General features: G+C 53.1%; 9 protein-coding genes across 12 annotated transcripts in view; 6 read left to right on the top strand and 3 right to left on the bottom strand.

The window, feature by feature from the left end:
* The window catches only part of SLC5A2 (solute carrier family 5 member 2), a 66,122-nt gene extending 52,888 nt beyond the window's left edge, over positions 1-13,234 (top strand). Inside the window, exons 7-15 of one of the 2 annotated variants that reach the window (XM_069735265.1) lie at positions 1,070-1,150; positions 1,256-1,464; positions 1,593-1,728; positions 6,827-6,934; positions 7,101-7,251; positions 7,325-7,493; positions 10,835-11,050; positions 11,317-11,380; positions 13,092-13,234. In XM_069735265.1, the coding sequence (XP_069591366.1) occupies positions 1,070-1,150; positions 1,256-1,464; positions 1,593-1,728; positions 6,827-6,934; positions 7,101-7,251; positions 7,325-7,493; positions 10,835-11,050; positions 11,317-11,380; positions 13,092-13,234 (1,277 nt within the window). Of the gene's footprint in view, positions 1-1,069; positions 1,151-1,255; positions 1,465-1,592; positions 1,729-6,826; positions 6,935-7,100; positions 7,252-7,324; positions 7,494-10,834; positions 11,051-11,316; positions 11,529-13,091 lie in introns of those variants that run through there. The other variant, XM_069735264.1, reaches the window with a different exon arrangement.
* RPUSD4 (RNA pseudouridine synthase D4) lies at positions 13,016-19,027 on the bottom strand. Its single transcript, XM_069735266.1, has 7 exons — positions 18,823-19,027; positions 16,521-16,623; positions 15,839-16,040; positions 15,630-15,723; positions 14,345-14,492; positions 13,871-13,968; positions 13,016-13,787 (listed from the first exon to the last, which is right to left on the bottom strand). Exons 1-7 carry the CDS (start codon positions 18,907-18,909, stop codon positions 13,512-13,514), a joined length of 1,008 nt encoding a protein of 335 aa, XP_069591367.1. The 5' UTR covers positions 18,910-19,027; the 3' UTR covers positions 13,016-13,511.
* A 4,145-nt stretch (positions 19,028-23,172) lies between these two features.
* PUS3 (pseudouridine synthase 3) lies at positions 23,173-67,371 on the bottom strand. Of its 2 annotated transcripts, none has more exons than XM_069735261.1 (5): positions 67,281-67,371; positions 47,212-47,569; positions 42,847-43,355; positions 27,117-27,301; positions 23,173-23,764 (listed from the first exon to the last, which is right to left on the bottom strand). In XM_069735261.1, exons 2-5 carry the CDS (start codon positions 47,563-47,565, stop codon positions 23,412-23,414), a joined length of 1,401 nt encoding a protein of 466 aa, XP_069591362.1. In that variant the 5' UTR covers positions 47,566-47,569; positions 67,281-67,371; the 3' UTR covers positions 23,173-23,411. The 2 variants fall into 2 exon arrangements, with proteins under 2 accessions (XP_069591362.1, XP_069591363.1); XM_069735262.1 differs by lacking the exon at positions 67,281-67,371 and adding an exon at positions 50,965-52,493.
* A 51-nt stretch (positions 67,372-67,422) lies between these two features.
* HYLS1 (HYLS1 centriolar and ciliogenesis associated) lies at positions 67,423-72,592 on the top strand. Its single transcript, XM_069735260.1, has 2 exons — positions 67,423-67,463; positions 71,374-72,592. Exon 2 carries the CDS (start codon positions 71,394-71,396, stop codon positions 72,252-72,254), a length of 861 nt encoding a protein of 286 aa, XP_069591361.1. The 5' UTR covers positions 67,423-67,463; positions 71,374-71,393; the 3' UTR covers positions 72,255-72,592.
* Positions 72,593-90,406: 17,814 nt separating this feature from the next.
* RUSF1 (RUS family member 1) lies at positions 90,407-130,748 on the bottom strand. 2 transcript variants are annotated; one of them, XM_069735258.1, is made up of 15 exons: positions 130,652-130,748; positions 114,794-114,946; positions 100,622-100,699; positions 100,214-100,328; positions 100,094-100,139; positions 99,993-100,025; positions 98,196-98,301; positions 97,710-97,811; positions 97,537-97,607; positions 93,326-93,510; positions 93,178-93,235; positions 93,028-93,098; positions 92,835-92,933; positions 92,682-92,753; positions 90,407-92,525 (listed from the first exon to the last, which is right to left on the bottom strand). In XM_069735258.1, exons 2-15 carry the CDS (start codon positions 114,938-114,940, stop codon positions 92,437-92,439), a joined length of 1,272 nt encoding a protein of 423 aa, XP_069591359.1. In that variant the 5' UTR covers positions 114,941-114,946; positions 130,652-130,748; the 3' UTR covers positions 90,407-92,436. The 2 variants fall into 2 exon arrangements, with proteins under 2 accessions (XP_069591359.1, XP_069591360.1); XM_069735259.1 differs by lacking the exon at positions 130,652-130,748 and adding an exon at positions 130,530-130,621 and having other exon boundaries at positions 92,297-92,525.
* On the top strand, positions 117,687-129,122 carry LOC138646251 (mucin-2-like). Its single transcript, XM_069735718.1, has 5 exons — positions 117,687-118,091; positions 118,269-118,781; positions 121,239-121,668; positions 127,963-128,211; positions 128,845-129,122. The coding sequence occupies exons 1-5, from the start codon at positions 117,687-117,689 to the stop codon at positions 129,120-129,122; spliced, it is 1,875 nt and encodes a 624-aa protein (XP_069591819.1).
* An 84-nt stretch (positions 130,749-130,832) lies between the features above and the next one.
* Positions 130,833-176,872, top strand: PRR14 (proline rich 14). The gene is made up of 9 exons (XM_069735257.1): positions 130,833-130,989; positions 150,496-150,607; positions 152,357-152,394; positions 160,449-160,507; positions 160,588-161,272; positions 161,437-161,530; positions 161,606-161,718; positions 176,410-176,481; positions 176,569-176,872. The coding sequence occupies exons 1-9, from the start codon at positions 130,931-130,933 to the stop codon at positions 176,828-176,830; spliced, it is 1,494 nt and encodes a 497-aa protein (XP_069591358.1). The 5' UTR covers positions 130,833-130,930; the 3' UTR covers positions 176,831-176,872.
* A 4,676-nt stretch (positions 176,873-181,548) lies between these two features.
* LOC138646250 (110 kDa antigen-like) lies at positions 181,549-190,530 on the top strand. Its single transcript, XM_069735717.1, has 3 exons — positions 181,549-181,590; positions 181,963-182,016; positions 189,952-190,530. The coding sequence occupies exons 1-3, from the start codon at positions 181,549-181,551 to the stop codon at positions 190,528-190,530; spliced, it is 675 nt and encodes a 224-aa protein (XP_069591818.1).
* A 5,833-nt stretch (positions 190,531-196,363) lies between these two features.
* FBRS (fibrosin) lies at positions 196,364-214,896 on the top strand. The gene is made up of 19 exons (XM_069735255.1): positions 196,364-196,770; positions 198,572-198,712; positions 200,193-200,258; positions 200,331-200,366; positions 200,447-200,476; positions 200,558-200,606; positions 203,584-203,818; positions 203,960-204,192; positions 204,271-204,434; positions 204,643-204,696; positions 204,859-204,954; positions 205,040-205,105; positions 206,568-206,591; positions 206,771-206,842; positions 213,003-213,120; positions 213,209-213,277; positions 213,598-213,681; positions 213,781-213,961; positions 214,039-214,896. Exons 1-19 carry the CDS (start codon positions 196,513-196,515, stop codon positions 214,685-214,687), a joined length of 2,625 nt encoding a protein of 874 aa, XP_069591356.1. The 5' UTR covers positions 196,364-196,512; the 3' UTR covers positions 214,688-214,896.
* The last annotated feature ends 59,169 nt before the right edge of the window (positions 214,897-274,065 follow it).

Here is a 274,065-nt window from a genome sequence, read left to right as displayed (position 1 = left end):
GATGATCATTGTCCTGCTGAAAGATCCATCCCCTGCGTAACTTCAACTTTGTCACTGATTCATGAACATTATTGTCAAGAATCTGCTGATACTGAGAGGAATCCATGCGTCCCTCAATTTAACAAGATTCCCGGAGCCGGCATTGGCCACACAGCCCCAAAGCATGATGGAACCTGCACCAAATTTTACTGTGGGCAGCAAGTGTTTTTCTTGGAATGCTGTGTTTTTTGGCTGCCGTGCATAACGCCTTTTTGTATGACCAAACCACTCAATCTTGGTTTCATCAGTCCACAGGACCTTCTTCCAAAAAGAAATTGGCTTCTCCAAATGTGCTTTTGCATACCTCAGCCGACTCTGTTTGTGGCATGCTTGCAGAAACAGCTTCTTTCGCATCACTCTCCCATACAGCTTCTCCTTGTGCAAAGTGCGCTGTATAGTTGACCGATGCACAGTGACACCATCTGCAGCAAGTTGATGCTGCCGCTCTCTGGAGGTGGTCTGAGGATTGTCCTTGACTGATCTCACCATTCTTCTTCTCTGCCTTTCTGATGTTTTTCTTGGCCTGCCACTTCTGGCCTTAACAAGAACTGTACCTGTGTTCTTCCATTTCCTTACTATGTCCCTCACAGTGGAAATTGACAGGTTAAATCTCTGAGACAGCTTTTTGTCTCCTTCCCCTGAACAACTATGTTGAATAATCTTTGTTTTCAGATCATTAGACAGTTGTTTTGAGGAGCCTCTCTGTATGTGGTCTCTTATCTTCTCCATGATACAATGGATTTCGGTAGGTGGTCTTAGTGTCTCCTCCTATATATAATGGATCTCTGTAGATAGTCATCTTTCCCCCTAATAAAATGGATCTCTGTTGATGTAGCCCCTTCTCCATGACATAGTGGATTTCTGTCTATGGTCTTCTCCTCCATGATATAATGGATTTCTCTATGTGGTCTAGTCCTTTCTCTACCATTACATAATGGGTTTCTGTCAGTGGTCTCGTCTGTCCTCCTCCATGATATCATATGTAATGTATGAGTCCCACTCATCTTTTGGGGTTTGTGCTTCACCCTAGGAGGTCTGGCTGCACTCATGTACACAGATACCGTTCAGACATTTGTTATCATTGGTGGAGCTTGCGTCCTTTCTGGATTCGGTAAGTGTGGCCTGTCTCTCAGATGAGTACTTCATTGGTTTCCGGTCGCAGTCGCTCTCTGGCGCTCTTTCATAGTTTTCTTTGCTTGTTTCGTTGCCTTTGCAGCTTTTGTGGAGGTTGGGGGTTATTATTCTCTGATGGAGAAATACATGAATGCCACTCCCAGTAATCTGGGTAACGTGTCAGCGGAGTGTGCATCTCCACGGCCCGATGCTCTCCACCTGCTACGTGACGCCTACACTGGGGACTTGCCATGGCCGGCACTGATCCTGGGACTGACCATCGTGTCCACATGGTACTGGTGCAGCGACCAGGTGAGTGCTCCTTCATTCCTCCTTGCAGCCTAGGCCATTTTGCATCATGGGCATACATTTTGGGTGACGTTCCACATAGCCTGTGCTCTATTTGAACCCACGTTTGCCGTACCGCCCTCTTGTTTCAGGTGATTGTTCAGCGCTGCCTGGCTGCCCGCTCTCTGATGGATGTTAAGTTGGGTTGTGTGTTATGCGGATATTTGAAGATCCTTCCCATGTTCCTCATGGTCATGCCTGGGATGATTAGTCGGGTCCTGTATCCAGGTAAGGCTACTTTCACATTTACGGTTTTTTAAATCCGTCACAATGCGTTGTTTTGGGAAAAAAACGCATACTGCGAATTTGCCCGCAGGAAGAGTTTTTTTCCTATAGACTTGTATTGCCGACAGATCGCAACGTATGGCCACATGTTGCGTCCGTCGTGCACTGGATGCATCAGGGTTTGGCGGCCCGTCGTCTCAGAAAAACGTTCAAGGGAACGTTTTTCTGTATGTCGCATCCAGTTTTCCCGTCTGCGCATGCGCGGCAGGAAATGTCTCTCTCTGACTCTTTCCTGCCCGGCAACGCAGACGGAAATGTGAAAGCAAACACTTCCGTCAGTACGTCGCGCTGAGGCTTCGTGACTGCCCCGTACCGACGGAAGCGTGAAAGTAGCCTTAGAGGCGTGCATCATAATATGGTGAGGTGGGTTACACTGTACCCCTCCAACGCCAGCACGTTTTACCTTTATGTATAGTATGAAGGTCACAATCCAAAACTCCATAGTGAACACTCCTGGAGCCAAGTGATGAGGTGTCGGATCAGAGCAGAATGAAGGGAAAATTAGCCACAGAAAAGACACTCAGGCAAATTACTAAACATAACGAGGGCTCAAGTCTGTGACTTCTTTGGTACATCATTCAACATTTAACTTTATGCCCTAATTTGTCATTTTTAGACCATTTTTTTTCACCCAAATTTTCAAACATTTGAAATTCATCATTTTTCATTAAACCATGCCCCATTTATTACTGAGCTACCACTGAGGGGTGCTATGCACATACACACTCTTCTATATACAGGGAGCTCCCCCTAGTGGTGGCTGCAGACAGGATCTTATCATGTATCTCTGTATACAGGGAGCTCCCCCTAGTGGTGGCTGCAGACAGGATCTTATCATGTATCTCTGTATAAAGGGAGCTCCCCCTAGTGGTGGCTGCAGACAGAATCTTATCATGTATCTCTGTATACAGGGAGCTCCCCCTAGTGGTGACTGCAGACAGGATCTTATCATGTATCTCTGTATACAGGGAGCTCCCCCTAGTGGTGACTGCAGACAGGATCTTATCATGTATCTCTGTATACAGGGAGCTCCCACTAGTGGTGACTGCAGACAGGATCTTATCATGTATCTCTGTATACAGGGAGCTCCCCCTAGTGGTGACTGCAGACAGGATCTCATCATGTATCTCTGTATACAGGGAGCTCCCCCTAGTGGTGGCCGCAGACAGGATCTTATCATGTATCTCTGTATACAGGGAGCTCCCCCTAGTGGTGACTGCAGACAGGATCTTATCATGTATATCTGTATACAGGGAGCTCCCCCTAGTGGTGGCTGCAGACAGGATCTTATCTTGTATCTCTGTATACAGGGTGCTCCCCCTAGTGGTGGCTGCAGACAGGATCTTATCTTGTATCTCTGTATACAGGGTGCTCCCCCTAGTGGTGGCTGCAGACAGGATCTTATCATGTATCTCTGTATAAAGGGAGCTCCCCCTAGTGGTGACTGCAGACAGGATCTTATCATGTATCTCTGTATAAAGGGAGCTCCCCCTAGTGGTGACTGCAGACAGGATCTTATCATGTATCTCTGTATACGGGGAGCTCCCCCTAGTGGTGACTGCAGACAGGATCTTATCATGTATCTCTGTATACAGGGAGCTCCCCCTAGTGGTGGCTGCAGACAGGATCTTATCATGTATCTCTGTATACAGGGAGCTCCCCCTAGTGGAGGCTGCAGACAGGATCTTATCATGTATCTCTGTATACAGGGAGCTCCCCCTAGTGGTGACTGCAGACAGGATCTTATCATGTATCTCTGTATACAGGGAGCTCCCCCTAGTAGCGGCTGCAGGCAGGATCTTATCATGTATCTCTGTATACAGGGAGCTCCCCCTAGTGGTGGCTGCAGACAGGATCTTATCATGTATCTCTGTATACAGGGAGCTCCCCCTAGTGGTGGCCGCAGATAGGATCTTATCATGTATCTCTGTATACAGGGAGCTCCCCCTAGTGGTGAATGCAGACAGGATCTTATCATGTATCTCTGTATACAGGGAGCTCCCCCTAGTGGTGAATGCAGACAGGATCTCATCATGTATCTCTGTATACAGGGAGCTCCTCCTAGTGGTGGCTGCAGGCAGGATCTTATCATGTATCTCTGTATACAGGGAGCTCCCCCTAGTGGTGGCTGCAGACAGGATCTTATCATGTATCTCTGTATACAGGGAGCTCCCCCTAGTGGTGGCCGCAGATAGGATCTTATCATGTATCTCTGTATACAGGGAGCTCCCCCTAGTGGTGAATGCAGACAGGATCTTATCATGTATCTCTGTATTCAGGGAGCTCCCAGAGTGGTGGCTGCAGACAGGATCTTATCATGTATCTCTGTATACAGGGAGCTCCCCCTAGTGCTGGCTGCAGACAGAATCTTATCATGTATCTCTGTATACAGGGAGCTCCCCCTAGTGGTGACTGCAGACAGAATCTTATCATGTATCTCTGTATACAGGGAGCTCCCCCTAGTGGTGGCTGCAGACAGGATCTTATCATGTATCTCTGTATACAGGGAGCTCCCCCTAGTGGTGACTGCAGACAGGATCTTATCATGTATCTCTGTATACAGGGAGCTCCCCCTAGTGGTGGCTGCAGACAGGATCTTATCATGTATCTCTGTATACAGGGAGCTCCCCCTAGTGGTGGCTGCAGACAGAATCTTATCATGTATCTCTGTATACAGGGAGCTCCCCCTAGTGGTGGCTGCAGACAGGATCTTATTATGTATCTCTGTATACAGGGAGCTCCCCCTAGTGGTGGCTGCAGACAGGATCTTATCATGTATCTCTGTATACAGGGAGCTCCTCCTAGTGGTGAATGCAGACAGGATCTTATCATGTATCTCTGTATACAGGGAGCTCCCCCTAGTGGTGGCTGCAGACAGGATCTTATCATGTATCTCTGTATACAGGGAGCTCCCCCTAGTGGTGGCTGCAGACAGGATCTTATCATGTATCTCTGTATACAGGGAGCTCCCCCTAGTGGTGGCTGCAGACAGGATCTTATCATGTATCTCTGTATACAGGGAGCTCCCCCTAGTGGTGGCTGCAGACAGGATCTTATCATGTATCTCTGTATACAGGGAGCTCCCCCTAGTGGTGGCTGCAGACAGGATCTTATCATGTATCTCTGTATACAGGGAGCTCCCCCTAGTGGTGGCTGCAGACAGAATCTTATCATGTATCTCTGTATACAGGGAGCTCCCCCTAGTGGTCCAGGCTGCAGACAGGATCTTATTATGTATCTCTGTATACAGGGAGCTCCCCCTAGTGGTGACTGCAGACAGGATCTTATCATGTATCTCTGTATACAGGGAGCTCCCCCTAGTGGTGGCTGCAGACAGGATCTTATGTATCTCTGTATACAGGGAGCTCCCCCTAGTGGTGACTGCAGACAGGATCTTATCATGTGTCTCTGTATACAGGGAGCTCCTCCTAGTGCTGGCTGCAGACAGAATCTTATCATGTATCTCTGTATACAGGGAGCTCCCCCTAGTGGTGGCTGCAGACAGGATCTTATCACGTATCTCTGTATACAGGGAGCTCCCCCTAGTGGTGACTGCAGACAGGATCTTATCATGTATCTCTGTATACAAGAAGCTCCCCCTAGTGGTGACTGCAGGCAGGATCTTATCATGTATCTCTGTATACAGGGAGCTCCCCCTAGTGGTGGCTGTAGACAGGATCTTATCATGTATCTCTGTATACAGGGAGCTCTCCCTAGTGGTGGCTGCAGACAGGATCTTATGTATCTCTGTATACAGGGAGCTCCCCCTAGTGGTGGCTGCAGACAGAATCTTATCATGTATCTCTGTATACAGGGAGCTCCCCCTAGTGGTGGCTGCAGACAGGATCTTATTATGTATCTCTGTATACAGGGAGCTCCCCCTAGTGGTGGCTGCAGACAGGATCTTATCATGTATCTCTGTATACAGGGAGCTCCCCCTAGTGGTGAATGCAGACAGGATCTTATCATGTATCTCTGTATACAGGGAGCTCCCCCTAGTGGTGTCTGCAGACAGGATCTTATCATGTATCTCTGTATACAGGGAGCTCCCCCTAGTGGTGGCTGCAGACAGGATCTTATCATGTATCTCTGTATACAGGGAGCTCCCCCTAGTGGTGAATGCAGACAGGATCTTATCATGTATCTCTGTATACAGGGAGCTCCCCCTAGTGGTGGCTGCAGACAGGATCTTATTATGTATCTCTGTATACAGGGAGCTCCCCCTAGTGGTGGCTGCAGACAGGATCTTATCATGTATCTCTGTATACAGGGAGCTCCCCCTAGTGGTGAATGCAGACAGGATCTTATCATGTATCTCTGTATACAGGGAGCTCCCCCTAGTGGTGTCTGCAGACAGGATCTTATCATGTATCTCTGTATACAGGGAGCTCCTCCTAGTGGTGGCTGCAGACAGGATCTTATCATGTATCTCTGTATACAGGGAGCTCCCCCTAGTGGTGACTGCAGACAGGATCTTATCATGTATCTCTGTATACAGGGAGCTCCCCCTAGTGGTGACTGCAGACAGGATCTTATCATGTATCTCTGTATACAGGGAGCTCCCCCTAGTGGTGACTGCAGACAGGATCTTATCATGTATCTCTGTATACAGGGAGCTCCCCCTAGTGGTGACTGCAGGCAGGATCTTATCATGTATCTCTGTATACAGGGAGCTCCCCCTAGTGGTGGCTGTAGACAGGATCTTATCATGTATCTCTGTATACAGGGAGCTCCCCCTAGTGGTGACTGCAGACAGGATCTTATCATGTATCTCTGTATACAGGGAGCTCCCCCTAGTGGTGGCTGTAGACAGGATCTTATCATGTATCTCTGTATACAGGGAGCTCCCCCTAGTGGTGACTGCAGACAGGATCTTATCATGTATCTCTGTATACAGGGAGCTCCCCCTAGTGGTGGCTGCAGACAGACATCTCCTAACCATGATATAAATTACACAGCTGAATTCTAATTACATTTGTGGATAACTGTGATCCCTCCATGCAGTTCTTGTCCTTACCCACCATATGTTTGGGTGTTTCAGATGACGTTGCCTGCATTGTGCCTTCTGAATGCCGGAGGATCTGTGGTGCAGAGATTGGTTGTACAAATATTGCTTATCCAAAGCTGGTTGTACAGCTGATGCCGAGAGGTAGGTACATAATCGCTTTTCTTTCACGAGATCCATGAATTTGCCATAAAATTGACATTTCACTAAACCTGCCATCCCGCCCCACAAAGTAGCGATGAATCCCCAGCCACGTCCTTCCATGTGCTCCCCTTCCTCTCGCGCTGACACTCTCCATTCTGCCGCTCAGGGCTCCGGGGACTGATGCTTGCCGTGATGCTGGCTGCTCTCATGAGCAGTCTCGCCTCCATCTTTAACAGCAGTGGCACCCTGTTCACAATGGACGTCTGGAGGAAGCTAAGGCCGCAGGCTGCAGAAACAGAGCTGCTTCTGGTGGGGAGGTATGGGCCGCCATCCGTCAGTGTGGCAGGGGAATATGGGTGGTCAGTGTCACCTCTATGGCTTCTCTCTCAGGGTGTGGACCGTCTGCCTTGTGGCTTTCAGCATTGCATGGATCCCCGTCGTCCAAGCCGCACAAGGAGGACAGTTGTTTGATTACATACAGTCCGTTGCGAGCTTCCTTGCGCCGCCAATCGCTGCTGTCTTCTTCTTGGCGCTGTTTGTGAAAAGAGTCAATGAACCAGTAAGCTGATGTCTTGTTAGAGAAAATAACAACTCCATGATCCTCCTGCTCAGCGCTCCACTATATCTGACGCCCCCGTACACCCCTATACTTCATTCCTCCCATACGTCAAATTGGGGACCCCCAGAAAATGAGCAAAGGTTATGCTGATAACTGCGGGCTGATATTAATAGGTTGGGAATGGCCACAATATTGGCCCATGTGCAGCCTAATGAGACAGCCCTCAGCCACCCCAGAACAGGTGCATCCATTGGGGGTAATGGTTCTCGGGTCATTTATGGGGTTGTCATTACTAACCCCATAGACAAAAGAAACAAACACAGCGACAAGTCGTTTGTTGGGGAGAGATTTTTACAAATAATTATATATATATATATATAAAAAAAAATCCACAAGGGTTTGCCACAATTCAAATGGAGATCCCACGACAATCACCGTCTTCTTTGTCCAGAGAACGCAGCTCCATAGACTGCTGCAGGAGCCATTGTCGGGTCTGACAGTGTAGTCTGCGAGAACTGAAGGCTGTGAACTGCGGTCAGTAAGGTTACCTCAGTTCACTGCAGCCGGTTCTGAGAGCAGGGCGAGTGCCGGAGAGATGAGGGGTCACATCACCGCTCGTGAGAATCAGCCGCTGTGAATTGAACTGAGGCCCAATAAGTACCGTAACCAGAGTTCACAGCCACCGGGTCTCCTGGCAGCCGTGAGGCCCGGAAACCTCAAGGGACCCTTTAATATTACTGGAGTTAACAGCCTCCAGGCGTTCCAGAAACTGGGAACTCCAGTAAAAGTCTTCCTTAAGGTTCTCAGGCCTCACAGCTGCGGGGAGACCCAGGTGGATGGGAACTCGGGTAAGCTGACGGTGTGAACTGAGGTGACATCCGTAAGGTTACCTCAGTTCACAGCGGCCGCCGGTTCTCACGAGGGCAGCGTGAGTGCTGGACTGATGAGTGGTTAAATCACCGCTCGTCATCAGTCCAGCACTCACGCTGCCCTCATGAGAACCGCCTGCTGTGAACTGAGGTAACCTTACTGACGGCCGTTGTGAACTGAGGTGACCTTACTGACTGCCGCTGTGAACTGAGGTGACCTTACTGACGGCCGCTGTGAACTGAGGTGACCTTACTGACGGCCGCTGTGAACTGAGGTGACCTTACTGACGGCCGCTGTGAACTGAGGTGACCTTACTGACGGCCGCTGTGAACTGAGGTGACCTTACTGACGGCCGCTGTGAACTGAGGTGACCTTACTGACGGCCGCTGTGAACTGAGGTGACCTTACTGACGGCCGCTGTGAACTGAGTTGACCTTACTGACGGCCGCTGTGAACTGAGGTGACCTTACTGACGGCCGCTGTGAACTGAGGTGACCTTACTGACGGCCGCTGTGAACTGAGGTGACCTTAAAGACGGCCGCTGTGAACTGAGGTGACCTTACTGACGGCCGCTGTGAACTGAGGTGACCTTACTGACGGCCGCTGTGAACTGAGGTGACCTTACTGACGGCCGCTGTGAACTGAGGTGACCTTACTGACGGCCGCTGTGAACTGAGGTGACCTTACTGACGGCCGCTGTGAACTGAGGTGACCTTACTGACGGCCGCTGTGAACTGAGGTGACAAGTCTTTCAGGGTACAGAGACCGACCCGGCAGTGGCTGCTGAACCAGTCTATGGAGCTGCGTTCTCACAGCGGAGCTCCATACACTGGACTTGGAACAGGGGGATTGTCGTGGGACCTCCATTTGGATGGTGGAAGACATCCAAGGATTATTTTTTTGGTAATACATGGGTAAAATGCGGAACTTGTAGGGGAATTATCTTTACAAATAAAGAACTTTCTGTTTATTTGTTTTGACTACTGGGTTAGTAATGGGGGTGTCTGACAGCCGCCTCTCCATTACAAACACCCGGGCTTGATGGCAGGGGACATTAAACAGCAGACATCAACTAGAAAAACCATTACCCCGATTGCCGCTGCACTAGTACAAGTGGGAAGGGCCGAGGCTAAGCGCCAGAATTGGAGCATCTATTGGATGCGCCATTTCTGGGGTGGCTGAGGGATGGTCTTGTTAGGCTGGGAAAGGGCCAATATCCAACACCCTTCCTAGCCTATTAATATCAGCATACAACTGTCTGCTTTGCCTTAGCTGGATACTAACAATATGGAGGACCCCATGTCATTTTTGTTTGGGTCCCCCCATTTTATCTAACCAGCAAAGGCAAAGAAGACAGCAGCGAGCTGATATCAATAAGCTGAGAAGGTCCATGGCTGTAAATAATAATCTTTATTTTTATATAGCGCTAACATATTCCGCAGCGCTTTACATTTTGCACACATTATCATCGCTGTCCCCGTTGGGGCTCACAATCTAAATTCCCTATCAGTATGTCTTTGGAATGTGGGAGGAAACCGGAGAACCCGGAGGAAACCCACGCAAACACGGAGAGAACATACAAACTCTTTGCAGATGTTGTCCTGGGTGAGGTTTGAACCCAGGACCCCAGCGCTGCAAGGCTGCCGTGCTATCTACTTGACCCCTTCCCAGCATAATAAGACCAGCTCACAGATCTCTGCTTCCCGTTGGATGGTAATAAACATTGGGGGGAACCCATTTCACTTTTTTTCATTTATTAACAAGTACAGTCTAATACATATGCAAATTTAAGTTGTTTTCACATCCACATTTATTTGCACGGCAATTGTCCTCCTCTTACCACCATCTTGCTTCCTTTTGCAGCCCCCTAACCCATGCTATGACCATTGTACAGCCATTTTACAGCACCAACGTTCAGGTCCCCATTGACTTATAGGGGTATCGGGTCCAGCATCAAGTTCTAGTACCCGAATCAAACTTTTTCTCAAGTTCGACCAAACCTGAACTTCCATGGATCTGCTCCTTTCTAATCACTACCCATCCCCCACTGTACATCACCTGTCTCCTGGCAGGGGGTCTCTGCATAAGCTTTAGGACATCATGTAGCATCACATCTGGGGGTCTCAGCCTAAACTTATATTGATGCTACACAATACCATAAGCCTTATCCAATCATGTAGCATTACTTCTGAGGGTCTCAGGATAAGGTTTAGTGTATATTGTAACACATCTTGGTGTCTCTGGATAATGTTTAGGGTATCGTGTAGCATCACATCTGGGGGTCTCTGGGCGAGTTTAGGGTATCACTAGTTCCTGCTGCATTATTTAAGGGGAGTCTTACTGTTGGTTTACACTGGCTCTCAGCATGCACTTCTTCTACCATTTCTGGTAATGGGGGTCTTAATGGCCTCGTTTTGCTGATTTTGGACAGATTGTTCCCCCTCTCATCCATATGCTGTTTCTCTTCACAGGGGGCTTTTTGGGGTCTGATCGGGGGCCTCATTCTGGGTCTCTGCCGTATGGTGCCAGAATTCATCTATGGTTCTGGAAGCTGCTTCTCCCCGAGCTCGTGCCCGGCGCTGATCTGTGGCGTGCATTACCTCTACTTCGCCATAATCCTCTTTTTTTGTACCGCTCTCATTATTGTGGCTGTATCTTACTGCACGCCTCCTATCCCCGAGTCACAGGTGAGTACCTCCACGTCGAGGGCTGCTGGAGGAACTTGGACACATTCCCTGGAAGCAGGTATAAGGGTCCACGCATGCAGCTCTGCCGCCATCATGGTACCCTGGCTTCAGCACTATTTAACATAGCCCATGTGTTGGTTGAGGTTCCACCACCTTCTGTGGCGTGGTACAGCGTACAAAAGGAGTTGGGGATGCACGTTCTCACAGCGTACAACAGGGTGTGTGTGTGTGTGTCACATGCGCTCACGTGGCCTGTCTCTTCACAGCTTCATCGCTTGGTTTTCAGCCTCCGTCACAGTCAGGATTCGCAGGAGGACGCAGGAATTTCAGGTGAGGGATAATCCTGGGCTGTTAGTTACATGGAGAAGGAACATGGCAGCCATTCAGCACCGCACTCTGTATTGTTAGACAGGGCAATGCACAGTCAGGAAAGTCCCGAGGAGCCGCCTGGTGAGGAAATCTAGATGAATAGACGGCATCCAATCATGGCAGAAGAAAATGCAAAGCTTCTTTATTCTGCCATGAAGAGCAACGTTTCCACCTACCATAACAAAATGGTGGAAGAGGCCATGTGTAATGATCATAGATCAATAGTGAGGCACCAAAGCTCCAGCCCTCGTCATCCCCGCAAACAACTCTACCCAGAGAATCCGCAAAATATGCAGAAATCCACGTGAAAGGTCCACACAAGAGCACACACTATTCAATAACACGCTTATATACATGATAAACTCTCGGAGGAGGAAAAAGGGGTCGGTCACCATCCACCAATCATATAAAAGCATGGCCAGTCAGGAGAGGCTCATCGGTCATATCCTCCAATCCGTCCCCCCTCTCCTGGGCGCCCCTACACCATCGATGACGGCCCTAATCTGTCCCCCCTCTCCTGGGCGCCCCTACACCATCGATGACGGCCCTAATCTGTCCCCCCTCTCCTGGGCGCCCCTACACCATCGATGACGGCCCTAATCTGTCCCCCCTCTCCTGGGCGCCCCTACACCATCGATGACGGCCCTAATCTGTCCCCCCTCTCCTGGGCGCCCCTACACCATCGATGACGGCCCTAATCTGTCCCCCCTCTCCTGGGCGCCCCTACACCATCGATGACGGCCCTAATCTGTCCCCCCTCTCCTGGGCGCCCCTACACCATCGATGACGGCCCTAATCTGTCCCCCCTCTCCTGGGCGCCCCTACACCATCGATGACGGCCCTAATCTGTCCCCCCTCTCCTGGGCGCCCCTACACCATCGATGACGGCCCTAATCTGTCCCCCCTCTCCTGGGCGCCCCTACACCATCGATGACGGCCCTAATCTGTCCCCCCCCACCCCAGTGGTGCTGCTGTTTCACCGCTGCAATTTTTTTTCATTTATACAGTGATTATAAAACCAAGCAGCCAAACAATTCAGTGGTCACTAGAGATCCCTCCGTTCTCGGCGGTCACTAGAGATCCCTCCGTTCTCGGCGGTCACTAGAGATCCCTCCGTTCTCGGCGGTCACTAGAGATCCCTCCGTTCTCGGCGGTCACTAGAGATCCCTCCGTTCTCGGCGGTCACTAGAGATCCCTCCGTTCTCGGCGGTCACTAGAGATCCCTCCGTTCTCGGCGGTCACTAGAGATCCCTCCGTTCTCGGCGGTCACTAGAGATCCCTCCGTTCTCGGCGGTCACTAGAGATCCGACCGTAAATCCCAAACCATTGAACTTATCGCCAAATGTGGGAGTTACATCGCCACAGCGGGAACTTCTCATCCTCTCACCGACGATGCCAGCGCAGTCATGGAAGCCTACAGGGCAAACATGGCGCCGTCGGCAGCATCTCAGAGGCTGCTAGCACCATGGTGCGGCAAGGACGCAGTGACCATTACACCTCCTCGTACTAATCTGCAGAAATACTCTGTGCTGCTGCACAAGCTCACCCCTCCCTGTGAGCCGGTCTGTACCCCACATTGACGAGCACCCGGACAGATTTTTGCAAACACAGAACGAAGTTTTATTTCCGATCAGATGCAGCAGAACAGTGACCTTCTCTCTCTCCCGCACAGGACGCCATGATCCCACTGCACAGGACAAGGCTTTGTCTGCACCGCCCAACATCCGGGAGAAGCCCAGCCACGGCCGGCTGGTGAACGCCAACGCCATGCTCATGATGAGCTGCGCCATCTTCCTTTGGGCTTATTATGCCTGAGGCATCTGTAACAATAAAGGCTTCTCCTCCTGCGCCGGGGTCTACGTGTCCTCCTGCGCCGGGTCTACGTGTCCTCCTGCGCCGGGGTCTACGTGTCCTCCTGGGCCGGGGTCTACGTGTCCTCCTGGGCCGGGGTCTACGTGTCCTCCTGGGCCGGGTCTACGTGTCCTCCTGGGCCGGGTCTACGTGTCCTCCTGCGCCGGGGTCTACGTGTCCTCCTGCGCCGGGTCTACGTGTCCTCCTGCGCCGGGGTCTACGTGTCCTCCTGGGCCGGGGTCTACGTGTCCTCCTGGGCCGGGTCTACGTGTCCTCCTGGGCCGGGGTCTACGTGTCCTCCTGGGCCGGGGTCCTCACTACTTTGTAGGACAGAGGCCGGGAGCTGCAGTTTCCGTAGGGTCCTCAGGAAGTGTTTAGGGGGAGGACATCGCAGAATAACAGGGTCACGCCCGGCTGACAGCGGCAGTGTGATCTGAGCAGCATGAAGATGGAGCAGAAGGGAGCGCGTCTGCGGCGGCGTCAGTGCGAGCGCGCGGAGCAGGGGCTGCGGCAGCTTCTGCAAGAAGCAGTGAGTGTTAGTGACATCCATGACTCAGCCCAACAGCACACGCGTACATACGCCCTGGAAGCGGCCATTACCTGCGGGGCCAGGCGGCCCCAGTGCGAATACTTGTGGTCTCCAAGAACAGGACAGTTCAATGCGAGTGCCAGATGAGCGCGCAACTGATGCCTCACGCCTAGAGACAGACAGAGCTTGTGAGAGACAGCTGCACAGGATATTAGACCGCACCGACAACAAAGATGGCCGCCACGTGTATCCGCAAGGGAGCGAGCGCCACGTAACATTACTGGACCGTCTGTGCGAGAGTGCGGATGCTGGGCGTCCCCTCCCTGTCCAAATGTGTGCGGGTGCTGGGTGCTGGGTGCTCCCCCCCCCCCCCCCCCCCCCCAGTCTGGACGTGTGCTGGGTGTTCCCCTCCCCCCCCCCCCGTCCAAATGTGTGCGGGTGCTGGGTGTTCCCCTCTCCCCCCCCCGTCCAAATGTGTGCGGGTGCTGGGTGTCCACCACAGGCTGTATGTGTGAGGAGCGGTGTTGGTCCCCCCCAGTCTGTACCTGTCAACGGCCGCAGTTCGAGTAGTGAAGCCCCCGATGACGTTCCCAGAGTCCTGTATTGTGTCACTGCCTCATGAGCAGAACCGCTGACACGAGAGCGAAGCACAGAACCGTCTGACGAGACCCGGAACCTCGGACACAGAGACATCTGAGAGGACAGAAAGAGATAAGAGACTGGGGGGGGGAGGGCGAGACGCGGAGGAGGGGGGGAGGGCGAGACGCGGAGGAGGGGGGGAGGGCGAGACGCGGAGGAGGGCGAGACACGGAGGAGGGGGGAGGGCGAGACGCGGAGGAGGGGGGAGGGCGAGACGCGGAGGAGGGAGGAGGGCGAGACGCGGAGGAGGGAGGAGGGCGAGACGCGGAGGAGGGGGGAGGGCGAGACGCGGAGGAGGGGGGAGACGCGGGCGAGACGCGGAGGAGGGGGGAGACGCGGAGGAGGGGGGCGGGCGAGACGCGGAGGAGGGGGGGAGGGCGAGACGCGGAGGAGGGGGGAGACGCGGGGGAGACGCAGAGGAGGGGGGAGACGCGGGGGAGACGCGGAGGAGGGGGGAGACGCGGAGGAGGGGGGAGACGCGGGGGAGACGCGGAGGAGGGGGGAGGGCGAGACGCGGGGGAGGGGGGGAGGGCGAGACGCGGAGGAGGGGGGAGGGCGAGACGCGGAGGAGGGGGGAGGGCGAGACGCGGAGGAGGGGGGAGGGCGAGACGCGGAGGAGGGGGGGAGGGCGAGACGCGGAGGAGGGGGGCGGGCGAGACGCGGAGGAGGGGGGAGGGCGAGACGCGGAGGAGGGGGGAGACGCGGGGGAGACGCGGAGGAGGGGGGAGACGCGGGGACGCGGAGGAGGGGGGAGACGCGGGGGAGACGCGGAGGAGGGGGGAGACGCGGAGGAGGGGGGAGACGCGGGGGAGACGCGGAGGAGGGGGGGAGGGCGAGACGCGGAGGAGGGCGAGACGCGGGGGAGGGGGGAGGGCGAGACGCGGAGGAGGGGGGAGGGCGAGACGCGGAGGAGGGGGGAGGGCGAGACGCGGAGGAGGGGGGAGGGCGAGACGCGGAGGAGGGGGGAGGGCGAGACGCGGAGGAGGGGGGAGGGCGAGACGCGGAGGAGGGGGGAGGGCGAGGACGCGGAGGAGGGGGAGGGCGAGACGCGGAGGAGGGGGAAGAGCGAGACGCGGAGGAGGGGGGGAGGACGAGACGCAAAGGAGGGGGGAGGGCGAGACGCGAAGGAGGGGGGAGGACGAGACGCGGAGGAGGGGGGAGGACGAGACGCGAAGGAGGGCGGAGGCACACCTTGTAATGTCTCTGGGGTCCGGGCGTCTCCCGCTCAATGATAGGAATATCCACAATCCCCTCCTGTGGGGCAGGGACCCCCAGACACACGGCCCTGAAATACAACAAAGTCTGTGGTCAGCAGTGATGATCCGGGGTCGGGCTGACACCCCTCACACGTGTACATGAGCTGGTTGTTAGCGGTAGATGAGGGTGGTCTCAGTTCTCACCAGTACACCCTGTGGATCCTGTGCTCCCGCATCAGGCTCTGCACTCGCTCCGCAGCCTCCGCACTGCGCGCCAGAATCATCGCCCCAGTGGTGTCCTTGTCCAGACGATGGCAGAGCCGCAGCGGCTCCGCTCCTCTCCCAAACAGCTTCTGGGCCAGAGCCGGGAGCAGCGAGGAGACGCTCTGGTGTACGGAGGGGCCGCCTGTTGGGGACAGAGGGTCATTGAGGGGTCAGTGTGCAGCCGGAGTGCGGAGCCCCCAATACTCACCATGTGCAGCCCCCAATACTCACCGTCTGCAGCCCCCAACACTCACCGTGTGCAGCCACAGAGTGGAGCCCCCAATACTCACCGTGTGCAGCCGGAGTGTGGAGCCCCCAATACTCACCGTGTGCAGCCCCCAACACTCACCGTCTGCAGCCACAGAGTGGAGCCCCCAATACTCACCGTGTGCAGCCGGAGTGTGGAGCCCCCAATACTCACCGTGTGCAGCCCCCAACACTCACCGTCTGCAGCCACAGAGTGGAGCCCCCAATACTCACCGTGTGCAGCCCCCCAACACTCACCGTCTGCAGCCCCCAACACTCACCGTCTGCAGCCCCCAACACTCACCGTGTGCAGCCGCAGAGTGGAGCCCCCAATACTCACAGTGTGCAGCCGGAGTGTGGAGCCCCCAATACTCACCGTGTGCATTGAATCCATGGGGCTTGTTGATAAGTACGAGATCAGGGTCCGACCGCACGACCCAACTGCGGAGCTGGTGCAGAGAAACGAGAGGGGGCGGAGCCTGGGGACAGAAGAACATGTGACATTTTCTACATAACTCCTCCCACAGTAAGAACACCCGCATACAAAACCCTCCCCCAAAGAACCCGGAACACCCCGAATAACCCACACCCCATACAGCATAACCTCCATGTAACACCCCTGTACAGCCGGGACACCTGTGCAACATAGTACAGCCGGGACTCCTCCGTGTAACACCCCCGTACAGCCGGGACTCCTCCTCGCAACACCCCCCCCCCCCCCGTACAGCCGGGACTCCTCTGTGTAACCCCCCCGTACAGCCGGGACTCCTCCGTGTAACCCCCCCGTACAGCCGGGACTCCTCCTTGTAACACCCCCCCCCCCCCCCCGTACAGCCGGGACTCCTCCGTGTAACACCCCTGTACAGCCGGGACACCTGTGCAACATAGTACAGCCGGGACTCCTCCTCGCAACACCCCCCCCCGTACAGCCGGGACTCCTCTGTGTAACCCCCCCGTACAGCCGGGACTCCTCCGTGTAACCCCCCCGTACAGCCGGGACTCCTCCGTGTAACACCCCCCGTACAGCCGGGACTCCTCCTCGCAACACCCCCCCCCCGTACAGCCGGGACTCCTCCGTGTAACCCCCCCGTACAGCCGGGACTCCTCCGTGTGACACCCCCCCCCCCCCGTACAGCCGGGACTCCTCCGTGTAACACCCCCGTACAGCCGGGACTCCTCCGTGTAACACCCCCCCGTACAGCCGGGACTCCTCCGTGTAACCCCCCCCCCCGTACAGCCGGGAATCCTCCGTGTAACCCCCCCCCCCCCCGTACAGCCGGGAATCCTCCGTGTAACCCCCCCCCCCGTACAGCCGGGACTCCTCCGTGTAACACCCCCCCCCCCCCGTACAGCCGGGACTCCTCCGTGTAACACCCCCCCCCCCCCCGTACAGCCGGGACTCCTCCGTGTAACCCCCCCCCCCCCCCCCCGTACAGCCGGGACTCCTCCGTGTAACACCCCCGTACAGCCGGGACTCCTCCTCGCAACACCCCCCCCCCCGTACAGCCGGGACTCCTCCGTGTAACACCCCCGTACAGCCGGGACTCCTCCTCGCAACACCCCCCCCCCCCGTACAGCCGGGACTCCTCTGTGTAACCCCCCCGTACAGCCGGGACTCCTCCGTGTAACCCCCCCGTACAGCCGGGACTCCTCCTTGTAACACCCCCCCCCCCCCCGTACAGCCGGGACTCCTCCGTGTAACACCCCTGTACAGCCGGGACACCTGTGCAACATAGTACAGCCGGGACTCCTCCTCGCAACACCCCCCCCCGTACAGCCGGGACTCCTCTGTGTAACCCCCCCGTACAGCCGGGACTCCTCCGTGTAACCCCCCCGTACAGCCAGGACTCCTCCGTGTAACCCCCCCGTACAGCCGGGACTCCTCCTTGTAACACACACACCCCCCCCGTACAGCCGGGACTCCTCCTCGCAACACCCCCCCCCCCCCCCCCCCGTACAGCCGGGACTCCTCCTCGCAACACCCCCCCCCCCCCCCCCCCGTACAGCCGGGACTCCTCCGTGTAACCCCCCCGTACAGCCGGGACTCCTCCGTGTAACACCCCCGTACAGCCGGGACTCCTCCGTGTAACACCCCCGTACAGCCGGGACTCCTCCGTGTAACACCCCCCCGTACAGCCGGGACTCCTCCGTGTAACCCCCCCCCCCCCCGTACAGCCGGGACTCCTCCGTGTAACCCCCCCCCCCCGTACAGCCGGGACTCCTCCGTGTAACCCCCCCCCCCCGTACAGCCGGGACTCCTCCGTGTAACCCCCCCCCCCCCGTACAGCCGGGAATCCTCCGTGTAACCCCCCCCCCCGTACAGCCGGGACTCCTCCGTGTAACCCCCCCCCCCCCCCGTACAGCCGGGACTCCTCCGTGTAACACCCCCCCCCCCCGTACAGCCGGGACTCCTCCGTGTAACACCCCCCCCCCCCCCGTACAGCCGGGACTCCTCCGTGTAACCCCCCCCCCCCCCCGTACAGCCGGGACTCCTCCGTGTAACACCCCCCCCCCCCGTACAGCCGGGACTCCTCCGTGTAACACCCCCCCCCCCCGTACAGCCGGGACCCCTCCGTGTAACACCCCCCCCCCCCCCGTACAGCCGGGGCTTCTCCGTGTAACCCCCCATAACATAGTTAGACGTGTGCAGGAACTGCTGAGCGTTGTAGTTCCCTCACCTCTTGCCTGGCCGCCCTCAGCTTCTCTGCCCGGACACGTTCCGCCAACAGCCGCGCCGCCCGCACTGCACCGCCGGGAGCCGCCATCTCTGCTGCACGGACAAGGTCATGTGACCGAACACCTCCGGAGCCAAAGAAGGGGGAAGTCACGTGTCCTCAGGAAACAATCACCGACGGCGCCATCTTTACTGCTGGAGAGGACCGGAGTCCGGAGGGAGGAGCCAGGCACAGAATAGGGCGCAGAAAAGGCGGAGACAGACAGAACCCCTCCCCCCCAGCATTACCGAGACCACCGGATGCAGTGAACCCCCCCCCCCAGCATTACCGAGACCACCGAATGCAGTGAATCCCCTCCCCCCCCAGCATTACCGAGACCACCGGATGCAGTGAATCCCCCCCCCCAGCATTACCGAGGCCACCGGATGCAGTGAATCCCCCCCCCCAGCATTACCGAGACCACCGGATGCAGTGAATCCCCCCCCCCAGCATTACCGAGGCCACCGGATGCAGTGAATCCCATCCCCCCCAGCATTACCGAGACCACCGGATGCAGTGAATCCCCCTCCCCCCAGCATTACCGAGACCACCGGATGCAGTGAATCCCCTCCCCCAGCATTACCGAGACCACCGGATGCAGTGAATCCCATCCCCCCCAGCATTACCGAGACCACCGGATGCAGTGAATCCCCCTCCCCCCAGCATTACCGAGGCCACCGGATGCAGTGAATCCCCTCCCCCAGCATTACCGAGACCACCGGATGCAGTGAATCCCATCCCCCCCAGCATTACCGAGACCACCGGATGCAGTGAATCCCCCCCCCCCCCAGCATTACCGAGACCACCGGATGCAGTGAATCCCCTCCCCCAGCATTACCGAGACCACCGGATGCAGTGAATCCCATCCCCCCCAGCATTACCGAGACCACCGGATGCAGTGAATCCCCCTCCCCCCAGCATTACCGAGGCCACCGGATGCAGTGAATCCCCTCCCCCAGCATTACCGAGACCACCGGATGCAGTGAATCCCATCCCCCCCCAGCATTACCGAGACCACCGGATGCAGTGAATCCCCCCCCCCCCAGCATTACCGAGACCACCGGATGCAGTGAATCCCCTCCCCCCAGCATTACCGAGACCACCGGATGCAGTGAACCCCCCCCCAGCATTACCGAGACCACCGGATGCAGTGAATCCCCTCCCCCCAGCATTACCGAGGCCACCGGATGCAGTGAATCCCCCCCCCAGCATTACCGAGGCCACCGGATGCAGTGAATCCCCCCCCCCCCAGCATTACCGAGACCACCGGATGCAGTGAATCCCCTCCCCCCAGCATTACCGAGACCACCGGATGCAGTGAACCCCCCCCAGCATTACCGAGACCACCGGATGCAGTGAATCCCCTCCCCCCAGCATTACCGAGGCCACCGGATGCAGTGAATCCCCCCCCCAGCATTACCGAGGCCACCGGATGCAGTGAATCCCATCCCCCCCAGCATTACCGAGACCACCGGATGCAGTGAATCCCCCCCCCCAGCATTACCGAGGCCACCGGATGCAGTGAATCCCATCCCCCCCAGCATTACCGAGACCACCGGATGCAGTGAATCCCCCTCCCCCCAGCATTACCGAGGCCACCGGATGCAGTGAATCCCCTCCCCCCCAGCATTACCGAGACCACCGGATGCAGTGAATCCCCTCCCCCAGCATTACCGAGACCACCGGATGCAGTGAATCCCATCCCCCCCAGCATTACCGAGACCACCGGATGCAGTGAATCCCCCTCCCCCCAGCATTACCGAGGCCACCGGATGCAGTGAATCCCCTCCCCCAGCATTACCGAGACCACCGGATGCAGTGAATCCCATCCCCCCCAGCATTACCGAGACCACCGGATGCAGTGAATCCCCCCCCCCCCCCAGCATTACCGAGACCACCGGATGCAGTGAATCCCCTCCCCCAGCATTACCGAGACCACCGGATGCAGTGAATCCCATCCCCCCCAGCATTACCGAGACCACCGGATGCAGTGAATCCCCCTCCCCCCAGCATTACCGAGGCCACCGGATGCAGTGAATCCCCTCCCCCAGCATTACCGAGACCACCGGATGCAGTGAATCCCATCCCCCCCAGCATTACCGAGACCACCGGATGCAGTGAATCCCCCCCCCCCCCCCCCAGCATTACCGAGACCACCGGATGCAGTGAATCCCCTCCCCCCAGCATTACCGAGACCACCGGATGCAGTGAATCCCTCCCCCCCCCCCAGCATTACCGAGGCCACCGGATGCAGTGAATCCCCCTCCCCCCAGCATTACCGAGGCCACCGGATGCAGTGAATCCCCCTCCCCCCAGCATTACCGAGGCCACCGGATGCAGTGAATCCCCTCCCCCCCAGCATTACCGAGGCCACTGGATGCAGTGAATCCCATCCCCCCCAGCATTACCGAGACCACCGGATGCAGTGAATCCCCCCCGCCCCCCCCAGCATTACCGAGACCACCGGATGCAGTGAATCCCCCCGCCCCCCCCAGCATTACCGAGACCACCGGATGCAGTGAATCCCCCCGCCCCCCCCCCCAGCATTACCGAGACCACCGGATGCAGTGAATCCCCTCCCCCCCCCCCCAGCATTACCGAGACCACCGGATGCAGTGAAACCCCCCCCCCCCCCCAGCATTACCGAGACCACCGAATGCAGTGAATCCCCTCCCCCCCCAGCATTACCGAGACCACCGGATGCAGTGAAACCCCCCCAGCATTACCGAGACCACCGGATGCAGTGAATCCCCTCCCCCCAGCATTACCGAGACCACCGGATGCAGTGAATCCCCTCCCCCCAGCATTACCGAGACCACCGGATGCAGTGAATCCCCTCCCCCCAGCATTACCGAGACCACCGGATGCAGTGAATCCCATCCCCCCCAGCATTACCGAGACCACCGGATGCAGTGAATCCCCCCCCCCCCAGCATTACCGAGACCACCGGATGCAGTGAATCCCCTCCCCCCAGCATTACCGAGACCACCGGATGCAGTGAATCCCCCCCCCCCATTACCAAGGCCACCGGATGCAGTGAATCCCCTCCCCCCCAGCATTACCGAGACCACCGGATGCAGTGAATCCCCTCCCCCCAGCATTACCGAGGCCACCGGATGCAGTGAATCCCATCCCCCCCAGCATTACCGAGACCACCGGATGCAGTGAATCCCCCCCCCCCCCCCGCATTACCGAGACCACCGGATGCAGTGAATCCCCCCCCCCCCCAGCATTACCAAGGCCACCGGATGCAGTGAATCCCCCCCCCCCCCCCAGCATTACCGAGGCCACCGGATGCAGTGAATCCCCCTCTCCCCAGCATTACAGAGACTACCGGATGCAGTGAATCCCCCTCCCCCCCAGCATTACCGAGGCCACCGGATGCAGTGAATCCCCTCCCCCCCAGCATTACCGAGGCCACTGGATGCAGTGAATCCCATCCCCCCCAGCTTTACCAAGGCCACCGGATGCAGTGAATCCCCCTCCCCCCCAGCATTACCGAGGCCACTGGATGCAGTGAATCCCATCCCCCCCAGCATTACCGAGACCACCAGATGCAGTGAATCCCCTCCCCCCAGCATTACCGAGGCCACTGGATGCAGTGAATCCCCCTCCCCCCCAGCATTACCGAGGCCACCGGATGCAGTGAATCCCATCCCCCCCAGCATTACCGAGACCACCGGATGCAGTGAATCCCCCCCGCATTACCGAGACCACCGGATGCAGTGAATCCCCCCCCCAGCATTACCAAGGCCACCGGATGCAGTGAATCCCCCCCCCAGCATTACCGAGGCCACCGGATGCAGTGAATCCCCCTCTCCCCAGCATTACAGAGACCACCGGATGCAGTGAATCCCCCTCCCCCCCAGCATTACCGAGGCCACCGGATGCAGTGAATCCCCTCCCCCCCAGCATTACCGAGGCCACTGGATGCAGTGAATCCCATCCCCCCAGCATTACCGAGGCCACCGGATGCAGTGAATCCCCCTCCCCCCAGCATTACCGAGGCCACCGGATGCAGTGAATCCCATCCCCCCCAGCATTACCGAGACCACCGGATGCAGTGAATCCCCTCCCCCCAGCATTACCAAGGCCACCGGATGCAGTGAATCCCCCTCCCCCCCAGCATTACCGAGGCCACCGGATGCAGTGAATCCCCTCCCCCCAGCATTACAGAGACCACCGGATGCAGTGAATCCCCCTCCCCCCCAGCATTACCGAGGCCACTGGATGCAGTGAATCCCATCCCCCCCAGCATTACCGAGGCCACCGGATGCAGTGAATCCCCTCCCCCACACTGATGACATCACAAGCTTCGACTTCTCATCAATTTATTAAAACAAATGAAGTAACAAGAAAATTATTATTTCATGAAAAAAGAGAAAAGATGGCGGAGCTCAGACTGCAGCCAATCACAGTCCACGGATGGACGTAGGACAAGGGGGATCTGAGTGGAGGAGACTGCACCCCCCTCAGTATTGACATGAATGAGGCTGCAATACTGGACACCACGGAGGGGGGCGCTGGTCAGCAAGTGAAGCTCAGCCGCCCCTTTAGGGGTCAGAGGTAGAAGAGGCGGTCGCAGGCTCCTCTCCCAGGCGAGACTTCTTGGCACTGGGCCCCGGCGGGCTCTCTGCGACACTCAGAGCTTCGCCCTCCCGGGAGGATTCACACTTGGGCTCCTGGGCTCCTGTCTGCTCCCGCTCATCATTAGCTTCCTGTCTGACACCTGGGGGCGCTGTAATCCTTCCGCGCCGCACATAATGCTGCACACGATCCTCCAGGGCTTGACAGACACTTCTCTTCATCAGAGGGGTATAGGTGCGAGCGCTGACCCCTTCCACCAGGCCATTACTATGGGCCGCCACCTCGGCTTCACACTGGCTCCACGGGACGCATCCCTCACCTGTGGGGTCACAGACACCCAGATAATCATGGAGGGCAACATGTGCTGAATTACAAGAGCAAATGACGCTAATAATCATGAGATCACTAGATGGTCCAGTGGGACAAAAGTCTTCTAGGATCCAAGTAGGACTGTAAAAAAACCTGTTCTACGCTACAAGAGAGCGCATCTAAGGAGAGGCGTAAGATGAGCAATAAAAGGACAGTATTTTATGAGAAATAATTTAAAGGACAACGTTAAAAAAGTGCCAATATTGTGCAAGGTGACGAGCCAAAGAAAGTGGCACCACGACTCCCCTGACGAAGGCACACTGCCGAAACGCGCGTAGGGGAAGTGGCACCACAGATGGCAGGTGAGATGTAATGCTAATAAACAACGTAGTCAAAGACTGAAAATACAAAAATAAGGAGCAACATCAATAAAACTTGTATCCAGAGACTAGAAGGCAGGCACTTTATTCCCATAACCCTCAAAATTACGTCTAAAGACAATACACTATATGATTATTTCTAGTCGCTGCATACAAGTTTTATTGATGCTGCTTTTTATTTTTGTATTTTCAGTCTTTGACTACGTTGTTTATTAGCATTACATCTCACCTGCCATCTGTCGTGCCACTTCCCCTACGCGCGTTTCGGCGGTTTGCCTTCGTCAGGGGAGTCGTGGTACCACTTACTTTCTTTGGCTCATCACCTTGCACTATATTGGCACTTTAACATTGTTTGTCCTTTAAATTATTTCTTATAAATATTGTAATTTTATTGTTCATCTTACGCCTCTCCTTATATGCACTCTCTGAGTTACCTCCTGTATTACACTCCAGAGCTGCACTCACTATTCTGCTGGTGCAGTCACTGTGTACATACATTACATTACATTACTGATCCTGAGTTACATCCTGTATTATACTCCAGAGCTGCACTCACTATTCTGCTGGTGCAGTCACTGTGTACATACATTACATTACTGATCCTGAGTTACATCCTGTATTATACTCCAGAGCTGCACTCACTATTCTGCTGGTGCAGTCACTGTGTACATACATTACTGATCCTGAGTTACATCCTGTATTATACCCCAGAGCTGCACTCACGATTCTGTTGGTGCAGTCACTGTGTATATACATTACATTACTGATCCTGAGTTACATCCTGTATTATACCCCAGAGCTGCACTCACTATTCTGCTGGTGCAGTCACTGTGTACATACATTACATTACTGATCCCGAGTTACATCATGTATTATACTCCAGAGCTGCACTCACTATTCTGCTGGTGCAGTCACTGTGTACATACATACATTACTGATCCTGAGTTACATCCTGTATTATACTCCAGAGCTGCACTCACTATTCTGCTGGTGCAGTCACTGTGTACATACATTACATTACTGATCCTGAGTTACATCATGTATTATACTCCAGAGCTGCACTCACTATTCTGCTGGTGCAGTCACTGTGTACATACATTACATTACTGATCCCGAGTTACATCATGTATTATACTCCAGAGCTGCACTCACTATTCTGCTGGTGCAGTCACTGTGTACATACATACATTACTGATCCTGAGTTACATCCTGTATTATACTCCAGAGCTGCACTCACTATTCTGCTGGTGCAGTCACTGTGTACATACATTACATTACTGATCCTGAGTTACATCATGTATTATACTCCAGAGCTGCACTCACTATTCTGCTGGTGCAGTCACTGTGTACATACATTACATTACTGATCCTGAGTTACCTCCTGTATTATACTCCAGAGCTGCACTCACTATTCGGCTGGTGCAGTCACTGTGTACATACATTACATTACTGATCCTGAGTTACATCCTGTATTATACTCCAGAGCTGCACTCACTATTCTGCTGGTGCAGTCACTGTGTACATACATTACATTACTGATCCTGAGTTACATCCTGTATTATACTCCAGAGCTGCACTCACTATTCTGCTGGTGCAGTCACTGTGCACATACATTACATTACTGATCCTGAGTTACCTCCTGTATTATACCCCAGAGCTGCACTCACTATTCTGCTGGTGCAGTCACTGTGTGCATACATTACATTACTGATCCTGAGTTACCTCCTGTATTATACCCCAGAGCTGCACTCACTATTCTGCTGGTGCAATCACTGTGTACATACATTACATTACTGATCCTGAGTTACATCCTGTATTATACTCCAGAGCTGCACTCACTATTCTGCTGGTGCAGTCACTGTGTACATACATTACTGATCCTGAGTCACATCCTGTATTATACTCCAGAGCTGCACTCACTATTCTGCTGGTGCAGTCACTGTGTACATACATTACATTACTGATCCTGAGTTACCTTCTGTATTATACTCCAGAGCTGCACTCACTATTCTGCTGGTGCAGTCACTGTGTACATACATTACTGATCCTGAGTTACCTTCTGTATTATACTCCAGAGCTGCACTCACTATTCTGCTGGTGCAGTCACTGTGTACATACATTACTGATCCTGAGTCACATCCTGTATTATACTCCAGAGCTGCACTCACTATTCTGCTGGTGCAGTCACTGTGTACATACATTACATTACTGATCCTGAGTTACCTCCTGTATTATACCCCAGAGCTGCACTCACTATTCTGCTGGTGCAGTCACTGTGTACATACATTACATTACTGATCCTGAGTTACATCCTGTATTATACTCCAGAGCTGCACTCACTATTCTGCTGGTGCAGTCACTGTGTACATACATTACATTACTGATCCTGAGTTACCTCCTGTATTATACCCCAGAGCTGCACTCACTATTCTGCTGGTGCAGTCACTGTGTACATACATTACATTACTGATCCTGAGTTACATCCTGTATTATACTCCAGAGCTGCACTCACTATTCTGCTGGTGCAGTCACTGTGAACATACATTACATTACTGATCCTGAGTCACCTCCTGTATTATACCCCAGAGCTGCACTCACTATTCTGCTGGTGCAGTCACTGTGTACATACATTATATTACTGATCCTGAGTTACATCCTGTATTATACCCCAGAGCTGCACTCACTATTCTGCTGGTGCAGTCACTGTGAACATACATTACATTACTGATCCTGAGTTACCTCCTGTATTATACCCCAGAGCTGCACTCACTATTCTGCTGGTGCAGTCACTGTGTACATACATTACATTACTGATCCTGAGTTACCTCCTGTATTATACCCCAGAGCTGCACTCACTATTCTGCTGGTGCAGTCACTGTGTACATACATTACATTACTCATACTGAGTTACCTCCTGTATTATACTCCAGAGCTGCGCTCACTATTACGTGGGCTGGTAAACACACAACAGCCCTTGATTACCAGAGCTGATCTTCATGGCATCTAGACCATATAACGCCATGCGCAGGATGTGGCTCTTCACGGCTTCCCGAGTCCACAGACGCTGAAGATGTGACACCGTGACGGACTGTAAATCCTTCTCACTGATCCAGTGAACGCCATCAAACTCACAGTCATATAAGACCAGAGGGAACTCCACCGCCATACTGCCACAAGACAGGAGGAAGAGGTTACAGGGCGGACATCAGACATTACCGTGCCCCCCGACCACACAGGATGACCCCGCACTGCACTATGGCAGACATCAGACATTACTGCCTCCCGACCACACAGGATGACCCCGCACTGCACTATGGGGGACATCAGACATTACCGTGCCCCCCCGACCACACAGGATGACCCCGCACTGCACTATGGCGGACATCAGACATTACTGTGCCCCCCGACCACACAGGATGACCCCGCACTGCACTATGGGGGACATCAGACATTACCGTGCCCCCCGACCACACAGGATGACCCAGCACTGCACTATGGGGGACATCAGACATTACCGTGCCCCCCGACCACACAGGATGACCCCGCACTGCACTATGGTGGACATCAGACATTACCGTGCCCCCCGACCACACAGGATGACCCCGCACTGCACTATGGTGGACATCAGACATTACCGTGCCCCCCCGACCACACAGGATGACCCCACACTGCACTATGGTGGACATCAGACATTACCGTGCCCCCCGACCACACAGGATGACCCCGCACTGCACTATGGTGGACATCAGACATTACCGTGCCCCCCTGACCACACAGGATGACCCCGCACTGCACTATGGGGGACATCAGACATTACCGTGCCCCCCGACCACACAGGATGACCCAGCACTGCACTATGGGGGACATCAGACATTACCGTGCCCCCCGACCACACAGGATGACCCCGCACTGCACTATGGTGGACATCAGACATTACCGTGCCCCCCGACCACACAGGATGACCCCGCACTGCACTATGGTGGACAGACATTACCGTGCTCCCTGACCACACAGGATGACCCCGCACTGCACTATGGGGGACATCAGACATTACCGTGCCCCCCCGACCACACAGGATGACTCCGCACTGCACTATGGTGGACATCAGACATTACCGTGCCCCCCCAACCACACAGGATGACCCCGCACTGCAATATGGGGGACATCAGACATTACTGTGCTCCCCGACCACACAGGATGACCCCACACTGCACTATGGGGGACATCAGACATTACCGTGCCCCCCGACCACACAGGATGACCCAGCACTGCACTATGGGGGACATCAGACATTACCGTGCCCCCCGACCACACAGGATGACCCCGCACTGCACTATGGTGGACAGACATTACCGTGCTCCCCGACCACACAGGATGACCCCGCACTGCACTATGGTGGACATCAGACATTACCGTGCCCCCCGACCACACAGGATGACCCCGCACTGCACTATGGTGGACAGACATTACCGTGCTCCCTGACCACACAGGATGACCCCGCACTGCACTATGGTGGACATCAGACATTACCGTGCCCCCCGACCAAACAGGATGACTCCGCACTGCACTATGGTGGACATCAGACATTACCGTGCCCCCCGACCACACAGGATGACCCCGCACTGCACTATGGGGGACATCAGACATTACCGTGCCCCCCCCGACCACACAGGATGACCCCGCACTGCACTATGGTGGACATCAGACATTACCGTGCCCCCCGACCACACAGGATGACTCCGCACTGCACTATGGTGGACATCAGACATTACCGTGCCCCCCGACTAAACAGGATGACTCCGCACTATGGTGGACATCAGACATTACCGTGCCCCCCGACCACACAGGATGACCCCGCACTGCACTATGGTGGACATCAGACATTACCGTGCCCCCCGACCACACAGGATGACTCCGCACTGCACTATGGGGGACATCAGACATTACCGTGCCCCCCCCCGACCACATAGGATGACCCCGCACTGCACTATGGGGGACATCAGACATTACCGTGCCCCCCGACCACACAGGATGACCCCGCACTGCACTCTGGCGGACATCACACATTACCGTGCCCCCCGACCACACAGGATGACCCCGCACTGCACTATGGTGGACATCAGACATTACCGTGCCCCCCGACCAAACAGGATGACCCCGCACTGCACTATGGGGGACATCAGACATTACTGTGCTCCCCTGACCACACAGGATGACCCCGCACTGCACTATGGAGGACATCAGACATTACCGTGCCCCCCGACCAAACAGGATGACTCCGCACTGCACTATGGTGGACATCAGACATTACCGTGCCCCCCCGACCACACAGGATGACCCCGCACTGCACTCTGGCGGACATCAGACATTACCGTGCTCCCCTGACCACACAGGATGACCCCACACTGCACTATGGGGGACATCAGACATTACCGTGACCCCCCGACCAAACAGGATGACCCCACACTGCACTATGGGGGACATCAGACATTACCGTGCCCCCCCCCCGACCAAACAGGATGACTCCGCACTGCACTATGGTGGACATCAGACATTACCGTGCCCCCCGACCACACAGGATGACCCCGCACTGCACTATGGTGGACATCAGACATTACCGTGCCCCCCCCCCCCGACCACACAGGATGACCCCACACTGCACTATGGGGGACATCAGACATTACCGTGCCCCCCCGACCACACAGGATGACTCTGCACTGCACTATGGGGGACATCAGACATTATCGTGCTCCCCGACCAAACAGGATGACCCCACACTGCACTATGGGGGACATCAGACATTACCGTGCCCCCTGACCACACAGGATGACTCCGCACTGCACTATGGTGGACATCAGACATTACCGTGCCCCCCTGACCACACAGGATGACCCCGCACTGCACTCTGGCGGACATCAGACATTACCGTGCTCCCCTGACCACACAGGATGACCCCACACTGCACTATGGTGGACATCAGATATTACCGTGACCCCCGACCACACAGGATGACCCCGCACTGCACTATGGGGGACATCAGACATTACCGTGCCCCCCCAACCACACAGGATGACTCCGCACTGCACTATGGGGGACATCAGACATTACTGTGCTCCCCGACCACACAGGATGACCCCACACTGCACTATGGGGGACATCAGACATTACCGTGCCCCCCGACCACACAGGATGACTCCGCACTGCACTATGGGGGACATCAGACATTACTGTGCTCCCCGACCACACAGGATGACCCCACACTGCACTATGGGGGACATCAGACAATACCGTGCCCCACCGACCAAACAGGATGACCCCGCACTGCACTATGGGGGACATCAGACATTACCGTGCCCCCCCAACCACACAGGATGACTCCGCACTGCACTATGGGGGACATCAGACATTACTGTGCTCCCCGACCACACAGGATGACCCCACACTGCACTATGGGGGACATCAGACAATACCGTGCCCCACCGACCAAACAGGATGACCCCGCACTGCACTATGGCAGACATCAGACATTACCGTGCCCCCCGACCACACAGGATGACCCCGCACTGCACTATGGTGGACATCAGACATTACCGTGCCCCCCGACCACACAGGATGACGCCGCACTGCACTATGGTGGACATCAGACATTACCGTGCCCCCCCGACCACACAGGATGACCCCGCACTGCACTATGGTGGACATCAGACATTACCGTGCCCCACCGACCACACAGGATGACTCTGCACTGCACTATGGGGGACATCAGACATAACCGTGCCCCCGACCACACAGGATGACCCCGCACTGCACTATGGCAGACATCAGACATTACCGTGCCCCCCCGACCACACAGGATGACCCCGCACTGCACTATGGTGGACATCAGACATTACCGTGCCCCCCGACCACACAGGATGACCCCGCACTGCACTATGGAGGACATCAGTCATTACCATGCCCCCCCGACCACACAGGATGACCCCGCACTGCACTATGGTGGACATCAGACATTACCGTGCCCCCCCGACCACACAGGATGACCCCGCACTGCACTATGGTGGACATCAGACATTACCGTGCTCCCCTGACCACACAGGATGACCCCACACTGCACTATGGTGGACATCAGACATTACCGTGCCCCCTCCCCCCCCGACCAAACAGGATGATTCCGCACTGCACTATGGTGGACATCAGACATTACCGTGCCCCCCGACCAAACAGGATGACCCCGCACTGCACTCTGGCGGACATCACACATTACCGTGCCCCCCGACCACACAGGATGACCCCGCACTGCACTCTGGCGGACATCACACATTACCGTGCCCCCCGACCACACAGGATGACCCCGCACTGCACTATGGGGGACATCAGACATTACCGTGACCCCCCCGACCAAACAGGATGACCCCACACTGCACTATGGGGGACATCAGACATTACCGTGCCCCCCCGACCAAACAGGATGACTCCGCACTGCACTATGGTGGACATCAGACATTATCGTGCCCCCCGACCACACAGGATGACCCCGCACTGCACTATGGTGGACATCAGACATTACCGTGCCCCCCGACCACACAGGATGACTCCGCACTGCACTATGGTGGACATCAGACATTACCGTGCCCCCCGACCACACAGGATGACCCCACACTGCACTATGGTGGACATCAGACATTACCGTGCCCACCCCCCCCCCCCCCCGACCAAACAGGATGACCCCGCACTGAACTATGGTGGACATCAGACATTACCGTGCCCCCCGACCACACAGGATGACTCCGCACTGCACTATGGTGGACAGACATTACCGTGCTCCCCGACCACACAGGATGACCCCGCACTGCACTATGGTGGACATCAGACATTACCGTGCCCCCCGACCACACAGGATGACTCCGCACTGCACTATGGTGGACAGACATTACCGTGCTCCCCGACCACACAGGATGACCCCGCACTGCACTATGGTGGACATCAGACATTACCGTGCCCCCCGACCACACAGGATGACTCCGCACTGCACTATGGGGGACATCAGATATTACCGTGCCCCCCGACCACACAGGATGACCCCGCACTGCACTATGGTGGACATCAGACATTACCGTGCCCCCCGACCACACAGGACGACCCCGCACTGCACTATGGTGGACATCAGACATTACCGTGCCCCCCGACCACACAGGATGACTCCGCACTGCACTATGGTGGACATCAGACATTACCGTGCCCCCCGACCACACAGGATGACCCCGCACTGCACTATGGTGGACATCAGACATTACCGTGCCCCCCCGACCACACAGGATGACTCCGCACTGCACTATGGGGGACATCAGACATTACCGTGCCCCCCAACCACACAGGATGACTCCGCACTGCACTATGGTGGACAGACATTACCGTGCTCCCCGACCACACAGGATGACCCCGCACTGCACTATGGTGGACATCAGACATTACCGTGCCCCCCGACCAAACAGGATGACCCCGCACTGCACTATGGTGGACATCAGACATTACCGTGCCCCCCGACCACACAGGATGACTCCGCACTATGGTGGACATCAGACATTACCGTGCCCCCCGACCACACAGGATGACCCCGCACTGCACTATGGTGGACATCAGACATTACCGTGCCCCCCGACCACACAGGATGACCCCGCACTGCACTATGGTGGACATCAGACATTACCGTGCCCCCCGACCACACAGGATGACTCCGCACTATGGTGGACATCAGACATTACCGTGCTCCCCGACCACACAGGATGACTCCGCACTGCACTATGGTGGACATCAGACATTACCGTGCCCCCCGACCACACAGGATGACCCCGCACTGCACTATGGTGGACATCAGACATTACCGTGCCCCCCGACCACACAGGATGACCCCGCACTGCACTATGGTGGACATCAGATATTACCGTGCCCCCCGACCACACAGGATGACCCCGCACTGCACTATGGTGGACATCAGATATTACCGTGCCCCCCCGACCACACAGGATGACCCCGCACTGCACTATGGTGGACATCAGACATTACCGTGCCCCCCGACCACACAGGATGACTCCGCACTGCACTATGGTGGACATCAGACATTGCCGTGCCCCCCGACCAAACAGGATGACTCCGCACTGCACTATGGTGGACATCAGACATTACCGTGCCCCCCGACCACACAGGATGACTCCACACTGCACTATGGGGGACATCAGACATTACCGTGCCCCCCCCGACCACATAGGATGACCCCGCACTGCACTATGGGGGACATCAGACATTACCGTGCCCCCCGACCACACAGGATGACCCCGCACTGCACTCTGGCGGACATCAGACATTACCGTGCCCCCCCGACCACACAGGATGACCCCGCACTGCACTCTGGCGGACATCAGACATTACCGTGCTCCCCTGACCACACAGGATGACCCCGCACTGCACTATGGTGGACATCAGACATTACCGTGCCCCCTCCCCCCCCCCCCCCCGACCAAACAGGATGATTCCGCACTGCACTATGGTGGACATCAGACATTACCGTGCCCCCCGACCAAACAGGATGACTCCGCACTGCACTATGGTGGACATCAGGCATTACCGTGCCCCCCGACCACACAGGATGACCCCGCACTGCACTATGGTGGACATCAGACATTACCGTGCCCCCCCGACCACACAGGATGACTCCGCACTGCACTATGGTGGACATCAGACATTACCGTGCTCCACCGACCAAACAGGATGACTCCGCACTGCACTATGGTGGACATCAGGCATTACCGTGCCCCCCGACCACACAGGATGACCCCGCACTGCACTATGGCAGACATCAGACATTACTGTGCTCCCCTGACCACACAGGATGACCCCGCACTGCACTATGGGGGACATCAGACATTACCGTGCCCCCCCCGACCACACAGGATGACTCCGCACTGCACTATGGCAGACATCAGACATTACTGTGCTCCCCTGACCACACAGGATGACCCCGCACTGCACTATGGGGGACATCAGACATTACCGTGCCCCCCCGACCACACAGGATGACTCCGCACTGCACTATGGGGGACATCAGACATTACCGTGCCCCCCCGACCAAACAGGATGACCCCGCACTGCACTCTGGCGGACATCACACATTACCGTGCCCCCCGACCACACAGGATGACCCCGCACTGCACTATGGGGGACATCAGACATTACCGTGCCCCCCGACCACACAGGATGACTCCGCACTGCACTATGGTGGACATCAGACATTACCGTGCCCCCCGACCACACAGGATGACCCCGCACTGCACTATGGTGGACATCAGACATTACCGTGCCCACCCCCCCCCCCCCCCCCCCCGACCAAACAGGATGACCCCGCACTGAACTATGGTGGACATCAGACATTACCGTGCCCCCCGACCACACAGGATGACTCCGCACTGCACTATGGTGGACAGACATTACCGTGCTCCCCGACCACACAGGATGACCCCGCACTGCACTATGGTGGACATCAGACATTACCGTGCCCCCCGACCACACAGGATGACTCCGCACTGCACTATGGGGGACATCAGATATTACCGTGCCCCCCCACCACACAGGATGACCCCGCACTGCACTATGGTGGACATCAGACATTACCGTGCCCCCCGACCACACAGGACGACCCCGCACTGCACTATGGTGGACATCAGACATTACCGTGCCCCCCGACCACACAGGATGACTCCGCACTGCACTATGGTGGACATCAGACATTACCGTGCCCCCCGACCACACAGGATGACCCCGCACTGCACTATGGTGGACATCAGACATTACCGTGCCCCCGACCACACAGGATGACTCCGCACTGCACTATGGGGGACATCAGACATTACCGTGCCCCCCCGACCACACAGGACGACCCCGCACTGCACTATGGTGGACATCAGACATTACCGTGCCCCCCGACCACACAGGATGACTCCGCACTGCACTATGGTGGACATCAGACATTACCGTGCCCCCCGACCACACAGGATGACCCCGCACTGCACTATGGTGGACATCAGACATTACCGTGCCCCCCCGACCACACAGGATGACTCCGCACTGCACTATGGGGGACATCAGACATTACCGTGCCCCCCAACCACACAGGATGACTCCGCACTGCACTATGGTGGACAGACATTACCGTGCTCCCCGACCACACAGGATGACCCCGCACTGCACTATGGTGGACATCAGACATTACCGTGCCCCCCGACCAAACAGGATGACCCCGCACTGCACTATGGTGGACATCAGACATTACCGTGCCCCCCGACCACACAGGATGACTCCGCACTATGGTGGACATCAGACATTACCGTGCCCCCCGACCACACAGGATGACCCCGCACTGCACTATGGTGGACATCAGACATTACCGTGCCCCCCGACCACACAGGATGACCCCGCACTGCACTATGGTGGACATCAGACATTACCGTGCTCCCCTGACCACACAGGATGACCCCACACTGCACTATGGTGGACATCAGACATTACCGTGCCCCCTCCCCCCCCCGACCAAACAGGATGATTCCGCACTGCACTCTGGCGGACATCACACATTACCGTGCCCCCCGACCACACAGGATGACCCCGCACTGCACTCTGGCGGACATCACACATTACCGTGCCCCCCGACCACACAGGATGACCCCGCACTGCACTCTGGCGGACATCACACATTACCGTGCCCCCCGACCACACAGGATGACCCCGCACTGCACTATGGGGGACATCAGACATTACCGTGCCCCCCGACCAAACAGGATGACCCCGCACTGCACTCTGGCGGACATCACACATTACCGTGCCCCCCGACCACACAGGATGACCCCGCACTGCACTCTGGCGGACATCACACATTACCGTGCCCCCCGACCACACAGGATGACCCCGCACTGCACTATGGGGGACATCAGACATTACCGTGACCCCCCCGACCAAACAGGATGACCCCACACTGCACTATGGGGGACATCAGACATTACCGTGCCCCCCCGACCAAACAGGATGACTCCGCACTGCACTATGGTGGACATCAGACATTATCGTGCCCCCCGACCACACAGGATGACCCCGCACTGCACTATGGTGGACATCAGACATTACCGTGCCCCCCGACCACACAGGATGACTCCGCACTGCACTATGGTGGACATCAGACATTACCGTGCCCCCCGACCACACAGGATGACCCCGCACTGCACTATGGTGGACATCAGACATTACCGTGCCCACCCCCCCCCCCCCCCCCCCCCCGACCAAACAGGATGACCCCGCACTGAACTATGGTGGACATCAGACATTACCGTGCCCCCCGACCACACAGGATGACTCCGCACTGCACTATGGTGGACAGACATTACCGTGCTCCCCGACCACACAGGATGACCCCGCACTGCACTATGGTGGACATCAGACATTACCGTGCCCCCCGACCACACAGGATGACTCCGCACTGCACTATGGGGGACATCAGATATTACCGTGCCCCCCGACCACACAGGATGACCCCGCACTGCACTATGGTGGACATCAGACATTACCGTGCCCCCCGACCACACAGGACGACCCCGCACTGCACTATGGTGGACATCAGACATTACCGTGCCCCCCGACCACACAGGATGACTCCGCACTGCACTATGGTGGACATCAGACATTACCGTGCCCCCCGACCACACAGGATGACCCCGCACTGCACTATGGTGGACATCAGACATTACCGTGCCCCCGACCACACAGGATGACTCCGCACTGCACTATGGGGGACATCAGACATTACCGTGCCCCCCCGACCACACAGGACGACCCCGCACTGCACTATGGTGGACATCAGACATTACCGTGCCCCCCGACCACACAGGATGACTCCGCACTGCACTATGGTGGACATCAGACATTACCGTGCCCCCCGACCACACAGGATGACCCCGCACTGCACTATGGTGGACATCAGACATTACCGTGCCCCCCCGACCACACAGGATGACTCCGCACTGCACTATGGGGGACATCAGACATTACCGTGCCCCCCAACCACACAGGATGACTCCGCACTGCACTATGGTGGACAGACATTACCGTGCTCCCCGACCACACAGGATGACCCCGCACTGCACTATGGTGGACATCAGACATTACCGTGCCCCCCGACCAAACAGGATGACCCCGCACTGCACTATGGTGGACATCAGACATTACCGTGCCCCCCGACCACACAGGATGACTCCGCACTATGGTGGACATCAGACATTACCGTGCCCCCCGACCACACAGGATGACCCCGCACTGCACTATGGTGGACATCAGACATTACCGTGCCCCCCGACCACACAGGATGACCCCGCACTGCACTATGGTGGACATCAGACATTACCGTGCCCCCCGACCACACAGGATGACTCCGCACTATGGTGGACATCAGACATTACCGTGCTCCCCGACCACACAGGATGACCCCGCACTGCACTATGGTGGACATCAGACATTGCCGTGCCCCCCCGACCACACAGGATGACTCCGCACTGCACTATGGTGGACATCAGACATTACCGTGCCCCCCGACCACACAGGATGACCCCGCACTGCACTATGGTGGACATCAGACATTACCGTGCCCCCCGACCACACAGGATGACCCCGCACTGCACTATGGTGGACATCAGATATTACCGTGCCCCCCGACCACACAGGATGACCCCGCACTGCACTATGGTGGACATCAGATATTACCGTGCCCCCCCGACCACACAGGATGACCCCGCACTGCACTATGGTGGACATCAGACATTACCGTGCCCCCCGACCACACAGGATGACTCCGCACTGCACTATGGTGGACATCAGACATTGCCGTGCCCCCCGACCAAACAGGATGACTCCGCACTGCACTATGGTGGACATCAGACATTACCGTGCCCCCCAACCACACAGGATGACTCCACACTGCACTATGGGGGACATCAGACATTACCGTGCCCCCCCCGACCACATAGGATGACCCCGCACTGCACTATGGGGGACATCAGACATTACCGTGCCCCCCGACCACACAGGATGACCCCGCACTGCACTCTGGCGGACATCAGACATTACCGTGCCCCCCCGACCACACAGGATGACCCCGCACTGCACTCTGGCGGACATCAGACATTACCGTGCTCCCCTGACCACACAGGATGACTCCGCACTGCACTATGGGGGACATCAGATATTACCGTGCCCCCTCCCCCCCCCCCCCCCGACCAAACAGGATGATTCCGCACTGCACTATGGTGGACATCAGACATTACCGTGCCCCCCGACCAAACAGGATGACCCCGCACTGCACTATGGTGGACATCAGATATTACCGTGCCCCCCGACCACACAGGACGACCCCGCACTGCACTCTGGCGGACATCAGACATTACCGTGCCCCCCGACCACACAGGATGACCCCGCACTGCACTATGGGGGACATCAGACATTACCGTGACCCCCCCGACCAAACAGGATGACCCCACACTGCACTATGGGGGACATCAGACATTACCGTGCCCCCCCCGACCAAACAGGATGACTCCGCACTGCACTATGGTGGACATCAGACATTACCGTGCCCCCCGACCACACAGGATGACCCCGCACTGCACTATGGTGGACATCAGACATTACTGTGCTCCCCGACCACACAGGATGACTCCGCACTGCACTATGGTGGACATCAGACATTACCGTGCCCCCCGACCACACAGGATGACCCCGCACTGCACTATGGTGGACATCAGACATTACCGTGCCCCCCGACCACACAGGATGACTCCGCACTGCACTATGGTGGACATCAGACATTACCGTGCCCTCCCGACCACACAGGATGACTCCGCACTGCACTATGGTGGACATCAGACATTACCGTGCCCCCCGACCACACAGGATGACCCCGCACTGCACTATGGTGGACATCAGACATTACTGTGCTCCCCGACCACACAGGATGACTCCGCACTGCACTATGGTGGACATCAGACATTACCGTGCCCCCCGACCACACAGGATGACCCCGCACTGCACTATGGTGGACATCAGACATTACCGTGCCCCCCGACCACACAGGATGACTCCGCACTGCACTATGGTGGACATCAGACATTACCGTGCCCCCCGACCACACAGGATGACCCCGCACTGCACTATGGTGGACATCAGACATTACCGTGCCCCCCGACCACACAGGATGACCCCGCACTGCACTATGGTGGACATCAGACATTACTGTGCTCCCCTGACCACACAGGATGACCCCGCACTGCACTATGGAGGACATCAGACATTACCGTGCCCCCCGACCAAACAGGATGACTCCGCACTGCACTATGGTGGACATCAGGCATTACCGTGCCCCCCGACCACACAGGATGACCCCGCACTGCACTATGGTGGACATCAGACATTACCGTGCCCCCCCGACCACACAGGATGACCCCGCACTGCACTCTGGCGGACATTAGACATTACCGTGCCCCCCCAACCACACAGGATGACTCCGCACTGCACTATGGGGGACATCAGACAATACCGTGCTCCCCTGACCAAACAGGATGACCCCGCACTGCACTATGGTGGACATCAGACATTACTGTGCTCCCCCGACCACACAGGATGACTCCGCACTGCACTATGGCAGACATCACACATTACTGTGCTCCCCTGACCACACAGGATGACCCCGCACTGCACTATGGGGGACATCAGACATTACCGTGCCCCCCCGACCACACAGGATGACTCCGCACTGCACTATGGGGGACATCAGACAATACCGTGCCCCACCGACCAAACAAGATGACCCCGCACTGCACTATGGCAGACATCAGACATTACCGTGCCCCCCCGACCACACAGGATGACCCCGCACTGCACTATGGTGGACATCAGACATTACTGTGCTCCCCGACCACACAGGATGACTCCGCACTGCACTATGGCAGACATCAGACATTACTGTGCTCCCCTGACCACACAGGATGACCCCGCACTGCACTATGGGGGACATCAGACATTACCGTGCCCCCCCGACCACACAGGATGACTCCGCACTGCACTATGGGGGACATCAGACAATACCGTGCCCCACCGACCAAACAGGATGACCCCGCACTGCACTATGGCAGACATCAGACATTACCGTGCCCCCCCGACCACACAGGATGACCCCGCACTGCACTATGGTGGACATCAGACATTACCGTGCCCCCCGACCACACAGGATGACTCCGCACTGCACTATGGTGGACATCAGACATTACCGTGCCCCCCGACCACACAGGATGACCCCGCACTGCACTATGGTGGACATCAGACATTACCATGCCCCCCGACCACACAGGATGACTCCGCACTGCACTATGGGGGACATCAGACATTACCGTGCCCCCCCGACCACACAGGATGACCCCGCACTGCACTATGGTGGACATCAGACATTACCGTGCCCCCCGACCACACAGGATGACTCTGCACTGCACTATGGGGGACATCAGACATTACCATGCCCCCCGACCACACAGGATGACTCCGCACTGCACTATGGGGGACATCAGACATTACCGTGCCCCACCGACCACACAGGATGATCCCGCACTGCACTATGGTGGACATCAGTCATTACCGTGCCCCCCCGACCACACAGGATGACCCCACACTGCACTATGGGGGACATCAGACATTACCGTGCTCCCCGACCACACAGGATGACTCCGCACTGCACTATGGTGGACATCAGACATTACCGTGCCCCCCCGACCACACAGGATGACCCCGCACTGCACTATGGTGGACATCAGACATTACCGTGCCCCCCGACCACACAGGATGACTCTGCACTGCACTATGGGGGACATCAGACATTACCATGCCCCCCGACCACACAGGATGACTCCGCACTGCACTATGGGGGACATCAGACATTACCGTGCCCCACCGACCACACAGGATGATCCCGCACTGCACTATGGTGGACATCAGACATTACCGTGCCCCCCGACCACACAGGATGACTCTGCACTGCACTATGGGGGACATCAGACATTACCATGCCCCCCGACCACACAGGATGACTCCGCACTGCACTATGGGGGACATCAGACATTACCGTGCCCCACCGACCACACAGGATGATCCCGCACTGCACTATGGTGGACATCAGTCATTACCGTGCCCCCCCGACCACACAGGATGACCCCACACTGCACTATGGGGGACATCAGACATTACCGTGCTCCCCGACCACACAGGATGACCCCGCACTGCACTATGGTGGACATCAGACATTACCGTGCTCCCCGACCACACAGGATGACCCCGCACTGCACTATGGTGGACATCAGACATTACCGTGCCCCCCGACCACACAGGATGACTCCGCACTGCACTATGGGGGACATCAGACATTACCGTGCCCCCCGACCAAACAGGATGACCCCGCACTGCACTATGGTGGACATCAGACATTACCGTGCCCTCCGACCACACAGGATGACCCCACACTGCACTATGGGGGACATCAGACATTACCGTGCTCCCCGACCACACAGGATGACCCCACACTGCACTATGGGGGACATCAGACATTACCGTGCCCCCCCGACCACACAGGATGACTCTGCACTGCACTATGGGGGACATCAGACATTACCGTGCTCCCCGACCAAACAGGATGACCCCACACTGCACTATGGGGGACATCAGACATTACCGTGCCCCCCCAACCACACAGGATGACCCCGCACTGCACTATGGTGGACATCAGACATTACCGTGCCCCACCGACCACACAGGATGACCCCGCACTGCACTATGGGGGACATCAGACAATACCGTGCCCCCCGACCACACAGGATGACCCTGCACTGCACTATGGTGGACATCAGTCATTACTGTACTCCCCGACCACACAGGATGACCCCGCACTGCACTATGGGGGACATCAGACAATACCGTGCCCCCCGACCACACAGGATGACCCTGCACTGCACTATGGTGGACATCAGTCATTACTGTGCTCCCCGACCACACAGGATGACCCCGCACTGCACTATGGTGGACATCAGACATTACTGTGCCCCCCGACCACACAGGATGACCCCGCTCTGCACTATGGGGGACATCAGACAATACCGTGCCCCCCGACCACACAGGATGACCCTGCACTGCACTATGGTGGACATCAGACATTACCGTACCCCCCCGACCACACAGGATGACCCCACACTGCACTATGGGGGACATCAGACATTACCATTAGTGATGAGCCAATGTATACTTTCAGTGCATGCTGGGGTGGTCTCCGAGTATCTTGAGCGCGCTCGTGTTTTATGTTTGTGTCCCTGCAGCTGCATGATTTGTGGCTGCTAGACAGCCTGAATACATGTGGGGATTCCCTAACAAACAGGCAATTCTTGTGTTCAGGCTGTCTAACAGCCGCAGATCTTGCAGCTGTGGGGACACAATCAATCTACGAGCCAGAGACCCGAGCACACTCGCTCACCACTACAGTGCTCCTCAGACCCCACACTGCACTTCCTCTCTGAATTTTGCTCTCTGGCAGGACACTTATGGCTCGGTCTTCCTCCCCGAGCCCGCAGTTTACCTAATCCCATCTCACTTGTATTGAGGCTTGCACGGATTCTTTTCCACATCCAGCAATTCTCTTATCACTTCCGGCTCCTCTTTGCCTTGACCGATGAGGAACAGAACTCCCATGATGCACCTGACTTGGTGGTAGAGAAAAGCCAAGCCCTTGATCTTCAGGTGGTAGAGCTGAAAGGGCCCTGCTTCTCCCAGACCTTCCGGTACGGGCTCCACTCTGGCGCTGATCACAGTACGGACAAAGTTCAGCACTCCATTGGCCACATCCATCTTGCAGAGATTACGGAAGTCATGTGTCCCCTCCAGCATCTGGGCAGCCCGATCCATCATGGCAACATCAAGCTGAGCACGAGGGAACAAGTATCTGTAGGTGCGAGACCGGCAGCTGAAACGCGCGCTAAATGAGGAGGGGACAGCCGCCCAACTCAGTACCCTAATGTCCGGTGGCAGGACGCGGTTCAGCATCTGGGTGTAGCGCACTTCGGGCCTTCCTGCAGCCGCCGAGCGGAGGTCTAGTGAGATAACCTGCAAATACACGAGACACATCAGCGTAATTATGAAGATAACCTCCAGAGAGCACAAGAGACATGAGCGGAGTAATGGAGATGAGCTGCAGTGAGCACAGGAGACATGTGCGGAGTAATGGAGATGAGCTGCAGTGAGCACAGGAGACATGAGCAGAGTAATGGAGATGAGCTGCAGTGAGCACAGGAGACATGAGCGGAGTAATGGAGACGAGCTGCAGGGAGCACAAGAGACATGAGCGGAGTAATGGAGATGAGCTGCAGGAAGCACAGGAGACATGAGCGAAGTAATGGAGATGAGCTGCAGGGAGCACAGGAGACATGTGCGGAGTAATGGAGATGAGCTGCAGTGAGCACAGGAGACCTGAGCAGAGTAATGGAGATGAGCTGCAGGGAGCACAGGAGACATGAGCAGAGTAATGGAGATGAGCTGCAGGGAGCACAGGAGACATGTGCGGAGTAATGGGGATGAGCTGCAGGGAGCACAAGAGACATGAGCGGAGTAATGGGGATGAGCTGCAGGGAGCACAGGAGACATGTGCGGAGTAATGGAGATGAGCTGCAGGGAGCACAGGAGACATGAGCGGAGTAATGCAGATGAGCTGCAGGGAGCACAGGAGACATGAGCGGAGTAATGGAGATGAGCTGCAGGGAGCACAGGAGACATGAGCGGAGTAATGGAGATGAGCTGCAGGGAGCACAACAGGAGATATGAGCGGAGTAATGGAGATGAGCTGCAGGGAGCACAAGAGACATGAGCGGAGTAATGGAGATGAGCTGCAGGGAGCACAAGAAACATGAGCGGAGTAATGGAGATGAGCTGCAGGAAGCACAGGAGACATGTGCGAAGTAATGGAGATGAGCTGCAGGAAGCACAGGAGACATGTGCGGAGCTAAGGAGATGAGCTGCAGGAAGCACAGGAGACATGTACGGAGTAATGGAGACGAGCTGCAGGAAGCACAGGAGACATAAGCGGAGTAATGGAGATGAGCTGCAGTGAGCACAGGAGACATGAGCGGAGTAATGGAGATGAGCTGCAGGGAGCACAGGAGACATGAGCGGAGTAATGGAGATGAGCTGCAGGAAGCACAGGAGACATGTGCGAAGTAATGGGGATGAGCTGCAGCAAGCACAGGAGACATGTGCGGAGTAATGGGGATGAGCTGCAGGGAGCACAGGAGACATGTGCGGAGTAATGGGGATGAGCTGCAGGGAGCACAGGAGACATGTGCGGAGTAATGGGGATGTCTAGTAGGAAGGAGACATGTGCGGAGTAATGAGATGAGCTGCAGGGAGCACAGGAGACATGTGCGGAGTAATGGGGATGTCTAGTAGGAAGGAGACATGTGCGGAGTAATGAGATGAGCTGCAGGGAGCACAGGACATGGGGAGTAATGGAGATGAGCTGCAGGGAGCACAGGAGACATGTGCGGAGTAATGGATGTGAGCTGCAGGAAGCACAGGAGACATGTGCGGAGTAATGGAGATGAGCTGCAGGGAGCACAGGAGACATGTGCGGAGTAATGTGGATGAGCTGCAGGAAGCACAAGAGACATGTGCGGAGTAATGAGATGAGCTGCAGGGAGCACAAGAGACATGAGCGGAGTAATGGGGATGAGCTGCAGGAAGCACAGGAGACATGTGCAGAGTAATGGGGATGTCTAGTAGGAAGGAGACATGTGCGGAGTAATGAGATGAGCTGCAGGGAGCACAGGACATGGGCAGTAATGGAGATGAGCTGCAGGTAGCACAGGAGACATGTGCGGAGTAATGGAGATGAGCTGCATGGAGCACGGGAGACATGTGCGGAGTAATGGAGATGAGCTGCAGGGAGCACAGGAGACATGAGCGGAGTAATGGAGATGAGCTGCATGGAGCACGGGAGACATGTGCGGAGTAATGCAGATGAGCTGCAGGGAGCACAGAAGACATGAGCGGAGTAATGGAGATGAGCTGCAGGGAGCACAGGAGACATGAGCGGAGTAATGGAGATGAGCTGCAGGGAGCACAACAGGAGACATGAGCGGAGTAATTGAGATGAGCTGCAGGGAGCACAAGAGACATGAGCGGAGTAATGGAGATGAGCTGCAGGGAGCACAACAGGAGACATGAGCGGAGTAATTGAGATGAGCTGCAGGGAGCACAAGAGACATGAGCGGAGTAATGGAGATGAGCTGCAGGGAGCACAAGAAACATGAGCTGAGTAATGGAGATGAGCTGCAGGAAGCACAGGAGACATGTGCGAAGTAATGGAGATGAGCTGCAGGAAGCACAAGAGACATGTGCGCAGTAATGGAGATGAGCTGCAGGGAGCACAGGAGACATGTGCGGAGTAATGGGGATGAGCTGCATGAAGCACAAGAGACATGTGTGGAGTAATGGAGATGAGCTGCAGGGAGCACAGGAGACATGAGCGGAGTAATGGGGACGAGCTGCAGGAAGCACAGGAGACATGTGCGGAGTAATGGGGACGAGCTGCAGGAAGCACAAGAGACCTGAGCAGAGCAATGGGGATGAGCTGCAGGAAGCACAGGAGACATGTGCGGAGTAATGGGATGAGATGCAGGAAGCACAGGAAACATGTGCGGAGTAATGAGATGAGCTGCAGGGAGCACAAGAGACATGTGCGGAGTAATGGAGATTAGCTGCAGGGAGCACAAGAGACATGAGCGGAGTAATGGGGATGAGCTGCAGGAAACACAGGAGACATGTGCAGAGTAATGGGGATGTCTAGTAGGAAGGAGACATGTGCGGAGTAATGAGATGAGCTGCAGGGAGCACAGGACATGGGTAGTAATGGAGATGAGCTGCATGGAGCACGGGAGACATGTGCGGAGTAATGGAGATGAGCTGCAGGGAGCACAGGAGACATGTGTGGAGTAATGGGGATGAGCTGCAGGGAGCACAGGAGACATGTGCGGAGTAATGGGGATGAGCTGCAGGGAGCACAGGAGACATGTGCGGAGTAATGGGGATGAGCTGCAGGGAGCACAGGAGACATGTGCGGAGTAATGGGGATGAGCTGCAGGGAGCACAGGAGACGTGCGGAGTAATGGGGATGAGCTGCAGGGAGCACAGGAGACATGTGTGGAGTAATGGGGATGAGCTGCAGGGAGCACAGGAGACATGTGCGGAGTAATGGGGATGAGCTGCAGGGAGCACAGGAGACATGTGCGGAGTAATGGATGTGAGCTGCAGGAAGCACAGGAGACATGTGCAGAGTAATGGGGATGTCTAGTAGGAAGGAGACATGTGCGGAGTAATGGAGATGAGCTGCAGGGAGCACAGGAGACATGTGAGGAGTAATGGGGATGAGCTGCAGGGAGCACAGGAGACATGTGCGGAGTAATGGGAATGAGCTGCAGGAAGCACAGGAGACATGTGCAGAGTAATGGGGATGTCTAGTAGGAAGGAGACATGTGCGGAGTAATGGAGATGAGCTGCAGGGAGCACAGGAGACATGTGTGGAGTAATGGAGATGAGCTGCAGGGAGCACAGGAGACATGTGCGGAGTAATGGGGATGAGCTGCAGGGAGCACAGGAGACATGTGCGGAGTAATGGAGATGAGCTGCAGGGAGCACAGGAGACATGTGCAGAATAATGGAGATGAGCTGCAGGGAGCACAGGAGACATGTGCAGAGTAATGGGGATGAGATGCAGGAAGCACAGGAAACATGTGCAGAATAATGGAGATGAGCTGCAGGGAGCACAGGAGACATGTGCGGAGTAATGGGGATGAGCTGCAGGGAGCTCAGGAGACATGTGCAGAGTAATGGGGGTGTCTAGTAGGAAGTACAAGAGATATACAAGCAGAGTAATGAAGACGCTCTGTAGCTACGACACCCTTACTCTCACCTGTGCCAGGGCACTGACGCCACGGTCTGTACGGCCGCATCGGTGATAGTTGCTGCTCTGCCTGCTCTCCACCAGCCGCGTCTTGGTTAGGGCACTGAACATCACCTCCTCTACTGTGTTCTTTGTGTTCTCCTGGCTGGCGAAGCCCTGGTAGTTCCAACCCAGGTATGCCAGCCGCAAGGCTACATGCTCCTTGGGGTGAGCAGAGAAATCGAAGGGTCTCTGTCTTTGTGGTTTGGGGGTAGGCCCTGCTTCCCTAGAGCTCTGAGAGAGCAGACCCTGCAGCCGCTGCACCTCCCTCTCCAGATCCTGCAGCCGCTGCTGTAGCCGAATCACCTCCGGCTCGTCAGACATGGTCCTGGGTGAGATGAAGAAGGTAAGTTACTTAGGAGTGTGGCCAATGAACTTCACGTGGTTGTTACTAAAATGGAGCTGGTCCTGTGAGGATGACGTTACAAGAAGGGATAGAGCTGCCTTCAAAATAAAGCGGTTTAGAGAGGAGATAGTATATAGAGTAGGGGTCGTACTGGTCCACCAGAGGATTCTCCGGTGGGCCCAGGCACTGACATGCTGGCATACTGGCCAGCAGCTACCTAAGGCCCTCACTGCTCTAGGGGCCACCAGCCAGTGGCTATGGGGCCCCTGAGTCAAGGGGGCCCGCCCTGTGCCAGTGGAGTGACAGGAAGCCACGCCTGTCCCCGCTGCTAAAGAGAAATGAATATTCACGCTTCTCCAAGATCCCATGGGCGTGGAGAGGAGTGAATACCATTTCACTTTAATGGTGGGCAGTGTTAGCCGCAGGCTGCATCTAACACTGTCCACATGTCTTTACACCACCACCACCACCACGGCACCACTCACATGCGAAGCACCGCATCGCACCACAAACACACACGCACGACAGACACACACAGCACCACCCACCTCTCCCAGCACACCTCGGCGTCCTGCTTCCTGCCCAGGGCTTCATGTTTGAGACAGCTCAGCTGGATGAGGTCATAATTCAGAGAGCGGCTGTTTCAGACAGAAAGCTACCGGCAAGGAAGAGGCTGCCGGGATGTGCTGCGAGAGGTGAGTGGTGCTGTGTGTCTGTCTGCGTGCGTGTATGTGGTGCGATGCGGTGCTTTGTGTGTATTGGAGATTGGCAATGATGGAATGGTGGGGAAGGAGGCAATGATGGTTGTGGTGGAAAGGACAATGATAGTGGTGGGGGGAGGCAATGATGGGGGTGTTGAAATGGGCAATAATGGGGGTTGTGGGGGAGAAGGCAATCATGGAAATGGTGGAAAGGGCAATGATAGGGGTGGTGGGGAGAAGGCAATGATGGGGTTAGAAGGGGAGAACAATGATGGAGGTGGAGAAGGGCTGCATTATACTTTATGAGGGGTACATTATATTGTATGGTGGACTGCATTATTCTCTCAGGGGACTACATTATATTCTGGGGGCTGCATCATACTATATGAGAGGGGTACAGTACAGGATACTCTATGGGGGGGGGCTACATTATATTCTGTGGTGGGGCTGTATTATTCTCTCAGGGGGCTACATTATATTCTGGGGGCAGCATTATGTCCTATGAGGGGGCTACAGTATACTCTATGGGGGGCTGCATTACACCCTATGAGGGTGCTACATTATATTCTATGGTGGGGACTGTATTATACCTTATGAGGGGGTTGCACTATATTTTGTGGGGTGCTGCATTATATTCTGAGAGAGGCTACATTATATTCTATGAGGGGGGCTACATTATATTCTATGAGGGGGGGCTACCCCAACCCCTGTTACATAATTAAGACGTGTACTAATTTATATTATACACGGCTATTAGGGTGTTTTACCACACAATTGGTGGTCTTGTATTTATTTCTATGTAGCTACTGTCACGATAATGTAAAAAAAGTCATAATTTGAGACTAGTTCTAGAAGGTACCATGGCACAGACACACACTGCAGTTTTGACCCCCCTTTCTCCCCCTCTGCATTCGCTCATACAACAAAGTCCTATGGCAGTTACTCTGTGCAACTTGATACCAATGTGTGAGAAGTTTAAGGCTTGACACCCTGCATACCAGTCTCCCTACACTGCCCCTCCCAGGAATGTCTTTGTTTGGTGACTCAAAAACGTAAATAGTGGAAGAGCAGCGCATGTCATTATCCAGCCACTAAGTGATGTCACCACAGCCTGGGTTTTAGGCTAAGAAACAAGTAGTGAAGTGAGCAGTTTTCAGCAGTCTTGTCTGGGGTGTAGCTGCTGGTCAGATGTATGATGCATCTGGATATATGGCCGTCTTTCTCTTCCTCAGCCTACGGCCAGCCATGATGATATGAAATGATCTGAACGCTATGTAAGTGTTTTTCAATCTTAATCCTTCTTATATTTGAAATTGTAATGTACCCATGATTTTGTCTTCTTTATAATATCTTTCTAATACTTTGTAAACACTGCCTACCATTTTTTGGAGTAAAATATATAAATTTCCTAGCTTGTCTCTCCCTGCTCTATTAACGAACTGTGCGTCCTCAGATGAATTACGCTACTGATTTGGGTTGGCTCTGGAACTGTTAATCGGAGCTGGTGGCAGCATACTTTGTCTTGTGCAATCGGATGTCCTTGATAATTATTGTTCCCGCCTGTTGGGAGTAGTTATATCGCCCTCGCTATAGCGTGCCACATAGCCAGTACATAGCAGGCAGCCTTTCTGGCGACTAATTATCCTAGTTGCAGTACCTTGACTGGCGTGAGGGTAAGAGGGGTGCCAGAGAGCTTCAAGTTCCAAACTGGAACTGGGATATAGATAAATCCCCTTCAGAAGGAACCAGGGGCAACCAAACAATCCCGGTTCGTGACAAATTGATGTGAGTGGTGGGGATGATAAAGGTATCCTCCCCGTGAACCGTGACATTCTGTTGGCAGCACAGTGGGATCCGTGACAGCTACATAGTGGGCTCCAAGAATGATTTTGTCTGGTGGGCTCAAGGTGCTCCAGCCCGACGCTGTATAGAGTAGAGCAGTATTGTACTGCAGAATGGAGCTGTACACAGAGCGGATAAATGTGCTCCAGGATGGGGCTGTAGTTAGAGGAGAAGAGTAATGTTCTGCTGGAGAGGAGAATCATTTTGTGGGGCTCTTTTGCAGAGCTTTTTAAGGTGGATTCCAGGCAGATCCAGTCTGAAAAAGACCTTACAGTGGTTTACATTTCGTATTTCTGTACGTCAGTCCTTTGTGGTCAGGAGACGACTGATAGCAGCCTTCAGACTACTTGCTTTTCCTCATTATACACGGGGTGATGCAAAATTCAGATATGCCTAAGCTACAAAATTGACCAGTTTATTTATCTAAAAGGTCTTCGCAGGGAACGTGAGAACACAGTCCCCTTCACATATTTCACACTGCAAAGCTTTGTGGTCACATGTCAGGACGAGCTGCAAACTGATGAATCACAATTTAATATGTTTATATCAATCACTGTGAATGCAGTAACGTCTGATACTAGAGCGCAGACACATTAATGGGAACCTCGGGAGCGTGCAACACTTTACGGTGATGGGAATCGAACATGTAAAGTGCCCAGTAAGCGTGGTGGACTCTGCGTCCTCCAAAGAGTCACATATAAGATCAGATCGTCACTACATGTAGGAAGATTCATCACTGGTGGGAGGTGGAACGTGGTTTAGTATCTATCAGATTACTTTTCACTCCTGCTATACAGGTACATTGGGGAAAATAAGTATTTCATACATACATACCGCGGTCAGGGGATCGGGTGGCCGCTTAACATCACTTTTCTTGGTCTGGATCTAGGATGTGGCCGCTTGCTGCTGTGTTTGGGGTGTTGTCCATTTTAGGGGCATTTCTTCTTCTTCAGCACAAGACAACATGACTTCTCCCAGTATTGTGATATATTCACACTAGTTCATGGCACCTGGTCTGTGATAAATGGGCCCAACTCCATAGTATGAGGACATCCACAGACCACTCTGCTCGCAACTCCATGTCTTACAGTGTTGACTGTGGACTGGATTCAGCGTTTATGGGTGGTCTCACCAGGTATGCGGCCCTTACGCCTGGTAAGGACAATCTCACTATCTTCTGTCCATAGAACAGAATGCCTCTTCTCCTTAGGTCAGTCCAATCAACTTATTATTATTCATTTTTATAGCGCCATTTATTCCATGGCGCTTTACATGTTAACGGGGCAAATATAGACAAGTACAATAAACGAGTAAAACAAGGCACACACAAGCACAGGAGAGAGGATCCTGCCCGCGAGGGCTCAGTCTACAGGGGATGGGTGAGGATACAGTAGGTGAGGGTAGAGCTGGTCATGCGGCGGTTCAGTAGACTGGGGATCACTGCAGGTTATAGGCTTGTCGGAAGAGGTGGGTCTTCAGGTTCCTTTTGAAGGTTTCCGTGGTAGGCGAGAGTCTGATGTGTTGGGGTAGAGAGTTCCAGAGTATGGGGGAAGCACGGGAGAAGTCTTGGATGCGGTTGTGGGAGGAAGAGATGAGGAGTAGAAGGAGATCATGAGATGATCGGAGGTTGCGTGTAGGTAGGTAACGGGAGACCATGTCACAGATGTATGGAGGAGTCAGATTGTGAACGGCTTTGTATGTCATTGTTAGGGTTTTGGACTGTAGCCTCTGGGCAATAGGAAGGCAGTGAAGGGCCTGGCAGAGAGGAGAGGCTGGGGAATAACGAGGAGACAGGTGGATTAGTCGGGCAGCAGAGTTTAGGATGGATTGGAGTGAACTTCTTGATCAAAGTTCTTTCTCCTTCAGTACAACATCTGGAAAGACCCATTGTACTCACTGAACGTGGGCTGAAACCAGCAGGTACAACATCTGCTACCTCCTCATAATCATTATCACAGAATGAATTACCTCACTAGAACTCCGCACTGCTATTAATTAGTACACCCCCTTTCATTAATTACACCAAATTAGCTGCATGCATGTCATGGCTGCTGGTTCTGTTGGTGGCCAATGACTTGCCTACACCTAGTCATGAATTGTTTTCCATGCTGTATGATTTTTTCTGACGAAAACAGTAATCATATTTTGATGTTAGATTATTATTTAGAAAAAAACTGTACTGTAAAAATTGTTAATGCCCCATCTCCTGATTATTATAGATAGGTTTCAGGTGAGAAATATTCAGGCCAATGTCCATAAAAAGGCCAGTCACACGTCTAACAAGCCCTGACCAAGGACTGTACAAACTTCTTCGTCAGGACGTGTGGGCCGAACAACCTTTCCTCAGGACGCCAGTTCTTTTTATTGCACAATTCTTTGGAACATAAAAAAAAAAAAAAAAAGTTTTCAATCCCCATTAGGAAATGTGCTCCACTCTTGTTAATGCCATCCAGTGCACATCTTGCCACATGTATGCAGTCCTTGAGCAGCCGGTCGAGGGTGCACACTGCTGTGCGAGATGTGAGCACGTTGTGCATTTGGAAACCCAGATTTTGAGTCTAAATGTGCAGCTGGCAACACTGAGATCCATAGACAATATGGAGAGGAGTCTTCTGCTCACGGAGCAGACGCTCAATAGGACAGATGAGGGGGGGATGGTGGGATGGAGCTGCAGGACAATGAAGTAGCAAGCTGGGTGACAGGAAGCGGGGTAGAGGGAAGAGTGCCAGGGAGGCTAGTCCTGATCTGTTGGCAGATGAGGGGGGTGCCAGTACAGGGGTAGCACTGCTGCAGCCAGGCATGTCCTCTGAAAGCTGGAGGAGTGACTGCTCCAGTAAGGAGGGACATAAGAGAGCAGGGCAGGCCAGACAGGTGCTGGTAGTGGGGGACTCAATTATTAGGGGAACAGATAGGGCAATCTGTCACAAAGACAGGGATCGTCGAACGGTGTGCTGCCTACCTGGCGCTCGAGTCCGACACATCGCTGATCGGGTGGACAGATTACTGGGGGGGGGCTGGTAAGGACCCAGCGGTCATGGTGCACATTGGCACTAATGACAAAGTTAGAGGTAGGTGGAAGGTCCTTAAAGATGATTTCAGGGAATTAGGCTGCAAGCTGAAAGCAAGGACCTCCAACATATTTTCCGAAATACTGCCGGTACCACGTGCCACGCCAGAGAGGCAATGGGAAATTAGGGAGGTTAATAAGTGGCTCAAGAATTGGTGTAGGAAGGAGGGGTTTGGGTTCCTGCAGAACTGGGCCGACTTCTCAGGTGGCTACAGGCTCTACGCTAGGGATGGACTGCACCTCAATGGGGAGGGTGCCGCTGTGCTGGGGGAGAAAATGGCTAGAAGGTTGGAGGAGTGTTTAAACTAGGGATTGGGGGGGAGGGTATTCATTTTATAGGAGGGGAAGATAGTGCAGACATAGACCTGGGCACAAATAAGGAAGTTGGGGGTGGCGGTGGCATGGGGGGTGGGGTGTTATGATAAGGCAATTCAGTACCACAATGGACATAGAAGCCAGGGCACATACAGTGACCTGACAATAACCCAAAAACATAGAACGAGCTCTGAGACGTGGGAACTCTGCTGACCGCAATCCCTAATCCTCTCCAACCACACTAGAGGCAGCCGTGGATTGCGCCTAACGCTCCCTATGCAACTCGGCACAGCCTGAGAAACTAGCTAGCCTGAAGATAGAAAATAAGCCTACCTTGCCTCAGAGAAATACCCCAAAGGAAAAGGCAGCCCCCACATATAATGACTGTGAGTTAAGATGAAAAGACAAACGTAGAGATGAAATAGATTTAGCAAAGTGAGGCCCGACTTTCTGAACAGAGCGAGGATAGGAAAGGTAACTTTGCGGTCAACACAAAACCCTACAAACAACCACGCAAAGGGGGCAAAAGACCCTCCGTACCGAACTAACGGCACGGAGGTACACCCTCTGCGTCCCAGAGCTTCCAGCAAGCAAGAAAAAACAAATACACAAGCTGGACAGGAAAAAACAGCAAACAAAATAACAAAAGCGGAACTTAGCTATGCAGAGCAGCAGGCCACAGGAACGATCCAGGAGTAAGCAAGTCCTATACTAGAACATTGACTGGAGGCCAGGATCAAAGCACTAGGTGGAGTTAAATAGAGCAGCACCTAACGACTTCACCACATCACCTGAGGAAGGAAACTCAGAAGCCGCAGTACCACTCTCCTCCACCAACGGAAGCTCACAGACAGAATCAGCCGAAGTACCACTTGTGACCACAGGAGGGAGCTCTGCCACAGAATTCACAACAGTGGGGTTAGAACAGTTAATAATTTAAGAAATAGAGGTACAGAGAGGAACATAAAGTGCATGTATACTAATGCTAGAAGCCTCGCCAACAAAATGGAGGAATTAGAACTAATGTTGTTGGAGCATAATTATGACATGGTGGGGATATCTGAGACGTGGCTGGATGAGAGCCATGACTGGGCTGTTAACTTGCAGGGCTATAGCCTGTTCAGAAATGACCGTACAGATAAGCGAGGGGGAGGGGTGTGTCTATATGTAAAATCGTCCTTAAAACCCATCCTGCGTGATAACATAGGTGAATTTAATGAAAATGTAGAATCCCTGTGGGTGGAGATAAGGGGAGGGGGAAAAAATAATAAATTACTGATAGGGGTTTGTTATAAGTCTCCAAAAATAATGGAAGCAATGGAGAATATCCTCGTAAAGCAAATAGATGAAGCTGCGACTCAAGGAGAAGTCATTATTATGGGGGACTTCAACTACCCTGAAATAGATTGGGGAACAGAAACCTGCAGTTCCAGCAAAGGTAATCGGTTTTTGACAACTATGAGAGACAATTACCTCTGACAACTGGTTCAGGACCCAACAAGAAGGGGGGCACTGCTAGACCTAATATTAACCAACAGGCCAGACCGCATAGCAAATATAAGGGTTGGGGGTCACTGGGGGAATAGCGATCACAAAATAATAAGTTTTCATGTCTCCTTTAAAAAGATGTGTAATAGAGGGGCGACAAGGACACTAAACTTCAGGAGGGCAAATTCCCAACGGATGAGAGAGGATCTTGGTGCAATTAACTGGGACGATATCCTGAGACACAAAAATACACAAAGAAAATGGGAGACGTTTATTAGCATCCTGGATAGGACCTGTGCACAGTATATACCGTATGGGAATAAACATACTAGAAATAGGAGGAAACCAATATGGCTAAATAGAGCTGTAAGGGGCGCAATAAGTGACAAAAAGAAAGCATTTAGAGAATTAAAGGAAGTAGGTAGTGAGGAGGCATTAAATAAATACAAAAAATGAAATAAATTCTGTAAAAAGCAAATCAAGGCAGCAAAGATTGAGACAGAGAGACTCATTGCCAGAGAGAGTAAAAATAATCCTAAAATATTCTTTAACTACATAAATAGTAAGAAACTAAAAAATGATAGTGTTGGCCCCTTATAAATAGTCTGGGTGAAATGGTGGATGAGGATGAGGAAAAAGCCAATATGCTAAATGACTTTTTTTCATCAGTATTTACACAAGAAAATCCCATGGCGACAAAATGACTAGTGATAAAAATTCCCCATTAAATGTCACCTGCTTAACCCAGCAGGAAGTGCGGCGGCGTCTAAAAAAAATCACTAAAATTGACAAATCTCCGGGCCCGGATGGGATACACCCCCGAGTACTGCAGGAATTAAGTACAGTCATTGATAGACCATTATTATTAATCTTTAAAGACTCCATAATAACAGGGTCTGTACCACAGGACTGGCGTATAGCAAATGTGGTGCCAATATTCAAAAAGGGGATAAAAACTGAACTCGGAAATTATAGGCCAGTAAGCTTAACCTCTACTGTGGGTAAAATCCTGGAGGGCATTCTAAGGGACGCTATACTGGAGTATCTGAAGAGGAAGAACCTCATGACCCAGTATCAGCACGGGTTTACTAGGGACCGTTCATGTCAGACTAATCTCATCAGCTTCTATGAAGAGGTAAGTTCCGGATCGGACCAAGGGAACCCAGTGGATGTAGTGTATATGGACTTTTCAAAAGCTTTTGATACGGTGCCACACAAAAGGTTGATACATAAAATGAGAATAATGGGGATAGGGGAAAATATGTGCAAGTGGGTTGAGAGCTGGCTCAGGGATAGGAAACAAAGGGTGGTTATTAATGGAGCACACTCGGACTGGGTAGCGGTTAGCAGTGGGGTACCACAGGGGTCAGTATTGGGCCCTCTTCTTTTTAACATATTTATTAATGACCTTGTAGGGGGCATTCAGAGTAGAATTTCAATATTTGCAGATGACACTAAACTCTGCAGGGTAATCAATACAGAGGAGGACAATTTTATATTACAGGATGATTTATGTAAACTAGAAGCTTGGGCTGATAAATGGCAAATGAGCTTTAATGGGGATAAATGTAAGGTCATGCACTTGGGTAGAAGTAATAAGATGTATAATTATGTGCTTAATTCTAAAACTCTGGGCAAAACCGTCAATGAAAAAGACCTGGGTATATGGGTGGATGGGTGGATGACAAACTCATATTCAGTGGCCAGTGTCAGGCAGCTGCTGCTACAAAGGCAAATAAAATAATGGGATGCATTAAAAGAGGCATAGATGCTCATGAGGAGAACATAATTTTACCTCTATACAAGTCACTAGTTCGACCACACTTAGAATACTGTGCACAGTTCTGGTCTCCGGTGTATAAGAAAGACATAGCTGAACTAGAGCGGGTGCAGAGAAGAGCGACCAAGGTTATTAGAGGACTGGGGGGTCTGCAATACCAAGATAGGTTATTACACTTGGGGCTATTTAGTTTGACGAAGACTAAGGGGTGATCTTATGTTAATGTATAAATATATGAGGGGACAGTACAAAGACCTTTCTGATGATCTTTTTAATCATAGACCTGAAACAGGGACAAGGGGGCATCTGTTATGATCTGGTGGTTTAGGAACAACATGAGACAAGCTCTGAAGGAGGTGGTATCTGTACTGACCGCAGACCCTGAACCTAGCAGCGCAACTAGAAATAGCCGTGGGGGGTACCTGACGCTCCCTAGACCCATCGGCACAGCCTAAGATCTAACTTCCCCTAAAGATGGAAACAGGAAACCTATCTTGCCTTAGAGAAAATTCCCAAAGGAAAGATAGCCCCCCACAAATATTGACGATGAGAGGAGGGGAAAATAACATACGCAGAGATGAAATCAGATTTTAGCATAGGAGGCCAGTCTAGCTTGATAGGACAGGAAAGGATACTGTGCGGTCAGTATAAAAACTACAAAACAATCCACACAGAGTTTACAAAATCTCCACACCTGACTAAAGGTGTGGAGGGTAAATCTGCTTCACAGAGCTTCCAGCTTAACTGAATTAATCCATACTGACAAGCTGGACAAAAATAGAATGCACAGAACAATAAGTCCACAACATGTAGACTGAAATGAGCAAAGCCAGAACTTATCTTTGCAGAACTGGTCAGGAAACCAGGAGAATCCAAGCAGAGATGTGAATCCAGCCAGAGAACATTGACAAGTGGCATAGGCTGAAGACTAGAGCCAGGTTAAAATAGCAGAGCCAGGAGAGACGATTAGTGAAAGCAGCTGCTAAAGCTAAACCCAAGGAGCGGCAGTTCCACTCAAAAGCACCAGAGGGAGCCCAAGGGCAGAATTCACAAAAGTGCCATTTACAACCACCGGAGGGAGCCCAAGAACGGAATTCACAACAGTACCCCCCCCTTGAGGAGGGGTTACCGAACCCTCACCAGAGCCCCCAGGCCGATCAGGACAAGCCAAGTGAAAAGCACGAACCAAATCAGTAGCATGGACATCGGAGGCAACAACCCAAGAATTATCCTCCTGGCCATAACCCTTCCACTTGACAAGACACTGGAGCCTCCGCCTTGAAAAACGAGAATCCAAAATCTTCTCAACCTCATATTCCAACTCTCCCTCAACCAACACCGGGGCAGGAGGGTCAACCGAGGGAACAATGGGCACCACATATCTCCGCAACAAAGATCTATGGAAAACATTATGAATGGCAAAAGAGGCTGGAAGCGCCAAACGAAAAGAGACCGGATTAATAATTTCAGATATTTTATAAGGACCAATAAACCGAGGCTTAAACTTAGGGGAAGAAACCTTCATAGGAACATGACGAGAAGACAACCAAACCAAACCCCCCACACGAAGCCGGGGACCAACATGCCGACGGCGGTTAGCAAAACATTGAGCCCTTTCCTGAGACAACGTCAAATTGTCCACCACATGAGTCCAAATCTGCTGCAGCCTGTCCACCACAGAATCAACACCAGGACAATCAGAAGGCTCAACCTGCCCAGAAGAAAACGAGGATGAAAACCAAAATTACAAAAGAAAGGTGAAACCAAAGTAGCCGAACTAGCCCGATTATTAAGGGCAAACTCGGCCAACGGCAAGAAAGACACCCAATCATCCTGATCAGCAGACACAAAGCATCTCAAATAGGTCTCCAAGGTCTGATTAGTTCGCTCAGTTTGGCCATTAGTCTGAGGATGAAACGCCGAAGAAAAAGACAAATCAATGCCCATCCTAGCACAAAAGGCCCGCCAAAATCTAGAGACAAACTGAGAACCTCTGTCAGACAATATTCTCTGGCATGCCATGCAAACGAACCACATGCTGAAAAAACAATGGAACCAGATCTGAGGAGGAAGGCAACTTAGGCAAAGGTACCAAATGGACCATTTTAGAGAACCGGTCACAAACAACCCAGATAACAGACATCTTCTGGGAAACAGGAAGATCCGAAATAAAATCCATGGAAATATGCGTCCAGGGCCTCTCAGGGACCGGCAAAGGCAAAAGCAACCCACTAGCGCGGGAACAGCAAGGCTTGGCCCGGGCGCAAGTCCCACAGGACTGCACAAAAGCTCGCACATCGCGAGACAAGGAAGGCCACCAAAAGGACCTAGCAACCAAATCTCTGGTACCAAAAATCCCAGGATGACCAGCCAACACTGAACAATGAACCTCAGAAATTACCTTACGAAGGAGAAAAAATGAAGCCCAAAAAAGAGACTTCTGCACCCCAAAGAGACACTTAGACCCTTTCACAAACAGGGCATTGTCACGAAGGATCTGAAATACCATCCTGACCTGCTGCACATGAGACTCCCAATCATCGAAAAAAAATCAAAATAACGTCCATATATACAATCAAGAATTTATCAGGATAAGTCCGGAAGATATCATGCATGAGGGACTGAAAAACAGATTGAGCATTAGAGAATCCAAATGGCACCACAAGGTATTCAAAATGGCCTTCGGGCGTGTTAAACGCAGTTTTCCATTCATCACCCTGCTTAATACGAACAAGATTATATGCCCCTCGAAGGTCAATCTTGGTTAATCCTAGCAAACAAATCGGAAAGCAAAGGTAAAGGGTATTGAAACTTGACCGTGATTTTATTCAAGAGGCGATAATCTATACAGGGTCTCAAGGAGCCATCCTTCTTAGCAACAAAAAAGAATCCCGCTCCCAACGGTGAAGAAGATGGCCGAATATGCCCCTTCTCCAAAGACTCCTTAATATAGCTCTGCATGGCGGTATGTTCAGGCACAGACAGGTTGAAAAGTCGACCCATAGGAAACTTACAGCCAGGAATCAAGTCAATCGCACAATCGCAGTCCCTGTGCGGTGGAAGAAAACTGGACTTGGGCTCATCGAATACATCCTGAAAATCACACAAAAACTCTGGCATCTCAGAAGGTGAAGAAGAGGAGATTGAAATCAAAGGAACATCATTATGAATCCCCTGACAACCCCAACTAGTCACAGACATGGACTTCCAGTCCAACACAGGATTATGTACCTGCAACCACGGAAAACCCAGCACGATAACATCATGCAAGTTATGCAACACCAGAAATCGACAATCCTCCTGATGGGCTGGCGCCATGCGCATGGTCACCTGTGTCCAAAACTGGGGCTTATTTCTAGCCAAGGGTGTAGCATCAATGCCCCTCAAAGGAATAGGGTTCTGCAAAGGCTGCAAGGGAAAACCACAACGGTTGGCAAACTCAAAATCCATTAAATTCAAGGCGGCACCTGAATCCACAAACGCCATGACAGAAAATGATGACAATGAGCAGATCAAGGACACAGATAATAGAAATTTAGGTTGTACAGTACTGATGATAAATGAACTGGCGATCCTCTTTGTCCGCTTAGGGCAGACAGAAATGACATGAGAAGCGTCGCCACAATAATAACACAACCTATTCTGACGTCTGAATTCTTGTCGTTCCGTTCTAGACAGAATTCTATCACACTGCATTGGCTCAGGAATTTGCTCTGAGGATAATGCCACAAGCACGCACAGTTCTGCGCTCCCGCAGGCGTCGGTCAATCTGAATGGCCAGAGACATAGAATCACTCAGACCGGAAGGCGTGGGAAACCCCACCATAACATCTTTAACGGATTCAGAAAGCCCCCTTCTGAAAATTGCCGCCAAAGCATCATTATTCCATTTAGTCAACACAGACCATTTTCTGAATTTCTGACAATACAATTCTGCCGCCTCTTGACCCTGAGACAGGGCCAACAAGGTCTTCTCAGCTTGATCCACAGAATTAGGTTCATCATATAATAATCCTAATGCCTGAGAAAAGGAGTCTACATTAAACAAAGCCGGATTCCCAGATTCCAGGGAAAACGCCCAATCCTGCGGGTCGCCACGCAGCAGGGAGATTACAATTTTTACCTGCTGAATGGAATCACCAGAGGATCGAGGTCTCAGGTCAAAAAACAGTTTACAGTTGTTTTTAAAACTCAAAAATTTAGACCTGTCACCAGAAAACAAATCAGGAGTAGGAATCTTCGGTTCTAAAGCAGGAGTCTGAACAATATAATCAGAAATACCTTGCACCCTAGCAGCAAGCTGGTCCACACGAGAAGCTAATTCTTGAACATCCATGCCTGCACCAGGCTCCTCAGCCACACAGATATTAAGAGGGAAGAGAACACAAAACAGACTGGAGAAAAAAAATGGCTCAAGAGCTTCCTTCCCTTCTTCTGAGATGCATTTAACTCATTGTTGGCCAGTTGTACTGTTATGATCCGGTGACCTTGGAGCTGCATGAGAACTTTCACTGGAGAAAGTGGCCACTATACTGACCGCAATCCTGTACTTAACATCGCAACTAGAAGTAGCCGTGGAGTGTACCTAACAACCTAGACACCTTGTCACAGCTGGAGGACTAAATGCCCCTAAAGATGGAAATTGGAATACTATCTTGCCTCAGAAAATCCCCAAAGAATAGACAGCCCCCCACAAATATTGGCGGTGAGTTGGAGAGGAAAAAACATACACAGGCAGAAAAACAGGATTAGCACAGGAGGCCACTCTAGCTAGATAGGACAGGACAGAGTTCTGTGCGGTCAGTATTAAAACCCTTCAAAAAATCCACAGCAGAATATACAAAAAACTTCCTACATCTAACTAAAGAGGAGCGTATATCTGCAACTCCAGTGAATCCTACAAACAGAGCAGGAATAAAACAGAAACAAGCACACAGCAGTGTGCCACAGATACAAAAACAAAACACTTATCTTTGCTGAATTTGGCAGCAAGCAGGAGAAGCCAGAAAGTGATCCAACACTTCACAAGGAACATTGACAACTGGCAAGGGCTAAAGGATCCTGCACACCTAAATATCCCAGTCAGAATTGTAATTATCCGATACACCTGGCCAGGACTGCGAGTCAGAGACAACTGCATTCCCACCAACTGGAGGGAACCCAAGAGCAGAATTCACAACAAGAGCGGAGCGTGCGGCCGCATAGCAATAAATGGAGCCGCACGCTCTGCTCTGGAGTGCCGGTGCCAGAGCTTGATTTTAACCTGCGAGACTCGGCCGTATCTCGCTGTTGTGTGACTCTGGCCTAAAGGTTTTCCCAGAGATACTATCAGGCCATAATTAACATCTCTCTTCCAAGAGCTTGGAGGTGTCAAATGTTACCTTTCTTCTTGGCTTTCAGCAGGACCCCCTGGTGAGATTGGAGACAGAATTCTACTTGTCTCAGGAAAATACATATTAACACCTGGGTGAGACCTGCCCTCAGGACAGATGTTCAACTACTGCTAATTACACATATAAATCTATACATAGTTCACTGCACACACATATACAGTATATATTGTAGCATGGCTAACGGTGTGTAGTCGACGGGAGGTATGTGTCACCTAGGTGGCGTGTCGCTGTGATGTAGCCCAAGGTGTTTTCTTTATTTCACATAACCATGTAAATATGTGTTTCAGGGTTGTGGTGATGTCAGACCACATGTCTAATCATGTGATGGGATACTGGGTGTGGTTGGCTTTATATAAGACAGGCTAATGCTTTGCACAGCAGATATGTGTGGAGGTGAAACCCTCCAGTGTGTTAAGGCTCCAGGACTGAGCCTGAAGGACTGGACACTTGCTTTTCTTTCATGAGCCAAAGGCTAATTGCTTTCTGTTATTTTGCCATGTGGTTTATGAAGTAATAAACCCTGTGAACTTTGAAAGGAACGTGCCTCCTGAGTATCAGCCGTCGCACCTGAGTGAGTGAAATCCCTACAATATATATATTTATATTATACTAGATGGTGGCCCGATTCTAACGCATCGGGTATTCTAGAATATGCATGTCCACGTAGTATATTGCCCAGCAACGTAGTATATTGCCCAGCCACGTAGTATATTGCCCAGCCACGTAGTATATTGCCCAGCCACGTAGTATATTGCCCAGCCACGTAGTATATTGCCCAGCCACGTAGTATATTGCCCAGCCACGTAGTATATTGCCCAGCCACGTAGTAGGTTGCCCAGCCACGTAGTATGTTGCCCAGTCACGTAGTATACAGCACAGAGCCACATAGTATATTGCTCAGTTACGTAGTATATTGCCCAGCCACGTAGTATATTGCCCAGTCACGTAGTATATTGCCCAGCCACGTAGTATATTGCCCAGCCACGTAGTATATTGCCCAGCCACGTAGTATATTGCCCAGCCACGTAGTATATTGCCCAGCCACGTACTATATTGGCCAGTCACGTTTGTCACAGGTTAAAAAAAATAAAATAAACATATACTCACCTTTCCGTGGGCCCCTTGTAGTCCACGGCAGCTTCCGGTCCCAGGGTTGGTATGAGCACAGGACCTGTGATGACGCTGTGGTCACATGACCGTGACGTCATGGCAGGTCCTTCTCCCATACCATCTTTGCCACCGGAACCTGCAACGGAAGATGGCGGCCGGCGCGAGCGACTACAGAGGGTGAGTATAGCGGGTTTTTTTTTTATTATTATTTTTAACATTACATTTTTTACTATTGATGCCACATAGGCAGCGTCAATAGTAAAAAGTTGGGGACACACAGGGTTAATAGCAGCGGTAACGGAGTGTGTTACCCGTGGCATAATGCGGTCTGTTACCGACGGCATTAACCCTGTGTTAGCGGTGAACGGAGGGGAGTATGCGGGCGACAGGCACTGACTGCGGGGAGTAAGGAGCGGCCATTTTCTTCCGGACTGTGCCCGTCGCTGACTGGTCGCGGCAGCCATGACAGGCAGCTGGCGAGACCAATCAGCGAATGAATAACCGTGACAGAAAGACAGACAGACAGACGTGACCCATAGACAATTATATAGTAGATATTTCACCACAATGTCCTATCTGCGCCGTATAGACGGGGTGCCCCGACTCCTCCCTGCGCCGTATAGACGGGGTGCCCCGACTCCTCCCTGCGCCGTATAGACGGGGTGCCCCGACTCCTCTCTGCGCTGTATATACGGGGTGTCCGGACTCCTCTCTGCGCCGTATAGACGGGGTGCCCCGACTCCTCCCTGCGCCGTATAGACGGGGTGTCCGGTCTCCTCTCTGCGCTGTATATACGGGGTGTCCGGTCTCCTCTCTGCGCTGTATATACGGGGTGTCCGGACTCCTCTCTGCGCTGTATATACGGGGTGTCCGGTCTCCTCTCTGCGCTGTATATACGGGGTGTCCGGTCTCCTCTCTGCGCTGTATATACGGGGTGTCCGGACTCCTCCCTGCGCTGTATATACGGGGTGTCCGGTCTCCTCCCTGCGCTGTATATACGGGGTGTCCGGACTCCTCTCTGCGCTGTATATACGGGGTGTCCGGTCTCCTCTCTGCGCTGTATATACGGGGTGTCCGGTCTCCTCCCTGCGCTGTATATACGGGGTGTCCGGACTCCTCTCTGCGCTGTATATACGGGGTGTCCGGTCTCCTCCCTGCGCTGTATATACGGGGTGTCCGGTCTCCTCCCTGCGCTGTATATACGGGGTGTCCGGACTCCTCCCTGCGCTGTATATACGGGGTGTCCGGACTCCTCCCTGCGCTGTATATACGGGGTGTCCGGACTCCTCTCTGCGCTGTATATACGGGGTGTCCGGTCTCCTCTCTGCGCTGTATATACGGGGTGTCCGGACTCCTCTCTGCGCTGTATATACGGGGTGTCCGGTCTCCTCTCTGCGCTGTATATACGGGGTGTCCGGACTCCTCCCTGCGCTGTATATACGGGGTGTCCGGTCTCCTCTCTGCGCTGTATATACGGGGTGTCCGGACTCCTCCCTGCGCTGTATATACGGGGTGTCCGGTCTCCTCTCTGCGCTGTATATACGGGGTGTCCGGACTCCTCTCTGCGCTGTATATACGGGGTGTCCGGTCTCCTCTCTGCGCTGTATATACGGGGTGTCCGGTCTCCTCCCTGCGCTGTATATACGGGGTGTCCGGACTCCTCTCTGCGCTGTATATACGGGGTGTCCGGTCTCCTCCCTGCGCTGTATATACGGGGTGTCCGGTCTCCTCCCTGCGCTGTATATACGGGGTGTCCGGACTCCTCCCTGCGCTGTATATACGGGGTGTCCGGTCTCCTCTCTGCGCTGTATATACGGGGTGTCCGGACTCCTCTCTGCGCTGTATATACGGGGTGTCCGGACTCCTCCCTGCGCTGTATATACGGGGTGTCCGGTCTCCTCTCTGCGCTGTATATACGGGGTGTCCGGACTCCTCTCTGCGCTGTATATACGGGGTGTCCGGACTCCTCTCTGCGCTGTATATACGGGGTGTCCGGACTCCTCTCTGCGCTGTATATACGGGGTGTCCGGTCTCCTCCCTGCGCTGTATATACGGGGTGTCCGGTCTCCTCTCTGCGCTGTATATACGGGGTGTCCGGTCTCCTCTCTGCGCTGTATATACGGGGTGTCCGGTCTCCTCTCTGCGCTGTATATACGGGGTGTCCGGACTCCTCCCTGCGCTGTATATACGGGGTGTCCGGACTCCTCCCTGCGCTGTATATACGGGGTGTCCGGTCTCCTCCCTGCGCTGTATATACGGGGTGTCCGGTCTCCTCTCTGCGCTGTATATACGGGGTGTCCGGTCTCCTCCCTGCGCTGTATATACGAGGTGTCCGGTCTCCTCTCTGCGCTGTATATACGGGGTGTCCGGACTCCTCTCTGCGCTGTATATACGGGGTGTCCGGTCTCCTCTCTGCGCTGTATATACGGGGTGTCCGGTCTCCTCTCTGCGCTGTATATACGGGGTGTCCGGACTCCTCTCTGCGCTGTATATACGGGGTGTCCGGTCTCCTCCCTGCGCTGTATATACGGGGTGTCCGGACTCCTCCCTGCGCTGTATATACGGGGTGTCCGGACTCCTCTCTGCGCTGTATATACGGGGTGTCCGGTCTCCTCCCTGCGCTGTATATACGGGGTGTCCGGACTCCTCCCTGCGCTGTATATACGGGGTGTCCGGTCTCCTCTCTGCGCTGTATATACGGGGTGTCCGGTCTCCTCTCTGCGCTGTATATACGGGGTGTCCGGACTCCTCCCTGCGCTGTATATACGGGGTGTCCGGTCTCCTCTCTGCGCTGTATATACGGGGTGTCCGGTCTCCTCTCTGCGCTGTATATACGGGGTGTCCGGACTCCTCCCTGCGCTGTATATACGGGGTGTCCGGTCTCCTCTCTGCGCTGTATATACGGGGTGTCCGGTCTCCTCCCTGCGCTGTATATACGGGGTGTCCGGACTCCTCCCTGCGCTGTATATACGGGGTGTCCGGACTCCTCCCTGCGCTGTATATACGGGGTGTCCGGACTCCTCCCTGCGCTGTATATACGGGGTGTCCGGACTCCTCTCTGCGCTGTATATACGGGGTGTCCGGTCTCCTCTCTGCGCTGTATATACGGGGTGTCCGGACTCCTCCCTGCGCTGTATATACGGGGTGTCCGGACTCCTCTCTGCGCTGTATAGACGGGGTGTCCGGTCTCCTCCCTGCGCTGTATATACGGGGTGTCCGGACTCCTCCCTGCGCTGTATATACGGGGTGTCCGGACTCCTCTCTGCGCTGTATATACGGGGTGTCCGGTCTCCTCCCTGCGCTGTATATACGGGGTGTCCGGACTCCTCCCTGCGCTGTATATACGGGGTGTCCGGACTCCTCTCTGCGCTGTATATACGGGGTGTCCGGACTCCTCTCTGCGCTGTATATACGGGGTGTCCGGTCTCCTCCCTGCGCTGTATATACGGGGTGTCCGGACTCCTCTCTGCGCTGTATATACGGGGTGTCCGGACTCCTCTCTGCACTGTATATACGGGGTGTCCGGTCTCCTCTCTGCGCTGTATATACGGGGTGTCCGGTCTCCTCCCTGCGCTGTATATACGGGGTGTCCGGTCTCCTCTCTGCGCTGTATATACGGGGTGTCCGGTCTCCTCCCTGCGCTGTATATACGGGGTGTCCGGTCTCCTCTCTGCGCTGTATATACGGGGTGTCCGGACTCCTCTCTGCGCTGTATATACGGGGTGTCCGGTCTCCTCTCTGCGCTGTATATACGGGGTGTCCGGTCTCCTCTCTGCGCTGTATATACGGGGTGTCCGGTCTCCTCTCTGCGCTGTATATACGGGGTGTCCGGTCTCCTCTCTGCGCTGTATATACGGGGTGTCCGGTCTCCTCTCTGCGCTGTATATACGAGGTGTCCGGTCTCCTCTCTGCGCTGTATATACGGGGTGTCCGGACTCCTCTCTGCGCTGTATATACGGGGTGTCCGGTCTGCACACACACTGATCACATGACTCACCGTGCTCCGGCCGCCGCTGACGTCACACTCTGCTGAGCACGTGCTTCTCTCCTCACGAAATCTTCCGGCCCCTGTTGATGACGTCACCTGGTTGCCTAGAGACGGCAGTTATTGAAGGACGCTGCCCGGTGACGTCAGCAGGCGGCCGTTACCACAGGCGGAGCGGGAGCAGCAGGAGCCGCGGTAAGAGAGAGCAGCCCGGGCAGCGGAGGGCACCGGCCGGGAGGCGTCACCGGCTATAATGTGATACTGCAAATACCGCACTACGGTGTAATATCCCGGGAGGGGGGTCCGGAGTGAATGGGGGGAGGGGGGGTCCGGAGTGAATGGGGGGAGGGGGGGTCCGGAGTGAATGGGGGGAGGGGGAGGGAGAGGGGGGTCCGGAGTGAATGGGGGGAGGGGGAGGGAGAGGGGGGTCCGGAGTGAATGGGGGGAGGGGGGGTCCGGAGTGAATGGGGGGAGGGGGAGGGAGAGGGGGGTCCGGAGTGAATGGGGGGAGGGGGAGGGGGAGGGGGAGGGAGAGGGGGGTCCGGAGTGAATGGGGGGGGGGGGGGGGGAGGGAGAGGGGGGTCCGGAGTGAATGGGGGGAGGGGAGGGGAGGGGGGGGTCCGGAGTGAATGGGGGGAGGGGGGGGGGGGTCCGGAGTGAATGGGGGGAGGGGGGGGGGGGTCCGGAGTGAATGGGGGGAGGGGGGGGGGGGTCCGGAGTGAATGGGGGGAGGGGGGGGGGGGGTCCGGAGTGAATGGGGGGAGGGGGGGGGGGTCCGGAGTGAATGGGGGGAGGGGGGGGGGGGTCCGGAGTGAATGGGGGGAGGGGGGGGGGTCCGGAGTGAATGGGGGGAGGGGGGGGGGTCCGGAGTGAATGGGGGGAGGGGGAGGGGGAGGGGGGGGGGGTCCGGAGTGAATGGGGGGAGGGGGGGGGGGTCCGGAGTGAATGGGGGGAGGGGGGGGGGGTCCGGAGTGAATGGGGGGGAGGGGGAGGGGGGGGGGGAGTGAATGGGGGGAGGGGGAGGGAGAGGGGGGTCCGGAGTGAATGGGGGGAGGGGGAGGGGGAGGGAGAGGGGGGTCCGGAGTGAATGGGGGGAGGGGGAGGGGGAGGGAGAGGGGGGTCCGGAGTGAATGGGGGGAGGGGGAGGGAGAGGGGGGTCCGGAGTGAATGGGGGGAGGGGGAGGGAGAGGGGGGTCCGGAGTGAATGGGGGGAGGGGAGGGGAGGGGGGGGTCCGGAGTGAATGGGGGGAGGGGGGGGGGGTCCGGAGTGAATGGGGGGAGGGGGGGGGGGGGGTCCGGAGTGAATGGGGGGAGGGGGGGGGGGTCCGGAGTGAATGGGGGGAGGGGGGGGGGTCCGGAGTGAATGGGGGGAGGGGGAGGGGGAGGGGGGGGGGGTCCGGAGTGAATGGGGGGAGGGGGGGGGGGTCCGGAGTGAATGGGGGGAGGGGGGGGGGGGGTCCGGAGTGAATGGGGGGAGGGGGAGGGGGGGGGGGTCCGGAGTGAATGGGGGTCCGGAGTGAATGGGGGGAGGGGGGGGTCCGGAGTGAATGGGGGGAGGGGGAGGGGGAGGGGGGGGGGGGTCCGGAGTGAATGGGGGTCCGGAGTGAATGGGGGGAGGGGGGGGGTCCGGAGTGAATGGGGGGAGGGGGGGGGGGGTCCGGAGTGAATGGGGGGAGGGGGGGGGGGTCCGGAGTGAATGGGGGGAGGGGGGGGGGGGGGTCCGGAGTGAATGGGGGGAGGGGGGGGGGGTCCGGAGTGAATGGGGGGAGGGGGGGGGGTCCGGAGTGAATGGGGGGAGGGGGAGGGGGAGGGGGGGGGGGTCCGGAGTGAATGGGGGGAGGGGGGGGGGGTCCGGAGTGAATGGGGGGAGGGGGGGGGGGGTCCGGAGTGAATGGGGGGAGGGGGAGGGGGGGGGGGTCCGGAGTGAATGGGGGTCCGGAGTGAATGGGGGGAGGGGGGGGTCCGGAGTGAATGGGGGGAGGGGGAGGGGGAGGGGGGGGGGGGTCCGGAGTGAATGGGGGTCCGGAGTGAATGGGGGGAGGGGGGGGGTCCGGAGTGAATGGGGGGAGGGGGGGGGGTCCGGAGTGAATGGGGGGAGGGGGGGGGGGGTCCGGAGTGAATGGGGGGAGGGGGGGGGGGGTCCGGAGTGAATGGGGGGAGGGGGGGGGGGGTCCGGAGTGAATGGGGGGGGGTCCGGAGTGAAGGAGGAGGATGGTCCGGAGTGAATGCGGGGGGAGGGGGGTCCGGAGTGAATGGGGGGAGGGGGAGGGAGAGGGGGGTCCGGAGTGAATGGGGGGAGGGGGGGGGTCCGGAGTGAATGGGGGGAGGGGGGGGGGGTCCGGAGTGAATGGGGGGAGGGGGGGGAGGGTCCGGAGTGAATGGGGGGAGGGTCCGGAGTGAATGGGGGGAGGGGGGGGGTCCGGAGTGAAGGAGGAGGATGGTCCGGAGTGAATGCGGGGGGAGGGGGGTCTAGAGTGAATGCGGGGAGGAGGGTCCGGAGTAAATGCGGGGAGGGGGGAGTGATAGCTCCTCCGTGTAGCTGTCCTCTCTTCTGATAGCTCCTCCCTGCAGCTGTTCTCTGTCCTGATAGCTCCTCCCTGCAGCTGTTCTCTGTCCTGATAGCTCCTCCCTGCAGCTGTTCTCTGTTTTGATAGCTCCTCCCTGCAGCTGTTCTCTCCTCTGATAGCTCCTCCCTGTAGCTGTTCTCTCTTCTGATAGCTCCTCCCTGTAGCTATCCTCTCCTCTGATATATTTCTTATGGCGGTCCCCTCTTTAGCTCCTCCCTGTGGCTGTCTTCTCTGATAACATCTCACTGTGGCTGTCTCCCTCTCCCATAGCTCCTCCTTGTAGCTGTCCTCTCCTCTGATAGCTCCTCCCTGTAGCTGTCCCCTCTTCCTTAGCTCCTCCCTGTAGCTATCCTCTCCTCTGATATATTTCTTATGGCTGTCCCCTCTTCTTTAGCTCCTCCCTGTGGCTGTCTTCTCTGATAGCTCCTCTCTGTGGCGGTCTCCCTCTCTGTTAGCTCCTCCCTGTGGCTGTCTTCTCTGATAATGTCTCACTGTGGCTGTCTCCCTCTCCCATAGCTCCTCCTTGTAGCTGTCCTCTCCTCTGATAGCTCCTCCCTGTAGCTATCCTCTCGATAGCTCTTCCCTGTAGCTGTCCTCTCCTCTGAAAGCTCCTCCCTGTAGCTGTCCTCTCCTCTGATAGCTCTTTCTTATGGCTGTCCCCTCTTCGTTAGCTCCTCCCTGTAGATGTCCTCTCCTCTGATAGCTCTTCTCTGTGGCGGTCTCCCCCTCCGTTGGCTCCTCCCTCTGGCTGTCCTCTCCTCTGATAGCTCTTTCTTATGGCTGTCCCCTCTTCGTTATCTCCTCCCTGTAGATGTCCTCTCCTCTGATAGCTCCTCCCTGTAGCTGTCCTCTCCTCTGAAAGCTCCTCCCTGTAGCTGTCCTCTCCTCTGATAGCTCTCTCTTATGGCTGTCCCCTCTTCGTTAGCTCCTCCCTGTAGCTGTCCTCTCCTCTGATAGCTCTCTCTTATGGCTGTCCCCTCTCCGTTGGCTCCTCCCTGTGGCTGTCCTCTCCTCTGATAGCTCTTTCTTATGGCTGTCCCCTCTTCCTTAGCTCCTCCCTGTAGCTATCCTCTCGATAGCTCCTCCCTGTAGCTGTCCTCTCCTCTGAAAGCTCCTCCCTGTAGCTATCCTCTCCTCTGATAGCTCTCTCTTATGGCTGTCCCCTCTTCGTTAGCTCCTCCCTGTAGCTGTCCTCTCCTCTGAAAGCTCCTCCCTGTAGCTGTCCTCTCCTCTGATAGCTCTCTCTTATGGCTGTCCCCTCTTCGTTAGCTCCTCCCTGTAGCTGTCCTCTCCTCTGATAGCTCTTCTCTGTGGCGGTCTCCCCCTCCGTTGGCTCCTCCCTCTGGCTGTCTTCTCTGATAACATCTCACTGTGGCTGTCTCCCTCTCCCATAGCTCCTCCTTGTAGCTGTTCCCTCTCTGATATCTCCACCCTGTGGCTGTCCCCTTTTTTGATGGCTCCTCTTTGACAATATGATTGCGTATGTGAACCTTGGGGCAAGTGATCATCTTTGATTCCCATTCTCCTGTGCTTTCTAGGGTCATCTCTTCAGTGTAAGATGTCAGTGTTGAGCAGCGACCTGTCTCTGTCTAGCAGAAGCGCAAACCCCCACAGGTTCCATGAGCTTTCCTCGGACAGCTCCCTCCGTAGCGCTCCACTGACTGTCTCGGAGGAGGAGCTGCGCTCTGAGCTCTCTCTTTTGGGATTCACGTCTGTTCCCCAGCAAAGGCTTCTACAATTCAAAGAAGACCTCGAGTACCTGATGCGCAACCGAGCCGCACTGGAAGATTCCTTGGGATCCTTTGAAGACATCACAGATGTTGGGAAGGAGAATGGCGGAACGTCTGTGAGTGAATGGGACAAGCTTACAGCATGGACAGCACCAGCTTCTAGTCAGGAGTGTGCACACAGGGGAGCCATAGACTCCTACACGAAACACACAGTCAGAGTAGGGGCTCAAGTGCTCGGAAAACCAAGGCCACCAGCTCTAACGCGCAAGGTGCTACGCAGGAGAAGTGACGGCCAGGCACAGGTGTGTGACGAGTCCATGCTTTCTGCGGAGTCCGAGCTAGAAGATTCCAGAGTCTCGTGTGTCGAGTCACAAGCCAAGAAGTCCTTCATCCGTATCCCGCCATATTCCCTGCTTGAGCAGTACAGGCAGCGCTCAGATCCTGTAGGACGCTACCAAGAATACAAGCAAAGCTGGGATGCCCTACAGGGGTCTGTAGAAAAGCGTAGGAAGGAGCTCTGCTGGGGGGTCCGCGAGAGGATGATGTCAGCACCACCTTTGCCTCTCCCACAAGCTCTGCCATTGCCCAACTCGTATGTGATCCCCACAGAGAAGAAGAGGTTTGGTCTACGATGGGCCATCCGACATGCCCTTGTGCATGGGAAAATGCCACGAGGAGACTACTCCTAGGGGACTGCAGACATGTGTGATGTGCTCCAGGGCGGCACGTTACAGCGTTATTCCGGTATCAGCAATAGTGATGAGCGAGCGTGCTGGGAAACAGTGATATCTGAGCATGCTTGAGGGATGTTTGAGCCCCTCAGCTGCATGATTCGCTGCTGCTAGGGAATCTCCACGTGTTGCAGCTGCGGGGACTCTTAACATATTACTCGCCGCCCCCCCTCCCCCACTATACTCTAACACCTGAGCATGCTCAGATAACTCTGCATCCCAGTACGTGCACTCATCACTGGTCCGTAACTATGGTTTTTATATGAGAAAATAAATTCAACAATTTTTAGATTTTATCACAATATTGTCATGCTAAATGCACAAAAACCTTAAAAAAAAGTAAAATATTTAATTTTTGGGTGTCCTGCACCGCATTCAGATTTCGTTGAAAGGGCAAGGAGTCATAGCAGACCCCAGTGGCATAACTACAAAGTTATGGGCCCCGATGCAAACTTTCAAATGCCCCCACCCCCCACCAAAACATTCTCCACCCAAATCCACATCCTGCCCATGCTCCTGCCCCATCCGTCTCCGCTTTCTGCCCCATCCGTCTCCGCATTCTGCCCGTCTCCATATCTCACCAGAACAGCAGGAACCGGAAATCTGCTGCTGGTTGATACCAGAGAACACGAGCTGCACACAACCAGGACTGAGCTGCTGAGAGCTGAAGGACCTGTGGTGACATCATCGTCATGTGATCAGGAGGCGGAGCTGATAAATGGTGAAAGACCTATGATAGTGATGACGTCACCACAGGATCTTCAGCTCTTTCTTTCAGATCAGGCGTCGGCTGCTGATCTGATGTGTGCGCCCGGCAGGTCAGGTGGAGGGCAGGTCTGTCTGTTGCCGTGCGGGACGAATCACCTGCACGGCAACAGTTTTTAACTTTTTGCTGGTGTCAGCGTGCATCTGATCTGCCGGGGCCCCTGACTACCCCGGGCCCGGTCGCAATGGCGACTGCTGCGACCGTGGTAGTTACGCCCCTGGCAGACCCATAAAGATTCTAACTCAATCCTTCACATGAAACTTGTAAACATCAAGAGCACAAGAAGAGGATTCAGAGATCCTCCAAAAAATAGAAAAAAACAGCAGCAAAACAAGGCAGAGCTTCTTACCTGCCTAGGCCTCTAAACAAATGCACCATCAGGATGCAGTGGACCCATGTGGTTAAGATGGAGACAACACAGGTGCAGCATAACCGATGAGGCAGCCACTCTCAACCTACCTAACTAATGGAGGGGGTGGCTGCTTGGCACAATGCTGCACATAAAAGACTTGTATGTGGCGCTGTTCACACAATGGAGATGCACAGCATCCAGGCAAGCCTAGTAGTGACACCCTTCTAGATCAGGCGGGCCTGCCCAGCGCTATCCAAATGCACCCCATGTGAACAGACACCACAGTTTACAAGACAAAAATGGGCCCAACTGCACCCCGAAAAAAAGTGCAAAAAAATATAAAAAAATTTTGTGAGGTATTAGTTTATATATTTTATATTTCACATGAAACTTAAAATCCCGAGGACCCTCGAACACCTGAACATTGGTAGATCCAAAGTTAAATTCACCAAGAGGGTCTCCTTTTGTCAAGACCAGGCCAGTGGGTCCATGTTGCTCTACGTAGCCGCTGTCATGATACTTCTTTCACAGGACGAGAGTGATTCGTGCACAACCCATTGAAAGAGGACGTTGAGTTTATTATACTAATCTTCCTCCTACCAATCCGCGCCCTCCTACCAAGCCGCGCACTTCTCCTACCAAGCCGCGCACTTCTCCTCCTACCAAGCCGCGCACTTCTCCTCCTACCAAGTCGCGCACTTCTCCTCCTACCAAGCCGCGCCCTTCTCCTACCAAGCCGCGCCCTTCTCCTACCAAGGCGCGACATCCTCCTACCAAGCCCGGCCACACCTGCCCAGCCGCGCCCTCCTCCTTCCGGCCTGCCCCTGGCCGCGCCCTCCTCCCTCCCTGCGTCCGCTCACACCCTCTTGCGCTCGCCCGCACTCTACTTTCCTTGCTGTACTCGTGGTTTCCTAGTTTTTAAGATTGATAGTAAACATAAGTCTACAGAGTTCATCCTCTATCCTAACATACTGATACAGAGAAAGCCACCCCCCGCAGAGGCAGACACAAATGGCAACATATTAGAAGAAAAGTTCCTTCCCCGTTCCACATATGCTGATCAGACATGTTTCTGGCTTCAACGTCCATCTCAAAATTAAGTGACCATAATCTATTATCAAGGAAGGCGTCCGGTCTCTGTACTACTGAATCATCCATTACATCGTGTGGCTGACCGTGCCATAGTCTGTGCTCTTACAGTGAAGAATCGCAGTCTGTGATTAGGAGTGAACATTCTCTTCTCTAGACATACATGATGCCCCTTGTCCCTGTCAGTGGCCCAGGTGTAATGATCATTATACAGATCTCTGTACTGTCCCCACATATATTTGAACATTGTCAGGAATCCCACCGTGCTGCCACCAAGGGATCCCACCAATCTGTCACGGTTCACGGGGATGATACCTTTATCATGTCCACCACTCACACCAATTTGTCAGGAACCGGGGTTGTTTGGTTGCTCCTGGTTCCTTCTGAAGGGGATTTCACTATATCCCACTTCCCAGTTCCGGTTTGGAACTTGCAGATCTTTGGCGCCCCCTTGCCCTCAGGTCAGATTAGGTACTGCACCTAGGGTAATTAGTCGCCAGAAAGGCTGCCTGCTATGTACTGGCTATGGGGCACGCTGCAGCGAGGGCGATTTAACTACTCCCACTCAGGCGGGAACAATAATTATCAACACCGCCGTCTCTACAAAGCCTCCCAAACGCACAGAACAAAGTATGCTGCCACCATCTCCAATTTTCAAAGTATTGACATGTGTGGAGCCAACCCGCGACAATCTGTTTAGAGCTGGGGAGACAAGCTAGTAATTTTATATTTTACTCCAAAAAAAGTAGGCGGTGTTTACAAAGTATAACAAAAAATTTTAAAGACAAAATCATGTGTACAATACAAACTACAAATAAAATGGGATTAAAATTGAAAAGAACATTTACAGGTCGTTCAGATCATTTAATCTACAGTTTGCCCATGTGCTCAGGAGATACATCAAGATGCATGTCACATCTGTAGAGCAGCTAGACCCCAGACAAGACACTGCAAAAATGCTGTCTTACTAAGTTATTCCTAGCCCCAAACCCAGGCAGTCCCCCTGTGGTGATATCACTTAGAGGCTGACACCTCCCCTTGGAATATGAAAACTATTTTTACACATATCTCACTGTATGAACTTCGTGTATGAAATACACCAGGTTCCCGAGGTGCACATTGGGGCGATTCTTATAAGTGTAAGCACGGCGTACTAACATGAACCGCTTAAGGAGAAATCCACGCTTTGCACTCGTTGAGTTTAGCTGCTAGCGGTTTCAATGAGTGATAGATCTATCGATGGACATCTGGAATATATCATTCTTATATCTCTAGCCCGGATCGGTGACAGACTATGCCACTTTAATGGAACAAAGAATCTCATGGTGGCTACACCAGTTTCAACTAGTAATTGTGGGAGGGGGAATGAGTACTTTTAGGGAGACTGCTCTGCCTGCAGCATAGAACCATAAAAATTCTTCAGGGATGGGTTTAGGATTCACACCCAAGCAGCAGGCAGAGAGAGAAGAGGGGGGTCGGAATGGCCCACAGCGTGTCTCTGGAAAGCCATGTAACCTTCTGAAACCAAACTCACATGCCATTTTTACATTATCGTGACACCTCCCCCTTTTGGACTGCACTATGGAGGCAGAACCTCTCGGTACTCCTCCATGCGCACCTCAGCAGGTTCACCCTGGGGGGATAACCCATCTGCATTGCCATGCTCCCTGCTCGTTTTGTGTTTGATGGTAAAGTTGTACTGCTGGAGGGCAAGGCTCCAGCGTAGCAACCTTCTGTTGGTTCCACACATGGCTTGTAGCCAGCTCAGAGGGTTGTGGTCCGTCACCACAGTGAAGGTATGCCTGTACAGGCAGGGCTGCAAACGTTGCAGGCCCCAGACTATGGCCAGGCATTCATTCTCAGTGGAATAGGCCACTTCCCACGGCAGAAGCTTCCGGCTCATGTACAACACTGGGTACTCGTGGTTCTCAGAGTCGACCTGGCTGAGCACAGCACCGAGGCAAAACTCGCTGACGTCGGTTTGCACTAAGAACGGTCGACTGCTGTTGATTGCTTTCAACACAGAAGCGTTGCACAGGGCTGTTTTCAACACCTGGAGGCGCCCTCACAGCTGTTGGTCTAGTCGACTAGTGGGATAGCTTCTTCGTGAGGTGCGTCAAGGGTTTTGCCAAGCTACTATAGTTCTGTACGAAGCGCCCATAGTACCCTGCAGTGCCCAGGAAGGACATCACCTGTTTCTTGGTCCTGGGGGAGGTCCACTTTCCCAGGTTTTGGCTTTCTGGACTTCCCACCTACCCGGTGCCCCAGGTAGTGGACCTCTCATGCCCATCTGGCACTTTCCCGGCTTGATGGTCAGACCAGCTTGGTGAATTCGCCTGAGCACCTCCTGAAGATGCTGCAGGTGTTCATCCCAGGAGGAGCTGAAGATGGCAATGTCATCCAGGTACGCTACCGCGTACTTCTCCAGTCCCTGAAGCAGGTGGTTGACCATCTGCTGGAAAGTGGCAGGAGCATTCTTCATGCCGAAGGGCATGACCGTGGACTCGTACAGTCCGAAGGGTGTGATAAAAGCAGACTTCTCCTGCGCTTCCGGGCTCAGGGGAATCTACCAGTATCCTCGACCCATATCCATTATGTTCAGATATTTTGTGCCAGCTAACCGCTCAAGCAGCTCCTCGATGTGCGGCGTTGGGTGCATGTCAGAGGCTGTGATGGCGTTGAGCCCCCCTGTAGTCCACGCAAGATCAGGTGGTCCGATCCTCCTTTGGCACGGGAACTACAGGTGAGGCTCACGCGCTCTTTGACCGTTTAATTACCCCCAGCTGTAATATCTCATTGATCTCCTGGCGCATAACCTGCTGCACCTCGTCGGGGATCTGATAGGGTGTTCGCCGTAGTGGGGCATGATTCCCGATGTCGACCTCGTGGACCGCTAACCTAGTCCTTCCAGGTCGGTTGGAGAACACGGCCCGGAAGGGTTCCAGCGTGGTCTGCAACTGCGACCGCTGGGGTTCGGTTAACAAGGCACTTCAAAATCTTCGATAGACCCACCGGCCTTGGGTCTTCATTCCCTGTCTTCGGGCATGCTGCAGACCAGTAGGACGTGAGGATCACGTTCGTGATGAGCCTTCATCATGTTGACGTGAAAGGCCTTTCTACCACGAGTGTGGTCAAGCGTGACCACGTAGGTGACCAGGTTGAGCTGTTGGACGACGTACGGACCTTCCCGGGCTGCCTGAAGCTTATCCTTTGATGCGGACTAGCACCCACACCTTTTGACCCACATGGTAGGTCTGCTCCCGGGCGTTCTGGTTGTACCAGTGCTTCTGGTTAGCCTGAGCCTGCGTCATGTTGTCATGCACAAACTGCATCAAGGTCTGTATTTTGTCACGGAAGCGCATGACATACTCCACTGTGGACACTTCAGAAGGGTTCGGCTCTAGTGATGAGCGAGTATACTCGTTGCTCTGGTTTTCCCGAGCACGCTCGGGTGGTCTCCGAGTATAAATGACTGCTCGGAGATTTCATTTGCCTTGCCGCAGTTGAATGATTTATGGCTGCTAGCCAGCCTGAGTATGTGGTGGGGTTGCCTGGTTGCTAGGGAATCTCCACATGTAATCAAGCTGTCTAGTTGCTGCAAATCATCCAGCTGTGGCAAGGAAAACTAAATCTCCAAGCAGTCATAAATACTCGGAGACCACCCAAGCGTGCTCGAGAAAACCAGAGCAACGAGTATACTCGCTCAACACTATTCAGCTCCTCTTCCCAGGAGTCCCTTACCAACCCAAGGGGTCCCCGGACTCTCCTGCCGTACAGAAGCTCGAAGGGGGAGAACCCCGTCGAGGCCTGCGGAACCTCTCGGTAAGCGAATAGCAGGTGTGGGAGGTACCGCTCCCAGTCACGCCCTTGGGTCTCAACCAACATCTGTTTGAGGGTACCATTGAAGCACTCACAAGCCATTGGTCTGTGGATGATGCGCACTAGATACCAGAAACTTCACCTGCATTTTCTTACAGAGAGCCTCCATTAGGCGAGACATGAATTGGGTCCCTCAATCGTTAAGCATCTCCCTGGGAAATCCTACCCGTGAAAAGATAGCCAACAGTGCATACACCACCTTATCTGCCCTAGTTCAGGACAGAGCCACTGCCTCTGGGTACCGGGTAGCGTAGTCTACCACAGTAAGGATGTATTGCTTTCCAGAGCTGCTGGGGACGGCCAGTGAGCCCACAATGTCCACCGTGATCCTCTGGAAAGGCTCCTCTATTACTGGTAAAGGAATCGGGGGAGCCTTAAGAGCAGGCCCTGCCTTCTCCACTCTTTGACAGGTGATACAGGAGCGGCAGTAGTTTGACACATCTGTCCCCATCTTGGGCCAATAGAAGTGTTGAGACAGCCGGGCCTTAAGGTACCGTCACACATAGCGACGCTGCAGCGATACCGACAACGATCCGGATCGCTGCAGCGTCGCTGTTTGGTCGCTGGAGAGCTGTCACACAGACAGCTCTCCAGCGACCAACGATCCCGAGGTCCCCGGTAACCAGGGTAAACATCGGGTAACTAAGCGCAGGGCCGCGCTTAGTAACCCGATGTTTACCCTGGTTACCATCCTAAAAAGTAAAAAAACAAACGCTACATACTTACCTACCGCTGTCTGTCCTCGGCGCTCTGCTTCTCTGGTCTGGCTGTGAGCGCCGGGCAGCCAGAAAGCAGAGCGGTGACGTCACCGCTCTGCTTTCCGGCTGACCGACGCTCACAGCCAGAGCAGGAGGAGAGCAGAGCACAGCGCTGGAGGACAGACGGCTGTAGGTAAGTATGTAGTGTTTGTTTTTTTACTTTTAGGATGGTAACCAGGGTAAACATCGGGTTACTAAGCGCGGCCCTGCGCTTAGTTACCCGATGTTTACCCTGGTTACCAGCAAAGACATCGCTGAATCGGTGTCACACACGCCGATTCAGCGATGTCTACGGGGAGTCCAGCGACGAAATAAAGTTCTGGACTTTCTTCCCCGACCAGCGATCTCCCAGCAGGGGCCTGATCGCTGCTGCCTGTCACACTGGACGATATCGCTAGCGAGGACGCTGCAACGTCACGGATCGCTAGCGATATCGTCTAGTGTGACAGTACCTTTAGTTTTGCTGATACCCAAGTGTCCAGGGAGCGGGATCTCATGGGCAATCCATAATAACTCACCCCGGAATTGGTACAGGATGACCAGCTGTCTTTCCCTCAACCACTCCTTTTGGGATTTTCCAGGTACTGTCTCCCGGTACAACCTCCCTCGTTCCAGAACACTCTCTCACCAGTCACGGAGGTGGGCGTCTCGGCAAGTTGTCTCAAACTCTCTCTAGGCTCGCATCTGAGTGCAGAACGGCCTGAAACTCCTGGCTAGGGGAAGCCAGAAGTGACGTCAGAGTCCCTTCCCCACGGGTACCCTCTGGGAACTGCTCCAGGTCCATATCTGGTTCAGTCACAATGATGACTGAGGAGGGTCCAGAAGGCAGACAGTTATCTGCATTCCGGGCACTCTGACTGCGGGTGACAGCAGCTACGTAGGCTGTCTCCCCGCGGGTTTCTACAGACCCATCAGCCGACGCTGCTATGGGATCTACCTCCCCATCCACCCCCCACACTCCAGGAGCAGTGCTACTTAGGGGCAGTTACCTTCCTCGGTGGCACTGGTCAGTTGCACGGCATCTCCTTCCTCACGGTTCTCATGCATCTCCCCATTTCCCTGAGCACCGATGCTTGCCCCTGATAGGGGTTCCTCAGCCAACCCACCACGCAGAGTGACGTGGCTGAACACTCCTGCACCTGTTAACACATCATTTTTAGGAAATAAATGATTAGCAGGTAAAATATGCATATTTTCATCATCAGTATTACCCTCCGCATTTTCAGAAAAAATGATTATCAGGTACATCTTTAACCGGTAAAGCATTATCAGGTAACACATGCAATTTTCCATCGCTATGATCAGCATTCGATCGGGGGGAGGGGGAGTCAGGGACATAGTATGCAACTATCCTCCCCAAATCAGTCCCCAATAAAACAGTGGGCGAGTTATTGGACAGCCCCACTTCCCATGCCATTGGCAGGGGACAGCTGATGCCCCCAATCCCGGTGAATCGGGGTTTTCCCAAGAATAATCTCTTCAGGGGCCTCCAGTTTGGGTCGGATGAGGGTTCGTTCAGCCCTCGTGTCCTTGAGGCCTGTAGTGACATGGCCCCCCACGGTGACGTGCTGCACGTTGTCACACACCCTCCCAACCACACCACCCACCAAAAGAACTGCATTAGGCTCTGGGGCCTTGGCTGGGGGATTCTTCTGCTTCTCCGGATAGTTGGCGCTGATATGACCAGTTCGTTTGCAGAAAAAACACTTGCAAGGTTCGGTGGTAGGTCTGGTGCTGTAGGCAACAGGGACAGGACCTCTGGTGGGTTGGCTGGCAGGGGTACTGGCATTGGTTGCAGGCTTACCCCCGCTCCATCAGGCGGTGACTGGGTTCTGCACTTCCGATTTACGGTTGGCCTCATAGGCATCGGCAATCTTCACTGCTTTCGTCACATCTTTGGGCCTTCTGTCCCATCATGAACTGTCGCACCTCAGCTGGACACAGATTTAGAAATTGGTCTTTGATCATCAGGTCTCCCAGCTGCTCAAAGGTGGTCACTGACAGTCCTTGGATCCACTGGTTAAAGTGGGTCCTCAGTCCATGCAGCACATCGCCGTAGCTGTCGTGTGGGCCACGTTGCAGGTTCCGGATCTTTCTACGGTAAACCTCAGGTGTCAGCTGGTACTTGGTTATCGGGACCTGCTTGATGGCCTCATAGTCACCATCTTGATATTGATTGAGAGCAGCAAATGCCTCCAGAGCTTTGCTTCTTAGCCCTGGGTTCCGGTATCTTGCCCCTTGGTCCCCAGGCAGCCGGTACTGTCTTCAGGCTTTCTCAAATGCCCGCAGAAAAGTGTCCAAATCCCCGTCCTCTTGCATCACAGGAAAGTGCTCTGGCCGGGATTTAGGTGTCTGAGCGCTGTTGGGATCACCACTGGACTGGGACGACCTTGGCCCCTGGAGTCGGGCTAACTCCAGCTGGTGGTACCGTTCCGCTTGCCACTCGGCTATCATGCTATTGCTGGATCAGCTGCAGACGTGCTTGACAGTCGTCGGCGGGGAGTTGTTCTAAGGCTGCCTGCAGGTTGGGGTCCAATACGCCCTGGTTGCAAGTAGGGTCGGCATTCAGTGGTTGGAACTCTGCTGCTGCACTATTTTCGCTTGTGCTGGCTTCTGCGTCCGCTTCAAATTGCACCAGTTCCTTGACTAATTGAGTCTTAGTTTTGCCATGGGGGTTCCAGGCCTTGGTACGTGCATACTCCAACAAGAGTGTCCGTCTGCTGGGTGTACCAGGCTTCTTTTGCGGCCACTTCCGTCTTTCTGTTTGTCACAGATATTCATTGGTTGCGGCCTCTGTCTGTCACGGAATCCAAGTTGCTGATTGGTCGTGGCAATGGTAGTGGGCGTTTTGCCACGACCAATCAGCGACGGGCGCAGTCTGGCGGCAACATGGCCACTCCTTCCTCCCCGCAGTCAGTGCCCGCTCCGTACTCCCCTCCAGTCAGCGCTCACACAGGGTTAATGGCAGCGCTAATGGACCGCGGTGTAACGCACTCCATTAACGCTGCTATTAACCCTGTGTGACCAACTTTTTTACTATTGATGCTGCCTATGCAGCATCAGTAGTAAAACATCTAATGTTACACATAATAAAAAATCATCATATACTCACATTCCGGCGCCTTTTCCGCTCTTCGCGATGCTCCGGTGACCGCTCCATGCAAGCGGCAGGTTCCGGTGGCAAGGATGGTATGCGACAAGCACCTGCCATGACGTCACGGTCATGTGACCGCGACGTCATCATGGGTCCTGCGCTACCAACCCTGGGACTGGAAGCTGCCGAGTGCACTGCACACAGGCGACATGACTACATTTTTTAACCTGTGACATACCTGGCTGGGCAATATACTACGTGGCTGGGCAATATACTATGTGACTGCATATACTAAGTGACTGGGCAATATACTACGTGGCTGGGCAATATACTGCGTGGCTGGGCAATGTACTGCGTGGCTGGGCAATGTACTGCGTGGCTGGGCAATGTACTACGTGGCTGGGCAATGTACTACGTGGCTGGGCAATGTACTACGTGGCTGGGCAATGTACTACGTGGCTGGGCAATGTACTACGTGGCTGGGCAATGTACTACGTGGCTGGGCAATATACTACGTGGCTGGGCAATATACTACGTGGCTGGGCAATATACTACATGGACATGCATATTCTAGAATACCCGATGCGTTAGAATCGGGCCACCATCTAGTTGTCAAATAAAAGGATAGAAAAATGAAGAGAAAGGAGGGGGTAATCGCAAGTACACACATGGGGTCGGAATCCAGATTGAAACCGGTCAAAGAGGGAGCAAGAAGAGAGGTGGGAGGACAGTTCAAGATGGACATGCTGTTCCAGTAGTTTTGAGGCATAGGGGAGAAGAGATATCGGGCGATAGCTGGACACAGAGGATGGGTCGAGGGAGGGCTTTTTGAGGATGGGTGTGAATCTGGCATGTTTGAAGGATGAGGGGAAGACACCAGTTGTGAGCGAGAGGTTGAAGAGGTGTTAGGATATGTGCACATGTAGATGGAACCTCTGTGGATTTTTCTGCACCTGTTTTTGTAAATCCGCAGGTAAACCGCACTGCGGATTTAATGTGGTTTTTGTGCAGATTTCGCCTGCGGTTTTACACCTGCGGATTCCTATTATGGAGCAGGTGTAAACCACTAAGGAATCCGCAAAAAGAACTGACATGCTGCGGAATAAACAACGCATTTCCGCGTGGTTTATTCCGCAGCATGTGCACTGCAGATTTTGTTCTCCATAGGTTTACATTGTACTGCCTAGAACCTGCAGTAATCACCGATCGACCAAACCGCTGCATGACCAGCTCTACCCTCACCTACTGTATCCTCACCCATCCCTTGTAGATTGAGCCCTCGCGGGCAGGGTCCTCTCCCCTCCTGGACCAGTTATTACTTGTATTGTTCAAGATTATTGTACCTGTTTTTATTATGTATACCCCTAACATGTAAAGCGCCATGGAATAAATGGCGCTATAATAATAAATAATAGTACTGTAAATGCATGGAAAGCTGCTGCGGATCCGCAGCAAAATCCGCGTGTGCACATACCCTTAGGGTTGGAATGAAGACTGGTGAGGTTAGGGATGAGAGCGGATCAAGCGTGTAAGTGGTGAGATGTGATCTAGACAGGAAAGTGGAGAGCTCATCTTTTGTCATGGTGGAGAAGCTGGTTTTGGAGGAGCAGGGTTGAGCAGCTAAGAGGGGCATTGGGCGCTGCGGGCCAAAGCTTTCTCTGATCGTATCGATCTTCTGTTTAAAGAAAGAGGCGAAGTCTTCAGCAGAAATGAGAGGGAGGGAGGAGGTCCTGGGGGACGGAGTAGATAATTGAAAGTGTTGAAAAGCTGTTTAGGGTTGTGAGACAGGGAGGATATGTGAGATGAGAAGTTTGTTTTGTGGCAGTAAGCGCGGACTTGAAGCTCGCGAGGGACTGCTTGAAGTGCTCGCAGAACAAGATCTCTTCCATATCCGCTCAGCGACCCTGGAAGCCCGTCTCAGTTCTTTGGTCAGGCTGGTTAGCCAGGGCTGTCTGTTGATTGTATAAGTTTTGCTATGCGTGAGGGGGGCAGCCGAATCAAGTGTTGCTGTTATTTTGGTGTTCTAAAAAGTGGCAGCAGCATTTGTGTCATGAAGGGAAGCTATGTTTGTAAGAGGGAGAAGGGACTCAGAGAGTGATTGTAAATTGAGGTGTCTGATATTTCTGTGAGGGTGAGTTTGTGGAGTGGGGGTTGCACACTAGGAGAGGGAAGAGAATGTCAGTAGGTTGTGGTCAGACAGGGGGAGGGGTGAGTTAGTGAGATTAGTAAGGGAACAGAGGCGGGTAAAGATAAAATCCAGCATGTGGCCATCTTTGTGGGTGGCCGCGGAAGACCATTGAGTGAGGCCAAATGAGACAGTGAGCGATAAAAGTTTAGAGGCAGCTGAGGTGGAAGTGTCAGTGGGAATGTTTAAGTCACCCATGATGATAGTGGGGATGTCAACAGAGAGGAAGTGAAGTGGTCAAGAAAGGTGGAGATGGCTAGTTCTGGGGGGCGGTAGAAGACAGCCAGCTGGAGGGGGAATAGATGAGTGCACGAGGGAAGAGTAGCGGAGGGTGGTAGTGGGATTGGAGTAAAGGAGCAGATGGTCGACAGGAGCAAGCAGACTCCTCCACCACGTTAGTTGCTGGGGCGAGGGGTGTGAGAGGTGGAATCCACCATAGGAAAGTGCAGCTGGAGAGGCCGAGTCAGAGGGGGTGAGCCAGGTTTCCGTGATGCCGAGGAAGGAGAGTTTGTTGGTGATGAAGAGGTTGTGGATAAATGGCAGTTTGTTGCAGACAGAGCGAGCATTCCATAGTATTCCAGGTATGGGGAGTGGGAGCTGGATGAATGGGTATGAGGTTATCATGGTTGGGAAAACATGTAGAGGATCGTGGCGGGGGGTAGAAATGAGTGTGGGGATGTAAAAAATCTCCAATATTGCATTTTAAACATAAAGCAACATTGTGCTAAATATCCCGATGAATGTTAAGTGTAGTATAGACTTGAAATAGATATGAGAAAAAAAAAAAAGAGAAACAGTCCACTACTAAAAGGTACAACTTTATTACAATTTTAAACAAGACACATATGAGATCAGAACCTGTTAGGAGTAATTACATTATAGATGTTGAATGATGAGGAGAAAAAATGACCGTGACCCAGACGTGATAGAGACTGGTGGAAACCCAAATGTAAAAGGACACGGGTAAACGAGCCGCACACACCGTCGCTGACAGCTGTCATTAATCCACTCGGACTCAGAGGGTTGCAGTCCCCCACTGAGAAGCAGCAGGGAGCGGTAAGTTGCTAATAAGGTATAACCTGCATGTGTTTGCACACTGCAGACAATGACAGCGGTCAAAAAGAACCGCTGGAGGGGGACACTGATCTGCAAGATGCGTAAGTGCAATATCGCAATCAAATTAACATTTACCCATTGTAGTAGCAGCACGGGCGCACCGGTCAGCCCTCTTTATTTTATTATTTTTAGTGTGGGGATGTGTTGAGGGCCAGGATTTGGGGATACGTCGCCAGTAGTGATGAGCGAGTATACTCGTTGCTTGAGTTTTCCTGAGCATACTCGGGTGATCTCCGAGTATTTGTTAGTGTTCGGACATTAAGTTTTCATCACCGCAGTTGAGTGATTTACAGCTACTAGCCAGCCTGAGTACATGTGGGGGTTGCCTGGTTGCTAGGGAATCCTCACATGTAATCAAGCTGGCTAATAGCTGTAAATCATTCAGCTGTGGTGATGAAAACTTAATCTCCGAACACTAATAAATACTCGGAGATCACCCGAGCAATGAGGGCACTCGCTCATCACTAGTCGCCAGCAATGAGTAGTAGACATCATTAGAAGGTGGGAGCAGGATAGGACATGATATGGCCATGTGCACCTGGAGAAAGAGCATTGTATGTGGAGGAACAGCTGTGAGGAGGTGACATGGATGGAGGGGGAAATTACTAGTTCCTTACTAGGTGGGGGGATTACAGGAGGTAGGGAAAATAGAGTAGGATAGGTGGGAAAGAGAGAAGAAACCGAAACAGTGTAGTGGTTTGATATTCTGTTACCTTACAAATTCCAGTCTAATTGAAGTCTAATTCAAAGTATAGTAATTAGAAATATGTAATTTGAAAGATACATGGATCAGACACCTGAGTCTCAATATATCCACAGCTAAGGGCAATCGGGTGTGAATGAGGAGGTGGGTGGGTATCGCAAGACCAGATATATAGAGTTAAGCAAAGGTCATAAAGAGCGGAAGGGGCTGGAATGGCCACTCCCAAACAGATGCCAGAATAACATAATGAGACAAGAAACAGGTCATGGAAACAAGATGATAGGTAAGAAAGCATACCAGAAAAGATTATATGCGCTGCACAGACACTCAGAGGCCAGGGAAAGCATAGAAAATCAATGCAATATACAGAGACATTCAGGAACCATGGAGAGCTGGGGAAAGTCAGTGCATACCATAGAAAATCAATGCAATATACAGACATTCAGATCATTTCATATCCTCATGGCTGGTCGTGGGCTTTGTAGGATGCACACGTCTAGATGCATAACACATCTACAGCCGCTAGACCCAAGACACAAAAGACCTTGAAGACTCCTGCTTCACGCAGATATTTCCTAGCCTAACACTAAAGCCCTCCCCTTTGGTAATCTCACTGAGAGGCTGAAACCTCCACTTTACTTAGCATTATGAAAACCATTGTTATGCCTAGCTCGCTGTACGAGTGTTATAAGAAACACACCAGGTTCCCGAGGTGCACCACGTCAGGACGATTCTTTTAAGTGTAAGCACGGCATACTTACATGAACCGCTTAAGGAGAAATCCACGCTTTGCACTCGTTGTGTTTAGCTGCTAGCGGTTTCAGGTGAGTGATAGATCTATCAATAGACATCTGGAATACTGTATATACTCGAGTATAAGCCGACCCCCCTCATTTTGCCACAAAAAACTGGGAAAACTTAATGACTCGAGTATAAGCCTAGGGTGAAAAATGCAGCAGCTACTGGTAAATGTCAAAAATAAAAATAGATACCAATAAAAGTAAAATTGAGACATCAGTAGGTTAAGTGTTTTTGAATATCCATATTGAATCAGGAGCCCCATATAATGCTCCATACAGTTCATGATGGGCCCCATAAGATGCTCCATATTAAAATATGCCCCATATAATGCTGCATAAATGTTGATTATGACCCCATAAGATGCTCCATAGACACATTTGCCCCGTATAATGCTCCACAAATGCGGATTATGGCCCCATAAGATGCTCCATACAGATATTTGCCCCATATAATGCTGCACATGGCCCCATACAGCTATTTGCCCCATATAATACTGCACATGGCCCCATACAGATATTTGCCCCATATAATGCTGCACATGGCCCCATACAGCTATTTGCCCCATATAATACTGCACATGGCCCCATACAGATATTTGCCCCATATAATGCTGCACATGGCCCCATACAGCTATTTGCCCCATATAATGCTGCACATGGCCCCATACAGCTATTTGCCCCATATAAAAAGCGGTCCGTCGGGAGAAAAAAACGTTACATGTAGGGGTTTTTTTCCCCGACGGTCCGCCAAAGCACGACGCATCCGTCGCAAGACGGATGCGAAGTGTGCAAATCCGTCGCAAATGCGTCGCCAATAGAAGTCTATGGGGAAAAAACGCATCCTGCAAGCACTTTTGCAGGATGCGTTTTTTCTGCAAAACGACGCATTGTGACGGATTTACAAAAAACGCTAGTGTGAAAGTACCCCAAGATGCTCCATAGATATTTGCCCCATATAATGCTGCACATGGCCACATAAGATGCTCCATACAGATATTTGCCCCATATAATGCTGCACATGGCCACATAAGATGCTCCATAGATATTTGCCCCATATAATGCTGCACATGGCCACATAAGATGCTCCATAGATATTTGCCCCATATAATGCTGCACATGGCCACATAAGATGCTCCATAGATATTTGCCCCATATAATGCTGCACATGGCCACATAAGATGCTCCATACAGATATTTGCCCCATATAATGCTGCACATGGCCCCATAAGATGCTCCATACAGATATTTGCCCCATATAATGCTGTTCATGGCCCCATATGCTATTACTGCGATTAAAAAATCACATACTCTCCCGCCACTTGCTATATTCACCTGCTCCGCGTTCCAGCAGCGGCCGCCACTGTGTCTTCCGTGTCCTACGCACTGACTGTTCAGGCAGAGGGCGGCGCCCACTAATCGCGTCATGGCGCCCTCTAACCTGAGCGTCAGTGCAGAGGACAGGGAAGACGCAGCCGCGTCAACGGTGGAACGGGGAGCAGGTGAATATCGCACTGTGTTATACTACTCACCTGCTCCTGGTGCTGTCCCTGCACGTTTGTTCCCCGGCAGCTTCTTCCTGTAGTGAGCGGTCACTTGGTACCGCTCATTACAGAAATGAATATGCGGCTCCACCCCTATGGGAGTGGAGTTGGGTCCATATTTATTACTGTAACGAGCAGTACCATGTGACCGCTCACTACAGGAAGCTGCCGGGGAACTAGGGACACCATGCCAAGAGCAGGTGAGTATTATTACACAGCTGCCGCTCCCCCTCCCCTGCCAACCCCTGGGTATGACTCGAGTATAAGCCGAAAGGGGCAATTTCAGCCTAAAAACATGGGCTGAAATTCTCGGCTTATACTCGAGTATTTACAAAATATAATTCTTATATCTCTAGCCCGGATAGGTGCCAGTATATATAACCTTAAGAGAACGAAATCTCATGCTTCCTGGACTCTTTAGGACGTTTAGCTTCAGAGAGGAAACAAACATTCCTGGGGGAGGGAGAAACGAATGGCTGAATTCCACTGTGCTGCAGGCAGAGGGGGGGCAGAATGGCACACAGCATCTGTTCTGTGCTCTTGGATGTAGCAGAGCTCAGTGTGCGCGATCATAGATGGTCAATACCTCATGTTCCTGACACATTAGCACTGCTAAAGAGTGTCGCACTAGACACATGTATAAGAGTCCAAAGGCAGGGAGGTACATGACGTACCAAGTCACCCCCTTACACTGGCACCTTCCTATCATAGCTGCGATGCTCTGGAGTCCTGGCACCTTCCTATCATAGCCGCGAAGCTCTGGAGTCCTGGCACCTTCCTATCATCGCTGGGGAGCTCTGGAGTCCTGGCACCTTCCTATCATAGCTGGGAAGCTCTGGAGTCCTGGCACCTTCCTATCATCGCTGGGAAGCTCTGGAGTCCTGGCACCTTCCTATCATAGCCGCGACGCTCTGGAGTCCTGGCACCTTCCTATCATAGCTGCGATGCTCTGGAGTCCTGGCACCTTCCTATCATAGCCGCGAAGCTCTGGAGTCCTGGCACCTTCCTATCATCGCTGGGGAGCTCTGGAGTCCTGGCACCTTCCTATCATCGCTGGGGAGCTCTGGAGTCCTGGCACCTTCCTATCATCGCTGGGAAGCTCTGAAGTCCTGGCACCTTCCTATCACAGCCGCGAAGCTCTGGAGTCCTGGCACCTTCCTATCATCGCTGGGGAGCTCTGGAGTCCTGGCACCTTCCTATCATAGCCACAAAGCTCTGGAGTCCTGGCACCTTCCTATCATCGCTGGGAAGCTCTGGAGTCCTGGCACCTTCCTATCATAGCCGCAATGCTCTGAAGTCCTGGGAGGCTTCAGCAAGGCTGGAAATGGGCAAGTTAATCTTTGCGAAGGACATATGAATCAAGCTGCATACAAGGTTATTCTGGAAAAACAGCGGATTCCTTCTGTTCAGGCAATGTTCCCCAACTCTGAGGACTGGTGTTTCCAGCAGGACAACGTGCCATGCCACACAGCTGGGTCAATCAAGGTGTGGATGAAGAAGAACCACATCACATCCCTGTCATGGCCGCCCAATCTCCAGACCTGAACCCCACTGAAAACCTCTGGAGTGTAATCAGGAAGATGGAGAGTCACAAGCCATCAAACAAAGAAGAACTGCTGACATTATTGTACCAGTGTGACAAACTGGAGGAAAGCTGCAAAGATGCAGGAAAGCTGGGATTGAAAATCATGGTTTATCCCCAAAATATTGATTTCTGAACTCTTCCGGAGGTAAAACATTAGTATTGTTGTTTCTAAATGATTATGAACTTGTTTTGTTTCATTATTTGAGGTCTGCACGCAATGCATTTTTTTGTCCTTTTGACCATTTCTCAGATTCAGAAAATACAAAATTTATTGCTTGGAACTTCGGAGACATGTGGTCAGTAGTTTATAGACTAAAATAACAATTTACATTTTAATCAAAAAATATTCATATAAAGAGAAAATTCAGACAAACTGAACATTTTGCAGTGGTCTGTTAATTTTTGCCAGCGCTGCATATGAAGATATGCCTCTGTGAACAATATATCCAAGACAATCAAAGACATCCAGAGACTCTGTACAAGACCAGCCAGGAACACGTTACAGGATAGCATCCAAGACATCATGGCTCCATCACGAGGGACACAGATTTCACATTCTACAGGATTGCCAGCTTACGGGACCACGGCCCAAATGAAAGAATACAGATCTTCTCAATTTTCCATCACTGAGCCCATGGATACATTTGGGGTAATCAGGTTTTGGACTTACTGGTCAACTGAACCCTACGGATAAGTTTGGGAAATCCAGTATTGGGACCCACTGGGCAGCTGGCTCCATTAAGATGTTTGGAGAAGCCAGGAAGTGACCCTCCAGCCACCTGGCCTTGTATCTCAATGGACTGTCATCTCCCTGAGGCCGGGGTCACACTTGCGAGTGCAACGCAAGAAACTCGCATCAATACCCAGCACTGCCGCCGGCACTCGGGCCCAAGTGTTCGGCTGCATAGGAATACATGCAGCCGTGCGCTTCAGGCCCCAAGAGCTGCTTGGGTATTGATGGGAGAGACTCGTGTGTTTCTCACATTGCAATCGCAAGTGTGACCCCGGCCTAAGGTTGTAGTTGCCTAGTCTCTTACCTCACCATCTTGGGTATTTTGCTGGGACTGTTCTATGTGTTATCTGTCTATTCGTGGTTCAATAAAGTATTACCACACTGTGTTACCATCACCCTGTGTTTTCTGAGTATTATTATGCCCACGGTAATAGGAGAGCGGGCATTCGGTGGGATGAGCCCTTGTCCATGTAGTTTCGGCTAACGGACAAGAGCACCTGCTGACCCCTGTGTCTCCACAGATGACAATAGGCAATGGAGAGGCGGCACTCGTAGTCATGGGTGGGATGACGATAGGCAATGGGGAAGTGAGGCTCATAGCATAGATGAGAGATAAAGATAGGCAAGGAAGATGATGATAGGCAATAGAGAGGTCCTAAGCACCCACCAAATGCTCTGCTGCCCCACCATCTCCTCTATAGTCCTGGTGGCACCATCACCTAGTTCTGCACACACCATCTGCTACCCTTCCTAATCCCCTCTATTATCCTGGAGGCACCACCATCACCTAGTTTTGTGAGTGAACCCCCCTCCCTAATCTGCTGCCCACCACCATACCCTCTGCAATCCTGGTGGTGGCGCCACCATCATCTGCGGTCCTGAGCACTCGCCACGCCCTGTTCTGCCCCCCTTCCATCCCCTCTACAGTTCTGGTGGCACCACCATCTGTGGTCCTGAGACCCCTCAGTCTTTGTTGCCATCACCATCACCTATGGTCTTGAGGCCCACACCCTCTGCTGCTCACCACCATCCAGTCTACAGTCCTGGCACCACCATCAACTACAGTTCTGAGCACCCCCCCCCCATTGCACACCTGGTGATACCACCATCATCTATGGTCCCGAGTCGTCCCTTGCCACACACACCCTCTGCTGCCCACCATCAACCCCCTCTACAGTCCAGTCACAGTGGTGCCATCATCTAAAGTCCTAAGCCCACTACCATCCCCTGTACAGACCTGGTGGCACACCATCATCTTGTCCAACCAACCCCCCCCCCCCCCACCCAAGTCCTGAGCCCCCACATTCCCCTCTACCATCCTAGTGGCTCCACAAACATCTAAGGTCCTGAGCTCCCCACCATCCCCTCTACAGTCCTATGGCGCCACCATCCTCTACAGTCTTGAGACCCCTCCCCCACCCTCCCTGCTGCCCGTGATCCACGCAATTGTCGTCTCCTATCCTCATGTAAATGCCCTGTGCCATTGATTTTTTTACAGCGCCACCATAATGCTTTCATGACTGATGATCTCATGTCTGGTCACAGTCCTTTATTTGTATCCCAATTTGCTCTCCAGTCATCGGAGTCTAGAAGATTGCGGTCGGTCAGCCAGCCTGATGCACAGAGACCTGCAAAAGAGAGACATGACTGCATGGGAGATAGACACATACAGGAGACAGTCGCCACTGTGTGCGGAGCAGACCAGGCCAGCCGCCGCCGAGTGCTGTCGAGCTGATCCTTGTTTTGTGCATTACAGTGATTCCCAAGCAGTTAGAATAAAGTACCATAATAGAAGTCCGGGAAAATGCGGCTGACGTATCCATGTGTCTCGGCCAGGATTTTGTAGCGGGCAGGATCTGAAGGACATGAGGAATGGACGCTATTAATATCACTTTTTCTTCACTCCATACTTGCAGAGCTGGGCCTCGGGCACACACCTGAACATGAGCTTTTCCTGTGAAGAATCTCAGCATGGACCACAGATCTGATGACATCAACGCTGCTTGACCTCTCATGTAAAACAACCGCCATGCGGCCTGCAAGACAACGGCACAGTGTTTCCTCCATCAAACCCGGACTACGACCATGTGATGGGGCACAATGAGGAACATGGCACCATCTCCAGCTCACCTGTGTCTCTCCGCCACCCCAGCAGGTACAGAGATTCATTCCCTTTCTTCAGGAGTTCCAGCTGTGAGACACTGGAAAATACCAAGAGATAACCTTCAGCTGCTGCAGAGACATCCTGCAACTGACCTGCCAAGACCGCCATGCCTCTACCTGGAGATGACCACACTCAGGGAGACGCCGACATCGACTGACACTTGTGTACCGAGACCTGCAGCAAAAACACAACACTGCCATCACCATGAGAGGCAGAAGCCCACGAGTCTCCTTGGGTGGTCCATCTCACCGGGGAGCTACCCACCTGGTAACAGCGGCTCCTTGGGGTTGGCTTCAGCTGGACTCATGATACGGCCCGCTCTAAGAAAATGCTCCAGGACTATTGAAAGCCGCGACTGGTTGAGTGTCTCCATGATAACAGAGCGAACAGCACGATAATTGGCATAAAGGTGCAGACATGTCAGGAGGAGGAACAAGAGGTATGTAGCCCTGGGAAGAGATACACACGCCCATAAAAGAACAGACTCCAAGCATAGATTGGTTGCTCAGAATCGAGCAGAGCCAAGCCCACCCCAGGCACAGAGCCCAGACCACCCCAGGAGCCCTGCAGAGCCCACCCCAGGAGCCGAGCAGAGCCCAACCCCAGGAGCCGAGCAGAGCCCACCCCAGGAGCCAAGCAGAGCCCACCCCACCCCAGGAGCCGAGCAGAGCCCACCCCAGGAGCCCTGAAAAAGCCCACCCCAGGAGCCGAGTAGAGCCCACCCCAGGAGCCGAGCAGAGCCCACCCCAGGAGCCCTGAAAAAGCCCACCCCAGGAGCCCTGAAAAAGCCCACCCCAGGAGCCGAGCAGAGCCCAGCCCAGGAGCTGAGCAGAGCCCACCCCAGGAGCCCTGAAAAAGCCCACCCCAGGAGCCCTGAAAAAGCCCACCCCAGGAGCCGTGCAGAGCCCACCCCAGGAGCCGTGCAGAGCCCAGCCCACCCCAGGAGCCCTGCAGAGCCCACCCCAGGAGCCGTGCAGAGCCCAGACCACCCCAGGAGCCCTGCAGAGCCCACCCCAGGAGCCGTGCAGAGCCCAGCCCACCCCAGGAGCCCTGCAGAGCCCACCCCAGGAGCCAAGCAGAGCCCACCCCACCCCAGGAGCCGAGCAGAGCCCACCCCAGGAGCCAAGCAGAGCCCACCCCACCCCAGGAGCCGAGCAGAGCCCACCCCAGGAGCCCTGAAAAAGCCCACCCCAGGAGCCGAGCAGAGCCCAGCCCAGGAGCCGAGCAGAGCTCACCCCAGGAGCCCTGAAAAAGCCCACCCCAGGAGCCGAGCAGAGCCCACCCCAGGAGCCGAGCAGAGCCCACCCCAGGAGCCGAGCAGAGCCCACCCCAGGAGCCCTGAAAAAGCCCACCCCAGGAGCCCTGAAAAAGCCCACCCCAGGAGCCGTGCAGAGCCCACCCCAGGAGCCGTGCAGAGCCCAGCCCACCCCAGGAGCCCTGCAGAGCCCAGCCCAGGAGCAGTGCAGAGCCCACCCCAGGAGCCGTGCAGAGCCCAGCCCAGGAGCCGAGCAGAGCCCAGCCCAGGAGCCGAGCAGAGCCCAGCCCAGGAGCCGAGCAGAGCCCAGCCCAGGAGCCGAGCAGAGCCCAGCCCAGGAGCCGAGCAGAGCCCAGCCCACCCCAGGAGCCGAGCAGAGCCCACCCCACCCCAGGAGCCGAGCAGAGCCCACCCCACCCCAGGAGCCGAGCAGAGCCCACCCCAGGAGCCGAGCAGAGCCCACCCCACCCCAGGAGCCCTGAAAAAGCCCAGCCCAGCCGAGTCCACCCCAGGAGCCCTGCAGAGCCCACCCCACCCCAGGAACCGAGCAGAGCCCACCCCACCCCAGGAGCCCTGAAAAAGCCCAGCCCAGCAGAGTCCACCCCAGGAGCCCTGCAGAGTCCACCCCAGGAGCCGAGCAGAGCCCACCCCAGGAGCCGAGCAGAGCCCACCCCAGGAGGCTTGGAACTGCAGCAGTTGGCTAGCGTCCTCTTTGCAGTTTGAAGGACAACAGTGTTTCTCTTGGAGTCTATTCAAGCCAAGTTTCCCTCTTGTTTTGTGTATCCCATCGGTCTTTAGTGGTAGTGGGGATTGACAGTATAGCAGAGGATTTTTCCAATTAAGAGCTAGGTATGAAATAGCGTATTGGAATGTGTATTAAAACTAACATACTTTATTAAGAAAACGTTAAAAGAGAAGACCACTGCCACGTACTCTTCTCAGCACGCGACTTGGAGTTGCACCTGCAAGGGTAAATCTATCTCCTCTCTCTCTGTCCGGCATCCAACCTCTGTCCTATGCTGCAATGGGAGCATAAATCACACACCGACCCAGGCCACACACCCGCTCATACACGCTGCCACCACTCATCGCACATCATCGCACACACGGGCGATGAGGCCCAGAAATATTACTACTACTGTCTGCCAATCATAAGGCTCACACACCTTAAGGTTATGGATTTTTTAGAACATACAAGGTCAACTTATTAAAGTTTTAAGCTTTAATACAAAAAGGTACAGTGCTTACAATAAAAAAAGTACAAAAATACGGTAATAAAAAGACATACAAATATGCAAAACAGTTATAAAAATAAACAGGAGAAAACTTACAGAAATACCTAACTTTGTAGTCCGCTTTCTGCTCCCTTAGGAGGGGCGAATATGGAATGGAACACATCAGCTTGGCTGCCCTCAATCTGTCAACAACCCCCCTTTGTGTGTAAGTCTAATTTATAGAGTAAGCCTGTTGGTCAAATTTCTAGACCAGCCTCATGTTAATATTTATAATTTCTTGATTATGACTGGGCCGTGAACACTACACCAATTAATATATTATTTCCTCTGAAATTCCCTGTGTATCATGTTTCTCACAGATAGATAGGGTCAGGCTGTAATTGGCATCTCTCTTCAAAAGAGCTGATGGTGTGAAACCTTTCCCTTTCTTCCTGGTTCTTAGCTAGGCCCCCTGGTGAGATTGGAGACAGGAGACTGCTTTCTCAGGATAGAAACCTGGGCTGGTGCTGTTGGGAGAGCTTCCTCACACTCCCTGGGCTAGTGTCGGGAGAGCTTCCTCACACTCCCTGGGCTGGTGCCGTCGGGAGAGCTTCCTCACACTCACTGGGCTGGTGCCGTCGGGAGAGCTTCCTCACACTCACTGGGCTGGTGCCGTCGGGAGAGCTTCCTCACACTCCCTGGGCTAGTGTCGGGAGAGCTTCCTCACACTCACTGGGCTGGTGCCGTCGGGAGAGCTTCCTCACACTCACTGGGCTGGTGCCATCGAGAGAGCTTCCTCACACTCACTGGGCTGGTGCCGTCGGGAGAGCTTCCTCACACTCACTGGGCTGGTGCCGTAGGGAGAGCTTCCTCACACTCACTGGGCTGGTGCCGTCGGGAGAGCTTCCTCACACTCACTGGGCTGGTGCCATCGAGAGAGAGCTTCCTCACACTCACTGGGCTGGTGCCGTCGGGAGAGCTTCCTCACACTCACTGGGCTGTTGCCGTCGGGAGAGCTTCCTCACACTCACTGGGCTGGTGTCGGGAGAGCTTCCTCACACTCCCTGGGCTGGTGTCGGGAGAGCTTCCTCACACTCCCTGCGCTGGTGCCGTCAGGAGAGATTCCTCACACTCCCTGGGCTGGTGCCGGGGTTGTCGGGAGAGCTTCCTCACACTCCCTGGGCTGGTGCCGGAGTTGTCAGGAGAGCTTCCTCACACTCCCTGGGCTGGTGCCGGAGTTGTCGGGAGAGCTTCCTCACACTCCCTGGGCTGGTGCCGGGGTTGTCGGGAGAGCTTCCTCACACTCCCTGGGCTGGTGTCAGGAGAGCTTCCTCACACTCCCTGGGCTGGTGCCGGGGTTGTCGGGAGAGCTTCCTCACACTCCCTGGGCTGGTGCCGGAGTTGTCAGGAGAGCTTCCTCACACTCCCTGGGCTGGTGCCGGAGTTGTCGGGAGAGCTTCCTCACACTCCCTGGGCTGGTGCCGGGGTTGTCGGGAGAGCTTCCTCACACTCCCTGGGCTGGTGCCGGAGTTGTCAGGAGAGCTTCCTCACACTCCCTGGGCTGGTGCCGGGGTTGTCGGGAGAGCTTCCTCACACTCCCTGGGCTGGTGCCGGGGTTGTCGGGAGAGCTTCCTCACACTCCCTGGGCTGGTGTCAGGAGAGCTTCCTCACACTCCCTGGGCTGGTGCCGGGGTTGTCGGGAGAGCTTCCTCACACTCCCTGGGCTGGTGCCGGGGTTGTCGGGAGAGCTTCCTCACACTCCCTGGGCTGGTGCCGGGGTTGTCGGGAGAGCTTCCTCACACTCCCTGGGCTGGTGCCGGGGTTGTCGGGAGAGCTTCCTCACACTCCCTGGGCTGGTGCCGGGGTTGTCGGGAGAGCTTCCTCACACTCCCTGGGCTGGTGACATGAAGTAAGGTGGATCCCATCAGTCCCTTTCATCTTTTTCCCCTCCCTTATGTGCTACTGTTCAGGCAGACAGTCAGCTTTTCTACCCAGTATTAACTTACCAGAAACTGTCAGACACCAATGGAACGATCAAAAGACTGATGAGAAGTCCGGCCAAGTTCACAAGCGTCTCCTGTGAGAGACAACAGCCAAGAGACAGGTACATTAACGGTCAGCAAAATGGCAGGGTGTGGGGAGCATGGAGGTGTGCGTCACATGACAGTCCTTGGCTCACCTGGCTCCCGTCCTTTGCACATACATCTGCCATATTGTCTCTTCTGGCCTGGTGCACGGTGAGTGCTGCACGTGTCGCCCCTCCGGCCACTCCCACGATGCACTGCAGAGAGCAAAAGTAATGCACCCAAAAAAGACAGGATAGGACAGCACCTATGGGGGCGTACCTTACATACTCCGGCCGTGCACACAGTAAGAGTGAAGCATCCTGGGAGGATAGACTAGGACAGCACATATGGGGGCGTACCTTACATACTCCGGCCGTGCACACAATAAGAGTGAAGCATCCTGGGAGGATAGACTAGGACAGCACCTATGGGGGCGTACCTTACATACTCCGGCTGTGCACACAGTAAGAGTGAAGCATCCTGGGAGGATAGACTAGGACAGCACCTATGGGGGCGTACCTTACATACTCCGGCAGTGCACACAGTAAGAGTGAAGCATCCTGGGAGGATAGACTAGGACAGCACCTATGGGGGCGTACCTTACATACTCCGGCCGTGCACACAGTAAGAGTGAAGCATGCTGGGAAGACCGGAGCCAAGATCTCCATAAAGATCGCCAGATCATTTAACAGGTCGGCAAAAAGTCTGAAGAATTCAGCAAATAAGAAACAGAAATGAGACATTCATTGCAACTAGCTGAGAGGCTCCGCGCGGAGCAGAGACCGGGGCACAGGAGGCTCCGCGCGGAGCAGAGACCGGGGCACAGGAGGCTCCGCGCGGAGCAGAGACCGGGGCACAGGAGGCTCCGCGCGGAGCAGAGACCGGGGCACAGGAGGCTCCGCGCGGAGCAGAGACCGGGGCACAGGAGGCTCCGCGCGGAGCAGAGACCGGGGCACAGGAGGCTCCGCGCGGAGCAGAGACCGGGGCACAGGAGGCTCCGCGCGGAGCAGAGACCGGGGCACAGGAGGCTCCGCGCGGAGCAGAGACCGGGGCACAGGAGGCTCCGCGCGGAGCAGAGACCGGGGCACAGGAGGCTCCGCGCGGAGCAGAGACCGGGGCACAGGAGGCTCCGCGCGGAGCAGAGACCGGGGCACAGGAGGCTCCGCGCGGAGCAGAGACCGGGGCACAGGAGGCTCCGCGCGGAGCAGAGACCGGGGCACAGGAGGCTCCGCGCGGAGCAGAGACCGGGGCACAGGAGGCTCCGCGCGGAGCAGAGACCGGGGCACAGGAGGCTCCGCGCGGAGCAGAGACCGGGGCACAGGAGGCTCCGCGCGGAGCAGAGACCGGGGCACAGGAGGCTCCGCGCGGAGCAGAGACCGGGGCACAGGAGGCTCCGCGCGGAGCAGAGACCGGGGCACAGGAGGCTCCGCGCGGAGCAGAGACCGGGGCACAGGAGGCTCCGCGCGGAGCAGAGACCGGGGCACAGGAGGCTCCGCGCGGAGCAGAGACCGGGGCACAGGAGGCTCCGCGCGGAGCAGAGACCGGGGCACAGGAGGCTCCGCGCGGAGCAGAGACCGGGGCACAGGAGGCTCCGCGCGGAGCAGAGACCGGGGCACAGGAGGCTCCGCGCGGAGCAGAGACCGGGGCACAGGAGGCTCCGCGCGGAGCAGAGACCGGGGCACAGGAGGCTCCGCGCGGAGCAGAGACCGGGGCACAGGAGGCTCCGCGCGGAGCAGAGACCGGGGCACAGGAGGCTCCGCGCGGAGCAGAGACCGGGGCACAGGAGGCTCCGCGCGGAGCAGAGACCGGGGCACAGGAGGCTCCGCGCGGAGCAGAGACCGGGGCACAGGAGGCTCCGCGCGGAGCAGAGACCGGGGCACAGGAGGCTCCGCGCGGAGCAGAGACCGGGGCACAGGAGGCTCCGCGCGGAGCAGAGACCGGGGCACAGGAGGCTCCGCGCGGAGCAGAGACCGGGGCACAGGAGGCTCCGCGCGGAGCAGAGACCGGGGCACAGGAGGCTCCGCGCGGAGCAGAGACCGGGGCACAGGAGGCTCCGCGCGGAGCAGAGACCGGGGCACAGGAGGCTCCGCGCGGAGCAGAGACCGGGGCACAGGAGGCTCCGCGCGGAGCAGAGACCGGGGCACAGGAGGCTCCGCGCGGAGCAGAGACCGGGGCACAGGAGGCTCCGCGCGGAGCAGAGACCGGGGCACAGGAGGCTCCGCGCGGAGCAGAGACCGGGGCACAGGAGGCTCCGCGCGGAGCAGAGACCGGGGCACAGGAGGCTCCGCGCGGAGCAGAGACCGGGGCACAGGAGGCTCCGCGCGGAGCACGGCCATGCGTGTAGTGGGACGTCAGGAGGCTCTGCACAGAAATGGACTGGACACAGGCGCTCTTACCTCCATCGCTTGGCGTCACAGTCCAGGCGGCTCCTGTAATAGACAAGCACTTACAGATCTCCCTTCGGTGCTACAATTCGTGCTCTGCTTATGTCTCCTACCCCTTCATCCAGGCGAACAAGATGCGGCCGATCATCCCGGTGCCATCTACACAGCGAGAAGACAACCAATCAGAGGTCAGGAATAACAGAACGTGCCAGAGGGAGGAAGACGAGCTGCACCTCGGAGAATCCAGGTAATGGTGGCGGCTGTCACTGTGGCGGAGCTGTCACCAACGCCCGATCCACGGAGAAGAGCATGAGTGGCCAGTGAGCCGGTGACACTGCTGGAGAAGGCCTGGAGGTCAAAACGTAGGTTAGGAAGTGGAAGCGTCGTACAGACACACTGACACCACTAGCCCGCACCTCGCACCGACCACCCCCCACACGCGCAGGACTCGCACCGACTGCCGCCGCCGCCGCTCCCCCCACACGCATTACACCGACCGCCGCCACAACCTCCCCACACGTGTGGGCCTCGCACCGACCGCCCCCGCCCCGTGCAGGCCTCGCACCGCCAACACACTCATATACATATGCCGCCTCCCCGTGCGGGTCTCGCACCAACAGCCCCTGGATGTCGTCAATCACCTGCAATGTGTCCCAGAGCTGATACTCCAAATAGTCTTCACTGACGCTGTCTGGAAAGCCGTGAGGGAGGAACAGACTCTGGAAGAGAATAATGGCGGCAGTCATGTGACCCCCTATACAGTGTAACAAGACCCAACACGTGCAATTAATCCAGGTAATGAGTGCAGAGGAGGCGAACAGGTGACAGAGCCGGGATTGTAGGTGGGAAAACGTGAAAAATCGGTAGTGAAGCCAATATTCATATTCCCCCACTGTACAATTCAGAAGTGTAAGGTCCACGGGGCCGCAGCCGACCGGTCCACGGGGCCGCAGCCGACTTCCCCAAGGTCCACGGGGCCGCAGCCGACCTCCCCAAGGTCCACGGGGCCGCAGCCGACCTCCCCACGGGGCCGCAGCCGACCTCCCCAAGGTCCACGGGGCCGCAGCCGACCTCCCCAAGGTCCACGGGGCCGCAGCCGACCTCCCCACGGGGCCGCAGCCGACCTCCCCAAGGTCCACGGGGCCGCAGCCGACCTCCCCAAGGTCCACGGGGCCGCAGCCGACCTCCCCACGGGGCCGCAGCCGACCTCCCCAAGGTCCACGGGGCCGCAGCCGACCTCCCCAAGGTCCACGGGGCCGCAGCCGACCTCCCCACGGGGCCGCAGCCGACCTCCCCAAGGTCCACGGGGCCGCAGCCGACCTACATGGACGAGGAAAACTGGTGACAAATTGTGGAAACATAACATGAATGAGAACCACAGAGCCCAGAACAACTTTACAAGCGAATCGAGGCGGCCTCGGAGTTCCAGGTCCATCAATAAGATCACAACATACCGATGATGGCCAAAATGGACTTGATGGAAGACAACCGAGGAGGAAACCACAGAAAACAAATCATAAAAAAGCCGCACAGGAATTTGCCACAAAGCTTCTGGAGGACGTCCTGTGAACGGAGAAGGCAAAACAGGATCTTTGTGGCGTCACAGCAGACGCAAAAATAACAAAACCTCAGAACATTGTCCAAGATGTGAGGCACGGAGGAGCTCTGCTGCATCCGGGGCACCGAGGGGCGGCTCTCCCCCACAGGCCCAATCCCTCCATTATATCCCCCCATGGACGCACGGAGGAGCTCTGCAGCATCAGGGGCACCGAGGGGCGGCTCTCCCCCACAGGCCCAATCCCTCCATTATATCCCCCCCATGGACGCACGGAGGAGCTCTGCTGCATCCGGGGCACCGAGGGGCGGCTCTCCCCCACAGGCCCAATCCCTCCATTATATCCCCCCCATGGACGCACGGAGGAGCTCTGCTGCATCCGGGGCACCGAGGGGCGGCTCTCCCCACAGGCCCAATCCCTCCATTATATCCCCCCCATGGACGCACGGAGGAGCTCTGCAGCATCAGGGGCACCGAGGGGCGGCTCTCCCCCACAGGCCCAATCCCTCCATTATATCCCCCCATGGACGCACGGAGGAGCTCTGCAGCATCAGGGGCACCGAGGGGCGGCTCTCCCCCACAGGCCCAATCCCTCCATTATATCCCCCCATGGACGCACGGAGGAGCTCTGCTGCATCCGGGGCACCGAGGGGCGGCTCTCCCCCACAGGCCCAATCCCTCCATTATATCCCCCCCATGGACGCACGGAGGAGCTCTGCAGCATCAGGGGCACCGAGGGGCGGCTCTCCCCACAGGCCCAATCCCTCCATTATATCCCCCCATGGACGCACGGAGGAGCTCTGCTGCATCCGGGGCACCGAGGGGCGGCTCTCCCCACAGGCCCAATCCCTCCATTATATCCCCCCATGGACGCACGGAGGAGCTCTGCAGCATCAGGGGCACCGAGGGGCGGCTCTCCCCCACAGGCCCAATCCCTCCATTATATCCCCCCCATGGACGCACGGAGGAGCTCTGCTGCATCCGGGGCACCGAGGGGCGGCTCTCCCCACAGGCCCAATCCCTCCATTATATCCCCCCCATGGACGCACGGAGGAGCTCTGCAGCATCAGGGGCACCGAGGGGCGGCTCTCCCCCACAGGCCCAAATCCCTCCATTATATCCCCCCATGGACGCACGGAGGAGCTCTGCAGCATCAGGGGCACCGAGGGGCGGCTCTCCCCCACAGGCCCAATCCCTCCATTATATCCCCCCCATGGACGCACGGAGGAGCTCTGCAGCATCCGGGGCACCGAGGGGCGGCTCTCCCCACAGGCCCAATCCCTCCATTATATCCCCCCCATGGACGCACGGAGGAGCTCTGCAGCATCAGGGGCACCGAGGGGCGGCTCTCCCCCACAGGCCCAAATCCCTCCATTATATCCCCCCATGGACGCACGGAGGAGCTCTGCAGCATCAGGGGCACCGAGGGGCGGCTCTCCCCCACAGGCCCAATCCCTCCATTATATCCCCCCCATGGACGCACGGAGGAGCTCTGCAGCATCAGGGGCACCGAGGGGCGGCTCTCCCCCACAGGCCCAATCCCTCCATTATATCCCCCATGGACGCACGGAGGAGCTCTGCTGCATCAGGGGCACCGAGGGGCGGCTCTCCCCCACAGGCCCAATCCCTCCATTATATCCCCCATGGACGCACGGAGGAGCTCTGCAGCATCAGGGGCACCGAGGGGCGGCTCTCCCCACAGGCCCAATCCCTCCATTATATCCCCCCCCATGGACGCACGGAGGAGCTCTGCAGCATCAGGGGCACCGAGGGGCGGCTCTCCCCACAGGCCCAATCCCTCCATTATATCCCCCCCATGGACGCACGGAGGAGCTCTGCAGCATCAGGGGCACCGAGGGGCGGCTCTCCCCACAGGCCCAATCCCTCCATTATATCCCCCCCATGGACGCACGGAGGAGCTCTGCAGCATCAGGGGCACCGAGGGGCGGCTCTCCCCCACAGGCCCAATCCCTCCATTATATCCCCCATGGACGCACGGAGGAGCTCTGCTGCATCAGGGGCACCGAGGGGCGGCTCTCCCCCACAGGCCCAATCCCTCCATTATATCCCCCCCATGGACGCACGGAGGAGCTCTGCAGCATCAGGGGCACCGAGGGGCGGCTCTCCCCCACAGGCCCAATCCCTCCATTATATCCCCCCCCATGGACGCACGGAGGAGCTCTGCAGCATCAGGGGCACCGAGGGGCGGCTCTCCCCACAGGCCCAATCCCTCCATTATATCCCCCCATGGACGCACGGAGGAGCTCTGCAGCATCCGGGGCACCGAGGGGCGGCTCTCCCCCACAGGCCCAATCCCTCCATTATATCCCCCATGGACGCACGGAGGAGCTCTGCTGCATCCGGGGCACCGAGGGGCGGCTCTCCCCCTCAGGCCCAATCCCTCCATTATATCCCCCATGGACGCACGGAGGAGCTCTGCAGCATCAGGGGCACCGAGGGGCGGCTCTCCCCCTCAGGCCCAATCCCTCCATTATATCCCCCCATGGACGCACGGAGGAGCTCTGCAGCATCAGGGGCACCGAGGGGCGGCTCTCCCCCACAGGCCCAATCCCTCCATTATATCCCCCATGGACGCACGGAGGAGCTCTGCTGCATCCGGGGCACCGAGGGGCGGCTCTCCCCCACAGGCCCAATCCCTCCATTATATCCCCCCATGGACGCACGGAGGAGCTCTGCAGCATCCGGGGCACCGAGGGGCGGCTCTCCCCCACAGGCCCAATCCCTCCATTATATCCCCCCCCATGGACGCACGGAGGAGCTCTGCAGCATCAGGGGCACCGAGGGGCGGCTCTCCCCACAGGCCCAATCCCTCCATTATATCCCCCCATGGACGCACGGAGGAGCTCTGCTGCATCCGGGGCACCGAGGGGCGGCTCTCCCCCACAGGCCCAATCCCTCCATTATATCCCCCCATGGACGCACGGAGGAGCTCTGCAGCATCAGGGGCACCGAGGGGCGGCTCTCCCCACAGGCCCAATCCCTCCATTATATCCACCTATGGACACACGGAGGAGCTCTGCTGCATCCGGGGCACCGAGGGGCGGCTCTCCCCACAGGCCCAATCCCTCCATTATATCCCCCCATGGACGCACGGAGGAGCTCTGCAGCATCAGGGGCACCGAGGGGCGGCTCTCCCCACAGGCCCAATCCCTCCATTATATCCCCCCATGGACGCACGGAGGAGCTCTGCAGCATCAGGGGCACCGAGGGGCGGCTCTCCCCACAGGCCCAATCCCTCCATTATATCCCCCCATGGACGCACGGAGGAGCTCTGCAGCATCAGGGGCACCGAGGGGCGGCTCTCCCCCACAGGCCCAATCCCTCCATTATATCCCCCATGGACGCACGGAGGAGCTCTGCAGCATCAGGGGCACCGAGGGGCGGCTCTCCCCCACAGGCCCAATCCCTCCATTATATCCCCCCATGGACGCACGGAGGAGCTCTGCAGCATCAGGGGCACCGAGGGGCGGCTCTCCCCCACAGGCCCAATCCCTCCATTATATCCCCCATGGACGCACGGAGGAGCTCTGCAGCATCAGGGGCACCGAGGGGCGGCTCTCCCCCACAGGCCCAATCCCTCCATTATATCCCCCATGGACGCACGGAGGAGCTCTGCAGCATCAGGGGCACCGAGGGGCGGCTCTCCCCCACAGGCCCAATCCCTCCATTATATCCCCCCATGGACGCACGGAGGAGCTCTGCAGCATCAGGGGCACCGAGAGGCGGCTCTCCCCCACAGGCCCAATCCCTCCATTATATCCCCCATGGACGCACGGAGGAGCTCTGCTGCATCCGGGGCACCGAGGGGCGGCTCTCCCCACAGGCCCAATCCCTCCATTATATCCCCCATGGACGCACGGAGGAGCTCTGCTGCATCCGGGGCACCGAGGGGCGGCTCTCCCCCACAGGCCCAATCCCTCCATTATATCCCCCATGGACGCACGGAGGAGCTCTGCAGCATCAGGGGCACCGAGGGGCGGCTCTCCCCCACAGGCCCAATCCCTCCATTATATCCCCCCATGGACGCACGGAGGAGCTCTGCAGCATCCGGGGCACCGAGGGGCGGCTCTCCCCCACAGGCCCAATCCCTCCATTATATTCCCTCATGGACGCACGGAGGAGCTCTGCAGCATCAGGGGCACCGAGGGGCGGCTCTCCCCCACAGGCCCAATCCCTCCATTATATCCCCCCATGGACGCACGGAGGAGCTCTGCAGCATCAGGGGCACCGAGGGGCGGCTCTCCCCCACAGGCCCAATCCCTCCATTATATCCCCCCATGGACGCACGGAGGAGCTCTGCAGCATCAGGGGCACCGAGGGGCGGCTCTCCCCACAGGCCCAATCCCTCCATTATATCCACCTATGGACACACGGAGGAGCTCTGCAGCATCAGGGGCACCGAGGGGCGGCTCTCCCCCACAGGCCCAATCCCTCCATTATATCCCCCCCATGGACGCACGGAGGAGCTCTGCAGCATCAGGGGCACCGAGGGGCGGCTCTCCCCCACAGGCCCAATCCCTCCATTATATCCCCCATGGACGCACGGAGGAGCTCTGCAGCATCAGGGGCACCGAGGGGCAGCTCTCCCCCACAGGCCCAATCCCTCCATTATATCCCCCCATGGACGCACGGAGGAGCTCTGCAGCATCAGGGGCACCGAGGGGCGGCTCTCCCACACAGGCCCAATCCCTCCATTATATCCCCCATGGACGCACGGAGGAGCTCTGCAGCATCAGGGGCACCGAGGGGCGGCTCTCCCCCACAGGCCCAATCCCTCCATTATATCCCCCCCATGGACGCACGGAGGAGCTCTGCTGCATCCGGGGCACCGAGGGGCGGCTCTCCCCCACAGGCCCAATCCCTCCATTATATCCCCCCATGGACGCACGGAGGAGCTCTGCAGCATCAGGGGCACCGAGGGGCGGCTCTCCCCCACAGGCCCAATCCCTCCATTATATCCCCCATGGACGCACGGAGGAGCTCTGCTGCATCCGGGGCACCGAGGGGCGGCTCTCCCCCACAGGCCCAATCCCTCCATTATATCCCCCCCCATGGACGCACGGAGGAGCTCTGCAGCATCAGGGGCACCGAGGGGCGGCTCTCCCCCACAGGCCCAATCCCTCCATTATATCCCCCCATGGACGCACGGAGGAGCTCTGCAGCATCAGGGGCACCGAGGGGCGGCTCTCCCCACAGGCCCAATCCCTCCATTATATCCCCCCATGGACGCACGGAGGAGCTCTGCAGCATCAGGGGCACCGAGGGGCGGCTCTCCCCCACAGGCCCAATCCCTCCATTATATCCACCTATGGACACACGGAGGAGCTCTGCAGCATCAGGGGCACCGAGGGGCGGCTCTCCCCCACAGGCCCAATCCCTCCATTATATCCCCCATGGACGCACGGAGGAGCTCTGCTGCATCCGGGGCACCGAGGGGCGGCTCTCCCCCACAGGCCCAATCCCTCCATTATATCCCCCCATGGACGCACGGAGGAGCTCTGCAGCATCAGGGGCACCGAGGGGCGGCTCTCCCCCACAGGCCCAATCCCTCCATTATATCCCCCCATGGACGCACGGAGGAGCTCTGCAGCATCAGGGGCACCGAGGGGCGGCTCTCCCCCACAGGCCCAATCCCTCCATTATATCCCCCATGGACGCACGGAGGAGCTCTGCTGCATCCGGGGCACCGAGGGGCGGCTCTCCCCCACAGGCCCAATCCCTCCATTATATCCCCCCATGGACGCACGGAGGAGCTCTGCAGCATCCGGGGCACCGAGGGGCGGCTCTCCCCCACAGGCCCAATCCCTCCATTATATCCCCCCATGGACGCACGGAGGAGCTCTGCAGCATCAGGGGCACCGAGGGGCGGCTCTCCCCACAGGCCCAATCCCTCCATTATATCCCCCCATGGACGCACGGAGGAGCTCTGCTGCATCCGGGGCACCGAGGGGCGGCTCTCTGTTATGGCTGGCAATCAGGCAACACAGCGTGCAGTAATCAGCGCACATACAGAGATCTGGCAATAACCAAAAACAATAGGACGAGCTCTGAGACGTGGAATCTCTGTAGACTGCAGTACCTGATCTATCCTCACACAACTATAAGCAGCAGTGGATTGCGCCTATCACTACCTATGCAACTCGGCACTGCCTGAGGAGCTGACTAGCCTGAAGATAGAAATACAAGCCTGACTTACCTCAGAGAAATACCCCAAAGGAATAGGCAGCCCCCCACATATAATGACTGTTAGCAAGATGAAAAGACAAACGTAGGAATGAAATAGATTCAGCAAAGTGAGGCCCGATATTCTAGACAGAGCGAGGATAGCAAAGAGAACTATGCAGTCTACAAAAAACCCTAAAACGAAAACCACGCAAAGGGGCAAAAAGACCCACCGTGCCGAACTAACAGCACGGCGGTGCACCCCTCTGCTTCTCAGAGCTTCCAGCAAAAGTTAATAGCAAGCTGGACAGAAAAAAAACAGAAAACAAACTAGAAGCACTTATCTAGCAGAGCAGCAGGCCCAAGGAAAGATGCAGTAGCTCAGATCCAACACTGGAACATTGACAAGGAGCAAGGAAGACAGACTCAGGTGGAGCTAAATAGCAAGGCAGCCAACGAGCTCACCAAAACACCTGAGGGAGGAAGCCCAGAGACTGCAATACCACTTGTGACCACAGAAGTGAACTCAGCCACAGAATTCACAACAGTACCCCCCCCTTGAGGAGGGGTCACCGAACCCTCACCAGAACCCCCAGGCCGACCAGGATGAGCCACATGAAAGGCACGAACAAGATCTGGGGCATGGACATCAGAGGCAAAAACCCAGGAATTATCTTCCTGAGCATAACCCTTCCATTTGACCAGATACTGGAGTTTCCGTCTAGAGACACGAGAATCCAAAATCTTCTCCACAATATACTCCAATTCCCCCTCCACCAAAACAGGGGCAGGAGGCTCCACAGATGGAACCATAGGTGCCACGTATCTCCTCAACAACGACCTATGGAATACATTATGTATGGAAAAGGAGTCTGGGAGGGTCAGACGAAAAGACACCGGATTGAGAATCTCAGAAATCCTATACGGACCAATAAAACGAGGTTTTAATTTAGGAGAGGAAACCTTCATAGGAATATGACGAGAAGATAACCAAACCAAATCCCCAACACGAAGTCGGGGTCCCACACGGCGTCTGCGATTAGCGAAAAGCTGAGCCTTCTCCTGGGACAAGGTCAAATTGTCCACTACCTGAGTCCAGATCTGTTGCAACCTGTCCACCACAGAATCCACACCAGGACAGTCCGAAGACTCAACCTGTCCTGAAGAGAAACGAGGATGGAACCCAGAATTGCAGAAAAATGGAGAGACCAAGGTAGCCGAGCTGGCCCGATTATTAAGGGCGAACTCAGCCAACGGCAAAAATGACACCCAATCATCCTGGTCAGCGGAAACAAAACATCTCAGATATGTTTCCAAGGTCTGATTGGTTCGTTCGGTCTGGCCATTAGTCTGAGGATGGAAGGCCGAGGAGAAAGATAGGTCAATGCCCATCCTACCACAAAAGGCTCGCCAGAACCTCGAGACAAACTGGGAACCTCTGTCAGAAACAATATTCTCAGGAATGCCATGTAAACGAACCACATGCTGGAAGAACAAAGGCACCAAATCAGAGGAGGAAGGCAATTTAACCAAGGGCACCAGATGGACCATTTTAGAAAAGCGATCACAGACCACCCAAATGACCGACATTTTTTGAGAAACGGGAAGGTCAGAAATGAAATCCATCGAAATATGTGTCCAAGGCCTCTTCGGGACCGGCAAGGGCAAAAGCAACCCACTGGCACGTGAACAGCAGGGCTTAGCCCTAGCACAAATTCCACAGGACTGCACAAAAGCACGCACATCCCGTGACAGAGATGGCCACCAGAAGGATCTAGCAACCAACTCCCTGGTACCAAAGATTCCTGGATGACCGGCCAGCACCGAACAATGAAGTTCAGAGATAACTTTACTAGTCCACCTATCAGGGACGAACAGTTTCTCGGCCGGACAACGATCAGGTTTATTAGCCTGAAATTTCTGCAACACTCTCCGCAAATCAGGGGAGATGGCAGACACAATGACTCCTTCCTTGAGGATACTCGCCGGCTCAGATAACCCCGGAGAGTCGGGCACAAAACTCCTAGACAGAGCATCCGCCTTCACATTTTTAGAGCCCGGAAGGTATGAAATCACAAAATCAAAACGAGCAAAAAATAACGACCAACGGGCCTGTCTAGGATTCAAGCGCTTGGCAGACTCGAGATAAGTCAAGTTCTTATGATCAGTCAAAACCACCACGCGATGCTTAGCACCCTCAAGCCAATGACGCCACTCCTCGAATGCCCACTTCATGGCCAGCAACTCTCGATTGCCCACATCATAATTACGCTCAGCAGCAGAAAATTTCCTGGAAAAGAAAGCACATGGTTTGAACACTGAGCAACCAGAACCTCTCTGTGACAAAACCGCCCCTGCACCAATCTCAGAAGCATCAACCTCGACCTGGAACGGAAGAGAAACATCAGGTTGACACAACACAGGGGCAGAACAAAAACGACGCTTCAACTCCTGAAAAGCTTCCACGGCAGCAGAAGACCAATTAACCAAATCAGCACCCTTCTTGGTCAAATCGGTCAATGGTCTGGCAATGCTAGAAAAATTACAGATGAAGCGACGATAAAAATTAGCAAAGCCCAGGAATTTCTGCAGACTTTTTAGAGATGTCGGCTGAGTCCAATCCTGGATGGCCTGAACCTTAACCGGATCCATCTCGATAGTAGAAGGGGAAAAGATGAACCCCAAAAATGAAACTTTCTGCACACCGAAGAGACACTTTGATCCCTTCACGAACAAGGAATTAGCACGCAGTACCTGGAAAACCATTCTGACTTGCTTCACATGAGACTCCCAATCATCTGAGAAGATCAAAATGTCATCCAAGTAAACAATCAAGAATTTATCCAGATACTCACGGAAAATGTCATGCATAAAAGACTGAAAAACAGACGGAGCATTGGCAAGTCCGAACGGCATCACCAGATACTCAAAATGACCCTCGGGCGTATTAAATGCCGTTTTCCATTCATCTCCCTGCCTGATTCTCACCAGATTATACGCACCACGAAGATCTATCTTAGTAAACCAACTAGCCCCCTTAATCCGAGCAAACAAGTCAGAAATCAATGGCAAGGGATACTGAAACTTAACAGTGATCTCATTAAGAAGGCGGTAATCAATACACGGTCTTAGCGAACCATCCTTCTTGGCTACAAAAAAGAACCCTGCTCCCAATGGTGACGACGATGGGCGAATATGTCCCTTCTCCAGGGACTCCTTCACATAACTGCGCATAGCGGTGTGTTCAGGTACGGACAAATTAAATAAACGACCCTTAGGGAATTTACTACCAGGAATCAAATCGATAGCACAATCACAATTCCTATGCGGAGGTAGGGCATCAGACTTGGACTCTTCAAATACATCCTGAAAGTCCGACAAGAACTCTGGGATGTCAGAAGGAATGGATGACGAAATAGACAAAAATGGAACATCACCATGTACTCCCTGACAACCCCAGCTGGTTACCGACATGGAATTCCAATCCAATACTGGATTATGGGTTTGTAGCCATGGCAACCCCAACACGACCACATCATGCAGATTATGCAGTACCAGAAAGCGAATAACTTCCTGATGTGCAGGAGCCATGCACATGGTCAGCTGGGCCCAGTACTGAGGCTTATTCTTGGCCAAAGGTGTAGCATCAATTCCTCTCAACGGAATAGGACACCGCAAAGGCTCCAAGAAAAATCCACAACGTTTAGCATAATCCAAATCCATCAGATTCAGGGCAGCGCCTGAATCCACAAACGCCATGACAGAATACGATGACAAAGAGCACATTAAGGTAATGGACAAAAGGAATTTCGACTGTACAGTACCAATAACGGCAGAGCTATCGAACCGCCTAGTGCGTTTAGGACAATTAGAAATAGCATGAGTAGAATCACCACAATAGAAACACAGTCTGTTCAGACGTCTGTGTTCGTGCCGTTCTACTTTAGTCATAGTCCTGTCGCACTGCATAGGCTCAGGTTTACTCTCAGACAATACCGCCAGATGGTGCACAGATTTACGCTCGCGCAAGCGACGACCGATCTGAATGGCCAAGGACATAGACTCATTCAAACCAGCAGGCATAGGAAATCCCACCATTACATCCTTAAGAGCTTCAGAGAGACCCTTTCTGAACAAAGCCGCTAGTGCAGATTCATTCCACAGAGTGAGTACTGACCACTTCCTAAATTTCTGACAATATACTTCTACATCATCCTGACCCTGGCATAAAGCCAGCAGATTTTTCTCAGCTTGATCCACTGAATTAGGCTCATCGTAAAGCAATCCCAGCGCCTGGAAAAATGCATCAACATTACTCAATGCAGAATCTCCTGGTGCAAGAGAAAACGCCCAGTCCTGTGGGTCGCCGCGCAAAAAAGAAATAATAATCAAAACCTGTTGAATAGGATTACCAGAAGAATGAGGTTTCAAGGCCAAAAATAGCTTACAATTATTTCTGAAGCTCAGGAACTTAGTTCTGTCACCAAAAAACAAATCAGGAATCGGAATTCTTGGTTCTAGCATCGATTTCTGATCAATTGTATCTTGAATCTTTTGTACATTTACAACGAGATTATCCATTGAGGAGCACAGAGCCTGAATATCCATGTCCACAGCTGTGTCCTGAAGCACTCCAATGTCTAGGGGAAAAAAAAGACTGAAGACAGAGCTAAGAAAAAAAAATGATGTCAGGATTTCTTTTTTCCCTCTATTGGAAATCATTGAAGGGCTCCTTGTACTGTTATGGCTGGCAATCAGGCAACACAGCGTGCAGTAATCAGCGCACATACAGAGATCTGGCAATAACCAAAAACAATAGGACGAGCTCTGAGACGTGGAATCTCTGTAGACTGCAGTACCTGATCTATCCTCACACAACTATAAGCAGCAGTGGATTGCGCCTAACAACTACCTATGCAACTCGGCACTGCCTGAGGAGCTGACTAGCCTGAAGATAGAAATACAAGCCTGACTTACCTCAGAGAAATACCCCAAAGGAATAGGCAGCCCCCCACATATAATGACTGTTAGCAAGATGAAAAGACAAACGTAGGAATGAAATAGATTCAGCAAAGTGAGGCCCGATATTCTAGACAGAGCGAGGATAGCAAAGAGAACCATGCAGTCTACAAAAAACCCTAAAACGAAAACCACGCAAAGGGGCAAAAAGACCCACCGTGCCGAACTAACAGCACGGCGGTGCACCCCTTTGCTTCTCAGAGCTTCCAGCAAAAGACAATAGCAAGCTGGACAGAAAAAAACAGAAAACAAACTAGAAGCACTTATCTAGCAGAGCAACAGGCCCAAGGAAAGATGCAGTAGCTCAGATCCAACACTGGAACATTGACAAGGAGCAAGGAAGACAGACTCAGGTGGAGCTAAATAGCAAGGCAGCCAACGAGCTCACAAAAACACCTGAGGGAGGAAGCCCAGAGACTGCAATACCACTTGTGACCACAGAAGTGAACTCAGCCACAGAATTCACAACAGCTCTCCCCCACAGGCCCAATCCCTCCATTATATCCCCCCATGGACGCACGGAGGAGCTCTGCAGCATCAGGGGCACCGAGGGGCGGCTCTCCCCCACAGGCCCAATCCCTCCATTATATCCCCCCATGGACGCACGGAGGAGCTCTGCAGCATCAGGGGCACCGAGGGGCGGCTCTCCCCCACAGGCCCAATCCCTCCATTATATCCCCCCATGGACGCACGGAGGAGCTCTGCAGCATCAGGGGCACCGAGGGGCGGCTCTCCCCACAGGCCCAATCCCTCCATTATATCCCCCCATGGACGCACGGAGGAGCTCTGCAGCTTCAGGGGCACCGAGGGGCGGCTCTCCCCACAGGCCCAATCCCTCCATTATATCCCCCATGGACGCACGGAGGAGCTCTGCAGCATCAGGGGCACCGAGGGGCGGCTCTCCCCCACAGGCCCAATCCCTCCATTATATCCCCCCATGGACGCACGGAGGAGCTCTGCAGCTTCAGGGGCACCGAGGGGCGGCTCTCCCCACAGGCCCAATCCCTCCATTATATCCCCCATGGACGCACGGAGGAGCTCTGCAGCATCAGGGGCACCGAGGGGCGGCTCTCCCCCACAGGCCCAATCCCTCCATTATATCCCCCTATGGACGCACGGAGGAGCTCTGCAGCATCCGGGGCACCGAGGGGCGGCTCTCCCCCACAGGCCCAATCCCTCCATTATATCCCCCTATGGACACACGGAGGAGCTCTGCAGCATCCGGGGTACCGAGGGGCGGCTCTCCCACACAGGCCCAATCCCTCCATTATATCCCCCCATGGACGCACGGAGGAGCTCTGCAGCATCCGGGACACCGAGGGGCGGCTCTCCCCCACAGGCCCAATCCCTCCATTATATCCCCCCATGGACGCACGGAGGAGCTCTGCAGCATCCGGGGCACCGAGGGGCGGCTCTCCCCCACAGGCCCAATCCCTCCATTATATCCCCCCATGGACGCACGGAGGAGCTCTGCAGCATCCGGGACACCGAGGGGCGGCTCTCCCCCACAGGCCCAATCCCTCCATTATATCCCCCCATGGACGCACGGAGGAGCTCTGCAGCATCCGGGGCACCGAGAGGCGGCTCTCCCCCACAGGCCCAATCCCTCCATTATATCCCCCCATGGACGCACGGAGGAGCTCTGCAGCATCAGGGGCACCGAGGGGCGGCTCTCCCCCACAGGCCCAAATCCCTCCATTATATCCCCCCATGGACGCACGGAGGAGCTCTGCAGCATCAGGGGCACGGAGGGGCGGCTCTCCCCCACAGGCCCAATCCCTCCATTGTATCCCGCCCCATGGACGCACGGAGGAGCTCTGCAGCATCAGGGGCACCGAGGGGCGGCTCTCCCCCACAGGCCCAATCCCTCCATTGTATCCCCCCATGGACCCAACCTCTAAAACCCTCCCCCACAGCCATCCGCCGCTATCATACTCCCCTTCTCCTGAGGTCCCGGCCCTCCATAGGCCCCCACAGATCCCTCCCGTATGATGGAGCCAGCGCCTAGGATGCATGTGCTCAATGACAGGAGACTCCGCACAGTATGGAGACTTACGGTGAAGAAGTCCCTCAGGAGGCCGCAGCTGCTGCTCGAAGGCGGTCGTTCCATCCTCACAATCCCGCCATCACATCCCCTGTACTTGACAACGCCACCGGATCCATAGCGTTCCGTGCACACAATGGTCGCCCCGCTGGATGACATCACAGCCTGCCAAAAAGAAGAGGGAGAGCAGCTGGTACCACATGGTGGCCTAGACTGCGGGCGTCCCCAAGGCCCACACCGCAAAAATGGAGACTCCGGGGCCCGCGCCACAGACCGGAGTGACGGAGACGCCGCGGCCACAGACCGGAGTAACGGAGACGCCGCGGCCACAGACCGGAGTAACGGAGACGCCGCGGCCACAGACCGGAGTGACGGAGACACAGACCGGAGTAACGGACACGCCGGGGCCAAAGACCGGAGTGACGGAGACGCCGGGGCCACAGACCGGAGTGACGGAGACACAGACCGGAGTAACGGAGACGCCAGGGCCACAGACCGGAGTAACGGAGACGCCGGGGCCACAGACCGGAGTAACGGAGACGCCACGGCCCGGAGTAACGGAGACGCCGGGGCCACAGACCGGAGTGACGGAGACGCCGGGGCCACGGACCGGAGTGACGGAGACGCCGGGGCCACAGACCGGAGACGCCACGGCCCGGAGTAACAGAGACACAGACCGGAGTGACGGAGACGCCGCGGCCACAGACCGAAGCGACGGAGACGCCGCGGCCACAGACCGAAGAGACGGAGACACAGACCGGAGTAACGAAGACGCCGGGGCCACAGACCGGAGTAACGGAGACACCGGGGCCACAGACCGGAGTAACGGAGACACATACCGGAGTAACGGAGACGCCGGGGCCACAGACCGGAGTAACAGAGACACAGACCAGAGCGATGGAGACGCCGCGGCCACAGACCGGAGTAACAGAGACGCCGCGGCCACAGACCGGAGTAACGGAGACACAGATAGGAGTAACGGAGACGCCGGGGCCACAGACCGGAGACGCCACGGCCCGGAGTAACAGAGACACAGACCGGAGTGACGGAGACGCCGCGGCCACAGACCGAAGCGACGGAGACGCCGCGGCCACAGACCGAAGAGACGGAGACACAGACCGGAGTAACGAAGACGCCGGGGCCACAGACCGGAGTAACGGAGACACCGGGGCCACAGACCGGAGTAACGGAGACACAGATAGGAGTAACGGAGACGCCGCGGCCACAGACCGGAGTAACAGAGACGCCGCGGCCACAGACCGGAGTAACGGAGACACAGATAGGAGTAACGGAGACGCCGGGGCCACAGACCGGAGTAACGGAGACGCCGCGGCCACAGACCGGAGTAACGGAGACGCCGCGGCCACAGACCGGAGTAACGGAGACGCCACGGCCACAGACCGGAGTAACGGAGACGCCACGGCCACAGACCGGAGTAACGGAGACGCCACGGCCACAGACCGGAGTAACGGAGACACAGACTGGAGTAACGGAGGCACCGGGGCCACGGACCGGAGTGACGGAGACGCAGGGGCCACAGACCGGAGTAACGGAGACGCAGGGGCCACAGACCGGAGTAACGGAGACGCAGGGGCCACAGACCGGAGTAACGGAGACACAGACTGGAGTAACGGAGACGCCGGGGCCACAGACCGGAGTGACGGAGATGCCGGGGCCACAGACCGGAGTAACGGAGATGCCGTGGCCACAGACCGGAGTGACGGAGACACAGACCGGAGTAACGGAGACGCCGCGGCCACAGACCGGAGTAACGGAGACGCCGCGGCCAGAGACTGGAATAAAGGAGACGCTGGGGCCACAGACCGGAGTAACGGAGACACAGACCGGAGTAACGGAGACGCCGCGGCCACAGACCGGAGTAACGGAGACGCCGCGGCCACAGACCGGAATAACGGAGACGCCGCGGCCACAGACCGGAGTAACGGAGACGCCGGGGCCACAGACCGGAGTAACGGAGACGCCACGGCCCGGAGTAACGGAGACGCCGCGGCCACAGACCGGAGTAACGGAGACACAGACCGGAGTAACGGAGATGCCGCGGCCACAGACCGGAGTGACGGAGACACAGACCGGAGTGACGGAGACGCCGCGGCCACAGACCGGAGTAACGGAGACACAGACCAGAGTAACAGAGACACAGACCAGAGTAACGGAGACGCCGCAGCCACAGACCGGAGTGACGGAGACACAGACCGGAGTGACGGAGACGCCGCGGCCACAGACCGGAGTGATGGAGACACAGACCGCAGTGACGGAGACGTCGGGGCCACAGACCGGAGCGACGGAGACACAGACTGGAGTAACGGAGACGCCGCGGCCACAGACCCGAGTAACGGAGACGCCGCGGCCACAGACCGGAGTGACGGAGACACAGACCGCAGTGACGGAGACGCCGGGGCCACAGATCGGAGTAACGGAGACGCCGCGGCCACAGACCGGAGTAACGGAGACGCCGTGGCCACAGACCGGAGTAACGGAGACGCCGGGGCCACAGACCGGAGTAACGGAGACACAGACCGGAGTAACGGAGACGCCGCGGCCACAGACCGGAGTAACGGAGACACAGACCGGAGTAACGGAGACGCCGGGGCCACAGACCGGAGTGACGGAGATGCCGGGGCCACAGACCGGAGTAACGGAGACGCCGGGGCCACAGACCGGAGTAACGGAGACACAGACCGGAGTAACGGAGACGCCGCGGCCACAGACCGGAGTAACGGAGACACAGACCGGAGTAACGGAGACGCCGCGGCCACAGACCGGAGTAACGGAGACACAGACCGGAGTAACGGAGACGCCGGGGCCACAGACCGGAGTGACGGAGATGCCGGGGCCACAGACCGGAGTAACGGAGACGCCGCGGCCACAGACCGGAGTAACGGAGATGCTGGGGCCACAGACCGGAGTAACGGAGACACAGACCGGAGTAATGGAGACGCCGCGGCCACAGACCGGAGTGACGGAGACACAGACCGCAGTGACGGAGATGCCGCGGCCACAGACCGGAGTGACGGAGACACAGACCGCAGTGACGGAGACGTCGGGGCCACAGACCGGAGTGACGGAGACACAGACCGCAGTAACGGAGACGCCGGGGCCACAGATCGGAGTAATGGAGACGCCGCGGCCACAGACCGGAGTAACGGAGACGCCGCGGCCACAGACCGGAGTAACGGAGATGCCGGGGCCACAGACCGGAGTAACGGAGATGCCGGGTCCACAGACCGGAGTAACGGAGACGCCGGGGCCACAGACCGGAGTAACGGAGACGCCGCGGCCACAGACCGGAGTAACGGAGACACAGACCGGAGTAACGGAGACGCCGCGGCCACAGACCGGAGTAACGGAGACACAGACCGGAGTAACGGAGACGCCGCGGCCACAGACCGGAGTAACGGAGACGCCGCGGCAACGGACCGGAGTAACGGAGACACAGACCGGAGTAACGGAGACGCCGCGGCCACAGACCGGAGTAACGGAGACGCCGCGGCCACAGACCGGAGTGACGGAGACACAGACCGCAGTGACGGAGACGCCGCGGCCACAGACCGGAGTGACGGAGACGTCGGGGCCACAGACCGGAGTGACGGAGACACAGACCGCAGTAACGGAGACGCCGCGGCCACAGACCAGAGTAACGGAGACGCCGCGGCCACAGACCGGAGTAACGGAGAAGCCGCGGCCACAGACCGGAGTAACGGAGACGCCGCGGCCACAGACCGGAGTAACGGAGACACAGACCGGAGTGACGGAGACGCCGGGGCCACAGACCGGAGTAACGGAGACACAGACCGGAATAAAGGAGACGCCGGGGCCACAGCCCGGAGTGACGGAGACACAGACCGGAGTGACGGAGACGCCGGGGCCACAGACCGGAGTAATTGAGACACAGCCCGGAGTGACGGAGACGCCGGGGCCACAGACCGGAGTGACGGAGACACAGACCGGAGTGACGGAGACGCCGGGGCCACAGACCGGAGTAATTGAGACACAGACCGGAGTAACGGAGACGCCGGGGCCACAGACCGGAGTGACGGAGACGCCGCGGCCACAGACCGGAGTAACGGAGACGCCGCGGCCACAGACCGGAGTAACGGAGACACAGACCGGAGTGACGGAGACGTCGGGGCCACAGACCGGAGTGACGGAGACACAGACCGGAGTAACGGAGACGCCGCGGCCACAGACCGGTGTAACGGAGACGCCGCGGCCACAGACCGGAGTAACGGAGACGCCGCGGCCACAGACCGGAGTAACGGAGACACAGACCGGAGTGACGGAGACGCCGGGGCCACAGACCGGAGTGACGGAGACACAGACCGGAGTGACGGAGACGCCGGGGCCACAGACCGGAGTAATTGAGACACAGACCGGAGTAACGGAGACGCCGGGGCCACAGACCGGAGTGACGGAGACGCCGCGGCCACAGACCAGAGTAACGGAGACGCCGCGGCCACAGACCGGAGTAACGGAGACACAGACCGGAGTAACGGAGACGCCGGGGCCACAGACCGGAGTGACGGAGACGCCGCGGCCACAGACCGGAGTAACGGAGACGCCGCGGCCACAGACAGGAGTAACGGAGACACAGACCGGAGTAAAGGAGACGCCGGGGCCACAGACCGGAGTGACGGAGACACAGATCGGAGTGACGGAGACGCCGGGGCCACAGACCGGAGTGACGGAGACGCCGGGGCCACAGACCGGAGTGACGGAGACACAGACCGGAGTAACGGAGACGCCGGGGCCAAAGACCGGAGTGACGGAGACGCCGGGGCCACAGACCGGAGTGACGGAGACGCCGGGGCCACAGACCGGAGTAACGGAGACGCCACGGCCCGGAGTAACGGAGACGCCGGGGCCACGGCCCGGAGTAACGGAGACACAGACCGGAGTAACGGAGACGCCGGGGCCACGGCCCGGAGTAACGGAGACACAGACCGAAGCGACGGAGACGCCGCGGCCACAGACCGAAGCGACGGAGACACAGACCGGAGTAAAGAAGACGCCGGGGCCACAGATCGTAGTGACGGAGATGCCGGGGCCACAGACTGGAGTAACGGAGACGCGGGGCCACAGACCGGAGTAACGGAGACACCGGGGCCACAGACCGGAGTAACGGAGACACCGGGGCCACAGACCGGAGTAACGGAGACGCCGGGGCCACAGATCGTAGTGACGGAGATGCCGGGGCCACAGACCGGAGTGACGGAGACGCGGGGCCACAGACCGGAGTGACGGAGACACCGGGGCCACAGACCGGAGTAACGGAGACACCGGGGCCACAGACCGGAGTAACGAGACACGTACCGGAGTAACGGAGACGCCGGGGCCACGGACCGGAGTAACGGAGACACAGACCGGAGTAACAGAGACGCCGCGGCCACAGACCGAAGCGACGGAGACGTCGGGGCCACAGACCAGAGCGATGGAGACGCCGCGGCCACAGACCGGAGTAACGGAGACGCCGGGGCCACAGACCGGAGTAACGGAGACACAGACCGGAGTGACGGAGACGCCGAGGCCACAGACCGGAGTGACGGAGACACAGACCGGAGTAACGGAGACGCCGGGGCCACAGACCGGAGTAACGGAGACGCCACGGCCACAGACCGGAGTAACGGAGACGCCGCGGCCACAGACCGGAGTAACGGAGACGCCGGGGCCACAGACCGGAGTAACGGAGACACCGGGGCCACGGACCGGAGTAACGGAGACACCGGGGCCACAGACCGGAGTAACGGAGACACAGACCGGAGTAACGGAGACGCCGGGGCCACAGACCGGAGTAACGGAGACACAGACCGGAGTAACGGAGACGCCGGGGCCACAGACCGGAGTAACGGAGACGCCGGGACCACAGACCGGAGTGACGGAGATGCCGGGGCCACAGACCGGAGTAACGGAGACGCCGGGGCCACAGACCGGAGTAACGGAGACACAGACCGGAGTAACGGAGACGCCGGGGCCACAGACCGGAGTAACGGAGACACAGACCGGAGTAACGGAGACGCCGGGGCCACAGACCGGAGTAACGGAGACACAGACCGGAGTAACGGAGACGCCGGGGCCACAGACCGGAGTGACGGAGATGCCGGGGCCACAGACCGGAGTAACGGAGACGCCGGGGCCACAGATCGGAGTAACGGAGACGCCGGGGCCACAGATCGGAGTAACGGAGACGCCGGGGCCACAGATCGGAGTAACGGAGACGCCGCGGCCACAGACCGGAGTAACGGAGACGCCGGGGCCACAGACCGGAGTAACGGAGACGCCGGGGCCACAGACCGGAGTAACGGAGACGCCGGGGCCACAGACCGGAGTAACGGAGACGCCGGGGCCACAGACCGGAGTAACGGAGACGCCGCGGCCACAGACCGGAGTAACGGAGACGCCGGGGCCACAGACCGGAGTAACGGAGACGCTGGGGCCACAGACCGGAGTAACGGAGACACAGACCGGAGTAACGGAGACGCCGCGGCCACAGACCGGAGTGACGGAGACACAGACCGCAGTGACGGAGACGTCGGGGCCACAGACCGGAGTGACGGAGACACAGACCGCAGTAACGGAGACGCCGCGGCCACAGACCAGAGTAACGGAGACGCCGCGGCCACAGACCGGAGTAACGGAGACGCCGCGGCCACAGACCGGAGTAATGGAGACAGACCGCAGTGACGGAGACGTCGGGGCCACAGACCGGAGTGACGGAGACACAGACCGCAGTAACGGAGACGCCGCGGCCACAGACCAGAGTAACGGAGACGCCGCGGCCACAGACCGGAGTAACGGAGACGCCGCGGCCACAGACCGGAGTAATGGAGACACAGACCGCAGTGACGGAGACGCCGGGGCCACAGATCGGAGTAACGGAGACTGTCATGATCCCAATGGCAGGGGATCACAAAAAGGACAAGCACAGATACAAACAAGCTCTAGGGCGATGGAACCTGAGCTGACCGCGACCCTGAACCTAACACACAAATAAAAGTAGCCGGGGAACGTGCCTACGATGATCCTAGACGTCTCGCTCCAGCCGAAGATCTAACTTCCCCTATCAGAAGAAACACAGACCTCTCTTGCCTCCAGAGAAATACCCCACAGCAAATAGCAGCCCCCCACATATAATGACGGTGAAATGAGAGGAAAGCACATACGTAGTATGAAAACAGTTTCAGCAAAATGAGGCCCGCTAAAGCTAGATAGCAGAGGATACAAAAGTGAACTGCGCGGTCAGCGAAAAACCCTTCAAAAAACCATCCTGAAATTACTTGAACTCATGTGCCAACTCATGGTACATGAGGAGCAATTTCAGCCCACTAGAGCAACCAGCAGCAGAGAATCACAAATCTGCAGGCTGGACTAAAAACCAAATTAAGCAAAACACAAAACAGGAAAATCCAAACTTAGCTTGTCCAGAAGGTTCTAGGAGCAGGGAGCAGAGGTAACAAGACACACTGGATACATTGATAACCGGCGAGGAAATGCCAGCAAAGCCAGGTTAAATAGGAAACTCCCATATGCTGATAGAACAGGTGGAACCCAGAAACCCAGGAAAGACAAGTCACCCAGTACCATCAGTAACCACCAGAGGGAGCCCAAAAAACAGAACTCACAACAGTACCCCCCCCTTGAGGAGGGGTCACCGAACCCTCACGAGAACCACCAGGGCGACCAGGATGAGCCCTATGAAAAGCGCGAACCAAATCATCAGCATGAACATCCGAGGCAACCACCCAAGAATTATCCTCCTGACCATAACCCTTCCACTTGACCAAATACTGGAGTTTCCGTCTGGAAACACGAGAATCCAAGATCTTCTCCACAACATACTCCAATTCTCCCTCCACCAGCACTGGAGCAGGAGGCTCAAGAGAAGGAAGAACAGGTACCTCATACTTCCGCAACAACGACCGATGAAACACATTATGAATAGCAAACGATGCCGGGAGATCCAAACGAAACGACACAGGGTTAAGAATTTCCAAGATCCTATAGGGACCGATGAACCGAGGCTTGAACTTAGGAGAAGAGACCTTCATAGGAACAAAACGAGAAGACAACCACACCAAGTCACCAACAAGAAGTCGAGGACCCAGGCGGCGACGGCGATTAGCAAACTGCTGAGCCTTCTCCTGGGACAACTTCAAATTGTCCACCACATGACTCCAAATCCGATGCAACCTATCCACCACCATGTCCACTCCAGGACAATCAGAAGGTTCCACCTGACCAGAGGAAAAACGAGGATGAAACCCCGAATTACAAAAGAAAGGAGAAACCAAGGTAGCAGAACTAGCCCGATTATTAAGCGCAAACTCGGCCAGCGGCAAAAAGGTAACCCAGTCATCCTGATCAGCAGAAACAAAACACCTTAAATAAGTTTCCAAGGTCTGATTAGTTCGTTCAGTCTGGCCATTCGTCTGAGGATGGAATGCAGACGAAAAGGACAAATCAATGCCCATCTTAGCACAGAAAGTCCGCCAAAATCTAGACACAAACTGGGATCCCCTGTCAGAAACGATGTTCTCAGGAATCCCATGCAAACGAACCACATTCTGAAAAAACAGAGGGACCAACTCAGAGGAGGAAGGCAACTTAGGCAAGGGTACCAGATGAACCATTTTAGAAAAGCGATCACACACAACCCAGATGACGGACATTTTTTGAGAGACAGGGAGATCCGAAATAAAGTCCATGGAAATGTGCGTCCAAGGCCTCTTCGGGATAGGCAAAGGTGACAACAATCCACTGGCCCGAGAACAGCAAGGCTTAGCCCGAGCACAAACCTCACAAGACTGCACAAAAGAACGCACATCCCTCGACAAGGAAGGCCACCAAAAAGACCTGGCCACCAAGTCTCTAGTACCAAATATTCCAGGATGACCTGCCAACGCAGAAGAATGAACCTCGGAGATGACTCTACTGGTCCAATTATCCGGAACAAACAGTCTCTCAGGCGGACAACGATCAGGTTTAGCCACCTGAAACTCCTGCAAAGCACGTCGCAAGTCTGGGGAGACAGCAGACAAAATCACCCCATCCCTAAGGATACCAGAGGGCTCAGAATTTCCAGGGGAGTCAAGCACAAAACTCCTAGAAAGAGCATCCGCCTTCACATTCTTTGAACCTGGCAGGTATGAAACCACAAAATTGAAACGAGAGAAAAACAGTGACCAACGAGCCTGTCTAGGATTCAGACGCCTGGCAGACTCAAGGTAAATCAAATTTTTGTGATCAGTCAAGACCACCACACGATGTCTAGCACCCTCTAGCCAATGACGCCACTCCTCAAATGCCCACTTCATGGCCAAAAGTTCCCGATTACCAACATCATAATTCCGCTCAGCCGGCGAAAACTTTCTAGAAAAAAACGCGCATGGCTTCATCACTGAGCCATCGGAGCTTCTCTGTGACAAAACCGCCCCCGCTCCAATCTCGGAAACATCAACCTCAACCTGAAAAGGGAGCGAAACATCTGGCTGACGCAACACAGGAGCAGAAGAAAACCGGCGCTTAAGTTCCTGAAAGGCCTCCACAGCCGCAGGAGACCAATTAGCAACATCAGCACCCTTCTTAGTCAAATCCGTCAAAGGCTTAACAACACTAGAAAAATTAGTTATAAAACGACGATAGAAATTAGCAAAGTCCAAGAACTTCTGTAGACTCTTAAGAGATGTAGGCTGCGTCCAGTCACAAATAGCCTGAACCTTGACGGGATCCATCTCAATAGTAGAAGGGGAAAAAATATACCCCAAGAAAGAAATCTTCTGGACTCCAAAGAGACACTTTGAGCCTTTTACAAACAAGGAATTGGCCTGCAGGACCTGAAACACCTTCCTGACCTGCTGAACATGAGACTCCCAGTCATCAGAAAAAAACAAAACATCATCCAAATACACAATCATAAATTTATCCAGATATTCACGGAAAATATCGTGCATAAAGGACTGGAAGACTGAAGGAGCATTAGAAAGTCCAAAAGGCATTACCAAATACTCAAAATGGCCCTCAGGCGTATTAAATGCGGTTTTCCACTCATCACCTTGCTTTATTCGTATAAGATTATACGCACCCCGAAGATCAATCTTAGTGAACCATTTAGCCCCCTTAATGCGAGCAAACAAATCAGTCAACAATGGCAAAGGATACTGATATTTTACGGTAATCTTATTCAAAAGACGATAATCTATACAAGGCCTCAAGGAACCATCTTTCTTGGCCACGAAAAAAAAACCTGCTCCCAAAGGGGACGAAGATGGACGGATATGTCCCTTTTCCAAGGACTCCTTAACATAATCCCGCATAGCAGTATGCTCTGGCACTGACAGATTGAACAAACGACCTTTAGGAAATTTACTGCCTGGAATTAAATTTATAGCACAATCGCAATCCCTGTGAGGAGGAAGCGAACTGAGCTTAGGCTCCTCAAAAACATCCCGATAATCAGACAAAAATACAGGAACCTCAGAAGGAGTAGATGAAGCGATAGAAATCGGAGGTGCATCATCATGAACCCCCTGACAACCCCAGCTTAACACAGACATTGATTTCCAGTCAAGGACTGGGTTATGAGTTTGTAACCATGGCAGACCAAGCACTAAGACATCATGTAAATTATACAGTACCAGGAAGCGAATCACCTCCTGATGAACGGGAGTCATACGCATGGTCACTTGTGTCCAGTACTGAGGTTTATTCATAGCCAAAGGTGTAGAGTCAATTCCCTTCAAAGGAATAGGGACTTCCAGAGGCTCCAGACTAAACCCACAGCGATTGGCAAATGACCAATCCATAAGACTCAGGGCAGCGCCTGAATCCACATAGGCATCGACGGAAATGGATGATAATGAACAAATCAGAGTCACAGACAGAATGAACTTAGACTGTAAAGTACTAATGGCAACAGACTTATCAACCTTTTTTGTGCGTTTAGAGCATGCTGATATAACATGAGCTGAATCACCACAATAAAAGCACAACCCATTTTTCCGCCTATAGTTTTGCCGTTCACTTCTAGACTGAACTCTATCACATTGCATTGTCTCAAGTGCCTGTTCAGAAGACACCGCCAAATGGTGCACAGGTTTGCGCTCCCGTAAACGCCGATCAATCTGAATAGCCATAGTCATAGACTCATTCAGACCCGTAGGCGCCGGGAACCCCACCATAACATCTTTAATGGCCTCAGAAAGGCCATCTCTGAACTTTGCAGCCAGGGCGCACTCATTCCACTGAGTAAGTACCGACCACTTCCGAAATTTTTGACAATAAATTTCTGCTTCATCTTGCCCCTGAGAGAGAGCCAATAAAGCTTTTTCAGCCTGAATCTCTTGGTTAGGTTCCTCATAGAGCAAACCCAATGCCAGAAAAAACGTATCTGCATTAAGCAACGCAGGGTCCCCTGGTGCCAATGCAAATGCCCAATCCTGAGGGTCACCCCGCAGGAAAGATATAATTATCTTGACTTGCTGAGCAGGGTCTCCAGAGGAGCGAGATTTCAAAGAAAGAAACAACTTGCAATTGTTCCTAAAATTCAGAAAACGAGATCTATCTCCAGAAAAAAACTCTGGGACAGGAATTCTAGGTTCAGACATAGGAGCATGTACAACAAAATCCTGTATATTTTGAACCTTAGTGGCAAGATTATTCAGGCTGGAAGCCAAACTCTGGACGTCCATGATAAACAGCTGAGATCAGAGCCATTCAAAGATTAAGAGGAGGAGGAAGTAGCCACGCTGCAATAAGGCTAGGCAGCAAACTCTGAGGGAAAGAGAAAGAAGAAAAAAAAAAAAAAAAAAAACTTCCTCAGACTACTTATCCTCCTACTTCAGCCAATACAATTAACACTTTGTGGGCCGGTTATACTGTCATGATCCCAATGGCAGGGGATCACTAAAGGACAAGCACAGATACAAACAAGCTCTAGGGCGATGGAACCTGAGCTGACCGCGACCCTGAACCTAACACACAAATAAAAGTAGCCGGGGAACGTGCCTACGATGATCCTAGACGTCTCGCTCCAGCCGAAGATCTAACTTCCCCTATCAGAAGAAACACAGACCTCTCTTGCCTCCAGAGAAATACCCCACAGCAAATAGCAGCCCCCCACATATAATGACGGTGAAATGAGAGGAAAGCACATACGTAGTATGAAAACAGTTTCAGCAAAATGAGGCCCGCTAAAGCTAGATAGAGGATACAAAAGTGAACTGCGCGGTCAGCGAAAAACCCTTCAAAAAACCATCCTGAAATTACTTGAACTCATGTGCCAACTCATGGTACATGAGGAGCAATTTCAGCCCACTAGAGCAACCAGCAGCAGAGAATCACAAATCTGCAGGCTGGACTAAAAACCAAATTAAGCAAAACACCAAAACAGGAAAATCCAAACTTAGCTTGTCCAGAAGGTTCTAGGAGCAGGGAGCAGAGGTAACAAGACACACTGGATACATTGATAACCGGCGAGGAAATGCCAGCAAAGCCAGGTTAAATAGGAAACTCCCATATGCTGATAGAACAGGTGGAACCCAGAAACCCAGGAAAGACAAGTCACCCAGTACCATCAGTAACCACCAGAGGGAGCCCAAAAACAGAACTCACAACAGGAGACGCCGCGGCCACAGACCGGAGTAACGGAGACGCCGCGGCCACAGACCGGAGTAACGGAGACGCCGCGGCCACAGACCGGAGTAACGGAGACATAGACCGGAGTAACGGAGACGCCGCGGCCACAGACCGGAGTAACGGAGACGCCGCGGCCACAGACAGGAGTAACGGAGACACAGACCGGAGTAACGGAGACGCCGCGGCCACAGACCGGAGTAACGGAGACGCCGCGGCCACAGACCGGAATAACGGAGACGCCGCGGCCACAGATCGGAGTAACGGAGACGCCGCGGCCACAGACCGGAGTAACGGAGACGCCGCGGCCACAGACCGGAGTAACGGAGACGCCGGGGCCACAGACCGGAGTAACGGAGACGCCGCGGCCACAGACCGGAGTAACGGAGACGCCGGGGCCACAGACCGGAGTAACGGAGACACAGACCGGAATGACGGAGACGCCGCGGCCACAGACCGGAGTAACGGAGACACAGACCGGAGTAACGGAGACGCCGCGGCCACAGACCGGAGTAACGGAGATGCTGGGGCCACAGACCGGAGTAACGGAGACACAGACCGGAGTGACGGAGACGCCGCGGCCACAGACCGGAGTAACGGAGACGCTGGGGCCACAGCCCGGAGTAACGGAGACACAGCCCGGAGTGACGAAGACGCCGGGGCCACAGACCGGAGTAACGGAGACGCCGTGGCCACAGACCGGAGTAACGGAGACGCCGGGGCCACAGCCCGGAGTAACGGAGACACAGACCGGAGTGACGGAGACGCCGCGGCCACAGAACGGAGTAACGGAGACACAGATCGGAGTGACTGAGACGCCGCGGCCACAGCCCGGAGTAACGGAGACACAGACCGGAGTAACGGAGACGCCGGGGCCACAGACCGGAGTAAAGGAGACGCCGGGGCCACAGACCGGAGTAACGGAGACACAGACCGGAGTAACGGAGACGCCGGGGCCACAGACCGGAGTAACGGAGACACAGACCGGAGTAACGGAGACGCTGAGGCCACAGACCGGAGTGACGGAGACGCCGTGGCCACAGACCGGAGTGACGGAGACGCCGTGGCCACAGACCGGAGTGACGGAGACGCCGTGGCCACAGACCGGAGTGACGGAGACGCCGTGGCCACAGACCGGAGTAACGGAGACACAGACCGGAGTAACGGAGACGCCGGGGCCACAGACCGGAGTAACGGAGACGCCGGGGCCACAGACCGGAGTAACGGAGACACAGACCGGAGTAACGGAGACGCCGTGGCCACAGACCGGAGTAACGGAGACACAGACCGGAGTGACGGAGACGCCGTGGCCACAGACCGGAGTAACGGAGACACAGACCGGAGTGACGGAGACGCCGTGGCCACAGACCGGAGTAACGGAGACACAGACCGGAGTGACGGAGACGCTGAGGCCACAGACCGGAGTAACGGAGACGCTGAGGCCACAGACCGGAGTAACGGAGACACAGACCGGAGTAACGGAGACGCTGAGGCCACAGACCAGAGTAACGGAGACGCCGCGGCCACAGACCAGAGTAACGGAGACACAGACCGGAGTGACGGAGACGCCGGGGCCACAGACCGGAGTAACGGAGACGCCGGGGCCACAGACCGGAGTAACGAAGACACAGACCGGAGTGACGGAGACGCCGCGGCCACAGAACGGAGTAACGGAGACACAGATCGGAGTGACTGAGACGCCGCGGCCACAGCCCGGAGTAAAGGAGACGCCGGGGCCACAGCCCGGAGTAACGGAGACACAGACCGGAGTAACGGAGACGCCGGGGCCACAGACCGGAGTAAAGGAGACGCCGGGGCCACAGACCGGAGTAACGGAGACGCCGGGGCCACAGACCGGAGTAACGGAGACACAGACCGGAGTAACGGAGACGCCGGGGCCACAGACCGGAGTAACGGAGACACAGACCGGAGTAACGGAGACGCTGAGGCCACAGACCGGAGTGACGGAGACGCCGTGGCCACAGACCGGAGTGACGGAGACGCCGTGGCCACAGACCGGAGTGACGGAGACGCCGTGGCCACAGACCGGAGTGACGGAGACGCCGTGGCCACAGACCGGAGTGACGGAGACGCCGTGGCCACAGACCGGAGTAACGGAGACACAGACCGGAGTAACGGAGACGCCGGGGCCACAGACCGGAGTAACGGAGACGCCGGGGCCACAGACCGGAGTAACGGAGACACAGACCGGAGTGACGGAGACGCCGTGGCCACAGACCGGAGTAACGGAGACACAGACCGGAGTGACGGAGACGCTGAGGCCACAGACCGGAGTAACGGAGACGCCGTGGCCACAGACCGGAGTAACGGAGACACAGACCGGAGTGACGGAGACGCCGTGGCCACAGACCGGAGTAACGGAGACACAGACCGGAGTGACGGAGACGCCGTGGCCACAGACCGGAGTAACGGAGACACAGACCGGAGTGACGGAGACGCTGAGGCCACAGACCGGAGTAACGGAGACGCTGAGGCCACAGACCGGAGTAACGGAGACACAGACCGGAGTAACGGAGACGCTGAGGCCACAGACCGGAGTAACGGAGACGCCGCGGCCACAGACCAGAGTAACGGAGACACAGACCGGAGTAACGGAGACGCTGAGGCCACAGACCGGAGTAACGGAGACACAGACCAGAGTAACGGAGACGCTGAGGCCACAGACCGGAGTAACGGAGACGCCGCGGCCACAGACCAGAGTAACGGAGACACAGACCGGAGTAACGGAGACGCCGCGGCCACAGACCAGAGTAACGGAGACACAGACCGGAGTAACGGAGACGCTGAGGCCACAGACCGGAGTAACGGAGACACTGAGGCCACAGACCGGAGTAACGGAGACGCTGAGGCCACAGACCGGAGTAACGGAGACGCCGCGGCCACAGACCAGAGTAACGGAGACACAGACCGGAGTAACGGAGACGCTGCGGCCACAGACCGGAGTAACGGAGACGCTGAGGCCACAGACCGGAGTAACGGAGACGCTGAGGCCACAGACCGGAGTAACGGAGACACAGACCGGAGTAACGGAGACACAGACCGGAGTAACGGAGACACAGACCGGAGTAACGGAGACACAGACCGGAGTAACGGAGACGCCGCGGCCACAGACCGGAGGGACGGAGGTGCCGGTGTTGGGATATAAGGGGGGGTGGTCACGTGAGGTCGCGGTCATGTGACGCCCCGCCCCCATATGTCCGTCACCTCTTTCTCGCCGTCCGCGCTCTGTCTATAACTCGGAGATGGTTTCCTGGTGTCACGTGACCTGGCGGTGAGTGGTTATTGGTGGAGCGGGTGCTATAGCCCGGATGTGACGTCATGCTTTCTGCGCCTCTGTTATAGTTCTAGTCACGTGGGTACCACTAGCGTATTTGTGCGACGTGTCACGTGGTGTTTGGCGGATGGGGCGGAGTTAGTACCGGAAGTGCCTGAGTGGGATGCTGAAACCTCCCCGATCGCGGCGCCGGACGGCCGGGCTATACAATGACGTCACGAGACGAAAGTGCCCGTCGTTACCGGAGAAGGCGGCTCCTCGTGTACCGGTCAGTGCCAGCGGGGTGTGGAGCGCGGGGAATCACGGGTTCCCAGTCGGACAGGAAGGAAGTTGTTTGTTTTCTCCAAGTTTTATAGCAAAAATCCGAATAATAGAAAACAAAACAGCGATGACTCCGGAGAGAGTGCGGAGGAGGAGGAGGAGTCCGGAGTGAGTGCGGAGGAGAAGGAGGAGGAGTCCGGAGTGAGTGCGGAAGAGAAGGAGGAGGAGTCCGGAGTGAGTGCGGAGGAGAAGGAGGAGGAGTCCGGAGTGAGTGAGGAGGAGGAGTCCGGAGGAGAAGGAGGAGGAGTCCGGAGTGAGTGCGGAGGAGGAGAAGGAGGAGTCCGGAGTGAGTGCGGAGGAGGAGTCCGGAGGAGAAGGAGGAGGAGTCCGGAGTGAGTGCGGAGGAGAAGGAGGAGGAGTCCGGAGTGAGTGCGGAAGAGAAGGAGGAGGAGTCCGGAGTGAGTGCGGAGGAGAAGGAGGAGGAGTCCGGAGTGAGTGCGGAGGAGAAGGAGGAGGAGTATGGAGTGAGTGCGGAGGAGAAGGAGGAGGAGTCCGGAGTGAGTGCGGAGGAGAAGGAGGAGGAGTCCGGAGTGAGTGCGGAGGAGAAGGAGGAGGAGTCCGGAGTGAGTGCGGAGGAGAAGGAGGAGGAGTCCGGAGTGAGTGCGGAGGAGAAGGAGGAGGAGTCCGGAGTGAGTGCGGAGGAGAAGGAGGAGGAGTCCGGAGTGAGTGCGGAGGAGAAGGAGGAGGAGTCCGGAGTGAGTGCGGAGGAGAAGGAGGAGGAGTCCGGAGTGAGTGCGGAGGAGGAGGAGTCCGGAGTGAGTGCGGAGGAGAAGGAGGAGGAGTCCGGAGTGAGTGCGGAGGAGAAGGAGGAGGAGTCCGGAGTGAGTGCGGAGGAGGAGTCCGAGTCCGGAGTGAGTGCGGAGGAGTCCAGAGTGAGTGCGGAGGAGGAGGAGTCCGGAGTGAGTGCGGAGGAGAAGGAGGAGGAGTCCGGAGTGAGTGAGGAGGAGGAGGAGTCCGGAGGAGAAGGAGGAGGAGTCCGGAGTGAGTGCGGAGGAGGAGGAGTCCGGAGTGAGTGCGGAGGAGGAGGAGGAGTCCGGAGTGAGTGCGGAGGAGAAGGAGGAGGAGTCCGGAGTGAGTGAGGAGGAGGAGTCCGGAGTGAGTGCGGAGGAGGAGGAGTCCGGAGTGAGTGCGGAGGAGGAGGAGTCCGGAGTGAGTGCGGAGGAGGAGGAGTCCGGAGTGAGTGCGGAGGAGGAGGAGTCCGGAGTGAGTGCGGAGGAGGAGGAGGAGTCCGGAGTGAGTGCGGGGGAGGAGGAGTCCGGAGTGAGTGCGGAGGAGTCCGGAGTGAGTGCGGAGGAGTCCGGAGTGAGTGCGGAGGAGAAGGAGGAGGAGTCCGGAGTGAGTGCGGAGGAGGAGGAGTCCGGAGTGAGTGCGGGGGAGGAGGAGTCCGGAGTGAGTGAGTGCGGAGGAGTCCGGAGTGAGTGCGGAGGAGTCCGGAGTGAGTGCGGAGGAGGAGGAGTCCGGAGTGAGTGCGGAGGAGGAGGAGGAGGAGTCCGGAGTGAGTGCGCAGGAGTCCGGAGTGAGTGCGGAGGAGAAGGAGGAGGAGTCCGGAGTGAGTGCGGAGGAGGAGGAGTCCGGAGTGAGTGCGGAGGAGGAGGAGTCCGGAGTGAGTGCGGAGGAGGAGGAGTCCGGAGTGAGTGCGGAGGAGGAGGAGTCCGGAGTGAGTGCGGAGGAGGAGGAGTCCGGAGTGAGTGCGGAGGAGGAGGAGTCCGGAGTGAGTGCGGAGGAGTCCGGAGTGAGTGCGGAGGAGGAGGAGTCCGGAGTGAGTGCGGAGGAGGAGGAGTCCGGAGTGAGTGCGGAGGAGGAGGAGTCCGGAGTGAGTGCGGAGGAGAAGGAGGAGGAGTCCGGAGTGAGTGCGGAGGAGAAGGAGGAGGAGTCCGGAGTGAGTGCGGAGGAGAAGGAGGAGGAGTCCGGAGTGAGTGCGGAGGAGAAGGAGGAGGAGTCCGGAGTGAGTGCGGAGGAGAAGGAGGAGGAGTCCGGAGTGAGTGCGGAGGAGGAGTCCGAGGAGTCCGGAGTGAGTGCGGAGGAGGAGTCCGAGGAGTCCGGAGTGAGTGCGGAGGAGAAGGAGGAGGAGTCCGGAGTGAGTGCGGAGGAGAAGGAGGAGGAGTCCGGAGTGAGTGCGGAGGAGAAGGAGGAGGAGTCCGGAGTGAGTGCGGAGGAGAAGGAGGAGGAGTCCGGAGTGAGTGCGGAGGAGAAGGAGGAGGAGTCCGGAGTGAGTGCGGAGTCCGAGGAGTCCGGAGTGAGTGCGGAGGAGGAGTCCGAGGAGTCCGGAGTGAGTGCGGAGGAGAAGGAGGAGGAGTCCGGAGTGAGTGCGGAGGAGAAGGAGGAGGAGTCCGGAGTGAGTGCGGAGGAGAAGGAGGAGGAGTCCGGAGTGAGTGCGGAGGAGAAGGAGGAGGAGTCCGGAGTGAGTGCGGAGGAGGAGGAGTCCGGAGTGAGTGCGGGGGAGGAGGAGTCCGGAGTGAGTGAGTGCGGAGGAGTCCGGAGTGAGTGCGGAGGAGTCCGGAGTGAGTGCGGAGGAGGAGGAGTCCGGAGTGAGTGCGGAGGAGGAGGAGTCCGGAGTGAGTGCGCAGGAGTCCGGAGTGAGTGCGGAGGAGAAGGAGGAGGAGTCCGGAGTGAGTGCGGAGGAGGAGGAGTCCGGAGTGAGTGCGGAGGAGGAGGAGTCCGGAGTGAGTGCGGAGGAGGAGGAGTCCGGAGTGAGTGCGGAGGAGGAGGAGTCCGGAGTGAGTGCGGAGGAGGAGGAGTCCGGAGTGAGTGCGGAGGAGGAGTCCGGAGTGAGTGCGGAGGAGGAGGAGTCCGGAGTGAGTGCGGAGGAGGAGGAGTCCGGAGTGAGTGCGGAGGAGGAGGAGTCCGGAGTGAGTGCGGAGGAGAAGGAGGAGGAGTCCGGAGTGAGTGCGGAGGAGAAGGAGGAGGAGTCCGGAGTGAGTGCGGAGGAGAAGGAGGAGGAGTCCGGAGTGAGTGCGGAGGAGAAGGAGGAGGAGTCCGGAGTGAGTGCGGAGGAGAAGGAGGAGGAGTCCGGAGTGAGTGCGGAGGAGGAGTCCGAGGAGTCCGGAGTGAGTGCGGAGGAGGAGTCCGAGGAGTCCGGAGTGAGTGCGGAGGAGAAGGAGGAGGAGTCCGGAGTGAGTGCGGAGGAGAAGGAGGAGGAGTCCGGAGTGAGTGCGGAGGAGAAGGAGGAGGAGTCCGGAGTGAGTGCGGAGGAGAAGGAGGAGGAGTCCGGAGTGAGTGCGGAGGAGAAGGAGGAGGAGTCCGGAGTGAGTGCGGAGGAGAAGGAGGAGGAGTCCGGAGTGAGTGCGGAGGAGAAGGAGGAGGAGTCCGGAGTGAGTGCGGAGGAGGAGGAGTCCGGAGTGAGTGCGGAGGAGGAGGAGTCCGGAGTGAGTGCGGAGGAGGAGGAGTCCGGAGTGAGTGCGGAGGAGAAGGAGGAGGAGTCCGGAGTGAGTGCGGAGGAGGAGGAGTCCGGAGTGAGTGCGGAGGAGAAGGAGGAGGAGTCCGGAGTGAGTGCGGAGGAGGAGGAGTCCGGAGTGAGTGCGGAGGAGGAGGAGTCCGGAGTGAGTGCGGAGGAGGAGGAGTCCGGAGTGAGTGCGGAGGAGGAGGAGTCCGGAGTGAGTGCGGAGGAGGAGGAGTCCGGAGTGAGTGCGGGGGAGGAGGAGTCCGGAGTGAGTGCGGGGGAGGAGGAGTCCGGAGTGAGTGCGGGGGAGGAGGAGTCCGGAGTGAGTGCGGGGGAGGAGGAGTCCGGAGTGAGTGCGGAGGAGGAGTCCGAGGAGTCCGGAGTGAGTGCGGAGGAGGAGTCCGAGGAGTCCGGAGTGAGTGCGGAGGAGAAGGAGGAGGAGTCCGGAGTGAGTGCGGAGGAGAAGGAGGAGGAGTCCGGAGTGAGTGCGGAGGAGAAGGAGGAGGAGTCCGGAGTGAGTGCGGAGGAGAAGGAGGAGGAGTCCGGAGTGAGTGCGGAGGAGGAGGAGTCCGGAGTGAGTGCGGAGGAGGAGGAGTCCGGAGTGAGTGCGGAGGAGGAGGAGTCCGGAGTGAGTGCGGAGGAGAAGGAGGAGGAGTCCGGAGTGAGTGCGGAGGAGGAGGAGTCCGGAGTGAGTGCGGAGGAGAAGGAGGAGGAGTCCGGAGTGAGTGCGGAGGAGGAGGAGTTCGGAGTGAGTGCGGAGGAGGAGGAGTCCGGAGTGAGTGCGGAGGAGGAGGAGTCCCGAGTGAGTGCGGAGGAGGAGGAGTCCGGAGTGAGTGCGGAGGAGGAGGAGTCCGGAGTGAGTGCGGAGGAGGAGGAGTCCGGAGTGAGTGCGGGGGAGGAGGAGTCCGGAGTGAGTGCGGGGGAGGAGGAGTCCGGAGTGAGTGCGGGGGAGGAGGAGTCCGGAGTGAGTGCGGGGGAGGAGGAGTCCGGAGTGAGTGCGGGGGAGGAGGAGTCCGGAGTGAGTGCGGGGGAGGAGGAGTCCGGAGTGAGTGCGGAGGAGGAGGAGTCCGGAGTGAGTGCGGGGGAGGAGGAGTCCGGAGTGAGTGCGGGGGAGGAGGAGTCCGGAGTGAGTGCGGGGGAGGAGGAGTCCGGAGTGAGTGAGGAGGAGGAGTCCGGAGTGAGTGCGGAGGAGTCCGGAGTGAGTGCGGAGGAGAAGGAGGAGGAGTCCGGAGTGAGTGCGGAGGAGGAGGAGTCCGGAGTGAGTGCGGGGGAGGAGGAGTCCGGAGTGAGTGCGGGGGAGGAGGAGTCCGGAGTGAGTGCGGGGGAGGAGGAGTCCGGAGTGAGTGCGGGGGAGGAGGAGTCCGGAGTGAGTGCGGGGGAGGAGGAGTCCGGAGTGAGTGCGGGGGAGGAGGAGTCCGGAGTGAGTGCGGGGGAGGAGGAGTCCGGAGTGAGTGCGGGGGAGGAGGAGTCCGGAGTGAGTGCGGAGGAGTCCGGAGTGAGTGCGGAGGAGGAGGAGGAGGAGTCCGGAGTGAGTGCGGAGGAGTCCGGAGTGAGTGCGGAGGAGAAGGAGGAGGAGTCCGGAGTGAGTGCGGAGGAGGAGTCCGGAGTGAGTGCGGAGGAGGAGGAGTCCGGAGTGAGTGCGGAGGAGGAGGAGTCCGGAGTGAGTGCGGAGGAGGAGGAGTCCGGAGTGAGTGCGGAGGAGGAGGAGTCCGGAGTGAGTGCGGAGGAGGAGGAGTCCGGAGTGAGTGCGGAGGAGGAGGAGTCCGGAGTGAGTGCGGAGGAGGAGGAGTCCGGAGTGAGTGCGGAGGAGGAGGAGTCCGGAGTGAGTGCGGAGGAGGAGGAGTCCGGAGTGAGTGCGAAGGAGGAGGAGTCCGGAGTGAGTGCGGAGGAGAAGGAGGAGGAGTCCGGAGTGAGTGCGGAGGAGAAGGAGGAGGAGTCCGGAGTGAGTGCGGAGGAGGAGTCCGAGGAGTCCGGAGTGAGTGCGGAGGAGGAGTCCGGAGTGAGTGCGGAGGAGGAGTCCGAGGAGTCCGGAGTGAGTGAGGAGGAGTCCGGAGTGAGTGCGGAGGAGAAGGAGGAAAAGTCCGGAGTGAGTGCGGAGGAGAAGGAGGAGGAGTCCGGAGTGAGTGCGGAGGAGAAGGAGGAGGAGTCCGGAGTGAGTGCGGAGGAGAAGGAGGAGGAGTCCGGAGTGAGTGCGGAGGAGGAGGAGTCCGGAGTGAGTGCGGAGGAGGGGGAGTCCGGAGTGAGTGCGGAGGAGGAGGAGTCCGGAGTGAGTGCGGAGGAGAAGGAGGAGGAGTCCGGAGTGAGTGCGGAGGAGGAGGAGTCCGGAGTGAGTGCGGAGGAGAAGGAGGAGTCCGGAGTGAGTGCGGAGGAGGAGGAGTCCGGAGTGAGTGCGGAGGAGGAGGAGTCCGGAGTGAGTGCGGGGGAGGAGGAGTCCGGAGTGAGTGCGGGGGAGGAGGAGTCCGGAGTGAGTGCGGGGGAGGAGGAGTCCGGAGTGAGTGCGGGGGAGGAGGAGTCCGGAGTGAGTGCGGGGGAGGAGGAGTCCGGAGTGAGTGCGGGGGAGGAGGAGTCCGGAGTGAGTGCGGGGGAGGAGGAGTCCGGAGTGAGTGCGGGGGAGGAGGAGTCCGGAGTGAGTGAGGAGGAGGAGTCCGGAGTGAGTGCGGAGGAGTCCGGAGTGAGTGCGGAGGAGAAGGAGGAGGAGTCCGGAGTGAGTGCGGAGGAGGAGGAGTCCGGAGTGAGTGCGGGGGAGGAGGAGTCCGGAGTGAGAGCGGGGGAGGAGGAGTCCGGAGTGAGTGCGGGGGAGGAGGAGTCCGGAGTGAGTGCGGGGGAGGAGGAGTCCGGAGTGAGTGCGGGGGAGGAGGAGTCCGGAGTGAGTGCGGGGGAGGAGGAGTCCGGAGTGAGTGCGGGGGAGGAGGAGTCCGGAGTGAGTGCGGGGGAGGAGGAGTCCGGAGTGAGTGCGGGGGAGGAGGAGTCCGGAGTGAGTGCGGGGGAGGAGGAGTCCGGAGTGAGTGCGGGGGAGGAGGAGTCCGGAGTGAGTGCGGGGGAGGAGGAGTCCGGAGTGAGTGCGGGGGAGGAGGAGTCCGGAGTGAGTGCGGGGGAGGAGGAGTCCGGAGTGAGTGCGGGGGAGGAGGAGTCCGGAGTGAGTGCGGGGGAGGAGGAGTCCGGAGTGAGTGCGGAGGAGGAGGAGGAGTCCGGAGTGAGTGCGGGGGAGGAGGAGTCCGGAGTGAGTGCGGAGGAGTCCGGAGTGAGTGCGGAGGAGTCCGGAGTGAGTGCGGAGGAGAAGGAGGAGGAGTCCGGAGTGAGTGCGGAGGAGGAGGAGTCCGGAGTGAGTGCGGGGGAGGAGGAGTCCGGAGTGAGTGAGTGCGGAGGAGTCCGGAGTGAGTGCGGAGGAGTCCGGAGTGAGTGCGGAGGAGTCCGGAGTGAGTGCGGAGGAGGAGGAGGAGGAGTCCGGAGTGAGTGCGGAGGAGTCCGGAGTGAGTGCGGAGGAGAAGGAGGATGAGTCCGGAGTGAGTGCGGAGGAGGAGGAGGAGGAGTCCGGAGTGAGTGCGGAGGAGGAGGAGGAGTCCGGAGTGAGTGCGGGGGAGGAGGAGTCCGGAGTGAGTGCGGAGGAGTCCGGAGTGAGTGCGGAGGAGTCCGGAGTGAGTGCGGAGGAGAAGGAGGAGGAGTCCGGAGTGAGTGCGGAGGAGGAGGAGTCCGGAGTGAGTGCGGGGGAGGAGGAGTCCGGAGTGAGTGAGTGCGGAGGAGTCCGGAGTGAGTGCGGAGGAGTCCGGAGTGAGTGCGGAGGAGTCCGGAGTGAGTGCGGAGGAGGAGGAGGAGGAGTCCGGAGTGAGTGCGGAGGAGGAGGAGGAGGAGTCCGGAGTGAGTGCGGAGGAGTCCGGAGTGAGTGCGGAGGAGAAGGAGGATGAGTCCGGAGTGAGTGCGGAGGAGGAGGAGGAGGAGTCCGGAGTGAGTGCGGAGGAGGAGGAGGAGTCCGGAGTGAGTGCGGAGGAGGAGGAGTCCGGAGTGAGTGCGGAGGAGGAGGAGTCCGGAGTGAGTGCGGAGGAGGAGGAGTCCGGAGTGAGTGCGGGGGAGGAGGAGTCCGGAGTGAGTGCGGGGGAGGAGGAGTCCGGAGTGAGTGCGGGGGAGGAGGAGTCCGGAGTGAGTGCGGGGGAGGAGGAGTCCGGAGTGAGTGCGGGGGAGGAGGAGTCCGGAGTGAGTGCGGGGGAGGAGGAGTCCGGAGTGAGTGCGGGGGAGGAGGAGTCCGGAGTGAGTGCGGGGGAGGAGGAGTCCGGAGTGAGTGCGGGGGAGGAGGAGTCCGGAGTGAGTGCGGGGGAGGAGGAGTCCGGAGTGAGTGCGGGGGAGGAGGAGTCCGGAGTGAGTGCGGGGGAGGAGGAGTCTGGAGTGAGTGAGGAGGAGGAGTCCGGAGTGAGTGCGGAGGAGGAGGAGTCTGGAGTGAGTGCGGAGGAGGAGGAGGATGAGTCCGGAGTGAGTGCGGAGGAGGAGGAGGAGGAGTCCGGAGTGAGTGCGGAGGAGGAGGAGTCCGGAGTGAGTGCGGAGGAGGAGGAGGAGGAGTCCGGAGTGAGTGCGGAGGAGGAGGAGTCCGGAGTGAGTGCGGAGGAGGAGGAGTCCGGAGTGAGTGCGGAGGAGGAGGAGTCCGGAGTGAGTGCGGAGGAGGAGGAGTCCGGAGTGAGTGCGGAGGAGGAGGAGTCCGGAGTGAGTGCGGAGGAGGAGGAGTCCGGAGTGAGTGCGGAGGAGGAGGAGTCCGGAGTGAGTGCGGGGGAGGAGGAGTCCGGAGTGAGTGCGGGGGAGGAGGAGTCCGGAGTGAGTGCGGGGGAGGAGGAGTCCGGAGTGAGTGCGGGGGAGGAGGAGTCCGGAGTGAGTGCGGGGGAGGAGGAGTCCGGAGTGAGTGCGGGGGAGGAGGAGTCCGGAGTGAGTGCGGGGGAGGAGGAGTCCGGAGTGAGTGCGGGGGAGGAGGAGTCCGGAGTGAGTGCGGGGGAGGAGGAGTCCGGAGTGAGTGCGGGGGAGGAGGAGTCCGGAGTGAGTGCGGGGGAGGAGGAGTCCGGAGTGAGTGCGGGGGAGGAGGAGTCCGGAGTGAGTGCGGGGGAGGAGGAGTCCGGAGTGAGTGCGGAGGAGGAGGAGGAGTCCGGAGTGAGTGCGGGGGAGGAGGAGTCCGGAGTGAGTGCGGAGGAGTCCGGAGTGAGTGCGGAGGAGTCCGGAGTGAGTGCGGAGGAGAAGGAGGAGGAGTCCGGAGTGAGTGCGGAGGAGGAGGAGTCCGGAGTGAGTGCGGGGGAGGAGGAGTCCGGAGTGAGTGAGTGCGGAGGAGTCCGGAGTGAGTGCGGAGGAGTCCGGAGTGAGTGCGGAGGAGTCCGGAGTGAGTGCGGAGGAGGAGGAGGAGGAGTCCGGAGTGAGTGCGGAGGAGTCCGGAGTGAGTGCGGAGGAGAAGGAGGATGAGTCCGGAGTGAGTGCGGAGGAGGAGGAGGAGGAGTCCGGAGTGAGTGCGGAGGAGGAGGAGGAGTCCGGAGTGAGTGCGGGGGAGGAGGAGTCCGGAGTGAGTGCGGAGGAGTCCGGAGTGAGTGCGGAGGAGTCCGGAGTGAGTGCGGAGGAGAAGGAGGAGGAGTCCGGAGTGAGTGCGGAGGAGGAGGAGTCCGGAGTGAGTGCGGGGGAGGAGGAGTCCGGAGTGAGTGAGTGCGGAGGAGTCCGGAGTGAGTGCGGAGGAGTCCGGAGTGAGTGCGGAGGAGTCCGGAGTGAGTGCGGAGGAGGAGGAGGAGGAGTCCGGAGTGAGTGCGGAGGAGGAGGAGGAGGAGTCCGGAGTGAGTGCGGAGGAGTCCGGAGTGAGTGCGGAGGAGAAGGAGGATGAGTCCGGAGTGAGTGCGGAGGAGGAGGAGGAGGAGTCCGGAGTGAGTGCGGAGGAGGAGGAGGAGTCCGGAGTGAGTGCGGAGGAGGAGGAGTCCGGAGTGAGTGCGGAGGAGGAGGAGTCCGGAGTGAGTGCGGAGGAGGAGGAGTCCGGAGTGAGTGCGGGGGAGGAGGAGTCCGGAGTGAGTGCGGGGGAGGAGGAGTCCGGAGTGAGTGCGGGGGAGGAGGAGTCCGGAGTGAGTGCGGGGGAGGAGGAGTCCGGAGTGAGTGCGGGGGAGGAGGAGTCCGGAGTGAGTGCGGGGGAGGAGGAGTCCGGAGTGAGTGCGGGGGAGGAGGAGTCCGGAGTGAGTGCGGGGGAGGAGGAGTCCGGAGTGAGTGCGGGGGAGGAGGAGTCCGGAGTGAGTGCGGGGGAGGAGGAGTCCGGAGTGAGTGCGGGGGAGGAGGAGTCCGGAGTGAGTGCGGGGGAGGAGGAGTCCGGAGTGAGTGCGGGGGAGGAGGAGTCCGGAGTGAGTGCGGGGGAGGAGGAGTCTGGAGTGAGTGAGGAGGAGGAGTCCGGAGTGAGTGCGGAGGAGGAGGAGTCTGGAGTGAGTGCGGAGGAGGAGGAGGATGAGTCCGGAGTGAGTGCGGAGGAGGAGGAGGAGGAGTCCGGAGTGAGTGCGGAGGAGGAGGAGTCCGGAGTGAGTGCGGAGGAGGAGGAGGAGGAGTCCGGAGTGAGTGCGGAGGAGGAGGAGTCCGGAGTGAGTGCGGAGGAGGAGGAGTCCGGAGTGAGTGCGGAGGAGGAGGAGTCCGGAGTGAGTGCGGAGGAGGAGGAGTCCGGAGTGAGTGCGGAGGAGGAGGAGTCCGGAGTGAGTGCGGAGGAGGAGGAGTCCGGAGTGAGTGCGGGGGAGGAGGAGTCCGGAGTGAGTGCGGGGGAGGAGGAGTCCGGAGTGAGTGCGGGGGAGGAGGAGTCCGGAGTGAGTGCGGGGGAGGAGGAGTCCGGAGTGAGTGCGGGGGAGGAGGAGTCCGGAGTGAGTGCGGGGGAGGAGGAGTCCGGAGTGAGTGCGGGGGAGGAGGAGTCCGGAGTGAGTGCGGGGGAGGAGGAGTCCGGAGTGAGTGCGGGGGAGGAGGAGTCCGGAGTGAGTGCGGGGGAGGAGGAGTCCGGAGTGAGTGCGGGGGAGGAGGAGTCCGGAGTGAGTGCGGGGGAGGAGGAGTCCGGAGTGAGTGCGGGGGAGGAGGAGTCCGGAGTGAGTGCGGGGGAGGAGGAGTCCGGAGTGAGTGCGGGGGAGGAGGAGTCCGGAGTGAGTGCGGGGGAGGAGGAGTCCGGAGTGAGTGCGGGGGAGGAGGAGTCCGGAGTGAGTGCGGGGGAGGAGGAGTCCGGAGTGAGTGCGGGGGAGGAGGAGTCCGGAGTGAGTGCGGGGGAGGAGGAGTCCGGAGTGAGTGCGGGGGAGGAGGAGTCCGGAGTGAGTGCGGGGGAGGAGGAGTCCGGAGTGAGTGCGGGGGAGGAGGAGTCCGGAGTGAGTGCGGAGGAGTCCGGAGTGAGTGCGGAGGAGAAGGAGTCCGGAGTGAGTGCGGAGGAGTCCGGAGTGAGTGCGGAGGAGAAGGAGGAGGAGTCCGGAGTGAGTGCGGAGGAGAAGGAGGAGGAGTCCGGAGTGAGTGCGGAGGAGGAGGAGTCCGGAGTGAGTGCGGAGGAGGAGGAGTCCGGAGTGAGTGCGGAGGAGGAGGAGTCCGGAGTGAGTGCGGAGGAGGAGGAGTCCGGAGTGAGTGCGGAGGAGGAGGAGGAGGAGTCCGGAGTGAGTGCGGAGGAGAAGGAGGAGGAGTCCGGAGTGAGTGCGGAGGAGAAGGAGGAGGAGTCCGGAGTGAGTGCGGAGGAGAAGGAGGAGGAGTCCGGAGTGAGTGCGGAGGAGGAGTCCGAGGAGTCCGGAGTGAGTGCGGAGGAGGAGTCCGAGGAGTCCGGAGTGAGTGCGGAGGAGGAGTCCGGAGTGAGTGCGGAGGAGAAGGAGGAGGAGTCCGGAGTGAGTGCGGAGGAGAAGGAGGAGGAGTCCGGAGTGAGTGCGGAGGAGAAGGAGGAGGAGTCCGGAGTGAGTGCGGAGGAGAAGGAGGAGGAGTCCGGAGTGAGTGCGGAGGAGGAGGAGTCCGGAGTGAGTGCGGAGGAGGAGGAGTCCGGAGTGAGTGCGGAGGAGGAGGAGGAGGAGTCCGGAGTGAGTGCGGAGGAGGAGGAGTCCGGAGTGAGTGCGGAGGAGAAGGAGGAGGAGTCCGGAGTGAGTGCGGAGGAGGAGGAGTCCGGAGTGAGTGCGGAGGAGGAGGAGTCCGGAGTGAGTGCGGAGGAGGAGGAGTCCGGAGTGAGTGCGGAGGAGGAGGAGTCCGGAGTGAGTGCGGGGGAGGAGGAGTCTGGAGTGAGTGCGGAGGAGGAGTCCGGAGTGAGCGCGGGGGAGGAGGAGGAGTCCGGAGTGAGCGCGGGGGAGGAGGAGGAGTCCGGAGTGAGCGCGGGGGAGGAGGAGTGGTCCGGAGTGAGCGCGGGGGAGGAGGAGTGGTCCGGAGTGAGCGCGGGGGAGGAGTCCGGAGTGAGCGCAGCGGGTAGTACAGTGGGTAAGTCAGCTGCGATTCTCGGGGCCGCCTTCTCCCGGCTGCAGTCACCTGTATGTGGTGGAGCCTTCTCGGTGTGTCGCAGGGTGACCTCAGCAGCTGCACTCCATAACTTTTATAATGACTCGTTTCCAGCCTCTCGCTCCGCTTGCCAGGCATCCCCCCTTTTAAAGCCTCTTGCTACCGAGCACAAAGCTTGTCGTGTCCTTGTAGATGCCTCACGGAGAGTTTTCTTGGTTGCACTTTCATCTTTATAGTTTTTTTTATTGTAGTTTTCTTATTACAATCTGGCAGACTTGGAGCTCTTCACGAGAGGTCCTCCTTCAGGCTGGCTTACTTTGAGTGATTTAGCGGATGGCCACAGGCAGTTGTTTTATTATTTTCATCACCCTTCCAGCCTCAAGCCCTCATCCACAAATCCTTCCAGTGGTTCTTGTGGAGGCAGCTCTCCGGAGCCGCTCCTCCTGGAGGAAAAGTCCTTACTGAGAGCTGGAAGAGCCGGGAAAATATGTAGACGATCCTCTTATCAAGCTGTGACTGAAGTTTATTTGGAGATTTCGCAGCAGAACAGTTTCATGGAAAGTCAGTGAGACCGAGCATGCAGGCATGAGCAGGAGTCCAGGCAGACAGACGCTGGGACGGCCATGGTGCGACCTGGCGGCAGAATGTCCGTGTTATGGCCCCGAACAACAGTGACGGGGGCTTTATATACATGATACAGACAAAGAAAGCACATTGCAGCGAAAAGGCGTATAGATGATAACCTGATACTGCAGAGAAAAGCATGGATTCAAGAGCAAAGCAATGGTGGAATGTAAATGACCTTAACCCCTTTACCCCAAACTCCATTAGCGCTGGTAACTCTCCATGATCCTCTTAGTTACTCTCAGTAATGATGTCATGAAATCTGACATAAGCCTCATTGTTCCATGACATACAGAGCTCTGCTACATCTTTTAGGCCATGTGCACACGTTGCGGATTTCCTGCGGATCCGCAGCGTTTTTTTCCCTGTGGAAATGCTGCAGATCCGCAAGTGATTTCCAGTACAATGTAAATCAATGGAAACAAAAAAATGCTGTGCTAATAATGCGGAAAACTCAGCACTGAAAACGCTGCGGATTAAAAGAAGGAGCACGTCATTTACTTGTGCGGATCTGCAGCGTTCTGCACCCAATGACTTACATTGAGTCGGGCGAAAGATCTGCGGTTTTGCTGCGAGAAACGCTGCAGATCGGGAGGGGGGAAGAGTGTGTGTGCGGAGACTGTGTGCGGGGAAGATGTGCGCGTCTGTGTGCGGGGAAGATGTGCGCGTCTGTGTGCGGGGAAGATGTGCGCATCTGTGTGCGGGGAAGATGTGCGCGTCTGTGTGTGGGGAACATGTGCGGGGAAGATGTGCGCGTCTGTGTGCGGGGAAGATGTGCGGGGAAGATGTGCGCGTCTGTGTGCGGGGAAGATGTGCGCGTCTGTGTGTGGGGAACATGTGCGGGGAAGATGTGCGCGTCTGTGTGCGGGGAAGATGTGCGAGTCTGTGTGCGGGGAAGATGTGCGCGTCTGTGTGCAGGGAAGATGTGCGCATCTGTGTGCGGGGAAGATGTGCGCGTCTGTGTGCGGGGAAGATGTGCGCGTCTGTGTGTGGGGAACATGTGCGGGAAGATGTGCGCGTCTGTGTGCGGGGAAGATGTGCGCGTCTGTGTGCGGGGAAGATGTGCGCGTCTGTGTGCGGGGAAGATGTGCGCGTCTGTGTGAGGGGAAGATGTGCGCGTCTGTGTGAGGGGAAGATGTGCGCGTCTGTGTGCGGGGAAGATGTGCGCGTCTGTGTGCGGGGAAGATGTGCGCGTCTGTGTGCGGGGAAGATGTGTTTGTGTGTGGGGAACATGTGCGGGGAAGATGTGCGCGTCTGTGTGCGGGGAAGATGTGTTTGTGTGTGTCTGCGGGGATCGCGGGGCTGTGGGGGGTCTGTGGCGGGCTGTGGGAGGTCTGTCTGCTACAGTGACAGTGAGTGACACATTAGCAAATGATGGGACAGTAGTAGTCACATCATCCGGCTAATGTGTTGAATGTAAAAAAAGACAAAAGCACAAACATACAACATGTGACAGCGCATACAAAATATGGCAGCTTCACGGATCCCTTCTCCATGGTGTCACTTATTCGTCACGTGCCTGCTCTCACACGTGACTTGGGGTTGTGCCTGCAAGGGTTAATCTATCTCCCCACTCTCCGTCCAGCATTCAACCTCTGTCCTATGCTGTAATGGGAGCATAAATCACACACCGACCCAGGCCACACACCCGCTCATACACACTGCCACCACTCATCAAATACACGGGCGATGAGTCCCGGAAATATTAATAATAATGTCTATCACTCATAAGGCTCACACACCTTAGGCTATGGATTCTTTTAGAACAGGGGTCCCCAACCTGTAGCTCGGGAGCCACATGTGGCTTGCAGTCCCAGGAATTGTGGCTCGCGACTGTCTGCCAGCTTGGTGCATTAGCTCCAGGTCTAGCAAACGGGTATAAAGAGTACATCTCAAAATTGTGAATTTTTGAGTAGCCCAGAACAGATAATCAGATCTGGGTGCACGTATACTGGTCTTAGGGGTTTAGAGATGTTTTAGGTATGGTATGCTGGAGGATGATACTACCTATTAGAGGAGGTTCTTGAAGCTGGATGCAACAGTGTGTTGGGAGTCCTTGATGGGATAATAGTGAATTGGGGCATTGTGGGAACCTCTGGATCTCGGTGTACTGCTTTGGAGTGATTTCTGTGGAAAGTTTTGGTTGTCATACCCGCAATGGTGGCTTTGGTTGACACAACTTTAAGGGGGACAGAAGCAGAATGTTGCTCGTGACCACCTCTCAGGAGCTAAATGTGGCTCGCGACCCTCTCTCAGTGCTAAATGTGGCTCTCAAGGTCAAAAAGGTTGGGGACCACTGTTTTAGAACATTCAAGGTTCAATTTGTTAAAGCTTTGTACTTTATTAACAAAAGGTTCAGTGCTTACAATAAGGAAAAGGTATAAAAATATAATAAAAAGACATACAACTTATGCAAAACAGTGTCAAAATAAACAGGAGAAAACTTACAGAAATCATCTAACTGGTAGTTGCTTTCTGCTCCCTGAGGGTAGGAAGAATGTAGATTGGATCACACCAGCTTCTCAGGCTGCCCCCATCATGTGAACACAATTCTCTGTCTGCAGCCTAAATTTATAACTTTGGTCTGAGGTCAGGTTTCTAGACCGGCCACCCAGGTTAATATCATAATTGTGGTCTGTTTGATTGGGCACGGCCGCTCTACTAATGAATATATATTCTTTTCCTCTGGAGACACTTGTGAGATGGTTCCCAGGAATAGCTAACCTCAGGCTGCAATTAGCATCTCCCCTCCAAGCACTAGGGGGTGTTAAGTGTTCCTTTCTTCTTGGCCTTAGCTAGACCTCCTGGTGAGATATGGAGACACAATTTCTACTAGTCCCAAGGAAGTACCTATTAACACCTAGGTGCGACTTGCCTTCAGGACAGATGTTACATTATCACTAGTCACACATATAACCCTAGATATATGTCACTACACACATATAGATATATATACATATTTCACCACAGCACACATAGTGGAGACGGGATTTCATAAAATCCCCTCCACTATGCGGTAACATCTGGACGCTGCGGCTGTATGCAGCGTTCAATCCGCAGCTAGTCCGGATGTAACATAGTAACATAGTAACATAGTTAGTAAGGCCGAAAAAAGACATTTGTCCATCCAGTTCAGCCTATATTCCATCATAATAAATACCCAGATCTACGTCCTTCTACAGAACCTAATAATTGTATGATACAATATTGTTCTGCTCCAGGAAGACATCCAGGCCTCTCTTGAACCCCTCGACTGAGTTCGCCATCACCACCTCCTCAGGCAAGCAATTCCAGATTCTCACTGCCCTAACAGTAAAGAATCCTCTTCTATGTTGGTGGAAAAACCTTCTCTCCTCCAGACGCAAAGAATGCCCCCTTGTGCCCGTCACCTTCCTTGGTATAAACAGATCCTCAGCGAGATATTTGTATTGTCCCCTTATATACTTATACATGGTTATTAGATCGCCCCTCAGTCGTCTTTTTTCTAGACTAAATAATCCTAATTTCGCTAATCTATCTGGGTATTGTAGTTCTCCCATCCCCTTTATTAATTTTGTTGCCCTCCTTTGTACTCTCTCTAGTTCCATTATATCCTTCCTGAGCACCGGTGCCCAAAACTGGACACAGTACTCCATGTGCGGTCTAACTAGGGATTTGTACAGAGGCAGTATAATGCTCTCATCATGTGTATCCAGACCTCTTTTAATGCACCCCATGATCCTGTTTGCCTTGGCAGCTGCTGCCTGGCACTGGCTGCTCCAGGTAAGTTTATCATTAACTAGGATCCCCAAGTCCTTCTCCCTGTCAGATTTACCCAGTGGTTTCCCGTTCAGTGTGTAATGGTGATATTGATTCCCTCTTCCCATGTGTATAACCTTACATTTATCATTGTTAAACCTCATCTGCCACCTTTCAGCCCAAGTTTCCAACTTATCCAGATCCATCTGTAGCAGAATACTATCTTCTCTTGTATTAACTGCTTTACATAGTTTTGTATCATCTGCAAATATCGATATTTTACTGTGTAAACCTTCTACCAGATCATTAATGAATATGTTGAAGAGAACCGGTCCCAATACTGACCCCTGCGGTCCCCACTGGTCACAGCGACCCAGTTAGAGACTATACCATTTATAACCACCCTCTGCTTTCTATCACTAAGCCAGTTACTAACCCATTTACACACAATTTCCCCCAGACCAAGCATTCTCATTTTGTGTACCAACCTCTTGTGCGGCACGGTATCAAACGCTTTGGAAAAATCGAGATATACCACGTCCAATGACTCACCGTGGTCCAGTCTATAGCTTACCTCTTCATAAAAACTGATTAGATTGGTTTGACAGGAGCGATTTCTCATAAACCCATGCTGATATGGAGTTAAACAGTTATTCTCATTGAGATAATCCAGAATAACATCCCTCAGAAACCCTTCAAATATTTTACCAACAATAGAGGTTAGACTTACTGGCCTATAATTTCCAGGTTCACTTTTAGAGCCCTTTTTGAATATTGGCACCACATTTGCTATGCGCCAGTCCTGCGGAACAGACCCCGTCGCTATAGAGTCACTAAAAATAAGAAATAATGGTTTATCTATTACATTACTTAGTTCTCTTAGTACTCGTGGGTGTATGCCATCCGGACCCGGAGATTTATCTATTTTAATCTTATTTAGCCGGTTTCGCACCTCTTCTTGGGTTAGATTGTTGACCCTTAATATAGGGTTTTCATTGTTTCTTGGGATTTCACCTAGCATTTCATTTTCCACCGTGAATACCGTGGAGAAGAAGGTGTTTAATATGTTAGCTTTTTCCTCGTCATCTACAACCATTCTTTCCTCACTATTTTTTAAGGGGCCTACATTTTCAGTTTTTATTCTTTTACTATTGATATAGTTGAAGAACAGTTTGGGATTAGTTTTACTCTCCTTAGCAATGTGCTTCTCTGTTTCCTTTTTGGCAGCTTTAATTAGTTTTTTAGATAAAGTATTTTTCTCCCTATAGTTTTTTAGAGCTTCAATGGTGCCATCCTGCTTTAGTAGTGCAAATGCTTTCTTTTTACTGTTAATTGCCTGTCTTACTTCTTTGTTTAGCCACATTTGGTTTTTCCTATTTCTAGTCCTTTTATTCCCACAAGGTATAAACCGCTTACACTGCCTATTTAGGATGTTCTTAAACATTTCCCATTTATTATCTGTATTCTTATTTCTGAGGATATTGTCCCAGTCTACCAGATTAAGGGCATCTCTAAGCTGTTCAAACTTTGCCTTCCTAAAGTTCAATGTTTTTGTGACTCCCTGACAAGTCCCCCTAGTGAAAGACAGGTGAAACTGTACAATATTGTGGTCGCTATTTCCTAAATGCCCAACCACCTGCAGATTTGTTATTCTGTCAGGTCTATTAGATAGTATTAGGTCTAAAAGTGCTGCTCCTCTGGTTGGATTCTGCACCAATTGTGAAAGATAATTTTTCTTGGTTATTAGCAGAAACCTGTTGCCTTTATGGGTTTCACAGGTTTCTGTTTCCCAGTTAATATCCGGGTAGTTAAAGTCCCCCATAACCAGGACCTCATCATGGGTTGCAGCTTCATCTATCTGCTTTAGAAGTAGACTTTCCATGGTTTCTGTTATATTTGGGGGTTTGTAACAGACCCCAATGAGAATTTTGTTACCATTTTTCCCTCCATGAATTTCAACCCATATGGACTCGACATCCTCATTTCCTTCGCTAATATCCTCCCTTAAAGTGGACTTTAGACAAGACTTTACATAGAGACAAACCCCTCCTCCTCTCCGATTTTTACCGGCCCGTGGACACAAACCCTTATCAGATTTTTAGAAACAAAATTAGTTGATTCCTAACTTTGCACAAGATGGCTGCTAGAGCCAACATGGCTGTTCAGTATATTATGGCTGACCATTCTCTTATAACTCTTGGTGCTCAATCTGATGCCCACTATTTGTGTCCATTGTATTTTTCTGTAGCTGCTTTTCTCTGCTCTGTCAGCCGGGCCTTTCTCTGCTGCCCTTTCAGCCGGGCCCGTCTCTGCTGCGCGGTCAGCCGGGCCCGTCTCTGCTGCGCGGTCAGCCGGGCCTTTCTCTGCTGCCCTTTCAGCCGGGCCCGTCTCTGCTGCGCGGTCAGCCGGGCCCGTCTCTGCTGCGCGGTCAGCCGGGCCCGTCTCTGCTGCGCGGTCAGCCGGGCCCGTCTCTGCTGCGCGGTCAGCCGGGCCCGTCTCTGCTGCGCGGTCAGCCGGGCCCGTCTCTGCTGCGCGGTCAGCCGGGCCCGTCTCTGCTGCGCGGTCAGCCGGGCCCGTCTCTGCTGCGCGGTCAGCCGGGCCCGTCTCTGCTGCGCGGTCAGCCGGGCCCGTCTCTGCTGCGCGGTCAGCCGGGCCCGTCTCTGCTGCGCGGTCAGCCGGGCCCGTCTCTGCTGCGCGGTCAGCCGGGCCCGTCTCTGCTGCGCGGTCAGCCGGGCCCGTCTCTGCTGCGCGGTCAGCCGGGCCCGTCTCTGCTGCGCGGTCAGCCGGGCCCGTCTCTGCTGCGCGGTCAGCCGGGCCCGTCTCTGCTGCGCGGTCAGCCGGGCCCGTCTCTGCTGCGCGGTCAGCCGGGCCCGTCTCTGCTGCGCGGTCAGCCGGGCCCCTTGCCGCACTGGATTTTATTATTGGGGTTTTTTACGCTAAGCCTTTGAAAAAAGAGGAAAAAAGCAGCCAAACACGAAACCAACTTCAGCCTCGTCCCGATGTTTGGGTTTTTGTCTCCGGTGAGGAGGAACCTGCTTTCTGATGGTGCCGCTCTCTCTGTGCTACTCCGGAGAGAAGGAAACTGTGGCTGACGTGCTGGCAATCACCGTGGCTCACAGCAAGGAATGTACTTGTGAGGGTGAAGGGAGAGCGAGGGGACAAGGGGAGAGGACAGTAATATCACATATCAGGTGTTTCGCCATTTTGTTCTTCCTCTGGAGGTCGGTGCTGTTCTTGACTTCACTTCAGATCTTACTTTTCTCGTGTGATTCTTTGTTGTTGTTTTTTTTATTTCTGCAGCCCATCCTCTAGTGACTCCAGAGGTGAACCGCACACCCTTAACCTGGCGTCTCCTATGGAGAGAGAGAGTCAGAGGATTCTGTCCGTGGAGCTGCAAGATATTGCCCAGGAGGTGAGAAGCCTTGTTACATATGGGCAGTGTTGGACCTTAGGCGCGGGCAGTAGTGTCACAAGCTGGGATGATGGACCCTAGACTAAGGCAGTGATGACATTGGCAGGAGTACTGGACCCTAGGCTGGGCAGTGGTGGTGCGGCAGTGGTGGTGGACCCTAGGCCAGTCAGTGGTGATGTGGGCAGGGGTATTGGACCTTCGGCCGGGCAGTGGTGGCTGGGGTATTGGACATTAGGTTGGGCAGTGTGTTGCAGGCAGAGGTGGTGGACCCTAGTCTGGGCAGTGGAGGCACAGGCAGGGGTGGTGGACACTTGGTGCAGGCAGAGCTGACATGGGCATAAGTGCTTGACCATAGGACAGGCAGTGGTGATGGACACTTTGCCGGGCAGTGGTGGTGGTCCCTTGTTGCGGGCAGGGGTGGTGGACCCTAGGCTGGGCAGTGGTGGTGGACAGTCAGTGGTGACGTGGGCAGGGGTATTGGACATTAGGCCGGGCAGTAGTGGTGCAGGCAGTGGTGGTGAGGGCAGGAGTGCTAGACTCTAGGCCGAGCAGTAGTGGCGCGGGCAGGTGGATCCTTGGCTGGACAGTGGAGGTGGTCCCTAGGAGCGGGCAGGGGTGGTGGACCCTTGGCCAGGCAGTGGAGGTGGTCCCTAGGTGCGGGCAGGGGTGGTGGACCCTTGGCTGGGAAGTGGTGGCAGAGGCTGGGGTGGTGGACTGTAGGTGCGGGCAGGGGTGCTGAACCCTAGGCGCAGGCAGAGGTGACACAGGTAAAAGAATTGGACCATTGGTCGGGCAGTAGTGGCACAGGATGGGGTGGTGGACCCTAGGCGCAGGGAGTGGTGGCGGACACTTGGCCAGGCAGTGGTGGTGGTCCTTTGTCGTGGACAGGGGTGGTGGACCCTAGGCGCAGGCAGGGGTGGTGGACCCTTGGCCGGGCAGTAGTGGCACAGGCTGGGGTGGTGGACCCTAGGCGCAGGCAGTGGTGGTGGACACTTGGCCGGGCAGTGGTGGTGGTCCTTTGTCATGGACAGGGGTGGTGGTCCTTTGTCGTGGACAGAGGTGGTGGACCCTAGGCGCAGGCGGGGGTGGTGGACCCTAGGCGCAGGCGGGGGTGGTGGACCCTAGGCGCAGGCGGGGGTGGTGGACCCTAGGCGCAGGCGGGGGTGGTGGACCCTAGGCGCAGGCGGGGGTGGTGGACCCTAGGCGCAGGCGGGGGTGGTGGACCCTAGGCGCAGGCGGGGGTGGTGGACCCTAGGCGCAGGCGGGGGTGGTGGACCCTAGGCGCAGGCGGGGGTGGTGGACCCTAGGCGCAGGCGGGGGTGGTGGACCCTAGGCGCAGGCGGGGGTGGTGGACCCTAGGCGCAGGCGGGGGTGGTGGACCCTAGGCGCAGGCGGGGGTGGTGGACCCTAGGCGCAGGCGGGGGTGGTGGACCCTAGGCGCAGGCGGGGGTGGTTGTCCCTTGGCCGGGCAGTAGTGGCGCAGGCAGTGGTGGTGGACACTTGTCTGGGCAGTGGTGGTGGTCCCTTGTCGCGGACAGGGGTGGAGGGCCCTAGGCGCAGGCAGTGGTGGCAGTCGGGGAGCTCACCGATACACATACGATGTCAGACTTTGTATATCGGGTCCCCAGGGTTCGGCGTCCCCGGCACAGTACATGCACCAGTAGATCCCGGGTGTGGATGGGTCGGGGGCTGCCTGTCGTCGTCGTCTTGGTTGTCGCTCTTCTCACTGACGGCTCTATCATTTTGCAGGTTGAGCAGCTTCAGGTGAAGACGCCTCCATGTGAGCGGTATGAACACTTTCTGTCATGCCTGTGAATACTATAGACTGTGATGAGCGTGCAGAGATGAGCGGGATGAGTGACATGTCAGACGTGCCGCGGCCTGGGCTCGCGTAGAGGATCTGGTACTGCGTGCAGCCATCGGCCTCATCTAGAAGAGCGGGAGAATTTCTCCCCTCGTCATCACAGTCACGTCTGACGGCCGCAGCTATTAACCATGTAGAGAACTGCGAGGCCAGATCGGCACGGCGCCTCCGGCTGAGGCTTTCATTTGCTCTCCCATAGACTTGAATGGTGGTCTCATCCGGTGTCTGTGCTCTCCATAGACTAACATTGGTGGTGGTGCGGTCTGTCATGGAGCGCACAGGAGCTGAACGTACCGTGGTGTGAATGAGTCCCAGCAGACACCTCCGGGCTTCTCTGTAGGAGGGAATTCCCTTAACCCTTAGAGGGAACCCGTCACCAGGTTTTGCCATATAATCTACGGCCACCACCTTTCAGCCCTGTGTCACAGCATCCTAATATATAGAGCATATAAGCCGCCCTGCGAAACAAAAGCAGCTGTTATTACACTCCCCTAGGGGCGGTCTGGTCCGGCGGGCGTGTGGTCTTTAGATTCCAACCATTTTGTGTGGATGAACCGTCCCTACGATTTCCACGCAGGCTCCTCCATCGCTCCTGCGCATGCACGCGTTTCTGCACGGCTGAGAGAGGAGGAAAGCACTGCGGTGCGCCTGAGCTAGCGCTCTATGAGCTTTCACTGCGCATGCGCACTTCTCTATACTTTATATAATTTACACAATCTGATTATCTCTCGATGTTAAAATTAACCTTCCCTTATAATTATAGTGTGTTCATGTCTTTGTCAGTGGGCAAAGTTACAAAATCAGCAAGGGATCAAATACTTATTTCCTTCACTAAATTTGAGACACTGGAGGGACGGGCAGAGGCGTGTGTGTATAGGGTGTATATGTGAGACACTGGAGGGACGGGCAGAGGCGTGTGTGTGTATAGGGTGTATATGTGAGACACTGGAGGGACGGGCAGGGGCATGTGTGTGTATAGGGTGTATATGTGAGACACTGGAGGGACGGGCAGGGGCGTGTGTGTGTATAGGGTGTATATGTGAGACACTGGAGGGACGGGCAGGGGCGTGTGTGTGTAGGGTGTATATGTGAGACACTGGAGGGACGGGCAGAGGCGTGTGTGTGTATAGGGTGTATATGTGAGACACTGGAGGGACGGGCAGGGGCGTGTGTGTGTATACTGTGTATATGTGAGACACTGGAGGGACGGGCAGGGGCGTGTGTGTGTATACTGTGTATATGTGAGACACTGGAGGGACGGGCAGGGGCGTGTGTGTGTATACGGTGTATATGTGAGACACTGGAGGGACGGGCAGGGGCGTGTGTGTATAGGGTGTATATGTGAGACACTGGAGGGACGGGCAGGGGCGTGTGTGTGTATAGGGTGTATATGTGAGACACTGGAGGGACAGGCAGAGGCGTGTGTGTATAGGGTGTATATGTGAGACACTGGAGGGACGGGCAGAGGCGTGTGTGTGTATAGGGTGTATATGTGAGACACTGGAGGGACGGGCAGAGGCGTGTGTGTATAGGGTGTATATGTGAGACACTGGAGGGACGGGCAGGGGCGTGTGTGTGTATAGGGTGTATATGTGAGACACTGGAGGGACGGGCAGAGGCGTGTGTGTGTATAGGGTGTATATGTGAGACACTGGAGGGACGGGCAGGAGCGGGTGTGTATAGGGTGTATATATGAGACACTGGAGGGACGGGCAGGAGCGGGTGTGTATAGGGTGTATATATGAGACACTGTAGGGACGGGCAGGAGCGTGTGTGTGTATAGGGTGTATATGTGAGACACTGGAGGGACGGGCAGGGGCGTGTGTGTATAGGGTGTATATGTGAGACACTGGAGGGACGGGCAGGGGCGTGTGTGTGTATAGGGTGTATATGTGAGACACTGGAGGGACGGGCAGGGGCGTGTGTGTATAGGGTGTATATGTGAGACACTGGAGGGACAGGCAGGGGCGTGTGTGTAGGGTGTATATGTGAGACACTGGAGGGACAGGCAGGGGCGTGTGTGTGTGTAGGGTGTATATGTGAGACACTGGAGGGACGGGCAGGAGCGGGTGTGTATAGGGTGTATATGTGAGACACTGGAGGGACGGGCAGGGGCGTGTGTGTATAGGGTGTATATGTGAGACACTGGAGGGACGGGCAGAGGCGTGTGTGTATAGGGTGTATATGTGAGACACTGGAGGGATGGGCAGGAGCGGGTGTGTATACGGTGTATATATGAGACACTGGAGGGACGGGCAGGAGCGGGTGTGTATAGGGTGTATATATGAGACACTGGAGGGACGGGCAGGAGCTGGTGTGTATAGGGTGTATATGAGACACTGGAGGGATGGGCAGAGGCGTGTGTGTGTATAGGGTGTATATGTGAGACACTGGAGGGACGGGCTGGGGCGTGTGTGCATAGGGTGTATATGTGAGACACTGGAGGGACGGGCAGGAGCGGGTGTGTATAGGGTGTATATGTGAGACACTGGAGGGACGGGCAGGAGCGGGTGTGTATAGGGTGTATATGTGAGACACTGGAGGGACGGGCAGGGGCGTGTGTGTATATGTGAGACACTGGAGGGACGGGCAGAGGCGTGTGTGTATAGGGTGTATATGTGAGACACTGGAGGGACGGGCAGGAGCGGGTGTGTATAGGGTGTATATATGAGACACTGGAGGGACGGGCAGGGGCGTATGTGTATATGTGAGACACTGGAGGGACGGGCAGAGGCGTGTGTGTATATGTGAGACACTGGAGGGACGGGCAGAGGCGTGTGTGTGTATAGGGTGTATATGTGAGACACTGGAGGGACGGGCAGAGGCGTGTGTGTGTATAGGGTGTATATGTGAGACACTGGAGGGACGGGCAGGAGCGGGTGTGTATAGGGTGTATATGTGAAACACTGGAGGGACGGGCAGGGGCGTGTGTGTGTGTAGGGTGTATATGTGAGACACTGGAGGGACGGGCAGGGGCGTGTGTGTGTATAGGGTGTATATGTGAGACACTGGAGGGACGGGCAGGGGCGTGTGTGTGTATAGGGTGTATATGTGAGACACTGGAGGGACGGGCAGGGGCGTGTGTGTGTATAGGGTGTATATGTGAGACACTGGAGGGACGGGCAGGAGCGGGTGTGTATAGGGTGTATATGTGAGACACTGGAGGGACTGGCAGGGGCGTGTGTGTGTATAGGGTGTATATGTGAGACACTGGAGGGACGGGCAGAGGCGTGTGTGTGTGTAGGGTGTATATGTGAGACACTGGAGGGACGGGCAGAGGCGTGTGTGTGTGTAGGGTGTATATGTGAGACACTGGAGGGACGGGCAGGGGCGTGCGTGTATACTGTGTATATGTGAGACACTGGAGGGACGGGCAGGAGCGGGTGTGTATAGGATGTATATGTGAGACACTGGAGGGACAGGCAGGAGCGGGTGTGTATAGGGTGTATATGTGAGACACTGGAGGGACGGGCAGGAGCGGGTGTGTATAGGGTGTATATGTGAGACACTGGAGGGACGGGCAGGAGCGGGTGTGTATAGGGTGTATATGTGAGACACTGGAGGGACGGGCAGGGGCGTGTGTGTGTATACGGTGTATATGTGAGACACTGGAGGGATGGGCAGAGGCGTGTGTGTGTATAGGGTGTATATGTGAGACACTGGAGGGACTGGCAGGGGCGTGTGTGTGTATACGGTGTATATGTGAGACACTGGAGGGATGGGCAGAGGCGTGTGTGTGTATAGGGTGTATATGTGAGACACTGGAGGGACGGGCAGGGGCGTGTGTGTATAGGATGTATATGTGAGACACTGGAGGGACGGGCAGGAGCGGGTGTGTATAGGGTGTATATGTGAGACACTGGAGGGACGGGCAGGGTGTGTGTGTATAGGGTGTATATGTGAGACACTGGAGGGATGGGCAGAGGCGTGCGTGTATAGGGTGTATATGTGAGACACTGGAGGGACGGGCAGAGGCGTGTGTGTATAGGGTGTATATGTGAGACACTGGAGGGACGGGCAGAGGCGTGCGTGTATAGGGTGTATATGTGAGACACTGGAGGGACGGGCAGGAGCGGGTGTGTATAGGGTGTATATGTGAGACACTGGAGGGACGGGCAGGGCGTGTGTGTATAGGGTGTATATGTGAGACACTGGAGGGACTGGCAGGGGCGTGTGTGTGTATAGGGTGTATATGTGAGACACTGGAGGGACGGGCAGAGGCGTGTGTGTGTGTAGGGTGTATATGTGAGACACTGGAGGGACGGGCAGAGGCGTGTGTGTGTGTAGGGTGTATATGTGAGACACTGGAGGGACGGGCAGGGGTGTGTGTGTGTATAGGATGTATATGTGAGACACTGGAGGGACAGGCAGGAGCGTGTGTGTGTATAGGGTGTATATGTGAGACACTGGAGGGACGGGCAGGAGCGTGTGTGTGTATAGGGTGTATATGTGAGACACTGGAGGGACGGGCAGGGTGTGTGTGTGTATAGGGTGTATATGTGAGACACTGGAGGGACGGGCAGAGGCGTGCGTGTATAGGGTGTATATGTGAGACACTGGAGGGATGGGCAGAGGCGTGTGTGTGTGTAGGGTGTATATGTGAGACACTGGAGGGACGGGCAGGGGCGTGTGTGTATAGGATGTATATGTGAGACACTGGAGGGACAGGCAGGGTGTGTGTGTATAGGGTGTATATGTGAGACACTGGAGGGATGGGCAGAGGCGGGTGTGTATAGGGTGTATATGTGAGACACTGGAGGGACGGGCAGGGTGTGTGTGTATAGGGTGTATATGTGAGACACTGGAGGGACGGGCAGGGGCGTGTGTGTGTGTAGGGTGTATATGTGAGACACTGGAGGGACGGGCAGGAGCGTGTGTGTGTAGGGTGTATATGTGAGACACTGGAGGGACGAGCAGAGGCGTGTGTGTGTGTAGGGTGTATATGTGAGACACTGGAGGGACGGGCAGAGGCGTGCGTGTATAGGGTGTATATGTGAGACACTGGAGGGATGGGCAGAGGCGTGCGTGTATAGGGTGTATATGTGAGACACTGGAGGGACAGGCAGGGGCATGTGTGTGTATAGGGTGTATATGTGAGACACTGGAGGGACGGGCAGGGGCGTGTGTGTGTATAGGGTGTATATGTGAGACACTGGAGGGACGGGCAGAGGCGTGTGTGTGTATAGGGTGTATATGTGAGACACTGGAGGGACGGGCAGGGGCGTGTGTGTGTATAGGGTGTATATGTGAGACACTGGAGGGACGGGCAGGGGCGTGTGTGTGTATAGGGTGTATATGTGAGACACTGGAGGGACGGGCAGAGGCGTGTGTGTATAGGGTGTATATGTGAGACACTGGAGGGACGGGCAGAGGCGTGTGTGTGTATAGGGTGTATATGTGAGACACTGGAGGAACGGGCAGAGGCGTGTGTGTGTGTATAGGGTGTATATGTGAGACACTGGAGGGACGGGCAGAGGCGTGTGTGTGTGTAGGGTGTATATGTGAGACACTGGAGGGACGGGCAGGAGCGGGTGTGTATAGGGTGTATATGTGAGACACTGGAGGGACGGGCAGGAGCCGGTGTGTATAGGGTGTATGTGTGAGACACTGGAGGGAAGGGCAGGAGCCGGTGTGTATATGTGAGACACTGGAGGGACTGACAGGAGCGGGTGTGTATAGGGTGTATATGTGAGACACTGGAGGGACGGGCAGGAGTGGGTGTGTATAGGGTGTATACGTGAGACACTGGAGGGACAGGCAGGAGCGTGTGTGGATAGGGTGTGTGTCACGGATCCCTTCTCCGTGGTGTCACTTATTCGTCACGTGCCTGCTCTCACACGTGACTTGGGGTTGTGCCTGTAAGGGTTAATCTATCTCCCCACTCTCAGTCCAGCATTCAACCTCTGTCCTATGCTATAATGGGAGCATAAATCACACACCGACCCAGGTCACACACCCGCTCATACACACTGCCACCACTCATCGAATACACGGGCGATGAGTCCCGGAACTTATAATACTAATAAAAATATGTCTATCACTCATAAGGCTCACACACCTTTAGGCTATGGATTCTTTAGAACATTCAAGGTTCAACTTGTTAAAGTTTTATACTTTAATAGCAAAAAGTTCAATGCTTACAATAAGAAAAAGGTATAAAAATATGATAATAAAAACATACAACTTATGCAACAATGTCAAAATAAACAGGATAAACTTACAGAAATCATCTAACTGGTAGTCTGCTTTCTGCTCCCTGAGGGGCGGTGAATAGAGTTGGTGGAACACACCAGCTTCTCAGGCTGCCCTCACATGTGAACACAATTCTCTGTCTGCAGCCTAAATTTATAAGACACGTGTGAGATGGTTCCCTGGGTTAGCTTCCCTCAGGCCCAATTTAGCATCTCCCCTCCAAGACTTCAGAGGTGCCAAATGTTACTTTTCTTCTTGGTCCTAGCTAGACCTCCTGGTGAGATATGGAGACAGAAGTTCTACTATTCCCAAGGAAGTACCTATTAACACCTAGGTGCGACTTGCCTTCAGGACAGATGTTACATTATCACTAGTCACACATATAACCCTAGATATATATCCCTACACATATATATATATATATATATATATATATATATATATTTCACCACAGTGTATATGAGACACTGGAGGGACGGGCAGGGGCGTGTGTGTGTATATGAGACACTGGAGGGCCGGGCAGGGGCCTGTGTATATGTGAGACCCAGAAGGGGTTGGCAGGAGCGGGTGTGTATAGGGTGTATATGTGAGACACGAGCAGGGACGGGCAGGGTGTGTGTGTATAGGGTGTATATGTGAGACACTGGAGGGACGGGCAGGGGCGTGTGTGTGTATACGGTGTATATGTGAGACACTGGAGGGACGGGCAGGGGCGTGTGTGTGTATACGGTGTATATATGAGACACTGGAGGGACGGGCAGGGGCGTGTGTGTATACGGTGTATATGTGAGACACTGGAGGGACGGGCAGGGGAGTGTGTGTATACGGTGTATATATGAGACACTGGAGGGACGGGCAGGAGCGTGTGTGTATACGGTGTATATATGAGACACTGGAGGGACGGGCAGGGGTTTGTGTGTATATATGAGACACTGGAGGGACTGGCAGGAGTGTGTGTGTATAGGGTGTATATTTGAGACACTGGAGGGACGGGCAGGGGCGTGTGTGTATACGGTGTATATATGAGACACTGGAGGGACGGGCAGGGGTTTGTGTGTATATATGAGACACTGGAGGGACGGGCAGGGGCGTGTGTGTATACGGTGTATATATGAGACACTGGAGGGACGGGCAGGGGTTTGTGTGTATATATGAGACATTGGAGGGACGGGCAGGGGCGTGTGTGTATACGGTGTATATATGAGACACTGGAGGGACGGGCAGGGGCGTGTGTGTATACGGTGTATATGTGAGACACTGGAGGGACGGGCAGGGGCGTGTGTGTATAGGGTGTATATGTGAGACACTGGAGGGACGGGCAGGGGCGTGTGTGTATAGGGTGTATATGTGAGACACTGGAGGGACGGGCAGAGGCGTGTGTGTATAGGGTGTATATGTGAGACACTGTAGGGACGGGCAGGGGCGTGTGTGTATACGGTGTATATGTGAGACACTGGAGGGACGGGCAGGGGCGTGTGTGTATACGGTGTATATGTGAGACACTGGAGGGACGGGCAGGGGCGTGTGTGTATAGGGTGTATATGTGAAACACTGGAGGAACGGGCAGGGGCGTGTGTGTATAGGGTGTATATGTGAGACACTGGAGGGACGGGCAGGGGCGTGTGTGTATACTGTGTATATGTGAGACACTGGAGGGACGGGCAGGGGCTTGTGTGTATACTGTGTATATGTGAGACCCAGGAGGGGTTGGCAGGGGCGTCGTGCGACCCTGCAGGAATGTTGCACGGGTGTGATGTTGGGTGTGACCTTGCTCTTCTTTTCCAGCACAGGTATCTGGTCCGTACCCAGCAGACTGAGCCCCACAACCTTCGGTAACGATCCAGGTAAGAATGGTGGCTCGGATTGTGAGTTGGGGGGTCGTCACTTGTGGTTTTTACATGTACGGCCATGCTTCTTTCTGCAGATCTCACAGAGTCGTCTACTATTCTGCCCATCTGCCCGGATGGCCCGTCTCACGCCTGCCCCACTTTAAAGCCAGCGCCCAAGGAGGAGGTGGGCTGGGGCCTGGTTCCACTTTTCCACAGCGTGCGCTCCAAGTTAGAGAGCTTTGCTGAAATCTTTCTCACTCCAGTAAAGAGTCGAAAAGACGCCCCAAGCTTGGAGAATGGCAGCCATACTGGTGCCGCAGACCATCTGGAGAATTCCGCCTCTGCGGAGGTGTCCCGAGGCCCTGACGTGCCGTCTGCCCTGTCCCCTGCGCACTCCAGGGTAAAGAAAGAGTGTAGCCTTAATGACATGTCTTCTGCATCGTCACATGGAGACGACACGACACCCAACCGTCCGTCCCAACCACAGAGAGCCGCTCCCGATCCCATGCCGCCATCCACATTGTGTCGCCCTCCCCTGCAGCGCTACTTGTCCTGTCCATCACCACCTCCTGCAAAGCTGAAGCGAAGGCAGAGCCTTGATACGACGGACTGTACCGTGGAGCCATGTCCCTGCCGGCGGAGAAGACACAGCCTGGGATCACTCGAAGAGTGCCACTCATTGATTCCTTTCTCCTTGTCCTGCCTTCGTAAGGAGAATCATCCCTCTGTCCTGAGGCTGGCGCTGTGCCCGCCGGGTGATGTGCGGAGCTCTGTGCATAGGTAAGAGGCTGCGGGATGGGTGGTCAGAGTCTGCATGTAGGACATGAGTGGTAGCCATCCAGTGCGGAGGCCGTGGCTCGCTGCTCCGGTCATCCCTCAACCACAGCCAGTTCACTCCTTCCCTCCCTCTTTCATTCCCTGTGTTGTCTTGGTTCCATCCACAGTGAGGGGTCTCCTACGGGCCGTTACCTGGACAAAGATAGAGTGCAGGGCCTCAGTGAGGCTGAGCACCAGGTAACAGCAGATTCTGCCTTCAAGGTGAGAGTTGGGTCGAATCACAGAGGAGAGGAAATGTCAGGCGAGACTGTACAAACCTCATTTCATCTTTTCCAGAGTCCAGAAAATCGATCTTCTAAAGAGAACAAAGTGTCTAACATCCAGATAAGGAAGCGGACGCAGAGACCGGAGGAGAAGCTGACGCCGCTGGGTCTCCCAAAACGAGTCCGGTAGGGGCTGACAGTTCAGTTTAATATCCTTTGAGTGCACTAGCACGCCCTCAATGCTCACTCGGGGGTATGTTTGCTGGCTCAAGGGTACGTGTGTGCTCGCTCGAGGGTATGTGTGTGTGCTCGCTCGAGGGTGTGTGTGTGCTCGCTCGAGGGTGTGTGTGTGCTCGCTCGAGGGTATGTGTGTGGTCACTCGAGAGTATGTGTGTGCTCGCTCGAGGGTGTGTGTGTGTGCTCGCTCGAGGGTGTGTGTGTGCTCGCTCGAGGGTGTGTGTGTGCTCGCTCGAGGGTGTGTGTGTGCTCGCTCGAGGGTGTGTGTGTGCTCGCTCGAGGGTGTGTGTGCTCGCTCGAGGGTGTGTGTGTGTGTGCTCGAGGGTGTGTGTGGTCACTCGAGGGTGTGTGTGCTCGCTCGAGGGTGTGTGTGTGCTCGCTCGAGGGTGTGTGTGTGCTCGCTCGAGGGTGTGTGTGTGTGCTCGAGGGTGTGTGTGTGGTCACTCGAGGGTGTGTGTGTGCTCACTCGAGGGTATGTGTATGTGGTCATTCGAGGATGTGTGTGTGCTCGCTCAAGGGTATGTGTGCTCGCTCGAGGGTATGTGTGTGGTCACTCGAGGGTATGTGTGTGTGCTCGAGGGTGTGTGTGTGGTCACTCGAGGGTGTGTGTGTGTGCTCGCTCGAGGGTGTGTGTGTGCTCACTCGAGGATATGTGTATGTGGTCATTCGAGGGTATGTGTGTGCTTGCTCGCTCGAGGGTGTGTGCTCGCTTGAGGGTATGTGTGCTCATGTGTATGTACATTCTCGTGTTTGTGTTTGCTCAGTCGAGTATGTGTATTCTAGCATGTATGTGTGCTCGCTTGTGTAAGTAGACACTTGTGTGTATGCGCGTTCTCATGTCTGTGTTCATTTGTATGTGCACTCTTGTTGTGTATGCATGCTCATTTGTGTACACGTCTGTGTGCATTCGTGTGTATGTGCGCGCGCTTGGGTATGCATGTACACACTCGTGTGTGTGTGTGTGTGTGTGTGTGTGTGTTCTTGTCACGGGTGTCGTGCAGATCCCACCACTGTCACCAGTTTGTCAAGGGGATGCAACTCTGCTGCCTCCAATTGTCAAGACAATTATGCAGTTGACTGATGAGTGATGGACGAGGCCGCGGCGGCTTCCACTACTAAGTCGGTTATTGGGGAAGTCACAGTGAGCGTATGGTGTATACACCTCCGACTCCAACACATGGAATATATAGAGACACACATACACCTCCACAGTAACAAAAAGCTACTGGCTGCCACCATTGATTTATACAGACCGTTTGGACGCCGGTGCGGTTTACAAGAGGAACAGCTCTTTTAACCCCTTAGTGCCTGTGCCAAATTTTTGATTTCTGACCAGTGTCCGTTTGTGTTAACAGCTCTGGAATGCTTAAAACAAATCCCGGGGATTTTGAGATTCTTTTTTCGTGGCACACTATAATGTATGATAATGGTAAATTTAGGCCAATGTGTTTGTTTATTAAAAAAAAAAATCAGAAATTTGACAAAAATGTAAAGACATTTGCAATTTTCAAACTTTGAATAATTATCCCTTTAATCCAGATAGTCTTACCTCAGAAAACATTAATAACATTTCCCTCATGTCGGCTTTTTTTTTTCTATCAATTTTTTTATTTAAAAAATCCAAATTATAAAAAAGTTGAATATAAGTTCCAGAATGATCCAGATTTCCCGGTGCAGGTTTTTCATGAAGTAACAGTGTTAATCAATATCCCCCATCCCTCATGCCGGCTTTACATCAGCGCCATTTGTAACATGTTATTTTGTTAGGTTTAACAATGTAGGAGCAACTTTTTTTTTTTCAAGGAAATATACAAAACCTATTTATCTCTATCGCGTCATTGGGGACACAGGAAGCCATTGGTGTAAGCTGCTGCCACTAGGGAGAAAAAGGTTATCCCCTCCCCCGCAGTGCACGCCCCACCGGCCGGCACTAGGATAATCCGTGGAGCTTCGTGTCAGGCGGCGGTGGACGCGGGTCCACGGATACAGCGTGAGCAGTCACCACTGTACTCCCACGTAGAGACTATGGGTACGGCGGGTACTGCGACCCCCGTATGCTCATGTGCCTATCCAGCAGGACCCTATCCCCAACACATCGGTCCTGTCTCCTACCTACTGGCCCACCAGTCTGTCAGTGTCAGGAGGCATGGACGTCCCACATCCCAAGAGGCTCAGACATCCAATGAAGGTCTGGATGGAGAGGGACATCTCCCTTTCTTCTCTCTGTCAGGTGCCCAGAGGTGTCAGGGGTGAAGATCCGGAAAAAGAAGATAAAAACGAAGAAAATCGGAACGATGAAGATAATGAAAAGGTGGATGAAGATCACCAAAGAACATGGAGTTTTACTGTCCCCCGACCCCCCCTAGTTTTTTTTTTATTGTTAGTTTGTACTAGAGGGGCCTTCCTTTTGGGTATAGACCGTTTTTGGTCTATATGGGGCCAGTTTTCTCTTTCATTCTGGGTTACCTGACGGCTAGTCTGGGCCTCCACGCTGCCCTCCCGTCTTGGGGGGCCTCAGTTATAAATTTAGGCCCCGGCTTCAGCGCGGCCAATCTCCAGCAGTTGGCTCCGCCTCCTCTGCTTCTTCAGGTGGGCTTTTCTCCCGCCCGTCGATAGCACACCCTCCCCTACTGTTTCTGGCTGTTGGCTCCGCCCCTTCATCTTGGACGTGCACATGTCCTAGGCATCGCCGTCTCGCCCTTCTCTTGTTTGCGGCAGCTAGCTCCGCCCACTTCTCCATGGATAGCTCTGCCTTCAGCCTCACCGAGTGGGCTTTTGAAATAACGCCCCTCTTCTCTCCTGCGCACGCTTTCTCCCTGCGCGCCCTCCTCTTCCTTCCTGTGGTTGCCATTTGACGGCCTCGCGTCCCGGAAGGTGGCATCCCTGCAGGGAACTCGCTCATCTCCACGATTATCCTGGTTGTCTCCTGGAGACCTGCGTCTTCCTGTGACTAGCTCTGCTCTGCAGACTGACACTCTCCTCAGCAGACCTTCTGGCATGAGTGGGTCTGCTTCTCATCATGCCTAACCCTAGAGGAGAGCGCTCTCGCCCTCCTGCCTCCTCTTCTTCCTCTGCTCTTGTCAGACACTTTGTTTACACCACATGTCATTGCAATCTCCCTTCAGGCCAGTCCTCTCCCCTCTGTCAGGACTGCAGCTGCCTCCCCACCACTGCTACCCAGTCCCCTCCCCTCTGTCAGGACTGCAGCTGCCTCCCCACCACTGCTACCCAGTCCTCTCCCCTCTGTCAGGACTGCAGCTGCCTCCCCACCACTGCTACCCAGTCCTCTCCCCTCTGTCAGGACTGCAGCTGCCTCCCCACCACTGCTACCCAGTCCTCTCCCCTCTGTCAGGACTGCAGCTGCCTCCCCACCACTGCTACCCAGTCCTCTCCCCTCTGTCAGGACTGCAGCTGCCTCCCCACCACTGCTACCCAGTCCTCTCCCCTCTGTCAGGACTGCAGCTGCCTCCCCACCACTGCTACCCAGTCCTCTCCCCTCTGTCAGGACTGCAGCTGCCTCCCCACCACTGCTACCCAGTCCTCTCCCCTCTGTCAGGACTGCAGCTGCCTCCCTACCACTGCAACGCAGTCCTCTCCCCTCTGTCAGGACTGCAGCTGCCTCCCCACCACTGCTACCCAGTCCTCTCCCCTCTGTCAGGACTGCAGCTGCCTCCCCACCACTGCTACCCAGTCCTCTCCCCTCTGTCAGGACTGCAGCTGCCTCCCCACCACTGCAACGCAGTCCTCTCCCCTCTGTCAGGACTGCAGCTGCCTCCCCACCACTGCAACGCAGTCCTCTCCCCTCTGTCAGGACTGCAGCTGCCTCCCCACCACTGCTACCCAGTCCTCTCCCCTCTGTCAGCACTGCAGCTGCCTCCCCACCACTGCTACCCAGTCCTCTCCCCTCTCTCAGGACTGCAGCTGCCTCCCCACCACTGCTACCCAGTCCTCTCCCCTCTGTCAGGACTGCAGCTGCCTCCCCACCACTGCTACCCAGTCCTCTCCCCTCTGTCAGGACTGCAGCTGCCTCCCCACCACTGCTACCCAGTCCTCTCCCCTCTGTCAGGACTGCAGCTGCCTCCCCACCACTGCTACCCAGGAGTCTCTTTGCCCCAGGAGAGTGTGGGCTACCTCTCTGTTGCAGTCGGTCACGGACCTCACCATGGTTTCGCAGTCCTTGGTGTCCATCCTTGACAGATTTTCCCTTCCTACCTCCGCCGTTACTAGCGGATCGCTGGAGTCTCCGGCTGTGCCTACCTTCAGGAGCTGTAATAGATCTAGGTGGAAACGTCGCTCTAGTTCTTCCTCCCGCTCCCTGTCTCCTCCTGACTTCTACCGATGGACATCTTTTTCCTGGTCCTCTTCCCTGGAGTCTGCCATGCCAGTTTTGGATGAACTGTCTGAGGATTACTCAGACCCAGACTCTCACCGGGCCTCTAATAGGAGAGACATAGTTCAGAGCCTCATTGTGGCTGTCAACCAGACGTTTAACATTAAGGAGACCACTATGGAACCTGCAGAACAGGCGGTTTCATTTAGACTGTTGAGACCAGCTCCTAAAGTCTTTGCCCCTCATAGCGAATTTGAGTAGGTACTTTCCAAGGAACGGGATAACCCAACCAACCGCTTTCAAAGAGGGAAGCGTACCTGCATCCTATATCCCTTCTCCCCTGAGCTCACTGACTGGACCACTTCTCCGACTGTGGCCCTCCGGTTTCCTGACTATCCACCAATAGAGTCCTCCCTCTTCCACATGGAACTTCTCTCAATGACAGGCTCATAGTCCTTTTCAAGGTCAGCCTTTGAAGCGGCCGCCACGTCATTGTGCCCTGCGTTTGCCTCCACCTGGGTGGCAAAGTCCATAACGGCATGGGCTAATCCGCTCCGTCAGGGCGTTCTTTCTGGAGTCTGCCTGGAGGAATTGGCCCACCTCGAGGACCAAATTGCTCATGTAGGGAAGTACATGGTATCCGCTTCACTGGACTCTGCTGCATGTGCTGCTCAGGCGTCTAGCAATAGAGTGGCCATCCGAAGGACCATTTGACTTAATGCGTGGCAGGCAGACTTATCCTCCAAAGAAGTCCCTTACCAACTTGCCTTTCCAGGGTTCCCGTCTGCTTGGCTCCAAGCTGGACCAAATTATTAAGGCCACCGGAGGGAAGAGCGCTCTCCTTCCTCAGGCCAATGTTTCCCTCTGACAAAGGAGTTCTCCCACCAAGAGAAGTCGAGTCCAGAGACAAGTGGCAGGTCCTCCAACTTCAGAGATCTAAGGGCAGTGGAGGAGGCCCTTCTTAAAGCAGACAACCTAGTCACTAGCTGTCATGTCAGGGTATATTCGGGCAACATCACCACCGTAGCCCACCTCAGACATCAGGGGGGCATGAAGTTCGACAGCTTCAAGATCGTATCTAGCCGAATATTTTGTTGGGCTGAAAAACATCTCTCCCTGACAGAAGTCCATTTAAAAGGGTCCTCCAACCGCCAGGTAGATTTCCGGAGTCACCAGGACATACAGCCGGGGGAATGGAGCCTGAACCAGGGAATCTTCCAGATGCTGGTAGCAAGATGGGGTCTGCCAGAGATCGACTTATTCGCCTCAGCCCAAAATACACAGGTCGAAACCTATTTCTCCCTGAACCCCAGGGACAAGTCCAGGGGAGTAGATGCCTTCGCTCAGAAGTGGAGCTTCCAGTTAGCCCATGCGTTTCCTCCATTTACGATGCTGGCAAAGACCTTCAGAAGATCCGAGAGATCAGGCACCAACCATCCTAGTCGCTCCAGTGTGGCCAAGAAGGAGCTGGTTCAACCTTCTCATCAATCTCCAGATGGTCCAGTTCAGTGACCACTGAGAACCGACCTTCTCTCGCTGTTATGGACTGACCTGGTTGGATTAGTGATATTGCAACCACTAGGGGCAGTGCGCAGGAATCGTGGTCAAGGAAGCCAGAGGTCGTTAACCAGGAGCAGCAGGTGGAAGGAAGCTTGACTAAAGGCAGGTAGCTCAATAGTCACACAAGGAACTGAGAGCAAGGCCAGGGTTAAATAAGGTGTGAAATCAGAATAAGCCAACAAGAAACTCAGGGAGGAGACATCAGCAACAACATAGGTTCAAGTATTTGGATAAACACGGAACTGTCCATCGAGCTGAATATCTCAGAAGGAAGGGCTGCTGACTGGTGCACAGGAGCTGCTAGATCCGAATCCTGACACTCGCAGGGACCTCTGCGTCATCCGGATCCTCAAAAGCTGAGATTAGCGGCTTGGTTACGGAAGCCCAGCTATTGCGTGCAAAGGGCCGTTTAGACAAAGTAATTTCCACATTACAAAAGTCCAGGAAACCAGTCACCAATGCCATTTATAACAGTGTGACCATTCCTAATGTACCAGATCCATTCCGCCCTAATATTTCGCAAATTCTGGAGTTAGACCTCAAGCCTAGCACCTTGAAGGTTCAGGTCTCAGCCCAGAGCTCTGTATTCGATCAGGACTTGGCCAACCATCACTGGATTAAAAGGTTCACGGTGTCAGCCCTCAGACTACATCTCAGGATTTAGAAATCATATAAAAAAGTGGTGTGAATAAACCAAATTACAAATGGAATGTATTAAAAGAATATTTGTATTGTAGGTAATTAAGATCAATACCAAGAACAAAAGGTAAAAAAAATATATACAGTTTACAACAGAGTTGGCTACAATTCCTATTACAAATACCTTGTAACATTGCTCCATCTTGTGGCTAACTCGTGTGTGTGTGTGTGTGTGTGTGTGTGTGTGTGTGTGTGTGTGTATATATATATATATATATATATATATATATATATATATACCCTGAAAGACAAGGCCTGCAAAACCTTCTATGCCATCCGAAGGACACTCTACCATCTGAAGCCACCAGTGAGGGTCTGGCTAAAAATCTTCGACTCCATCATCGCCCCAATCCTCCTGTATGGCAGCGAAGTCTGGGGTCCTCACACCTATCCAGACTGGTCAAAGTGGGATTCCAGTCCAACAGAAATATTGCACCTGGAATTCTGCAAGCATCTTCTCCAGGTCCATCGGAGCACCTCCAACAGTGCCTGTCGGGCCGAGCTGGGCAGATTCCCTCTACACCTAACAGTTCTAAAGAGGGCGCTGTCATTCCGGGCTCACCTGCATAGGAGCAATCCAAGCTCCCATCACCATAAAGCCCTGATACATGAAGGTGAAACAGAAAAACCAGAACCCTCGGAACAGCCCAGCCAAACCCAACCGGACCAGAACACCAATCACAACAACCTGACAAAAGCCGGAATCAGGAAGATGGCAGATGAAGGCCAGGAGAGGTATGTCAGTGACTGTAAGAATGATATCAACAGCTCACAGAAACTGACCATGTACCGGAGCCTACAGAGAGACTACAGACTGGCGCCATATCTGGAGAAACTCCCAGACCCCAGAGACCGCCAGATCCTGAGCCGATATAGACTCAGCGCCCACAGTCTGGCCATCGAATGTGGCCGACACAGGCAGAGCTACAAGCCCAGGGAGGAAAGACTGTGCCAACACTGTGACCAGGAGGCCATAGAGGACGAAACCCACTTCCTGCTACACTGCTCCAAATACTCAGCAGTGAGGGACACTCACTTCAAGAGACTCTCACATCTCTTCCCAGACTTCATCACCATGAAGGAGGAAGAGAAAACATATATCCTGCTGGGAGAAGAAGAGAGAGCGGTGGAGATAGCAGCGCTGTATGTGAGCGAATGTCATAGACTGCGAGAAAGAGAACTATGATGCCATGGACTATAGCCCCCAACCTGGACCTGCCCCATCCACCTCCCCTATGCCATGGACTATAGCCCCCACAATGGACCTGCCCCATCCACCTCCCCTATGCCATGGACTATAGCCCCCACCCTGGATCTGCTCCCATCCACCTCCCCTATGCCATGGACTATAGCCCCCACCCTGGATCTGCTCCCATCCACCTCCCCTATGCCATGGACTATAGCCCCCACAATGGATCTGCCCCCATCCACCTCCCCTATGCCATGGACTATAGCCCCCCACAATGGATCTGCCCCATCCACCTCCCCTATGCCATGGACTATAGCCCCCACCCTGGACCTGCCCCATCCACCTCCCCTATGCCATGGACTATAGCCCCCACAATGGACGTGCCCCATCCACCTCCCCTATGCCATGGACTATAGCCCCCACACTGGATCTGCCCCATCCACCTCCCCTATGCCATGGACTATAGCCCCCACAATGGATCTGCCCCATCCACCTCCCCTATGCCATGGACTATAGCCCCCACCCTGGACCTGCCCCATCCACCTCCCCTATGCCATGGACTATAGCCCCCACAATGGATCTGCCCCATCCACCTCCCCTATGCCATGGACTATAGCCCCCACAATGGATCTGCCCCATCCACCTCCCCTATGCCATGGACTATAGCCCCCACACTGGATCTGCCCCATCCACCTCCCCTATGCCATGGACTATAGCCCCCACAATGGATCTGCCCCATCCACCTCCCCTATGCCATGGACTATAGCCCCCACAATGGATCTGCCCCATCCACCTCCCCTATGCCATGGACTATAGCCCCCACAATGGATCTGCCCCATCCACCTCCCCTATGCCATGGACTATAGCCCCCACAATGGATCTGCCCCCATCCACCTCCCCTATGCCATGGACTATAGCCCCACAATGGATCTGCCCCCATCCACCTCCCCTATGCCATGGACTATAGCCCCCACAATGGATCTGCCCCCATCCACCTTCCCTATGCCATGGACTATAGCCCCCACAATGGATCTGCCCCATCCACCTCCCCTATGCCATGGACTATAGCCCCCACAATGGATCTGCCCCATCCACCTCCCCTATGCCATGGACTATAGCCCCCACAATGGATCTGCCCCCATCCACCTCCCCTATGCCATGGACTATAGCCCCCACAATGGATCTGCCAACATCCCCACAGTTCCTATCCCTATTGCCTTTATACACTTACTTTGGCAAAATTGATGTGTATTTGGTCCTGACAATAAAGCTTCTTTGAATCTTGAATGAATATATGTATGTATGTATGTATATGTGTATGTATATGTGTGTGTGTATGTATATATGTGTGTGTGTATATATGTGTGTGTGTATGTGTGTGTGTGTGTATATGTGTGTGTGTGTGTATATGTGTGTGTATATGTGTGTGTGTGTGTATATGTGTGTATATGTATGTGTGTGTGTGTGTGTGTGTGTGTGTATATGTGTGTGTGTGTATATGTGTGTGTGTGTGTATATATGTGTGTGTATATATGTGTGTGTATATATATATATATAGATTGTGGCCCGATTCTAACGAATCAGAGACGCGGGATGTCTACGTCCTTTATGACATCATCGTCGCTGATTGGTCGAGGCCTGGCGGCCTCAACCAATCAGAGACGCGGGATTTCCAGGACAGAGAGACAGACATACGGAAAAAAAACCTTAGACAATTATATATATAGGTTTTGGTAGTTATCTTAATTAACTTTTTAATAAAAATATTCTTTTAATACATTCCATTTGTAATTTGGTTTATTTACACCTTTTTTTATGATTTCCATGTTTCACGTAAAAGAATGTTTCCTCCTACACATGCCAAAGCTAAGAGCTTGAACTCCACCATCTCCAATCTGTTGGCCACGGAAATGCTGCCTTTCCTCCTACAGTTTCCGAAAGTTGATGGCCATCACAGTCCCCCAGTACCAGTTGCTCCGTCACCAATACTTCTCTAAGAAAACTGTGCGTGTGCTACACCAGCATGTCGCCGACAACATCACCCTTTCCCTGAAAAAATCTTATGTCTGCCAGTGTGCATTTCACCACAGACACATGGCCAAGGGCGTTACATCTCGCTGAAAGGGCACTGGGTGACTCTGGTGGCTGTGGGAGCAGGCACTGCTCCACAAGTCTGGGAATCCCTAAGGCTTGCAGGACAAACCTCTACTTTTAACACTTCCTCCACTGCTTCTTCCTCCTCTATCTTCTCTAGGGCCTCCACCTGTGCCCTCAACCTCTGCCTTAATTAGACACGCATTCCAACAGTGTAGAGCGAATCCACCAACACCTCAGTACTGTACAACAAGGGCTCACTGCAATCAGTGTTCAAATTGACTGATCTCCAAGGCATATTATACAGCTGAAGAGTTGTGGACCGGTATCCAGGCCGAGTTAGAGCAATGACTGCCTCCACTAAACCTGGAGCCAAGGAAGGCCGTGTGCGATAACGGTGCAAACCTGGTGACGGCCCTATGTCCGTGGCAACCTCACGCACGTACCTTGCGTGGCTTACGTCCTCAGCCTGGTAGAACAGGAATTTCTACACAACTATCCTGGCCTTGATGCGCTGCTGCAGAAAGCACGGTTGCTGTGTACTCACTTCTGGCGATCGCACCCCGCAGGTCATCGACTTGTATCGCTACAGAGGTTTTTCGGCCTACCGGTTAACTGTTTGATATGCAATGTGCCGACATGGTGAAATTCCACTCTACACATGTGGCAGCAGCGATGAGCCCTGGTGCAGTATGTCCTTTTGCATTGCCTGGGCCATCGTAGTACGGCCGTGATGCATATCACGCTGCGTGAGTGGGCACAGGTGAAGGACCTCTGCACCCTTCTGCATAGTTTTGAAATGGCTACCGAGATGGTTAGTGCTGAAGCCGCCGTCATCAGCATCACCATTCCGGTCATCTATATGATATATATATTCTGCGTGAGGAGGTGGTGGTCCCAGAGGAAGCGTTGGAAGCTGAGGAGGATGTGGAAGGGATAACAATATCTCAAATATCCGGACTAACGTTGCACAGGCGGGTACCATGGGAGGGTGGCTTACAAGGGGGGGGTCATGGTACCTGACAAACTCTTAGTGAAGATGCAGGATCCGAGAAACAAATTGAAGAGGATGGAGTGATGGACGTGCAACAGTCAGGAGATGAGGAGGATAATGATACGTTCTCTGTTTTCTGTGCTTTGACAGAGGATGCAACCTTGAGTGTTACACTCCACCAACACAGCATGTACTTGGACCTCATGGAAGCGCCTTACACATGAGCGCCTTCTTGCTGCACTATCTTCAATACGATGCCTGTATTCTTAGGATTGGATGTTGTGCTGAATACTGGATTACCACCGTTAGATCCACAGTACAAGAGCAAATTTAGCCAGATACTCCCCCCCGAGAAATGGATGCGTACATGCTGTATCAAAATACAATAAAAATACCAACACAATAACAAAAAATGCCTGGCTGCCACCACCAATAATGTATACAGGCTGATTGGACACCCCTTACAGTTAGTGTATGGCTTCAGAGGAGCGGTTTACAGAGCAAGGGGAACAGAGATATTACATTTATATACAGCTCTGGCAAAAATTAAGAGACCACTGCAAAATGTTCAGTTTGTCTCATTTTTCTCTATATTTTTGAGTAAAATGTAAATTTTATTCTATAAACTACTGACATGTCTCCGAAGTTCCAAACAATAAATTTTGTATTTTCTGAAAATGAGATATGGTCTAATTAACAAAAAAATGCATTACTTGCAGACTTCAAATAATGCAAAGAAAACAAGTTCATAATCATTTAGAAACAACAATACTAATGTTTTACCTCAGGAAGAGTTCAGAAATCAATATTGTGTGGAATAACCATGATTGTTAATCCCGGCTTTCCTGCGTCTTTGCAGCTTTCCACCAGTCTGTCACACTGCTCCTGGGTGGCCTTATGCCGCTCCTGGTACAATAACGTCAGCAGTTCTTCTTTGTGTGATGGCTTGTGACTCTCCATCTTCCTGATCACATTCCAGAGGTTTTCAATGGGGTTCAGGTCTGGAGATTGGGCGGCCATGACAGGGATGTGATGTGGTGGTCCTTCACCCACACCTTGATTGACCTAGCTGTGTGGCATGGCGCATTGTCCTGATGGATAAACCTGTCCTCAGAGTTGGGGAACATTGCCTGAGCAGAAGGAAGCAACTGTGTTTCCAGAATAACCTTGTATGTGGCTAATTCATAAATCCTTCACAAAGATTAACCTGCCCAATTCCAGCCTTGGGGTGACATTTTCTTATGCATTTTAATTTTTATCTGACAGTGTACGTACACTCGTGTGTGTGTGTGTGTATGTACATACTCTCGTGTGTGTACTTTCTTGTGTGTGTGTGTACTGTTGTGTACTTTATTGTGTGCGTACACGTGTGTGTATGTACATATTCTCTCGTGTGTACGTTCTTGTGTGTTTGTTCTCTCGAGTGTGTGCGTACACTTGTGTGTATGTCCATACTATCTTGTGTGTGTGCGTACACTCGTGTGTACACTTGTGTGTATGTACATACTCTCTCGTGTGTGTACTGTCGTGTGTGTGTGTACACGTGTGTGTGTGTGTACGTTCTTGTGTGTGTGTTTGTATTCTCGTGTGTCTGCGTACACTTGTGTGTATGTACATACTCTCTTGTGTGTGTGTGTACTGTGGTGTGTGTACACTCGTATGTGTAGACTTTGTATGTACATACTCTCTCGTGTGTGTGTGTGTACTCTGTGGTGTGTGTACACTTTGTATGCACATACTCTCTCGTGTGTGTGTATGTACGTACTCTCGTGTGTGTGTGTGTGTGTGTGTACACTCGTGTGTATGTACATACTCTCTTGTGTGTGTGTGTGGACTCTGGTGTGTGTGTGTACACTCGTATGTGTAGACTTTGTATGTACATACTCTCTCGTGTGTGTGTGTGTACTCTGTGGTGTGTGTACACTTTGTATGCACATACTCTCGTGTGTGCACGTTCTTGTGTGTTTGTACTGTCGTGTGCGTACACTCGTGTGTGTACGTTCTTGTGTGTGTTTGTACTCTCGTGTGTCTGCGTACACTTGTGTGTATGTACATACTCTCGTGTGTGTACTCTGTTGTGTGTGTGTACTCTGTCGTGTGCGTACACTCGTGTGTATGTACATACTCTCTATGTGTGTGTGTACTCTGGTGTGTGTGTGTGTGAACACTTTGTATGCACATGCTCTCTCGTGTGTGTGTGTGTGTACACTCTGGTGTGTGCGTACACTCGTGTGTATGTACATACACTCGTGTGTGTGTATTCTGTACGTGTGTGTGTGTGTGTGTGTACACTCGTGTGTGTACACTTTGTATGCACATGCTCCCTCGTGTGTGTATGTTCCTGTGTGTTTGTACTCTCGTGTATGCGTGGTCTCTCTCCCCTATTTCCATTGTGTGTTTGTACTCTTGTGTGTGTGTGTACACTTGTGTGTATGTACATACACTCGTGTGTGTACTCTGGTGTGTGTGTGTGTGTGTGTGTGCACACTTTGTATGCACATGCTCTCTCGTGTGTGTGTGTGTGTACTCTGGTGTGTGTGTGTATGTACGTACTCTCGTGTGTGTGTGTGTACACTCGTGTGTATGTACATACTCTCGTGTGTGTGTGGACTCTGGTGTGTGTGTGTACACTCGTGTGTGTACACTTTGTATGCACATGCTCTCTCGTGTGTGTGTGTGTACTCTGGTGTGTGTGTGTGTACTCGTGTGTATGTACATACTCTCGTGTGTGTGTGTGGACTCTGGTGTGTGTGTGCACTCGTGTGTGTACACTTTGTATGCACATGCTCTCTGGTGTGTGTGTGTGTACTCGTGTGTATGTACATACTCTCGTGTGTGTGTGGACTCTGGTGTGTGTGTGTGTGCACTCGTATGTGTACACTTTGTATGCACATGCTCCCTCGTGTGTGTACGTTTCTGTGTGTGTTTGTACTCTCGTGTGTGCGTGGTCTCTCTCCCCTATTTCCATTGTGTGTTTGTACTCTTGTGTGTGTGTGTACACTTGTGTGTATGTACATACTCTCGTGTGTGTGTGTACACTTTGTATGCACATGCTCTCTCGTGTGTGTACACTTGTGTGTATGTACATACTCTCGTGTGTGTGTGTACTCTGGTGTGTGTGTACACTTGTGTGTATGTACATACTCTCGTGTGTGTGTGTACACTTTGTATGCACATGCTCTCTCGTGTGTGTGTACTCTGGTGTGTGTGCACACTCGTGTGTATGTACATACTCTGGTGTGTGTGTACTCTGGTGTGTGTGTACACTCGTGTGTGTACACTTTGTATGCACATGCTCTCTCGTGTGTGCACGTTCCTGTGTGTTTGTACTCTGTCGTGTGCGTGGTCTCTCTCCCCTATTTCCATTGTGTGTTTGTACTCGTGTGTGTGTGTGTGTGTACACTTGTGTGTATGTACATACTCTCGTGTGTGTGTGTGTGTGTGTGTACACTTGTGTGTATGTACATACTCTCGTGTGTGTGTACACTTTGTATGCACATGCTCCCTCGTGTGTGTACTCTGGTGTGTGTGCACACTCGTGTGTATGTACATACTCTTGTGTGTGTGTGGACTCTGGTGTGTGAGTGTGTGCACACTCGTGTGTATGTACATACTCTTGTGTGTGAGTGTGTGTACACTCGTGTGTGTACACTTTGTATGCACATGCTCTCTCGTGTGTGCACGTTCCTGTGTGTGTTTGTACTCTGTCGTGTGCGTGGTCTCTCTCCCCTATTTCCATTGTGTTTTTGTACATAACGTGCCTTCTGTCTCCAGGTTGCAGAAGGAGGACTTCAGTCTGGAGGAGATTTACACCAATAAGAACTACCACACGCCCACAGAGAAGAGGTCGGTGCTGCTCAGCTGCTCTGGGCCGTTGTAGCCAGCAGATACTGGACGGTGACTTGTGAAACTCGCGTATTTTTTCATTTACAGAAAATTTGAGACAATATTTGAGGAGCCTATGATGAGGGACGGCGCCCTGATCTTCACTAGTCAGCGACCACTGCGGCGGATCATGATATTCAAAGATCGCACCTCTGCTCCTCGCAAGCGGAAGAGGAAGGGTAAAGTGGTGGGCCGCACCCGGAGACATCCAGCCACCAGCACAACCGACAACGTCAACTACGAACTGTTACTGCAGCACAAGCTCAAGCAACTGGAGGCTGCACTGCAAGAAGACTCGTCCGATCCATGAGCTCCGTCCTCACATGTAACCCCAATAAATGATGTAAGCTAATGTCTGGTGTCCTGTACCCAAAGCCACGAGTCACTGGTGCCCAGGACTGGCACCTCTATAATCAGTGCCGGGAGGCGGGGAGGACGCACTCCATGGACAGAAAGCATCTGATCACACCATATCAGGGCAGAAGAATAGGGAGCGCAGCTCTGGGGTATAATACAGGAGGTAACTCGGGATCAGTAATGTAATGTATGTACACAGTGACTGCACCAGCAGAATAGTGAGTGCAGCTCTGGGGTATAATACAGGATGTAACTCAGGATCAGTAATGTAATGTATGTACACAGTGACTGCACCAGCAGAATAGTGAGTGCAGCTCTGGGGTATAATACAGGAGGTAACTCGGGATCAGTAATGTAATGTATGTACACAGTGACTGCACCAGCAGAATAGTGAGTGCAGCTCTGGGGTATAATACAGGGGGTAACCCAGGATCAGTAATGTAATGTATGTACACAGTGACTGCACCAGCAGAATAGTGAGTGTGGCTCTGGGGTATAATACAGGAGGTAACTCAGGATCAGTAATGTATGTACACAGTGACTGCACCAGCAGAATAGTGAGTGCAGCTCTGGGGTATAATACAGGAGGTAACTCAGGATCAGTAATGTAATGTATGTACACAGTGACTGCACCAGCAGAATAGTGAGTGCAGCTCTGGAGTATAATACAGGATGTAACTCGGGATCAGTAATGTAATGTACAGTGGGGCAAAAAAGTATTTAGTCAGTCAGCAATAGTGCAAGTTCCACCACTTAAAAAGATGAGAGGCGTCTGTAATTTACATCATAGGTAGACCTCAACTATGGGAGACAAACTGAGAAAAAAAAATCCAGAAAATCACATTATCTGTTTTTTTAACATTTTATTTGCATATTATGGTGGAAAATAAGTATTTGGTCAGAAACAAACAATCAAGATTTCTGGCTCTCACAGACCTGTAACTTCTTCTTTAAGAGTCTCCTCTTTCCTCCACTCATTACCTGTAGTAATGGCACCTGTGTAAACTTCTTATCAGTATAAAAAGACACCTGTGCATACCCTCAAACAGTCTGACTCCAAACTCCACTATGGTGAAGACCAAAGAGCTGTCAAAGGACACCAGAAACAAAATTGTAGCCCTGCACCAGGCTGGGAAGACTGAATCTGCAATAGCCAACCAGCTTGGAGTGAAGAAATCAACAGTGGGAGCAATAATTAGAAAATGTAAGACATACAAGACCACTGATAATCTCCCTCGATCTGGGGCTCCACGCAAAATCCCACCCCGTGGGGTCAGAATGATCACAAGAACGGTGAGCAAAAATCCCAGAACCACGCGGGGGGACCTAGTGAATGAACTGCAGAGAGCTGGGACCAATGTAACAAGGCCTACCATAAGTAACACACTACGCCACCATGGACTCAGATCCTGCAGTGCCAGACGTGTCCCACTGCTTAAGCCAGTACATGTCCGGGCCCGTCTGAAGTTTGCTAGAGAGCATTTGGATGATCCAGAGGAGTTTTGGGAGAATGTCCTATGGTCTGATGAAACCAAACTGGAACTGTTTGGTAGAAACACAACTTGTCGTGTTTGGAGGAAAAAGAATACTGAGTTGCATCCATCAAACACCATACCTACTGTAAAGCATGGTGGTGGAAACATCATGCTTTGGGGCTGTTTCTCTGCAAAGGGGCCAGGACGACTGATCCGGGTACATGAAAGAATGAATGGGGCCATGTATCGTGAGATTTTGAGTGCAAACCTCCTTCCATCAGCAAGGGCATTGAAGATGAAACGTGGCTGGGTCTTTCAACATGACAATGATCGAAAGCACACCGCCAGGGCAACGAAGGAGTGGCTTCGTAAGAAGCATTTCAAGGTCCTGGAGTGGCCTAGCCAGTCTCCAGATCTCAACCCTATAGAAAACCTTTGGAGGGAGTTGAAAGTCCGTGTTGCCAAGCGAAAAGCCAAAAACATCACTGCTCTAGAGGAGATCTGCATGGAGGAATGGGCCAACATACTAACAACAGTGTGTGGCAACCTTGTGAAGACTTACAGAAAACGTCTGACCTCTGTCATTGCCAACAAAGGATATATTACAAAGTATTGAGATGAAATTTTGTTTCTGACCAAACACTTATTTTCCACCATAATATGCAAATAAAATGATAAAAAAACAGACAGTGATTTTCTGGATTTTTTTTTCTCAGTTTGTCTCCCATAGTTGAGGTCTACCTATGATGTAAATTACAGACGCCTCTCATCTTTTTAAGTGGTGGAACTTGCACTATTGCTGACTGACTAAATACTTTTTTGCCCCACTGTATGTACACAGTGACTGCACCAGCAGAATAGAGAGTGCAGCTCTGGGGTATAATACAGGAGGTAACTCAGGATTAGTAATGTAATGTATGTACACAGTGACTGCACCAGCAGAATAGTGAGTGCAGCAAAAAATATATATACAGCTACTCCATTAGCAGGATCAGACAGTAATGTGCATTGTCTGCATGCAGTAAAGAGGGATAAGATTGCTTCTCTACTGACACTGTGCAAGCGATTGCAGTGTCAGTGCAGATTATGAGGATTTAATTTAGGCAGCACTTAAGGTAGCGTCACACTCAGCGACGCTGCAGCGATATAGACCACGAGCCGATCGCTGCAGCGTCGCTGTTTAGGTCGCTGTAGAGACGTCAAACACGGCAACACCAGAACGATGCAGGAGCGATCCAGTGACGTAACGGCGACTCACTTATCTGTTGTGAATTCTGTGGTCAAGCTCCCTCCTGTGGTCATGAGTGGTACTTCGGCTGGTTCTGTCCATGAGCTTCATCTGGTGGATGTGAGTGGTACTGCGGCTTCTGAGTTTCCTTCCTCAGGTGACGAGGTTAGGTCGTTAGGTGCTGCGCTATTTAACTCCACCTAGTTCTTTGTTCCTTGCCTCCAGTCAATGTTCCAGTATTGGCCTTGCTCTTTCCTGGATCGTCTTGTGGCCTGTCTGCTCTGCATAAGCTAAGTTCTGCTTGTGTTGCTTTTGTTTGCTATTTTTTCTGTCCAGCTTGCTATATTGGTTTTTCTTGCTTGCTGGAAGCTCTGGGACGCAGAGGAAGCACCTCCGTGCCGTTAGTCGGTACGGAGGGTCTTTTTGCGCCCTCTGCGTGGTTGTTTGTAGGTTTTTGTGCTGACCGCAAAGCTATCTTTACTATCCTCGGTCTATTCAGTAAGTCGGGCCTCACTTTGCTAATACCTATTTCATCTCTGTGTTTGTATTTTCATCTTTACTCACAGTCATTATATGTGGGGGGCTGCCTTTTCCTTTGGGGAATTTCTCTGAGGCAAGGTAGGCTTATTTTTCTATCTTCAGGGCTAGCTAGTTTCTCAGGCTGTGCCCGAGGCGCCTAGGTCTGGTCAGGAGCGCTCCACGGCTACCTCTAGTGTAGTGTGATAGGATTAGGGATTGCGGTCAGCAGAGTTCCCACGTCTCAGAGCTCGTCCTATGTTATTAGTAACTATCAGGTAACTTTGTGTGCTCTTAACCACCAGGTCCATTGTGTTTCTGAATCCCCAGTTCATAACAGTACTGGAGGCCCAAAGTACTAATGCTTCTCAATAGAGGGAAAAGAGAAGTTCTGAGACAATTTTTTTTTCTCTGCACTGTGTTTTGTCTTTCTTTTCCCCTAGACATTTGGGTGGTTCCTGACACAGGTGTAGTGATGGACATTAAAGGTCTGTCTTCTTGTGTGAATCATCTCACTGCAAGAGTACAAAATATTCAAGACTTTGTGGTTCAGAATTCTATGTTAGAACCTAGAATTCCTATTCCTGATTTGTTTTCTGGAGATAGAGCTAAGTTTCTGAGTTTTAAAAATAATTGTAAACTATTTCTGACTTTGAAACCCCGCTCCTCTGGTGACCCAGTTCAACAAGTTAAGATCATTATTTCTTTATTACGTGGCGACCCTCAAGATTGGGCATTTTCCCTTGCGCCAGGAGATCCTGCATTATGTAATATTGATGCGTTTTTACTCGGACTCCCATGACAGCACGATGAGAGAGGGGATCCGCCCATTAGGAACAGGAAACCTACAGATACAAAAAGGCGGCACCTCTCCCTTGCCTCAGTTGGTTTCCTGTTCCTGAAGGGACGGGTGCCTACAGAAGGAGCCCAGGCCGGCCGGCCGATTACGGTAGCGGGGGGGTCTCCTACCTCGGCCGGTGCGGAGATCCCTGGAGATGCCACGGTGGTCCTTGCTGGATTGCACGTCGGTGGCGTTCGCAGCAGGGAGCGGAGTCCGGAGGATTTCCTGCATCCATCAGTGTCGGCGCAGGTAAGTATTTCCCATTGGTGGCGCAGCGGTGCGGCGTGGCTGCGGGTGCTGGGCTCAGATGTGTGGGTAGCTCCGGAGTGCTGCCGGTCCATCCCCAGCGTGCGCTGGAGCGTTTCCGGGTGCAGTGACGTGGGGGGTGGAGTTTGGTAGCCGCTTCCGGGTCGCCGGACGTCCGCGCATGCGCGGTCGGTCCAAGATGGCGGCGCCCATCGCATCTGGACGACGGTTCGTCCGCCAGCCCTCCTGCCCTCCCTGCTGTGTCCGGAACCAATAGGGATAGCGCTGGCCCATCTGCTGACCGGATCCAAGGGGGATTTAAGCGGGTTACAATGTCAGAACCCTGCTTTTGGTCGCAATTCGTCATGGAGAGTGGTGGTGAGCAGCAGCAGCAGCCATCAGACGAGGTGCGTCAGAAGCCCAAGAAAGATAGAGGCGACCAGCCCAGTCGTAAAAGCTCATCCGAGCATGGATCCAGAGCTTCGACTAGGAAAGAACCCCCTCGGATTCTGGTACTTTACTTTGGCGCACGGGTAAGTGATCTACGTGAAAGTTCACTCTGTGACGCGGGCCCCTTATACTTTATCTTTCCAGGGGAAGAAGAGTACGGACAAGTCAAAACATAAGGTGTGTGCCCTCTGTGGAGTCCCCTTACCTGACTCTTGTACTAAAACGTTATGTGCCCCCTGTATACAACAGACGGTGAGGTCTACAGGAGTGGTTGGGTGGAAGTGACTTTAGGTCAGATAGTGGTTATCACCTATATTGTCCTCCCCTAGGTAGCAGAAGAGTCCGTGAGTGCGGCAAACTTAAAAGAAATGATCCGGCTAGAAGTAAGGGAGTCATTACGATCCCTATCCCAAGCGGAAGGCTCGAAACATAGGACCCCTCTGGACTCTAATTCTTCAGAAGAGGAAAGAGAAGAAAGTACCTATCTCTCTAGTCCTTTCTCCTCTTCATCAGATGAGGAGTCTGGACGATTTTGTCTACCCTTGGATAAGATTGACAGGGTGGTCAAATCAGTTAGAGGCACGATGGGTATAGAGGAACCCAAATCACAGCCCTCAAAACAGGAGTTAATGTTTAGTGGATTAGATCGTAAAAAACATAGATCTTTTCCGGTAAACGAGAAGATCCAAGAATTGATCCTCCGAGAATGGAAAAAAACGGAAAAAAAGGGGACCTTACCACCAGCTTTAAAACGCAGGTATCCCTTTGATGATCCGGTTGTGGATACATGGGATAAAGCCCCTAAGTTGGACGCGGCAGTGGCAAAAGCGTCAAAGAAGGCCTCATTACCCTTTGAGGATATGGGGTCCCTCAAAGATCCTCTAGACAGGAAGGCGGATATCTTCCTTAAAGGTACCTGGGAGATGGCGGCAGGATCCCTCAGACCAGCCGTGGCCGCAACATGCACAGCCAGGTCTGTAATGGTCTGGCTAGATCAATTAGAGTCTCAGCTTAAAGACGGGGCATCCAGAGATTCTATTCTGAAAGCGCTACCGACAATTCAGAATGCTGCGGCGTTCCTATCGGACGCATCTGTGGACTCTGTCAGAATGGCGGCTAGAGCGGCAGGACTATCTAACGCAGCTCGCAGAGCCTTATGGTTAAAGTGCTGGTCAGGTGACATTCAGTCCAGAACTAAACTCTGCGCCATTCCGTGCGAGGGACAATATCTCTTTGGTCCAACGCTGGATGAATTGCTGGAAAAGGCAGGCGATGACAAAAAGAAGTTTCCCAGTCTGTACTCTGCATCCTATCGCCGACCCTTTAATCGAAGAAGGTTTGGTCGCGAGAAGAAACGCGGGTCTTCCCATCTGAAACTTTCTCTAGTGGGAGAAGACAGACGCGGTAGAGGTACGGGCTACATCTTTCGCCGTTCCTCAAAGGATCAGAAAAAACCGGACCAATGACTAGCGATCCCTGTGGGGGGTAGACTCAGCATTCTCCTCAGCGTGGCTTGACATTACGAACAGTAAATGGGTCTGAGGCATTATTACCAAAGGTCTAAGGCTGGACTTCAATCACTGGCCTCGAGAAAAATTTAAATTAACCCCTTTACGTTCCTCCCCCCTTGAGCAAGCAGCTCTAGAAGCAGAGGTCATGAACTTATGCTCAAAAAATGTATTGATGGAAATTCCAGAATCAGAAAGAGGAAGGGGATTTTATTCTCCTCTTTTTCTGATTAAAAAGCCAGATAGATCTTTTAGAACGATCATAAATCTAAAAGGTCTTAATGAGTTCCTGGTTAATGAATCCTTCAAAATGGAGACAATTAATTCAGCAATAAAAATGTTGTTTAATCACTGTTTCATGGTAGTTGTAGATCTTAAAGACGCATACTATCATGTTCCGATACATGAAGATTTCCAGAGGTTCCTGAGAGTAGCTGTGTCAGTGGGGGGTCGCATTCGTCATTTCCAGTTCGGAGCTCTCCCCTTTGGCTTATCAGCGGCTCCGAGGGTGTTTACAAAACTAGTGGCCGAGGTCATGGCGCACTTAAGAGAGTCCGACATCCTGATCATTCCCTACTTGGATGACTTCCTTATAGTAGGGAGCTCAGCAGACCATTGCCTGTCCCAGCTAGAAACAGCCACATCCAAACTTGAGTGTCTAGGGTGGATCATAAATTATGAGAAATCTCATTTACAGCCTCAAAAGATACAAAGGTTCTTAGGACTGTTATTAAACTCAGAATCCCAACAGTGTTGTCTTCCACCCGACAAATTATTACATATCCAGCAACAGGTGTCTAAGACAATCGATAAACCATCCATGACCCTTAGACAGGCTATGTCGCTATTGGGTTCCTTAACCTCTTGCATTCCCGCTGTCCGTTGGGCCCAATTCCACACCAGACCGTTACAATCTGAGGTGTTGGTTAATGATAGAATCTTACAGGGGTCCCTGCAGAGTCAGATTACCTTAGGTCCAAAAGCACTCACATCTCTTAGGTGGTGGCTAGACAGTAAGAACTTATCGGCGGGAGTTCCCTGGGTGTCACAGGTAACACGCGTTGTAACAACAGATGCTAGCCCCTCGGGTTGGGGAGCACACATGGATGACATCATGGTTCAGGGTCTATGGCCCCCTCCCCTAACATCAGCCTCCTCCAACCAGCAAGAGTTAATGGCAGTAGAGCTTTCAGTGAAAAAATTCCTCATATATCTGCAGGGTCATCATGTCAAGATCCTATCAGACAACCAGGTGGCGTCGCATACATAAATCATCAGGGTGGAACTCATTCCGAGTCACTGATGAGAGTGGCGGATCGTCTGTTCCAGACAGCGGAAAATCACTTCTTATCCCTAACCGCTCTACACATAAGAGGAAAAGAAAATGTCAAAGCGGACTTTCTAAGCCTTTTTACTAGGCACTGCTCCTAATAGCCAGATTCCTACTCCACACTGATGAGGGGCAAAAACCCCGAAACAGCTGTCTGTGGATGGATACCATGCTTGGCATAGGTGGCTTTCCTTCATAGGATGCTGTCCTTCCCGTGGTTGTTCCTTCCCGGGGAAAGGCCTGGCTATTCACTGCTTGCGTCGAGAAACACGTGATGGTGTCTCCGCAGCTTCTTTACTTGCATCTGCATATTTCCCATAAGGGATGGGGGCAGTGTTCTGGAATCACTGCGTTGAGAAACACGTGATGGTGTCTCCGCGGTGTTGGATGTTTTGGTCTCCCCGAGGCCAATCATCTGTGCCTTTATAGCCTTTTTACTAGGCACTGCTCCTAATAGCCAGATTCCTACTCCACACTGATGAGGGGCAAAAACCCCGAAACAGCTGTCTGTGGATGGATACCATGCTTGGCATAGGTGGCTTTCCTTCATAGGATGCTGTCCTTCCCGTGGTTGTTCCTTCCCAGGGAAAGGCCTGGCTACTCACTGCTTGCGTCGAGAAACACGTGATGGTGTCTCCGCAGCTTCTTTACTTGCATCCGCATACATAAATCATCAGGGTGGAACTCATTCCGAGTCACTGATGAGAGTGGCGGATCGTCTGTTCCAGACAGCGGAAAATCACTTCTTATCCCTAACCGCTCTACACATAAGAGGAAAAGAAAATGTCAAAGCGGACTTTCTAAGCCGCAACACCTTGAGACAAGGGGAGTGGTCCCTAAACAATTGCGTGTTCGATCAGATTGTCCACAAATGGGGACATCCAGAAGTAGATTTATTTGCTACCAGGGACAACCGGAAGACATTAAAATTCTGTTCCCTAAATCCCAGGGAGAATCCTCTGGCGGTAGACGCCTTTCTGATCAATTGGGATTTTCAGCTGGCTTATGCATTTCCTCCACTAGGCCTGATATCCCTAGTAGTCAGGAAGATAAGAGAAGATCGAGCCAGAGTTATATTGATTGCCCCATTCTGGCCCAGAAGGGCCTGGTTCACTTGGCTCAGGATCATGTCAGTAGAGGATCCCTGGGTACTCCCGGAGATTCCAGATTTGCTCTACCAGGTTCCGATCAGTCATCCGCAAGTAAAGAACCTTCATTTAACGGCATGGATTTTGAAAGGGCGTTACTAGAAAACAAAGGGTTCTCCCCGAGTTTAGTTGAAACCCTTATGAAAAGTAGGAAGCAAATAACCACAACAATCTACGCTAGGACCTGGCGAAAGTTTCTGGCCTCTTCTGATTTCAATTTAGAAGAAGGAATACCTATAAATCAAATCTTAGAATTCCTGCAAAAAGGCTTAGAGTTAGGTCTATCCACTAGTACTCTAAAGGTACAGGTCTCGGCCCTAGGGGCTCTATTTTCCTGTAACTTCGCCAATAATTACTGGATCTCAAGGTTCATTAAAGCATCTAGTAGGTCTAGACCCATACATAAAGATAGATCTATGCCTTGGGATCTCAACCTAGTTCTATCAGCATTGACTAAAGAGCCGTTTGAACCTTTACAATCAGCTTCAATTAAGGCCTTATCCCTTAAGACAGCATTTCTGGTAGCAATTACTTCTGCCCGTAGAGTAGGAGACATACAAGCTCTCTCCAGGGTTCCCCCTTATACAGAGTTTCTACCAGACAGAGTAATCCTCAGACCGGACCCGGCCTATTTACCAAAAGTATCATCACGGTTTCATAGGTCACAAGAGATAATTTTACCATCCTTCCTCCCTAATCCTGCTAACCCTAAGGAAGAACTACTTCATACTTTAGACGTTAGGAGGTGCCTGCTAGAATACATCTCCGTTACTGACACATGGAAGAAAGATGATGCGTTATTTTTATCTTTCCAAAATCCTAGAAAGGGATTCAGGGTATCAAAGTACACGCTAGCAAAGTGGATTAGGGAGGCTATCTCTTTGGCTTATACTGCAGGTGGGGGTCCGGCTCCGCAGAATCTGAGGGCGCATTCCACCAGGGCCATGGCTACATCCTGGGCGGAAAAATCTGGAGTATCAATCGACCAGATATGTAAGGCGGCCAGATGGTCATCCCCGTCCACCTTCTTTAAACACTATAGGTTGGATTTGGGGGCTTCCTCTGATCTCACATTCGGGTTAAGGGTGCTACAAGCCATAGTCCCTCCCTAAGGTACCTTACATCTCTGTAATTTTGTCTGCCATCTCCCCTGATTTGCGGCGGGTGCTGCAAAAATTTCAGGCTAATAGACCTGACCGTTGCCCAGCGGAGAAACTGTTTGTCCCTGATAAATGGACGAGTAGAGTTATCTCTGAGGTTCATTGTTCGGTGTTGGCTGGTCATCCTGGAATCTTTGGTACCAGAGATTTGGTGGCTAGATCCTTTTGGTGGCCGTCTCTGTCGCGGGATGTGCATTCGTTTGTGCAGTCCTGTGGGATTTGTGCTCGGGCTAAGCCCTGCTGTTCTCGTGCCAGTGGGTTGCTTTTGCCCTTGCCGGTCCCGAAGAGGCCCTGGACACATATCTATATGGATTTTATTTCGGATCTCCCCGTCTCTCAAAAGATGTCGGTCATTTGGGTGGTTTGTGATCGCTTCTCTAAGATGGTCCATTTGGTACCCTTGTCTAAATTGCCTTCCTCCTCTGATTTGGTGCCATTGTTTTTCCAACATGTGGTTCGTTTACATGGCATTCCGGAGAACATCGTTTCTGACAGAGGTTCCCAGTTTGTTTCGAGGTTTTGGCGAGCCTTTTGTGCTAGGATGGGCATTGATTTGTCTTTTTCCTCGGCTTTCCATCCTCAGACAAATGGCCAAACTGAACGAACCAATCAGACCTTGGAAACATATCTGAGATGTTTTGTTTCTGCTGATCAGGATGATTGGGTTTCCTTTTTGCCTTTGGCTGAGTTCGCCCTTAATAATCGGGCCAGCTCGGCTACTTTGGTTTCGCCGTTTTTCTGCAATTCTGGTTTCCATCCTCGTTTCTCTTCAGGGCAGGTTGAGTCTTCGAACTGTCCTGGTGTGGATACTGTGGTGGATAGGTTGCAGCAGATTTAGACTCGTGTAGTGGACAATTTGACCTTGTCCCAGGAGAAGGCTTAACGTTTCGCTAACCGCAGGCGCTGTGTGGGTCCCCGACTTCGTGTTGGGGATTTGGTTTGGTTGTCGTCTCGTTATAGTCCTATGAAAGTTTCCTCTCCTAAGTTTAAGCCTCGTTTCATTGGTCCGTATAGGATTTCTGAGGTTCTTAATCCTGTGTCTTTTCGTTTGACCCTTCCAGCTTCTTTTTCTATCCATAATGTATTCCATAGGTCATTGTTGCGGAGATACGTGGCACCTGTGGTTCCATCCGTTGATCCTCCTGCTCCGGTTTTGGTTGAGGGGGAGTTGGAGTATATAGTGGAGAAGATTTTGGATTCTCGTATTTCGAGACGGAAACTCCAGTACCTGGTTAAGTGGAAGGGTTATGGTCAGGAAGATAATTCCTGGGTCTTTGCCTCTGATGTTCATGCTGTCGATCTGGTTCGTGCCTTTCATTTGGCTCATCCTGGTCGGCCTGGGGGCTCTGGTGAGGGTTCGGTGACCCTGTACTGTTGTGAATTCTGTGGTCAAGCTCCCTCCTGTGGTCATGAGTGGTACTTTGGCTGGTTCTGTCCATGAGCTTCATCTGGTGGATGTGAGTGGGGCTGCGGCTTCTGAGTTTCCTTCCTCAGGTGACGAGGTTAGGTCGTTAAGTGCTGCTCTATTTAACTCCACCTAGTTCTTTGTTCCTTGCCTCCAGTCAATGTTCCAGTATTGGTCTTGCTCTCTCCTGGATCGTCTTGTGGCCTGTCTGCTCTACATAAGCTAAGTTCTGCTTGTGTTGCTTTTGTTTGCTATTTTTTCTGTCCAGCTTGCTATATTGGTTTTTCTTGCTTGCTGGAAGCTCTGGGACGCAGAGGAAGCACCTCCGTGCCGTTAGTCGGTACGGAGGGTCTTTTTGCGCCCTCTGCGTGGTTGTTTGTAGGTTTTTGTGCTGACCGCAAAGCTATCTTTACTATCCTCGGTCTATTCAGTAAGTCGGGCCTCACTTTGCTAATACCTATTTCATCTCTGTTTGTATTTTCATCTTTACTCACAGTCATTATATGTGGGGGGCTGCCTTTTCCTTTGGGGAATTTCTCTGAGGCAAGGTAGGCTTATTTTTCTATCTTCAGGGCTAGCTAGTTTCTCAGGCTGTGCCCGAGGCGCCTAGGTCTGGTCAGGAGCGCTCCACGGCTACTTCTAGTGTGGTGTGATAGGATTAGGGATTGCGGTCAGCAGAGTTCCCACGTCTCAGAGCTCGTCCTATGTTATTAGTAACTATCAGGTAACTTTGTGTGCTCTTAACTACCAGGTCCATTGTGTTTCTGAATCACTAGTTCATAACACTTATTGTTCTCGCTGGTTGTTAGCTCCATGTAAAAACGTTGCTGGCGTCGTTGCTTTTACTGTCAAACATGACGAATCACGCCGACCTGACGACCAAATAAAGTTCTGGCCTTCTAGCTCCGACCAGCGATATCACAGCGGGATCCAGATTGCTGCTGCGTGTCAAACACAACGAGATCGCTATCCAGGACGCTGCAACATCATGGATCGTTGTCACCCTACACAGAGGACGGAGGAGAATGACCGGTGTCTCCTCGCACAGAGGACGGAGGAGAATGACCGGTGTCATCTCACACAGAGGACGGAGGAGAATGACCGGTGTCACCTCACACAGAGGATGGAGGAGAATGACCGGTGTCACCTCACAGAGGATGGAGGAGAATGACCGGTGTCACCACACACAGAGGACGGAGAATGACCGGTGTCACCTCACACAGGACAGAGAATGACCGGTGTCACCTCACACAGGACAGAGAATGACCGGTGTCACCTCACACAGAGGACGGAGGAGAATGACCGGTGTCACCTCACAGAGGACGGAGGAGAATGACCGGTGTCTCCTCACACAGGACAGAGGAGAATGACCGGTGTCACCTCACACAGAGGACGGAGAATGACCGGTGTCACCTCACACAGAGGACGGAGAATGACCGGTGTCACCTCACACAGAGGACGGAGGAGAATGACCGGTGTCACCTCTGTCCTCTGGATCAACATGTTAAGGCATGTTAGGTTAGGCTATGGGTTGAACTAGATAGACTTATAGTCTTCCTTCAACCTTAATAACTATGTAACTATGTAACCTCACACAGAGGACGGAGGAGAATGACCGGTGTCACCTCACACAGAGGACGGAGGAGAATGACCGGTGTCACCTATGTCCTCTGGATCAACATGTTAGGTTAGGCTATGGGTTGAACTAGATGGACTTATAGTCTTCCTTCAACCTTAATAACTATGTAACTATGTAACCTCACACAGAGGACGGAGGAGAATGACCGGTGTCACCTCACACAGAGGACGGAGGAGAATGACCGGTGTCACCTCACAGGACGGAGGAGAATGACCGGTGTCACCTCACACAGAGGACGGAGGAGAATGACCGGTGTCACCTCACGCAGAGGACGGAGAATGACCGGTGTCACCTCGCACAGAGGACGGAGGAGAATGACCGGTGTCACCTCGCACAGAGGACGGAGGAGAATGACCGGTGTCGCCTCACAGAGGACGGAGGAGAATGACCGGTGTCACCTCACACAGAGGACGGAAGAGAATGACCGGTGTCACCTCGCACAGAGGACGGAGGAGAATGACCGGTGTCACCTCGCACAGAGGACGGAGGAGAATGACCGGTGTCACCTCGCACAGAGAACGGAGGAGAATGACCGGTGTCACCTCCCACAGAGGACGGAGGAGAATGACCGGTGTCACCTCACACAGAGGACGGAGAATGACCGGTGTCACCTCGCACAGAGGACGGAGGAGAATGACCGGAGTCTCCTCGCACAGAGGAAGGAGGAGAATGACCGGTGTCACCTCACAGAGGATGGAGGAGAATGACCGGTGTCACCTCGCACAGAGGACGGAGAATGACCGGTGTCACCTCACAGAGGACGGAGGAGAATGACCGGTGTCACCTCACAGAGGACGGAGGAGAATGACCGGTGTCACCTCACAGAGGACGGAGGAGAATGACCGGTGTCACCTCACAGAGGACGGAGGAGAATGACCGGTGTCACCTCACAGAGGACGGAGGAGAATGACCGGTGTCACCTCACACAGAGGACGGAGGAGAATGACCGGTGTCACCTCACAGAGGACGGAGGAGAATGACCGGTGTCACCTCACAGAGGACGGAGGAGAATGACCGGTGTCACCTCGCACAGAGGACGGAGGAGAATGACCGGTGTCACCTCGCACAGAGGACGGAGGAGAATGACCGGTGTCACCTCGCACAGAGGACGGAGGAGAATGACCGGTGTCACCTCACACAGAGGACGGAGGAGAATGACCGGTGTCACCTCACACAGAGGACGGAGGAGAATGACCGGTGTCACCTCGCACAGAAGACGGAGGAGAATGACCGGTGTCACCTCACAGAGGACGGAGGAGAATGACCGGTGTCCCCTCACACAGAGGACGGAGGGGAATGACCGGTGTCACCTCACACAGAGGACGGAGGAGAATGACCGGTGTCACCTCACAGAGGAGAATGACCGGTGTCACCTCACAGAGAGGACGGAGGAGAATGACCGGTGTCACCTCACACAGAGGACGGAAGAGAATGACCGGTGTCACCTCACAGAGGACGGAGGAAAATGACCGGTGTCACCTCACACAGAGGACGGAGGAGAATGACCGGTGTCACCTCACACAGAGGACGGAGGAGAATGACCGATGTCACCTCACACAGAGGACGGAGGAGAATGACCGGTGTCACCTCACACAGAGGACGGAGGAGAATGACCGGTGTCACCTCACACAGAGGACGGAGGAGAATGACCGGTGTCACCTCACAGAGGACGGAGGAGAATGACCGGTGTCACCTCGCACAGAGGACGGAGGAGAATGACCGGTGTCACCTCGCACAGAGGATGGAGGAGAATGACCGGTGTCACCTCACAGAGGACGGAGGGGAATGACCGGTGTCACCTCACAGAGGAAGGAGGAGAATGACCGGTGTCACCTCACACAGAGGACGGAGGAGAATGACCGGTGTCACCTCACAGAGGACGGAGGAGAATGACCGGTGTCACCTCACAGAGGAAGGAGGAGAATGACCGGTGTCTCCTCACACAGAGGACGGAGGAGAATGACCGGTGTCACCTCACAGAGGATGGAGGAGAATGACCGGTGTCACCTCACACAGAGGACGGAGGAGAATGACCGGTGTCTCCTCGCACAGAGGACGGAGGAGAATGACCGGTGTCACCTCACAGAGGACGGAGGAGAATGACCGGTGTCACCTCACACAGAGGACGGAGGAGAATGACCGGTGTCTCCTCGCACAGAGGACGGAGGAGAATGACCGGTGTCACCTCACAGAGGACGGAGGAGAATGACCGGTGTCTCCTCACACAGAGGACGGAGGAGAATGACCGGTGTCACCTCACAGAGGACGGAGGAGAATGACCGGTGTCACCTCACAGAGGACGGAGGAGAATGACCGGTGTCTCCTCGCACAGAGGACGGAGGAGAATGACCGGTGTCTCCTCGCACAGAGGACGGAGGAGAATGACCGGTGTCACCTCACAGAGGACGGAGGAGAATGACCGGTGTCACCTCACAGAGGACGGAGGGGAATGACCGGTGTCACCTCACAGAGGACGGAGGAGAATGACCGGTGTCTCCTCACACAGAGGACGGAGGAGAATGACCGGTGTCACCTCACAGAGGAAGGAGGAGAATGACCGGTGTCACCTCACAGAGGAAGGAGGAGAATGACCGGTGTCACCTCGCACAGAGGACGGAGAATGACCGGTGTCTCCTCACAGAGGACGGAGAATGACCGGTGTCACCTCACACAGAGGACGGAGGGGAATGACCGGTGTCACCTCGCACAGAGGACGGAGAATGACCGGTGTCACCTCACAGAGGACGGAGGAGAATGACCGGTGTCACCTCACAGAGGACGGAGGAGAATGACCGGTGTCACCTCACACAGAGGACGGAGGAGAATGACCGGTGTCACCTCGCACAGAGGACGGAGGAGAATGACCGGTGTCACCTCGCACAGAGGACGGAGGAGAATGACCGGTGTCACCTCACAGAGGACGGAGGAGAATGACCGGTGTCACCTCACAGAGGACGGAGGAGAATGACCGGTGTCACCTCACAGAGGACGGAGGAGAATGACCGGTGCACAGCAGACAATATTGCTGCCAGTGATGGAGAACGTCACTGCGCAGGCGTCATGCTGTATACGAGGCCTCTGGTGTCACTTTCTCCTCGGGCATCCTGATGAAGTTTCTGCTTCGTAAAGATGGCGGCCGTGACGTCAGCACGTCTCCGCCATATTCCCAATGACTTACCTTCAAGAAAATGGCGTTGACTCAATCTGACGTCATCCCGTTTTCAGCACGCAGGGCGTGGAAGGCGGGGCTAAAGGAGAAAGGGAAACGACCGGAGACCGGGTCTGCTCTGGGGGAGGAGGTGAGAGCTCCCTGGGCGACGGAGGGAAGCAGCAAGACGGGCCGTCATCTATGTGAGCCCCCCACCCCCCACTAGTGAGCTGCTCCCCCCCCATCAGTGAGCCCCCCCACCCCCATCAGTGAGCCCCCCACTAGTGAGCTGCTCCCCCCACATCAGTGAGCCCCCCCACCCCCATCAGTGAGCTGCTCCCCCCCATCAGTGAGCCCCCCCACCCCCATCAGTGAGCCCCCCACTAGTGAGCTGCTCCCCCCACATCAGTGAGCCCCCCCACCCCCATCAGTGAGCTGCTCCCCCCCATCAGTGAGCCCCCCCACCCCCATCAGTGAGCTGCTCCCCCCCATCAGTGAGCCCCCCACCCCCCACTAGTGAGCTGCTCCCCCCATCAGTGAGCCCCCCACCCCCCACTAGTGAGCTGCTCCCCCCATCAGTGAGCCCCCCACCCCCACTAGTGAGCTGCTCCCCCATCAGTGAGCCCCCCACCCCCACTAGTGAGCTGTTCCCCCCATCAGTGAGCCCCCCACCCCCCACTAGTGAGCTGCTCCCCCCATCAGTGAGCCCCCCACCCCCACTAGTGAGCTGCTCCCCCATCAGTGAGCCCCCCACCCCCACTAGTGAGCTGCTCCCCCCATCAGTGAGCCCCCCACCCCCACTAGTGAGCTGCTCCCCCATCAGTGAGCCCCCCACCCCCCACTAGTGAGCTGCTCCCCCCATCAGTGAGCCCCCCACCCCCCACTAGTGAGCTGTTCCCCCCCATCAGTGAGCCCCCCACCCCCACTAGTGAGCTGCTCCCCCATCAGTGAGCCCCCCACCCCCCACTAGTGAGCTGCTCCCCCCATCAGTGAGCCCCCCACCCATCAGTGAGCTGCTCCCCCATCAGTGAGCCCCCCACCCCCACTAGTGAGCTGCTCCCCCCATATCAGTGAGCCTCCCGCCCCCCACTAGTGAGCTGCTCCCCCCCATCAGTGAGCTGCTCCCCCCATCAGTGAGCCCCCCACCCCCCATCAGTGAGCTGCTCCCCCCACATCAGTGAGCCCCCCACCCCCCATCAGTGAGCTGCTCCCCCCATCAGTGAGCCCCCCACCCCCATCAGTGAGCTGCTCCCCCCATCAGTGAGCCCCCCACCCCCCACTAGTGAGCTGCTCCCCCCACATCAGTGAGCCCCCCACCCCCACTAGTGAGCTGCTCCCCCCCATCAGTGAGCCCCCCACCCCCCACTAGTGAGCTGCTCCCCCCACATCAGTGAGCCCCCCACTAGTGAGCTGCTCCCCCCATCAGTGAGCCCCCCACTAGTGAGCTGCTCCCCCATCAGTGAGCCCCCCACTAGTGAGCTGCTCCCCCATCAGTGAGCCCCCCACCCCCCACTAGTGAGCTGCTCCCCCCATCAGTGAGCCCCCCACTAGTGAGCTGCTCCCCCATCAGTGAGCCCCCCACCCCCACTAGTGAGCTGCTCCCCCATCAGTGATCCCCCCACTAGTGAGCTGCTCCCCCCATCAGTGAGCCCCCCACCCCCCACTAGTGAGCTGCTCCCCCCATCAGTGAGCCCCCCACCCCCCCACTAGTGAGCTGCTCCCCCCCATCAGTGAGCCCCCCACTAGTGAGCTGCTTCCCCCCATCAGTGAGCTCCCCACCCCCCACTAGTGAGCTGCTCCCCCCACATCAGTGAGCCCCCCACCCCCCACTAGTGAGCTGCTTCCCCCCATCAGTGAGCTCCCCACCCCCCACTAGTGAGCTGCTCCCCCCACATCAGTGAGCTCCCCACCCCCCACTAGTGAGCTGCACCCCCCACATCAGTGAGCCCCCCACTAGTGAGCTGCTCCCCCCACATCAGTGAGCCCCCACAAACCAGTGAGCCCCCATCCCCCATTATTGAGCCCCCACAAACCAGTGAGCCCCACACACACATCAGTGAGCCCCCATTAGTGTGCTGCTTCTTCCCACTAGTGTGCTGCTTCCCCCAGTAGTGAGCCCCCACAAACCAGTGAGCCACACACACACATTGAGCCCCCCACCCCCCATTATTGAGCCACCACAAACCAGTGAGCCCCCCACCCCCCATTAGTGAGCTGCTTCCCCCATTAGTGAGCCCCCACAAACCAGTGAGCCACACACATCAGTGAGCCCCCCATTATTGAGCCCCCACGAATCAGTGAGCCCCACATACACATCAGTGAGCTCCCCACCCCCCATTAGTGAGCCCCTCAAATGAGTGAGCTGCTCCCCACACACATCAGGGAGCCCCCAAAATCCGTGCGCTGCTCCCCTCACACATCAGTGAGCCCCCCATCCCCTATTAGTGAGCCCCCACACGTCAGTGAGCTCCTCCCCCTCCACACGTCAGTGAGCTCCTCCCCCTCCACACGTCAGTGAGCTCCTCCCCCTCCACACGTCAGTGAGCTCCTCCCCCTCCACACGTCAGTGAGCTCCTCCCCCTCCACACGTCAGTGAGCTCCTCCCCCTCCACACGTCAGTGAGCTCCTCCCCCTCCACACGTCAGTGAGCTCCTCCCCCTCCACACGTCAGTGAGCTCCTCCCCCTCCACACGTCAGTGAGCTCCTCCCCCTCCACACGTCAGTGAGCTCCTCCCCCTCCACACGTCAGTGAGCTCCTCCCCCTCCACACGTCAGTGAGCTCCTCCACTCCACACGTCAGTGAGCTCCTCCCCCTCCACACGTCAGTGAGCTCCTCCCCCTCCACACGTCAGTGAGCTCCTCCCCCTCCACACGTCAGTGAGCTCCTCCCCCTCCACACGTCAGTGAGCTCCTCCCCCTCCACACGTCAGTGAGCTCCTCCCCCTCCACACGTCAGTGAGCTCCTCCCCCTCCACACATCAGTGAGCTCCTCCCCCTCCACACATCAGTGAGCTCCTCCCCCTCCACACATCAGTGAGCTCCTCCCCCTCCACACATCAGTGAGCTCCTCCCCCCAGTCACTGAGGTCCCCTCTTCCACGGCACTGAGGTCTCCTTCCTCCGTGGGTCACTGAAGCCTCGTCCCTCTGTACGTCACTGAGGTCCCCTCTCCCCTTCTCCGTCACTGAAGCCTACTCCCCCGTGCTTCACTGAAGCCACCTCTATCTTCACTCCTTTGTCACTGAGGTCCCCTCTCCTCGGTCACTGAGGTCCCCTCTCCTCGGTCACTGAGGTCCCCTCTCCTCGGTCACTGAGGTCCCCCCTTCCTCCCGTTTCTCATGGTGATGGTGTAGGGATGCCCCTTTGCCCCCCATACTGACCTCTCCCGTAGTTTCTGCCCTTGCTGCCACCCCCCATGTCTCTGGGCCTTAAGTCTTCACTTTTTGGATCATTGGGCTGAATTTCTGCGAACACAAGAAGAGTCCGGTGTGAGGAGAAAGCGGGGCTGAGATATGCTGCACCTCGGGGGATAAATCCCCAACATGGAGGCCCCACCCCATATTCCCAGGAGCCGCCCTGGGCCCCGTCTCCCACGCAGACGTTCAAAGGCCCGAAGAGACCGGCAGAGGGGCCCTTCACCCGCCAACTCCTTGTCTTCAAGCCCAGAGCCCGCAGTCTTGCCACGTCCACAGCGCAAGAAAAAGAGGCGGAAGCGTGGAGACGAGAGTGGCGCACTGCGGGAGGAAGACCTAATAGACGGCTTCTGTATCAGCAGCTATGGCAGCCTGGAGGCCATGCAGGTATCTGGGGTGACTGCAGATTATGGGCGGTGGTCCATAAGGCATCAAACTTGATGTAGGGCAAGGCGGGGGGACAGCAGTGTGATAGTATGGTGAGCAAAGCTGGGGCGGTGAAGGAGTGACGGGACAGAGCGAGGTGTTGGTGGAGGATTGACAGGACAAAGGGCAGAGCGGTGGGCAGTGGAGGAATGACAGGACGGAGGGGCTGAGCGGTGGGCAGTGGAGGAGTGACAGGACGAAGGGGCAGAACGGGATGGTGGAGGAGTGACAGGACGAAGGGGCAGAACGGGGCAGTGGAAGAGTGACTGGACGAATGGGTAGAGCGGGGCGGTGGAGAAGTGACAGGACGAAAGGGCAGAGCGGTTGGCAGTGGAGGAATGACAGGACGGAGGGGCAGAGCGGTGGGCAGTGGAGGAGTGACAGGACGAAGGGTCAGAGCGGGGCGGTGGAGGAGTGACAGGAAGAAGGTGCAGTGGAGGAGTGACAGGACGGAGGGGCAGAGTGGCGGGCAGTGGAGGAGTGACAGGATGGAGGGGCAGAGCAGTGGGTAGCGTAGGAGTGACAGGACGGAGGGGCAGAGCGGGGCGGTGGAGGAGTGACAGGACGAAGGGGGTAGAGTGGGGCGGTGGAGGAGTGACAGGAAAGAGGGGCAGAGCGGGGCGGTGGAGGAGTGACAGGACGAAGGGGTAGAGTGGGGCAGTGGAGGAGTGGCAGGACGAAGGTGTAGAGTGGTGAGCAGTGGAGGAGTGACAGGACGGAGGGGCAGAGCGGTGGGCAGTGGAGGAGTGACAGGACGGAGGGGTAGAGCGGTGGGCAGCGGAGGAGTGACAGGACGGAGGGGCAGAGCGGTGGGTAGTGGAGAAGTGACAGGACGGAGGGGCAAAGCGGGGCGGTGGAGGAGTGACAGGACGAAGGGGGTAGAGTGGGGTGGTGGAGGAGTCGCAGAACGAAGGGGTAGAGTGGGGCAGTGGAGGAGTGACAGGACGGAGGGGCAGAGCGGGGCGGTGGAGGAGTGACAGGACGAAGGGGTAGAGTGGGGCAGTGGAGGAGTGGCAGGACGAAGGTGTAGAGTGGTGAGCAGTGGAGGAGTGACAGAACGGAGGGGCAGAGCGGCGCAGTGGAGGATTGGCAGAACGAAGGGGTAGAGCGGGGCGGTGGAGGAGTGACAGGACGGAGGGGCAGAGCGGGGCTGTGGAGGAGTGACAGGACAAGGGGGTAGAGCAGGGCGATGGAGGAGTGACAGAACGAAGGGGCAGGGCGGTGGAGGAGTGACAGGACGAAGGGGTAGAGTGGGGCAGTGGAGGAGTGACAGAACGAAGGGGCAGAGCGGTGGGCGGTGGAGGAGTGACAGGACGGTGGGGCAGAGCGGTGGGCAGTGGAGGAGTGACAGGACGGAGGAGCAGAGTGGGGCGGTGGAGGAGTGACAGGTCGAAGGGGTAGAGCGGGACAGTGGAGGAGTGGTAGGATGAAGGGGCAGAGTGGTGGGCAGTGGAGGAGTGACAGGACGGAGGGGCAGAGCGGTGGGTAGCGGAGGAGTGACAGGACGGAGGGGCAGAGCGGGGCGGTGGAGGAGTGGCAGAACGAAGGGGTAGAGCGGGGCAGTGGAGGAGTGGTAGGATGAAGGGGCAGAGTAATGGGCAGTGGAGGAGTGACAGGACGGAGGGGCAGAGTGGTGGAGGAGTGACAGGACGGAGGGGCAGAGCGGTGGGGGGAGGCAGAGAGCCTCCTTGACATTTGTAGGACAGTGGTCTGCAGAGAGCTCTGTGCTTATGTTTTTTTCCCTCCCTGTCTCTTCCTATAGAGAGACGTCTCCATGGACTCTGCCCCACTGGAGGAACCGTACAGAAACAGACCCCCAGGAAAGAGAAAGAGGAGTGATGGCAGCTCTGAGGACCCTGGCGCAAGCGAGAATCCTCCTGCTGAGCCGGCCCACAAGAGTCAGGTAGGTGAATTGCTTCCGGTGCTGGAGGGGCCACGGGAAAGGTGACTGGAGGAATCTGCTGCCAGGGATGACTCCTGCTCTTCTACTTTGCAGCAGTTGCACTTAACTGTTGCTGTGGTACCGGGGCTTGGGTACAAGGAGGAGTGACTAGACAGGGAGAGATGGAGGAGTGACGGGACGGAGGGGAAGAGCTGGGGGCGGTGGAGGAGTGACGGGACGGAGGGGAAGAGCTGGGCCGGTGGAGGAGTGACGGGATGGAGGGGAAGAGCTGGGCCCGGTGGAGGAGTGACGGGACGGAGGGGAAGAGCTGGGGGCGGTGGAGGAGTAACGGGGTGGAGGGGAAGAGTTGGGGCGGTGGAGGAGTGACGGGACGGAGGGGAAGAGCTGGGGGCGGTGGAGGAGTGACGGGACGGAGGGGAAGAGCTGGGGGCGGTGGAGGAGTGATGGGACGGAGGGGAAGAGCTGGGGGCGGTGGAGGAGTGACGGGGTGGAGGGCACCCGCGATACTCGATGTGTATCAAAGCACCCCGACGCACGATCAAGTGGCGAGTACGCTCGCTCATCACTAGTCTATAACTAAGCTAAACAAGTTCTACTGTACTACCCGCTCATCAAATGAGTGACCGCCATTGCTTGTAATCTAGGAGAGGCCTCCATCCCGTGTAATCTAGGAGAGGCCTCCATCCCGTGTAATCTAGGAGAGGCCTCCATCCCGTGTAATATAGGAGAGGCCTCCGCCCTGTGTAATATAGGAGAGGCCTCCGCCCTGTGTAATATAGGAGAGGCCTCCGCCCTGTGTAATATAGGAGAGGCCTCCGCCCTGTGTAATATAGGAGAGGCCTCCGCCCTGTGTAATATAGGAGAGGCCTCCACCCTGTATACTCTAGGAGAGGCCTCCACCCTGTGTAATCTAGGAGAGGCCTCCACCCTGTGTAATCTAGGAGAGGCCTCCACCCTATGTAATATAGGAGAGGCCTCCGCCCTGTGTACTCTAGGAGAGGCCTCCACCCTGTGTACTCTAGGAGAGGCCTCCACCCTGTGTAATATAGGAGAGGCCTCCGCCCTGTGTAATATAGGAGAGGCCTCCACCCTGTGTACTCTAGGAGAGGCCTCCGCCCTGTGTAATATAGGAGAGGCCTCCGCCCTGTGTAATATAGGAGAGGCCTCCACCCTGTGTACTCTAGGAGAGGCCTCCACCCTGTGTACTCTAGGAGAGGCCTCCACCCTGTGTACTCTAGGAGAGGCCTCCGTCCCGTGTACTCTAGGAGAGGCCTCCGTCCCGTGTACTCTAGGGGAGGCCTCCGTCCCGTGTACTCTAGGGGAGGCCTCCGTCCCGTGTACTCTAGGGGAGGCCTCCGTCCCGTGTACTCTAGGGGAGGCCTCCGTCCCGTGTACTCTAGGGGAGGCCTCCGTCCCGTGTACTCTAGGAGAGGCCTCCCGCCCTTGTCCAGCAATGGTTCTGTAACCCTTTCTTCCCCAGAAGCGGCACTGCTGTGGAGTTGTTCCCGCTCGGCTCTCCGCTCCGGGATGTGACGCCGCCGCACAGGTGAGTGCCTCTGTCCTGGGCAGGGTTACGTTGTGGTGCTCCTCGGTCACCAGTGTGTTCGCTCTTTTTCAGGATTGCTTGCTCTGTGGCCCGGATGCTGGATACATAGTGAGTAGATGTCCGTCCCATCCTTCGTCTCTGGTCTCGGATGCTTCTGTCCTTGTGATGTCAGCTTTTCTCTTTTTCAGTGCGATGCTGAGAGCAGCTCCGAGGAGCAGGTAGCGATGGCAGCTCGTGCCTCCCTTTACCTCTGCGTTGTCTCCTGCTCGGTGATTTTCTCTGTATCTTCTGTTTTGCAGCTTCGCAGTGATGAGCCGGCTGTGTCCTTCACTATTTCTACCAGTACAGGTATCGTCTGCTGCCCAGAGGCTCACGTACATTTCTGCTCGTAGATCGATGTCCTTGTGGCTGTCGGGGGCTTCACTGTGTGGCCAGATAAAAGTGGAGCGTTCCCCACTCCGTCATTGAAGTAGACAAATTCCTTGTAAAACTCCCAGCTCCCCCGATTCTGCCACTTTTCTCTGTTTGCGTTTCTCTGTCGCAGACACATACTGTATGTTCACATTTGTTGCTTTGGGAGCCCAGTGTGGGAAATCTCTGCCTGTAGTGCAACTGGTGTTTCTCCTTCTCTGGAGAGTGCGCCCTCCATCCCAGACACCGCCAATCACTGCTCGACTAGATCCACTGCCAATATGTGATTGGCAGCATCCGGGAGAGGGATGAAAGCACTCGCCCACAGAATACTCTGACAAAACTCCCAGTTGCACTACAAGCAGAGATTTCCAATGCTGCACACCAAAAGCAACGTGTAATATATCTGCAATGGAGCAACACTGCGAAAACTGGAAAAACCTGCAGACCTCGGGAGTTTGGGGATTTTTTTTTTTTTTAATTCGTTTATTAATTCCAGAGTAAACAAACAATGCACACATTTACATTTATCATTATTAAGTATACCGTCGGATACAAATGATTACAGAACATCATCATATCCAAAGTTCACAGAAGTAATAAACTGCATGTTGAATCACTAGTACCTACAAAATACCTACTATACAACTTAAACATCTTTAACCATTAGTTGTAAGTCGCCAAAAGAAAAACAGATTTAAATTTGCTCCGCAACGATGTCCTAAAACCACATGCCTTCCCTCCCGGGAGTTTGGGGATTTTTGCATGGTATTTTTCTCAAATTTTTATTTTTTTTGAGGAATTGACATCATTTTTCATGCAAGTGACTGGCGCCCGGCAGTGAAATCTGCAGACCTCTGCATTAGCGGTAGGACGTGTGCTGAGGATCTCGTCACCATTACGGCAGCATCTGAAAGTCCGTTCTTCAGATTGCCAAAGTGAGAGGGTCACTCCTAGCTCCGTAGTGTCCCTGGACCTTATAACAGGGTCACTCCCAGCTCCGTAGTGTCCCTGGACCTTATAAGAGGGTCACTCCTAGCTCCGTAGTGTCCCTGGATCTTATAAGAGGGTCACTCCCAGCTCCGTAGTGTCCCTGGACCTTATAAGAGGGTCACTCCCAGCTCCGTAGTGTCCCTGGACCTTATAAGAGGGTCACTCCCAGCTCCGTAGTGTCCCTGGACCTTATAAGAGGGTCACTCCCAGCTCCGTAGTGTCCCTGGACCTTATAACAGGGTCACTCCTAGCTCCGTAGTGTCCCTGGACCTTATAAGAGGGTCACTCCCAGCTCCGTAGTGTCACTGGACCTTATAAGAGGGTCACTCCTAGCTCCGTAGTGTCCCTGGACCTTATAAGAGGGTCACTCCTAGCTCCGTAGTGTCCCTGGACCTTATAACAGGGTCACTCCTAGCTCCGTAGTGTCCCTGGACCTTATAACAGGGTCACTCCCAGCTCCGTAGTGTCCCTGGACCTTATAACAGGGTCACTCCTAGCTCCGTAGTGTCCCTGGATCTTTTAAGAGGGTCACTCCCAGCTCCGTAGTGTCCCTGGACCTTATAAGAGGGTCACTCCTAGCTCCGTAGTGTCCCTGGACCTTATAAGAGGGTCACTCCTAGCTCCGTAGTGTCCCTGGACCTTATAAGAGGGTCACTCCCAGCTCCGTAGTGTCCCTGGACCTTATAACAGGGTCACTCCTAGCTCCGTAGTGTCCCTGGATCTTATAAGAGGGTCACTCCCAGCTCCGTAGTGTCCCTGGACCTTATAAGAGGGTCACTCCCAGCTCCGTAGTGTCCCTGGACCTTATAAGAGGGTCACTCCTAGCTCCGTAGTGTCCCTGGACCTTATAAGAGGGTCACTCCTAGCTCCGTAGTGTCCCTGGACCTTATAAGAGGGTCACTCCCAGCTCCGTAGTGTCCCTGGACCTTATAACAGGGTCACTCCTAGCTCCGTAGTGTCCCTGGACCTTATAACAGGGTCACTCCCAGCTCCGTAGTGTCCCTGGACCTTATAACAGGGTCACTCCTAGCTCCGTAGTGTCCCTGGACCTTATAAGAGGGTCACTCCCAGCTCCGTAGTGTCCTTGGACCTTATAAGAGGGTCACTCCCAGCTGCATAGTGTCCCTGGACCTTATAACAGGGTCACTCCTAGCTCCGTAGTGTCCCTGGACCTTATAACAGGGTCACTCCTAGCTCCGTAGTGTCCCTGGACCTTATAAGAGGGTCACTCCTAGCTCCGTAGTGTCCCTGGACCTTATAAGAGGGTCACTCCTAGCTCCGTAGTGTCCTTGGACCTTATAAGAGGGTCACTCCCAGCTGCATAGTGTCCCTGGACCTTATAACAGGGTCACTCCTAGCTCCGTAGTGTCCCTGGACCTTATAACAGGGTCACTCCTAGCTCCGTAGTGTCCCTGGACCTTATAAGAGGGTCACTCCTAGCTCCGTAGTGTCCCTGGACCTTATAAGAGGGTCACTCCCAGCTCCGTAGTGTCCCTGGACCTTATAAGAGGGTCACTCCTAGCTGTTTTCTGTGGTTCGGCAGAGTTTTCAGTACAGATGACTGTTCAAACCAAGCCCAGGCGCTCGGTGTATTGTGGCAGGCAAATGCGTCTGTCCACCTTCCCCCATCTCTGGCTTTATGTAGCATGCGGAGGGCGGTGGTGGGAAGGGGCAGGTAACTGCTTGGCCACGTCCTGGTGCACTGAGGGCCTGTGCTTGCTGACTCTGCTCCTCACAATGTCCGCTCCTCGTCAGAGTCCAACCCCCGAGATGCAGAGGACAGGTTGGAGGACAGGTTGCAGGCAGCAATCCCATGATGAAGCTTGAGCGCTGGCACGGTGTCTGCCCTTCATATTGTGCACATCACTTGCTTTTATCTCACTTTTGACTTTTTAATCATCGCCGTCTTTTACTTTTGCAGCTTCACCTCCCTTTTCTGGAGCTCGGCTAAAGTTGACAGTTCTTTCCCAAATTTCTGGTTTGGGGAGAAGTTGTGAGAAGAGCCAGGAGCCGGAGGTTGAGTTTGTTTCACCCCCACGACCTCCTACAGCTGTCGCCATATCCCAGGATCTACCCGGTGCATCCCCCAAAGTGGAGCCTGTGCCCGTCCATCCGACGCCACCACCGTCTCCAAGAGTGGCACCCAGGCCTAGGAGGTAGGAGGCTGCACGGGTCCTGGAGGACTTTCCTCTCTGGAGGACTTTCCTCTCTGGAGGACTTTCCTCTCTGGAGGACTTTCCTCTCTGGAGGACTTTCCTCTCTGGACTTGTGTGAGCTGACATCTCTTCTTTTCTCAGTTCCAGCAGGACTGCTGTCCCCAAACAATCGCCTGCTCCAGCCCCAGTCCCACCTCGGAGAGCTCCCACTCCATCCGTTTGTCTTCCAGTGCACGCGGCCCCTTCCACCTCCCCCTCTGTTGCCCGTCCTCCTTCCCATCACCACATGAGCCTGTTTTCCCCGGCTCCAGCCCTTCCTCCGCCGCCCCCTCTTCTGCAGGTCCCTGGTCATCCTCCTGCGGCCCTGCTATCCGGTGAGTGTGCCGCCTCACGGGGGTGGAAGCCTGATGCCATTGCTGTGCGGGTGTAATGTTCTCTGTTGTTGATTCTAGAGCACAACCTTATTGGACAAGAATCGGGATCGCGATTCGTGGCGGCTCCCGGGAGCCCAGCTGAGATCGGTGCTGCAGTCAGACCCTTGTACCAGTTCCACCAGCACAACCATCAGCATACTCACCAGCACACACACCAGCACTTCACACCCTATCCCCACAACGTGAGTCCACAACCTCCGTCATGTAGTGCTGGTGCGTTCCTGGCCCCAGTGTGTGTCCTTAGTGCTGCGTCCTGGTTTCTCTGTGATGTTGTGCAGATCGTGCTCTTGCCAGTGTAACCTGCTCGCTTCGTCCTTCACATATGAACTCTGTGCTGTTCGCTCCATTTCTACAGATCTTCTAACCACGTTTATTTCACTTTCTTTACAGTATGAGAAATATCCGGGTAAAATAGAAAGTCTGTACAGGCAGAACCAGAGCTCTGTAAGTGTCCTCCATCGTTCTCCTCTCGCGTTTCGCCTTTCCCCTCGGTGGCTTCTGGAGATGTTCTTGCTCTCGGACCCTCCAAACATGCAGTTCTGTCACATTGTCTTCGTTTAGTCTCTGCAGATTCCCTTCATTGTTCATTATTTTTCCATTTTCCAGTTTTTTCCTCCTTTCTCTCCGGTAATTACTGCACTCCCCCCAGTTCTACCTCCTAGCATCTCGTTTGGATCTCTACAGGGAGCATTTCAGCCCAAGGTGAACTGATTGTGGTGTTTTGGCGGTGGCTGTGTGCTTTGTGTACAGTTTCTCGGGAGTTACTAACTTCCCGCATTTATTGCAGAGCACAAGTGCGGAGCTGGGCTCACGATGCTCTCTGCCTACACCACTGCCCCACAAAGCTCCTCAGGTAAGTAATGAAAATGGCCGAGGGGAGATGAGAGGGTGTGGTGTCTGTACAGAGGAGCTGTGATTGGCTGCTCCGGGGACGGTGTCTGGACAGAGGAGCTGTGATTGGCTGCTCAGGGGACGGTGTCTGGACAGAGGAGCTGTGATTGGCTGCTCCGGGGACGGTGTCTGTACAGAGGAGCTGTGATTGGCTGCTCCTGGGACGGTGTCTGTATAGAGGAGCTGTGATTGGCTGCTCTGGGGACGGTGTCTGTATAGATGAGCTCTGATTGGCTGCTCCGGGGACGGTGTCTGTACAGAGGAGCTGTGATTGGCTGCTCCGGGGACGGTGTCTGTATAGAGGAGCTGTGATTGGCTGCTCCGGGGACGGTGTCTGTATAGAGGAGCTCTGATTGGCTGCTCCGGGAACGGTGTCTGTATAGAGGAGCTGTGATTGGCTGCTCCGGGGACGGTGTCTGTATAGAGGAGCTGTGATTGGCTGCTTCCGGGACGGGTGTGGTGTCTGTATAGAGGAGCTGTGATTGGCTGCTTCAGGGACGGGTGCGGTGTCTGTATAGAAGAGATGTGGTTGGCCGTTTCGGGTACGGGTGCAGTGTCTGTATAGAGGAGCTGTGATTGGCTGCTCTGGGGACAGTGTCTGTATAGAGGAGCTGTGATTGGCTGCTTCGGGGACGGGTGTGGTGTCTGTATAGAGGAGATGGTGATGGGTGTGCGCTGTAAAATATATGTGATGTCAGTTATGTTGGAAGAGAGGCCTTTACGACTAGAGATGAGCGAATTTGCTCGGGTTTCCTCTTATGCTGAATACACTGCAGAGGGAACCCAGCTTCCTGGATCGCTCCGGCTGATCGGTTCCGCAGCTTCATGTGTCGCGGCTGTGTGACAGGCTGTTTGTTGGGCTCTCCATGCATGTGTCGTGGCTGTGTGACTGCCTGTTTGTTGGGCTCTCCATGCGTGTGTCGCGGCTGTGTGACAGCCTGTTTGTTGGGCTCTCCATGCGTGTGTCGCGGCTGTGTGACTGCCTGTTTGTTGGGCTCTCCATGCATGTGTCACGGCTGTGTGACAGCCTGTTTGTTGGGCTCTCCATGCTTGTGTCACGGCTGTGTGACTGCCTGTTTGTTGGGCTCTCCATGCATGTGTCGCGGCTGTGTGACAGCCTGTTTGTTGGGCTCTCCATGCTTGTGTCACGGCTGTGTGACAGCCTGTTTGTTGGGCTCTCTATGCATGTTTTGTGACTGTCACACGGCCGCGACACATGCAGCTGTAGCACCAATCAGCTGATCGGCCGGCGCAATCTGAATGGGTTCCCTCTGCAGTGTATTCGGCAAGCTCTATAGCTTACCGAATAAGAGGAAACCCGAGCAAATTGGCTTATCTCTATTTCCAACCCTCCAGAAAGACATTTTGGCCCGATGGGGTGTGATCTCCCAGGAACTTGATTTTTTTTTTCCCTTCTTTTCCAGATGACTGAACAATTCAAGTCAAGGGTAAGTGTCTGTGGGAAGTGACAGCGCGTGGACGTCTGAGCGGTGCCCCTGCCCCACTGTCCCCTGGAATATTTCCTTCAGGTTCTCTTTATGGAGGGGTTTAGTCTGTGCGCACGAACTAAGGGTAAATCGCATGAGGGTCTGTGGCTCCTTCATTGTGCTGTGTGTTTATGTTACAGAGGTCGGGGCGCTGGTGCGCTATGCATGTGCGTGTGGCATATATGATCCTGCGCCATCAGGAGAGAATGAAGGTACAGGCTCTCTCTGTCTCTTTCTCTGTCTCGCTCTTGTCGCTTGCTCGCTCTGTCTCTCTCGCTCGCTCTCTCCCGCTTTCTCGCTCACTGATTAAGGGCTGATTTGTTTCTTGTTATTGAGTTTAATGATGTATAACCAGAGTCACTCTGCACAGATGTTTTTCCTGTGCTCGCTTTCTCTCGCTCTCTTTGCAGACATGTCTTTCCTGTGCTCGCTCTCTTTGCAGATATGTATTTCCTATGCTCGCTCACTCCCTCTCACTCTTTGCAGACATGTCTTTCCTGTGCTCGCTCTCTTGCGCTTTCTCGCTCCTTTTCACTCTCTTTGCACAGACATGTCTTTTGTGTGCTCCCTCTCTCGCTCCTTCTCTTTGCACAGACATGTCTTTCCTGTGCTCCCTCTCTTTGCAGATATGTATTTCCTATGCTCGCTCACTCCCTCTCACTCTTTGCAGACATGTCTTTCCTGTGCTTGTTCTCTCTCGCTCTCTTTGCACCGACTTCTTTCCTGTTCTTGCACTCTCTCGCTCTCTTTGCACAGACATGTTTTTCCTGTGTTCGCTCTCTTGCTTGTGCTTTCTCGGTTCCCTCTCTTTGCACAGACACGTCTTTCCTATGCTCGCACTCTCGCTCCCTTTCTCGTTCTCTTTGCACAGACATGTCTTTTGTGCTCGCTCTTTGCACAGACATGTCTTTCCTGTTCTCCCTCTCGCGCTCTTTGCACAGATATATCTTTCCTGTGCTCGCTCCCTCTCTCGTTCTCTTTGCAGGCATGTCTTTCCTGTGCTCGCTCTTGCGCTTTCTCGCTCCTTCTCACTCTTTGCACAGACATGTCTTTCCTGTGCTCGCTTTCTTGCTCCCTCTCGCTCTTTGCACAGGCATGTCTTTCCTGTGCTCGCTCTCTTGCTCCCTCTCGCTCTTTGCACAGACATGTCTTCCCTGTGCTCGCTCTCTTGCTCCCTCTCGCTCTTTGCACAGACATGTCTTTCCTGTGCTGGCTCTCTCTCCCTCTCTCGCGCTCTTTGCACAGACATGTCTTTCCTGCTGTCTTGCTCTCTTTGCACATACATGTCTTTCCTGTGCTCGCTCTCTTTGCACAGACATGTCTTCCCTGTGCTCGCTCTCTCTCGCTCTTTGAACAGACATGTCTTTCCTGTGCTCGCTCTCTTGCTCCCTCACGCTCTTTGCACAGACATGTCTTCCCAGTGCTCGCTCTCTTGCTCCCTCGCTCTCTTTGCACAGACATGTCTTTCCTGTTCTCGCTCTCTTAGCAGACATGTCTTTCCTGTGCTCGCTCTCTTGTTCCCTCGCTCTCTTTGCACAGACATGTCTTTCCTATGCTCGCTCTCTTTGCACAGACATGTCTTTCCTGTGCTCACTCCCTCTCGCTCTCTTTGCACAGACATGTCTTTCCTGTTCTCGCTCTCTTTGCACAGACATGTCTTTCCTGTGCTCGCTCTCTTGTTCCCTCGCTCTCTTTGCACAGACATGTCTTTCCTGTTCTCACTCCCTCTCGCTCTCTTTGCACAGACATGTCTTTCCTGTTCTCGCTCTCTTTGCACAGACATGTCTTTCCTGTTCTCGCTCCCTCTCGCGCTCTATGCCCAGACATGTCTTTCCTGTTCTCGCTCCCTCTCGCTCTCTTTGCACAGACATGTCTTTCCTGTGCTCGCTCTCTTGTTCCCTCGCTCTCTTTGCACAGACATGTCTTTCCTATGCTCGCTCTCCTTGCACAGACATGTCTTTCCTGTTCTCACTCCCTCTCGCTCTCTTTGCACAGACATGTCTTTCCTGTTCTCGCTCCCTCTTGCTCTCTTTGCACAGACATGTCTTTCCTGTGCTCGCTCTCTTTGCACAGACATGTCTTTCCTGTGCTCGCTCTCTTTGCACACACGTCTTTCCTGTGCTCGCTCTCTTTGCACACACGTCTTTCCTGTGCTCGCTCTCTTTGCACAGACATGTCTTTCCTGTTCTCGCTCCCTCTCGCTCTGTTTGCACAGACATGTCTTTCCTGTGCTCGCTCTCTTTGCACACACGTCTTTCCTGTGCTCGCTCTCTTTGCACACACGTCTTTCCTGTGCTCGCTCTCTTTGCACACACGTCTTCCCTGTGCTCGCTCTCTTGCTCCCTCTCGCTCTTTGCACAGACATGTCTTTCCTGTGCTCGCGCTCTCTCTCCCTCTCTCGCGCTCTTTGCACAGACATGTCTTTCCTGTTCTCGCTCCCTCTCGCTCTTTGCATACATGTCTTTCCTGTGCTCGCTCTCTTTGCAGACATGTCTTCCCTGTGCTCGCTCTCTCTCGCTCTTTGCACAGACATGTCTTCCCTGTGCTCGCTCTCTTGCTCCCTCTCGCTCTTTGCACAGACATGTCTTTCCTGTGCTCGCTCTCTCTCCCTCTCTCGCGCTCTTTGCACAGACATGTCTTTCCTGTTCTCGCTCTCTTTGCACAGACATGTCTTTCCTGTGCTCGCTCTCTTGTTCCCTCGCTCTCTTTGCACAGACATGTCTTTCCTGTTCTCACTCCCTCTCGCTCTCTTTGCACAGACATGTCTTTCCTGTTCTCGCTCTCTTTGCACAGACATGTCTTTCCTGTTCTCGCTCCCTCTCGCGCTCTATGCCCAGACATGTCTTTCCTGTTCTCGCTCCCTCTCGCTCTCTTTGCACAGACATGTCTTTCCTGTGCTCGCTCCCTCTCGCTCTCTTTGCACAGACATGTCTTTCCTGTGCTCGCTCTCTTGTTCCCTCGCTCTCTTTGCACAGACATGTCTTTCCTATGCTCGCTCTCCTTGCACAGACATGTCTTTCCTGTTCTCACTCCCTCTCGCTCTCTTTGCACAGACATGTCTTTCCTGTTCTCGCTCCCTCTTGCTCTCTTTGCACAGACATGTCTTTCCTGTGCTCGCTCTCTTTGCACAGACATGTCTTTCCTGTGCTCGCTCTCTTTGCACACACGTCTTTCCTGTGCTCGCTCTCTTTGCACACACGTCTTTCCTGTGCTCGCTCTCTTTGCACAGACATGTCTTTCCTGTTCTCGCTCCCTCTCGCTCTGTTTGCACAGACATGTCTTTCCTGTGCTCGCTCTCTTTGCACACACGTCTTTCCTGTGCTCGCTCTCTTTGCACACACGTCTTTCCTGTGCTCGCTCTCTTTGCACACACGTCTTCCCTGTGCTCGCTCTCTTGCTCCCTCTCGCTCTTTGCACAGACATGTCTTTCCTGTGCTCGCGCTCTCTCTCCCTCTCTCGCGCTCTTTGCACAGACATGTCTTTCCTGTTCTCGCTCCCTCTCGCTCTTTGCATACATGTCTTTCCTGTGCTCGCTCTCTTTGCAGACATGTCTTCCCTGTGCTCGCTCTCTCTCGCTCTTTGCACAGACATGTCTTCCCTGTGCTCGCTCTCTTGCTCCCTCTCGCTCTTTGCACAGACATGTCTTTCCTGTGCTCGCTCTCTCTCCCTCTCTCGCGCTCTTTGCACAGACATGTCTTTCCTGTTCTCGCTCTCTTTGCACAGACATGTCTTTCCTGTGCTCGCTCTCTTGTTCCCTCGCTCTCTTTGCACAGACATGTCTTTCCTGTTCTCACTCCCTCTCGCTCTCTTTGCACAGACATGTCTTTCCTGTTCTCGCTCTCTTTGCACAGACATGTCTTTCCTGTTCTCGCTCCCTCTCGCGCTCTATGCCCAGACATGTCTTTCCTGTTCTCGCTCCCTCTCGCTCTCTTTGCACAGACATGTCTTTCCTGTGCTCGCTCTCTTGTTCCCTCGCTCTCTTTGCACAGACATGTCTTTCCTATGCTCGCTCTCCTTGCACAGACATGTCTTTCCTGTTCTCACTCCCTCTCGCTCTCTTTGCACAGACATGTCTTTCCTGTTCTCGCTCCCTCTTGCTCTCTTTGCACAGACATGTCTTTCCTGTGCTCGCTCTCTTTGCACAGACATGTCTTTCCTGTGCTCGCTCTCTTTGCACACACGTCTTTCCTGTGCTCGCTCTCTTTGCACACACGTCTTTCCTGTGCTCGCTCTCTTTGCACACACGTCTTCCCTGTGCTCGCTCTCTTGCTCCCTCTCGCTCTTTGCACAGACATGTCTTTCCTGTGCTCGCGCTCTCTCTCCCTCTCTCGCGCTCTTTGCACAGACATGTCTTTCCTGTTCTCGCTCCCTCTCGCTCTTTGCATACATGTCTTTCCTGTGCTCGCTCTCTTTGCAGACATGTCTTCCCTGTGCTCGCTCTCTTGCTCCCTCTCGCTCTTTGCACAGACATGTCTTTCCTGTGCTCGCGCTCTCTCTCCCTCTCTCGCGCTCTTTGCACAGACATGTCTTTCCTGTTCTCGCTTTCTTTGCACAGACATGTCTTTCCTGTTCTCGCTCCCTCTCGCTCTTTGCATACATGTCTTTCCTGTGCTCGCTCTCGTTGCACAGACATGTCTTCCCTGTGCTCGCTCTCTCTCGCTCTTTGCACAGACATGTCTTCCCTGTGCTCGCTCTCTTGCTCCCTCTCGCTCTTTGCACAGACATGTCTTTCCTGTGCTCGCTCTCTCTCCCTCTCTCACGCTCTTTGCACAGACATGTCTTTCCTGTTCTCGCTTTCTTTGCACAAACATGTCTTTTCTGTGCTCGCTCACTTGCTCCCTCACGCTCTTTGCACAGACATGTCTTTCCTGTTCTCGCTCTCTTAGCACAGACATGTCTTTCCTGTTCTCGCTCTCTTAGCACAGACATGTCTTTCCTGTGCTTGTTCTCTCGCTCCCTCTCGCGCTCTTTGCCCAGACATGTCTTTCCTGTTCTCGCTCCCTCTCGCTCTCTTTGCACAGACATGTCTTTCCTGTGCTCGCTCTCTTGTTCCCTCGCTCTCTTTGCACAGACATGTCTTTCCTGTGCTCGCTCTTTGCACAGACATGTCTTTCCTGTTCTCGCTCCCTCTTGCTCTCTTTGCACAGACATGTCTTTCCTGTGCTCGCTCTCTTGTTCCCTCGCTCTCTTTGCACAGACATGTCTTTCCTGTGCTCGCTCTCTTGTTCCCTCGCTCTTTGCACAGACATGTCTTTCCTGTGTTCGCTCTTTGCCCAGACATGTCTTTCCTGTTCTCGCTCCCTCTCGCTCTCTTTGCACAGACATGTCTTTCCTGTGCTCGCTCTCTTGTTCCCTCGCTCTCTTTGCACAGACATGTCTTTCCTGTGCTCGCTCTTTGCACAGACATGTCTTTCCTGTTCTCGCTCCCTCTTGCTCTCTTTGCACAGACATGTCTTTCCTGTGCTCGCTCTCTTGTTCCCTCGCTCTCTTTGCACAGACATGTCTTTCCTGTGTTCGCTCTTTGCACAGACATGTCTTTCCTGTTCTCGCTCCCTCTTGCTCTCTTTGCACAGACATGTCTTTCCTGTGCTCGCTCTCTTTGCACAGACATGTCTTTTTTGTGCTCGCTCTCTTTGCACAGACATGTCTTTCCTGTTCTCGCTCCCTATCGCGCTCTTTGCACAGACATGTCTTTCCTGTTCTCGCTCCCTCTCGCTCTCTTTGCACAGACATGTCTTTCCTGTTCTCGCTCTCTTTGCACAGACATGTCTTTCCTGTGCTCGCTCTCTTTGCACAGACATGTCTTTCCTGTTCTCGCTCCCTCTTGCTCTCTTTGCACAGACATGTCTTTCCTGTTCTCACTCCCTCTCGCTCTCTTTGCACAGACATGTCTTTCCTGTTCTCGCTCCCTCTCGCGCTCTTTGCACAGACATGTCTTTCCTGTGCTCGCTCTCTTTGCACAGACATGTCTTTCCTGTGCTCGCTCTCTTTGCACACACGTCTTTCCTGTGCTCGCTCTCTTTGCACAGACATGTCTTCCTTGTGCTGCACACCACTCTCGTCTTGCACCCTTTTGGTGGCCAGGTTTTACCACTGATTGGTCGACGTTCTGCAGGTATTAAGAGCTCTGTCCACTTGTTGATCACCCCTACTTCTATATAATGTGTCAGTGCAAGCTGGAAATATTGGCTCCTCGCCTCCTGCGTTGGCACCGGTGTCCCAAGGCTTGTTATGCCGTTATGCCACGTGATCACGGCATCCAGTTCAGCCGCCATGAGTATTTCTTCACCACCTTTGATGATTGTGTATCTTCATTATAAGAGCCTGTGATTGGGCACATCGCCATGAATGTCTGTTCTTGTCTCTCCACAGCTCGCACATGGAAATCATCACAAGCCTGAATTACGTAGTGACCTCCTCTGCCTGAACTCTGGACTTGGTCCTCCGCCCTCCACACATGAACTTGCCCGATCCTCCTCTCTGATGACTGGTAATTGATTGTGGGACTTGTGGTTTTCTGGTGTTATCTGGGTTCTCCGTAGCTCTCATCCTCGAATTACATGTCTCTTTCCTTTAAGGTGCTCACACCCCTGCGCAGTTCCAGGTTGCTCCTTCAGCCACATTTCTGTCACAGTCTGCACCCTCTGGTAACTTTTACTTAATATAAATCCCTTTTTCCCCCTTTAGGACCCAAGTCCTGTCCTCTCTGTCTACCCTAACTTGCCACATGGTTCTGGTCTTAGAGTTAAAGTGAACTTTACCAATAGCCTCACTATTAAGTCTGTGGCTTAAAGATTTCAGTGAAGCAGTGTAGAAAAACGTCCTGTTCATTCCTCAGATCTCCTTTTTTAACCATTCTTTGCATGTAACGTTTGGGCCCCGGCGTGCTGCACTTTGGTTATCTCTGGTCTGCACAGGGGGCCAGCCATCATCTGGGTAGCACTGACCCAGGTATTTTTTGTTCTAGATCCTTTCTTAAGAGCTCCCGGATTATCTGCGCTCGCCTCCTTGACAAATGGTGCTTTCGGTGGACTGGGTAACCCCTCTTTCCGTAAGTGTGGATGAGCCTTCTTCTGACATGTAATGTGATGTTCCAGCTCGGAATATTTGTGACTCGTTCTTTTTTTGGTCCTTTGTGAATTTGTTTTAGATTCTTCACCGCTATTTAACCAGAAGGAAGCCCCCGCGGCTCACGGCTACCACAGCCCCCATGAGCATTGGAGCCGGCTGCACCGCACTCCAACACCCTTCCCTCCACCTCCGTCTCAGGTCTGTGGCAAGGTTGTGGACATGGAGCCACATGGCACACACATAAAAGATGAGAAGGACCGGTAAGGGCATGCTCCAAACTCGTACTATCACCTTTCAGTAAATATGCACTGTAATTATACATTTTTTTTTTTTACAGGGATCTTCTATATTCCCGCTTGACACCTCGGGTCTCGCCTCTCAGTGCCACACGTTTGCCTGGCAATGAGGAGCATGGTTCGGCTCGTACTCTGTCTCCTTACATTGCGATTCGGCCAGGAAGCAGCTCCGACACCAAGCCTCGCCTGACCCCAGACCACCCTACTAAAGTGAACGTTAAGGAGGAGCCAGAGCTACTTACTTTTGAAGTAGTGCGCTCCCCCCTGTCTGGACTTCATTTGCCTCATCCATCTCCCCCATTTGAACGGCTTCGTGGGGCTTTTCTGGGAGAGCAGTACCCTAATGCACTGGAAGCCTGGAGAGATGTGTACCGTAGAGCGGATCCACCCCCCCTTCGCCTTCCTCCTACACCTCCACAACGCCTGTATGAGCAGCGAGAAGAGCGTGCACATATTCTGCGGGAAGACTTTGAACGGGCGCGTGTTTATGGTCTGCCTTCTCATGTCTCCATGCAGCCTGCTGCTCCATCCATGTTGAGTGCGCTGTACCACCACCACCCTGGGACTGGACTTCTCACCAAAACCCCTCCGATCAACCTCCTAAGTGTGCCTCCTCCCTTAATCTCTACTTTACGGCCAGGATCTCCTCCCCGTAGAGACCTCCTTTTCAAAGACAGAGACTGTAGATAGAACTTCTGTAGCCTCCCCTTGTACATATTTATATAATCCACCCTGATGATCTGGGATTTTGTACATTTTTTTTTTGTATAATGTGATTTTAAACACTGTTTCCTGGTGCCCATTCCTGTTACAGATTTCTCTGACTCAGGAGTCAGCAGGGCGTGAAAGCAAACAGCTCTGTAACTGACACCAATAAAACCTTTCCTCACAGCTGTCAATGATGGTAAGTCTTCCAAAAATTGACTGCAATTTTCTGCTACCTCCGCCCTAATAAAACACCTGTATTACTGAACGGAGAGTATAAAGGCACCGCTCCAATTCTACAGTGTGGCGTAAGGATGTAGACGGTCCTGACCATCAGCAGCTCCAGGTGTATGATGCCACGCCGTGCAGAGCAAGCCGCCACACCGTGCAGAGCAAGCTGCCATGCCAGAAATGTCATCCTCTTCCTACTCCGAAAAACATCAGGCCATGAAGCCCATCTGGTGCAAAAGAATAGTGGTGGTTACCCAGACTCTGTGCCTTTTAGAGTGCTCAGGCCTCTCTACCCATCAAGGCCCATGCCGAGTATAAATCGCCACATGTGCTGTCTGATTACATTCATCTTGTGGAGCTGAAGACGAATCTGATGCTTACAATTGCAGATTGCCTCTAATTTTCAAGATCCAGAGGAGATTGCAGTAACTTATGACACTTTTCATGCAGCCTTATAGAACAATTAATCTTTTTCATTTCCGCCTCATTATTGAATTGTTAGTAATTGTCAATTACATCCTCTATTTGGTCTATTGAGCCTTCAGAATTTTATCATGTTAAGGTGACCAATCAACGAACACCAACTCCGCTTGATGACGTCCCAATTATACCCCATCACCGAGTTTCATAAATGCTCTCTAGGTAAGGTATACAGATTTAAGATTTCTTACGATGCTGAAAGGTTTCTATATGTTTTCAGATATTCCTCATTCTTGCATTAACAAAGCGGATAGTTTTTGCTACATATGCAGAGAACTCACTTCTGCATCACAAAGGTGAAACTTTCCTACCATAAGGAAAACCCACAACCTGAATTTTGGCTGCAGAATAGGAGATCAGGATCAGAGTTGGGCTCTACACGTTTGCTGCAATAGATGTGCATCACATCTTACCCAGTGGTTGTAGGGTAGAGTCCATCTATGCCTTTTGCAGTCCTAATAATCTATAGAGGGCCAACCGATCACACTAATTGCTATTTCTGCATGGGGCCCGCCATTAGGATAGGAGTTTCAAGGAAAAATTGTTTTTTACAGTGTCCAAACCTTTCATCTGCAATACCCCCAGTACAACATACAGAAGAACTGACTCCAAAAGCACCAGAAGCATTTTAAGAAGTCAAATGATTAAGAAGAGGGCACTTGGTGTCCAGAAGCATCTTCCTCTCACAACCTAGGCTTTTGGTCAGCAACCTCATTTGAACCACATCTTGTAAAACAAAGTGAACGGAATGATCTTGTTAGAGGTTTGCATTTGCCCAAGATTAAGGCTGAGCTCCTGGGTTGCCGGCTACAGCAGTAGAATCTTCTAGCGGGTAATGTTCCGTTTTGTTTGTGCTTTAACCGTGATAAAGACCTTGTCCAATACTTCTTCATGGAGGGAGATCTTGTGGCATACAACATCATCAGCTGTTTAATGGAAGCTCTGAAAAGAAGTCATAATCCAGAGGAATGGAGGCTTTTCATCGATTCATCCACAACGAGCCAAAAAAACAACGTCTTGCTTCATAAAGGCAATGAGCTACCTTCAATTCCAGCTGGTTCTGCTGTCAACCTGAAGTAAAACTATGACAAGATGAAACCGCTTTTGAGGTGCCAGAACTATGACCAGCATTTGTGGCCCCTCTGTGGTGACATAAAGGTGGTTGCAATCTTACTTGGGCTCCAGGGTGGATACACAAGGTCTTGCTTTCTGGGTGAGAGGGATAGTCTGGTAAGACAACATCATTACAGTAAAAGAGACGGGCCTCCCCGGCATTCAGTTCAGCCATGAAAGAGTAAAGCTGTCCTGCATCCAGCACTTGTGGACCCACAGAAGGTTTTGTTTCCCTCATTGCATATCTAGTTGGGCCTGATGAAGAACTTTGTAAAGGCAATGGATGAAAATACAAAAGCACCAAGTATCTCATTGATAAATGTCCAAGGTTGAGTGAAGCAAAGATGAAGGATGGAGTCTTTACCTCAAATTCGTAAGCTGCTTGAAGATGAGGAGGTTCTCTATGGTGAATGCTACCCATGCAGACTTCTTTTTCTGAAACAGTTTTAACTCCTTTTTGGGGGCAAGTAACTGAAAATTTGCTGGAAAATCTCCCAAAAACATATAAGGATCTTGGTTGTAACGTCCTTAGAGATTAATTTCTTACATTCACATCTAGACTTTTTCCACCAAACTTCAGAGCAGTGAGTGACTGGTGAGAGTTTTCACCAATGTATTGCCGCTATGGAGAAAAGATATCAAGGAAAATGGAATCCATCAATGCTGCACATTACTGCTGGACAATTGTAAGAGCTGATCCGATGCAGGAGTACAAGAGACAAGCAAAGAAGTTGTCACTGAATGAGGAGCAAATGTTCTAAAGCAATTTCTGTAACTTTATTATTTATATAGCACCATTAATTCCATGGTGCTGTACATGAGAAAGGGGTTACATACAGGGTTATAGATATCGTTAACAGTAAACAAATTTACAGTGACAGACTGGTACAGAGGGGAGAGGACCCCGTCCTTGTGGACTTACATTCTACAGGATAATGGGGAAGAGACAGGAGGTCGGGGGTGCAGGAGCTCTGGTGGTGGTGAGGCAGCAGCTCGGGCGGTTGGTGAGGCGGCAGCTTGGGTGGTTCACAATAGTGTTTAGACATATGTTACTTATTGGAATTGCTGGTAAGTTTCTTCTAATTAACTGTTACACAACTCCGGCCCTCAAGAGCAACCAACAGGTAATATTTTCAGTGTTTCCTTAGTATTGTCCAATTGGTAATTGCATCACCTGGACAGGCAAGAGCTCCATCACCAGTGCAATACGTATGGAAATTCTGAAAACTTGACCTGTTGGTGGCTCTTGAAGGCCAGAGTTGGGGAACACTGTTTTAAATATGAGAAAACTGGAAGATCAAAATATTCTGCATTCTTATATTTTTAAAAATAATGTTTCAAAGTAGTGAAACTTAAGGGTACATATTCCTCGGCGCTGAGAAATAAGGGTATAGCGCCTCCCAGCGATGGAAAATCGCTGGTAGCGGAGATCCCGGAGAACATGATTCAGGACGGTTTTTGCCATCCCCAGTGTTGCGATCGCCTTTATTCACCGAATAACGACCACAAAAAAAGTGATTTTAAATTTATTTCTACTCTGATATGGTCTAGCATTCCAGAGGAGAGAGAAATGGGGTACCCCTCCCACCCAGTACCACCAGTGTCCCCAGACCCTCCAGCTCTGTCCAGACCCCGGCATCTTCCGGGAAGAAAATGGCGGGCACAGTGCGCCCACCGGGATCTGCCGACATCTGGCAACAAAATATTTTTCCTATTAGTTCATTTTGATCACTGTGATAGGCCCTATCACAGTGATCAAGATAAAAGAAAAAATAGTAAATCAAACCCCCTTTATCTAATTAGGGTTGGGGATAGAACTAGGTTTAGGGTAGGTGTCACGGATCCCACTGTGCTGCCACCAATATGTCACAGATCCCACTGGCTATGTCAGGGATCCCACCAATAAGTCACGGTTCACGGGGAAGATGCCTTTATCGTCCCCACTACTCGCACCAATTTGTCAGGAACCGGAGTTGTTTGGTTGCCGCTGGTTCCTTCTGAAGGGGATTTATCTATATCTCAGTTCCGGTTTGGAACTTGCAGCTCTCTGGCGCCCCCTTACCCTCAGGTCAGATCAGGTACTGCACCTAGGCTAATTAGTCGCCAGCAAGGCTGCCTATCTACTGGCTATTGGGCATGCTGCAGCGAGGGCGATATGACTACTCCCACTCAGGAGGGAACAATAATTATCAACACCGCCGATCGCTACAGAGATTCCCAATTGCAAAGAACAAAGTATGCTGCCACCAGCTCTGATTTCCTAAGGATTAACGGTTCCGGAGCCAACCCAAATTAGTAGCGTAATTCACTTCAGAGGACGCAACATTTCGTATAGAGCATGAAGAGACAAGCTAATAATTTTATATTTTACTTCATAAAAAGGTAGGCAGTGTTTACAAAAGTATTAAAAATATGTTATAAAGAAGACAAAATCATGTGTAAATTACAAATAAAAGGATTAAAATTGGAAAAAACAAAGCGTTATGTCATTTTATCTCATGGCTGGCCGTGAGATGAGAAGGACATCCATATATATCTAGATGCATGAGGACAGCTTGTCGGGCTGTTGTTAGCTCGCTTCCTGGACCAACACTACTCCTAACTCAGCAGGGGTAAGATATGCCCTCACGTAGTGACATCACTGAGTGGGCTGAGTAATGACATGCACTCTTTCTACTATTTACGTTTTTGAGACACCAAAGACATTCCAGGCAGGGGCAGTGTAGAGAGGCTGGTATGTGCGGCGTCAAGCCATAAGCTTCTTCAGTGATTCTAGTGCCCTCAGAAACCCTTCAGATCTCAGTAATCCCTGCGTTCCTTATGTCTCAACTGTGCCCTCTGGAACTCTCCTTCATCTTTGACTTCTTCCTTTCTGATTCTCAACCTTCTGGCTCTTACTAAATCATGGATTCAGCAGTCAGACACCACTGCTGCTGCTCTCTCATGGTGGACTACATTCTCTCATACCCCCAGATTGGACAACAGACCAGGTGGAGGCCTTGATCAGGTCCCATCAACCAAATGTATTTTTCAGGTTATCCCCAAGTACCCTCACTTATCTTCCCCTCTTTTGAGGTCCATGCTGTCAGACTTTGTATCCTCTTCTCCCTGCGAGAGGGTGTTGTGTATCGTCATCTCGGCCTCTCCGATCAATTCCTGGATCACTTTGCCACCTGGCTACCACATTTTGTCTCCTGTGACATCCCCACTCTCATCATAGTGAACTTTAACATCACCTTTGATTTTTCCCTCTCCCCATCTGCCACTCACCATTTATCTCTAACCTCCTCCTTCGGCCTTTCACAACTTACTATCCTACGCAAAACGGAAACTTCCTAGACATGGTCTTCTTCTGGCTATGCTCAGTGCATGATTTCACCAACTCCTCTCTCCCTCACTCTGACTACAACCTTCTCTCATTCTTTGTCATCCTGCTCTGGACACCCCTACTGTCCACCCTTATAGAAATACTAGATGTTTCCAGCCAGCTAACGCACGGCACACTCATTGCTATCTAATTAACGCTGCTGGTGATTAAACTAAAGTAAATAATGACAACATTCAATAGCGCTTACGCAGGTGGTAAATTAACTTAAAATGAAGTTAATAACAATAATAATCATTAAAAATCTGAATAATACTAATAATTTTATTCACAGTGTAAAATCAAAAACAAACTGGATTCAGTAAGATGTGCGTTTTTTATTCATTCCAGCATCTAAACAAATTTCATAACGAAACATAAATTAAGTTAAAATTTCTCTGTAAACACAATTAAATGTATAGTCATTTTCAAAGATCTTTCCTTGACTTCTACCAGGTACAATTTAATGTGTGGGGACGGGATTGTGTGTGGTAATGTGGGAAGGGGGGGGGGGCGGGATTATGTGTGGTAATGTAGTGGGGGGGTGGGATTGTGTGTGGTAATGTGGGAGGGCGGGATTATGTGTGGTAATGTGGGGGCGGGATTGTGTGTGGTAATGTGGGGGGAGGGATTGTGTGGTGATGTGGTGCAGATTGTGTGGTGATGTGTTGGGGGCGGGATTGTGTGGTAATGTGGGGGGCGGGATTGTGTGTGGTAATGTGGTGGGGGGTGGGATTGTGTGTGTTAATGTGGGGGCGGGATTGTGTGTGGTAATGTGGGGGGCGGGATTGTGTGTGGTAATCTGGTGGGGGCGGGATTGTGTGTGGTAATGTGGTGGGGCGGGATTGTGTGGTAATGTGGGGGGGCGGGATTGTGTGGTAATGGGGGGATTATGTGTGGTGTTGTGGTGGGGGGCGAGATTGTGTGGTGATGGGTGCGGGATTCTGTTGTAATGTGGTGGGAGGGCGGGATTATCTGTTGTAATGTAGTGGGGGGCGGGATTGTGTGGTAATGTGGTGGGGGAGGGATTATGTGTGGTAATGTGGTGGGGGGGCGGGTGTAATGAGGTCTACTGTGCTGTAGTACCTCTTTCAGCACCCCCCATGTTTCAGGAGGTCCACTCTGCTTTTGCTGGATTCTGAATGAAGGACGCTGGCTGGAATTCCTTGATTACGTGAGAGCATATAAAAGCTGACTGCTACTCCATGTATTTCCAGTCTAAAAGAACACACTTTATTCACAGCACACAGAATATATAACACAGATACACAGGGCAGGCCAATAGAAAAAGCAGGCCAGACCTACATTACAAAGCCGCAGGGGCCCGGAGCCTGCTGATATTTACTGTGGGAATTACAAAGGTGGGGGAGGTCAGAAGAATATCTTGTCCCCTCTGACCAGGGGCGCAGCTTGTGGACTGATGCATTTCACTTGGAACCTATTATACATAATATATACTGCATAACATTCTTGGTGCTGGGGGTTCTGTAACAGCGGGATTGTATGGTAATGTGGTGGGGGTGCGGGATTATCTGTGGTGGTGTGGGGGCGGGATTATGGGTGGTGATGGGGTGGTGGTCTTATGGGTGGTGATAGGGTGGGCGGCAGAATTGTGTGTGGTGATGTGGGGGCGGGATTAGCAAGTAATCACGATGCCTTATATATATATATATATATATATATATATATATATATATATATATATATATATATATATATATATATACCATTAACACCCAGAAACTTATGAAGACTTTACAACTTTACAGGCATCATAGGCCCCGATGTCCTGACTCTGAACTGAAACAATGAAACACTGCAAAGTGTCCTGGGTGAAGCTGCACCCCCTATACATAGCACAGCTCTGCACAGATGGTGACAACCCTGGCACACGCTGCAAACAACTCTGCCCTTCATCTCCCCAAACAAACCTACTTCAACACCCTCCTCATCACACAATCCAATAATCCTAAACGTCTGACACTTTTCATTCCCTCCTCAATTCAAGAGTGCAGGCCCCAACCACGGATCTCTGTGCTGACAATCTGGTCAATTATTTCAATGAAAAAATACCATATCTGACAGGAAATTTTCTGCAAGTCCCTGCATACCATGCACTGTCCTCCCTCCCCCACTGCATCTAGCTCACTCTCTGTCTTTGAACTAGTCACGGAAGAAGTAGTGATCAGGCGCCTTGCTTCTTCTCGCCCTAGTACTTGCACCAGTGACCCTATTCCCTCAAATCTCCAGTCCCTTTCACGTAACAAAAATATTCAACCTCTTTCTCTCTTCCGGTATCTTTATCTCCTCATTTAAGCATACCATCAAACATCCATTACTTTAAAAAAAATCCATTGACCAAATCTATGCTGCTATCTAAAGACCTGTCTCTAATCTCTTCATCTTTAAACTCCTGGAATGCTTGGTCCACTTCAGTCTAATCCACTATCAGATCACTCTTTTTGACCCTGTAATATCCAGTTTCCGCTCTCTACACTCTACTGCAACTGCCCTCACTAAGGCTACGTTCACATTTGCGTCTTTTGGCGCAGCGACGACGCAACGCATGACGCACTGAAAACGCACACAAAACGCAGCATATTTTGACGCATGCGTTGAACGCATGCGTCTGAAAACGCTGCGTTTTTTGCAATTTGACTTGCGTTTTTGTAAAAAAAACGCGTTTGATGACGCATGCGTCGTCAAACAAAAGATGTCACAATTAACAGGAAAAAAAAAACCATAGTGTCTAGACACTAGATAAAGACCACCAATGGATAGAGGAGGGTGGGTGTCATGGAATTAGTGTGTATATATACCCCGGCATAGATGAATTCCTCCCATTTTGCTACAACGTCATGATGGAGCGTCCATGGAGAGTACATGAATATGGAGTTGGATTTTGCCTTGGCTAATGCTTATGCCATTGCCTTTCATGAACAAAGGAAGAGAGAAAAACGGAGGAGTCATCGGCGCTTTTGGTTACACCCTATCGTGGAAGTCCGGGAGAGCCGTGGAGCCTACCATTGCTTGTTTGGCGAGCTGAATGAGAACCTGGAAAAATATTTCGAATATACCAGCTATCTGCTGCGTCATGTGGAAGGAGCCATTACCAGGCAGAACACACAGCTCCGGAGATCAATTTCCGCAGAGGAACGGCTGCTGGTGACTCTACGGTACGTAATGTAGATATATTTGAAAGACAGTGATATGTTCTGCCATTTTTTTTTTGTTTATTTTTTTTGTGTGGGTATTGCAAATGTATTTTTTTCTTAATACAATGTACTAAATGTATTTATTTTTCTTCTTGGCGGTTTCCTGGCTACCGGAGAGACCTTGAGATCCCTGCATTTCCAATTCAGGATTGGAGTCTCCACACTTTCGGGAATTATTGTCGACACATGCCGCGCTTTGTGGGACAATCTCCGTGAAGAATTTTTACCCCTTCCTACAAGTGAAATATGGGAGGCCAACGCCAATAAATTTGAACAGCTGTGTTCTTTCCCTAACTGTATTGGAGCTGTGGATGGGAAGCACGTAAGGATTACAAAGCCTGCAAGAAGTGGATCTATGTTTTTTAATTATAAAAAATATTTTTCCACCGTGCTCATGGCAATTGCAGGTGCGGACTGCAGGTTTCTTGCCGTGGACATAGGAGCTTTTGGCCAGACAAATGACTCGCGGACATTTAAAGAGTCTGATTTGGGCCGAAGATTATATGGGAACAATTTTAATTTCCCCCAGCCACGACCTCTTCCCAACACCGAAGGCCCGGCGATGCCGTTTGTTGTGGTTGGGGATGAGGCATTTCAAATGTGTGCCAACCTACTCAAACCCTACTCCAGTCGGGGCTTGGACCACACAAAAAGTATTTTTAATTACAGACTGTCCAGGGCCAGAAGAACTGTGGAGTGCGCTTTTGGGATCCTGGTGTCCAAATGGCGTATTTTAGGATCCGCCATCAATCTGAAAATTGAGACAGTGGATGAGTTGGTGAAGGCTTGTGTGGTTCTACACAATTATATTATTGATAAAGAGAGACTGAACGTGGACCTAGATGAACCCATACCAAACCCATTGCCCGATTACCAAGATCATCCTCTGAGGACAACAGTTGAAATTGGGCAGATGACGGATAGGTTTGCTTCCTATTTTGTTTCTGATGTTGGCCGTGTGTCATGGCAAGATCAAATGGTGTAGTGTTAATGTTTAACAGTTCTACTTTATCCTGCTTTTAACACACCATAAATGTATTGTGATTAAAGTCAAAGAAAATACTGACATTTAAAGTTTTTAACACAATTGTGTCCATAAAATAACCATTTGTGTGCCTACTGTAATGTTCTTCTAATTTTTTTATGTACCTAGATTTTCTACTGAGTTGTGTTTTCAACAAATGTACTTTATTATGCCTTTCCTTTACAAAAAGGGCTCCCCTTTTTTTAAAAAGTTTTGTTCAATAAAAATTTTTTAAAACAATTCCAATGTCCATTTTAATAGCAACTGTGTGTACTATAAAAAAATGTACTCAGGTGATCACCATTTCCCAAATAAACTCTGCCTAACCGCCCCATGTTCACATAGCCGTGTGCTGCATAGTTGAGCGAACATGATCGGCTCCCTCCTTGTCAAGCTATGAAGCTTGCAGACTAGTTGCATATGGAACACGGCTTCATGTAGCGCGCACATAAAGAAAACATTAGTATACAAAATATAACATTTTACATTCACCACCTCCGGTGTAATATAAAGTGAACATTGCATCACACAACAGTATAAAATAATGTAACATAATTGTAAAGGGTAATTTCCGTCTGTCAGTCTTTCTGTCCTTCAGTAACCGTTATTCATTTGCTGATTGTTCTGGCCAGCTGACAGTCATGGCTGACGAGACCAATCAGCGACGGGCAGAGTCATGAATAAAATGGCCGCTCCTTACTCCCCGCAGTGAATGCCTGTCGCCCGCATACGCCCCTCTGTCATCAACACTTACCGGCGGTAACGCACCATGTTATGCCGCGGGTGCAATCCGTTGCCGCCGTTAAACCTTGATGTCACCAATTTTTTAATATTGACGCTGCCTATACCGCATCAGTATTAAAAAATGTAAACATTTAGATTTTTTAAATTACGATGCTATACTCACCCTCCGTAGCCATTTGTGACGACCGTCATGGTTTACGCTTATCGTCGGACATGCCATGACGTCACGGTCAATATACTACGCCACAATGAAATAGTGTACGTGGCTGGGCAATATACTATGTGTCTCTGGGATGTATACTACGTCACTGGGCAATATACTAAATGGCTGGGCAATATACTACATGGCTGGACATGTTGTACAATACCCGATGTGTTGGAATAGGTAATAAATACTTACTCTCGTCGGCCAAGGATCGGTCTCAGGAACTGGAGCAACCTTGTGTATTTATAGGTTGACGACCTTGCCGCAGCAGCACCACTTCGAGCCTGTTCCTCCTCCTTCCGCAGGCCCCGATTGAAACGGTCCTTCATGGAACGCCATCTTGTTTTCAATTTTTGGACTGTGAAAAAGCCAAAAAAAAGTTAGAGATTGTACATTTCCAAATGATAACACAACCGTGTGCGATGCAACAAACTGGCATGAGTTGATCACATCGCACACGGTTGTGTTATCCTGGCCTGATGGGTCAGAGCGGCATTTCAGCAATACTTACCAAATTTGCCTTTGTCCGTGGGAGAAGCGCTGTCAAAGCCATCCCACAGCGATGTGGCTACCTCATTCCACATCCGCCTCAACACCACCTGGTCCGCGTGCCGGGGGTCACGGCTGTCCCACAACGGGCCTCGCTCCTGGATACAGGCAACCATCAGATCTATGTCAATGGAGTCATATTGATCCCGTCGTGGAACCTAGAATAATTGGAAAACAATGTTTGCAAGCAATACAAATATCCCCCCCCCCCCCAAAAAAAAAAATGTAACCATGAAAACATTCCTAATGTTGTTTAAAAAAATACTTACTCGCTGTCATGCCGCCACAGCTTGGCCCCGAGGTCGCTGCTCCTGCTGGCTCGCTTCCTCCTCATTTGAAGAAGCCTGGAAAAGAGTTTACAAAAAATGTACTGTCAGGTCGCCATTATCACCGCCGCGGCCCCTGCTGTCTGCTTTTACTTACCGCTCCTCGACGTCCCGGCGTGCTCCTGTTCCAGCGCCGCCTTCTCTGCTCGCTCTCCCGGCTCTTGCTTCCTGTCGGGCGCGCGCGCACTAAGGTTTCCTGCGCACGCGCACTCTGCCTTCTTTGCTCCGGTCAGCCCTGTGTCTCGCTGGCAGCGCTGACGTTACTAGCAGCGCTCCTGCGCGTCCACAGCGCCCTCTACTGGGAGCACTTGTATGCACACTCTGCCTTTTTCTCTGGACACTCTTTTCCCTGCTCTCTGTGGTCCTGGAGGACCATGACCCGGAAGGTATACTGCCACTCTGCATTTAAGGCCGCCTCTTCCTTTTGGCTGTGCCTGTCTGTCATTTGTTTTCTGGCAAATGCCTCTGGCTCCCTCGCTTCCTAGCATACCTTACGTTCTCCCTGCTGCTTGTCTCTGACTTTTCGTTTCTGTGTATTATCATTAACTGTCTCCGTGCTTCCCTTGCAGCTCCAGTTCTCCTGTACCTTCGTTTCTTCCCGGTGTTCCAGATCCTCTGCCTAGTCCTTCCGCCATCGTCTCCTGCACTACCGTGGTCTCGTGTCTCCATCTTGTCTTCCGGTTTGTCCTTCCATTCTCTGTCTGTCTTGTCAGTTCCCGTTTCCCGTTCCGCTTCTCCTTCTTCGTTCTCTTTTCCGTCGTCCCTGCCCTGACCTTTTCCTTTCCTTGTACTTTGGTACCGGCTGCCGTTCAGTAGTCTCCCCTGGGCCTGCTCCTAACGCTCCCTGTATAGGGGGCGGTCCACCTGGTCCACTCGTCCTGGGGAGGTTCGCTGTTTCGGTCCAGTGGGTCCACTTATCTCGCTTTCCTGGTCCCTGAGCGTAACAGTACAGACAGGCCCCGCGGAGATCCAGCTTAGTAAAAATTCGAGCTCCCCGTAGCCGATCAAAAAGTTCAGGAATAAGAGGCAGTGGATACTTGTTCTTAATAGTAATACAATTAAGACCACGGTAGTCGATGCAGGGACGGAGGGTTCCGTCCTTCTTCTTAACAAAAAAGAAACCTGCACCTGCGGGTGAGGAGGACTTCCGGATAAAACCCTTGGCCAAATTCTCCTGAACATACTCGGACATGGCTTGAGACTCAAGAAGATTCAGTGGATAGATTCGTCCTCTGGGTGGAGTTGAACCAGGAACGAGGTCGATCGGGCAGTCATATGGGCGATGCGGGGGCAAGTTCTCCGCTTCTGGTCTATGCATGGATCCGGAGAAGGTGTCCGCCGTGCTCAACTGGCCACGTCCTCTTGGTACCAAAGCTATCCAGCGATTCGTCGGTTTCGCGAATTACTACCGACAATTCATTCCTCACTTTTCTTCTCTAATCAAATCCATCATCTCCTTGACTCATAAGGGATCCGATCCTCACATCTGGACCCCTGAAGCTGAAGATGCCTTTCTTTCTTTGAAACAAGCCTTCTCCACAGCTCCCGTACTTCATCGTCCTGTAGTCAATAAACCTTTTATTCTCGAAGTGGATGCTTCTGCAGTAGGAGCAGAGGCAGTACTGTCTCAAGAATCCTCGTCTGGGCGATTTGTCACCTGCGGTTTCTTTTCCAAGACCTTCTCTCCTTCTGAGCGAAACTATTCTATTGGTGACAGGGAGTTATTGGCCATAAAGTTGGCTCTACAAGAGTGGAGATACCTTTTGGAGGGAGCTGTTCACCCGTTCAGGATCTATACGGACCACAAGAATCTAGCTTATATTCGTTCGGCTCAGAGACTTAATCCCCGGCAAGCTAGATGGTCCCTTTTCTTTGCTCGTTTTAATTTCGAGTTACATTTTCGTCCTGGCAATAAAAATCTTAAGGCCGACGCTCTCTCCAGATCCTTTTTGCCTATCGACTCAGAGGAAGAGGCTTCGCATATTCTGGATCCCTCCAAGGTCATCGTAGTAGCTCCAGTCAATCTGTCTTCGCTGCCTCCGGGCAAGACCTTCGTCTCTGAGCGCAACAGAAGGCGAGTTTTACGTTGGGGCCATGCCTCCAAGTTTGCTGGTCATGCCGGTCTTAAGAAGACGCTCTTGCTTCTTTCCCGCTACTACTGGTGGCCGACTCTTTCCCAGGATGTTCAAGATTTTGTTGCTTCTTGTCCGTCTTGTGCCAAGAACAAGATTCCTAGACGACGGCCCTCAGGACTTCTTCATCCGCTGCCAGTTCCTTCAGCTCCGTGGCAACACATTGCAATGGATTTCATCACCGACTTGCCTCGCTCTTCCGGTTGCACTGTCATCCTTGTTGTTGTGGATAGGTTCTCCAAAATGGCTCATTTTTTATCCCTTCCTGGTTTACCCTCTGCACCTGAACTGGCAAAAATTTTTGTCCGCCATGTTTTTCGTATTCATGGCTTTCCTCAACATATCGTTTCGGATAGAGGAGTTCAGTTTACATCTCGGTTCTGGAGAGCGCTCTGTAAATATATGAACATCTCACTTGACTTCTCTTCTGCCTACCACCCTCAGTCCAACGGTCAAGTGGAACGCACCAATCAGACTCTGGTAACTTATCTTCGTCATTTTTCCAATGCACATCACAGTGACTGGTCTGATCTTCTTCCTTGGGCAGAATTTGCATACAACAACCATCCCAGTGAATCTTCTTCCAAGTCGCCCTTCTTTATCGTCTACGGTCAACATCCTGGTGTACCTCTACCGGTTCCTCCTGTCTCGGGGGTGCCGGCGGCTGATCTTTTGTCCGGGGAGTTCTCCAGGATCTGGCAGGAGACCAAGACCGCTCTTGAATTTGCGCGAGACAGAATGAAGAGACATGCTGACAAGAGGCGCCTAGACCCTCCGTTATATCATCCCGGTGATAGGGTTTGGTTATCCTCTAAATTTGTTCGCTTAAAGATTCCTTCTCGTAAATTGGGTCCTCGTTATATTGGGCCTTTTGAGATTCTGACCCGTATTAATGATGTCTCCTACAAGTTAAAGCTGCCTTCCTCGCTACGCATTCCTAATTCCTTCCATGTTTCCCTTCTGAAGCCACTTGTTCTCAATCAGTTTCATGCCTCTACTGCGCCTTCTTCCCGGCCGGTCTCCGCTAATGATGTTTTTGAGATTAAGGACATCCTTGCCATGAAGAGAGTGAGGGGGAGGACCTTTTTTTTGGTAGACTGGAAGGGTTTTGGTCCAGAGGAGAGATCCTGGGAGCCTCGGGAGAACATCCAGGCTCCTCGAGTTTTGGCTAGATTTCTTTCCGGTCTTAGAAAGGGGGGAGGTAAGGAGGGGAGTACTGTCAGGTCGCCATTATCACCGCCGCGGCCCCTGCTGTCTGCTTTTACTTACCGCTCCTCGACGTCCCGGCGTGCTCCTGTTCCAGCGCCGCCTTCTCTGCTCGCTCTCCCGGCTCCTGCTTCCTGTCGGGCGCGCGCGCACTAAGGTTTCCTGCGCACGCGCACTCTGCCTTCTTTGCTCCGGTCAGCCCTGTGTCTCGCTGGCAGCGCTGACGTTACTAGCAGCGCTCCTGCGCGTCCACAGCGCCCTCTACTGGGAGCACTTGTATGCACACTCTGCCTTTTTCTCTGGACACTCTTTTCCCTGCTCTCTGTGGTCCTGGAGGACCATGACCCGGAAGGTATGCTGCCACTCTGCATTTAAGGCCGCCTCTTCCTTTTGGCTGTGCCTGTCTGTCATTTGTTTTCTGGCAAATGCCTCTGGCTCCCTCGCTTCCTAGCATACCTTACGTTCTCCCTGCTGCTTGTCTCTGACTTTTCGTTTCTGTGTATTATCATTAACTGTCTCCGTGCTTCCCTTGCAGCTCCAGTTCTCCTGTACCTTCGTTTCTTCCCGGTGTTCCAGATCCTCTGCCTAGTCCTTCCGCCATCGTCTCCTGCACTACCGTGGTCTCGTGTCTCCATCTTGTCTTCCGGTTTGTCCTTCCATTCTCTGTCTTGTCAGTTCCCGTTTCCCGTTCCGCTTCTCCTTCTTCGTTCTCTTTTCCGTCGTCCCTGCCCTGACCTTTTCCTTTCCTTGTACTTTGGTACCGGCTGCCGTTCAGTAGTCTCCCCTGGGCCTGCTCCTAACGCTCCCTGTATAGGGGGCGGTCCACCTGGTCCACTCGTCCTGGGGAGGTTCGCTGTTTCGGTCCAGTGGGTCCACTTATCTCGCTTTCCTGGTCCCTGAGCGTAACATGTACTGACACGTGTAGAAATACAACAAATAGTAAACAACAGTAGATCATGTACTCACCGAACTCCCCTGCGGTGTTGTGTGGTTTGAGTCGCTGGCCATGGTTTTACAAGATAAATTCTGTAAGGAAAAAGTTAAAAAATTATTACATTAACAGAATCCTCAGCCACATAGAAGAAAATAACCAAAAAATCCATACATAAACATTACGACCACAACGAACAGTGCACTCATAGTACAATGCCAACAGAACAAGCGCTGAGCAAACACCGCCATACAGTGAAAAAAAATGCAATGGCAGAAACGACACAATGGCAGAGTACAGCAAAAACAATACAAAAATTCCCAGAAAAGATTAAAAAAAACAACAGCCACTATGAAAAATCAAAAAATAAATAAATTATTTATTTTAAAAAAAGGTATATTTCCAGAAAAGCCACAAGAAAAGGAAATCCATTATAAACCACCATAGTTTACAATTTTCTTAAAAAACAACAAAGCCAAGATAACGCCATTTAGTTACATATAACCCCAGAAATACATGAGAACCTGATAAGAAAAAAACCTTTCTACCAAAAAAACCCCACAGTGGAACAACCACATGCAATAGAGAACAACCCAAAATTAATTTAAAGCACCATAAATTCATAGGGAAAAAAAAAATTGTGAAAAGAAAAGTCAATCCTGGATAGACCACCATACTTTACAATAAAACCAACAAGGCCGGAGACAATGAAACGCCATCATAACACCAAACATACATCAGAAACCGATAATAAAAAAACACAAATTTCCATTAATCAACCACAGTATAGCCGGATTAAAGGACAGAACAAACATTAATTAAACCTCCACAACTTGCAATACAAATTTTAAAAAATAAAACACCAAGAAAATGCGCAGAATACATAATATACCGTATTTTCCGGCGTATAAGACGACTGGGCGTATAAGACGACCCCCAACTTTTCCAGTTGAAATATAAAATCTCAAAAGTCAGGGGGTTGTCTTATATGCCAGGTGTCGTCTTATAGGGTGGGTGCGGAGCAATCTGCGGTCGAAGTATATAGTGGGGGGGAGTGGTCCTGATGACGAGGTGAGGGAGCGCCTCACCAGGAAGGTGTAAGTGAAGCAAACTGTCAGCGTCTGCGATGCCAGGGCTATGTAAAAAAGAGAGAGAGCGGTGCTGTGCCTAGAAAAACTCTCCTCTTTCACTCATCTGGCTCGCCCTTGTATCCTATTATCTCCTTCTCTGCCTCTGCTTCACTTACACGTTCCCAGTGAGGTGCCCCCTCACCTCGTCATTGGGGTCGCTCCCCCCACAATATGCGGCGACCGCAGATTACTCCGCACCTGCCCTATAAGACGACAACTGGCGTATAAGACGATACCCGACTTTTGAGAAGATTTTCAAGGGTTAAAAAGTAGTCTTATACGCCAGAAAATACAGTACTTACATCTCTTGAAAGAAGATGGGAGAGCTTGTCTGCTGTGTGTCCTATGCTTCAGCCAACTGACAAACAATGCATAAACCTTTATTTTATATATGTGTTGTTTTGTCACTCTCTAGACACCGTCTAGACACTTTATCTTACATAGTAACATAGTAACATAGTTAGTAAGGCCGAAAAAAGACATTTGTCCATCCAGTTCAGCCTATATTCCATCATAATAAATACCCAGATCTACGTCCTTCCACAGAACCTAATAATTGTATGATACAATATTGTTCTGCTCCAGGAAGACATCCAGGCCTCTCTTGAACCCCTCGACTGAGTTCGCCATCACCACCTCCTCAGGCAAGCAATTCCAGATTCTCACTGCCCTAACAGTAAAGAATCCTCTTCTATGTTGGTGGAAAAACCTTCTCTCCTCCAGACGCAAAGAATGCCCCCTTGTGCCCGTCACCTTCCTTGGTATAAACAGATCCTCAGCGAGATATTTGTATTGTCCCCTTATATACTTATACATGGTTATTAGATCGCCCCTCAGTCGTCTTTTTTCTAGACTAAATAATCCTAATTTCGCTAATCTATCTGGGTATTGTAGTTCTCCCATCCCCTTTATTAATTTTGTTGCCCTCCTTTGTACTCTCTCTAGTTCCATTATATCCTTCCTGAGCACCGGTGCCCAAAACTGGACACAGTACTCCATGTGCGGTCTAACTAGGGATTTGTACAGAAGCAGTATAATGCTCTCATCATGTGTATCCAGACCTCTTTTAATGCACCCCATGATCCTGTTTGCCTTGGCAGCTGCTGCCTGGCACTGGCTGCTCCAGGTAAGTTTATCATTAACTAGGATCCCCAAGTCCTTCTCCCTGTCAGATTTACCCAGTGGTTTCCCGTTCAGTGTGTAATGGTGATATTGATTCCTTCTTCCCATGTGTATAACCTTACATTTATCATTGTTAAACCTCATCTGCCACCTTTCAGCCCAAGTTTCCAACTTATCCAGATCCATCTGTAGCAGAATACTATCTTCTCTTGTATTAACTGCTTTACAGAGTTTTGTATCATCTGCAAATATCGATATTTTACTGTGTAAACCTTCTACCAGATCATTAATGAATATGTTGAAGAGAACAGGTCCCAATACTGACCCCTGCGGTACCCCACTGGTCACAGCGACCCAGTTAGAGACTATACCATTTATAACCACCCTCTGCTTTCTATCACTAAGCCAGTTACTAACCCATTTACACACAATTTCCCCCAGACCAAGCATTCTCATTTTGTGTACCAACCTCTTGTGCGGCACGGTATCAAACGCTTTGGAAAAATCGAGATATACCACGTCCAATGACTCACCGTGGTCCAGCCTATAGCTTACCTCTTCATAAAAACTGATTAGATTGGTTTGACAGGAGCGATTTCTCATAAACCCATGCTGATATGGAGTTAAACAGTTATTCTCATTGAGATAATCCAGAATAACATCCCTCAGAAACCCTTCAAATATTTTACCAACAATAGAGGTTAGACTTACTGGCCTATAATTTCCAGGTTCACTTTTAGAGCCCTTTTTGAATATTGGCACCACATTTGCTATGCGCCAATCCTGCGGAACAGACCCTGTCGCTATAGAGTCCCTAAAAATAAGAAATAATGGTTTATCTATTACATTACTTAGTTCTCTTAGTACTCGTGGGTGTATGCCATCCGGACCCGGAGATTTATCTATTTTAATCTTATTTAGCCGGTTTCGCACCTCTTCTTGGGTTAGATTGGTGACCCTTAATATAGGGTTTTCATTGTTTCTTGGGATTTCACCTACCATTTCATTTTCCACCGTGAATACCGTGGAGAAGAAGGTGTTTAATATGTTAGCTTTTTCCTCGTCATCTACAACCATTCTTTCCTCACTATTTTTTAAGGGGCCTACATTTTCAGTTTTTATTCTTTTACTATTGATATAGTTGAAGAACAGTTTGGGATTAGTTTTACTCTCCTTAGCAATGTGCTTCTCTGTTTCCTTTTTGGCAGCTTTAATTAGTTTTTTAGATAAAGTATTTTTCTCCCTATAGTTTTTTAGAGCTTCAATGGTGCCATCCTGCTTTAGTAGTGCAAATGCTTTCTTTTTACTGTTAATTGCCTGTCTTACTTCTTTGTTTAGCCACATTGGGTTTTTCCTATTTCTAGTCCTTTTATTCCCACAAGGTATAAACCGCTTACACTGCCTATTTAGGATGTTCTTAAACATTTCCCATTTATTATCTGTATTCTTATTTCTGAGGATATTGTCCCAGTCTACCAGATTAAGGGCATCTCTAAGCTGGTCAAACTTTGCCTTCCTAAAGTTCAGTGTTTTTGTGACTCCCTGACAAGTCCCCCTAGTGAAAGACAGGTGAAACTGTACAATATTGTGGTCGCTATTTCCTAGATGCCCGACCACCTGCAGATTTGTTATTCTGTCAGGTCTATTAGATAGTATTAGGTCTAAAAGTGCTGCTCCTCTGGTTGGATTCTGCACCAATTGTGAAAGATAATTTTTCTTGGTTATTAGCAGAAACCTGTTGCCTTTATGGGTTTCACAGGTTTCTGTTTCCCAGTTAATATCCGGGTAGTTAAAGTCCCCCATAACCAGGACCTCATTATGGGTTGCAGCTTCATCTATCTGCTTTAGAAGTAGACTTTCCATGGTTTCTGTTATATTTGGGGGTTTGTAACAGACCCCAATGAGAATTTTGTTACCATTTTTCCCTCCATGAATTTCGACCCATATGGACTCAACATCCTCATTTCCTTCGCTAATATCCTCCCTTAAAGTGGACTTTAGACAAGACTTTACATAGAGACAAACCCCTCCTCCTCTCCGATTTTTACGATCCTTTCTAAACAGACTGTAACCCTGTAAGTTAACTGCCCAGTCATAGCTTTCATCTAACCATGTCTCGGTTATTCCCACTATGTCAAAGTTACCTGTAGATATTTCTGCTTCTAGTTCTTCCATCTTGTTTGTCAGGCTTCTGGCGTTTGCAAGCATGCAGTTTAGAGGATTTTGTTTTGTTCCAATCTCCTCGCTGTGGATTGTTTTAGAAATGTTCTTACCGCCCTTCTGAGTATGTTTTCCTGGATCTTCTTTGTTTAAGTCTAATGTTTTTCTTCCCGTCCCCTCTTCTTCTAGTTTAACGCCCTCCTGATGAGTGTAGCGAGTCTTCTGGCGAATGTGTGTTTCCCAGGTTTGTTGAGGTGTAGTCCGTCTCTGGCGAGGAGTCCATCGTACAAGTAATTCACACCGTGGTCCAGGAATCCGAATCCTTGTTGTCTGCACCATCGTCTTAGCCAGTTGTTTGCATAAAGGATCCTGTTCCATCTCCTGGTGCCATGCCCGTCTACTGGAAGGATAGAAGAAAAAACTACCTGTGCATCCAGTTCCTTTACTTTCTTCCCCAACTCTTCAAAGTCTTTGCACATTGTCGGTAGGTCCTTCCTTGCCGTGTCATTGGTGCCAACATGTATCAGAAGAAAAGGGTGGACGTCCTTGAAGTTGAAGAGCTTTGGTATCCTATCGGTCACATCCTTGATCATCGCACCTGGAAGGCAGCATACTTCTCTTGCAGTTATGTCCGGTCTGCAGATGGCTGCTTCTGTGCCTCTCAGTAGTGAGTCTCCCACCACCACCACTCTTCGTTGCTTCTTGGCTGTACTTTTTGCTGTCACTTGTTGCTGTGTGCCCTTTTCTTTTTTGCTTGCTGGTATTGCTTCATCCTTAGGTGTGCCATCTTCATCCTCTACAAAGATTTGATATCGGTTCTTCAGTTGTGTGGTTGGTGATTTCTCCATGGTCTTCTTGCTTCTTTTGGTCACATGCTTCCACTCATCTGCTTTTGGAGGTTCTCTGACACTTTTTTCACCTTCTGTGACCAGTAGAGATGCTTCTGTTCTGTCTAGAAGTCTTCATTCTCTTTGATGAGTTTCAAAGTTGCTATTCTTTCTTCCAGACCCCGCACCTTTTCTTCTAAAAGGGCCACTAGTCTACACTTCTGACAGGTGAAATTTAATTCTTCTTCTGGTCGATCTGTGAACATGTAGCACATGCTGCAGCTCACCATGTAGGTTGTCACATCTGCCATGTTGCTCCTAGATCCTGCTGACTTGCTGTGTGTTTTCCTTCTTGTGTAATCTACTCAGCCAAGCTCTCTTGCAATAATGTCCTTGGATTCTTTCCAAGCAGCTGGTCCCGGCTGTACCCAACGATCTTCTAGCTTAGGGAGACTCTTCGCTTTCCCAGAAGGCACCTGGAATATGCAAATTAGCCTCCTCAAGCTTGAATCCCTGGTTTTGTTATTTTATTTAACGACACATGCGTCGCACAACGCACTGCGACGCAAGCACTTGCGTCGTCAATTGGTTTCTATGGGATTTTGAACAACGCAACGACGCATTGACGACGCAAGAGCGACGCACGCGTTTTTAAAAAAAAATTATAATGCTACAAAAATGTACATGTAGCGTCGGCCGCGCCCCGACAGGTGCGCCGAAACGACGCATTTGTCGCAAAATGCACCAAAACGCATGCCCATGCGTCCCCAATGTTAAAGATAGGGACGCATGCGTTGTTTTGCGGCGACCGCGAAAGGGTCTTTCTGAATCCATTAAAGATGTTATGGTGGGGTTTCCTACGCCTTCTGGTCTGAGTGATTCTATGTCTCTGGCCATTCAGATTGACCGGCGCTTACGGGAGTGCAGAACTGTGCGCGCTGTGGCGTTGTCCTCAGCAGATTCCTGAGCCAATACAGTGTGATAGGATTCTGTCTAGAACGGAACAAGGATTCAGACGTCAGAATGGGTTGTGTTATTATTGTGGTGATGCTTCTCATGTTATTTCAGTCTGCCCTAAGTGGGCAAAGAGGATCGCTAGTTCATTTACCATCAGTACTGTACAACCTAAATTTCTATTATCTGTGTCCTTGATCTGCTCATTGTCTTCATTTTCTGTCATGGCGTTTGTGGATTCTGGCGCCGCCTTGAACTTAATGGACTTTGAGTTTGCCAGGCGTTGTGGTTTTCCCTTGCAGCCTTTGCAGAACCTTATTCCTTTAAGGGGCATTGATGCTACACCCTTGGCTCAAAATAAGCCCCAGTTTTGAACACAGGTGACCATGCGCATGGCGCCAGCCCATCAGGAAGATTGTCGATTTCTGGTGTTGCATAATTTGCATGATGCTATCGTGCTGGGTTTTCCGTGGTTGCAGGTACATAATCCTGTGTTGGATTGGAAATCCATGTCTGTGACTAGTTGGAGTTGTCAGGGGCTTCATAATGATGTTCCTTTGATGTCAATCTCCTCTTCTTCCTCCTCTGAAATTCCAGAGATTTTGTCTGATTTTCAGGATGTATTCGATGAGCCCAAGTCCAGTTTCCTTCCACCGCACAGGGACTGCGATTGTGCGATTGACTTGATTCCAGGCTGTAAGTTTCCTAAGGGTCGACTTTTCAACCTGTCTGTGCCTGAACATACCACCATGCGGAGCTATATTAAGGAGTCTTTGGAGAAAGGGCATATTCGGCCATCTTCTTCACCGTTGGGAGCGGGGTTCTTTTTTGTTGCTAAAAAAGATGGTTCCTTGAGACCCTGTATAGATTATCGCCTCTTGAATAAAATCACGGTCAAGTTTCAATACCCTTTACCTTTGCTTACCGATTTGTTTGCTAGGATTAAGGGAGCTAGTTGGTTCACGAAGATTGACCTTCGGGAGGCATATAAACTTGTTCGTATTAAGCAGGGTGATGAATGGAAAACTGCGTTTAACACGCCCGAAGGCCATTTTGAATACCTTGTGATGCCATTCGGGCTCACTAATGCTCCATCTGTTTTTCAGTCCTTCATGCATGATATTTTCCGGACTTATATTGATAAGTTCTTGATTGTATATTTGGACGATATTTTGATTTTTTCCGATGATTGGGAGTCTCATGTGGAACAGGTCAGGATGGTATTTCAGATCCTTCGTGACAATGCCCTGTTTGTGAAAGGGTCTAAGTGTCTCTTTGGGGTGCAGAAGGTTTCTTTTTTGGGCTTTATTTTTTCTCCCTCGTCTATAGAGATGGATCCGGTTAAGGTTCAGGCCATTCATGATTGGATTCAGCCCACATCCGTGAAGAGCCTTCAGAAATTTTGGGGTTTTGCAAATTTTTATCGCAGTTTCATTGCTAATTTTTCCAGCGTGGTTAAACCCTTGACCGATTTGACGAAGAAAGGCGCTGATGTGGCGAATTGGTCCTCTGCGGCTGTCTCTGCCTTTCAGGAGCTTAGACATCGATTTGCTTCTGCTCCGGTGTTGCGCCAACCGGATGTTTCTCTTCTGTTTCAGGTTGAGCTTGACGCTTCTGAGATTGGGGCAGGGGCCGTTTTGTCTCAGAGGGATTCTGTTGGTTCCTTAATGAAACCGTGTGCCTTTTTTCCCGTAAGTTTTCGCCTGCTGAACGCAATTATGATGTCGGCAATCGGGAGTTGTTGGCTATGAAGTGGGCGTTTGAGGAGTGGCGACATTGGCTTGAGAGAGCTAAGCACCGTATTGTGGTCTTGACCGATCATAAGAATCTGATTTACCTCGAGTCTGCCAAACGGCTGAATCCTAGACAGGCTCGATGGTCCTTGTTTTTTTCCCGTTTTGATTTCGTGGTCTCGTACCTTCTGGGTTCTAAGAACATTAAGGCTGATGCCCTCTCTAGGAGTTTTTCGCCTGATTCTCCTGAGGTCTTAGAACTGGTCGGTATTCTGAAAGAAGGGGTGGTCCTTTCTCCCATTTCTCCTGATTTACGACGGGTTCTTCAGGAATTTCAGGCTGACAAACCTGACCGCTGTCTTGTGGGGAAACTGTTTGTTCCTGACAGATGGACTAGTAGAGTGATTTCTGAGGTTCACTGTTCTGTGTTGGCTGGTCATCCTGGTATTTTTGGTACCAGAGATTTGGTTGGTAGGTCCTTTTGGTGGCCTTCTTTGTCGCGTGATGTGCGTTCTTTTGTGCAGTCCTGTGGGACTTGTGCGCGGGCCAAGCCTTGTTGTTCCCGGGCTAGTGGGTTGCTTTTGCCATTGCCAGTCCCTGAGAGGCCCTGGACGCATATTTCTATGGATTTTATTTCCGATCTTCCGGTTTCCCAGAGGATGTCAGTTATCTGGGTCGTTTTTGACCGGTTCTCTAAGATGGTTCATTTGGTGCCTTTGCCTAAATTGCCTTCCTCTTCGGATTTGGTTCCGTTGTTTTTTCAGCATGTGGTCTGTTTGCATGGTATTCCGGAGAATATTGTGTCCGGCAGAGGTTCCCAGCTTGCTTCTAGATTTTGGCGGGCCTTTTGTGCTAGGCTGGGCATTGATTTGTCTTTTTCTTCTGCGTTTCATCCTCAGACAAATGGTCAGACCGAGCGAACTAATCAGACTTTGGAGACTTATTTGAGATGCTTTGTGTCTGCTGATCAGGATGATTGGGTGGCTTTCTTGCCATTGGCCGAGTTTGCCCTTAATAATCGGGCTAGGTCAGCTACTTTGGTTTTGCCTTTCTTTTGTAATTTTTTGTTTCATCCTCGTTTTTCTTCTGGGCAGGTTGAGCCTTCTGACTGTCCTGGTGTGGATACTGTGGTTGACAGGTTGCAGCAGATTTGGGTTCATGTGGTGGACAATTTGGTGTTGTCTCAGGAGGAGGCTCAACGTTTTGCTAACCGTCGTCGGTGTGTTGGTTCCCGGCTTCGGGTTGGGGATCTGGTCTGGTTGTCTTCCCGTCATGTTCCTATGAAGGTTTCTTCTCCTAAGTTTAAGCCTCGGTTTATTGGTCCTTATAGGATTTCTGAGATTATTAATCCGGTGTCTTTTCGACTGGCGCTTCCGGCCTCTTTTGCTATCCATGTCTTCCATAGATCTTTATTGCGGAAATATGTGGAGCCCGTTGTTCCCTCTGTTGATCCTCTGGCCCCTGTGTTGGTTAATGGGGAGTTGGAATATGTTGTTGAGAAGATTTTGGATTCACGTTTTTCGAGGCGGAAGCTTCAGTACCTTGTCAAATGGAAGAGTTATGGCCAGGAGGATAATTCTTGGGTTTTTGCCTCTGATGTCCATGCCGCTGATTTGGTTTGTGCCTTTCATCTGGCTCATCCTGATCGGTCTGGGGGCTCTGGTGAGGGTTCGCTGACCCCTCCTCAAAGGGGGGGGTACTGTTGTGAATTCTGCTTTTGGGCTCTCTCCGGTGGTTGTAGGTGGTAATGCAATTGTCTCTGGGCTGCAGTCCTGGACAGGTGTATCTGCTGATTGCAGTTCTGACTGGAGTATTTAGGTTTGCAGGACTCATTAGTCCTTTCCAGTTGTCAATGTTTCTTGGGAAGTATTGGTTCTCTGTCTGGCTCTCCTGCTTAGCTGCCAATTCAGCAAAGATAAGTGTCTGTTTCTTTTTCTATTGCACACAAGCTGTGTGCTTGTTTTTTCTGGATTGTATTCCTGCTCTGAGTTTAGTAGTCTCTGGAGTTGCAGATATACGTTCCACGTCTTTAGTTAGATGGAGGAATTTTTGTATAATCTGCTGTGGATATTTTTGGAAGGGTTTTAATACTGACCGCACAGAACTCTGTCCTATCCTTTCCTATTTTAGCTAGAGCGGCCTCTTGTGCTAAATCCTGTTTTCTGACTGTGTGTGTCTTTCCTGTTGTGAATTCTGTTGTCGGGCTCCCTCCTGTGGTCATGAATGGTACTTTGGCTGGTTCTGTCCATGGACTTTCTCTGGTGGCTGTGGGTGTTTCTGAGTTTCCTTCCACAGGTGACGAGGTTAATTCGTTAGCTGGCTGCTCTATTTAACTCCACTTAGATCTTTGCTCCATGCCACCTGTCAATGTTCCAGTATTGGTCTAGTTCACTCCTGGATCGTTTTTGTGACCTGTCTTCCCAGCAGAAGCTAAGTGACTGCTTGTTTTTCTCTGGTTTGCTATTTTTCTGTCCAGCTTGCTATTTTGATTGTTGTCTTGCTTGCTGGAAGCTCTGGGACGCAGAGGGAGCGCCTCCGCACCGTGAGTCGGTGCGGAGGGTCTTTTTGCGCCCTCTGCGTGGTCTTTTTGTAGGTTTTTGTGCTGACCGCAAAGCTACCTTTCCTATCCTCAGTCTGTTCAGTAAGTCGGTCCTCACTTTGCTTAATCTATTTCATCTCTGTGTTTGTATTTTCATCTTTACTCACAGTCATTATATGTGGGGGGCTGCCTTTTCCTTTGGGGAATTTCTCTGAGGCAAGGTAGGCTTTATTTTTCTATCTTTAGGGCTAGCTAGTTCCTTAGGCTGTGCCGAGTTGCATAGGGAGCGTTAGGAGCAATCCACGGCTATTTCTAGTGTGGTTGATAGGATTAGGGATTGCGGTCAGCATTGTTCCCACGTCCCAGAGCTCGTCCTATATTATCAGTAACTATCAGGTCATTCCATGTGCTCTTAACCACCAGGTCCATTATTGTCCTGACCACCAGGTCATAACAGTACAGGTGGCCCAAAGTACTAATGCATCTCAATAGAGGGATAAGAGAAGTTCTGAGACCATTTTTTTTTCTTTGCAGTGTGTTTTGTCTCTCTTTTCCCCTTTACATCTGGGTGGTTCAGAACACAGGTGTAGACATGGACATTCAAGGTCTGTCCTCTTTGATGGATAATCTCACTAAAAGTGTACAAAACATTCAATATTTTGTGGTTCAGAATCCGATGTCAGAGCCTACGATTCCAATTCCTGATTTGTTTTTTGGTGATAGATCTAAGTTCTTGAATTTCAGAAATAATTGTAAATTGTTTCTTGCCTTGAAACCTCGCTCCTCAGGTGACCCTGTTCAACAAGTAAAGATCATTATTTCTTTGTTACGTGGTGACCCTCAAGACTGGGCATTTTCCCTTGCGCCAGGAGATCCGGCATTGCGTGATGTTGATGCGTTTTTCCTGGCGCTTGAACTGCTTTATGACGAACCTAATTCAGTGGATCAGGCAGAGAAAATCTTGCTGGCTCTGTGTCAGGGTCAGGATGAAGCGGAGATACCGTATATACTCGAGTATAAGCCGAGATTTTCAGCCCATTTTTTGGGCTGAAAGTCCCCCTCTCGGCTTATACTCGAGTCATATACCCGGGTGTCAGCAGGGGAGGGAGAGCGGGGGCTGTGTAGTCATACTTACCTGCTGCGGCGCGGTCCCTGCAGTCCCTGGCTTCTCCGGCGCTGCAGATTCTTCCTGTACTGAGCGGTCACATGGCACCGCTCATTACAGAAATGAATAGGCGGCTCCACCCCCATAGGGGAGGAGCCGCATATTCATTGCTGTAATGAGCGGTGCCATGTGACCGCTCAATTACAGGAAGAAGCTGCAGCGCCGGAGAAGCCAGGGACTGCAGGGACCGCGCCGCAGCAGGTAAGGGGAGCGCTGCGCTATATTTACCTGCTCCTCGCTCCGGTGCGGCTCCGTCTGCAGCGTCCTCTAGCAGTGACGCTCACGTTAGAGGGCGCTGTGACGTAGTCAGTGCGCGCCCTCTGCTGAGCGTCAGTGCTGGAGACGGAGCCGCACGAGGAGCAGGTAAATATTGAAAGCGCCGGCGTCCTGAGAAGAGAGGTGAGTATGTGATTTTTTTTTTTTATTGCAGCCGCATTCTATATGGCACAGCATTCTAAGGAGCACCTATGGGGCCATAATCAAAGGTGCAGAGCATATATATGGCACAGCATTCTAAGGAGCACCTATGGGGCCATAATCAAAGGTGCAGAGCATATATATGGCACAGCATTATAAGGAGCACCTATGGGGCCATAATCAAAGGTGCAGAGCATATATATGGCACAGCATTATAAGGAGCATCTATGGGGCCATAATCAACGGTGCAGAGCATATATGGCACAGCATTATAAGGAGCATCTATGGGGCCATAATCAAAGGTGCAGAGCATATATATGGCACAGCATTATAAGGAGCACCTATGGGGCCATAATCAAAGGTGCAGAGCATATATGGCACAGCATTATAAGGAGCATCTATGGGGCCATAATCAAAGGTGCAGAGCATATATATGGCACAGCATTCTAAGGAGCACCTATGGGGCCATAATCAAAGGTGCAGAGCATATATGGGGCCATAATCAAAGGTGCAGAGCATATATGGCACAGCATTATAAGGAGCATCTATGGGGCCATAATCAACGGTGCAGAGCATATATATGGCACAGCATTATAAGGAGCACCTATGGGGCCATAATCAAAGGTGCAGAGCATATATATGGCACAGCATTATAAGGAGCATCTATGGGGCCATAATCAAAGGTGCAGAGCATATATATGGCACAGCATTATAAGGAGCACCTATGGGGCCATAATCAAAGGTGCAGAGCATATATATGGCACAGCATTATAAGGAGCACCTATGGGGCCATAATCAAAGGTGCAGAGCATATATATGGCACAGCATTATAAGGAGCATCTATGGGGCAATAATGAACGGTGCAGAGCATATATGGCACAGCATTATAAGGAGCATCTATGGGGCCATAATCATAGGTGTAGAGCATTATATATGGCACAGCATTATAAGGAGCATCTATGGGGCCATAATCATAGGTGCAGAGCATATATGGCACAACATTATAAGGAGCACCTATGGGGCCATAATCAACGGTGCAGAGTATATATGGCACAACATTATAAGGAGCATCTATGGGGCCATAATCAAAGGTGCAGAGCATATATGGCACAGCATTATAAGGAGCATCTATGGGGCCATAATCAAAGGTGCAGAGCATATATGGCACAGCATTATAAGGAGCATCTATGGGGCCATAATCAAAGGTGCAGAGCATTATATATGGCACAGCATTATAAGGAGCACCTATGGGGCCATAATGAACGGTGCAGAGCATATATGGCACAGCATTATAAGGAGCATCTATGGAGCCATAATCAAAGGTGCAGAGCATATATGGCACAGCATTATAAGGAGCACCTATGGGGCCATAATCAAAGGTGCAGAGCATATATGGCACAGCATTATAAGGGGCATCTATGGGGCCATAAAGGTGCAGAGCATATATATGGCACAGCATTATAAGGAGCATCTATGGGGCCATAATGAACGGTGCAGAGCATATATGGCACAACATTATAAGGAGCATCTATGGGGCCATAATCAAAGGTGCAGAGCATATATGGCACAGCATTATAAGGGGCATCTATGGAGCCATAATCAAAGGTGCAGAGCATATATGGCACAGCATTATAAGGAGCATCTATGGGGCCATAAAGGTGCAGAGCATATATATGGCACAGCATTATAAGGAGCATCTATGGAGCCATAATCAACGGTGCAGAGCATATATGGCACAGCATTATAAGGAGCATCTATGGGGCCATAATCAAAGGTGTAGAGCATATATGGCACAGCATTATAAGGAGCATTTATGGGGCCATAATCAAAGGTGCAGAGCATATATGGCACAGCATTATAAGGAGCATCTATGGGGCCATAATGAACGGTGCAGAGTATATATGGCACAGCTTTATAAGGAGCATCTATGGAGCCATAATCATAGGTGCAGAGCATATATGGCACAACATTATAAGGAGCATCTATGGGGCCATAATGAACGGTGCAGAGCATTATATATGGCACAACATTATAAGGAGCATCTATGGGGCCATAATCAAAGGTGCAGAGCATATATATGGCACAGCATTATAAGGAGCATCTATGGGGCCATAAAGGTGCAGAGCATATATGGCACAACATTATAAGGAGCATCTATGGGGCCATAATGAACGGTGCAGAGCATTATATATGGCACAGCATTATAAGGAGCATCTATGGGGCCATAATCAAAGGTGCAGAGCATATATGGCACAACATTATAAGGAGCATCTATGGGGCCATAATCAAAGGTGTAGAGCATATATGGCACAGCATTATAAGGAGCATCTATGGGGCCATAATGAACGGTGCAGAGCATTCTATATGGCACAGCTTTATAAGGAGCATCTATGGGGCCATAATGAACGGTGCAGAGCATTCTATATGGCACAGCATTATAAGAAGCATCTATGGGGCCATAATCATAGGTGCAGAGCATATATGGCACAGCATTATAAGGAGCATCTATGGGGCCATAATCAAAGGTGCAGAGCATATATGGCACAGCATTATAAGGAGCATCTATGGGGCCATAATCAAAGGTGCAGAGCATATATGGCACAGCATTATAAGGAGCATCTATGGGGCCATAATGAACGGTGCAGAGCATTATATATGGCACAGCTTTATAAGGAGCATGGGGTGCATTAAAAGAGGTCTGGATACACATGATGAGAGCATTATACTGCCTCTGTACAAATCCCTAGTTAGACCGCACATGGAGTACTGTGTCCAGTTTTGGGCACCGGTGCTCAGGAAGGATATAATGGAACTAGAGAGAGTACAAAGGAGGGCAACAAAATTAATAAAGGGGATGGGAGAACTACAATACCCAGATAGATTAGCGAAATTAGGATTATTTAGTCTAGAAAAAAGACGACTGAGGGGCGATCTAATAACCATGTATAAGTATATAAGGGGACAATACAAATATCTCGCTGAGGATCTGTTTATACCAAGGAAGGTGACGGGCACAAGGGGGCATTCTTTGCGTCTGGAGGAGAGAAGGTTTTTCCACCAACATAGAAGAGGATTCTTTACTGTTAGGGCAGTGAGAATCTGGAATTGCTTGCCTGAGGAGGTGGTGATGGCGAACTCAGTCGAGGGGTTCAAGAGAGGCCTGGATGTCTTCCTGGAGCAGAACAATATTGTATCATACAATTATTAGGTTCTGTAAAAGGACGTAGATCTGGGGATTTATTATGACGGAATATAGGCTGAACTGGATGGACAAATGTCTTTTTTCGGCCTTACTAACTATGTTACTATGTTACTATGGAGTATCTATTTTTATTTTTGAAATTCACCGGTAGCTGCTGCATTTTCTACCCTAGGCTTATACTCGAGTCAATAAGTTTTCCCAGTTTTTTGTGGCAAAATGAGGGGGGTCGGCTTATACTCGGGTCGGCTTATACTCGAGTATATACGGTATATTGTCAGAAGTTTAGAACGTGGTCTGTGCTCACTGAGTGGAATGAATGTGCCCTGGCAGCAATCTTCAGAAAGGGTCTCTCTGAAGCCCTTAAGGATGTCATGGTGGGATTTCCCATGCCTGCTGGTCTGAATGAGTCTATGTCTTTGGCCATTCAGATCGATCGACGCTTGCGTGAGCGTAAACCTGTGCACCATTTGGCGGTATTCTCTGAGCATAAGCCTGAGCCTATGCAGTGTGATAGGACTTTGACCAGAGCTGAACGGCAAGAACACAGACGTCGGAATGGGCTGTGTTTTTACTGTGGTGATTCCACTCATGCTATCTCCGATTGTCCTAAGTGCACTAAGCGGTTCGCTAGGTCTGACACCATTGGTACGGTACAGTCTAAATTTCTATTGTCCGTTACTCTGATTTGCTCTCTGTCGTCCTATTCTGTTATGGCATTTGTGGATTCAGGCGCTGCCCTGAATTTGATGGACCTGGAGTATGCTAGGCGATGTAGTTTTTTCTTGGAGCCTTTGCAGTATCCTATTTAATTGAGAGGAATTGATGCTATGCCTTTGGCCAAGAATAAGCCTCAGTACTGGACCCAATTGACCATGTGCATGGCTCCTGCACATCAGGAGGATATCCGCTTTCTGGTGTTGCATAATCTGCATTATGTGGTCGTTTTGGGGTTGCCATGGCTACAGGTTCATAATCCAGTATTGGACTGGAAATCTATGTCTGTGTCCAGCTGGGGTTGCCAGGGGGTACATGGTGATGTTCCATTTTTGTCTATTTCGTCTTCCACTCCTGAAGTTCCAGAGTTTTTGTCGGATTATCGGGATGTATTTGATGAGCCCAAAGCCAGTGCCTTACCTCCTCATAGGGATTGCGATTGTGCAATTAATTTGATTCCTGGTAGTAAGTTTCCTAAGGGCCGATTGTTCAATTTATCTGTGCCAGAACATGCCGCTATGCGGAGTTATATAAAGGAATCCTTGGAGAAAGGCCATATTCGCCCGTCGTCATCACCGTTAGGAGCAGGGTTCTTTTTTGTGGCCAAGAAGGATGGTTCTTTGAGACCTTGTATTGATTACCGCCTTCTCAATAAAATTACAGTCAAATTTCAGTATCCTTTGCCGTTGCTGTCTGATTTGTTTGCTCGTATTAAAGGGGCTAGTTGGTTCACCAAGATAGATCTTCGAGGGGCGTATAATCTTGTGCGTATTAAACAAGGCGATGAATGGAAAACAGCATTTAATACGCCCGAGGGCCATTTTGAGTACCTGGTTATGCCATTCGGGCTTTCCAATGCTCCATCAGTATTTCAGTCCTTTATGCATGACATCTTCCGAGAGTACCTGGATAAATTCCTGATTGTGTATTTGGATGATATTTTGGTCTTTTCGGATGATTGGGAGTCTCATGTGAAGCAGGTCAGAATGGTGTTCCAGGTCCTTCGTGCGAATTCCTTGTTTGTGAAGGGGTCAAAGTGTCTCTTTGGAGTTCAGAAGGTTTCATTTTTGGGGTTCATTTTTTCCCCTTCTACTATCGAGATGGACCCTGTTAAAGTCCAAGCCATTTACGATTGGACTCAGCCGACATCTGTGAAGAGCCTGCAAAAGTTCCTGGGCTTTGCTAATTTTTATCGGCGCTTCATCGCTAATTTTTCTAGTGTTGCTAAACCGTTGACTGATTTGACCAAGAAGGGTGCTGATGTGGTCAATTGGTCTTCTGCAGCTGGTCAAGTGGAAGGGTTATGGTCAGGAAGATAATTCCTGGGTTTTTGCCTCTGATGTTCATGCTGCCGATCTGGTTCGTGCCTTTCATTTGGCTCGTCCTGGTCGGCCTGGGGGCTCTGGTGAGGGTTCGGTGACCCCTCCTCAAGGAGGGGGTACTGTTGTGAATTCTGTTGTCGGGCTCCCTCCTGTGGTCATGAATGGTACTTCGGCTGGTTCTGTCCATGGACTTTCTCTGGTGGCTGTGGGTGTTTCTGAGTTTCCTTCCACAGGTGACGAGGTTAATTCGTTAGCTGGCTGCTCTATTTAACTCCACTTAGATCTTTGCTCCATGCCACCTGTCAATGTTCCAGTATTGGTCTAGTTCACTCCTGGATCGTTCTTGTGACCTGTCTTCCCAGCAGAAGCTAAGTGACTGCTTGTTTTTCTCTGTTTTGCTATTTTTCTGTCCAGCTTGCTATTTTGATTGTTGTCTTGCTTGCTGGAAGCTCTGGGACGCAGAGGGAGCGCCTCCGCACCGTGAGTCGGTGCGGAGGGTCTTTTTGCGCCCTCTGCGTGGTCTTTTTGTAGGTTTTTGTGCTGACCGCAAAGCTACCTTTCCTATCCTCAGTCTGTTCAGTAAGTCGGGCCTCACTTTGCTTAATCTATTTCATCTCTGTGTTTGTATTTTCATCTTTACTCACAGTCATTATATGTGGGGGGCTGCCTTTTCCTTTGGGGAATTTCTCTGAGGCAAGGTAGGCTTTATTTTTCTATCATTAGGGCTAGCTAGTTCCTTAGGCTGTGCCGAGTTGCATAGGGAGCGTTAGGAGCAATCCACGGCTATTTCTAGTGTGGTTGATAGGATTAGGGATTGCGGTCAGCAGAGTTCCCACGTCCCAGAGCTCGTCCTATATTATCAGTAACTATCAGGTCATTCCGTGTGCTCTTAACCACCAGGTCCATTATTGTCCTGACCACCAGGTCATAACACTTTGCTCTCCTACTCACAGCCAATATTTGTGGGGGGCTGCCTATCCTTTGGGGTTCTGCTCTGAGGCAATATAGTATTCCTATTTCCATCTTTAGGGGTATTTAGTCCTCCGGCTGTGACGAGGTGTCTAGGGCTTGTTAGGTACACCCCACGGCTACTTCTAGTTGCGGTATTAAGATCAGGATTTGCGTTCAGTATAGTTACCACCTACTCCAGTGTAAGTTTTCATGCTGCTCCAAGGTCACCGGATCATAACAAAACACTGCATTAAATCTTTTATGGAGTATAATATTTAAAATACTAGATTCATTCTTCTGCTCTAAAACGTACCCTAAGTCTTCTGAAGGGAACTACGCTACTGTTTTGGGTTAGCTTCGGACCCGTTTAATCGAAGCTGGTGGCAGCATACCGTGTGTGGGGCCTTTGGGTGTCGTTGTAGCGACTGCAGCGTTGATAATTATTGTTCCTGCAGCGTGCCCAATAGCCAGTACATAGCAGGCAGCCTTTCTGGCGACTAATTACCCTAGGTGCAGTACCCAGTCTGACCTGAGGGTGAGGGGGGCGCCAGAGAGCTGCAAGTTTTCAAGTGGAACTGTAAAGCGGGATATACATAAAACTCTGCAGTTCGTGGTATATTGAAGAGCAGTGGGATACCTAAAATAAGCCCTTGCTGTAAACTAAGAGGTCAATAGCCTTGTGTGTCTTTTTTTGTTTTGCCATCACATTGTCACAGTGGAGGGATAACTAAGATAAGCCCCCTGCACATGTGATAGCTGTCTGTTGGCCTAAAGTCACCCCAATCTGTGACGTGGGGGGATGGTAACGGTGTGAATCGTGACAACTACTGTGTGGGCTGTGCTGTATATACTACTCTGTGGGCTGTGCTGTATATACTACTGTGTGGGCTGTGCTGTATATACTACTGTGTGGGCCGTGCTGTATATACTACTACGTGGGCCATGCTGTATACTACTACGCGGGCTGTGCTGTATACTACTACGCGGGCTGTGCTGTATACTACTACGCGGGCTGTGCTGTATACTACTACGCGGGCTGTGCTGTATACTACTACGCGGGCTGTGCTGTATACTACTACGCGGGCTGTGCTGTTTACTACTACGTGGGCTGTGCTATATTATGCAGGCAATGCTATATTATGCAGGCTGTGCTATATACTATGCGGACTTTGATATATACTATGGGGTTTATATTATATTCTATGGGGGAGGCCGTGTTATATACTATGTGGCTGTGTTATATACTATTGCAGGGGTATATTATCTATGGGGGAGGCTGTTATATACTATGGGGGGTATATTCTATTCTATGGGGGAAGCTGTCTTATATACTATGGGGGGCTGCATTATATTCTATGTGTGGCTGTATTAGATTTTATGATGGATGATTGCATCATACTCTTTGGGGCTGCATTATATTCTATGGGAGGTGGGCTGTATTCTATTCTATTCGGGGCTACATTATATTCTATGGGGGCTGTATTATATTTATATTCTATGAGGGGGTGATTGCATCATACTCTATGAGGGGGCTGCATTAAACTATGAGGGGGGCTGCATTATATTCTATGGGGGGTTACATTATACTCTGAGGTGGCTGCATTATACTCTGGGGTGGCTGCATTATACTCAGATGGCTGCATTATACTCTGTAGGGAGGTGGCTGGATTATACTGTATGTGGGCTGCATTATACTGTATCGAGGACTATGGGGAATACGTTATACTATATGAAGAACTATGGGGTGTATTATACTATGGGAAATGAATTGTACTACATGGATGACTATGGCGGTGCATTATACTATATGGAGGACTATGAGGAGTGTATTATACTATGTGGAGGACTGAGCAGTGTATTTTAATATATGGAGGACTATCGGGAGTGTATTATACTATATGGAGGACTGTGGTGCACATTATAATATATGGAGGACTATGAGGTGGATTTTACTAAACAAGTAAAATGTTGCATATTCAGATTGTTTTGCCGGAAAAAACATCCATGTTCTCAGCAGCACATCGCCTGTGTAAACTGTAGATGTGCTGCTGATAACATGATGGTTCTGTCCTATCATTCTTTCTCAGACTGTGGAAAGAGGCCGGGAAACAAGCGAACAACTTCAGTATTGTCGATCAAACTCATGTAGCGGCATGAACTCAGTGCATGGAAATGCAGCGCCCCAGGGTCCTGGTCATTGCAGTAATGTCATTCTTCCACCAGGGGCAGGTGAGGATACGTCTGAGAGCAATAAAGGAGATCACCTTACCAGGTATCACAAACCACACAACACAATTCACACTCCAGTCCACCAGGGGGAGCTATGCTCCTATTTAGTAGGGCACTCTTCACAATTAGGTAAAACTGGTGGTCTGGATAGGAAGTTAGGCAGAAGCTGACTGGGCTTCACCCAGGCAGCACCTGTCAGGCAGCCAGTGGGGAATAGCAGGAACATCTAGCAGCTGCAGACATGAGGGTCCCTGACAGGGGTGGGATCCTGTCAGATGCCTAGACAGAAGGCCACGGAGCTGCGCCTGCATACCAATGCGGCAGCATCCTAAGAAAGAGACATTGAAGGGAATTGTGTTGCTGAGAGTGAGAAACAAAGTCATAGCGAAAGGAGAGGAAACCAGGAGTTCTGCACTGTAAAAGGCTGCCTCCTTTCTGAGGCGCAGAAGCCGGTAGCCGGAACACCGAGGGAGTCATCGTCTCCATGCCTGGCTCCAGAGACCGGCAGGACAGCTAGTTCCATATTAGTTGCCCGACCTTATACCCAGGAGGCACGGTGGCAACTGTGAGGGCCGGGGTGTGATCGTGTCCCTGTAAAAAGCCTCAGGCCATCAGTCATATGGGTTTGTCCTACCTTACCATCTGGGGGACAGATAGAAAGACATAACATCTAGAACAGTCGGGACCTCACAGAGAAGCTCAACAGGGAGGTACTACAACACTCAGGCGCTAGAGGAAGGCTACTGATTTCCACCTGGACAAGGGGACTCTGGATTTGCCTTCAGATTGGCTGGACTCTGCCTGCCCTGTGATCTGTTGCTCTGGACTGTGGATGCTGAACCTTCAGTAAAAAGGTAAAGAGACTGCACCCTTGTGTCCTCGTTCTTCACTGCACCTTACATCATCCACTATTCACCATCTACACTCTAGGACAGGGGTGTCAAACTGCATTCCTCGAGGGCCTCAAACCATGCGTGTTTTCAAGATTTCCTTAGCATTGCACAAGGTGCTGGAATAATTCTCTGCAGGTGATTAAATTATCACCTGTGCAATGCAAGGAAATCCTGAAAACCTGACCTGTTTGCAGCCCTCGAGGAATGCAGTTTGACACCCCTGCTCTAGGAAGCCCTGGAGACATACTTCACCTGTGGGAAGTTATACCATCCAGCTGCCATAACATCACCCCAGCGGACCCCTAAGCAGCGTCGGTCACCCTGACCAAATACCACAGGTGGCGTCACGAACATTATCCCTTTAAAGACCTTTTCCCCCATTTACAACGGACTTCCCTAGGGCCACAGACCGGGTCAGCCACCGTGACATCCTCCTTGAGAATCGAAGGGCCCGGTACCGAGTTCCCCTAGCCCTTGGGGGCGCTCCATAAACACAACTGAAATGCTTTTGAGTGATGTGCAATATGTTAGCATTTATGGCCCCATTTTAAACTTTGCCTAGGACCCCACTTTGCCTAAAACCGACCCTGCCTACAAGTGTACAAAGATATTATACAGTCAACATGTAACAAGTGGGCCTGTGTAACTCCAAATGCCAGGGCTGAATTTTAGTCCCAGTCCGGCCTTGCTTGTGCTTTTGGCCTGAGGAGGGAGGGAAAGGTGTCATGAATTCACACCGCTGCCACCAATATGTCACGATTCACACCGTGACCGTCACCCCCACGTCACGGATCAGGGTGACTTTAGGCCAACAAATGGCTATCACATGTGCAGGGGGGCTTATCTTAGTTATCCCTCCATGGCTACAATGTGATGAAAAAACACACAAGGCTATTGACCTCTTGTATTACAGCAGGGGGTTATTTTAGGTATCCCACTGCTCTTCAATATACCACGAACTGCAGGAATTTATGTATATCCCGCTTTACAGTTCCACTTGAAACTTGCAGCTCTCTGGTGCCCCCTCACCCTCAGGTCAGACTAGGTACTGCACCTGGGGTAATTAGTCGCCAGAAAGGCTGCCTGCTATGTACAGGCTATTGGGCACGCTGCAGCGAGGCGATTTAACTACTCCCGCTCAGGCAGGAACAATAATTATTAACGCAACAGTCGCTACAACGACTCCCAAAGGCATGCACACGGTAAGCTGCCACCAGCTTCGATCAAATGGGTCCAAAGCTAACCCAAAACAGTAGCGTAATTCCCTTCAGAAGACTTAGGGTACTGTTGTGAGTTCTGTTTTTGGGCTCCCTCTGGTGGTTACTGATGGTACTGGGTAACTTGTCTTTCCTGGGTTTCTGGGTTCCACCTGTTCCATCAGCATATGGGAGTTTCCTATTTAACCTGGCTTTGCTGGCATTTCCTCGCCGGTTATCAATGTATCCAGTGTGTCTTGTTACCTCTGCTCCCTGCTCCTAGAACCTTCTGGTCAAGCTAAGTTTGGATTTTCCTGTTTTGGTGTTTTGCTTTATTTGGTTTTTAGTCCAGCCTGCAGATATGTGATTCTTGCTGCTGGTTGCTCTAGTGGGCTGAAATTGCTCCTCATGTACCATGAGTTGGCACATGAGTTCAAGTAATTTCAGGATGGTTTTTTGAAGGGTTTTTCGCTGACCGCGCAGTTCACTTTTGTATCCTCTGCTATCTAGCTTTAGCGGGCCTCATTTTGCTGAAACTGTTTTCATACTGCGTATGTGCTTTCCTCTCATTTCACCGTCATTATATGTGGGGGGCTGCTATTTCTGTGGGGGATTTCTCTGGAGGCAAGAGAGGTCTGTGTTTCTTCTAATAGGGGAAGTTAGATCTTCGGCTGGAGCGAGACGTCTAGGATCATCGTAGGCACGTTCCCCGGCTACTTTTATTTGTGTGTTAGGTTCAGGGTCGCGGTCAGCTCAGGTTCCATCGCCCTAGAGCTTGTTTGTATCTGTGCTTGTCCTTTAGTGATCCCCTGCCATTGGGATCATGACAGTATAACCGGCCGACAAAGTGTTAATTGTATTGGCTGAAGTAGGAGGATAAGTAGTCTGAGGAAGTTTTTTTTTTTTTTTCTTTCTCTTTCCCTCAGAGTTTGCTGCCTAGCCTTATTGCAGCCTGGCTACTTCCTCCTCCTCTTAATCTTTGAATGGCTCTGATCCCAGCTGTTTATCATGGACGTCCAGAGTTTGGCTTCCAGCCTGAATAATCTTGCCACTAAGGTTCAAAATATACAGGATTTTGTTGTACATGCTCCTATGTCTGAACCTAGAATTCCTGTCCCAGAGTTTTTTTCTGGAGATAGATCTCGTTTTCTGAATTTTAGGAACAATTGCAAGTTGTTTCTTTCTTTGAAATCTCGCTCCTCTGGAGACCCTGCTCAGCAAGTCAAGATAATTATATCTTTCCTGCGGGGTGACCCTCAGGATTGGGCATTTGCATTGGCACCAGGGGACCCTGCGTTGCTTAATGCGGATGCGTTTTTTCTGGCATTGGGTTTGCTCTATGAGGAACCTAACCAAGAGATTCAGGCTGAAAAAGCTTTGTTGGCCCTCTCTCAGGGGCAAGATGAAGCAGAAATTTATTGTCAAAAATTTCGGAAGTGGTCGGTGCTTACTCAGTGGAATGAGTGCGCTCTGGCTGCAAAGTTCAGAGATGGTCTTTCTGAGGCCATTAAAGATGTTATGGTGGGGTTCCCTGCGCCTGCTGGTCTGAATGAGTCTATGACTATGGCTGTTCAGATTGATCGGCGTTTACGGGAGCGCAAACCTGTGCATCATTTGGCGGTGTCGTCTGAACCGTCACCTGAGATAATGCAATGTGATAGAATTCAGTCCAGAAGTGAACGGCAAAAGTATAGGCGGAAAAAAGGGTTGTGCTTTTATTGTGGTGATTCAGCTCATGTTATATCAGCATGCTCTAAACGCACAAAAAAGGTTGATAAGTCTGTTGCCATTAGTACTTTACAGTCTAAGTTCATTCTGTCTGTGACTCTGATTTGTTCATTATCATCCATTTCCGTCGATGCCTATGTGGATTCAGGCGCTGCCCTGAGTCTTATGGATTGGTCATTTGCCAATCGCTGTGGGTTTAGTCTGGAGCCTCTGGAAGTCCCTATTCCTTTGAAGGGAATTGACTCTACACCTTTGGCTATGAATAAACCTCAGTACTGGACACAAGTGACCATGCGTATGACTCCCGTTCATCAGGAGGTGATTCGCTTCCTGGTGCTGTATAATTTGCATGATGTTCTAGTGCTTGGTCTGCCATGGTTACAAACTCATAATCCAGTCCTTGACTGGAAATCAATGTCTGTGTTAAGCTGGGGTTGTCAGGGGGTTCATGATGATGCACCTCCGATTTCTATCGCTTCATCTACTCCTTCTGAGATTCCTGTGTTTTTGTCTGACTATCGGGATGTTTTTGAGGAGCCTAAGCTCAGTTCGCTTCCTCCTCACAGGGATTGCGATTGTGCTATAAATTTAATTCCAGGCAGTAAATTTCCTAAAGGTCGTTTGTTCAATCTGTCAGTGCCAGAGCATACTGCTATGCGGGATTATGTTAAGGAGTCCTTGGAAAAGGGACATATCCGTCCATCTTTGTCCCCTTTGGGAGCAGGTTTTTTTTTCGTGGCCAAAAAAGATGGTTCCTTGAGGCCTTGTATAGATTATCGTCTTTTGAATAAGATTACCGTAAAATATCAGTATCCTTTGCCATTGTTGACTGATTTGTTTGCTCGCATTAAGGGGGCTAAATGGTTCACTAAGATTGATCTTCGGGGTGCGTATAATCTTATACGAATAAAGCAAGGTGATGAGTGGAAAACCGCATTTAATACGCCTGAGGGCCATTTTGAGTATTTGGTAATGCCTTTTGGACTTTCTAATGCTCCTTCAGTCTTCCAGTCCTTTATGCACGATATTTTCCGTGAATATCTGGATAAATTTATGATTGTGTATTTGGATGATATTTTGTTTTTTTCTGATGACTGGGAGTCTCATGTTCAGCAGGTCAGGAAGGTGTTTCAGGTCCTGCGGGCCAATTCCTTGTTTGTAAAAGGCTCAAAGTGTCTCTTTGGAGTCCAGAAGATTTCTTTCTTGGGGTATATTTTTTCCCCTTCTACTATTTAGATGGATCCCGTCAAGGTTCAGGCTATTTGTGACTGGACGCAGCCTACATCTCTTAAGAGTCTACAGAAGTTCTTGGGCTTTGCTAATTTCTATCGTCGTTTTATAACTAATTTTTCTAGTGTTGTTAAGCCTTTGACGGATTTGACTAAGAAGGGTGCTGATGTTGCTAATTGGTCTCCTGCGGCTGTGGAGGCCTTTCAGGAACTTAAGCGCCGGTTTTCTTCTGCTCCTGTGTTGCGTCAGCCAGATGTTTCGCTCCCTTTTCAGGTTGAGGTTGATGCTTCCGAGATTGGAGCGGGGGCGGTCTTGTCACAGAGAAGCTCCGATGGCTCAGTGATGAAGCCATGCGCGTTTTTTTCTAGAAAGTTTTCGCCGGCTGAGCGGAATTATGATGTTGGTAATCGGGAACTTTTGGCCATGAAGTGGGCATTTGAGGAGTGGCGTCATTGGCTAGAGGGTGCTAGACATCGTGTGGTGGTCTTGACTGATCACAAAAATTTGATTTACCTTGAGTCTGCCAGGCGTCTGAATCCTAGACAGGCCCGTTGGTCACTGTTTTTCTCTCGTTTCAATTTTGTGGTTTCATACCTGCCAGGTTCAAAGAATGTGAAGGCGGATGCTCTTTCTAGGAGTTTTGTGCCTGACTCCCTTGGAAATTCTGAGCCCTCTGGTATCCTTAGGGATGGGGTGATTTTGTCTGCTGTCTCCCCAGACTTGCGACGTGCTTTGCAGGAGTTTCAGGCGGGTAAACCTGATCGTTGTCCGCCTGAGAGACTGTTTGTTCCGGATAATTGGACCAGTAGAGTCATCTCCGAGGTCCATTCTTCTGCGTTGGCAGGTCATCCTGGAATATTTGGTACTAGAGACTTGGTGGCCAGGTCTTTTTGGTGGCCTTCCTTGTCGAGGGATGTGCGTTCTTTTGTGCAGTCTTGTGAGGTTTGTGCTCGGGCTAAGCCTTGCTGTTCTCGGGCCAGTGGATTGTTGTCACCTTTGCCTATCCCGAAGAGGCCTTGGACGCACATTTCCATGGACTTTATTTCGGATCTCCCTGTCTCTCAAAAAATGTCCGTCATCTGGGTTGTGTGTGATCGCTTTTCTAAAATGGTTCATCTGGTACCCTTGCCTAAGTTGCCTTCCTCCTCTGAGTTGGTCCCTCTGTTTTTTCAGAATGTGGTTCGTTTGCATGGGATTCCTGAGAACATGGTTTCTGACAGGGGATCCCAGTTTGTGTCTAGATTTTGGCGGACGTTCTGTGCTAAGATGGGCATTGATTTGTCCTTTTCGTCTGCATTCCATCCTCAGACGAATGGCCAGACTGAACGAACTAATCAGACCTTGGAAACTTATTTAAGGTGTTTTGTTTCTGCTGATCAGGATGACTGGGTTACCTTTTTGCCGCTGGCCGAGTTTGCCCTTAATAATCGGGCTAGTTCTGCTACCTTGGTTTCTCCTTTCTTTTGTAATTCGGGGTTTCATCCTCGTTTTTCCTCTGGTCAGGTGGAACCTTCTGATTGTCCTGGAGTGGACATGGTGGTGGATAGGTTGCATCGGATTTGGAGTCATGTGGTGGACAATTTGAAGTTGTCCCAGGAGAAGGCTCAGCAGTTTGCTAATCGCCGTCGCCGCGTGGGTCCTCGACTTCTTGTTGGGGACTTGGTGTGGTTGTCTTCTCGTTTTGTTCCTATGAAGGTCTCTTCTCCTAAGTTCAAGCCTCGGTTCATCGGTCCCTATAGGATCTTGGAAATTCTTAACCCTGTGTCGTTTCGTTTGGATCTCCCGGCATCGTTTGCTATTCATAATGTGTTCCATCGGTCGTTGTTGCGGAAGTATGAGGTACCTGTTGTTCCTTCGCTTGAGCCTCCTGCTCCAGTGCTGGTGGAGGGAGAATTGGAGTATGTTGTGGAGAAGATCTTGGATTCTCGTGTGTCCAGACGGAAACTCCAGTATTTGGTCAAGTGGAAGGGTTATGGTCAGGAGGATAATTCTTGGGTGGTTGCCTCGGATGTTCATGCTGATGATTTGGTTCGCGCTTTTCATAGGGCTCATCCTGGTCGCCCTGGTGGTTCTCGTGAGGGTTCGGTGACCCCTCCTCAAGGGGGGGGTACTGTTGTGAGTTCTGTTTTTGGGCTCCCTCTGGTGGTTACTGATGGTACTGGGTGACTTGTCTTTCCTGGGTTTCTGGGTTCCACCTGTTCCATCAGCATATGGGAGTTTCCTATTTAACCTGGCTTTGCTGGCATTTCCTCGCATGGCTATCACATGTGCAGGGGGGCTTATCTTAGTTATCCCTCCATGGCTACAATGTGATGAAAAAACACACAAGGCTATTGACCTCTTGTATTACAGCAGGGGGTTATTTTAGGTATCCCACTGCTCTTCAATATACCACGAACTGCAGGAATTTATGTATATCCCGCTTTACAGTTCCACTTGAAACTTGCAGCTCTCTGGTGCCCCCTCACCCTCAGGTCAGACTAGGTACTGCACCTGGGGTAATTAGTCGCCAGAAAGGCTGCCTGCTATGTACAGGCTATTGGGCACGCTGCAGCGAGGCGATTTAACTACTCCCGCTCAGGCAGGAACAATAATTATTAACGCAACAGTCGCTACAACGACTCCCAAAGGCATGCACACGGTAAGCTGCCACCAGCTTCGATCAAATGGGTCCAAAGCTAACCCAAAACAGTAGCGTAATTCCCTTCAGAAGACTTAGGGTACTGTTGTGAGTTCTGTTTTTGGGCTCCCTCTGGTGGTTACTGATGGTACTGGGTAACTTGTCTTTCCTGGGTTTCTGGGTTCCACCTGTTCCATCAGCATATGGGAGTTTCCTATTTAACCTGGCTTTGCTGGCATTTCCTCGCCGGTTATCAATGTATCCAGTGTGTCTTGTTACCTCTGCTCCCTGCTCCTAGAACCTTCTGGTCAAGCTAAGTTTGGATTTTCCTGTTTTGGTGTTTTGCTTTATTTGGTTTTTAGTCCAGCCTGCAGATATGTGATTCTTGCTGCTGGTTGCTCTAGTGGGCTGAAATTGCTCCTCATGTACCATGAGTTGGCACATGAGTTCAAGTAATTTCAGGATGGTTTTTTGAAGGGTTTTTCGCTGACCGCGCAGTTCACTTTTGTATCCTCTGCTATCTAGCTTTAGCGGGCCTCATTTTGCTGAAACTGTTTTCATACTGCGTATGTGCTTTCCTCTCATTTCACCGTCATTATATGTGGGGGGCTGCTATTTCTGTGGGGGATTTCTCTGGAGGCAAGAGAGGTCTGTGTTTCTTCTAATAGGGGAAGTTAGATCTTCGGCTGGAGCGAGACGTCTAGGATCATCGTAGGCACGTTCCCCGGCTACTTTTATTTGTGTGTTAGGTTCAGGGTCGCGGTCAGCTCAGGTTCCATCGCCCTAGAGCTTGTTTGTATCTGTGCTTGTCCTTTAGTGATCCCCTGCCATTGGGATCATGACAGGGTACGTTTTAGAGCAGGAAGAACGAAAACTAGTAATTTATATATTTTACTCCGAAATTAAGGCAGTGTTTATGAAAAGGCATATAAAGATGTTACAATATGAGACAATTGAAATATGTAGAAGATAATTATAAAAATAAAAGGGATTAAATAAGAAAAGGTACAACTCACATGTTCTCAGTTCATATCAGGCAAAACCATGCTGCAGGCAGACCCCCAAATGTCCCAATGCATAGTTCGGCTCCAGTCCTAAGGCAAAAAAGCTCAGACTGCAGGCTGGGTTGAGTGTAAAGACTTATATTCTCCAGCCTCGTGGCATCCCTAAAGGGCTGGTTAATGATATTCATTGAGGTCAGAGATCATCAAGTTTTCAGACCCTGGAGACGAAGAAACTCCTGGCTGAGAAGGGAGGGACTACAGTTGGCTTTGCAGGATTGGTCACCTGCAGGTTAAAGCCACACCCTGCTTAAACACAAGCTTCTGGTTACAAAGTGTCTGCCATAGGGCTGGTTGGTTGCATTCAGGGGGGTGGAAGAGAGGGGGGTTTTATAGCTACCATGTGTTTTCCAGGACCATGGTTAGAAGTGCAAAACTCCCTCAGCTATGGTTTTTTACATTATCGTGACATACATTTTCCTCACACTTCCCCCTTTTGCTCTGCGCTAGGGAGGCAGAACCCCATGGTATGACTCCATGCGCACCTCAGTAGGTTCACCCTGGCGGGACAGTCCATCTGCATTGCCATGCTCCCTGCCTGTTTTGTGTTCAATGGTGAAGTCAAACTGCTGAAGGGCAAGGCTCCAGCGTAGCAACCTGCCGTTGGTTCCACACATGGCGTTTAGCCAGCGCAAAGGGTTGTGGTCGGTCACCACGGTAAAGGTGCGACCGTACAAGTAGGGCTGCAAGCGTTGCAGGGCCCAGACTATGGCCAGGCACTCCTTCTTGATGGTGGAGTAGGCCACTTCCCTCGCTAAAAGTTTCCGCCACAGGTACAACACAGGGTGCTCTTGGTCCTCCGAGTCAACCTGGCTGAGTACAGCACCGAGGCCAAACTCGCTGGCATCAGTCTGTACCAAGAACAGTCGACGGCTTTCAACACAGGGGTATTGCACAGTGCTGTTTTCAACGCCTGGAAATCCCCCTCACAGCCGTTGGTCCAGTTGACAATGTGGGGTAGCTTCTTCCTTGTGAGGTCCGTCAAGGGTTTTGCCAGGCTACTAGTGCTGTACGAAGCGCCTATAGTACCCTAACTGCCCAGGAAGGACATCACCTGTTTCTTGGTCCTGGGGGTGGGTCAGTTCACGATCGCTCCCACTTTCGCAGGCTCTGGCTTTAGAGTGCCTCCGCCTACCCGGTGCCCCAGGCAGTGGACCTCACTCATGCCCATCTGGCACTTTCCCGGCTTGATAGTGAGTCCAGCTCGGTGAATTTGCCTGAGCACCTCCTCGAGATGCTGCAGGTGTTCCTCCCAGGAGGAACTGAAGATGGCAATGTCATCCAAGTACGCCACTGCGTACTCCTCCAGTCCCTGAAGCAGGAGGTTGACCATCCGCTGGAAAGTGGCAGGGGCATTCTTCATGCCGAATGGCATGACCGTGGACTCGTACAGTCCAAAGGGTGTGATAAAGGCGGACTTTTCCTGCACCTCGGGGCTCAGGGGAATCTGCCAGTATCCTCGACTCAGATCCATTATTGTCAGGTATTTTGCGCCAGCTAACCTCTCAAGCAGCTCTTTGATGCGCGGCATTGGGTGCGTGTCTGAGGCTGTGATGGCGTTGAGCCCCCGGTAGTCCACGCAGTACCAGGTGGTCCGGTACTTCTTTGGCAAGAGAACTACAGGTGAGGCCCACGCACTCTTTGACCGTCGAATCACCCCCAGCTGTAACATCTCATCAATCTCCTGGCGCATAACCTGCTGCACCTGGTCGGAGATTTGATAGGGTGTTCGCCGTAGTGGGGCATGATTCCCGGTGTCCATCTCGTGGACTGATAACTCAGTCCTTCCAGGTCGGTTGGAGAAAATGGCCCGGAAGGGTTCCAGCTTGGTCTGCAACTGTGACCGCTGGGGTTCGGTTAGTGAGGTGCTTACCTCCACGTCCTCAATGGACCCACCGGCCTTTGCTTGGGTCAGCATGTCCAGTAGGGCGTCTTCCTCCCCGTCTTCGGGCAAGCTGCAGACCGATAGGACGAAAGGCTCACGTTCATGATGAGCCTTCATCATGTTGACGTGAAAGGCCTTTCGCCTACCCCGAGCGTGGTCAAGCGTGACCACTTAGGTGACCGGGTTGAGCTGTTGGTTGATGACGTACGGGCCCTTCCAGGCTGCCTGAAGCTTATCCGTTGGCACGTGGACCAGCACCCACACCTTTTGACCCACGTGGTAGTTCCGCTCCCGGGCGTTCTGGTCGTACCAGTGCTTCTGGTCAGCCTGAGCCTGCGTCATGTTGTCATGCACCAACTGTGTCAAGGTCTGCATCCTGTCACGGAAGCGCATGACATACTCCACTATGGACACTTCAGAAGGGTTCGGCTTATCTTCCCAGGATTCCCTTACCAACCCAAGGGGTCCCCGGACTCGCCTGCCGTACAGGAGCTCGAAGGGGGAGAACCCCGTCGAGGCCTGCGGAACCTCTTGGTAAGCGAATAGCAGGTGTGGGAGGTACCGCTCCCAGTCGCGCCCTTGAGTCTCAACCAGCATGCGTAGCATCTGTTTGAGGGTACCATTGAAGCGTTCACACAAGCCATTGGTCTGTGGGTGATACGCACTCGATACCAGGTGCTTCACCTGCATTTTCTTACAGAGAGCCTCCATTAGGTGAGACATGAATTGGGTCCCTTGATCAGTAAGCATCTCCCTAGGAAATCCTACACGTGAAAAGATAGCCAACAGGGCATCCACCACCTTATCGGCCCTAGTTGATGACAGAGCTACTGCCTCTGGGTACCGGGTAGCGTAGTCTACCACAGTAAGGATGATGTATTGCTTTCCAGAGCTGCTGGGGATGGCCAGCGGGCCCACAATGTACACCGCAATCCTCTGGAAAGGCTCCTCTATTACTGGCAAAGGGATCAGGGGAGCCTTAAGAGCAGGCCCCACCTTCCCCACTCTTTGATAGGTGATACAGGAGCGGCAGTAGTTTGACACATCTGTCCCCATCTTAGGCTAATAGAAGTGTTGAGACAGCCGGGCATTTGTTTTGATGATCCCCAAGTGTTCAGCTAGCGGGATCTCATGGGCAATCCGTAACAACTCACCCCGAAATTGCTGCGGGATGACCAGCTGTCTTTCCCTCAACCACTCCTTTTGAGATTTTCCGGGTACTGTCTTGTGGGTACAACTTTCCTCGTTCCCAGAACACCCTCTCCTTCTCAGTCACGGAGGTGGGCATATCGGTGAGTTGTCTCAAACTCTCTAGGCTCGCATCTGTGCGCAAGCGGCCTGAAACTCCAGGCTAGGGGAAGCCAGAAGCGATGTCAGGGTCCCTGCCCCACGGGAACCCTCTTGGACCTGATCTAGATCTACCTCTGGTTCAGTCACAATGATGACTGAGGAGGGTCCGGAAGGCAGGCAGTTATCTGCGTTCCGGGCACTCTGACTGCGGGTGACAGCAGCTACGTAGACTGTCTCCCCGGGGATTTCTACAGACCCATCAGCCAGCGCTGCTATGGGCTCTACCTCCCCATCCACCCCCATTACCTCAGGAGCATTGTTACTTATGGGCCAGTTACCTTCCTCGTTGGCACTGGTCAATTGCATGACATCACCTTGCATCATTACAAGTTAAAGCATGGTCAGGTAACACATGCGATTTCCCTTCATCATCATCATCTGGGTTAACGTTACCCTTATTATCAGATTGGGGAGGGGTGTCAGGGACGTAGTATGCAACCATCCTCCCCAAATCAGTCCCCAACAAAACATCAGTGGGCAAATTATCAGACAGCCCCACTTCCTTCACCCCGCTGCCGGCACCTCAATCAATATAAACCCGGGTCATTGATAAGGGCCAGCTGATGCCCCCAATCCCAGTGACAGTTAGGGTTTTCCCCGGAATGATTTCTTCAGGGGCTGCCAGTTCGGGTCGGATAAGGGTTCATTTAGCCCCCGTGTCCTTGAGGCCTGTAGCAACATGGTCTCCCACTGTGACGTGCTGTACGTTGTCACACACCCTCCCAACCACCAAAAGAACTGCTGCATTAGGCCCTGGGGCCTTGGCTGCGGGGTTCTTCGGCTTGTCTGGACAGTAGTGACTGATATGACCAGTCCGCTTGCAGTGGAAACACTGGCGAGGTTCGGTGGTAGGTCTGGTGCTCTTGGCCACGGGGACAGGACCTCTGGTGGGTTGGCTGGCAGGGGTACTGGCATTGGTTGCAGGCTTACCCCCTCTTCAGCTGGTGGTGACTGGCTTCCGCACTTCCGATCTACGGTTGGCCTCATAGGCATCGGCAATCTGCGCTGCTTTCGTCACGTCTTTGGGTTCTCTGTTCATCACGAACTGTCGAACCTCAGCTGGGCATAGATGCAAGAACTGGTCTTTGATCATCAGGTCTCCCAGCTGCTCAAAGGTGGTCACTGACAGTCCTTGGATCCACTGGTTAAAGTGGATCCTGAGTCCATGCACCACATCGCCGTAGCTGTCGTGTGGGCCACGTTGGAGGGTCCGGAACTTCCTATGGTACACCTCGGGTGTAAGCTGGTACTTGGCTATCAGGGCCTGCTTGATGGCCTCATAGTCACCATCTTGTTCTTGAGGGAGGGCAGCAAACGCCTCCAGAGCTTTGCCTCTCAGCCCTGGGGTCAGGTATCGTGCCCATTCTTGAGTAGGCAGCTGATACTGTCTGCAGGCTTTCTCAAAGGCCCGCAGAAAAGTGTCCAGGTCCCCGTCCTTTTCCATAACAGGAAAGTGATCAGGCCGGGGTTTCGGTATATGAGCGCTGCTGGGCTCACGGCTCTGGGCGGTGGAGGTCATCCCCCTCCCTGCCAGAGCATCTCCTGTTCTCGCTGGGCCTGTCGCTCGGCTCTCTCAGCCTCCCGCTCGGTTCTCTCAGCCTCTTCCAATTGCAGGACCAGCTGCAGACATCTCTAGGTCATCTGCGGAGCATTGTTGCAGAGCCAGCTGCAGGCGGAGGTCTGCGCTCCCCTGATTGCAAGTAGGGCCGGCATTCAGTGGTTGAACCTCTGCTGCAGGACCCTCTGCTCGTGCTGGCTTTTGCGGCCTCTGTGGCCTGGCTTGGTCGGCATCAAATTGCACCAGTTCAGCGACCATTTGAGCCTTGGTCTTACCCTGGGAATTCAGGCCATGGTACATGCATATCCCAGCAAGAGTGTCCTTCTTCTGCTGGGTGTACCAGGCTTCTCCTTTCGCAGCCATGGTTGCCAAATAAAAGATAGGATAGAAAAATGAAGAGAAAGGGAAGGGATAATTACCAGTACACACAATTGTCTCAGGACTAATAAACACTGAGTTTGTTCTCCAAACTTATTTGCGCAGAGTTCTCGCAAGAACTTTGCAAGTTTTTAGTGAGAGGAATGATTGCTCAAACCAAATCACTAATGCTCTAAGATATCCCACCGCCTTGCCACCAATTTGTCACGATTCACACCGTGACCGTCACAGATCGGGGTGACTTTAGGCCAACAGACGGCTATCACATGTGCAGGGGGCTTATCTTAGTTATCCCTCCACTCCACAATGTGATGAAAAAAACACACACAAGGCTATTGACCTCTTAGTTTACAGCAGGGGCTTATTTTAGGTATCCCGCTGCTCTTCAATATACCACGAACTGCAGCGATTTGTGTATATCCCACTTGAAACTTGCAGCTCTCTGGCGCCCCCCTTACTCTCAGGTCAGATTACGTACTGCACTTGGGGTAATTAGTCGCCAGAAAGGCTGCCTGCTATGTACTGGCTATTGGGCACGCTGCAGCTCAGGCAGGAACAATAATTATCAACGCCGCAGTCGCTATGACTCCCAACTACCCAGTACAAACGTATGCTGCCACCAGCTTCGATTAAACGGGTCTGAAGCTAACCCAAAACAGTAGCGTAATTCCCTTCAGAAGACTTAGGGTACGTTTTAGAACAGGAAGAACTAATGTAGTCTTAAATAATATACCCCATCAAAGGTTTCAGGCAGTATTTATAAAGTTATATAAAGATGTTACAATATGAGACAATTGAAAATATGTACAAGGTAATTATGCAAATAACAGAGGTTAAATGAGAAATAACACTTACATGTGTTCAGAACATTGCAGGCAACCAGGCTAGTTCCATATGTCCCAATGCATTAGGACTCTGGTTAGGAACAGCTCTTCAAGTCGGACTCACATAGGCTCCAGCAGACAGACTGCAGGCTGGTGTGCCTGGCAGACTTGTAGCTTATCCTGATGACATCACAAAAGGGCTGGTTTTCCCAGACCCTCCTATCTCTTCAGTTTAACTAAATTTAACCTAAATTTGCCTAATGCCTGTAACTCCGCTACAGAACATGTCATAGTCATAACAAACCCAGCATTCATCTCGTATTAACATTGGCATTCTAATGAGATCAAATATGTCCTATTTGTGATGCATAACTACAGAGAAATCCCTACTTTTTACCTGATGGAGTTAGAAGCTCATGTTTAGAGTGGCTGACAGAACCGCCGACGAATGATAACAATATGTATTTTTCCTTTTTCTAGCCTAAATCGTTGGCCCAATATCTTACAATAATGGAACAAAGGACTTCTTGCATTTACAGAAGGGATTCAGACCGGTTTTAGCTAGCACAACTTTCCACTGCAGCTATGCCAGTCGTAAATACCTTTCTTCAATAAAACTCCCCCACATGCATTAACAAGGCAAGCTCTTGCCTGAGTGAGAGGAAGGGGGAGGTTAGCCCACAGCCTGGGCTAACAAGAGAAACTAAACTTATATATTTCATACAATATACACACAGGTCACACACTGTGAGGGAGGTGCATACACACAGGTCACACACAGTGAGGGAGGTGCATACACACAGGTCACACATGGTGAGGGATGTATATATACACACACAGGTCACACGGTGAGGGAGGTATATACACACGTCACACACGGTGAGGGGGGTATATACACACGGGTCACACACGGTGAGGGAGGTATATACACACGGGTCACACACGGTGAGGGACGTATATACACACGGGTCACACACGGTGAGGGAGGTATATACACACGGGTCACACACGGTGAGGGAGGCATATACACACGGGTCACACACGGTGAGGGAGGTATACACACGGGTCACACACGGTGAGGGAGGTATACACACGGTGAGGGAGGTATATACACACGGGTCACACACGGTGAGGGAGGTATATACACATGGGTCACACAGTGAGGGAGATATATACACACGGGTCACACACGGTGAGGGAGGTATACACACATGGGTCACACACGGTGAGGGAGGTACAGTGCCTACAAGTAGTATTCAACCCCCTGCAGATTTAGCAGGTTTAATAAGATGCAAATAAGTTAGAGCCTTCAAACAAGAGCCGGATTTATTAACAGATGCATAAATCTTACAAACCAAAAAGTTTTGTTGCTCAGTTAAATTTTTACAAATTTTAAACATAAAAGTGTGGGTCAATTATTATTCAACCCCTAGGTTTAATATTTTGTGGAATAACCTTTGTTTGCAATTACAGCTAATAATCCTCTTTTATAAGACCTGATCAGGCCGGCACAGGTCTCTGGAGTTATCTTGGCCCACTCCTCCATGCAGATCTTCTCCAAGTTATCTAGGTTCCTTGGGTGTCTCATGTGGACTTTAATCTTGAGCTCCTTCCACAAGTTTTCAATTGGGTTAAGGTCAGGAGACTGACTAGGCCACTGCAACACCTTGATTTTTTGCCTCTTGAACCAGGCCTTGGTTTTCTTGGCTGTGTGCTTTGGGTCGTTGTCTTGTTGGAAGATGAAATGACGACCCATCTTAAGATCCTTGATGGAGGAGCGGAGGTTCTTGTCCAAAATCTCCAGGTAGGCCATGCTATCCATCTTCCCATGGATGCGGACCAGATGGCTAGGCCCCTTGGCTGAGAAACAGCCCCACAGCATGATGCTGCCACCACCATGCTTGACTGTAGGGATGGTATTCTTGGGGTCATATGCAGTGCCATCCAGTCTCCAAACGTCACGTGTGTGGTTGGCACCAAAGATCTCGATCTTGGTCTCATCAGACCAGAGAACCTTGAACCAGTCAGTCTCAGAGTCCTCCAAGTGATCATGAGCAAACTGTAGATGAGCCTTGACATGACGCTTTGAAAGTAAAGGTACCTTACGGGCTCATCTGGAACGGAGACCATTGCGGTGGAGTACATTACTTATGGTATTGACTGAAACCAATGTCCCCACTGCCATGAGATTTTCCCGGAGCTCCTTTCTTGTTGTCCTTGGGTTAGCCTTGACTCTTCGGACAAGCCTGGCCTCGGCACGGGAGAAAACTTTCAAAGGCTGTCCGGGCCGTGGAAGACTAACAGTAGTTCCATAAGCCTTCCACTTCTGGATGATGCTCCCAACAGTGGAGACAGGTAGGCCCAACTCCTTGGAAAGGGTTTTGTACCCCTTGCCAGCCTTATGACCCTCCACGATCTTGTCTCTGATTGCCTTGGAATGCTCCTTTGTCTTTCCCATGTATGAGTGCTGTTCACAAGTTTGGGGATGGTCTTAAATAGCCAGAAAAGGCTGGAAAAAGAGATAATTAACCCCTTCATGACCCAGCCTATTTTGACCTTAAAGACCTTGCCGTTTTTTGCAATTCTGACCAGTGTCCCTTTATGAGATAATAACTCAGGAACGCTTCAATGGATCCTAGCGGTTCTGAGACTGTTTTTTCGTGACATATTGGGCTTCATGTTAGTGGTAAATTTAGGTCAATAAATTCTGTGTTTAATTGTGATAAAAACGGAAATTTGGCGAAAATTTTGAAAATTTCGCAATTTTCACATTTTGAAATTTTATTCTGTTAAACCAGAGAGTTATGTGACACAAAATAGTTAACAAATAACATTTCCCACACGTCTACTTTACATCAGCACAATTTTGGAAACAAAATTTTTTTTTGCTAGGAAGTTATAAGGGTTAAAATTTGACCAGCGATTTCTCATTTTTACAACGAAATTTACAAAACCATTTTTTTTAGGGACCACCTCACATTTGAAGTCAGTTTGAGGGGTCTATATGGCTGAAAATACCCAAAAGTGACACCATTCTAAAAACTGCACCCCTCAAGGTGCACAAAACCACATTCAAGAAGTTTATTAACCCTTCAGGTGCTTCACAGCAGCAGAAGCAACATGGAAGGAAAAAATTAACATTTAACTTTTTAGTCACAAAAATGATTTTTCAGCAACAATTTTTTTATTTTCCCAATGGTAAAAGGAGAAACTGAACAACGAAAGTTGTTGTCCAATTTGTCCTGAGTACGCTGATACCTCATATGTGGGGGTAAACCACTGTTTGGGCGCACGGCAGGGCTTGGAAGGGAAGGAGCGCCATTTGACTTTTTGAATGAAAAATTGGCTGCACTCTTTAGCGGACACCATGTCACGTTTGGAGAGCCCCCGTGTGCCTAAAAATTGGAGCTCCCCCACAAGTGATCCCATTTTGGAAACTAGACGCCCCAAGGAACTTATCTAGATGCATAGTGAGCCCTTTAAACCCCCAGGTGCTTCACAAATTGATCTGTAAAAATGAAAAAGTACTTTTTTTTCACAAAAAAATTATTTTCGCCTCAATTTTTTCATTTTCAGATGGACAACAGGATAAAATGGATCCTAAAATTTGTTGGGCAATTTCTCCTGAGTGCACCTATACCTCACATGTGGGGGTAAACCACTGTTTGGGCACATGGTAAGGCTCGGAAGGGAAGGAGCGCCATTTGACTTTTTGAATGAAAAATTATCTCCATCGTTAGCGGACACCATGTCACGTTTGGAGAGCCCCCGTGTGCCTAAAAATTAGAGCTCCCCCACAAGTGACCCCATTTTGGAAACTAGACGCCCCAAGGAACTTATCTAGATGCATAGTGAGCCCTTTAATCCCCCCAGGTGCTTCACAAATTGATCTGTAAAAATGAAAAAGTACTTTTTTTTCACAAAAAATTTCTTTTTGCCTCAATTTTTTTATTTTTACATGGGCAATAGGATAAAATGGATCCTAAAATTTGTTGAGCAATTTCTCCCGAGTACGCCGATACCTCATATGTGGGGGTAAACCACTGTTTGGGCACACGGCAGGGCTCGGAAGGGAAGGCGCACCTTTTGACTTTTTGAATGGAAAATTAGCTCCAATTGTTAGCGGACACCATGTCGCATTTGGAGAGCCCCTGTGTGCCTATGCATTGAAGCTCCCCCACAAGTGACCCCATTTTGGAAACTAGACCCCCCAAGGAATTTATCTAGATGCATACTGAGTACTTTAAACCCCCAGGTGCTTCACAGAAGTTTATAATGCAGAGCCATGAAAATAAAAAATAATTTTTCTTTTCTCAAAAATGATTTTTTAGCCTGGAATTTCCTATTTTGCCAATAGTAATAGGAGAAATTGGACCACAAATGTTGTTGTCCAGTTTGTCCTGAGTACGCAGATACCCCATATGTGGGGGTAAACCACTGTTTGGGCGCACGGCAGGGCTCAGAAGGGAAGGCACGCCATTTGGCTTTTTAAATGGAAAATTAGCTCCAATCATTAGCGGACACCATGTCGCGTTTGGAGAGCCCCTATGTGCCTAAACATTGGAGATCCCCCACAAATGACCCCATTTTGGATACTAGACCCCCAAAGGAACTAATCTAGATGTGTGGTGAGCACTTTGAACCCTCAAGTGCTTCACAGAAGTTTATAACGCAGAGCCATGAAAATAAAATAAAAAATTTCTTTTCTCAAAAATGATTTTTTAGCCCGCAATTTTTTATTTTCCCAAGGGTAACAGGAGAAATTTGACCCCAAAAGTTGTTGTCCAGTTTCTCCTGAGTACGCTGATACCCCATATGTGGGGGTAAACCACTGTTTAGGCACATGCTGGGGCTCGGAAGTGAAGTAGTGACGTTTTGAAATGCAGACTTTGATGGAATGCTCTGCGGGCATCACGTTGCGTTTGCAGAGCCCCTGATGTGGCTAAACAGTAGAAACCCCCCACAAGTGACCCCATTTTGGAAACTAGACCCCGAAAGGAACTTATCTAGATGTGAGGTGAGCACTTTGAACCCCCAAGTGCTTCACAGAAGTTCATAACACAGAGCAGTGAAAATAATAAATACGTTTTATTTCCTCAAAAATAATTTTTTTGCCCAGAATTTTTTAATTTTCCCAAGGGTAACAGGAGAAATTTGACCCCAATATTTGTTGTCCAGTTTCTCCTGAGTACGGTGATACCCCACATGTGGGGGTAAACTACTATTTGGGCACTTGCCGGGGCTCGGAAGTGAAGTAGTGACGTTTTGAAATACAGACTTTGATGGAATGCTCTACGGGCGTCACATTGCGTTTGCAGAGCCCCTGATGTGACTAAACAGTAGAAACCCCCCACAAGTCACCCCATTTCGGAAACTAGACCCCGAAATGAAATTATCTAGATATGTGGTGAGCACTTTCAACCCCCAAGTGCTTCACAGAAGTTTATAACGCAGAGCCGTGAAAATAATAAATACGTTTTCTCTCCTCAAAAATAATTTTTTAGCCCAGAATTTATTATTTTCCCAAGGGTTACAGGAGAAATTGGACCACAAAAGTTGTTGTCCAGTTTCTCCTGAGTACGCCGATACCCCTTGTGTGGGGGTAAACCACTGTTTGGGCACACGTCGGGGCTCAGAAGGGAAGTAGTGACTTTTGAAATGCAGACTTTGATGGAATGGTCTGCGGGCATCACGTTGCGTTTGCAGAGCCCCTGGTGTGCCTAAACAGTAGAAACCCCCCACAAGTGACCCCATTTTGGAAACTAGACCCCCAAAGGAACTTATCTAGATATGTGCTGAGCACTTTGAACCCCCAAGTGCTTCACAGACGTTTACAACGCAGAGCCGTGAAAATAAAAAATCATTTTTCTTTCCTCAAAAATTATGTTTTAGCAAGCAATTTTTTATTTTCTCAAGGGTAACAGGAGAAATTGGACCCCAGTAATTGTTGCGCAGTTTGTCCTGAGTATGCTGGTACCCCATATGTGGGGGTAAACCACTGTTTGGGCACACGTCGGGGCTCGGAAGTGAGGGAGCACCATTTGACTTTTTGAATACAAGATTGGCTGGAATCAATGGTGGCGCCATGTTGCGTTTGGAGACCCCCTGATGTGCCTAAACAGTGGAAACCCCTCAATTCTAACTCCAACACACCCCTAAACCTTATCCCAACTGTAGCCGTAACCCTAATCACAACCCTAACCCCAACACACCCCTAACCACAACCCTAATTCCAACCCAACCCTAACCCTAAGGCTATGTGCCAACGTTGCGGATTCGTATGAGATTTTTCAGCACCATTTTTGAAAAATGCGCGGGTAAAAGGCACTGCGTTTTACCTGCGGATTTACCGCGGATTGCCAGTGTTTTTTGTGCGGATTTCACCTGTGGATTCCTATTGAGGAACAGGTGTAAAACGCTGCGGAATCCGCACAAAGAATTGACATGCTGCGGAAAATACAACACAGCGTTTCCGCGCGGTATTTTCCGCACCATGGGCACAGCGGATTTGGTTTTCCATATGTTTACATGGTACTGTAAACCTGATGGAACACTGCTGCGGATCCGCAGCGGCCAATCCGCTGTGAATCCTCAGCCAAATCCGCACCGTGTGCACATAGTCTAATTCTAAAGGTATGTGCACACGCTGTGGAAAACGCTGCGGATCCGCAGCAGTTTCCCATGAGTTTACAATTCAATGTAAACCTATGGGAAACAAAAATCGCTGTACACATGCTGCAGAAAAACAGCACGGAAACGCAGCGGTTTACATTCTGCAGCATGTCTCTTCTTTCTGCGGATTCCGCAGCGGTTTTACAACTGCTCCAATAGAAAATCGCAGTTGTAAAACTGCAGTGAAATGCGCAGAAAAACCGCGGTAAATCCACAGCGGTTTAGCACTGCGGATTTATCAAATCCTCTGCGGAAAAATCCGCAGAGGACCAGAATACGTGTGCACATCCCGAACCCTAACCCTACCCCTAACCCTAGCCCTAACCCTAACCCTACCCCTACCCCTAACCCTACCCCTAACCCTAACCCTACCCCTAACCCTAACCCTACCCCTAACCCTACCCCTAACCCTACCCCTAACCCTACCCCTAACCCTAACCCTAACCCTAGTTCTAACTCCAACCTTAGTGAAAAAAAAAAAAATTCTTTATTTTTTTTATTGTCCCTACCTATGGGTGACAAAGGGGGGGGGGTCATTTACTATTTTTTTAATTTGATCACTGAGATAGGTTATATCTCAGTGATCAAAATTCACTCTGGAACGAATCTGCCGGCCGGCAGATTCGGCGGGCGCACTGCACATGCGCCCGCCATTTTGGAAGATGGCGGCGCCCAGGAAAGAAGACGGACACCGGCAGGCTCGGTAAGTATAAGTGGGGGGGGAGATCAGGGCACGGGGGGGCGTCGGAGCACGGGGGGGAGGCGTCGGAGCACGGGGTGGGGGGCGTCGGAGCACGGATGAGGATCGGTGTGCGTGCGGGTGGATTGGAGCACGGGGTGGGGGATCGCTGTGCAGGGGGGTGTGATCGGAGCACGAGGGGGGATCGCTGTGCGGGGGGGTGATCGGAGTGCGGGGGGGTTGACTGGAGCATGGGGGGAGCGGACAGGAGGACGGGGGAGCGGAGCACAGGACGGAGGGGAGCGCTGCACAGATCGGGGGGCTGGGGGGGCGATCGGTGGGGTGGGGTGGGGGCACATCAGTGTTTCCAGCCATGGCCGATGATATTGCAGCATCGGCCATGGCTGGATTGTAATATTTCACCAGTTTTTTAGGTGAAATATTACAAATCGCTCTGATTGGCTGTTGAAAGTGAAACTGCCAATCAGAGCGATCGTAGCCACGGGGGGGAGAAGCCACCCCCCTTGGGCTAAACTACCACTCCCCCTGTCCCTGCAGATCGGGTGAAATGGGAGTTAACCCTTTCACCCGATCTGCAGGGACGCGATCTTTCTGTGACACAGCATATGCGTCACAGGTCGGATTGGCACCGACTTTCATGACGCATACGCTGTGTCACAGGTCGGGAAGGGGTTAATCCAAACGTGATGCTCATTGTTCTTTGTGCCTGAACTACTTCTTAATACTTTAGGGGAACCCATCAGACTTTTCGTGGGTTGAGGGGTTGAATAATACATGACCCTCTGAAAAGACTTTTCACAATTTAAAAAAAAAAATAAACAAAGAAATAACATTCTGTTTTGCTGCAGTGCATTTCACACTTCCAGGCTGATCTACAGTCCAAATGTCACAATGCCAAGTTAATTCCAAATGTGTAAACCTGCTAAATCTGCAGTGGGTTGAATATTACTTGTAGGCACTGTATATACACACGGGTCACACACGGTGAGGGAAGTATATACACAGGAGTCAAACACGGTGAGGGAGGTATATACACACGGGTCCACACACGGTGAGGGAAGTATATACACAGGAGTCATACACGGTGAGGGAGGTATATACACACGGGTCCACACACGGTGAGGGAGGTATATACACACGGTGAGGGAGGTATATACACACGGGTCACACACGGTGAGGGAGGTATACACACGGGTCACACACGGTGAGGGAGGTATATACACACACAGGTCACACACGGTGAGGGAGGTATATACACACGGTGAGGGAGGTATACACACGGG

The sequence above is a fragment of the Ranitomeya imitator genome, chromosome 7, assembly GCF_032444005.1.
Source record: "Ranitomeya imitator isolate aRanImi1 chromosome 7, aRanImi1.pri, whole genome shotgun sequence".
Lineage (NCBI taxonomy): Eukaryota > Metazoa > Chordata > Amphibia > Anura > Dendrobatidae > Ranitomeya > Ranitomeya imitator.
This window is presented reverse-complemented; position numbering and strand designations above follow the sequence as displayed.

Coding starts and splice junctions, on each gene's coding strand:
- LOC138646250 (XM_069735717.1), top strand. CDS start 181,549: ATGGAGAGTGGTGGTGAGCAGCAGCAGCAGCCATCAGACGAG. Junction 181,591..181,962: donor AGCAGCAGCCATCAGACGAG/GTGCGTCAGAAG, acceptor GTCCTCCCCTAG/GTAGCAGAAGAGTCCGTGAG. Junction 182,017..189,951: donor AAGAAATGATCCGGCTAGAA/GTAAGGGAGTCA, acceptor AACCTCACACAG/AGGACGGAGGAGAATGACCG.
- RPUSD4 (XM_069735266.1), bottom strand. CDS start 18,909: ATGGCGGCTCCCGGCGGTGCAGTGCGGGCGGCGCGGCTGTTGGCGGAA. Junction 16,041..16,520: donor CCATGGATTCAATGCACACG/GTGAGTATTGGG, acceptor TGTCCCCAACAG/GCGGCCCCTCCGTACACCAG. Junction 13,969..14,344: donor CGAACTGCGGCCGTTGACAG/GTACAGACTGGG, acceptor GTCTGTCTCTAG/GCGTGAGGCATCAGTTGCGC.
- FBRS (XM_069735255.1), top strand. CDS start 196,513: ATGGAGGCCCCACCCCATATTCCCAGGAGCCGCCCTGGGCCCCGTCTC. Junction 200,259..200,330: donor GATGTGACGCCGCCGCACAG/GTGAGTGCCTCT, acceptor GCTCTTTTTCAG/GATTGCTTGCTCTGTGGCCC. Junction 204,955..205,039: donor AGGGAGCATTTCAGCCCAAG/GTGAACTGATTG, acceptor CATTTATTGCAG/AGCACAAGTGCGGAGCTGGG.
- LOC138646251 (XM_069735718.1), top strand. CDS start 117,687: ATGCTGGGGCCACAGACCGGAGTAACGGAGACACAGACCGGAGTAATG. Junction 121,669..127,962: donor CGCCGGGGCCACAGATCGGA/GTAACGGAGACT, acceptor CTGGGGCCACAG/ACCGGAGTAACGGAGACACA. Junction 128,212..128,844: donor CGCCGCGGCCACAGAACGGA/GTAACGGAGACA, acceptor CTGAGGCCACAG/ACCGGAGTAACGGAGACGCT.
- PRR14 (XM_069735257.1), top strand. CDS start 130,931: ATGACGTCACGAGACGAAAGTGCCCGTCGTTACCGGAGAAGGCGGCTC. Junction 160,508..160,587: donor AACCTTCGGTAACGATCCAG/GTAAGAATGGTG, acceptor TTCTTTCTGCAG/ATCTCACAGAGTCGTCTACT. Junction 176,482..176,568: donor CACACGCCCACAGAGAAGAG/GTCGGTGCTGCT, acceptor TTTCATTTACAG/AAAATTTGAGACAATATTTG.
- HYLS1 (XM_069735260.1), top strand. CDS start 71,394: ATGTCAGTGTTGAGCAGCGACCTGTCTCTGTCTAGCAGAAGCGCAAAC.
- PUS3 (XM_069735261.1), bottom strand. CDS start 47,565: ATGTCTGACGAGCCGGAGGTGATTCGGCTACAGCAGCGGCTGCAGGAT. Junction 27,302..42,846: donor CCGTGCAAGCCTCAATACAA/GTGAGATGGGAT, acceptor GTCTTGTGGCAG/TATGGCGGTGGAGTTCCCTC. Junction 23,765..27,116: donor TGCCATGAAGATCAGCTCTG/GTAATCAAGGGC, acceptor GTGACCCCACAG/GTGAGGGATGCGTCCCGTGG.
- RUSF1 (XM_069735258.1), bottom strand. CDS start 114,940: ATGTCATCCAGCGGGGCGACCATTGTGTGCACGGAACGCTATGGATCC. Junction 93,236..93,325: donor CAAGGAGCCGCTGTTACCAG/GTGGGTAGCTCC, acceptor TTTTTGCTGCAG/GTCTCGGTACACAAGTGTCA. Junction 92,934..93,027: donor GGGGTGGCGGAGAGACACAG/GTGAGCTGGAGA, acceptor GTTGTCTTGCAG/GCCGCATGGCGGTTGTTTTA.